Source organism: Pelecanus crispus, chromosome 1 (assembly GCF_030463565.1).
Source record: "Pelecanus crispus isolate bPelCri1 chromosome 1, bPelCri1.pri, whole genome shotgun sequence".
In the NCBI taxonomy this organism is placed as follows: Eukaryota; Metazoa; Chordata; class Aves; order Pelecaniformes; family Pelecanidae; genus Pelecanus; species Pelecanus crispus.
Window position 1 is genome coordinate 154,974,941 of NC_134643.1, and position 288,358 is coordinate 155,263,298.

General features: G+C 41.1%; 7 protein-coding genes across 7 annotated transcripts; 6 read left to right on the forward strand and 1 right to left on the reverse strand.

Moving 5' to 3' along the window:
* Positions 1-11,620: 11,620 nt before the first annotated feature.
* Positions 11,621-35,220, forward strand: IL1RL1 (interleukin 1 receptor like 1). Its single transcript, XM_075725556.1, has 11 exons — positions 11,621-11,643; positions 12,509-12,579; positions 14,821-15,022; positions 15,319-15,487; positions 15,571-15,733; positions 18,076-18,144; positions 19,992-20,124; positions 20,217-20,374; positions 28,764-28,907; positions 30,807-30,965; positions 34,869-35,220. Exons 2-11 carry the CDS (start codon positions 12,513-12,515, stop codon positions 35,213-35,215), a joined length of 1,611 nt encoding a protein of 536 aa, XP_075581671.1. The 5' UTR covers positions 11,621-11,643; positions 12,509-12,512; the 3' UTR covers positions 35,216-35,220.
* A 12,130-nt stretch (positions 35,221-47,350) lies between these two features.
* IL18R1 (interleukin 18 receptor 1) lies at positions 47,351-65,334 on the forward strand. The gene is made up of 10 exons (XM_009490554.2): positions 47,351-47,399; positions 48,465-48,705; positions 54,656-54,833; positions 56,523-56,676; positions 57,190-57,252; positions 59,565-59,721; positions 59,818-59,951; positions 61,326-61,487; positions 63,084-63,242; positions 64,934-65,334. Exons 1-10 carry the CDS (start codon positions 47,351-47,353, stop codon positions 65,332-65,334), a joined length of 1,698 nt encoding a protein of 565 aa, XP_009488829.2.
* Positions 65,335-76,695: 11,361 nt separating this feature from the next.
* IL18RAP (interleukin 18 receptor accessory protein) lies at positions 76,696-89,862 on the forward strand. Its single transcript, XM_009492479.2, has 10 exons — positions 76,696-76,819; positions 77,935-78,202; positions 78,309-78,483; positions 79,826-80,000; positions 81,688-81,756; positions 82,017-82,137; positions 83,630-83,784; positions 84,663-84,800; positions 88,703-88,873; positions 89,495-89,862. Exons 1-10 carry the CDS (start codon positions 76,696-76,698, stop codon positions 89,860-89,862), a joined length of 1,764 nt encoding a protein of 587 aa, XP_009490754.2.
* A 3,600-nt stretch (positions 89,863-93,462) lies between these two features.
* SLC9A4 (solute carrier family 9 member A4) lies at positions 93,463-133,698 on the forward strand. Its single transcript, XM_075711290.1, has 12 exons — positions 93,463-93,774; positions 97,481-97,944; positions 104,052-104,311; positions 107,476-107,693; positions 112,325-112,527; positions 113,672-113,758; positions 115,096-115,166; positions 117,353-117,511; positions 126,094-126,190; positions 128,217-128,348; positions 129,131-129,218; positions 133,397-133,698. The coding sequence occupies exons 1-12, from the start codon at positions 93,513-93,515 to the stop codon at positions 133,696-133,698; spliced, it is 2,343 nt and encodes a 780-aa protein (XP_075567405.1). The 5' UTR covers positions 93,463-93,512.
* Positions 133,699-156,392: 22,694 nt separating this feature from the next.
* SLC9A2 (solute carrier family 9 member A2) lies at positions 156,393-188,960 on the forward strand. The gene is made up of 12 exons (XM_075707818.1): positions 156,393-156,684; positions 162,165-162,628; positions 168,136-168,386; positions 175,073-175,290; positions 176,643-176,845; positions 179,651-179,740; positions 181,043-181,113; positions 182,594-182,755; positions 183,345-183,441; positions 184,350-184,481; positions 186,397-186,487; positions 188,590-188,960. Exons 1-12 carry the CDS (start codon positions 156,393-156,395, stop codon positions 188,958-188,960), a joined length of 2,442 nt encoding a protein of 813 aa, XP_075563933.1.
* An 8,545-nt stretch (positions 188,961-197,505) lies between these two features.
* SLC67A2 (solute carrier family 67 member 2) lies at positions 197,506-203,281 on the reverse strand. The gene is made up of 5 exons (XM_009491730.2): positions 203,197-203,281; positions 201,796-201,839; positions 200,360-200,489; positions 198,841-199,050; positions 197,506-198,296 (listed from the first exon to the last, which is right to left on the reverse strand). Exons 1-5 carry the CDS (start codon positions 203,264-203,266, stop codon positions 197,506-197,508), a joined length of 1,245 nt encoding a protein of 414 aa, XP_009490005.2. The 5' UTR covers positions 203,267-203,281.
* Positions 203,282-217,240: 13,959 nt separating this feature from the next.
* Positions 217,241-239,862, forward strand: TMEM182 (transmembrane protein 182). The gene is made up of 5 exons (XM_075727706.1): positions 217,241-217,381; positions 217,768-217,867; positions 219,275-219,373; positions 228,090-228,227; positions 239,639-239,862. Exons 1-5 carry the CDS (start codon positions 217,241-217,243, stop codon positions 239,860-239,862), a joined length of 702 nt encoding a protein of 233 aa, XP_075583821.1.
* Positions 239,863-288,358: the final 48,496 nt, after the last annotated feature.

The window sequence follows — 288,358 nt, forward strand, 5'->3', positions numbered from 1 at the left end:
CCTCAGTCCTCAACTGATGCGTCTGGGAGCCAGGGGTAGTTAGTATGGCTGTCAGACTCCAGCATGTGATGAGGCTGTGAAGTGGTGAGGAGAGGAGAGAGAGAAGGTCCTGCTCACATCATACAACGCAGAGCACTCTCTTCACTGCTAATGTGGGAGGTCTTGGGCAAGTTTTCTTCTACAGGCTATTAACTGTAGAGCAAAAAGTCTAGGAAGAGATCAGCCTCCGGTCATGGACTCCGAGAGCAACCAGGCAGGAGTGCTTGAAACCTGTAGCTCTTGAAGGCACTGAGGTCCTCAGAAGCTGCTAGGAGACCCTGCAAGCTCTGCTGCTGACTGTAGAAATGAGGTGGAACAAAGACGTTTCTAATCAAACACGTTTGGATAATAAACCAGACATGAACTGACCTCCATTTCTGGCTGAATCCATGCTGAGGACTCGTATTTCTAGTGTAAGCATTGATTAGCTGTGGGTTAATCTCCTCACAGAGTCTCTGAGGCAGCTTGTGGTCCAGTGCCTCCAAGAGGTGCTGCCCAGAAGTCATCAATGGACCAGAAGTCCAAAGAATAAATGGCTTTGAAAAATGTTTGCCTAATATGAAAGGACTCCACCATTCAGCACTGAATTCTTGTGTAGTAGTGTGTTGCCCATATTATACCACCTACATCCTACAGGGAAAGCAGATGAATTATGGCTTGTCCTGCATCTTCCCAGCAACTGCTGCTTTTTATAGGCACCTGTCAGGCCAAATTGTTGTACATAAAGACCTCTCAAATCTGTGAAGTAGCCCTGGTGAAGACCTGCCTGGGATTGCTACAGGCCATAGTTACATACAGTTTGTTTTCCATGTAGAATTCTATGGAAATAAGGAGTTTGACCTGGTGGTGAGCAATCGATACACCAAGACTGTGTTATGCAGGAAGAGTAGGCATGGTGACCATGGATGAGAGCAAATAGTTCATTTTCAGATTGATGGGAAAAGAAACTTGGTTCCTGGAACAGCTCATCTCCCAAGAAGACTTGCAGGAAATCATGTGGAGAGCTGCAAGAAGATTTTCTGTAAACAGAAGAGTTTTGGTTAGTGAGGGGAGAGAAAAAAGGTTGTGTTGAGTTTATATTTTCATGATAAGATAAAGAAACAGATAGATAAGATAAGATAAAGAAACAAACCTGAAACCTGAAGTAATGAGTGCTGAAAGGAACTCTGCATGCCATTTGGTGTCTTTACAGCTTACAGAGATAGGCAAATGTCTGTATTCCCAAAGTTTCTTGCAGCTGGCCAAACTGGGTACATAGAGTTCTACAACAAACAGCCCAATTGCTGATGTACTCTGTCCTAGTTTCCATGTAACTAGCTGTTGGGAGGCAGGGGCAGAGAAGGTTTTCATGCTCATAGCCCTCCCTGCTTTGACAGATGCTCTAAAGGTCTAAGGATTAGGTGCTCTGAGGATTTCTGAACCCTGGCAGGGAACTCCTTGGGGTCTGGACATCTGGCTGCTTCAACTATAGAAAAAGTAACAAAAATGTTGATTTTTTTTTATTCTAGGAAAAATAAGGTGGGTGACATTTCCTTTTCATAGGAAAAGTTCAGAAGTTCTAGTTTTCGTGAGAAGCCTTGTTTTTCCTTCCAAAATATTTTAAACTTTCAGGAAATGCAAGCTCCAAGTTGCAGCCAGATCTGATAGTAAATACAGTGAGGTAATTATCATAGAAAATGTTCTTCTAAAAACTCAGTCCATAACCTATAGACAAAGTAAGACATTTTCTTAAATAGTGATATTATAAAAAATAGAAATAAGTTTTACAACTAAAGCTCTGCTCCTGCACGCTGTCAGTATGTCATGACCCTCTTTTATCAGTAAGACATTAACTTCCAGTAATTCATATACATTAAGGAACAAACAAGACCATTTAGTAAGAAGTCATTATAAACAATATCCTTTGTCAGCAAATTATCTTCAATGACTTTCCGGAGCATCCCAATTTGTTTTAGTTGTGTAAATTAGTAAGAACTGTGTCTTTTGCATCCAAGTTATGATTTCCAGAATGCCATGTATTTGTAGAAGTTTCTTCCTAAGAAACTGTGTAGAAAAAACCTCCTTATTCTCAGAGAAGAGGTCAGATATGAACAACAATGATGCACTGAATAATATTCTGTTTCCACACTAATGGGAAATAGAGTAGCTGCTGCACAGGAGGAGGTTAGCTTCCTGTCCACTCTGAGGGGAGGGTTGGCTATAAGGGTCTGGGCCTTCTGGAATTAGTCTGTGCTGTTGCACCAAACAATGACCTCTTGGATCTAACTTAAAAATTGGAAGATTTCACTTAGATGCATCTTGTCTGTGCCCTGAAGTTATTTGAACACAGGAGGGCTGGTTTATTTAGCTTTTCTTTTATGAATAAACTTCGGATAGGTTTCTTGCCCAAAGATGCTTCCCTGCTCAGACTCACTCTCATGTCTGTACTGTAAGGCAGTCTGACATCCAAGGACAGGACCACCCTTGAGAATGGAAGATTCTGGAGACTCAGTGGAGTATTTTTATTTCCATAAAAGCAACAGATGTACTGCACCAATCCTCTCTCTGGTGGGCTTTGTGGTCTCCCCACAGGGATCCTGCCAGCAGCCCGATGACATTCGGAACAGCTGCTGTTATTTTTGTTCTGGCTGGTTGTATCCAGCCTCTGTGGGATGACGGTGCAGCTGCTTTCCTTTTGGGGCAAGGCATGAAGCAGAGAAATTGAGAACTTCTTTGAAAGGGAATCTGGTTTTAAGATACAAAGGCTTTGGTGATGGCGTTGTTTTCTGTTTGAATATTGTCCTTGGCCTGCCAAGCATGACTATTGTTGTTAAGATCTATAAACTGCTGGTGATCAAATAACTTCCCAAGTATCAATGTGCAACCCAAAGTTAAATACATGCCAGATACATTAAAAAGGGCAGATATAGGTCTTGTTACTTTAGCCATTTGCTTCCTTCAAGATACTTTCACCTCCATTTTACATCCTCTGAATTTCAATACACTAGCTGGCAGCTATAGTGGAGCTGAAAACCTGATAACAGACAATAGCTCTGCCTTGGTGGGATGAAGGAGAAAGATGAGTATGATGACAATACTGATGGCTTTGTACACTGAAATTCTTATTAATCCTTTTCTGTCCACATGCATGTCCTCACCTACTGTTATGTGGGACCCAGCCATGCCAGTTGACCTTGGCTGGCCACCAGATGCCCACCAAATCTGCTCTATCACTAGCTCTCCTCAACAGGACAAGGGGAGAAAATACTACAAAAATCTTGTGGGTCGAGATAAGGACAGGGAGATCACTTACCAATTACTGTCACAGGCAAATCAGACTCAACTTGGGGAAATTAATTTAATTTATTGCCAATTAATAACAGAGTAAGATAGTGAGAAATAAAAGAAAACTAAACCCACCTTCCCCCCACCTCTCTCTTCTTCCCAGGCTCAACTTCACTCCCAATTTTTCTACCTCTTTCCCCCAAATGGTGCAGGGGGATGGGGAATGGGGATTGCGGTCAGTTCATAACACTTCATTTCTGCCACTCCTTCCCCTGCTGCAGTGTGAGGTCCCTCCCATGGGGTTTGTTGTTCACAGACTTCTCCAATGTGTGTTCTTCCCATGGTCTGCGGTTCTTCACGAACTGCTCCAGTGTTGGTGCTTTGCATGGGGTGCAGTCTTCAGGAACAGACTGCTCTATTGTGGGTCCCCCACAAGCCAGAAGTCCTGCCAGAAAACCTGCTCCTGCATGGGTTCCTCTCCATGTCCCTGGTTCCTGCCAGGAGCCTGTTCCAACATGGGATCTCCATGGGCTACAGCTTCCTTCAGGGCATCTCCACCTGCTCCAGTGTGGGGTCCTCCACGGGCTGCAGTGTGGATATCTGCTCCATCACGGTCCTCTGTGGGCTGCAGGGGGACAACCTATATCACCATGCTCTTCTCCACAGGCTGCAGAGGAATCTCTGCTCTAGTGCCTGGAGCACCTCCTCCCCCTCCTTCTTCACTGACCTTGGTGTCTGCAGGGTTGTTTCTCTCACATATTCTCACTCCTCTCTCACAGTCACCGTGCAGCAGTTTTTATCCTTTCTTAAATGTGTTATCATGGAGGGACTACCAATGTCGCTGATGGGCTCAGCTTTGGCCAGCGGTGGGTCTGTCTTGGAGCTAGCTGAAACTGGCTCTGTCCAACGTAGGGGCAGCTCCTGGTGTCTTCTCACAGAAGCCACCCCTGCACCCTGCCAAGTCTTGCCACATAAACCCAATACACTCTGGTTAGGCATGTACCCCCCAACAGTGTCGTCTAGGGATAACTGTCTCAAATTTCTCAATGAAAGGAACCAGCAGAGCTATTTGGGGACCAGCCCATTTATCTTTATCACAATGTGGGTGGTAATAGGGCTGCATTATTAATGATAAAGACCAGGGGCAACTCTTACTTTAGGGGAAGAGGAGTTCATCCCCAGCAGAATATTATAAGCCTTGAAAAATCTTTCTATTTTCCCTTTTGCACAAAGCATGAGGTGCCTATGCCTGCCACAAGTAAGGCACCACAACACAGAGGAACAGGAAGAACACTGCAACCTCAGTAGGGTGGATCCCCACCAGCTAAAAAACGTTAGACCTACCATGGCTATGGACACACCCAACAACAGCTTCCCCTGCCATCCGGCTGTTTGCTAACTCCACCAGTGCTCCCTAGGTTGGCCTCAACAAATGTAGATAGTGAAACCTTCCTGCCAGGGTCACTTGTGTCCAGGTGTCCCCTACTGCGTGTAATGACAGTCTGCAAGCAGGGTGCAAAAATTGTCCATAATTATTTCCTGGCTAATAGAGGTAGGAATTAGACAGCCAGGAGTAACATGCTGCTAGGCTAAGCACTGTTTCTTGGAGCAGGATGAACCTCATGTTGCTGAGTTGCTGTTTGCCTATCTCTGCTTTTTATCTCAGGATTTTATCTTTTTTCGTGTCACCATTTTTCCTCTTCAGTGCTTGAACTCTTATGATCTCAGTAACTTCATTCAATCTTGGTTTTCACTTTTCGTATCCAGCATGACTATAACTTGCATTCTTTTCACAGCTCAGGAGTAATTTTTCCAACACAACTGAGTTAAGTTCATAAAGCCATGCTGCACCAAAACCAGCCATTGAATCACAGACAGCTGAGTCTCTGGGACATTGACTCCTAGTGCTGATAAGGACCTGTGGGACCAACTACAGCATCTTGACACCAATACCAGATTTTTCTTTAAGGTCTAACACCTAGTGGCAGCTCCACTAGGTTCCCAGAAAACTCTTCCAGTGCTTCACTACCTTTCCTGTTAAAAGATTTTTCCTGCTGTCTTGCCTAACTATTCCCTGCTTCAGTTTAAGTTCTTTACTTCTTGACCTCTTTGCTTGGAGAACAGACAATTCTCTTGCTTGCTGAAGTGCTATGCATACAGGCTGCCAAAGGAGCATGATGCATCTAACTCCTCAAAGGAATTTCTTGACGTATTTCTGCAAGCACATTTTTCAATATACTTATCCAATAGGATTTTCTTTAGAAGCTGGGTCAAAAGTTATGAAACATTCAACATTGACTGTAGTTTCTTATGAAAGCTGCAGAATGGCTTTTGCTCAGGTGGCAGCTATCCCCTTTAGCCAGGGGCTCAGTTTCATGATCTGCATCATGATCTGGGAACAACCTGGGTATGGGGAACGGACTGTGGGATGAAGGGCTCTTCTGAGGTATGGAGCAACACAATGAGCATCTCTGATCTAAGTTTCAGTGGACTTCATGATAGAAGAACTGTCGTGGTTTAGCCCCAGGCAGCAACTAAGCACCATGCAGCTGCTCACTCACTCCCCCTGCCCCCATGGGATGGGGAAGAGAATCGGAGGAGTAAGAGTGAGAAACACTCCTGGGTTGAGATAAGAACAGTTTAATAATTGAAATAAAGTAAAATAGTAATGATAATAATAACAATATAATAATAATAATATACAAAGCAAGTGATGCACAATGCAATTGCTCACCACCTGCCAACCGATACCCAGACAGTTCCCGAGCAGCGATCGCTCCCCCTGGCCAACTCCCCCAGTTTATATACTGAGCATAATGTCATATGGTATGGAATAGCCCTTTGGTCAGTTTGGATCAACTATTCTGGCTGTGCCCCCTCCCAGTTTCTTGTGTACCTGGCAGAGCATGGGAAGCTGAAAAGTCCTTGACTAGCATAAGCAGTACTTAGCAACAACTAAAACATCAGCGTGTTATCAACATTCTTCTCATACTAAATCCAAAACACAGCACTGTGCCTGCTACTAGGAAGAAAATTAACTCTATCCCAGCTGAAACCAGGACAAGAACTTATTCTGTATCCAGGCAATGGAAGGCAATGGAAGTTACCTTGAACTTAACCTTTCCCTAGGGTAACCTGACATGTTGTGGTGAAAGGATGCTGAATCTACCCCTGAATACAAATGGTTACTCCAGACTTCTTGCCTGAGTGTCTAGCATCGGGAAATGAGGAAGGCCTTGATTCCGATGAAACTGCATGAACCTGACCAGGGAGGGGTTTGTGAGCTTTTCAAGGTAGTGATCTGAGGTGACCCTGAACAGTTGACCAAAGCATTGTGAGATTTCATTGTTGTAGGTTTGGTTTTGTTTTTTGTTTTTTTTTTTTTTTAGCTCTTCTGCATTTTCTGTGTGATATGGGAAGTACAAGCCTAGACCACTTCAAAGGAAATGCTATACCAAGGACTGGGGAAAGCATAAGTGTGACATCAGTAGGATTTTTGCATACTAGTGTATAATTGCTACATCTATATGTATTGATGTGGAGTTGCTACATGCTGACAGCAGAGTCCCAGGAACACTGGAAGTGATAAACGGCATTCATAACTCTGCCAGGGAAAAATAAGGGTTTGAATGGCCATAGCATAAAATCTTCTTGTTTGGTTAAAGAATGAATGAACAGTTGATTCTCAAAATGTCTTTAGGGGTTATTCTGCTAAGATGTACAAAGCTGATTTGTACCTTGGAATTTGACTGATTTGGTACTGAAATTACCCCTTTAGACTGGCTGCTGCACAAGAAGGTGATAGTTTGGGACCTTTGGTCTGATGGGTCCAGGTTTAGTGCTGATGCTTGGAAGGCTGCTCAGCAGTCTTGAACAGTGCTCCCTAAAAATGTCTTTTGGACTTTTGGTGGCCCATATGGCCTCCTGAATACCTGTTCTTGTGGGTCACTGTACACTGGGTCAAGTCTACCGCTGCTGTGACTTCTCCCACTCCCTCTTGCTCTCCCGGAGTTGCTTCTGGATTTCCTGTGGAACTGCTCTGCCCCTCCAGCCACCTTTCCCTCAGAGACTTAATTTAGCTGCTGATGTAGCAGCCTTTTTTATCAGCTTAGCTTCAGTGAAGCAGTTTCCTTCACTAAAACCTGTTCCTGGTGCTCCAGTGACTTTTAGAGCTGTTTTCTGGGAGCTGCTGCCTGACTAGACCAGACAAAGCTGTCACTTGTTTTCAAACAAAATCTGTTTCTAAGCACCCTTTGCTGGCTGAGTGTCCCTTCTTTGTTTTCCCCAAGTGTGTGAGAAAGCCAATAATCAGCCAACAGATTTATTGCAGTATAATTATGTAAAATGGAATAATTTGTATGGAAAACCTATGCTATCAGTGAAAGATATCTGATTAATTGGAACTATGAGATGTCACCTCTGATAGGTACTTAAGGTTACTACAGTAATTTGCATGTTCTTCTCTGTTCAGTGGGAGGTGTCTCAAAATGAAGCTGTATATCTTGCTCCTACAGATATGAATTGCACAAGCCAGTTAAAGAGTTCCCAGTAATATCTGGTACAAGCTACAGCAGGGAAATCAGTGCAAAGGACTGAGCCACAGAGAGCAAGCCACTTCTCTGCTTTCTGAATTTTCCAAATGGTAGGTCAAATTTTAATATTATCGTTTAACCAAAAATAACTGATGTATTTTATAAGAAAGTTTATTTCAGTTCACTTTTGTGCTTCTTTATCTCAAGAAAAATATTAGATTAAAATAGTGGATATGCTTATGTGATAGACAAAGAATTTTGGGACCAACATAAAAATTTACCTTATAATGAATTGTATTTGCCCTCAGTTTTCTGGCAGATATTTTTACTAATTATTCAAAGACACAGAAAGTATTTACTGTGCAATAGATTTTTCAGAGTTAGTACATTTATGTGCATTCTTTCTTCAAAATGTTTTGTAAGAATAATGTGTATATCAATTCTAGCATTTCCATGCTTTAATATTGAAATTCCTAAATTTTAGACTTACAGCTGTAACTACTGTAGCTGTTAAGTATTGTGAGTGCTAGTTCTGGAATAAGTTCAGTATTACTGTTGTTATTTTAATAGCCCATTTTCAGTCAAAATGTTTTTTCTGGTTTGATAAAAGAATGAAAATAACTATCAAAAGGTGAATGACGGATGTGTGGATGCTTTCATTTTGCTTTGCTCAGAGTAATGCCACAAGCTGTAAGGCACTAGTGAACCAGTCCTTTGCTTGCTATTTGCTATCTAGGACTGCAACCTCTGCCTCAGTTTTTATTGAGGCAATTTGGCACTTTGCTGCTGACTTTGGAAAATGCAAACAGAATCACATTGTTCTTTTAATTGCCCGAGCTCTTTGTATTTTCAGGGAACATTCCTCTAATTAGAGCCCCATCTATTGCACGTATTCACACACACAAACCCCAAACTCTACTTAAACTGCTGTCAATACACAGCAACTGAAAAATGAGGGGAAAATCAATAAAACAATCATCAAAGTTAAGCAGGGAGAATCTGTCCTTTCAGCACAACTATTTTGCACTGTTTTGGTGCAGGCTGGTAGCCCAGTATGTGTAAGGTCTCTCAAAGACATACTTTTTTAAGAAACAGAAGGCTAAATACAACAACTGGCAATTATGATGATAGGTAAATACAAATTTCTTACTCCTGGATCATTCTGGCATTTGTTAGAAGAGTTAGTGAGGACAAGTAGTTGGCTGTCTCCATTCCTGGACAAAGCCATATCTCAAAAACAGAGAACGCACAGCTCCTTGCAACTTTTTATTAATCTCCAGCCTTCCATTTCTAGGGATGCAATAGCACTGGCAATAAGGGACTCACCAGTATCTCCAATAGTAGTATCAATTGTGGCCAAATACAAAATAGACACATGCAAATAAAATATCAAATGAGAAAGAACCTTATTTCAGACAGTCTTCAGATCTAGTCTATGAAACTGATTTTCCTTAAAAATCCATCACTTCACTTTTTGACTTCATGCTGAAGCATCTGCTTGCTTAAACAAAATAGCTCTAACAAGTAGTAGGGCAGTTAGTATAACTGCTGGTATACCTTGTTGGGGGCAAATACATTAGTGAAACAGAACCGAACACTTGGAGGGAAAAGGATCCCAGCAGAGAAGGAATACTCTGATTTTTTTTTTTTTTTATGTCTATTCAATTACTCAAATAATAATATTAAATTTTATTTATTATTCAGCTTAGAGTTCTTCACTTAGCTGATTCCGAGGGTCTGTTTGGAGGTTTCACCATGGAGACTCAGTTGATATAGGTATTTCCAAACTCAATTGTATGAACTAACCCTGTTGCAGCTAGTGTTTTGCATATCACGTTTGCTTATGTGTCTACACATACATGTATTTTGCATGCTGTAGGCACTCAGCATCTGATGGCACAGTGCTCTGGAAGGCTGCATAAATATTCTTTGGATGGATTCACCTTCCCTTGCTACACCGCTAGTTCTTATTATTTATATACCCTGCTTCAGTCCCAGACGTGCCAGTCAGTCCTTCTCCAGAACAAGCAAGCCATTCTGAATGTATGTGGGTACCACAGATAGTTTGCAAAACTGGCCATCTGGCTGGGCAGAAGGACCTCTTAGGAAGAAAAGGACTCCTCTGCATAAGCCAATGCTAAGTAGCAAAGTCACAGCTGTCTGGAGATGGTGAATTACTGGGAATGATCAGTAATTGTTCTTGTGAGCTGCAAGTGAAAAAAGTCATTTATGTGAGAAAAAACAAGTGAGACATAGGCTAACCAGAGCTGATTTGAACCAGCAAGATTAGGTGCAGTAACAGGCAGTGAAAGACAGTTTACTAGAGTGGGAATTAGTGCAGAGAATGAAGTGGTGTTTTAGAGCAAATCTGTAGATCACAAGGCAGATCACAAGGCTTAGTGAAACTAAGTCAAGGAAAATCAGTTCTCAGAAAGATTGGAGCTAGATGGCAATGTCTCAGTTTTACCCAGAGAGACAGAAATGGAATGGGTAGATATCTCATGGGTTGTGGAAATGAGGTGCTCACTGCAGTATGCCAGAGAAGCTTTCAGTCACTTGCTCCTGATGTGCTGATCAGGAGACAGACACCATATGTCTATCAAATGTTGATCATATCAGCTGAATAGTGTCCTGGTTTCCAAATATGTGCAGGGCATTTGCAACTTCCTTTTCTTTCTCAGGAGAATATGGAGCCATGAGTGCCCATACAATTTTTCAACTGTGATCAAAGTAGACCTTAGCTGATGAATGAAGTCAACAGAGTTGCTGGCAAATACAAATCTGTTTCAGTCCTGAACTGGATCCAGGCCTCTAAGAATCGGGATATGTGAAAATCATCTCCCCATTCCCACCTGCCAATCTAGTTTTCTCCCTGGTAGTGTCAGAAATAAGTTCTAGGAACAAGCCTTCTGCTCTAAAGGATGAACAAATGCTTTACTGTGTTGATGCTGTGAATTTTGTTGTGTGCTGTCTTGCTCTTTATCTTTCTTCACTCTTGAACCCTCTTCTGGGCCAGCTCATTGATTCCTTCCAGGGCAAAACTCCTGATGCTTATTGTGCTGAAAAGTACCTCCTAAAATTCTATTAACATGGCCTAAGATTTCCTTAAAATTAAAGTCAATAGACTGCATATGCTTGTACGTGATGCTTTTCTCCAGCTCCCATGAAAGCGAGCAGCTCCTCATGAACATTGTTTCTAGAAGCTCCTGGCTAGTCACTTGCTTCCTGTAAAATGCATGGCACCAGCCTTGCTGTGACATTAATGATGGGATGCTGCTTTTTTGGTCTAAACCTCACCTTTTCTGTGACTTGTGAGTATATCTGCAAAATACCTACACTGAAATTCTCATGCTTTTCTCTTCCAACACTAAGTTTTGTTATTATTTTTAGGAGTTTAAGAATAAGCCTCTGGATGTTATTAAACCTTCTAAAAGAAGAAACTTTCCATATCAATACAAAGCTGATGACATTTCTGGAAGCTCAAAATTGGGGTTGTTCTAAATTTCAGACTTGGCGCAAACGTAGGTTGTAATAAGGTCTGCCAATGTTTGTTTAGTCTGGAAATCTTTGGCACTGAAATAAAAATTCCATGCAGTAAGTGTGACGACAGTACTTACACCCCCTGTGCATTTCTTGCCTATTTTTCACTACTCCTTTTGTGCTCACTATCTGCAAGATAATGGTTTCTCTTGAAAACATGTCTTCTTTCTGTAGTACCATGGGACCGCTTCTTCCTCATACAATAGTAGAACCCACCGCTCTCTGATCTGCAGTGAAGGACAGCATTCAAGCGAAGGGTTTATTAATGGTAAGTGGAATGCTTACAGCCGCATAGTATAGCTGGATTGCACGTCTGCTGTCTCCTGAGATATTCCTAGATTAGGTCAACTTAATGTCCACAGACAAATAGCCAGTTTCTTTAATAAAGGGGTTTGCTGGAGAGTGCCTAAGCCAGTCCGTGAGGTGTGAATTACAGCAGGTGCATATCAATTAGACACAAATGAAAACATCAGTGAGGCACGGGATCTGCCCTACTGCTGTTACACAAGTATAATATATGTTCCTTTACCTACATTTCTTCAGTTCCCCTTCAGGTTAGCATTGCTGATGGCACTCACCTGGTTTGTTCTTACTGCTAAATGCTTACCTAGAGAAGGTGTCACTGAAGATACCTCCATTTCCATAGAAAGCCAAAAATATGTTGATCGGATGTAAGCTTAATCCAAAGCCAGGGTATATATTTTCAAATCTAGGATCTACCCTTTTCTAAATTGAGGTATAATTTTTCCACACTTGACTATGAAGAAAATGCCAATGTACATTTAGCTTCCTTAAAAAAAAACCCAACCAAGCAAGAAGAGACTTCTGTCTGTGGCCCACCAAGGCAGCGTAATTCCCCCACCCCCATTAAATTAAGTCATAACAGTAGTTTCAGTGGAACATCAAATATTGCACTGATTGTAGGACAAAAAGCATCACCTCGAAGCTGCGAAACCATTTCGACACACACACACACACACACACACACTTTGTAAAGAGCAGCTCGCATGATGCAGTTTATCACTGCATGATACTGTTATCTGTTAGTAGATGTACATCAGTACCATGGCAATAGCATAACTGATGCAGTCAGAGTATATTCTGAGATATCAATGTTTTTCTTTTTGGTTTAGAACTATGATGGGGCATGTACATTTGATCTTCCTATCTACCTTCCTCTCAGTTTCCATGACATCCGAAACATGTAAGTCGTATTTTAAAAATACTTTCTGATGAGGTTTATTCTGTAGAAATGTGTAGGTTGTTCTCAAACTGGTAATTTGTTTTAAACCTAAAATTAGCTAGTTTAACTCAAGCCACAAGTAGCAGCTTAAAAACTAGCTTTATGTGTTTTCTCTGCATATTAAAATACACCAACTACTGTCCATTTATGTGACGTTAAGTCTAGGTTCTACCTCTGCTCCTTGGCATCTCTGCAAGCAGAAAGGAAAGTTTTTTTCTGAAAGGATTTGAGAGTAGCTGGTGTTCCAGGCCCCAGCTCAGCAAAGTCTCCAAGAGCATGCTTAAATTGCACTGAACAGTACATATGCACATGCACCCTGCTGAACCGGGGACGTAACTGGGACCTTTGCTCATTAAAAATGCTTTTTAATGTTCTGGTTTTGGGGGTGTTAACACACAAGTGCAACGTAACAACAACACTTCCTTGCACATGGGGCTATTCAAAACAGTAAGCTCTTTCTGACAGCTCAGCTCTGCTGGCCCTGCAATCGTTTCTACCAGTGACACAGCATTATATAGCACTCAAGTAGTTCTAGTCTCCAGCTGTGCTGCTTATTCGTCTGAAAAATATTGTAAGATATTATCTCTAAATATTTTCCCATATTCTCAGTTTTACAATAGGAATGCTGAGTTTCAGATGAATTAGATTTATTGAGGCGAAATTCTGCTGAAGAATTTGCCAAGATAACTTTCACTGGTATCACTGAGTTTAGATGAGACCTCTCATTTTCTGTGTGTTCCCTCTCCTCCTCTATTTTTCCCTGAAGAAAGCTGTATTCCAAATGTGTTCCTGCTTCGATGGGGCAATGCTGCCTTTCCTGATACCCCCAATACATCCCACTATCTTTGCAAGGCTCGTGGGTAGGAATGCTGTTAAAATGATGGGGTTGGGGGTACTCATACCTGATGTGGCTAATTTAGGTGCCTGAATTAGTAAGCAAGATGACATATAATGTCAGTCGAGATGGACTGCTTCGTTAGAAAGAACTGGAGCAGAAGCCAAGTGTTCACCATGCAGAGAAACTCATCACCTGATTTGTGCACCTATGTGCCTAGAGCCAGGTGGTGGCAATACTCCCTCAAAGTGTCATTTTTGATAGAGATTCTCTCTTTCCGTCAGCTATTTGGGTCCCTACTCTCATTTTCATGCTCCCTTATCTATTGTAGCTCCTCTGCCAATCGCCATCTTTGTCTAGTCCCCATCCTTGCTTATTTTCTCATCTTTCTAGTCTCCAAAATGCAATTTAACTTTCAGATTAGTGTTTCTGTTTTTAGCAGCCAGTTCACTATTCAGGTGCCTGGGCACTTAAATATCTATCAAAATTGCTTGATTCAAATTTCTCCGGACCAGTTTAAGTATTCAAAAGTACTCGGTTCAAAATAATCAGTTAAAAAAAATGTAAAAATTAGTGCCTTGCTCCCAACTCCTTCCTCTTTTTTCTTTCATGTGAGTGTGTGTGGTTTGTCTTCCTATACTTCTTGTCTCTTATTCCTTTCTGGCATCTTTTAATCTTCCCATCAGATTCTTCCTTTCAGTCTGTTCCATTTCTTTCATTTTCTTTGCATTTTTGTGAACTTGGCAGAGAAGATCTTCTGGCTTTTCTCTTTTTTGTTTTTTAATGATCTTATCTACAGGCTTCCTCCTTCTACTATTTTTTTCTTCAGTAAAAGAAAGAAATCTTTTATTTCCTTTTTCTATATTAAAAAGGCAGAGCAAGAGCTCTTTTCTGTTCTATAAGTAAATATTAATTATACTGAAGTAAGGAAAGCTAACTTCATAGTACAGCATCAAAGACAATGCTTTTCTTTGTGTTTAAATTCCTGTTTTGAAAGAAACCGGGATTTCAAACAAAGATTCACACAAGAAGTTAATTTCAAGAAATCACTGTTTTTCAATTAAAACCTCATATGTTTTAGTGTATCTCTGGTTTGAATCTAGGGTGGTTTTTCTTTTTTTTTCCTTCTGTCCCACACATTAATTACTATTTTTGCAAACAAATGGCTCCATAACTCAAGGTAAACAATATTTTTCTTGAAAAAAATCCAGTGAGAATAAGTTTGCTGTATATAACCTCTGAAAACTCAAGGAGGGCAGTTAGAGGCACATGACTGGCCTACCGATGTAGTAATGCCAAGTTCTCCTCTGTCTCAGCAGGGCTAAGGTTTAATTAATCTGAGATTTTTATCTTTTATTCATTTGCAGTTGATGCAATGGAAGGTGAGGCTTTAGTTATAAAATGTCCCCCATGGAGTTCATCTATGAAAGTCACCTGGTATCACACAGATAATAACAAAATAATTCCTGCAGAAGAAGAGGGATCACGAATATTTTCCTCAAAACGATTTCTTTGGTTTCTGCCAACTTCTAGGGAGGATTCTGGAAACTACACTTGTGTTATACACTTGTAAGTGCAACACTGAAAAGTGAAAGGTGTAAGACTGGAAAAAAAACCCCATGTTTTAATAACAGCATTTAATTATTATCTGCAGAAATTATGCCATTTTTTCACGGTGTGCAACAATTCATGTAACTTTTCATTCTGTAATTGTTATTTTTATGACAGATCATTAAAAATCAGTCTGTGGCTGAACAATAATCCTCCATATGTTTATAAAAAACAAAAGTCACATTTGTTACAAATATTTAGTATTTTCCATACAAAAATACTATCATTGACATACCTTTATTCCATTTTTAAAGTTCAAATAATCGCACAAAGTCGTTCAACATGAGCTTGCAGGTGCATCCATACAAGCAAGGAGTATGTTTCCCAAGCCAGATTCGTTACCCAAATGATACTGGAAGAGGAAAAATTGTTTGTCCTACAGTTGACAATTATAAGAATGCTACTATCATCCAGTGGTATAAGGTAAATAAAACCCTGATAGTGCCAGCTGTAGACCAGGTTACCACGAGAAACTATTTGCAGCCAAATAAAGTTTTCTTTTCCAGGACTGCAAACCTCTTCAGGGAGAGAGATACTTCAAGGGAGAAAAATATATTTTTATTAACAACCCAAGAAAGGAGGATGATGGTTATTATACTTGTCAGTTTATCTACACTCATAAAAGAAATGTGTTTAATGTATCAGCAACAAGGATTTTCATAAGTAAGGGTAAGACAGTAATTTTGTAGCTCGCTAAGATAAAAAAGACTGATGTCTACTTAAAGCAAAGTAAGCTCCTTTTGTACATTAAAGAAAAGAGTTTCTGTTGTTTGTTTTATCTTCTTAATGCAACTTTAGATCAGCTTTTTTAGGTGAATTTTGTGGATGGGGATCTGAACAGAGCAAGATGGGTGTAAATTCAGACCTGGTCATGTTCAGCTTTTTCCTAAAAGTCTCTGACGACTCTGGTTACAGACTGTGGTTGGTAGAGCTGTCTGGTAGCACTTATTTCTGAAGTGAAGGGTGTCCTCAGTGGGATGCCACAAAGCTTTGCTTTCTATTTGTTCGAGGGGAGAAGAATTTGTAGCTAGTGAGGATCATCTGGTGGTCATTGGATCACTGATATGTTGATGGCCTACAACTCAATACATTCTGGTCCATCTTGATGATCTAGCATTTATTTGATAATAGGGCTGAAAAAACTTTTACGTTTATCTTGAATGAGATAAAGTGAGTGATACACATATATAGACAGAAAATGAGTGGAGCTCAGTGATTGTTGTGTCTTTGTTATTTTGAACTCAGCAAACATGGCTGAGAGGTGTGGACTTTAGGGTGCCTCTAGGATGCATTCTTCACAGGGAGGCTTTGTATTTGGATGGAGGTCAGGTGACGAGCATGCAGCAGTCAGTGCTTCCAGATTGTATCAACTTGCAAGACTTCAAAACGTGTCTTCAGTTCTGTGATCAGATCACTAGAAAAATAGAAGGGTTGTTGGAGGTTTGGGGACGGGGGACAGGGGACGGGGAGCCTTGGGTTTGGGGTTTTTTGTTTTTTTGGTTTGGTTTTGGTTTTTTTTTTTCAAAAATAGATAATGATAATTTGCAGACTGACATCAGATCTTTTTGCTGTGGGGAGGCACCCAGCTTTGTGGGCAGAATGCAGATTTGGAGTGTAGGAGCCTTGATTCCAGTTTTTGCTGCTGTGCCCAGATCTCAGTAGTAGAGTTTGTTCTGATTATTCTGAGCTGGAGAGAAGACAGATTTGAGCTGAGACCTTGTAGAGTAGCTTAGGAGGGGTCGTGCCTTTCCTCTCCCCTCTTCCATGTAATACCCTGTTGGTCTACATGACAATTCCCTGCCTAGCACTTGATTTTTGCTTGAATGTACTTTCATCAAAACTTCTCTAACTGGTCAGGAATATTGTTGTGCCTGGGTTATGATGTACATTCCTGTTGCCTTCGGATCCACACTGACCCAGAGGACCTTCTGCCTCTGAATGCTGGCAGCTAAGAACTTAGCATAGTCGGCTATCTAGGAAGTCACTGACTTTCTCCTGACTTCTTTTTTACCAGATCCAGCTAATGCAAATTAGAAACAGTTAGGAGGGGTAAAGAGATTTGCTTTTCTGGCAGCCTGGGAAGCAGGGGTTTAAATGAGTTTCTGCAAATTTTTTAGGGAAATGTGGTTATAGGCACAGAGGTGCCTTGAGATGGAAAAGATTGATAAGGGAAAGGATATCAAGCAATGTGTTTGGAGTGGGAAATAGGAGACAGTATATAGGGCAAGAAAAGAAGAAGAATGCATCAAAAGAAAAAATCTTAAAGATCTGAATACCTAATTCAAGTAAAACAGCTGGATGCAGTTTGGACCTGTCCATAACAATTATTAGTGGGGACGGAAAATATATACGTCAAAGGAAAAGTAGTATTCCTTCTAAAAGGTAATGATAAGGGATGCTCAATGTCACGGCAGACTGGCGTAACGGGAAGCAGTTGTGCACAGACAGCGGTGAGAGAGGCCTGGGAACCAGACATGCTTGGCTGTCAGGCTGCAGAGATGGGGGAAACAGAAGGGAACACAGGCAGGCAGCTGTGGGCTAGAGGGTCCCCAGTTCAGATACTGCATGAAAGTACATATTCACTATATTACGGATATGAGTAATTTCTCAAATGCCTGAAGGAATTTCTTTATCTCTTTTTAAAAACAAAATAAGCAACTGTGAAAACACACAAAACTGTAACTGCATTTGCTTTTTTTTTCTACTCAGCAGCTAAAACAGTACTTGAGAAACTAAAAATTTTCCTTGCTTTTTATGTACAAAGGTAAAAATTAAATAAATGGGGAGAAAATACTTAAACTGTTAACACTTGCAGACTCCCCAGGAATATTTAGTCATAGGAATGAAATCAGATGATCCCAACAGACATGTGAAACACTGTTGTAGTGTCAGTTGGCAGTTCTGCTTTGGGTTCTTAAAATATTAGGTGTACAGATTATAATCATTATCTTACAAAATGCTTTTTCACAACTTTCTAATATGTGCTTTCTTTCCCTTCTGAATTTCTAAAGCAAAACACTCACCTCTACCTCCTCAAATTCTATTTCCAAAAGATAAAGATGTAATAGAAGTGGAGCTCGGTAAGTACGGACTTTAAATTGTTTTTAAATTAACATTTTGTGATGGCCTAATGAACATGGGGATCTTCCAGAAGATTTAATGATTGAATTTTTCATTACATTTTTGCACCATAATGTTTACCAGATTTAATTCACCCCAGGCACAGTGATGTGAAGTTAGATATAACTGATGGGTTATTTAGGTATTAAGCAGCAATTTAAGGGGATTTAATTAACCCATTCTACCCTTACTGGGATAGATTAGGATTACTCACACAGTCAATTATTACATCTCAGCTGCAGGCATGACAGCTTCCATCCCCTTCAAAGAGGGCTTTCGCTAAATCCCTTGAAACTGCTTGATGGTACTGCTAAGAGAGAAGGATGGAGTATTCTTGCAACTAGAGATACTCCTTGTTACTTGTGGTTCTGGTCTGGAGACTGTGGCTGTGTCTCTGTTGATGAATGAAGGAGAGCAAGGGACTGGTCACTGCCCCGAGGCAGTGGAGCACTACCTGGTTCATGTTCATACTGGCTAGCGTTGAGCAGACCTGTCTGGTTAGAAGATACTGAGAAGTCTGAAAGACAGGACCAAGGAGTGAACTTAGAAATAGCAGGTTGGAGAGCCCACGATGCAGAGCTTGCTCCCTGGCTCCCTTTCATTTAAGACAATCGATGTTCTCAGTGATTCAGATTTACCCTGTGTAACTTGCAGCATCAGAGCAAGGTGCTTGTGGTAGGATTGCGAGCCTTCTAGGGTTTTTGTACAGTCAATGGAATGGAGAAAGGTGGACGTCTCCAGAAAGCAACTGAGCCCTTCTGAAACATAAATAGGTAGCCCAGGATACCTGTCTCCCAGGGCAGGTGGGATGAATCCAGGCCACTGGGAGAAGGGATCACAATTACTACTCCACTGTTTCTGTCCTACAGCAAGTCTGCTGTGGTGGCAGGTACTGCAGGGGCCCAGGGCCTTGCCTGAGGTGCCACATACTCCTCTTTCCCCCAGTTGCTTTGTCACTCAGAATTAGATGATCTGTGCTCCAGGACCACCTTTGTGTAACATGATGGTCAGTCTCTAGTGCTCTGTGGGCTCTGCCCACCCCTCTGGGACAATAAGTAATCTGGCACTGCTTGCAAGGAGCAAATGTGCTTTACGTTTAAAACCCGTTTGCTGTACTGGATCTATTGTCTCCTATTTGCAAAACTGAAGGGATTTCTTCATGCTCCCTAATACCACTTCAGGATGTAAGTCGTAAGATTTTTTAATCTTATCTAAGCCCTGCTTAGATGCAGATTTACATGAAAATAATTTAAAGTGTTTTAATTATACCTTCTTTCAGTGCAACTGTGACTCTTACTTTGGAATAAATATTTCCTAATGACAAATACTTAATAAGTAATTTCCTGTTTAGTTTTGCTTGGACTGGTTTACTTTACTTCTGTCCAGCTTGAATGAAATCCAAGGTAAGAGTCTGCGCACAAGACTTACACAAAATAATATATACTGAAATAAAATTACGTTATTTCCATGTATATTTATGTGTAAACCAGCAGTTACTTTCCGTGTTTCTCAACAGTTGATTATGTGGGTTAAGCATCACGAGTAAAGTCTACATTGCCTTCATCATAACAAATATAAATATTTCCTTTTGTAATCATTCGTGTTGTATTAGATCATCTGTTAAAATCTCCTTTTACTACTTCAAGTCTCTTCTATGCATCATTTTCTCAGCAGAAAAATATGTCAAAATTGTTAGGACAAAATTCACAGGTGGTATGAAGATTTGTAGAAAAAGATGCTATGAGGAAAATAAAATTATACTTGTTTTTTGTCAAGGAATGTTTACCTCTCTCTGTATCTTGATTAGGTGCTGCTTTGTCTCTGAAATGTCAGGCCCTCCTGGGGATTAAGAAACAGCCGATGGCTGTTGTCACATGGGATGTGGATAACATCCCAGTGAAATCCTTAGGTTTTTCAAGATTTCATGAAAAAACTCATTCGTAAGTACATATAACACAGAATAATCTTTCTTCTATGCAAACTGTGCCTAGCCATTAAAGCCAACAGTGCCAGCTCTTTCTCTCTCTATTAGCTTTGAAGGGCGTGAGCAAGAATATTACAGAGAGACCACTTTGCATATTACTGAAATAAAAAAGGAGGATCTGCAGGTAAATTTCACATGCGCAGTGGTGAATGAAATGCACAACACAAAGGCCACGGTGACGTTAAAACTCAAAGCACAATGTGAGGGTAGGATTTTTTCCTTTTTGTTTTCTTACACTTTGCACTCAGTTTGAAATATGTTGGTGATTTTATTTTATTATTTGTTTCTGTTAGTAAGAAAGTTTCTGCTAGTAAGAAGAAAAACCAGCCTGCTTCCTCCCTACGTATTCAAGCCAGTGGCAAAATTCTCGTGGTTTCATTAGGTCATGAAAGTCCTTGGGGTAAATTGTGCTGGGGGGAGGGCATTACTCAAATGGTATCAGTGAGAGATTAAATATGCAGACCAAGTGTATCAGCCCTGTGATAAGAATATCCTGGTTTTAGGGTATTTCTGCTCGGTGACAAATTCCCCTTGCCTTGAAGGCATGTAGTGCACTTGGATTCGAAGCGCACTGGTGTAGTGCAGTCTGCTCTACAAGATACTCAGGCTGTAGAGGATCCTTTGCAGATGGGAGCTGGGCAAGGAACTGACCTCTCCTTTGGTCATCAGCATTACAATGCATTGTGAGGAGCAGAGATTCATCGTCTTTTGAGAATCAGACTGTTGGGTTCTACTGCAGAACCATGGCAGAAAATAGGCAAACTTTAAAAGCAAGAGTTTCAGCTGCCAGTTTACCAGTTTGCTTGCCTTCCCTCCCATACCACATCCACTTGGTTTTTGACTGAATGTTAAGTGGTGTGACTGACTTCTGTGATGTCTGGCTTTATCCTCTCTCCCTCTGAGCGGCACTGTGTTCACTGTGTGCCACACAGAGTTTTGAATAACAGTTCGAAGGCTTTCCCTTGGTTTTGTTTTTAAATTCATGATTCTAGTAATTTCTGCCAGAGAAGGAAAGTTGAGGTCAGTAAATGGTGGGGACTGGGATGGTCTTTAGCTCCTATGGGAATTTTTTTTTTTATGGGGATAACCAGATCCCTGAGAAAGTACTGTCACCAGCACCACTGAGTTTGATTCTTATGGCAGAAAATGTTATTGTGTCTGTGAAGGCACAATGAGAAGCTGCGGTCAACGGTTTCCTTTCTTATCCCTTCAGATATGCTGAACCACCAAGGATCTTGAGAAGAAATCCTAAGGTCTTTAACAAGGATTGGTTTTCTCTAAGAGAATGACAGGAAGAGTAAAATCAAATGTATTGTGATCACTGGGTGTGCACAGCTCCATGTCCTGCAGTACTCTTGACTGTTCATAACTTCCTACAGGATTATGACTTCAAAGCATAGACCTATTTCCTTGCCATAGCCTAGACTAGAAAGGATGTAGGTGTATTATAACAGAGGATGGGTCATCATCCAGCAGGACAGCACCGATTCCCCCAAGAGGAAGGTGGCAGGACATGTTTTGGTTAGATATTACTAAATGAGTGCCGGTGTAGCATCACTTAGGAAGCTGGAAACACATCAGCTCTGCACTGAACTATCTGAGTGTGGGAGTGTATTTGCAATAAGAGGGGAGGAAACTGAGTAACAGTTCCTGCTCACTCTAGTTTAGGTAGGCAATGCAAGTCCTTTATGGGCCCCATGTTACAAACTACATGAAGGAAAGTGTTTCTTTTATATTCTGTATTCATCAAGTGATTCATTAAATCTGATTTCTGTTGCAGACAACTCTTATTTTGTTTTTTTATCCATAGGTCTTCAGTAAATGTTCATGAAAGCTCTTGACTGTGACTCCCCTTTGCTGCTGCCTGTTTTGTGTGGGTGTCTGTCCCCTTATCCTTGTTGCTGCTGTTGTCAAGATGCCTGCTTCTGCTACTCAGCCCTGTTGGTGTAAGCAATGCTACATCCAGAAATGGTTGTGCTCTGCTTTAGTTTTCTTCACTCGCTCCTCACACATTTGCTCACAAAATTGCTGAGCAATATTTATGCTAAAACAATGACAGCTTGCCTCTGAGTGTAATAAAAATGTTGCAGGTTTTCTTGTGCCTCACATCTTGTAAATGTGTAATAAAAATGTGTACTCTACTTTTTTTGTGTTTTGTTTGTTTGTTTGTTTATTTTTAATGGGGAAAAAACCAGGTGTGGGGTTTTTTTTAAACATGTGGCTGTTCCTTAGTGTTTCCCATAGCACAAATTGTGTCTGCTAGCTCCTATCATGTTAATATGCTTTTTAGACAAGTTCCTGCTCTGTATTCTGATTTTTTTTTTAAGGCATTCAGTATAGGTTACATTATCATTACTTGTAGCACAGATCTGTGGTAGGAAGTAAGAGATGAATAGGTGTTGTGCCGCTTCCTACTCAAATCAGTCAATTTTGGAGGCATTTAATGAACTAGATAAATAGTGTTTAGCTGCACAGGTGACATTAACGGAGGAAGTAAAGATACTGTAAGCAATTACATTAGAGTTGCTGCTCAGTCTTACAGAAATAGTCTGTCTTCAAAAACCTGCTGAATTAATGATTTGCCTCACCAGATGGAAATTTTCAATGGAAACCAGGAATTAAACCTATTTTTCTGAGTCATAATCAAATACTTTAAGTCCTGTTCACTGTTGGTAATACCATTATAATTAACTCTAGCAATTTGCTTTGATAACAATTGCAATCCACATAAGAAAGAAAAAATTGCCAGAGAGGAGTGACAAGAAAAGGAGGCATTTCTTTCACAGTCAAGAATGGCAAGAATTGTTTGTGTCTCCATGGAAGAGAAAAATACTCCCTTACTACTTCCAGGAATGGATGTCATTGGCAAAGCTACTTGACATTTCACAGGGAAAAAAGAATATTTTCTGGTTTAGGATATATGTTGTGCACACATGTACGTATTCCCATATGTGTGTGAAGTGTTGTACTGTGAAAAAAGTGTGTCTCAAGTGCCTGTCCCAAATATCTGTCCCAAGTGTCTTTTCACTTATCTTTTAAAATGTGAAATAAATGCTGCTAAGAGAAGCTGATCAGCTCTTTAGAAATGAGCTACGTGACTTAAGTACCTCAGGTATCAGAGTAATGCAATGCAGTCAGCTCCTTTTAGTGTGATTTGGTCGTATCCAAACTATGCACACTATGTCTTTTAGGCACAGAGAAATCAGGAAAATTCTTTCTTTGTTTTAACAGAAGAATTTAATGAGGATTTGGCTATGAATTTTGACAGTCTCTGCAGCTACGTTCTTGCCTACATTAGGAGGTGCTAATGTGCCTGCGTCTTTCAGCTGCTGCTGCTGCTACATTCAGAGGTTGCTTCTCTTCCTGCTGGGGAAGATCTTTCTCATCTACTCCCTGCCTAGTCTTTGATCATGCCCAGTCAATATGGAACCCTTCCTTCCACGCTATTTCCCGTCCTTTCTCTCCCTTCTTTGCCTGAAGCTGTTTGGCATCTTCTGTCTCCTTCACCAACACTTACTCGTAAACACATCCATCATGTCTCATAATACCTCTTTACAGAAAATATAGGCTGTCTCATTTCCTCCAGATCTTTCAGTCCTATATCTCCCTTTTTAATTCCAGAGGTGGTGATCATCCCACATTTTACATTCCCTCTCTGCCACAAGACATGTCCTCTCACGTGCTCTGAGATCACCTGCCTAACTTGTGTGGTGTGCCTCTGGGCACTGTAAGGCTGAGGAATTTGTGACAACTTTTAATTGCCTTTTCTTCCACCTTTCCTGACAAAGATGTAGCTCATCTTGCTGCACACCTGGCAAGAGACAGTAGCTCTGCCTGCCAGAGTACTCCCAGCTGCCCTCCACAGCTGCTTGGTATCTCTCACACTGGAAGGTGCCACCTCTCAAGAAGGAGAAAGCTAATTCGTTATGCTGTTCACACCAGTTCAGCTCATTGATAACTACAGTGGATCAATGCTCACAAAAGTAGCTCTGCTGGCAGAGGGAGAGAAGCTGTTACCTCCTGAGACAGAGGCAATGACAAGTAATTGGAGAAACACTGAAAGTATTAACTCCTTCTACCAGCAGAGCTGGCTCAGGACAGGAACATCCCTTCAGCATCCCCTTTAACCTGTCTGCTAGGGAATACACAGGCTGTCTGAATACCTTCCAAGTCCTTCCCTTTTTATTAATATATAAGCTGCACTGGCTTTTAGTTCGTCATCTTGATTCAGGGCTGGTTAAATATCTGGAGCTGGCTGTGGCTTTTCATGTGTCTGACCCACAAGCATCAACTTATTTCTCCCTAGGCATTCCTCAGTTCTCATTCGCAAGGAAGTATAAAATGCCCAGAGGACCACAAACCTTTCTGGTGTGAACCCTTTTATCTGGGCAATGTCAGAAGTTCCAGTCATTTGGAGCAGGGATAAAGTTCAGGCCAGAACAGCTGTTCTGTCCTTCCTCAAAGATATATTTAACACCGAACCGAACCTTTTGGCTCAACTTTGGTAGACAGATGTGGACAGGTACTCCAGACCCAGATCTTTGCCTTTACTGTCTGGAAGTCCATCTACCTTAGAAGCCAGAAAAGTTACAAAAAACTGTTGTTCTTCTGGAGTTTGTCAGGAAATCCTTCAAATGTTGCTTTCTGACTTGTTTTCTCTGGCCTCTCCAATGTTGTTTCTCGTGAGTTGATAGTTCTGTACTCCCACTGCTCTTGAATATAAATAAATAGTATTAGAAGACAGTCTACTCATGAACTCTCTGCAGCTAAATTATGCAGCAAAGTCAAACAGAACGACAGGATCTGTTCAACCTTGTACGGGGCCTCCAAAAGTGGCTTCTGGCACTTGCCCCCACTGTGCTGAAGATAGCTGATTTATTACAGAGAAATGAGAGGCTGAGTCAGCCTTACTGGGAACTAAACCTGCTTTTCCAGGAAAACCCCTGTGGGGTTCTTGTCTGACGCTTTGCAAGCTGTATAAGCACAGGAAATCTATCACTTCTTTTCCAGCCTTGGTCTAACCAGTGCAAAACCAAATGTAAACAGCATTTTTTAGGTTCGTAATTGCAGAAGATGTTGTTGGAACCTGTTTCTTTTCTACATGTTTTATAGATACTTAATGCATTACAACAGTATTTGTAATGTTATGGCGAGCACACTCTCAACAAATGAAGCAATAAGAAATAGTATCAATCTCTGATCCTTGGGTTGTCCTCACCGGGTAGTAGAAGGGGTTTCCTGATTTTGTCTCTGTGTGTATGTGTGTGTATTAACCAGGAAAATGGATCAAAGCATAAAATTTGTAGGGGTTTGCAAGGACAAAGTTCCTTCATGAGCATTACGTGACACTGTTAAAACTACAAAATGGCCAAACTTCACTATAAAAGAAACTGGTTGTTTTCTCGCCCACTTCAATCTTATTGGATGGTGGTTTCCCCAGATCTCCTAGTTCTGGCGAGGTATGCTTCATCACATGCCTCCTGGTTTTTTCTCCCTCTAAATGGCAAAGAAAAAACCAAGAAGACTGTGAAAATCATGTCAAATTTACCTTGCATCCTACCAGAGAAAAAGGAAAATGTACTTGTAAACTCTTTATTAGTTTTTCAGTGGAATTTCTCAGGTACTAATATTTTAGGTTGCCTCTGTAAGTACTACTCAATATACTGCCTTATTTAACATCTCCTGGAGAAGGCAAGGAACACATAAATTTCAATATAAGAGACTCTTCACTGCTAGATATTTTATCTTATTTCATTCACTTAGTGCCAAGTCCAAGCGAAAGGTCTGAATTTGCTCCTTTGTGGTGGTCAGTGCCTTCACCTGGTAGCATACTTACGAGCTGCATACAATCTGCAGCATTTTCCAATCTGTCTTGCTGCATCTTCTCTAGAGGAGATTGAGACTGGCTCTTCCACCTGCTGTAAGAGGCACTTCCTCAAGTGCTGGTGAATGGCCTGCTGCTGCAGCCACATGTGTCGTGTGTGTTTTGCAGGCAGAGGGAGGAAAACCCCTGAGCATCTGATCCCTGCTTTGAATGCACAAGGCTTGGCTGGGTGGAGTTGCTAACAGGACATATAATCACCCTCCATGGGTTGAGATGCTGTGAAGGGTCTTTACAGTAAGGATGCCAGAGCTGACCTTCATGTTTGTATTGCCAGAATGCTTGTGTTTAAATTTGTACGTGATCAACATTCAAAGGAATAATTCTTTCCTCAGCTAAGATAATTCTGAAATTGCAGCATACCTCAAATGTCATTGTAACACTGAGAGGATACACGCTTCTAGTGATATTCCCATTGTCTCTTTGTCAGGAATGCAGGTTTGTGAATCCTGCTGATTATGTCAATTTATTGTGAATGAGTCACTTCACACAGTTTGATTTAGTAGCAGTTTAGAATTTACTTGTAACAAATCACAAGATTTGATTGTAATATTTTAATAGCACTCAGTCATTAGTGATTAACAAAGTGATTAGACAAAATTGATCAAAACAGTGACTTAGTTAAAGATTCGAAGATGGCAAGGTTCACTCTATTACTACATGGAAGTGCATAAAGGAAAACTAAGTTACACTGAGTTGGAATGATTCACAAAGAGATTGTGTATGTAGGGGATAAGGAGGACCCGCCCATTGAGTCACAAGGTTTCAGAATAGACCCCCTTGCTTTCTAAACTCCTTCTCAGAGAGGAGCGTAGGTGCGGCTAAATCTAATCTTAGTCTCAGACTTGGTCAACTGTTTATAGGAATAAGTATAATGCAGCAGTATAAGACTCACTTTGAAATTACATTGTACATCTACAGACTACTTAAACCGATTCACACATGCATACACACAAACATGAATACATATATAGAAATGGTATACCTGTTAAAAATTCCCCTCGAGTTCAGTGAAATACTCACATCTAATGTCTTGGCATTTCTCAACAGGCAAGGGTTGAGCCTCAAGGAGTGAATGGTTTCAGCCCAAGCTCCGCTGTCGGTCTTCGACAATGGATTTCTGGTTGTAGCAAACTTTCAGGGTTTGCTCAGAGGGAGATAGTGGTGTTGCCAGCAGCAGTCCAGAAGAGCTCAAAGGGCCTCACTTAGGACTGCTGTTTATAGGATTGTGAAATGATTGACTTCAATCACCAGTAAATTTCCATTCGAGCCACAATTCGGGTTGGTAGTTGCTTCAATTCCAGTAATGATGATACCACTCTGTTTCAAGGCTGTCATGGGTAGCTGTTTGTTCTTGCTCCCCTTGTTAGCCGTAATATGAAGATTTTGATAAGGACAGGGCCGCTGTCTGCTTCAGCCATGTAGGAGTTTCTAGTACAATTAAGGGGCGCTTAACTGACTAACTCGCTACAGAAAGGCCGCGGCCTGGAGTTCCTGAGGTCGTAAAGCAGTTGATGAGAAAGATGAATGGGGGGGGGGGGTGGGGGTGGATGCACCACTACACTTGCTGCAGCAGAGCTAGATGCCATCTAAAGGATGCACGTATCTAGATTGACTTCTGTTCTGTGAATCACAGAAGAAGAGGAAAAGCAGTCTGTTACAGAAACACAGCTATTTGGGTTGTGATAGAAACATTGCTTTCCCCTAGAAGAGTGATAATTACAATCTTGTCCTAGACTAGCTGTGTGCATATGATAGCACAGAGCTGGTGGCTGACATCCTTATAGAATCATAGAATCACAGAATGGTTTGGGTTGGAAGGGACCTTTGAAGGTCATCTAGTCCAAACCCCCTGCAGTGAGCAGGGACATCTTCAACTAGATCAGGTTGCTCAGAGCCCCATCCAACCTGACCTTGAATGTTTTCAGGGATGGGGCCTCTGCTACCTCTCTGGGCAACCTGTTCCAGTGCCTCACCACCCTCATTGTAAAAAATTTCTTCCTTATGTGTAGTCTGAATCTATCCTTGATAAGTCTTCATCTCTGAGGTGGAGGTGGTCAGATTCAAGAGCTCTTCCATGAAGGAAGCTGGAACTGAAGTGCGTGGCTCCTGCCTTTCTCAATTTTCCTTACTCGTCATTGCTATTTTATGCTCCTTGACCCTCTTCAAAGGAAAAGGCAGGGGAGAACGTCATCTGCCTCCAACATAGTTTATTTTATTTTTGTGACCAGGACATAGTCTGTTTTCCTGCTTGTTTTGTGTACTTTGTTCTCATGTTGCAGCTTTCATTATTTGCACTTGTTTCTCTCTACCCTGTTTGTGCAACTATGCCAGAAGCTTTGGCTTGTCCTTTTGTGGACATTTATGGTTGTCATGCATAGGCTTAGATGCCTCACAAACTGCTTGAACATCATTGCTGGTTGTGTTATTAACACTTTTACAATGTTACAAAATACTTAAACATTATTGTCATCTGTGGTATTCAGTGTGGGTAGGTCTGGATTCAACAGAAGTAGATGTTAATTGCATACTGCTTAATATGCTTCTGGTTTAGGGGTCTCTGTGTTGGCTACACCAGCTGAGGGAGGAAAAAGCTTTATTGTCTCTGTTGTGAGCTCCTTAAAGCTGTGATAGAAGTAAGGATATGAGAGGCTGAGGCTTCAGCCCATGGGTTAACTTCTCTACAGCTAACAATATATTCCTCTTCTTTGCAGTGGGTCTTCCTAACGTCCTCTTGATTGTAGGATCTCTAGTTCTGCTAGTTGCAATAGCAGTCTCTGTTATACTTTATCAGTCCTTCCGAGTTGATATCGTCCTATTGTATCGGGAGATATTTCAGCCCTGCTCAGTCAAGGACGGTGAGTAAAAATTGAGCAAGAAAGCTTAAAAAAAGGAAAAAGGCAAATCATATGGATATGGATTTATCTGATAGTTGCTTACTAACTCATATAGCACCTGTGCCTGATCTTTCGCTTTCTCATGCCTTCTGAAATTGCTTAGATAAGAGGGGACATACATAGCTCTGGTAGTGCTTTACATTTCCTTGTTTCCTGGGTTCTGTAGTGATGTGTTACATGAAAGAGAGATTTCAGTCCTAGCTTCATATTTTTTAACAAAAATATTTGCCGTAAAACATTGAATGATGGTGAAAATCCTATTTACAGTGCTATTAACTGTACTTGTTATGTGCTCTCTGAAGCAAAGGAACCAAACTGCTGGCTGATGTGTTAACAAGCATGTGTTAGAGCAATACAGTCTTTATAACCCAAAGGGAAAGGTACCAGTATTGTGGAAGACACTTTTGGGGGAATACATCCCATCCAACTTTAGTGGTGGACTTCAGCTCAAGATTAGGACATCTAAATTTAGTCGCATGCAATGAAGGTACACATGTGCAAGTTCCCATCACAGACATAAAACCTGCAGACCTGGGGCTGGGTTCAGCTGTCTAACTGTAAGCAGCTAGTGCTGTCAGAGCTCCCTTAGGACTTAAGAGAGACCTGAACCCCTCTGCAGTGGCAGCTGAAGGGCAGGCAGTGCCTCATGACACTATGCGGTACATGTTTTTAGGTGACCAAATCCAGCTCCACATAAATAAAATCAACTCAGCTTACTAGGCACTGGGACCTTGCATCAGTGGTCTAAACATGGGCATCTAGAGTCATTTGGGATGGTAAAAAAAATGAACACGTAACACAGATCTGCTGGACGTTGCAGACTTCTGGAGCAGGGTCTGGAGGTCAGGTAGGGTACCACAGGAGTTCTCAAATGGCACCAGATGTCTATGTTTAGGCAACTCAGCTGGGCCCCTGGCACTTACATGAGAGTAATCTGAATCACTCTAGAATGGCTAGTTCTCCACTAATTGTAGCAGAAGTTTAGACACCTAGCTTTCATGTAGACACCTAAATTTACATTTTTTAAAACCTGAAGCTGACTCCTACCACAGATGTCTGCATGGTAGATATCTACAGCTGATCTAGTTACTTAGGTTGTCTTTAAAGAGGAAAGAAGTATGCTTTTTAAGGCAGTTTCCATTTAAGTATATTTTATGATGGAATGAATCAGACTCTGGAAATGGCTGTTTTTTTTTATTGTAAGGATGGTCTGGACAAGAACCTCAGATAGCAACAAAAGAAGGGATATGATCATCTCCACTAGAAAGAAAGAAACAAAACATTTGGGATTAAAAAAAATGCTATAATGGAAAACATATTTGAGAGAAATGAAGAAAAGAGCAAAAGAAATATTTGACCTTGTATTTGGTTCTGACTGTAAGACTACTTCCTGAGTAAAGGAGTTTTTCCCTCAGAAGTATGATATGTTGTAGAAATAATGAGTAATTTCTTCAGGGTGGAAGAATTTAAGTGGAGTGTCTTGTCCTGAAAGGCAAAGGCTATTAACAGCCTATTGTATCACTGAAATAACAAATGCTGAGCTTCATGTCTATTTCATGCTAATGTACATTGATCAATTGAATTCTTTCTCTATGTACTTTGGGATAGAGCCTTTACAATACAAAGGACAAGTTCTCCAAAGTTACAAACACACAGGACATATTGAGCATGGAAAACACCAAATGTGCACAGTCTCTAATTTTGAAACATGCACCCGATGATATACATTATTCAGATTAGCAGGAACTTCTACTTAGATCTATTTCAAAGACTGATATTTTTATTTCTCTTCTAGCTTTTGCAATAGACAGCTCTAATTCATGTTAACACAATACACTTTCCTCTTGTTTTGCCTTACAGATGGGAAGATATATGATGCATATGTTATCTACCCCAGAAGCCACACCAATGAAGCTAATTTTGTGGAATATTTTGTTTATCAAATCATGCCAGATATTCTAGAAAATAAATATGGATATAAACTGTGTATTTATGGGAGAGATATATATCCTGGAGAAGGCAAGTTTCAGATCAGATAATGCACAGAATGACTTGTCAAGCTTCAGTGGGTTGTGGTTCTAGTCCTTTTTAGGGGTATAGGAGGTCCCTTAGCATTCCTGAGCTGGCTGCTCATCTCCTCAGCAGCTGTGTGTCTGCTCTTTCAGGCAGGGTGACGCAATGGCACTCTGTGCTTGCTGGTGTGCTAAGAAAAGCAAGCTACAGGGCAGGGGCACAGATTGTTCATCATCTTCTTGGATCATGCAGGAAATGTGTGACCCTTTTAAACATATACCTGCTCTCTGGGTAGTGTAACTCTGCATAGACATTGTCTGGGCAAAGCCACAACCAAACTGTATGTGAGTAGGTCTACAAGACACGGAAGAGGAGAAACCCACAAAGTAAGATGAGGAATTAACCTTGCTGTTATCACTCAGGGTTTTTCAACCTGTTATGAGGATGTTAGAGTTACAGGAAGTTCAGCTTCTGTTCACTGACATGACCTACTTTCACTTCACACAATTCCCAGCGCTAATTCAGGAGACAGTTAGTATTCTTTATTCCTGCTTCCTTGTCTTCCAGAATTGAATCATGTTAATTAATCTATGCTAATTTCCATATGGACACCTCTATGCTCTCTCTTACGATTGCTGCCATCTAGGTGCTATCTACTTTCCTTCAGAGCTGACTTGTCTATTTATTTTGTCCTCTGATTATTCTGTGGACCAGGTCTTCTCTCCCTGTCAGTAAGCAGGCATGAAGCCAAAGCTGACCCATTTTCTTTTACACATTTCTGAAATCATCTGCACTGGGCCAGGTGTCATTCACCTGCCTGGTGCTGGGCTGAGATCTTTGATGTCCTTCTCTTCTGGAGAGTGGCAAAAGTGCTGCCTGGCCTTAAGAAAACCCACTGCAACAAGAATGTAAAAAAATCTGCAAGAGTTGCTGAGCCAGACCATTCCCAGCATGCCAGATCCAGAATAAGGAACTAACAGTAGCTCACAAAACTGTCTGTCATGGTTTAACCCCAGCCAGCAACTAAGCACCACACAGCCAGCACTCACTCAATTTATGCCACCTGTTCAGGTTCAGATTAGGGACATGGCAATATTTTGTTATGGGACACTGCTCTCAAACTGTGGTTTGTGGATGGCAATCCTAAAGAAAACTGAGCACAGCATGCAACTGAGCTAAAGACTGTGGGACTAACAAGGGCTCTAATAAGGTGGCTGAAAAGAAAGACACTGTACAAAGGCATGACTGGATGCCTGTAATCCAGGAGTGGCAGACAGAAGGCTCAGCAAGCCAATCTTGGACAGTGAGTAACCTCTGTTTGACTTAGTCTGATTTAATCAAAACTCTAAAAATGTCCTGAGCATTGACCATTGTCCTTCCTTTTCTCTTCTTGCCTACTTTCCCAGCCTTCTACTTTTCTCTTCTTTGTCCACTTTTGTGCCCTAAAATGCTTCCACCTGGGTGAAAAAGCCATTCCAAATCTGCCTGCCACTGGGAGCACTTAAAAGTTCTCTGCTTCCACGCAGATGGACTTTACCCACATGCTCCCCACTCTTGTTTATCTTCTGATCTTGAGCCTTTTGTTAACAGGTTTCCAAATCCAAAATCTTACAATTAAAATATGCTAAGCAGAGTAAAACAGGAAATGCCACTTCAAGTTACTGTGATCCTTCCTGAACATGTATCATAGCATTTGATGAATCATATTTTTCACTGTAAGACTCCATGTATTTCCAGACAAAACAAAAAAAAATTGCAGTGAGGATATAAAATGGAATTATATTTCAAAACATGCTTATGACTCTTAGTTCCAGATAAAAGTTTTGTTACTTGAAACTTGTCTTCTTCCAGTAAAAAGGAAAGTTAAATAGAATTCTTCAAGTGATAAACAGCACGGCTGTTGGACTCCAGTTACACTTCCCTAAACGAGCATACTTTTTGTTTCCTGGTCTTACTGATTAATAGTATTTTCTACAACCTAACAGTTGCCTGAAGAGGTGCAAATGCAAGTATTACCCAGCAAACCAAGAGTTTTCACCAACATCACCTTCTACTCCATTCTTCTCATGGATGCATAGTCCCACCAACTGCATTCCTTGCTGCAGAATCTAACCAAACACTGCTGGAGCTGCTGCATCTGTAATACATAAGAACATGAGCAAATAACAGAGGAATGATTATACTTCACTGGAGCAATGTTCTGTGTAGCCAAGTGTCCTATCTTCAGCAGTGGCCATGGGCAAAGGACTAGAAAAGACTTTAAGAACAGTGCAAGCTCATATTATACTTCCAGTGATGTACTCTTCCAGCAGTATGTGGACTTCAGATGCTCAAATTTTTGTGTGTAATAGCTTCTGATGGATTTTTTCTTTCACAGTATTATCTGTCACTTTCTGAACTCATATAAACTTCTAACATTCACAAAACAGGTTGCAATGAATCCCTCAGTTAAAGTATTTGCAGCATGTAGCCCCGTCTTTCCTCTTGCCACAAGTATGGCATCAGAAATCCAAATGGAGAACTGAATACCTTCCCAGGTCCATGGTCTTTCAGTCCTGAGCACAATAGACTGCACATCAAAACTGAGAAAGACATTTTTTTAAAAGTGGTGTTATTATGGGAACTAAACATATGATCATAGCTGCTTACCTTAATTTTTCTCACCTTCCAAAGGATCTGTTCTCCTAACATCAGGAAAATTTAATGAAAAAGAAGAAGAAAATGAGTTTGAATCAGTGAACATCACAGAAAGGCAAATTATTTTCATAGAATATCTTAGAGCCAAGAAATCAGTTGGAGAAGTCATTGAAAGGTTTCTCTTCCTGACCCAGAAGCTGAAAAAGCTGGGCCTCTCTGAGACTGACAAGACCCTTGCAATGTGCTGGCAGCCCCCAGCAAAGGAAAAGAGGATGCATATGCGGTTGGCCGATGACATCTGCAAATCAGTGGCTTTGTTAAACAGTTGTTACATTGAATTTCTTAGCTCAGCTGCCACCTCCTTTCCCTTGGCCCAGCATGACATGCTCCCACCAAAACAACTCCACCTTTCATTCTACAGACCACAGGAAGCTCTTCTAACTGAGATGAGGATTTCACTGGACAGGCATTCATCTGCAGTGTTCTTCCCATAGACATCACAGCAGGTCATTGAGAAAAGCAGCTCCTGGAGGCTTGATGTGGAGCTTTCTAAGTCATCCCAGAAGTTTCTCCCATAGCATGCTGGCTCTTGAGTTTCCTAAGTTCAAGACCTCCAACATCACAGTCCCAGTTGTGGTTGATCAGCTCTCCCTAACACAGCGGTGGGAAAAAGAAACACCTTTAGTCATGCTGACATGCAAATGCCCTGCAAGTCTGGATCCACCCCCACAGGGTGGATGCCAACCCTATATACAGGTTAGCGTATAAATTAGCATGCTATAGCTCAGGAGAATTAACACTCCCTCTGCCGGTAAATAAGTCTTTCAGAAGAAAGCCACCCCAAAGTCTCCAAATGACTCATTTTCATGGGTCAGTATTGCCGAGTCAGTTTGTAAAGCACACAGCTTCATAGAACATGATTCCTTACATGGAGACCATTGATCAAGCACAAATTTGATGCAGTCCAGGTCTACTGAACTTGACCCTAGGTTGTTGCATTAGAAATTCCTAACAGTTCTTAAGAGCAGTGAAAATATTAATGTTTCAACCAAAGAAAATGTTTGAAAGGAAAGCTTTGCTTCTTTTTTTTGTCTTGTTTTGTTTTTGTTTGGTTTGGTTTGTTTAAGCTCTTTTTCTTATGAATAAACTGTACCAGACTGAAGTGAGACAGAAGTTATTTCTGGTGAAGAAGCAATAAAAATGAAGTGCCTAACCACAAAAGACTTTATAAAAGAAATTTCAGGGTCTTATAATTTTCTTGTACATTCCTAGATACAGCCAGTGCAATTGAGAAGAGGATGCAGAAGAGCAGACGGCTGATCATCCTTCTAACACACCAGCTGACTAATTGTGAAGAACCTGCATATGATCAACACATCGCTTTATACAATGCCCTCATTCAAAATGATACAAAGGTGATCCTGCTTGAAATGGAGACCATTGGAACTTATGAGAAGCTTCAGGAATCTCTTAGGTTTATTATTAAGCAGCAAGGTACCATCAAATGGAAAGAGCAGCACACTGTGCACCCACAGTCACCCAATTCTAAGTTCTGGAAACAGGTGAGGTACCATATGCCACTGACACTCAAGTCCTCATACTCAGCTAATGATGGGTGAACAGTGAGTCTAAGGAAATCCTGGTACACTATCAGGATGAACCACATGCCTGCAGCTCCTTTTCCTTTCAGTAGGTACATGATTTTACAGTCTGGAAATCTGGCTATATTTTTAAAATTTTTTCAGTCCTTTGACTGAATGATGATAAGGTAAACTGATGGAGGAGGTCTGGGGAACTGAGGGAAGTTTTTATAGGTATGGGAGTTCTGTAAATAAATCATTCTAGGCTGTATGCAGAATTTTGCATATCACAGAAAACCAAATGTACCTATACTCTTTCTACATATACTCGTACATATAACTGAAAGTTTTGATTCTGAATAGCTGATTGTTCTTGCAGGTTTGCTTTACCTTTCTAATGCAGTTGTTCAAACATAAATGCCTTCTGTATTGTTCAACTAGAAAGTATAATGTTGTGCTTTTGTTCACTTTTCCACCACTTATTCCTTTTTTGATTCAATAGTAATACTTACACTATGAAATTTTATTCTTCCTTAGTAGGGATGCCTCAGTAAAGGCTCTTTTGAGACTGATGTGAATACAGCATTTAAAAAAAATACACACTGATATATATTTATATGCATTTTAATATTTTATATATATTAAAATGAATCTTACACAAAGGAGAAATTTAAATCTTTCAAGTAGAACAGACCATGCTGTTGCTATTGCTATTATCTCCAGATAGAAATAACATTTTAAAATTAAACATTTTTCTTTTGTACAGTGATAACATTCCCTTAAGCTACTGGAAAAAGAGACACTGCATTTTTATAACAGCCAGTATCCACCTTTTTTTTTTCCTGCTTTGACCTTATGCCTAGTTATACTTTCTTCTGAAAGGGAATACCTTGAGATGCAAAGGTCAGAGCCAAATCTCCTCCTAGTTCAGGGGTGTATCAACAAAATGTGTTTTAGTACAGATATCTTTGCAAACTGTAATCATTCTAGCTTCTTAAAACCAAGAATTCTCTTACTGTTGGCAAAGGTGTGGTTTTGAGCTTCAGGCTTGCTACAGAGATGGACTTAAGTGAAAATTAGATGCAGAACATCTAATGTTACCAAGTACAGGCTTACAGAGCAGGCAAGTCATTTTCTTTTACTGTAAGTTTTTATTAAATGTGGGTCTTCAGACTTATGGATGGCTATTTGGAGTAGGAAAATGTGTATGCAATATATGTATAGGTTTTTTTTCATCATTAAATTAAAAGATCAATGGCAAAATAAACAGCTTTTCACTGGTGAGTTATATTTTCAACTGTTCATGCGCTCGTTGCTCACTATAAAATGTCTAATGTTGCATTTTATTATTGCCTCATTAGATTGTGTGCAGTGTTGGGTCCTGTTCTGAAAGATCCCTCTAGATAAACCTTACTGTTTCTATGGAAGCTCCACAAAATCAATTTATTGCAATGCAAGAGAGACTTGGTTTATTTCTACAGTACCATTTCTTCCCACAGAAAGAATACTAATACTAGGGCATGTGTAAAGGCAGGAAAGCCTGTTGCTTTTCACTGTGAAGATTTTTCACAGCATCTTCTGACCAAGACAGAATATTGACTTCTAAGATTATTACAAGATCAGTTTTTAATAGAGTTTGAGTCCTGGGCACTTAATGAGGAAGAAAGGATAATAGCTGAGTATCTTGGAAACAAAAACTCTAGGATGAATTTTGAAGCTGGAAAGGGATAGGAGCAGAAGGTACAATGAGGACGTGCACGCAGTCAGCAATGAAACCAATTAGTCTGAAACGTACTGATACCTTATTGACTTTGGTTAGCCAGGAATGTAGTTTTGATGGTGAAAGCCAAACTCACTAAATGGCTCTTGTGGTGACACTCTTGTATCAAGCTTCATGATCAACCAGAAAAAGCTGAGGAAAACAAGATCAAGCAAAACCCGACAACTCTTATTGTGGTTTGCCGACAGTGAATAGTATGGCCTTGACAGAAAGAAAAGGGCCAAATTCTGAGAGTGGCAAAGAATTTTTATAGAACCAGGGGGTGAGTATGTGACTGTAATAATGACCAAAAAAAAAAATGCCGCAGATGTCACTTTTTTTTGTATTCCTTGGTGGTTAGTAAAGAAATCTGAGACATGCATTAAAATCTATGTCTTTCTATGGATGTTATCACATTTGTAGTGTTAAAGACAATGCATGAAAAGAACTGTGGAATACCTTTACAACATCATTCCAACAACAGTACCCCCATGGCCACAGCTGGAGTGCTGTGTCTAATTCTGGGCTCCTCACTAGAAGAGAAACATGGACATACTGGAGAGAGTCCAACAAAGGGCCATGAAGTTGGTGAAGGGACTGGAGCATCTCTCCTATGAAGAAAAGCTGAGATAGCTGGGACTCTTCAGCCTGGAGAAGGCTCCCATCTGAAGGGAGGGTGCAAAGAAGAGAGAGTGACATTCTCCTCAATGATGCCCAGTGACAGGACCAGAGGCAACGGGCACAAACTGAAGCACATGAGGTACCCTCTGAACATCAGGAAACACAAAACACTTTTTTACAGTAAAGGTGACCCAGCACTGGCACAGGTTGCCCAGGGAAGCTGTGGAGTCTGCACCCTTGGAGATATTCAGAAGCCACCTAGACATGGTTCTGGGCAACTGACTCTAGGTGGCCCTGCTTGAGCAGGGGGTCTGGACCAGATAATCTCCAGAGGTGCCTTCCAACCTCAGCCATCCTGTCATTCTGTGAAATGCAACTTAAAAAGAATCTAAATATTCAAAAACATGTTTTTAAAGAAAATTGGCAATTTTTATTTCATATTACCTTGGATACAAACACAGTACACTAGGCAGGCTGCCTTAGTGGAGTACAGAAGGACAGTCTGCCCTGTGCAAAAAAATCTCGCCTTTCACCACAGAAAGCTTATAAAAGAATCAGTTTGGATGCTTAAAGCTTAAACTACACAGAACAGAGGTAATTTTATTGCTGAATTAGAACTTCCACAATTTAATGTCCTTTAATTTCTGCTCTGTGTTTCCTTGGTTTTGGTACCTCAAGTGACTCCGGAGAGCAAATTGGCTTTCAGTTGTTAATAGAGCAGAGTCATCATGCCATCTAGTGGATAAACAGGTATTGACAGATTCAGACCAATTAGAAATAACTCTAAGAATAGCATTAGAATGAAACACAGTGAAAATATCAGGGTGTGCATATGACTGTAATCTCCTGAAACCCATAGAGCATTACTTGTAAAGAGCAGCTCAGAATTTGGCATTAAGAATACAGTGATGACTCTCTTATAATAACATATTTTGAAGGAACAATAGTGTCTCCTTGCCATATAACTGCAGTCATACAGGGTTGTATGTTCCCAGTTGTAAAAATCTTACCTCTGGATACTTCATATCTGAAAAGTATATGCTGCATTGCTGGCAATAAAGAAATAACAGACACAGGAATAAACATTGACTTCACTGACACTGATGTCAGTGGTGAAGCTCCTGGTGACTTCCAAGGTATGCAAACCAGCTCCTGCTGATATGAAGTAGGATAACAGCAGACAGCACTTAGAATGTACTGCCCTCCTCACATATGCATTTAATATACACCAGCCCTTTGTGTGAACATATTTATTGGTTTGGCCTTGAGTTTTCCTACACTGTTGAGATTTGATGTTCCTACAGCTCAAAGAACCATGACCCCTGCTGGCTTCTTCACCTAGACCACAGTCCTGAAAAACCAGCTATTGCTCCTGCCACATGCAGGGAGAGAGTTTTACCTGTATTTGCTTCACATGGTTGTGAAGCCCAAGACACTGACTATTAGCAAGAATCTTTAGACTTTTGTAGCAAGCTAATATTTGTAGTGTATGAAACATTAATTTCTTACAGCATTGGATAAAGGTATGTTTGGAACATAATATGTAAAATTGATAGTATATTCTATTGAAAAACTGTACATGTACAACTGTATGTTCCTGACTCTTTCAAAGGTTGAAAAACTACAGCTGTTGTGTTAGAAACATGTGCTCATGTGTTCTCTTTTCCCACTTTAAAGCATGAGTTACATGCCAAATTTTATATGAAAGATAGAATTTGTTGTATAGCAGTTTATTCTTTAAAACTGTTTCCAGTCTTTATAGATCTCCTGGGAAGGCTATGAAGCAATCCTCCTTGAAGCCTTTTCAAAGTACATGAAGGAGAAGAAGGTGATTTTACAAAATGCATATCGTGCACATCCAGCCATGCAGTGGGCAATGGGAGAACACTGGATGCTGCATACCTTGAATTGAGCAAGGACTTTGACACAGTCTCTGTTGGTGAGATATAGATAAGTGGACAGAGATGAGTGGAAAAACAGTGGGACCAAAAGTCCATGAGGGATCAACGTGTTGTGATCAGTATATTAACCTCAGCTCACAGTAAATTACTAGTGGCATCCGTCAGGGACTGATATTGGTACCACTACTGTTTAGCATCCGTATTAATGACCTTGGATGTGGGACAGACTGCACAATCAAAAGATTTTCAGAGAGAAAAACAAACGGGAAAGGATAGCTGGCACATTGGAGAGCAGGGCTGCTGTTTTTGGATGGAAACAGGCTGGAGAAATGGACTGATGGGAAACTCACAAGGTTCAACCCACATGCAAAGTGCTGCATCTGAGATGGAATAAACCCATTCAACAACACAGCCTGGAGGCCAGCCCAACACGTAGAAGCTTTGCAGAAAGAGACTGGATGTCCTGGTTGACACTAAGGTGAACATGAGTCAGCAGTGTGTCCTTGTGACAAAGGCGACCAACTGCACCCTGCACCTTACTAGTGAGAGTGTAGTTGAGGAAAGTAATTATCACCCTGTATTCAGCATCTGCAAGAGCACCTCTGGAGTACTGTGTCAAGTTTTGGGCTCCCCAGTACAAATGAGTCACTGACATACTGCAGTGAGTTCAGGAAAAGGCCAAGAGCACAGGACATAGAGGGAGAGGACAAGAGGTCCTGTTTCTGTCTACAAGAATATAATGGAAAGATAGAGAGAATGGATGGAGCCAGGCTCTCCTCAAAGGAGCACAGCAATGGCACAAAGAAGCAACTGGCACAAATGAGAACATGGGAAATTTAAACTACATATTAGGGAAAAAAAATTGTCACCATATGCATGGTTAAATGCTGGAAAATGTGCCCAGAGAGGCTGGGGAATCTCCATCCTTGGAGGTGTTCGGGTCTCGGCTGTGCATACCCTGAGCAGGGGCTGGACCTGATGAACTCCAGAGGTCCCTTCCAGCCTGAATTATTCTGTGATGCTATGATGTGGAGGAAAGTTTGGAAATGTGCAACTTGCTTATTTTAAAACTTCTGAGAAACATATGAAGCTCTAACAGACATTGCATCATTCCGGAATCTGCTTTTTGACATAAGGGACACATAATGCTGAAAAAAGTACAGAATATAACTTAACCTCTGGTAAGAATTAATATAACTGGTATACAGAGAAGACAGAAGTAGATTAAAAGGGACTATTACCAGCTAGAAGCAAACAAGCTTGTAATGTGTGGTTACAAGAGTTGGATGTGTTGCTATTTATGACGGAAATAGTTTCACAGTTTAGGTTTTCAGTTAGCATCTCTGTGTAGTATATGTTGGATGGAAAGGAAGATGTGAAAAACTATGAGAAGTAACTGGTCTTCCCTAGCTGATTGGTCAGGTGGTCAGAGCTTCATACAAAAATCTGTTTTTCAATATTAGTGCAAACTTTCATTTTCATCATGGGATTTTCATAATGAAAATTTGAACTGTGATTATTTTTTGGTTGAGTTTCTTCTCTACTATGAGCCTATGACTTCTCCATTAGAATTGTATTAGTCTGAGGACTAAAAAGTGTAAACTTTATTCTCCTTTCATATTACATTCACATATCTCAGAGCTAGCTATGGCATTAGTTGAAAGGACTAATTGACTACAATACTTTCTACAGCACAGATGAAAGTTCAGAAACTTGAGAGTATTTCAAAAGGATATGAAAGTAAATTAATGTGAGAACAGCTCACGGAAAATATTTTTGTAAAAGAGTGAATAAAGAAAAAAATAGATGTTTCCAAACTGTCACTATCAAGACTTAGCCTGTCAAAGTAAAAAGATGGTGACATTTTACTTTACCATTTTATTTCTTGGCTGCTAAATTGCTTTCAGGCTCACATGTAAAATCATTATCCTCTTTATGATATATGCTTTCTTTTAAGTTTTGCTATCAGGCACTGAATCATAAAACCAAAAACCACTGTGAAGTATCTTGTACACATTTTTAAAGTAGTTGTAGTGGGTCAGATTCTTAGCTGGCTTTCCTGAATTTGTGCTGATTTATGTTAGCGAATGGTCTGATTGCTTTTATATACAATTGTTTCAGTCTGTGATGAGGAAACAAACGAGGTGAGACAGTAAAACTCTCCAGGGTTTCTTTGCTTCACTTCAGCAGTAAAATATGCAAAGAAGCCAGCTCTTGTGGAATTCCTCCTTTTTTAGTGTAACTTGCTTGTTTTACCGCTAAAGTGACACCTCCTGTTGCTATTGGGAACTTCTGCATTCCCAGGTCTCCTTCCTGCGTTAAAAAAAAAAAAAAAAAAAAAAAAAAAAAAAGGGTAGCTGTCACCAAACAAGTTTCTGAACATGAAAAAGGTAATACGAAAATAAAAGAAATCCCAAGGGGATGAATTTTTTTCTGCTGCTATCAAAATAACTTTATTCAGAAGTACAGTGAATCATCGCACAGTACATATTGAACAAACCATTCATGTGAAATAAAGAGTGGCAAGCATTCGTTTACTCCAGATCAGTACTTAAATAGGAAATACGGCTGTCAGAAATCCCTAATGGAACTACAGTTCCAATATATCAACATTTGGCTAAAAAGCAGGCTCAGCTACTGGCATGAGGGCTTATTTAGAGCCCATTTTAGAGCCCATACACTCCCTTTGCAGTAATGGAGCTATAAAATGTTTCACGTCTTGAAAGCTTGCATTACTGTCTCCCCAAAGGGGATGCTATCACAGGCAAAATAGCACTGAAATCAGGACATTCCTGATCAAAGTATTGTAGGATCACGTGTTTTGCCTTTTCTCTTTTCCTGCAGACCATATTTTGTAATGCTTTTGGGGGATTTTATTTCTTCTTTTTTCTTCTTTTTTTTTTCTTTTGAGGTCTTTGCAGAATATCAGCCTTTTAGGATACAGTTTATCTCTTTGCACATCCTCATCCTTAAAACGTCCAGCGGAGTGGGGGGCATGGGGTGGTGGGGGGTGGGGGTGTAGGAAGGAAGCTGTAGCAGAGTTAAAAGTCGCTATATCTAACTTAGTATGTGCGTTCCTAAACCTCCATCCCACTTCCATCTCGCTTCTTGGAAAAGAGTCCTGCAATGGCCATTCAGCAGAAAAGCGGAGGAAGAGGCGTTTCGACCGAAGATAACCGAAGACATCACCTCCTTACGCCTTTTTTTCTCCCGGAAGGTTGTGAAGCGGGAAGAGCCCCGTCTCCTAAAAGAGTTGATCTTCACCACCACCCCCCCTCCTTTGCTCGCGGGGGCCACCTCTGGGTTTCACCCCACGACCGGCTGAGAGCCCGGCACCCTTTGGTAAGCCTGCCAATGCTTCAGCCTGCCTTCTCCGCGCCGCTGCCCGGCCCCAGCCCCGGTCCCCCAGCCCCGGTCCCGGTCCCCCAGCCCCGGTCCCGGTCCCCCAGCCCCGGCTCCGGCGCCGGGCAGCGGCGGCCAGGGGAGGGGAGGGCGGGCAGGCAGCCCGCTCCTTCTTCCCTCCCTCGGCGGGGGAGCGCCTGCCTCTGACCAGGGCCTCTGCGGGTGTGCCTCTGTGTGTGTGTGCGTGTGTGTGTGCAGGGGACCCTCGCTTTGCCCCGCCAGCCCCATCTCTCCGCCTCGGCTCGGGCGCCGTGCTGGGGGGCCGCCATCCCCGCCCGGCGCCGTGCGCGGCGCCCGGGGCCGCGGCTGCGCCTCCGGGGCACCCTGCCTGTCCCCCCAGCCCCGCCGGTCCCCAGCTCTGTCTGTCCCCGACCCTGCCTGTTCCCCCGACCCTGCCTGTCCCCCCAACTCTGCCTGTCCCCGACCCTGCCTGTCCCCCAAGCCCTGCCTGTCCCCCAAGCCCTGCCTGTCCCCAAACCTGCCTGTCCCCAAACCTGCCTGTTCCCCCAACTCTGCCTGTCCCCCAAGCCCTGCCTGTCCCCAAACCTGCCTGTCCCCAAACCTGCCTGTTCCCCCAACTCTGCCTGTCCCCCAAGCCCTGCCTGTCCCCAAACCTGCCTGTCCCCAAACCTGCCTGTTCCCCCAACTCTGCCTGTCCCCCAAGCCCTGCCTGTCCCCAAACCTGCCTGTCCCCAAACCTGCCTGTTCCCCCAACTCTGCCTGTCCCCCAAGCCCTGCCTGTCCCCCAAGCCCTGCCTGTCACCAAACCTGCCTGTTCCCCCAACTCTGCCTGTTCCCCAAGCCCTGCCTGTCCCCAAACCTGCCTGTCCCCAAACCTGCCTGTCCCCAGCTCTGTCTGTCCCCGACCCTGCCTGTTCCCCCGACCCTGCCTGTCCCCCCAACTCTGCCTGTCCCCCAAGCCCTGCCTGTCCCCAGCCCCGCCTGTCCCCCCAGCCCTGCCTGTCCCCAGCCCTGCCTGTCTCCCCAACTCTGCCTGTTCCCTGACCCTGCCTGTCCCCCCAGCCCTGCCTGTCCCCAACCCTGCCTGTCCCCCCAGCCCTGCCTGTCCCCAGCCCTGCCTGTCCCCCAGCCCTGCCTGTCTCCCCAACTCTGCCTGTCCCCCCAACCCTGCCTGTCCCCCCAACCCTGCCTGTCCCCCCAACCCTGCCTTCCTGCCACGCTTCCCCTGCCCTCGGCGCTGTGCCACGCTCTCCAGAGCCGCCTGGCTCAGGCAGCTCTCTCGGACTCTCTCCCGGGCCCATGATGTGTTTGTTCCTTATTACGGCGATATCATAAATAATTTAGCTCTGAAAAGGGCTTATTTCAAGACACAGCCCCTTGCTGGCACTGCAAAATAGCCCTCTCCAGGCTGTCCCCGGCCCTTTCCCTCACACCTAGGTGGCTTTGGAGCAGGACAGACTCCTTAAGTGCTATTGTAGACGGTAGCAGCAAAAGATGATGCCTAGAACATTTGTGTATCAGCCCTCAAATGCCTCGGTTAGAAAAGTTAATATTTGCAATTTGCTGTTGCCTTTCCTTTAATGCAAGTAGAGATGAATTTCTCACATCTACCTTTTCCGTTTTCCTCCCTGCAGTCAACAGTTCACAAAGTGAGAAATTCCACTCTTCCTTTTTCACACTGAGCTGTGTATTGACTCACTTATTTGGAGAGATTACTCTCTTTCAGTGATGAATTAGGTTCAGAAGATCTGTAAATACAAGTTGTAACTCTCTGGAGTTTGAAGACTACCTCTGTGTCTGCTTTCCACCTGGCAAGACTTGCATAGTGAGTAAACAACTTCACTTGTGTTGTTTGAAATGAAGATGGATTTTCATTTTAACCAATAAATAGCAACCCTGGCAGAACGGTGATTAGACCTAGTATGGTTAAGGCAACTGTTTGCTAGATCCTTTTGTTTCCTTCATGAATCCTACGTGAATTATGGCACTGTATGGTGACATTTGAAAAAGACTTAAATTCCCCAAGAAGCCCTCCTTAAAGAGGTAAGATGGGTGCTTTCCTCCCTTGACCGCAAAATGTTTCTTCAAACAGTCTGACAGTTTTAAAAAAAAGAAGTCACAACCTTTGGGACCAATCAGGTTTCCAAAAGTGTTGATCGAAATGAGTTCCTTGACCAAAATGGAGGATGACTTTGATGTATCATCCCCCTTTTAATTCCAAAATCTTCTGAGGATTCTAAGAAAATGAGGAATAATTATAACGATGCTTAAATACATACAACTGTCTAGTTCATGAAGTATCATTAATGCATTTTACAGAACTTAAACTGTCAGTTTGTTTAAAGATTTTGTTGGCTTCACAATGGCACAATGATTTTTAAGAACCATTTTTTATTATTAAAATTCCATCTGTGGCTTTAAGCATGTATGAAATTTGAAAAACATGCTTAAAGCTATTGTTGCTTTGGGCCTTATAGACAACTGGGTTTTTTATACTTTTTCATTGAAACTGTGATTCCCCACTACTGCCTTAGCATTTCTGTACTCCTTTACTAGGCAGTGAATCTTTGCCTTTACTTTAAAATATCTCTCCATTTCTTTCTGAAAATTAAAAATCTTATTCTGTTCCTTGAAGAATCTCTTTATATTAGCTGAGTTTCACCAAAAGCATTTATCTTCCTTCCCCCCCCTCCCCCGCTCTGTGTTTCATTGAAGAGTATGCAAACCATATGGCTCAAATGTAAATACTGTTAGCTTGGAGCAGAACAATTTCAGACAAATTGATCAGGTTCAACAGCAATGTGAGAGTAAGATTAAAGACGTGTGTTTTGCTCATTAATAGTAGCCACTAATGTTAAACCTGGTTATTACTAAGTAGCTTGCATTATACTGTGTTCTTTAATCCCTGTTAAAAGAATGAAGGGCTTTGCTCTGCATTCATTAAAACTTCCACTGTGTGCTGATGTGATGTGCCAACAAAAAATGGGATTTAGGATTAAAAATCTGTTGATAAATTATTTTATCTTTATGTAGTGGATCATAGTTTCATAGTCTGTAACAGCTGTATTTCTTCTGGATGTGACAGAGTGAAAAATGAAAAGTAAATTGAATAAAGAAAGAAGCCCTTCTTTCCTTGTAAAGTGTAGCAGTTTGAATCGCCATGTGTAAAACGGAACTGAAACCAGGTCTGAGGAGTTTACTGTATGACCCTTTAAAGTTGCTTGTTGCAGTACTCAGCATCCAACTTCTTTTAGCTGCTTTCTAAATCTGGATCTGTCTACCAGTCAGCCTGAAAAATGGGATGTGAAACAGTTCTTTCATCTCTTTACAGTGATTTATGGGATGATGGCATACTTGTAATGAACTGGGGAGAACGGTAAGAGAGGGAGAGCAGCTACAAGGTTTGGTGTCTTTGTGGAATATTGCTGGAAATGCAGTAGCCTCCTGCTTCTGGCTGCTTTAGATCATGGGAAGTTTCTGACTGTAAATCTCAGGGAGGTGTCTTACAACAGTAAGTATGTGCTTTCTCAGATTGCAAGAGGTTTGGGTAATAAAACCAAAAAACCAGAATGCTAAGGAGATTTATTTTAGCAGCTCTCTGTGAAATATCTCTCGTGTGTGTGTGTCCTATTTGCCCATGCATGTTCAGGTCAGTGACTAAGCAAGGTTGTCCATCTTGGGTGCAGAGGTTGAAATGAGCTTATTATACACCTAATCAGTCTGTTTTGTAAGCAAAACTGAGGCACAGTCTTAGGACTGGCTCTGCCTTTGGTTAATCTGCTATTCTGAGGATTCTTGGAGAAGATACTCCATGCTGGTATTATTTAGTGGTGTTTTCCATTTGCCTTTGAAAACACAGTTGGCTGCATATGAAGCAATTGAATATGAACTTCTTCATCTCCTCCCCCTCAGTGGAAACGTTAGCAGCTGAGAGCTGGTGTTTGTTGGTTCCGTAGACAACATTGTAAGAAAAGGTTGTAGATCTCATTGTTTTCCAACAGGCTCAAAATTAGCCACCAAGATGTCCAACCTATCAACATTGTGCTGTTCTCTTTGAAGGCAAGGGAAGTTTGTACTAGCTGTTTTTATAAGGTCTAGTCTTGCAAAGTTTATACTTTCGTGGAGAAAAAGGTACAGTCCTATCCCGTGGTAGGTGTCTAGTGGCTTGGGATCTAAGTTTGAGTACTTCTGTAAGATTGTCAGTTTAATCAGAAGTGTGAAACACATCTAGCAAACAAGAAAATGGAGGAAGGAAATGCTGCAGTGCTTTCTGAATTTAAAATAAACTTGCCAAGAAAAAGCTAGATACATTACCTGATATGTGAAAATAGCTGTTATGATAAAAATGTGTAACTTTCCATTTGAAAAGCCCTCTTCAGTACCAGGCAGTAGTTATACTGCTCACATACTCAAAGGAATCTGTTTCACCACACTTGTGATGAACTGTGAATCTGTTTTTCTTAGGCTTTCAGTACAAGCAAGAACAATTCAGTTTCATTTTTCTGAAGAAGTGAGAAGTAACTAAAAAAAATGACTCTGATTATTTTTTTCTTCATGTTTATCACTGAATCTGCTGCTGGTAAGTATAAATCCTCATTTCAACAGTAGAACCTTCAAAATATTTGCTGAATATGTGGCATCTTCTTGACAGTTGCTTAGATTGGGGAAGGTTTTGTATTTTGCAGCTAAGAACAAAATTTTAAAAGCTTTGGCAATTTCAGCCCAGCTCCAGATCCAGACTTGGGAAATTTGGTCCAAAATACCAAAATTATGAAGAAAGTGTAGAGATGCTACCTGGAGACACCTGATGGTGTTGTATGGGAGCATGGCTGTATGAAGAGCCACAGCAAGGAAGAGACTGAGTCTGCTTCTCTTTGTGCCATTCGGAAGTGTGGTTGCAACAGTTGCTAAACAACAATAATCTCTGAGAACCCCAGGACAAATAGAGGCTCAAGGCTTATTTTATTATTGACTATTAATGCTAGACCTTGGTCCCTTTTCTGTATTTTTTATGACTTCTGTAAGAAAAGGTACATTTGGGAAATTTGATTGGAAAAAAACAGACTTTGAGACTAAATTTTACACACATAATCTCATTCCAAGGCAACTTTTCTAAAGATATTTGAAGTTTTTAAGAAATCTAGCCACATAGTGATTTAGTTTTAATTAAGAAGAGAAGAAAATGCAAAAGTTAATTCATAGGATCTCTGCTTTTATGGCAGTCGACCAGTTCTGAGGATTAGCCATATTTGTCAAGTCAAACCATATGTAAGAATTTCTCCTTTCCCCTTCCATTTGTGACAGCTGCTTTACTGTACAGTGAGGCCAGATTCTGCTATTTGTGACCATTTGATTCTGACACTGTTGGACCCATGTGAAAGAATCTTAGGAAAATGTCCTTTTTTATCCCTCCTTTGCCTTCTGGTTTTGCTTAGGTGAGGTAGAATAAAGACTTGGAAAACTGAGTTCTTAGACTGAAATAAATATTGCTGGAATAAATAAATACTGCCAAACCACTCTGCTGAAGTGAAGTCACTTTATAAAAGACCAGTGGCACAGCAAATCACTTTAAAGTCAAACTAATGTCATTTTCTGAAAGAAGGTCGTGGCTTCCTAATGTATCTTTTTTCCTCTTTCTCTGAAGAGAAGCTCTGTCCCCTTCGTGCCTCCATTGATGTGCTAGAAGGGGAGTATTTTTTCCTTTGTTATCTTGAGTCAATGCAAGAACATTTTCAGGAAGAAGCATACACAATAAACTGGTACAAAGAAAATGCTGGAAAGCAGCAACTGATAAAGCAAACACACAGAGTTGTTTCCCAAAAGAATTTTCTGGAGTTTTGGCCAGCTGAACTCAGTGACTCTGGGAATTACTGTGTCACTCACAGGTGGGTACACAAGTCGGTGGGTGAACATCCTGCCTTTGCACTTGTCTATGAAGAAGCTAATTTCTTTGTCTTGCTTTGTATTGCTAGTGGCATCTGTACAAAGGAGGTGCAGGGAACTACATTAACTGTGGTGTCATTTTCCACATCATTTCACAATCACCATCCAGGCAGACCTATAATATTTACAAATAGCTATAGGCAGATGCAGCCTTTTAAAGGTTCTGTAAACCTTTTGATAAGGCAGGTAACATTTCTGCTGGTTTGTGATTAATTACCTAAGCAAAATGAGTGGTAGGCAACCCTCCTATCCACTGCCAAGTAAAAGGAAACATTTGCTTGTCTTCTCCACCAGCCTTGTTCTTCCTTACTGTGTTGAGCGGTTCTCATGCTATGAGGCCTGCCAAGCAGTCTAATTTTATAGTACAGTAATGAACAAAGAGTGGCACAGCTGAACTCTGGTTTCTGTGCAAACCTTTGCATGCTTGGAGCCATTCAAAGAACAAATGTAAATCATAGGATTGGGTTTCTTACTGCTGTAGAACATCATGAGTCAAAAGGAGAAATAAGGGCGGGCCTCAATTATTTGGTGGAAAACTTCATTAGACCATCATGAAAGACTAAAGGACTAAATCAAAGGTTTGCTGCATAGAGTTCTTATGACTAACTTGCACCAAAACTGTAATACAGCATTAACAATTGAAGCAATAATATAATGATTTGTGCTGTCCTCCAGGTAATATTTTTAAGGTTCTTGCCTAGTTTGTAGAGGTTATGGGACTGCAGATACTTAAAAATGCTCTCCACATTTCTCCAGTAATATCACAGACACAAGTTCAATAGTTTAGTTTTAACCTAGACTTCAGTTGTTAACTTCCAAGTTGACTTGGAAGCTGAAAACTTCATGTTTTGTTTTTCCATGTATCATTATTATCATCATCTTAATGATACTATTTTAAAAAGTACCGAGTCACGGTATCTGAAATGCTAAATATAATAAATGAAAAATCTGCTGGTAGAATATTTCTTTTGGTTTTATGTGATTTCTTTTTAATTGTAGGGCACTCTTTATCCAAATAGTAGGTAAAGTTTGAGAAAAAATTTACTCATGTATGTTGAACCCAATCTTAAGAGAATTGTCTTTAGGGATGATGAGTATGGTAGTTTGGCTACTTTGTTGTGCAAGGTCGTGCAAAAGTGGTGTATTATTGAGTACAGACATTTGTCTGAAGTAGCACAGGTGAAGCACGCTACGTGGTTTTGGTGTGTAGGGGTTAACATTAGATAATACCTGACATAGGCTTGTCTGTTGTCATGGTCCTGTACTTTTCTTATCAAGTCTGAATGTGGCTTTAAATTTTGGCTTTATTGATGGCCTTGATCAGTCATCTGTGCAGTCGCTTCATTAAATATGGTGCTAAGAAGCTATTAAATCTAACAACTCACTCTACTGCCAGCACCTCACCAGTGATATAAAATGCATGCCCTGACTTACTGTGGCATGGGGAAGGATAGGTGGAGAGCATACCTGAATCGCCAGGCTACTGAAGGGGGTTGTCACAAGGAATCTAAAATAAAGGACAAAAGAGAGGAAAGCTGTGATAACCTTAATTCATGATCCTTGTGGATTTGTGATTATTTTAAGGACTTGGAGTAACAACAGTAAATCCACAGTAAATTACAATAACTCTGTAAAATGAATATGGAAAAAATGTAAACTTCAAAACTGAGGGAAACAGCCTTATGTATAGAAGAAGGAGACGACAGGAAAAGACCTTAAGTAAAAGTGTTAGGATGAAGTTTGTTAAAATAAGTATTTGTTGGAAAACACAAAAATGTCTGAATCCTTTGTGAAATGTCATGATTTGCTTAAGCAAGAAACTCAGAAGAAAGGTTTTGATTACATCAAAGCATTCATTTCGAATTCTGCTTTTTTGTTTCATTTTCTAGGACTATGTTATGCTACTACATTTTAAAACTCAGTTTTGAAAGAAAGCATTTTTATTTGGAAAAAAAAGTTTCTGAATTAAAATAATATTTTTTGAGAACTTTGAAACAACTTTTTTTTTTTTTTCCCCCAAAATTTCTTTCTGGTAGGCGCATAGAGATACTCATTTTTCTGTTAGGATCAGAATGAAGGCACATGCCGGAATCTTGCAATCCTCATGCCGGAAATCTTTACAGGTCTCACCACTGGAACAATAGGCATAAGGGCAGTATTTTCATGGGATTTTAATGGGATTTTTGGTTTAGTTTAGATGATGGTTCTCACTATTGGCAAGCTTATTAAAGCAGTTACATTTCAGCAAATACAGAAGATTATTTGCAGAAGCAGTTTTCTGCAGAGACAGAGGACTTTAGTAGTCTCTAGTGATAGGGAAAAATTGTGGGCTATTGTGGACTACCAAATTGGTTTAAGATTTAACAGGAATGACAATTAGAATGGAATTAGTTTCATTTCAGAGCATTTATAATAGGTTAAAGTTTTGGTTTTGAAAGCAGACATGCTAAGTATATTTTTATTTATGTTTTTATTTTCAACTATTTAGATTTAAATATTTAGATATAAGTATTTGTAAGCTATACGGGTAATGATTTTTAGAGTGCTTATAACTGTTTAGGCAGTTTTAGTGAGCAAAGTGAGAATTAAATATACTGCAGATTTTCAAGAAAAGTAAGACAAGACATGTTGACAGATTCTGCAAACTAATTAAATTTAGGGATTTTTTTTTTCCCTGATATTTTAACTGACAATATGCAAGAAGCAAGAGGCAAAAATGATGTAATGACGTACTTATGGTGTATTATCCACTTATTTTTTACTTAAAGAAGAATCAGAAGTTTTCCAGTTAAAGCAGAAGTGTCCTGCTGATACATAGCATAGATAGCTAAAGTGTGCATATGTGTGTGTTGGTGTGTTCATGTGTGTTTGTTAGTATAGTAGACTTAGGATATAAATTCAGGGGTTAATAGACATCACCTGTAAGCCTGAGTGTGTCCACCTTCAGCAACATTTCTTGAAAATAAAGGCTTCCATATGCACTTGTAGTGGGAGTGGTAAGCAGCAAAACTGTGTCACACATCTTTGGCAGGATTTCTAATTTGTATGGTTTTTCATACCCTATATCCTGTGGTTATCAAATTAAAAACCAGAATACAAAAAAGCAGGTCATCTGGTTGCTCTGTGTTGGTGACCTTGAAACTGAGGGAATTTATAGGTTCCTGAAAAAACCAAAAGTACAGAGATCCCCGATAAACACATGATACATTTTAAGATCCTAATACTGCTCACTTTTTGAATGTGTTTAGAGAGTTGAAAGCAGTGGAAACACACACATTTATAGTTAATATTGTAGTCTGGAAGGCAGAGTGACAGTTTCTTGCAGCAGATTGAAATATTGAGATAACACTGGCTTGTTGCAGTGAAGTAGCTAAAGGATCACTTAGAGTTGGCTATGTATCCAGTAAACTTGGTTTATATTCTCTAAGGGCTTTCACTTCCCTAAATCCTCTTCTGAGTCAAGCTAGCTTTTGTTGTTCCTTCTTGGTGGATTTCGTGAGGGGAGTTGAAAGGCTGTTAAACCAGAAATGGTTTTGTTCCCCACAAATTATCACTAAAGACTTTCAGCAAGTGACAACCAGGATAGAAATATAACATCTCAGACACTAGCATTTTAAACAATACAACTTAATGCATTTTTTTGTTGAAAATCATGTATATGGCAGATAACTAGAAATTATGTAAGACAAATTCATCTTAGTTTGCATAGGTATGGTTTTGTCACCTTCCAGGGAGCTGCTCCTTGCCAGATTTTGACTCATCAAGTAGAATATCTTGATCCACTTTGGGTGAAATCCTCATGTTTGTTGAAGTGATTTCACCAAATATGATCACAGAAGAAAGCCTCTGTGGAGTGACAGTGCTGAGGAGAACCTGTGGCTTTATTGATCCTTTTCTTCCATCTGCTGAATCTAGATAGCAAAATCATAGGTATTTTATGGATAGATCTGTAATTGCCTCTCCAGCAGTATATACACTAGTGTGATGCCTAAAGAAAAACACAGACTTGGTGGGATTAATTGGAACTAACATTTACATCTACACCCAAACTTATCTTGGGTACCTTTAGTGTCAGGGAGAGAGAGAGGCCTTTCTGGGGCACAGATATCTTGTCCTAAACCAAACATATAAAATAGGTCACATAAATTGCAGTCTAAAAGGGTGACTATTGCCTGTGGTCCCACTGCTGACTGGGATTAGTAGCTCTGATTTAGATGTGTAAATGTGATGTTGAAGAGCACGTGAGAAGGACTCCACCCACCATGAATACCCATATGAGTACATCTCTGATGGAAAAGTTTTGATAAGGTTTTTCCTGTTTATGACACCATAGTTAACTAATTGAGAAACCAAACCACTATGTTTTGATTTAGATAGTCAATTGCAATTGTGAGCAATGAATATCTCAAGTGAGTAAGGAGAACAAGGAGAACCCATGTAGGCTGAAAAAGAGCTACAATGTGAAGAGGGTGAGCAAAATACATAAATACATCTGTTTCGGGAGCTTAGAAAGGGGAAAAAAAAACAAACCAAAACTTGGTCTAAATTCATCATATAAATGATATCCCAATAGTTCTTCTGAATCTTGTAACAGTAAAAGGCGTGCCAGTCAAGAGTGGTGTTTAAGCTGATACACTCGTCAGGCTTGCTTCTCCATTTCAACTGCTTTGTCCCCTTAGCCCTTCTCATCAAGATGATTCTTGACTAGTTTCAGTTCTCCTGGGAACGATTCCTTTTGCTTTTCTTGGAGACAGACAGATTCAAACATATTTATGAAGATATGACTGACACTGGAGGGAAGTGCTCTGTGATTGCCACTTTTGTTTTGTCAGACCCTACTTGTTCAGTAAAAAATAAGTGCTTTATCCACTAATTGCGAAATCTCACCCATTAACTTACAGCAGCATACGACTTTCTAATCCGTAACTTTGAGAAAGTTATGGCAATTTTGCCAAACTTAAGCCAGAAGTCCTCCAACTTCTTTTCCCTTGGTAGTCATGTATTTGAACATACCCAGCAATGAAATAACGGACAGCTATCATCTGATTCTTTAGAGGAATATGTGGATAGAACATAGTAGATGTCTGAATGATAATAGTCGGTTCCTAGATATTCAAAAGAGGTATTTTTTGAGCATATTCACCTGATCTTTTATAGCTACTGCATGGGACATGTTGACTCTGCTTTAGAAGCAGTAGTTCCTGGCTCTTCCAGTCAACTGGGGGTGGCCAGCTATTGTAGCTCTCTGATCAGTGCAGACTGAAAGACAAAGAGATGAATTCTTTCCAAAATGCCTTGTTTTGCAGATGTGCTTGAATCCATAAGTGATTCTGTAATTCATGAGACTTCTGTAGTTTAGAAATATTTCCAAAATATTGGTGACTATCTGCACAGTATCAAACAATGAATAATGTAATTTTATAAACAATAACAGAGTTGCCCATCTTATTTTGGACATATTTTACGAATATGTTTTTCAGTTACTGCTTTAAACCTTAGCAATGCATAGGAGATTAAACCTGCGAAATCACTAGCTGATTCCAGGTCCTAAAACTCTTGTATGCTCACTTGTGACTATACATGATGCCACAGATTGCTGCATCCTTGTTCTGGTTGATATAGCATATATTGTCAAATTTCATAGATAGAGTTGTATTGTCAAATGTTTTGTAATATATGATTTAGTTTAGATAACCTGTTTTGTTATGGGAAATAACACATATTTGGGGGTGAAAAAGTAATAAAGGAGAATATAAATAATTAGGTCACTGTAGAGGTACTTTTTACCTAACAGGTGTATTAGACAATTTATTTGTACTTTGTTGTGTAACTGACTAAGCTACATTCCTTTAAAAAGCTCCTAAAACTGATTTTGCTAATTTTTTTTCATAGCAATGGAAAACAAAATTTCACAATTCAAAAGTGGACCTTGAATGTGCTTGAAAGAAATAAAAGCAGCTGTTTCAACAAAAATCATTTAACTACAGAAATTAAAAATGCTGGAACTGGTCATTCACTGAAATGCAGTGATTTGTCTGTCAATGAAAATGACAGCATAACATGGTACAAGGTAATTACTGAAACAGTGTCACTCAAATCATTGGCTATAGAAACAAAACATCTGACTGCAGAAAAAAGTTAATTACAAACAAATTTTTAGAAGCATCTACAAACCTTGTAAAGCTTTAATTTCTCAGGTTATTAGGGAAAAAACCTTTAGAGAGGTATATACAAAAGAAAGTCTTTCTCTGCTCTCAGGTTTGTTAGAAAAATGTACCCGTAATCAGAAATTATTAATAAACTGGTAGTTTTGAATGGTAAAAGATCTGATGCGCATGTTTACTTGCTGATTTAGCCAGCAGCTGGTTTAGCCAGCTGCTACTTTGCTGATACAGATATTATCCTGACACTAAATGAGGTGCCAAGATACTTGTTTTACAGTTGGCATGTGCTTGTAAAGTAATTGCAAACTTTTCAATTTTGCTGTTTCTGAACATTTTTTACAAAATGCGTAACAGATCCAGTTCTGTTCATTTTAGGCAAATCATCAGTCTTCTCTCTACCAGCTTTTGTCAGAGCGTAGATGATGGTTGTGTAAGCACCTGCAACTGTTGTGTGTTGTGCCCAACCATTGGATGAAGCACCCTGAATAGGTTTCTTCCACCCTGTCCCTATGTATCACCTTGACCAGTGCTCCTTATTCCTCTCAAGTGTCCTGTTGGAGCAACAGACCCTATTCACTCTGTGGTGAATAAGTTTCAGGAAAGGATTTTGACCACTTAAGTACGGGTATCTGGATTCTGCCTGGCAGAATGTGCCACAGCCTTGCTTCCTTGTCCTTTGGAGCCTGGGAGGATAGGACCATGGATGGATAGGGCCATAGGTGGATATGTTTTCCTCAGTAAAGGACCATACCCCAGACTGACCTCTTTCTGGCTAAGCTGAGTATACCAGTGCCTAATATTTTAATGCCTAATACTGTGTGAGACAGATGAAGCAGCCATCCTTGAGCCTAAATATCCTTTGGTGCTTGATTGGGTGAAAATTTTCAAACCCTTCCTATCACACCCTTAGCTGAGACAGATAAAACAGGGATGGTCACACATGCCTTTTGTATAAGAGCCTGTTAGTAAGTATATGCATCCAGGAAATGTCCATTCCCTGGACAGTTTCCAGCAGTGATCATCTCCCTTCTTGATCTAAGGTAATTCAGACCAGAACCAAACATTTCATTTACCATCTGCTATGAATTAAAAAAACAAAACAAAACAAAACAACCAACCCAAAACAAAAAATAAAAACCCTAGTTTGTTTTGGGAGATAGGGAGGATAAACAAATGTGAGTCCAACTCTTGTGACCCTCTGAGATGGTCACTTTCCCTATTGTTGAGGTATTTTGCTTTAACCTGAAAGGTCCTCATAGGCCTAGGCAAATTTTGGCCACAAGCAGGTGACACTTACACACCCTCATTTTGAAAAAAAATAGATGAGTGCATTTAAATTCCCAATATGATATTTTTATACTCAGATGCCTACTTGGAATTGCAGTGCCTCTAACTTCTGATGGGTTAAATATTCAAATGTTGCATTTAAGCGACCATGACTGAAAGTTGGGCCCCCACTTCTTTCAGGTCAGATAAATGTCACTGAGATATTGAAAGAGTGATGGTGACACTTTGTTTCAAAAATCATTGTTAACTTCCTTAAGGTTTTGAAGGTATGTTTTCTATAGAATAGTATTTTCTCTTTATTGATGCAGGACTGTAAGAACTATGAAAATGAAACAGAGCGGGAACTGGATTTTAAAACCTTAACAGTACAGCACTCTGGGATATATACCTGTAAAATTTCAATCATTCATGAAGGAAAGAGATACCACAGCACAAATACAATTAACCTACTGGTAGAAGAAGGTAAGAAGGCTTTCTGAAATTTTGAAACATGCTTTTTTTTCTTCTTACTATGGAGATTTTTAATTACAGCTCTCATTTGATAAATATATACAAGGGTGATCAAGTCTGGTAATCTGAACTATTTTGCAATAATTTCAAAAGTATAAAAGCAGAAGAAGTTTATATGATATATTACCAATTTTGGAAAATTTATTTAGTATGGTTTTTCCCTGAAGTTTTATTTTTTTTCAAAATAAGCTGCTGTAAGTCAGTCATACACACTTACTAAGAGTTTTGTGGAAGACTCTTTCCAACCATTGTAAATTGTGCACTCTATATGTATGAATGTGAAAAAAATTCAACAGGACATACTGTGTTTTAAACTACTCAATAATGCCAGAGTCCAGATATTGTTCTTTGAATTAAATGTAATCCATGTGCTTAGTTTTAGAAATAAAGCAAATGTGTAACTTTTTACTGTGTTAGAATGTAAGCAAGCTATTACTTCAATAGCAGTACTTCTTTCTATTTTAGATGCACCAGAGGCTGTAACTTTGGAGATAGTTGGACGTGATGAAGAAATTGAAACAGAAATAGGTATCAAATTAGTACAGGAATCTTTGTGGTAGCTACTGCATATATATAGTTTTGTTCTGATCTCTTTATGGTTGATGGTCTGGTTAAGTGTAATCAAACTAAGAATTGTCTGTGCACCCTCCTGGATCTGATCCATCTTCATATCTGGTTATGTTTTGCCTAGTGTGTTCCCTGATTGATATACAAGCACAGTAAATTTACCCTTTTACAGAGGCAGAAGCTGAGGTTGCTGCTATGACCAGCAAGAGCAAGTGGTGGTGGTGGTGATAAAAAGGCTTTCTTTTGTAGACAGCAAACCCCACAGAGTGTGTGAAAGACATCTGGTTTGTTCAGCGAACAGCAATAATGAGTAACACCCTTAATACCTGATACAGTTGAGATTGTTATTCTGCAGGGAAATGAGAAGTGTGAGGGCTGACGGTCCTGGTAATGTGGGCAAGCAGATCTGTCACTGCTGCAAAGAATTGGTTATATTGTCAAAAGCCAAACCGTTGACTGTGCTTCTGGGTGTGAGTAGGTTAGATAACATGGTCTGCAGGCTTTATACGGTGTTAGAGAGAACCAAGGATTTTGTGATTGAGGCTGTAATTAATTTTTAAAAACAGAAATTTACCTGTCTTTTGCCTTTCCTGTGTCTGAGGGCTTCTCCCATCTGGTTACCCAGTCCTTCCTTTCCAAGTCTGAAAAATCATATTTACCTCCTCTGTTGCTCATACGTGTATCTCATATGCTCAGCCAGGGCTTCAGATGCTGATTTTCCTTCCTTCCTACAAATACCAGTTGGTAGGTCCTTTTTTCCAATGGTAGTACCCCAATCCTATGATGCCTCATGTCTCCCAGCCTTCCAGTACACTCTTCCTGCACAGTTCTTCCCCCTTACTATGCTTGTCCCAACCCTTAGAAGGCAGCAGCATTCAGTTTAAATGATTATGAATCATCTATCTTCCATCTCTCATCTGCCTTGATAAGATCATTTGACAAGGCCATTGAATTACCCAGTGAGTGATGAGACAGATGGCACGGTAGAGAGTGAAGGGAATTTAAGATGGCCTTTCAAACCTGCCATTGCTTAGATGGTCTTCTATAATATTTCCCCCCAAATAGCTTTTGTGTATGGTGAAAAGGCTAGAGTTGCAAGGTAGATGATACGAGAAGTTTAGGTCTATGTTTGAATCTGTGCAAATGTGATTTGTATTTCTAAGGTCTGAATCGAAGATGGGCAGAGTTTCAGCTGGATCCTGCTTTAAAGGTTCCTAAGCAGTTCTACTGGAAGCATCCACTCTGATAAATTTCAAGGTGGCAGCTTATAATGCGTGCCCTTAGAGAATTCCTCGGCAGGCCTTGCGTACCGGAAAACATTTGTGCACGATGGCCTGAACAAGAACTTGCATTTGGCTTTTGTGGCTTAATAAAGGGCATTCTGGATGTGTTCCCTCGAAATGATGCTGGCATAGGCTAGAAATGGTGTTGTAAAGTTGCAGATACCCTCAGGTCAAGCTTCCCATGACAATGTTTAAAATAAAATGCCTTGCAAATCATCAAATCTCACACTGCAGAGCTGCAGCCTTCTGCCTTTATTTTCCCAGGTGTACAGTTGTCTTTTTACTTTTGCTCTTTCTTATAATTACCCAGACTCTAAGGGGTGATTCCTGTCACTTCCAATTAGTGCTCTGAAATGCTACAAAGTAGCTGACTGGCTAAGTGACTTATTCACACATTCAGGATTATGCTGATTTCCAGATGTGGAGCTGGGGTGAGAATTTCTTCTGTGAGACTTCAGCAGGGGCTCTAACAGGTTCTGTTTTTTCTTTGAGTAATAGTGTATACTTTAGCTATTATAATCAATTGGTTGTAATTCCCCTTACCAGTTACTTACTTTTACCTGGCCCTGGGGCACTGGTGATAGGTTGTCCTCTCCTGTTCTCTGCCTGCAGCACACAGTTTAGTTCACAGAATCATAGAATATCTCGAGTTGAGAGGGACACATAAGGATCATTGAGTCCAAATCCCTTTAGTTCTCTAAAGCCTAAAATGCTCTGGCTTATTTAAACTCTTCTGGCTGCAACAGAGTTTATCTGAGAGAAAGCAGTGGATGACTGTCACTCTGCAACAGGGTGCGAGAGAGCCCTGAGCATCGTTGCCGAAGCCACCACCAGTGCAGGTGGAACACATATGAAACATCATGCAGGGGCTACGAAGTCCAGAAAGGAGCACAGCTCATGGGCTGCATTGCCCGGAAAGCTGACATTTTACTGCACTGTGAACACAAATGCTACTTCTGACTAGATCTTCTCATGTTGTGCTTTGTTTAGGTAAAGAAGAGATACTCAATTGCACAGGTTTCTTGGGTTATTATATGCAAGAAGATGCTAACCTCTACTGGTTAATTAATCAAGCATTTCCCGAAAAATGCTCAGGTATCCCCAAGAATGATCCTTCAACATGTGAAGAAGAGTTCAAAAAATTACAGTAGGTTTCCTGAAAATGCTGTGCTTTCATTTGTATGTGATAATGTCCTGTAGGTTTCTGTACAGGTAGTGTTGCTAACACCGTTCCTTGTTGCAGGTTGGGAAACAAGTTCTATATCACAAGGCTACTACGGATTAAAAAAGTTACAGATGAGGACATGCGTCACAATTTCACCTGCATGTTGCAAGCTGATGAAAGAACACAAATAAAAATAGTGAAATTGAAGAAAGGTACAATACAACCTATGGATGATACTCCTTGTACATAATTATTAATCATGCCAGCCTTCTCAATCCTGAGGGCAGGGTACTGATTTCAGAACGTCTTTCCAGACACATCTGTGTGCTTATGAAGGCCCTGGTCTATCCAGTGCTGGACCTAACAACGCTCCTGGGTGATTCCTCCTGCTCTGAGACAGGGGCAGCAGGGGTTGCTGCTACATCTGCTAGAGCAGCTGTGTGAGGGCTCCACAGTTCAACTGCTGCTGCTGTGGACACAGCTGGGGAGGCTGAGCTACGCTCTGGCTGACAGATCCCTGGGCGGCACTTTGTTACATCCCATGCCAGAGTGTTCCCTGTGGTCTCCTACTGATCAGATTGGTGGGATCACGGGGGTTAACTACCCAAAGCTTGGTGCAGCCCAGAGTCTGCTGTTTCAATCACTTTGTTTATTAAGCAGCTCTTTCTAAAATTAAAATCTGAGGTTTTGGTGTTGCTCCCCACCCCCCGGAAAGGTCAGTCTTCTATATTCCTGATAATGCCTGAAACATTCTGGTCCACGGTTTCTCCCTTGTCAGGGACTCTACCCTTCTAGCTATGGAAAGCTGACTTCTACCATATAGTAGTACTTCACATTTATAGTCCAGACAGCCTGGAGATTCATGGCAAATGGGTATTCCCTTCTTGTTTTCCATCTCTCTCAGACCTTTCCAAGCTTTACTGGGAGGAAATATGTGAAAACAGACTAGTCAAAAGACGATGCATATAATAAAGCAAATGAAATACAGACTACAATGAGCATGACTTGACAGTGCCTTCATAAAGACTTCACAAAGACTAAAGGGTTAAAAATCTGTATTTGGAACTAAAAAGACAAAGATAACAGAAAAATAAGTAAGGAAAAAAAACCCAAACTGAAAGAGACTAGAGACAGAAGGTAAAAAAGATCTTGTCCAGAGAGATTAAAGGGGACATTAAGGACTGTAATGGATGGACTGAGAGGGGTGAAAGGTAGAGAATACCAGGAAATAATAAAGAACCTGAAGAAAACTTACCATAAAAGTGGGTGCCCACCAGTCTGGGATGCTGTACATCTATGAGGATCTGTAGTGTCAGTCTTGATCCCACATACAGTTCATTTATGTGTGGTGGGTGTGTGAATGCATGCAAGTTTGTTTCTCCAGTTTTTAGAGTAATCCATGTTCTGTTGTTCTTCTCTATCTCAAGACAAATAGCAAACATGCTTGAAGTATTAGCAGGGAAGTATTCACACCAACATTGTGATTTTTTGGGGTAATTTTAAGATGCCATTGGTATTGAATACAGTAATCTTGTCATATAATACTCTTTGTTAAGGCTATAATTTCCTGGGTTTCTGTTTTACAGGGAACACCCAAGATCTGCCTGTGCACATATTTACAACTGGAATGGTCCTTGCTGTATTGTTTCCATGTGTTGCTGTAGCTGCAGTGTTTGTCTGTGTGATGTTTAGAGTTGACTTAGTTCTATTTTACAGGAACATATGCAGAAGAGACGACACTGCTGGAGGTATGACTTGGGTAATGCTGACATTGAAATAAGTGTATTGATTAAAAAAAGTTTCTGGTAGGTTCTATAAAACAATCATCTTTGAGGAAGAGACAAAACAAATCCAGTAATTTTGTGAGTAGAAACAGCAATGAATATGTAAAAGGCAACTTGATGGTTAGGTGCTAAAGTGAGTTTGTTGTACACCTGGGGCAATAACAGCAGATAAACACAGTGAAGAAGCTGCCTCTGGAGCAGGTAGTGGAAGGGATGTGGTTAGATGCTGTTCAGATGCGCTCTGTTCTGCCATATTCTTCATCACAAAAGTTGATGAAGGTGGAGAAGTTTACAATTATCTATCTGTAAAGAGGATGAGCACTCTGGAGTTGTCAGGCAGACTGACAGAAATTTGTTTTTACCTCACTGATGCCCTTCAGTGAAGTGAAGGTTAAAATGACTTGACTACCTCTACTTGACTGTAGAGGTCATTGCAATATTTATAGGTTTGTCACTAAATGCACTTAGGGTTGCAGGAGAGCACACTTCCAGTATGCTACCAGGCAGCATTACTGTGACCTTGACTCAAGGAGCAAACCTGACAGTTAGCCAATTCTGGGTATAATTTTTCTGAAAATTGTGGTGAAAAAACTTGCTGTATATATCTACCTGATTTTCTCAGCCTTCCTTAGTCTCTAAATCAGCTTGAATAAACTGCAGTGGTTGGAGATTTCTCAGTAATTGGTGGATGTCATTATGCCTGCCAACGTTACATATCTATCTGTTGATGTTAGCTGTCACTGTGTATGCTAGCTTACAGGGAGGGTCTCCGAGAACCTGGACTAGGCCACCATGGAGGAACTGGTTGTCTGATACTAGGCAATGGATTTCCTACTCCTAGAGCTCTTGCATGTGTAGGGTTTCATGGGCTTTAGTTTGTGCTCTCTCTTACCTGTAGTAAAGTATCCAGAAAGAGAAGCAAAGAAGTACAGTTTAAGATGCAAAGCTATGTGTACTGCTGTATCAATCCAGATAGTTGTTCTGTGGCAAGGTTCAATTAGGTTCAAAAATCACTCAATGCGATAGACCTGGCCTCTGGATTGGTCTTGGATTTTGTGTTTGTAAATTGCTGCCCAAAGCATGACCAGACATGCTATACTCTTACTTAAAATAATAAATTGGTTTATTGTCTTTTGCCAGTATCCATTCTACAGAACTACTTGATAGTCTTTAGACAAAGAGTAAAATAATTGTGGAAATCTGCAATATCACTTAAATAGCATTCTTACCAGGTTACAGACATTTTTTGCTTCCCTTCATTTTCTTGATCATCACAGATGTGACATTAACCTGTGAAATTAATCTGATTTGTTTTTAAAAAACACCTTCATGTAGAAAGGATATGTTATTTTCAAATATTTGCCAAATGCAATCAACATCTTTTGTATCAAGTTTAAATTGATTCAGGTTTTTCTTTGTTTGAAGACTGAGGTATCAAAGGAAAGAGCAGGAGTTTCTAGATGCTTTGCTACTGAGACAATAACTTTGAAAACCAGAATGGTGGATCAGATACTGTATTTCTAATTGCTAACAAGACAACAACTGGTGGTTTCTTTCCAGATGGAAAGGAATATGATGCATTTGTGTCTCACCTGAAAGACTGCATTTCTCCTACTGAAGAAGAGAGAGATTTTGCTTTGAAAATATTACCCATGATATTAGAAGAAACCTTTGGGTACAAGTTATGTATATTTGAGAGGGATGTATCCCCTGGAGGAGGTAAGTGTTTTGAATATACTTGTCATTAAATAGGCACATAATTTTCACAGAAAGGTAAAAGTCTGTACTTAGAAGGAATTCTGTCAAATGTGTTGTGCACTGAAATGCTACATTTTTCAGTTAATCTAGACTATGTGCATGCAAAGTTTGCATGCACATATTTTACATATTTTATAGATATATTTATGAATTCATATACACCTACACACATACACACAGACACAAATATCTTTAATTACACAGAACCGAGATGAACAGATGAAGAAGCTAGCATGGAGAAAGTTAAGGTGAGAACACAAGAGATGTCAGATGTTTCACAGTAATAGTGCTCTTGCTCTGCTTTTGCTGAGAGCAGGTGCCTATGAATGAACTCACAGTTACTGCACAGAGCAGCTGGTGTCTCTGATACCAGTGATTCTCAGGTAACTAGTATGTTTGCTGTATCTTCAGTGTGTTGGTTGAAACCATGTTGTGAATGTAATGGATGACATAACAAAATAGAAATGAGAACATGGAATTTTGTTTCTCTAAATGGCCTATGGATAGATGACCTTTTGCAGATTCTTGGAAAAAAAGATACTTGGGCATTCAATTTAGTCCAAAGATCTAGTTAAGAAATAGGATTTAATTGTTAAAAACACAGAACGATAAGGTCAGTCAGCCTCCTTCACAAATCAGGATCTTCTCTCCTTGTATCCATTCCTGACATATTTTTCTAATCTGAGGGGTGCCACAACTCTCCCAAGCCATTTTTTCCAGTTATTCTCTCCCCTTAAGTATTAAAAAAAAGGCCTTCCAAAGTGTTCATTCTGATTCTTTCACTAGTTTTAGCTTATTTCCTTGCAACAGTTTTAGCTTATTTTCTTTTCTCTGGTCTGATCCATTGTGAATTTGGAAAACAGAGTATTTCCTTCTATTTACAGGACACTTTGGTGTGTTGTAATACCCTTGTCAGCCTCCTTCTCCTCTCAGTGTTCTCTTCTTTAGGTTACTCCTGCAATTTGCTTTGCTTTTCCTTAGAAGGCACGCTTGCCAGATCTCTGGTTTCTGCAGACCTTGTTGTCCCATGGTGCTGAAGCAAGCACAGGAAGTTGTGCATGGGAATTCAATTTGGTGCTTTGATATTTGAAGGGTGTCACCATTTGATTTCATTCATCACTTCTCCTGACAAAAGTCATGGATCTAAACCAGCTGGAACTCATTACGTCATCACATGTTAGTCTTCTCAACCTTGTATTACTGGCAGTAGATTGGGGTATTCAGTGACGTACAGGAAGGAGTAACTTGAGAGTTACTGATTATTTGGAGAGAGATTGCTGTTGGTGACTTTCTGTGGAATCACTCCAATGGTATCTATTATGAAAGAGCAAAGAGATGTCTTGTTGGAAGAAAAGCAAATTTTGCTTTCACCTTCTATCCCTGTGACTACTGACTGACTGCTGTCTAGGGTGGCTCGAGATTGTATGTAGGTTTTGTCTGCTCCAGAGAACAAGCTTTGGCCATACCTGAGCTCATTTTTGCAGACTCTTAATCTGTAATGCATATTAATCTCTTCCTAGGGACAGGATGCTTGCACGCTGTCACTTTATAAGGGGAACATTTTTGGTACATGTGCAATCGTTAAAGGATAAATCAATTCAGTGCCTATCCTTTCAAACTAGTTTAATAACACATTTATCTTTAATTTGCAGCGGTTGTTGATGATATTCATTCATTCATTGACAAAAGTCGAAGATTAATCATTATACTGAGCCAGAACTACGTTTCTGACAGAGCCAGATACGAACTTGAGAGTGGACTGCATAAAGCCCTAGTTGAAAGGAAAACTAAGATCATATTAATTGAATATATGCCTATAGGTGACTACAATTTCTTGCCAGAATCACTGTCTCTTTTACCTTCAAAGAGGGTTGTGAAGTGGAAAAAGGATAAATCTCTTCCCGTGAATTCCAGATTTTGGAAGAACCTTCGGTACCTGATGCCTGCGAAACCTACCAGGATAAACACCAAAGGGCACTATAATAATCTTGGCCTAGGCTCAGAAGGGGCTCAACCACAGACTGAGGGCTGTGACTTTAATGCAATTGTATAACAAAGCTGGAGACAGAAGATGCTGCAGAAAAATGCACATTTTGCTAACTACTAGAAAACACAAACTGCACACTTTAGGAAGATAGTGTTCATAAGAGGCCAAGTCTGAGGTCTGAGAGGAATGTAGAAATTGTTACAGCGTCTAGGACGATGTTAACCCCGATGCTAAATGCTATCCCAGAGAGAGTTTGCTCAGCATTCTGCACAAGGAGCAGAAATTTGATTCTGCTTAGGACTTACCACAATGTGCAAAGCACAATGCAAAACATTTTGATTTGGCATTTTCCAGTAATGCAGAATTATATTAGTTATACTTGCATACTTTTTGAGGCCCCTCAATAAATATATCAGTATTTGCAAAGTGTTATTATTTAGAAACTCTTGGTTTTGTATTTTGGTATTTCCTAAGGATCCTGCTTGGGAGTAGACCCCAAGCAGCTCCTGCCCTAGAGAGCTTGGCATGCAGGCTTTGGGCAATGTCAAGCAGAAAAATCAAGTGAAAACAGAGAAAAACGAGGTTAGAAAGAGTAGGAGAGATTTGGTCAGGCTAACAGTATTCACTACTGACTTGTATGTGGTCGAGACAAAAGTGGGAGTGATTTGGAGGAATGGTAAAGACTGTTTCCATCCTCCTATTTCACTGAGAATACTGTAAATGCTCATTTTGGCAGGGAGAAGAGGGGGATGGGCTAGAGATAATAATAATTTGTTCATGGACACTGGTGTCTACATTATACCCTGAGGTGCCTTCAGCTGAGGGATGTAGGGGATTTATGTGAAAATGAGATCTTCGGTATGTACATACACTCCTAACCCTTTGGAACATTTGTACTTAGTATTATTTTTAAAAACAAACTTAGTAATGCCATTCAAACCCATGGTAATCCTCCCTTATTATTAGCTGCCTGGCAGAAGATACCAATCTGACATAAATTCCTGGATAAAATGGAACCGTATTTCCTCCTAGTACCAATGGGGAGAAATCAATGGAGAATAATTTTGGAAGATCTTCTGTCAGTTTGCTAGGAGACCATCAAGGCTTGGCCCACTCTCATCATTGTATTGCATTCAACTAATGCTAGTTCTGAGGAGACATCTCTTTGACACTGACATTTCAAGCAGCTGTAGTGCAGGAGCTCTATTACCTTCTCAGTGCACTTGAGAATACAATTGGAGTGCTAGGTGTTGTGGCAATGTCTCAAGATTCATGAAAATGAAATACTTTGTTGTTTGTCAAATATCCTGTAATCAAGCACAGTTTCTGACAGATGTTCAGGTAAAAGTAAAGTCTAAATGTGGATTTACAAAATGAAGGCTACACAGTTGCCAGGTTAACATGCAGATGAAAAGGAACAAAGGAATAGGCACACATCTGTGGTGTCCTTCAGATCCACTCCAAGATGTCTCCCTCCTTCTGTCAGGCAACTAAAGAGCTATTGAAATGTGATCCTTAGGCAAAAGCCATTCTCTGGCTTAAGCTTTTACTGAAGAGGATTTCTGGTCTGTAGATATGTGCGTCTTTGTATTTCCAAGTCTTTCTCAAGGTTCAGTTCTTCTCTACCGGTGTTTCCTGTGATTTCTAATCACAGATCAGTTTCAACATTCTTACAGTACTAATGATTGGCCCTACTTCAGAGATGCCATCAGACGTACTGGGCACATCCATTTCTTGGCCAAACAGCTGACAGAAAAGTTAGTAACTTTCCTGGTACTTAGCTGAGGTGTTAAACTTGCTCTTCAGCCACATAGTTTTTTTATATGCTGTCATCAATGTATTGCATAACAACATAAGTGTCAAATGTGTTATACTACACATGTGAATATGGATAGTGCCCATGGTTTGTTAAAAGCTCTGGAATGAGCCTACCCTCTGTGAGAATCAGCTACTATAAATTGAGATTGAATTTGCCATAAATGCCCCCTCACCTCAGCTTGGAGAGACGATGTGACTGCATATACCTGCTATACCTCATGAAGCTGTACCCTGAAGACTGTGAGACCATACAGAATTTGACTGCACTGAGGTTTTACAGAATACCAGAGGACTATACATAAGGAAGGTTGAAAGCTAAATGACATTAACTCCAAAGTTGTTTGAATGCCAGCAAAGCAGACATTCAGATGTAGTACAATGAACTACTCAATATCTGTAAAAGGGCAAGTATTTTTGCACAGAATCATATCATGACACAGTCATTCAATCTCTATAGCTGATCATCACTGCCCATGCTGTGATAAAGGGACACAAGGGAAATTAAGGATATGCATCCTCATATTAACACCAGATGCTGTTCTTTTTGCTTCCATACCCTGAATTACTGGCTTTAGTCAGGGCTTGGAAATGCCTGCTTTCTGTTTACCAGTCCCTAGAGAAAAGGAGCTGCTAATATGACTTTTATAGACTGTAGTTGTGTTGATTTGCCTGATCATGTATATGTCAATTTATAAGTGAATTCACATGATAGTTGGTTTGAGGTAATGGGTTATTTCAGTGATTTATATTGCATTTTTTGTTCCATTTTTGCATTTAATAAAACTTTATTTCCCCCTCTCCACATCTGTGGCTTCCGTTTTTGCTGCAGCTAGATAGCAGTAAGTGTCAAAAATTGAACTTACACTAAGGAGAAAAAATGCAATAAAAAGCAAGACTGTTGTTAGACCTGCTCTCCACAAGCAATAAATGTCTCATTTGTACTGTAGAGCAATTTAAACAAAGCCAAATCCAAACAAGTGATTGGAATATGTAATTTCCCAGAGGAGGATGCAGACGGGATCAGTGAGGAAACAGCTGTTGTAAGACACCAGTGCTGAGGATTCTTGTCTGTCTTGCACATGCTACAACATGGTACTGACTGTGAGAGCATAGTCTGTGTCTGCATTTTTGTAGTGTTCCTGGTCGATCACTTTCTGCCGTACACAATGCAGGCTGGAAGAAAAAGAGTATCAAAGAAGTCGCCTTCTCTCTTGATAATTTGAACATAAATGTTGGGAAAAGTTGGGACTATCATATATAGTATCAGTACTATAGTGTAGTACTGTATAAGGGCCTGGAAATGTACAAGGTTTGTAAGTTATAGTTGTCCATGTGACCCGTCCTGTATGTCCACCTTCAGTGTCTGCACCCAGTCTGGAGAGACTTTTTGAGTGAAGGCCCCTCCAAATGGACACCATGTCTAGTTCCATATCCATAATTTCTTCCTACTATAAGCACTTCTGTTCCTCCATTGCCATCTACATTCAAGATATGAGAAGAGGTAGAACTTGCAAACCAGGGTAAATGGTAAAAGGTCATAAATTTGACAAAAAAAAAAAAAAGATTAGCAGGTAAGAAGATAGACATGTGAGTCTGGCCTGGAAGATTATTGTAGAACTGTGGTTATATATTAAAGTTGTCCTTCTCTATCTCGCTTTCTTAGAGAAACTAAAAAAAAATTGGCTTTCTTTTTAGACATGACTATGGTCTGGCTTGCACGGAAGAGGCAACTTTTACATCATTAAAACATATCTATATTTAATAAAATGTTTGAAATGTTGCATTTCCTAGTGACATGCTTGTGACGTAGTTGAAAAGTATTCAGTATTTTGAAAAAGAAAATGTGACTGCATTTTTGGGAAATAGTTTTCTGATTTAGTAACTATAATTAGATAAAGTGCCTGAGTGAAACAGTAGTTACCAAGCTTTCTGCAAGAGCCACAAGTTATGTAAAACAGAAAATGGAAAAAAGGCTCCACAAGAATCTATTCCAGTTTTGATCAACTCATGACAGCTTCCTGTGGTTCAACAATCCAAATTTCCTGAACTTCAGTGAAAGCAGCTGCAGATAGACCACATTTTTTAGTTTCATTGTTAGCTAAATATATAAACAACTCATCACAGGCATTTGTCTCTTATATTACATTGTTTGATCTTCCATCTGGCCTCTGTTGGTGAGATATAGTATGTATAATAGCAAGATATACCACAGTCCAATGTAACATATTTGTTGCTTATTACCTATCAAATTACCTATCAAATACAAAAACAGAGTTCAGTACATTGATGGCTTAAGGCATTAATGAAAGATAATCAAATAGATTCATGGCTTATTGCTCTAATTCTTTTGACCACTACCATAGTTAAGCCAATTTCAGTCATGTGCTGGAGACCTTGTTTCAATATGGGGTTATAAAACTGCATTGCAGGAAAATTGTAGCTGTTTGAGGTTTTTTGACTATGGTGAAAGAATACTGTTCCATAAGAAGTTCCAAAACTATTTGTAATGCTGTATGAATCTGACTTTTTAGAAACAATTGGGCAAATTCAGAAGTGACAGTGTCTGTTCATGAAGATCTGTCAGTACATAATAGGAACAATCCGAACATCCCTAGCAAAGAGGTCTCTTGAGGGACTTCATTATTGGGTACACCTCATTTCTGTATTCAGGCCTTCAGTTGGAGACTCGAGCCTAAGTATTCAACTCAGCTGTGATAGCAATGTCTCTTGTCTATGTATAGTGGCTTAATATGTAGTATGTTAAGCATATTTATTTATATAGTACTTAAGGAGGATACACCCTTTGGGGACTAGCAGCAAAAATTCAGCTACAAGGAAGGAGCTCATATTTTGGAAATGAAAACTTGTGAGAACCTCAGGATTGTTGCCAGCTGCCAGCACGATGAAGGAAAATCAAATGATACAGTGCAAATACCAGTGAAGTGAGAACTTGAGACCTGCAAGGCCATGAGGATCACCAGGAGAATCATGTGAATAGTTTCTAGGAGAGTTTAAATTGTTTAGGCTGGTAAAATGAACAGGGAAAGGAATAGGAGTGCTATCCATGCAAATGCATACAGGAAAAGAAAAAGCACTAGAAAGAAGAGGAGTTGTTTAAGCTAAGGAACGGTACTGACACAGACACGTGGCCATGAATAAATTTACAATGGGTGTTAAAGCCATTAGAACAGTAAGGTCTCCTGTGGGAGTAATGGGGAAAATATTCTGATCTACTTCTGTGCTGGACCCCAGTAAGTTTCTGAAAGAAAACCCATAATACAACAATGGTCAGTCATCCTTGTCAGTTTTATGTTTCTTGGCTTGCAGTAAGCAGGCTAGGCTATCAAGGAAGGCAAGAAGGGACTGGCATGGAATTTGAGGTGTTAGACAATCTTTTCTAATTAGCTACTAAAGATTGTGAGAGTGAAAAGATTTTAAAGGCCTGGGTTGTGAGTATTTGCTTTGGTCTTTCTCTGTCCGCAAGTGATCTATTAAGTTATTAGTATATCCAAAGTACAACTTGATGCCCAAGGCAGAATGTACTGTGGTGCAGCACCTTTCTACTAAATAACACCATCTTCCCTTATTTCACAGAGGAGTAACAGGTGAGTTACCCCACTGGTCCATAATGTGCCCTTGACTGTATGCCATTTCACTGACTGTATAACCTACTACAAAATGGACAGAGGTTGATGTTTAGGTATGGTTCAGACACCTCCTGTGACAACAGAACCAACACCACTGACTCATTGTAGAAGATAATCGGAGCGGAAAATTTCTTACCCACTCAGTGTTAACCATAGCTGGGCAGAGGAGGAGGTGATGTGTAAATGTGTCAAGCCAGAATAGTACCAGAATACTAAAGACATGTAATCCTCCCAGTACTGTAAGACTACGCTACATACACACTGAGATGGTGCATTTCCACCCCTGCTTCTTGGCTGGCAAAACACTTGAGCAAAAGTGAGATGAACAAGGTAAGATATGCACCTCCACCTTGACTTTCCACAGGGGTGGGGAAGCAATCCTGAGCATGCAGCCTGCAATCTCCTGGAGCTATAGTGTGAAATATATTAAATGTGTGTCAGCGAGTGAGTGAGTGAGAGGAGAGGGAGGGGAGAGAAAGGAAGCAGGAAGGATATTCTGGAGCAGTCCTTTACCCTCTTCTTTATAAACTTGCTCTAGCAGCAAAGGGTAAATATGAACTTGGGAAGTACAGGCGTGTGAGGCTTCTTTTTTAGCATATACATTACTCTTACAGAAGACGACGGGGTGAATTGGAGCAGAGGCTCAGCCAAATATTTGACAAGATTTTCATCCAGTGTGGTAACCGGTATGACATACCACTCAGTTTTCTGGCAGCACGGCTTTCAAAACTCTATGTGACTGGTGCTTTTGTTGTATATCTAAGATCTTCTCTAGCAGTTGGACTACTCAAGTTTTTTGAATAATAAACCTATTACTTGGAGTGTATAACAATTAGTACTTAAAATGAATGAAGTATATTTTGTGTCTGTAAAATGCATCTTTGGGAAGGAACCGTCTTCTTTTTCTGATAGTCTGAGCAACGGCTTGAAGGTAGCATGGGCTTGACTTTACCTGTGTTGCACCCTATAATTCCTTCAAGAGAAGAGGACAGTAAAATGCCTTTTTTTTTTTTTTTTTCTAGTCAGAAAGGACACCTTCAAAGAGCTTAAGTCTTTATATTGAAACCTACAGAGATACATTGGAACCTTTTGTAACTTATAAACCAAACATATATTTTGTACTGGGGCAACACACTGAAGATATTTTAGGAGACAATCACCAAGCTCGATCATCAATAGGCTCTGTTCTGGAAAAAGAAGAGAAATATACACCTGGTAGAAGCTGTGAATATGCATCTTATGTCTCCAAATGCTCAGGACCCAAAATAACCAAGCATTAATAGTGGCCATCACCTAAAGGTGTATGTACAAACAGAGGCAACATTGAAATCACCTCTTATGTAGCAAAAGCCTTTTTTATTTTCCTGTTGTGAAAATAGAGTAATTGATCCAATTTGCAGTAGAGAGTGAACTTCACACAAGAAAAGAAACAACTCCTACTGTTCTTGAAATAAGTCTCGTGCAAACTGATGGACCTATATATTTACATGACCTCTATTGAAAGGGAGAATTGGGGTCTGAACTGATGACTAGGTGCTCTCAGATGCTTTTATATAGTTTGAGTCACTGTCCAGCCTGTCTTTTAAGGTTTTACATCCATACAGAAAGCCTAGAAGAGGGGCTGGCCCATATGGGACTGTATAGGCTGAAGTGTTCTGCCTGCCTAGCAGGTCCAAGGGGCAAGTCACAAATAGCTCATATTCATCAGCGCTTCTCTTTTCTCTTTCTGCCAAAGCTGCATTGGGGTAACCAACAAGGCTCAACTGTGAGGTCACAGATAGAAAGTAATAGTGTATCACAGCACCCTTATAGTGTCTGCTTGCCATGGGTGTGGAAGGTAGCTGAGGAGACTAAGGGTAAGGAGAACTCAGCTCTTATAGTGAGTATTATTTGGTGTTGGGCAGAAATGTGGCTCTCTCGCAGATTTCAGATATTGCACACTTTTTGAACCATCTAGTAGCAGCATTTGCACAAAAAAAACCTTTTACCCTTCCTGCTCTTAAATGAAGAAAACTAAAAAGTCCAACGTATTTTTGTGCACAATGCAAATAGAAGATTTTAAAATGCAAAAGGCTTTGATATTTTACTAGGGGCAAACTTTTTTCCCGTGTTCTTTTTACAAGAAGATGACCTGGAAATTTCGAACCTAACGCAACTGAACTGAGAAAGGAAGGGATGATGACAGTGAGGTAGAGGAAATTCCTGTAAAGGAAATAGACTCAACACAGTGCACAGCTAGAACTAACCACAGTTCTTACCATGTAGTGTAGGATGTGCAGGTAAGATCTTCAGACAATTATTTTTTTTTAATGATAGCTTTTAGCTTCAGATTTTAGCCTTCCCTACCCCATCTGCTTGACAGGTGAGTTGGTTTTATTATCTTTGAATGTGCATTTTAAAGTAAGTTGGTTTTAATTGCTTGGTCAGACAAAACAGTAGTGTCTTCATAAGTAGCTTCGTTAGGTTGGGTTTTTTTTTTTTTTTTTTTTGCTTTAAAGGTATGGTGAAGCTTTTTTCTTCTGTGTAACTATTACTAATCTTACTATTAGAATCAGATTATGTTTGCCTTTCCATTGATGTAAATCTAACACAAGACATAGGAATTGATTGCTCTGATGCTGAAGTAATTTTCATCAGAATCAGAACAGTCAATTGTAAGGTTGTGGCTTGCCTCTCTTTACTAGACTTCAGAGATATCATGAAACATGGTGCAGCTCTCAAGAAATTGTTTTTGGTTTTTTTTTTTTGCTTATATTTTATGTAAATACACACAAAATGCTATGAAATTGAGATTTACGGTTTTCTTGTGAGAGTCCTTTGTGTTGAAACATAGGCAAAATAATACAGTTTTTATTCTTCTCTTTTACATTTTTTTACCACAGGAAATTATGTTAAGATCACATCAGTTTCTTTTGTATATAAGTTACTTTCCAATTAAATGGCATCCTAAATCCCTAGACTAAGGATATGATAATATGGGTGTGCACATGGCAGGAGAAAGTGGAGAGACTCTTGACAATACGTTGCCCAGAGTAGAGTGCTTTCTTTTTCTGGCAGATATTGACAAAGATAAAATGAGTCACTGAATATACTGTGTCACTGAATCACCTTGAGTCGACCTGCAGCACAAATACACCTGAATGGTCAGTTTAAGGTTGTTCTGTTTCAGGTACCCCCCTCCTTTGGTAACTGCTGTCTGCTTCTGCTGTGAATTTCTCTCTTCCTGTCAAGCATACTTGCAAGATGACACTTCTTATTTTCACATGCTACCATACTTTTTAAGCACTATAAAAATTCAAAGTTTCTGAGGTTCTCTAATATAAGTGTTATCAGTCAGCAGAAAAATTGGCAGTGGTGTATTTTCCCATGTGTCATGGTTTAGCCCCAGCCAGCAGCTAAGCACCATGCAGCTGCTTGCTCACTCCCCCTACCCCGATGGGATGGGGGAGAGAATCGGAGGAGGAAGAGTGAGAAACACTCCTGGGTTGAGATAAGAACAGTTTAATAATTGAAATAAGGTTAATAATAATAATAATAATAATAACAACAATAATCATAATAATATAATGATAATAATAATAACAATATACAAAGCAAGTGATGCACAATGCAATTGCTCACCACCCGCCAACCGATACCCAGACAGTTCCTGAGCAGTGGTCGCTGCTCCCCGGCCAACCCCCTCCCAGTTTATATACTGAGCATGACGTCATATGGTATGGAATAGCCCTTTGGCCAGTTTGGATCAACTATCTTGGTTGTGCCCCCTCCCAGTTTTTTGTGCCCCTGGTAGAGCATGGGAAGCTGAAAAGTCCTTGACTAGTATAAGCAGTACTCAGCAACAACTAAAACATCAGTGTGTTATCAGCATTCTTCTCCTACTATATCCAAAACACAGCACTATGCCAGCTACTAGGAAGAAAATTAAGTCTATCCCAGCTGAAACCAGGACACCATGGCTAGCAAAAGACAACAGAAAATTATACAGATTGCTAACCAAAGTGATAACATTCATTAGATAACCCTCCTGTTCACACTTTTTCCCCATTTGTGGTGACCTTTTGAGCTTGAAGAGGGCGTTGTTAGCATGGCGGTAAATTGGAGAGCAGAGAGATTACACATCACTGGCATTATTAAATGCTTTGTGAATGGTCACTTATTGTAGTTTTGCTACCCATAGCCTGTGTGTCCCTGATTACAGACAAATGGACAGCTGGGAAGTAAAAGTTTCCACTACTTATCTTGTGCCAGGTCAGGCATTCCTCAGGTAGCTTCTGATGGTTTAACAAATTGAACTGAGTCACTAGAGAGGGACATACCTGTCACAGGAGACAGGTTGGACTGTTTTTCTGGGATCAAGGGAGAGGGGAGTGGGAAGGGCGGAGAAGTAGATGAGACCTTCCCCTTTTGACAGCAGTGACCCATTTCATCAGCTCACCAGCTCAAGGGACTGCAGCACTGAATCACACACAAGATCCTTGGGTCCTGCTTGCTACTGGCATCAGTATGCCTTTGCCTCGTGGGCTGATGGGTGACATAACTCAAAACATCATCCTTTGTTTTATACAGTATGAATAGAGACAGAGAAGCAGCCCTAACGAATGCCTTGAGGGAGGGCTTTACAATTGTTATAAGTCCAGATTCAAAAGAGTCAGGATCCATTAATCTCTTTGCAGTGGATAAGAACAGTCGTCTTAAAGTTTAGGAGGGCTTTTGCCCAGTGCTGATAGGAAACCCTATCTCTTTATTCAGACTTACTGGCTTGGAGTTTCAGGATGATTTTAAAAGATGTATGGGGCAATGACAATTGGCAACAGCCAATCTGTAACAAAGCACCAGGAGGGGTTAAAACAAATGAGTTAACCTACTCTATGTGACCTCTGAGTGCAAAAATAGATCATTCCGTTCACTTGCAAGGAATAGAGACATGCTGAAGAGAACAGTGACTAAAGTACTCCTCTCTACACAGAATAGCTGCCTGAAAAAGTGCAGAGTGGGAGTTCTCTTCACCTCTCTTGCTAGCTCAGTGTGCTCTGGATGATCTCTTGCTGCCTGCCTGTATGAGTCATGTCTGATTTGTGTGAGGTGCCAACAGACAAGGGACTAGCCTTCACCAGACCTTTTCTTTTTTTCCCTTGGGCTGACTCAGTGCCTCTCTGGCAGCTGTGCAAATGCAGAGTCACTCTGTGGCAATATGAGCAAAGAAAAAAGCTCCTTGAGGTCTCAGTTGCGTGATATGAATGTCAGCAAAGCACATAGCCTTTACTCACTGAGATCCTGAATCAGGCACCCTAGACATGTCAATCACAGGCATTGGATATGTTCTTACTAAATATGCCTGGTACCCACACAGTACATGTTTTGAGGGTTTTATTTCTGCATAATTCTATTCCAGTCCCATGGACTCAATGCCATTTGCAGCTGCAACCATCTTCAGATTTGGTTTAATCCCAAAAGAATCCAGTTTACACACTCTGGTCCTGTTCGCCTTCAAGGTACAACAGTTCCATGGATTTTTGGTGCCAGTTTTGCCTTTCTCAGTCTGTTGCTGGTAGTTGTCATTAGCTAAAGGCTGATTTTGTTATCTGGTATCTTATCTCTCATCTTAGAGGACAGGTACCTCTTCTAACAGCAACAGCTGCTGAAAGACCTGCATTTCCACTCCACATGTGGAGTTCTGCATTGCTGTAGGTATAACTTGGAAACCCATCTGTAAGCAGCTCTACGCAAGATGTATTTAAAGAGACTGTTGCATATTCTTGAATATCATCTATCCTGCATTTGTGTGAAATAGTATGAGCAGGAAGAGTGCTGAAAACCTCATATGTAAAAAGCACAATACCTAGGAAATACTGTGTGCTAAGTTTTACAGAGCTACGTAGTAAAATATGTAATTGCCTATTTATCATACTGGAGTATTATTTACAAAAAATATCTGTTTTCCACTTTTACAGAAAGCAATATGATTCTTAAAGAAAATGTCTCAGAATATCAACCAAAATTGATAAAGAAAATCATGCTGACTTTGTGCTGGATCCTAGCGCTGTTTGTCAGTGGGGCAGAAGTTAGAGAGATTAATTTGCCAGGTAAGAGCCTGCTTTGGTGAGGTTTGGTGTTCGTGGTGCTTTCTGACAGGTAAGAAAAGTGGATCTGCATTTTGCCATGCCTTCATGAGTTTTTCCTGCACCTGTTCATGCTTGTGGCAGGCAAACAGCTGTTTCTAGCCTTTCTGCAAGCTTTTTAAGTATTGGTAATACAGTTTGCCCTAAATATGATTCAAAATTCAGTCCCCTAACAAAAAGAAAAGGGCAAATGTAAAGGAGAATTTTTGAGAACTGAATGGAGCAAATTAATTGCTTCTGTGACTCCATCAATTCTCCAGGAGATGGTCCAAGCCTGTTGGGGGGGAGAAGGAAGAGAAAGGCAGGGTGAGACTGACATATCAAAGTCTTACACCCACAAAATCTGTCTAGAGGAACTTGATCCAATTCAGTGTGCAGAGAGAAACTGAAACTGCAAAGAGTCTCCCAGGTGGGCAGGCGAGGAACCGAAGATTTCACGCCCTCCCTTCTGCTGAAGTGAAATCCTGCCATACTTTCAACGGTTACCACATCCTGACTGTCAGGAGGGGTTATGCAGCAAGGTCAGTCAGCCTTTAGAGAATTCAGGGTTAGGATGGGTGACCACAGCTTTCAGAATCCAAAATTTTGTTTAATTTTAGTGACAGTAACTGAAACATAAGAGGGTAAAGTTTTGAGAGCAGTGAGACAATAATTCTTGTCAACCTTATCCTAAATAGGGAGTGTGGTGGGCAGGCTCTGCTTCTTCAGGTTTATGTCAGTCCCTTCTCCATTAACATGAGGAGAGCTAGAAGAGCTGCACCTGCTTTTCTACACAGGTGAGGTTTAACATGTTAACACCTACGTGAAAATCTTCAGTTCACTAAAAATCTTCAGCTCTTTTCACATCAGGCTTTTGAAAAAGGCCTAATAAACCTTAGAATAAACTTTTGAGAACATTGGCAAATTCCGTGTTTAAGAAAATCAACTCTCTATTAGCCCAGCATCCAGTCACATCAAATTTTTTTTTAATACAAAGAAAGTTAAAGTTGTATTTTTGTAGTATTCCTAATTATTTTTTTAAACATGATGACTGTGTGTTCTTTCAGGTGGTACTGATATCTTATTGTCCTGCTTTTCAGGATGTTCCCATGTTGAACCTCAAATACGGTATCGGGCAATTAGTGACGAGGACTTTGTTTTACAATGCGCTTTACCAGATAGAGATGCTACCCACATTTATAACAGCTCGCTTCTAAACCAACATCAGGTGAAATGGTTCTGGCATCCGAAAGATAAAGAGCCATTGAAGGCTATCAAGGAAAGCTCTAATCCTGCTCTCCAAGGGGATGCACTTTGGTTTAAACCAGTAAGGGACAGTGCTTCTGGAGTGTACATCTGTATGATACGGTATGTAATGGAGCAAAAAGCTTATATTTCTATACAAGAATTAATTGTTTTGTTTTATTTTGTTTGGTGTATTAAATGTTTAACTTTTTTTTTCTGCATCACTCAGGGAAAAAATCCCATGTCTCAAAATTGTTTTGGAGGTTCAAACAAAGAAGGCAGCAAAATGTTCAGGTTATGACACAAATATGCTACATCTTCTTGCTGGCAATGGGAATTCAATAACTTGTCCTGGGACAAAATGTTACAGCCATATAAAAAAGGCAGATGTAAAATGGTACAAGGTAAGAGCCACTCTCTTGAGCATTCGGAAAATTTCAGTGGAGCTATAGCTTTATGTCTAGTTAATGCTCATGTGCCATGGGTTTTTGAAATCTTTGGCAGACAATGCAGCCTAGAGAAATTCAACCCAAAAGCAGAATCTTGAATTGCCACATATCAAGTCTGTAAGTAAGAGTTTTGAAGAAATTTGCCACACCCAAAATATTATTCCATGAAATAGAAGCCTAGAAATGCTTTCTCTTCAGCTAAGAAATTGAAGTAATTGAGAATCAAAATAGGTTATTTACAAAACTGACATATGATTGAAATTTAAAATTTTAAGTTTTGTTTTGACATTTTACATTCTAAAAATATCAAATACACCAAAGAAAAAGTGGTTTTGTTAGAAACAAAATTCTTTTAAGATTAATATTTCAAATTCTTCTTTCCAAGACTCCTGTTTTTAATGAAACACCATTCCACTGAAACATTATTGACTTACTCTTTTTCAAATGACCACTAAAATACTTGCAAGCTAAAATTTATTCCTGTTATGTTTATAAGGATTGTAATATAACATCTAAACCTGTAAAAATGAGCAAATGAAAATGACTGAAATTTCAATTGTGCATTTTACTACCTGGTATTATTTACATTATTTATTCCATCAAGTAGAATTATGATCTAGTCAAAGTCACTCTTCATTTACTTTCAAACTTCAAATGAGGTATAACTTTACCTATATCTTGATCTGAAGCCCACTAAATTTAAGGAGATTCTTTCCATTTTGCGCTGTGGATTTTTTCAGGAATTTGATTTAAGGAAAATTCTTAGTGATCTTAGAGAATATGGATACACTAAGCTGAAAAATAGGGGTGCTTTTCAAAAAATAGTCAGTTTTCATCCTTTTAAAAGTAGTGACAGTGTTGTCAATCTCAGACAATCCAAACCCATGATTTACTTCTCATAAAACAACTTGAAAATGTTTTCAAAATAATTTATTTACAAAACAAAAAATACCCAGTCCACCAAAAAAGTGATCCTTTTTGTTGCTCTTTATTAATAGGAGTTTAGTTTAGATAAGGTTCATGATTTCACATTTCTTTCAGCAACCACAAATTTTAAATAATCTTTTAAAAAGACAATGGTATTCACATATTATAGACTGCAATTTTTTAATACAACTGACAAATGTCCTCAGTCTCCTAATAAATCTTTTTTTTGGGCTTCAGTGGAAAGGGTTTGGCCTAGCCCTACTGCCATGGTAATCCTATTGAAATGTCTTAAAATATAATTTAATAACAGCAGCAACAACAACAAAAAAAAAGGACTTCTAATTCCTTGATATTCTTTTCTTTTCATTAGGATGGTCATCAGATAAAACATAGGAAAAGCAGACAAAGCCTAAAGCTTAAGCATAATGAAATCTACTTGAATCCAACCTATGACAAAGATGCTGGAATATATGTGTGTGATTACTCTCTATATGAAAACACTACCGAGTGGACAATGAGAACAGCAGTAACAGTACATGTCATTGGTGAGTAATATAATAACTCAGAATAAAATACCTGAAGTAAAGTACATTTTCTCTATCCTTTCCTACCCTATTTATGCCTTTTGTTCAGGGTCTTGTTCTGAAAACTCCATAAACTGAATTAGCTACACAATCATTAAAATCCTCTTCCAAGTATTCTGAGCACATCTTGGGACATTGACTAGAACCTTCAATGTTCAGTAATAACATGTAGCATACAATGCCATCATTTTCAAGATCTAATTCCACTTTGGATTTATTGTAGTTCCTAACAGTGGGGATCGAATCTACAAAAGGATTTAGATCTCTTGATCTGGGAGTAGAATTCATGAAAGTCCAGCTGGTGCCAATGTTCTCCATGTTCCCCATCCTTGGAGGTATTTAAAAGATGTGTAGATGTGTTGCTTAGGGACATGGTTTAGTGGTGGACTTGGCAGTGTTAGGTTAACGGTTGAACTTGATGATCTTATAGGTCTTTTCCAACCTAAACAATTCTATGATTCTGTGTACTGTATGGGCAGCGTCAGGAAGATATTCACATACTAGGAGAAAGGAGTGCTAATCCTGCATGGGAAATGTGGACAAAACCAGTGTAACAGTCTGTGGAAGGAAGAACGAGATTTAGGGAGCAAAAGAAAGGTGGCAAGTGGGGCCACCTGGTTCTATGGTCTAGTGAGGACAGCACTCCTCTGAAATAGCTGGTCCCTTTTTTGCAGATGTTTGATGTATTTGGTACTAAGAAGTCATGGGAAAAAATATATACACCCCATCAGGACAGGTCCTGGAAATCATATCTCACCAACTTTTGAGATGTCTGTATGCTGCTTTACAAAGGCTGGTGCACTTTCACTCTTCTCTCTGGCTATATTCCCACAATATTTTCCAAGCAGGCATGGACTGGCTCTGCTTTTATTCTGATCTAGCTGAACCTGAGCTAACGCACTGTGCTTCTCAGTTGTTTTCCCTCACTTCACAGTACAGTCAGAAGAATGCCTGAAAGGAGCCATATACATATATCCTCCCCCTGAATCTTGCATACATTTCTCTGCTGTGGCTTGGTTTAAAAAAAAAAAAAAAAAATGTCATGTGGCACCATTTCCTGCAGTGTGGGACTTTCCTAGAATATCAGAGCTGTGGGTTTTAGCCCCTTCAGGCTGTTTTTCCGGAGCCTGGGTAATTGCTTAGTACATTGTATGAACTGTGGGTGTCATTAGCTGTGCCCTTTGGCAGCCCTTGTTTTGAAAAAAGCCATGGTTATTTTAATGCAAGTACCTGTGCTTGTGAATGAGGTGTGTGCTGTATGTGTGCTTACTGGGTGTGGAATGGGGCTTGGCAGGGAACTGGTATGAGGATTGCATCCTTCAGGGGGTTTTGCAAGGGGCGGCCCTAACTTCTGAATCCTAAATAACCTTAAGTGGAGGCTAGACGTTGAGCAACTCAGCTCACATAGGATGGCAGTGCCTCAGAGTAACTGAGATAGCAGGTCTTCAAGTAGCTACATAAGTTTTGTGGTCAAAGCTCCCTTATTTGTGCACTCTCAGACACTTTAACAACTGTAAATCATCATCTTGGACTTAGGTGTCTAAATTGCACCTAACATTTGAAAAAGAAAATTCTATAAGATATTTTCTCTGGTCTTCTGCACTGATGATAGCATTATAGTTATTAACAGTATTCCTGTTAATTGCAGAGAAAAACACTACCCATCCACCAAACTTCTTGTATCCCAACGGTGTGGTGATCCTCGAAGCAGAGCTTGGTAAGTTTTGATTCCTCATCTGAAAGTGAAAGAAAATGCTTAAATGAGGTATTGATAGATAATGATAGATCTTGATAAAGTAAAACAGGTTTGCTCTCTAGGAGTATGAGAATTTTGTATAAAATGTAGGGGTTTTTCCTTGATATATATCTTTGTGGATATTAAAGGAAGCATCATGTGTTATACAGATCCCAGGCTACTTAAGAGAAAAATATTCTGGTGACCTCCATGTATGGTCTTCCTGTGCTAATTTGTTTCAGGAAAGCCACTTGATTTGGAATGCCGTGTACAGTTTGGATTTGAAAGAGTTTCTCTGATGCGGGTAACATGGAAAAGAAACAACAAAGAAAATATAAATGAGAAATTGAATCAGGAAACAAGGTAAGAAAACCCCCAGTAGTCTGATTACTACTACAGTCAGCAACTGTAAAATTCCTTCTACAACCGCTTTACTGAATGCATTTTACTGAAAGAAACCCAGAAGGCTCTGTTTTTCAACATATTAATGTGTATATCCATGAGCATGTGACAGGCATGTGCACTTCACAGACTGAAGCACATATTGATGGCCGTAAAGCCAAGAACTCAAACTTTCTGCACAATCTCAACTCTTCTTCCTAAAGCTTTAGCTCATGGACAGCTTCAACATGAATGGTGCTTGGTTGCCTGTGCCTGCATCAGATGTTTTCAAATGTTTCCTCTGTTGTGCCTTGCTAGCAACTCACATAACCTGTCTTTGAAACCTGTCTCTGAGTGGGGAATAAACGAGATCAGTAAAACAGTACTGTGAACACTGAAAGGAGTTTGGGTGCCTCAGACATTGGGATGTGTTTATTGAGTCAGTCTGAGGACTTGCTGCACTGAATTACAGGACACTGAATTTCAGGAGTCTTCCCTGGCAAGAATTAACCAGACCCTGCAGAGAAGCAACATGTGGGGGATAGGTTTCCTGTGACTTGGGGACAACCCAAAGAGTCACCAAGCTTCCCTTTCCTTCCTGTACTTCCCTCATTCAGTTATGCAGTGTCCAACTTGGGCAAGAAACACAGTGGAGGCAACACAGACAAGTGTGTCTTGCACTACACAGCCCTGAGTTATCTTTATGGGAAACCTTTTCTGTACACCGTGGGAAGCAAAAGCCCTGCTGTCACTGATAAAAGCAAGTTCTTAATAGGAGTCATATGGGAAAAAACAAGTGATATCACACACACATATACACACACTCACTCACTCATGAGGTAGATTGGAAATTGGATTTTCCTAACTTTTGCATGTTTAGCTTTGTAACGTTCTTCTCACCAAGTTTTTAGCTTTTTGTGTGCATACAATTTCTGTGTTTTAAAAACCCAGTTGAATAAAACAGACTTTCAGGACAGTTTGAATCCTTGTCCATGCTCACGCCTGTGTATTTTGAGTTAGCAGAGGTAGGGCCATGGTAGACTGTCATTTTGCAGTGGCATGATGTGAGGTGCCTTCAGAACCACCCAGAGATGCCTGTACTTGTGGCTTTCAAAGAGAAATGCTGAGACTCATAAACCCTGGGTATTCTCGAGTGGTTGTAGACACAGATCTGTTCCCCACAACCCTCACTCATCCCCAAAGGGATTCCTCTGTTACATCTTCATTTCCTATACTTCCATCCCTTATATTTGTCTTATTCTGTTTTCCTTATTCTGCAGACCTTTGATGTTAGTACTTTCTTACAATGTAAAAACCAAATGGAAGTTCCAAACCAGAACACTGCATTGCTGTTAAAAGTTCAAGGTGAATGTTAAGAAGTTGCAAGCTCCTCTTTCTTTGTATTTAAGACATTTGGAGATTGTGTGAATGAACAGCAAAGTTATCATGCAAATACATATTTTTTTCTCTTTAGTATTTATGCAAAAGGTTTAAAGGGACACACACTTCTTCATGTTGCGAAACTGAAAGAAGTCACCGAAAGGGACCTCAGAAGCACCTTCACATGCTTTGCTGAGAATTTGGTGGGAAATGCCACCGCTGTGATCCAGCTGAAAAGAAAGCAGAAAGGTAAAACTATCGATGGATTACTATTTGCCCTTGAAGACACATTTTGATTTACTCACTGCTGCAAATTCATTCCCCATTGACACTGGCTTTTTAGCCAGCTGCAGACGTTTCTTGAAGCTGGATGGGAAAAGTATGATTAGTCAGATGTCTAGAAAGGCACGTTATTCTGAGGACTACTCAGAAGGACAGGGGTATCTGGGGACTTACTGCAGGCAGGTGGGCCAAGTGGAAGCTGGAGAGTAACTGGGAGGAAGAAGAGGAGAGTAGCATCTCTGAACATTAATAGGCAATCTACTAAACTGAAGCAGAGCGGCTGCTGAAAGCAGTAGTATCCCTTGATTTTCATAGGACATTTCTGTTTGTTTCCCCAGTCCTTAGAATGCATGTTTCTGAGAAGTTACCGTAACTGGTATGAATGTGGCAGCCTTTCAAGCAAAGGCCAAAACCAGAATCAGTGTGGAAATTAAACCGTTGAACCATAGTTCACAGTGGAGATTCATCATTGGAGTGGCACAGAAAGTCTCCAGCAGGGCACTGTGTGCAGCTATGTGTGTTCTGATGTGACTTTTCCGTCTCACACGATGACTGCTTTCAGCCCTGCTGAGTGTACCACAGACGTTTTTCTCTGTGCCTTCCATCACAGATTGGCTTTTCATACCATCAAGGAGATATCATTCAAACAAGGTCCCTGATGGTAGACTGAAACTCTGTGTTGAGGTTTGCAGCTAAATGAATTCCTGACTTCCCTAGAGTTTGCCAGTGGGGCAAGAACGAAGATCGTGAGATGGTTTGCCCCCATTTCTGGACTGAGTTTTTCATCTAAGTGTCAACGTTATTTTGGAAAGCCTGAGTTATGATAGATCCTTTTCTTTCTACAGTGTTTCTCTTATACATACTATGCAGTGTCATTTCTACTCTATTTGCATTCCTTTTGTGCACTGCCTTTATTTACCAGTACTGGATTGAAATAGTGCTGATGTACCGAAGTTATCTGGTCCACAGCAAAACTACAGGAGGTAAGAAACTTTGTATAATATTCATTTTATCCAGTTTTTCTACTGCCTTTTGCCATATGGGTTAGTCTGGTGTGAATTAACCATTTAATTAAATGCTCTTAATGACCCTGTTCTCTTTGAGCCGATACAAAGGCTGTTAAAGCTAGGAAGATGCTCAGTGGATTCAGATGGAAAAAAAAGCCGGGCAGTGTGGAGTCAATATCTAACACCAACCGAAATGTCACAGTTAGCCTTTTACGAGATCCCTAATTTACCCAGAGAAGATCAGAGTAGGAAGTTGAATTTTGGCAGTCCCTTTGTGGGGAATAATAGAGCATCTCCAACATTTTAACCTCATTCTCCCAAAGTGTTCAACACAAGAATCAAATGTCCTTGCAGAACTAAGTGAAGGACTCCAGAGTCTATTGTATTTTTCACTTGAAGCCAAATAATTCCTCAGAAGAATAAGCAAAGGAGAGAAATAAGATGATATAGGGCACCAACTGAGAAGAGTACATTTGGGAAATATTTGTATTTCCATTCTAAAAATTATGTTGACCATCTTGACATTTACACCAGAGTAATCAGCTTCCAATATTTCAAATCTCAGCAGTAGCATCGCCCCATCATCTCAGCTAAAATGGGCCTCCAACATAGTAGGCAGTGTAAAAATGTGTTAGAAATGACAGTGCCTACTTCAAAGATTTTAACATATAATTTTCTTACATGGGTTGAAAGAAATCTGATAGTATGTGCCCAAGGAAATTTTTCTAAAAATTCTTGAATCTTGATGCAGCTTGAGATATAGGTGTGTGAGTCTGCTTTTGTGTTTGCATGTGTATATGTAGATTATACGTGAGTGTGAAATTACTGTATCTAGATATCTGTAAATACATATACAATGAGACAATTAGCTGCCCTTTGGAAAGTATTTTTGTGGGTCCTAAGGCAGCTGGCAAAAGTGATTTGGGAAATCACTCAAAATTTCCCCTCTATTTGGTAACAAATTGATTTAAGAACCTCTGGAAAGTCCCCTTAGAGCTCACCCTATATGTCAGTAGGACAGAGGCAGACTTGCCAAGAGTTGTGCCTTGAAGTTGAAGACACTGTTAGGTTCCACCACATGGCAGCCTCTGTCCTGCTCCCTGACTCTCAAGTACCACATGCAGATGGCACCATTTACAGCGTAGGGGCATGGAGTGTGCAGACCAGCTGTGCCTACCCAGATAGTTTTCTGCCTAAGGTGATTGGCCATAAAATGTATTCTCACCTGCAGGATTATGTCCATCTCACTTCATGTGGATGCATTTCAAATCACCTAAGGTCTGAAAGGGCTTGATCGTAGAGCAGCAAAGCAGTAACTATGACTTAATTTTGCCGTTTCTTCGTTTCCATCATTTCTTCTCTTTCATCTCACTTAGCGCAGAATCAGAGAATTGCAGAATCCCACAAGGTTGGAAGGGACTCCCGGGAGTCATCTGATCCCACACCCTGCTCAAAGCAGAGCCAACCTAGGCCAGGTTGCTCAGGACCTTGTAGATAGAGAATCCACAACCTCTTTGGACAATGTGCTCCAGTGTTTGACCACTCTCACAGTGCAAACTTTTTCACTAACATCTAATGAGAAATTCCCTTGTTGCATCTTGTGTCTGTTGCTTCTTCTTCTGTCACTGTGCACCTCAGAGAAGAATCTGTCCCCATCACTTCTCTACCTTCCCATTTGGTAGTTGAAGACAGCAGTAAGGTCACCTTTTTTCTCATGCCTCTCTAACCCTCCTTAGCCAATTCAGATATACCTCTTAAAAATCTTGTCTTCTTCCACAAGGAGAAAGAAACAATGCAGAAGCTGTCATACTAACTTTTATAGATCACATATGCAGTCACTTTGCTTAACTCAGGTATTCTTAATTTCCTACCCTTTGGGCATCTTAAAAGTTTGTGCCAAAAGTTCCTCAGGTTGTAACTGTCCTTCTGTGCTATCCTAGGGAAAAAAATCCTAGTGGTGCTTATTATTGTATGTGTTTGTAACTTGCTATTGTAATAGTAATCTTATAAAGGAAAACAGTGATGTGTTTATTAATGGTCGTTGTCTCATAAGATTGCAGTGACCTCTGTAGGTGAAATGAGGAATAGATGGTTTGTAGTGCAATTTATTGTCATTTAAAAACTGTTTTCAAAGGAGCTTCAATTCAGGGTGCAGCTGAATTGAAGTTCAGCTAAACCAATCTAGTGACCTGCTGCCCCACATTCTAGTCCCACACTAGTCCTGCATGCCTGCTGGTGGTGATTCACTGTTGTGGGCCTGCATTGGCTCAACCTGGCAGAGAAATAACTCAGCAAAAGACAGTGAGTAGCTGTGAGTAGCAAAGTGAATCATCTTCCTCTGTTACCACAACAGCTTCAGCACCAGTAGAAGGAAGTGGTGGAAGTGTGTGGCCAGGAGCTGAGGGGAGGAGCAGAGATGTAACGTGTCTTGTCTAATCATATCTTTGGCCTCTAAACCTAATCTGCACACGTATGTTTTGTTTTGATGACATACTTTCTGCTACGTGCTGGTTCTGAATGTAGCTGTTGAACCCCAGCTCATGCATGTCATTAGTTTTCCATGTGTATTTCCTTTGCTCCCTGGAATCCATATGGGCTCTTCTAGACCCTGTGGGAACCTGATGGATTTAGCTCAGGTTTGTGATCCTAATCTTACATCTAGGGATAGAAATCAGGAGGTTAACACTGGGGCACGGGGTGATACTCAACACCATTACTTAGGTGTCTGTGCTGGAGGTAGGTGTCTCAGTTCCCATGCAGTAAGGATGTAGTCAATACGGTGAAATCTAGAGAGCTTCTCAGCTCACCCTGCAGCAGCATCCTGCAGCAGGACTCTACACTAAACAGCTGAATTTCTTTCTGGTTTCTATTAACTATATTGACATATGATAGAACTCAGCTGATTGAACATACGTGTCTGATGTCATTTGTACTGCCTGAGGATATCCTGCCATGCCAGAAGATTTCAGTCTCCAATAGTTCCTATGTCAAATTTGGCAGTCTCATCAACCTTAGGAGACCTTAAATGGCATCAAGCAACTACATATGGGGAACCGGACTGAGTCCACTGTGCATTTTGCTTTCACCAGCAATTCCTTTTGTTTTCCTTCCTCCTCCCTCAAGCGTAGTTCAAATTTTATTTAGCAAATAGGTAAGATTTGTTTGCAGTTAAAAATAGGCCTAACTCAGGTCATTGGTACCAGGGTGTTTCAAAGCTAAGAAAAGTTCTTTATATATTTTACATCTGCACCTCACAAACATATTCTTTTAATGAGACTAAAACAAGTTCAGGAACTGGTCAATACTCAGCGTCTGAGCTGATATTTGGATCAGCCTTGGGCTTTGCTACTTGCACCAGTCTCTCTGACTGCAAACATAACACTGTATGAAAACAGCACGTCTTTGCAAGTATCTGATAGCTAAGAATATTGTTCCTTTAAAATTCATTATATTTTCAAAGTAGGTTGTGTGTTGATCAGTATTTTTGGAATCAGCATTGGGGCAAATGAGAGAAAAGATTGGAAATCATTCCCTACAACATGGATTTTGCCTGGAAGGAGCCAGATCTTCCACTGGTGAAAACTGGACCATGTTTGTGAAGATGCAGAAAAATGCCTGATTTAAACTTCCTTGCACTAGTCATCTGTAGCTTCCTCATTTGCTTTGGTAGTGCATGTCTACAAAATTTGCAAGACAGTGAGGACTAAGGGTTGGCTTTGGGTAACTGGGTGGCTGTACTTCATGAACAGGTGATAATTTTATGTTTGTGTTGTGCCTACTTAAATAGATATAAATGGAAATTGAGCATTAAGAAAAAAAGTTGAATGCTTCAGACAGACTTGTTTATGTATACAGTGTTACTTATTTATTTATTTTAGATGGCAAAGAATTTGACGCATTTGTGTCCTATGCAAAACTAGACTCTTCTGAAAGTGACTCCACTTTAATTAGTGAGGAACAATTTGCCCTGGAACTTCTTCCAGATATTCTGGAAAATAAATATGGATACAAGTTATGCATTCTTGAAAGAGATATTCTTCCAGGAGGAGGTAAGGTCCCTGTGGATGGTAGAAATCTTCAGTTCTTTACAAAATTGTTTTTCACTTTCCAAAAAACCTTATGCACCAGATCAGCAGATGGTATTTTGGTACTGGAGTTTCTTCTCAAATCTCATCTTGTTTTGATCTTTATATCTGGCCCCTGCACCTGAGGCACACATGTGTCTAGGTGTGGTCACTGGGGAGCTACTAGGCTGAGACAAATCTTCTTGTCAAGAATTTATTTGCAAGCAGACTCCATTCCCTGAAAAGAAGAGCCCAAATATTTCAGTAGTTACTTTCTGAACAATTTTATTCAGTGCTGCCTGCTATAATTAGAAAGCCCTCAGTACCTGTCCCTGGGAGAGACAAAGTCCAACTGTCCCTTGAGTCCCTCTTTGTGTTGAGGTGTCAGTTGTGCCCTCCACCTTGCTGAGCAGCAAGTTGTGTTCTCCAGGCTGCATAAAAATGGCCCAGTACCCTCTGACAGCAAGCACATTTCTAGGGGTTCTGTGATTGCTCAGCATCCCTATTTCTGGTTTTCTCTATTTCTGGGGTTTAGCTGTTGATAAAGGAAGTGATAAGATAAAAGTCCATTATAGAATGCAGTAACGATCACCATTTCTTCTCCAGCATACACAGATGAAGTTGTTACAGCTATTAAACAAAGCAGACGAGCAATCATTATCTTGAGCCCAGCCTACGTCAGTGGACCAAGCATCTTTGAACTGCAGGCAGCAGTGAACTGTGCATTGGAAGACAAAAAGATCAAACTGGTATTAATAAAGTTCCAGGCTTTCCAAGAACCAGAGACTTTGCCTCCAGTAGTGAAGAAAGCTCTTCGGATTTTACCAGTCATTACCTGGAAGTCTTCTACTTCTGCTGCTCCAAACAAGAAGTTCTGGAAATACATGCATTACCACATGCCAGTCAAAACTACTAAGATGTTGGGAAATTGCAGCCTGAAGGGCTTTTTCCAAAGGTTATTCAGTGTGGGATAGCGATAGCAGAAAATTCACAGAGGGATGACAGCAGGCTCAGGAACAGTGATGTGATTGTAAAAGACCTTTTCTACATTGGCTGACCACTGTGGACTGTCACTGCAGTCAGCAGTAGCTCACTCCAAAACAGTGAGAAGGACTGCAGTGTGACAATGCTGCAGCCCACAGCAAAACTAAGTAGCACTGCACACAACCAGAAATGTGAGCTATCTTTCATAAATTATTATTTTATTATTATTTTTATTATATTTATTATATTCTTTTGCTATGATGTTGAGACATACACGTGAATGTTTTGTCCTTTGCACTGTATTTCTTCTGGAATATTTTTATACTTGTTTTCTAGAAAAAGATTAAAAAGGAGAACTCCAGAGGAAGCTTGCAGTTTAATTTTCCTGTGCATCCAAATTCATTAAATGAGTTACCTCCTCCTGTAGGAGTACCAAGGAAGAAAAGCTCTGGGAGACTGCCACAACTGGGTATGCCGAAGGGTTTAAGAAAAGAAGGAGCACTGTGTCAGGGCTGATCCCAGGCATCTCCATCCTTCCTGCAATGGGAGAAAGCATTCCTACCAGTTGTGAAACATTTCACACTTGGAGACATCTGCACACTGCTGATCTTGTCTGGTGCTGGTCACTCATGGGTCCCACTGAACCTGTTGGTATTATGGGTGTATTGCAGTTGTAAAACAAAGTCCTGGTTGTCACAGCTAGTGGACTTCCAGGGACTCTGAAGTCTTTCCCTTGCAGTCCTCGGGCTGGTAACTCTCCAAGGTTTGTATCACTTACCCTCAAGGCAGCTTGCAGTCTCTGTGTGTGTATGGCCGTAGCTAAGTGAAATGCAATGGTCAATGTTAAGAAAATCTGAGTAGGAAAGCCACTGATCTGGTGTTCTGCTGACTTCATTTAGCCTTCAAGTTAACAAAACCTTATTTTATGATGCTGATTGAATAGCTCATCCACCAGATTCCTTGATGGAATCATAGAATGGAATCATAGAATAGAATCGTTTAGGTTGGAAAAGACCTTTAAGATCATCCAGTCCAACCATTAACCTAACACTACCAAGTCCACACTAAACCAATTAAGGGTAGACTAGACTAAACCATGTCCTGAAGTGCCACATCTAGCCATTTTTTGAACACCTCCAGGGATGGTGACTCCACCACCTCTCTGGGCAGCCTGTTCCAATGCTTGACCACCCTTTCCGTGAAGAAATTTTTCCTAATATCCAATCTAAACCTCCCCTGGCACAGCTTGAGACCATTTCCTCTTGTCCTATCACTGGCTACATGGGAGAAGAGACCAACACCCACCTCACTACAACCTCCTTTCAGGTAGTTGTAGAGAGCGATAAGGTCTCCCCTCAGCCTCCTTTTCTCCAGGCTAAACAACCCCAGTTCCCTCAGCCGCTCCTCATAAGGCCTGTGCTCCAGACCCTTCACCAGTCTTTTTGCCCTTCTCTGAACATGCTCCAGCACCTCAATGTCTTTCTTGTAGTGAGGGGTCCAAAACTGGACACAGTATTCCAGGTGCGGCCTCACCAGCGCCGAGTACAGGGGGACAATCACCTCCCTGCTCCTGCTGGCCACACTATTCCTGATACGAGCCAGGATGCTGTTGGCCTTCTTGGCCACTTGGGCACACTGCTGGCTCATGTTCAGCTGGCTGTCAACCAGCACCCCCAGGTCCTTTTTGGCCAGGCAGCTTTCCAGCCACTCTTCCCCAAGCCTATAGCGCTGCATGGGTTTGTTGTGACTGAAGTGCAGGACCCGGCACTTGGCCTTGTTAAACCTCATACAGTTGGCCTCGGCCCATCGGTCCAGCCTGTCCAGGTCCCTCTGCAGGGCCATCCTACCCTCGAGCAGATCGATACTCCCACCCAGTTTGGTGTCATCTGCAAACTTACTGAGGGTGCACTCAATCCCTTCATCCAGATCGTTGATAAAGTTATTAACCAAGACTGGCCCCAAAACGGAGCCCTGGGGAACACCGCTCGTGACCGGCTGCCAACTGGACTTAACTCCATTCACCACTACTCTCTGGGCTCAGCCACCCAACCAGTTTTTTACCCAGCAAAGAGTACGCCCGTCCAAGCCATGAGCTGCCAGCTTCTCAAGGAGAATGCTATGGGAGACTGTGTCAAAGGCTTTGCTAAAGTCCAGGTAGATGATGTCCACAGCCTTTCCTTCATCCACCAGGTGGGTCACCAGGTCATAGAAGGAGATCAGGTTGGAAATGGACTTCAAGAAATAATGCTGTTAACAGGACCAGTATACTGAAAAAAACCCAACTCTTGCAAGCAGGCTGAGCATTATCTACCTAATTTTTTATTGGGTTCGAAGTCTTTAGTAGGATGACTGGTCATTGTGCAGAAGCAGAGGATACTGTCTAGAAACAACATCGAACAGCATCACTGTCTGTATCAGAGAAAATTTTGTCACTGCAGCTGCACCTGCATTGGCATTTAAGTTCAGATCATAAGCTTTTGAAGCAAACTTCCCAATTGTCACCATTTGTTGCCTTTTGCTTTGCACTGCAGAGCATGTCAGAGCACATACACTGGGTCCCTAATGTAGAGGTAATCTGACAGTCTGTGAGATTCAGCATTGTTTTCCAACACAAGCAGATCTGTGGGTAATTTGAATAATTTGTCAGTAAATTAAATTTACTCACTTCTAATCTATGTAATACAGGCTTTAGCAGCTTCTAATCAACATTACTATGTTTGCACACTTTGTTATCCTAACAAAGTTTTTGTGGAGGAGAGAAGAGGCTGAACTTTTAAAAAAATGTTCCATAATAGTGAATGTCTTCTTGGAGGAGGATAATTTGGTTGTCCAATAAATGCCTCGCTGGCATGAGTAAAATGAATGTTAAATACAAGACAACTCAACACCCAGTTTTAGGCACATCATGTGGCTCAGACATTCCTCTCTCTCTTTTTATAATGTGCTAAGTTACATACAAGCATTTAAGAGAGAGAACACATTTCTAAACGAGAACGTAATTTGTGTGGTCTTCCACCAGATGTCCCTACCGTAAGCCCTGCAGAGTCCATTTATTTACACACCAAGTAGTTTTGTTACCAGGTGAGACAGGACCAGTGAGCAGTGCCAAGTGTGGTACCTGAGGTGCGAGCTGCGCTGGGGAGGCAGACGGGGAGCGAGGGCATGAGAGGAAGGTATGGAGGAGGCTCTCCTTCCTGCTCACGGTGACACCGTCTCTTCCACCTGATGCTATTTACTCATGCTGCACTTGCTGCCTGAATGGTGTATGCTGTGGCTTTTTTTTTTTTTTTTCCTTTCTTTTTTTTGGACAGTGGGGAAAAAAATCAGAGTGGCTGGTTAAATAATGTAGTTGGGAAGGGTTTTTTATTCCTTAACAGGGTGATGCTGTGGCCAGGGTTTATCTGGGTTGGAGGAACCTGTAGAACCGGTATCTTCGTACAAACTCCAGGTCTGGCTGTAACACAAGGAACAGGACAGGCACATTAGGGCTTTTAAAATGACCTCTAAGAGGCAAATGAAGCAGCCCTGAGGAGGAAGCAGCCATATCTATGAGCAGCGCGAATCGACAGGCGTGAGTGTTGCATACCTTCATGCACCCACTATACACTATATCTGTAATAAAAGAGTCACAGCCCCAGACATGGGCTCTGCTGCATTTGCACATGCAAAGCTTTTGAACTGGTTGCTGTCGCTGTCAAGTCTGGTGTGCTGTTCTGCTGCTGCTTATGTGGATGAGCCCAACCTGAGCAAGAGTATCTTGCCTCACTATGAACCTGATCATGGGGATGCTGTTGGCTCTTCACAAGATACAAGGCTACATGTTTTCACAGTGGACTATGAGTCTGTGCAAATTCCCTATGAAGTTACTCTTTGGATCCTCCTTGCCTCTCTTGCAAAAATAGGTAAGTAGAAAATGGGATCTTGGGTCCTCCTACCTCAGCAAGAAGTTAAAAACATACCATGCAAGCAAATATCTTCCATGCATTCTTGTAGTTGGGATTGTTTTTACAACTTCTGTCCTCAAAAGAACAGGTGTGTTCATTACTATGACGATGACAAAATTCCACCTCTGAATGCTTCCAGCTTACTTAAGTAAATATATGACCTCTAACCCTCATGTCTCTTGGGTTGTCTATGCTAGTAAGTAGCAACAGAGCTCCCCCACACAGTGCTGTCCATCCCTTTTTCTAGTCTTTAAACATCACAAGATATCAGAATTTACAACCTGCCACAGCTGTAGAAATCAGTAACACCAGACTGAGCCTTCAAGCGTATTGAATTTGTGGGAGCAAAGTTGGAAGAATTCTTCTGTTGTACGAATAATAGGAAACATTTCCCTATAAGTCTTTGTTTTACGTGTTTGCTGTTTAAAGTTACTCAGAGAGGGACTGAGAGTCTAAGAGAGTGTAGGTCATCAGAAATGTAGGGCAAGTGCCTTTTGAATACATACCAATCCATCTAGCTTCTATTAGAGCTCCATGTAGGTATCTGAATAAAGACAGACAACTCATGGAGAAGTAGGGACTGCAGTTAACATCACAAAAATGGCTCATCATGTGTCTTACACATTTGCATGGCTGGGCTCAAATTATTTTGCCCATTCAGAATTAATGCAGCAGTATCAAATAAATGAAGAAGATGGCAATAATGGGAAGAGCTGCACACATGTGATCTCCCTGTCCTTTTGATCTTTCCATGGGATTTTCAAACATTACTATAGAACAGTCTGGTAGGCAGCACTGATGATTTTCTGGAGGTGGCCTGAAGATAAACATTTTTCATGTCATAGTCACACAATTGACAAAAATCATTGCTGCTGACCATGATTTGCCAGTTTCATAATAGCTGATCTCAATCTAATTCTTATAAACAAATGTCTTCACTGCTGAAATAATAATAAAAATTTTCACAAATCAAATTTATTGTTATGGCATCAGCAGAGTGTGTTAGCAGTGAGCATATTGATCAGTTTCTTTATTCATCATCCATAAAAGCACAGGACTTGCCATATGGCACATCTGTTCAATATTCTTGTTTTGAGCAAGAAATAGGTACTTTAGAAGAACTGTGTGTTGCCTCCCAGGCAGACCTGTTCCTTAGCAGGGAGTTTCAAATAATATTATTTTTGATAAAAAGTGTGGAGCTGCTGACTTCAAATCTGCTTGGAAGAAGGAGTTAGTCTGAATAATCTGGTTACCCAAGGAAGAATATTTCCAAAGTGTTTGTCATGATTTAGCTGGCAACAGCTAAGCACCACACAGCTGCTTGCTCACCCTCCCCACCTCTCTGGTGGGATGGGGGAGGGAATTGGAAGTGTAAAAGTAAGAAAACTTGTAGGTTGAGATATGAACAGTTTAATAATTGAAATATAATAATAGCAATAAAAATGGTGAAAGGGAAAACAAGAAGAGGAGCAAAACCCAGGGGAAAAAAAAAAAGTGATGCATCTGCTCACCACCCGCCGACCGATACCCAGACAGTTCCCGAGCAGCGGTCGCTGCTCCCCGGCCAACCCCCCCCAGTTTATATACTGAGCATGACGTCATATGGTATGGAATAGCCCTTTGGCCAGTTTGGATCAACTATTCTGGCTGTGCCCCCTCCCAGTTTTTTGTGCCCCTGGCAGAGCATGGGAAGCTGAAAAGTCCTTGACTAGCATAAGCAGTACTTAGCAACAACTAAACCATCAGTGTGTTATCAACATTATTCTCCTACGAAATCCAAAACACAGCACTGTGCCTGCTACTAGGAAGAAAATAACTCTATCCCAGCCAAAACTAGGATACTGTTAAAAATTTTCAGTGTTTTATTCAGGTATTATCTTCTTTCTGGATTTCAAGATTTCAGGGTGGGAAACATTTCTGAGATCTTGAAAGGCAAAACAATCCCCTTATTCTGTAAAACTGACAGAAGACTGGAACATGATTTTTTTAATTAAGAAAGGAGATGAATAAAGTTATGATCTTGACTTACTTTTTGGTAAAAACAAATAGTCTCCTAAGTAAATTATTTAAAATTTCATAAAAATAGTTTTCTTTTCCTTTACTTTTGAACATTGATAATTCGAGGGTCACAGAAATGCAGTCATGGCATTAGCTTCTAGCGTTATGGGATGATGGTTGACCTAGTTTCAGGCATGGAGATACAGCCATTGGATTTATAGGTTTCTTAGTCTACCTCATTCTTTTAAATTCTGAAAAATTCCTTACATTTCTAGTAGATGCAAGTCTCATTCACGATATGATTACATAGTTCCTGGTACAGAGACTAGATGAGACATTCCTAGACATTTTCTGAGTATTGGTATCAGTATTCGTGTCAAATGGGAAGAATTATATGAACGCATTTGCAGTAGTAGTACCTCAAGGTGGGCAGGAGGAGATTCACACCTACATTTATATGGTAAGCGTAGCCCTTTCTCTGTTAAAAAAGCACAGCTACATCTATGCTTGTAAACTAACAAGCACCCTGTCAGGAAGCTGTGTGTGACTGTCCATACCACATCAGTGTCCGTGTGCTCCTTCTCAGCTCCAGCCCATGTCGATAAACCTTCTCCCAGGCAGTGCCCGGGCAGACTGTGGGCCACGATCTGTTCCCACAGGCAGTTTGGATGTGACCACTTCTTGCTGGGTTAGGGAAGAGAATTTGGTTGTGTGGGTGCAAGCTGAACCTTTCTGCTTGGAAATTCTTTGGCCTGCTTAATTTGCTAGTGTTGACTCAGCCTTTATTCTAGTGAGGAAAAAAAAAAATTCCTTGGGATGCATTATTTTCCTCAGATATTTGATGGCTGCTGGTAGTTCTTTCAGCTCTGCTGAAATGACTGGCTTTGTTTCTGTAAACTAACTCATAAGTTTCTTTACAAAATGTTGTTTACCTTATGCAGGAACAGCAGTTTTCCTAGAAAAGCAAGGTTAATCAGCTTGTACAAAGCCTTATGTTACTGTGGCTTGATTCCTGCTGCTTTGGATATTTTGTTGTTCATAAGTACTCATTCCCTCCGTCTGTGGATCACCTGGAGTCCATGCAATGCTTCAGGGGAGTGTTGGAAGTGGAGGGAGCTGAGCAGACCGTGGCATCTGAGCTGCTCCCTGCTCCCTTGGGCTTCTCCAGGCTCCTGGTTGGCCCAAATCCACCAGGAGCTCTGCAGCCAGGGGCCTTCCTCAGCACTGGGGGGAGCTGCCTTCGAACCTGCAGCCAGGGATAGGGGTCTCTTTGAGATGGAGGGACAGCACTGTACCTCAGAGCTTTGGCAGTAGTGGACGGGCAGCAAGGATTCTTGAAGAATATTTTCTTTCCAAATTGTGGAGTACCTTTTCAAAGAGGTTTCTGCATTCCTAGAAGTGGAGTTTAGATTCAGACATACTTGCTCAGAAATCGAGAGCTGGGGAGCAGGAAGAGAAGAGATTCATAGCCAAATTCTTCCCCTGCTTTAGTGATACAAGTCTGGGAATGTTTGATTTTGAAGGGAACAGTACTGCCTGTTTTTACTTTCATAATCCTAACAGCAAAACCTGGCTGTCTGAAGACAAAGTATTAAAAGGCAGGCAGAACATCTGTCTGACATCAGGTTAATTTAAACTTGAATAATACCCTAATGTTTTATTCAAGGTTTCCATCTCTATCACCGATTACCAAGACTCATGCCTGAAAGCTGCATCCTGATTGCCATTGGAGTACTAGTAGGAGCAATCATCTTTGTTTCTGATCACAAATCTCCACCGGTGATGAACACAAGTATTTACTTCTTGTATCTTCTTCCACCCATTGTCCTGGAGGAGGGTTATTTCATGCCAACTCGGCCATTTTTTGAAAACTTTGGGTCCATCCTGTGGTGGTCTGTGCTGGGATCTCTGCTAAACTCGTTTGGGATTGGCCTCTCCCTTTACGGAATCTGCCAGATCGAAGCCTTTGGCCTGACTGACCTGAACCTGCTGCAGAACCTGCTTTTTGGCAGCATGATTTCAGCTGTGGATCCTGTGGCAGCTCTGGTAGTTTTTGAAGAAGCGTCTGTTAATGAGCAGCTTTATATGATGATCTTCGGAGAGTCATTGCTAAATGATGGCATAACTGTGGTGAGTTTCTTTCCACTCCTTGTCTTCCCCTCTTTGGGCTCTTTTGGCTTGTAAGGTTATTGGGCACAGGACAAGAGCAGCTCTAAGGAGATCTTAGATACATTATTTATTTTATGGATACTCCACTCCATTACACACAAGTAATTTTAATGTATGTAAAGATTCCATCTTATATTAACTCCTTCGAAAACATACTGGTTTAGAGGCGCTGGAAGAGGGAAGCACACATACACATTAGACATCACATCTTCCTCTTGCATTCACTGAATTGAATGTATAACCTACAGCTGATTTTGCTCGTAGGATCAGTGTAAGACCTAGGAACATTCTTGACATTGTGCAAGCAAATAAATAGAAAATTGTACTGCTTAAAGACTGAATGAAGCAGGGGTAGCAGTACAGGAGTCTCTGCCTTGTCACATGCCTTAGAGAGCCCTCTGAAAAAAACAACCCAAACCACCAGACGTGGACAACCTCTGGAGGCCATGCTGCTTCCTCCAGCCCCTTCTAGGAAGGTCCCCAGAGACCTTAGACAGGAATTCCAAAAGCTACTAAAAACTTTGCATAATTCTTTTTTTACCAGTAAAAAACCTGATATCTGACAAATATTCGCCTTTCTTGGCTGTCTTATCTCAAGTGTCCAGAAACAATGCTTCTGGAATAAGAGAGATTTTGTTTGTTGTTTTTTTTTTTCTTTTTTTTTTAAATAGGAAAAGAGTGTTTTTACAGAGCTCCTTTTGCTAATACTTTTCCCCTTTTTCATTAGTTCTACTAAAACTTGGAGCAACCTGAAATTCTAGGTGTAAAATACAATTGACAAAAACACTTGGAATATGCATGTTTTTCAAGGAAGAAATTTCAAGCAGGAAATTCATTGCTCAGAAAGCAACAGAACTGCTCATGTGCTGCAAGTTAACTACAAGTTAAGGAGTTTTGCTAGATAAGATCTTTACAGAATTTAAATCACTGGAATCTAAAACACATAAAAACTATCCAGATACTGTTATACATGAGGTACAGCACAACTTGGACGTGTGAAGTCTGTACAGAGTTCATTGCTGAACGGCTTCATGGGAGGAGTGCAGTTTATGAGTAATGCAAAAAGGAAAAGGAATGAAATACTGTTGCAGCCACAGCCTATTGATCATAAATCCTTCCTCTTGGTGAATCAGAGATGTAGGGCTGATGTAGAACTAAGGGACAAATGTTACTTAACTTTACACGTAAACTGCTTATGTGTTATAGCTGTAACAAAAAAATCCCAATGCATCTATCATTTCCACCTGTCTTTGTGGTTCCTTCAAGTGCAGACCTCAAAAAGTAATACCTCTTCCTCACTCTAGAAGAGCTTGCTTCATCCTTTTTTTCACTGGCTCTCTACCTTGCCTTCCCTTTGTTCCCAGCTGTTATTTATGATGTAGGTCCAACTCATGATGGTATTTACATGAGCTTTCAGTCAGGATCCTTATACAGCATAAATGTGTAGTGACAGAAAGCCTTTAAAAACAGTGGTATTTAAGGCATTCCTCAGGAGCAATAGGTTAGTTAGCAAAAGAGATGAAAGGACTGTACATGGGGAGTGTTGGCTACATCACTGTGAGTTCCCTTTGCCCCACATGCCCTCATCTTTGCGGCTCTTCTCACAGCAGCTATGTTGCAATCAGTTTGTCAGCTCCTGCTGATGCATCTCTGCATCGCCCACCTCTCATCCATTTTCTGGGCATTCAAGTTTTCAAAATCTCTGCCTGGCTTCATGTTTGAGAAGACTGAAATATTTGTCACCTGGGTGGAGCCCAATAGGTGGCTTTCTCCCCTCCGATACCCCACTTGCTTTTTAAAAGACTTTGAAACTATTTATCTCAGGTGTCTTATCGTACCATTTCCTCCCCATTTCTCTCTTAACAGTTTCCTTTGAGTTAACGTTACATGTTTAAAAAGATAATATCACCAAGATATATTAAGCATACGTATTTTTTGATTGTTTAAATACAAATATCCCCTGGTTCTCTCCAGTCTCTTTATCAGCTTGAACATTTTTTTCCCCAGCAGGAAAAACTGGTATGAATTTTTCTGAACTTGTGTATTACATTTGAGGCAACAATGGTTCCCTCTCCTATATTTAGTTCAATATCCTGGTATAAAAAAATCACAGAATAACAGACTGTGGAATTAGAATGATGATTTAGGAGTCATGCCTTTGACTTACGGGACTGGGACAAAAGTGGATAATTCACCCTTTTTACGCATTTGTACCTTTTCCTATTCTCCTCAGTAGGGCCATGTCTGTGGATGGAACAAGAAGGCTCCAGGTCCTGTTAATTGCTTCTTTTCCCCGTTGCTTCTGAGTGGGGTGTTAGCATCAGAATAGTGCAGACAGCAACAGGACTGGTCCTAGCATGTATCATACATTAGTGGAGTTCCAAAGCCCTGTTCAAAACAGTGATGTTGGTAAACCCAGTGTAGATTTCATGCAAACCTGAACACAGGTGGAGGACCCTCATTTTGCTGCAAAGTGTTTCAGGCATCTGAAGCTCTGCTCCTGCATATACACAGACCATTTCTGTCTCAACAGGAGCTGAGTACCTGTGTGCATCAGGAAATGGAATATTTCCCCTGACTACTTCATCTCTGAAGCTTGATTTTAGAAACACTGAGAACACCTACATGTCATGCTGTACTCAAAATGAAGTGGCAGCAACTATTTTCTCTAATGGTGCCCCCTCTTGTTTGTATGCAGTAGCAGAGCAGTTAAAGAAATCTACTGCATGATGGACACCCAAGTAAAATTAATTTATTTGTTTGAAGGGATTTGAATGTACCTCTCTGATGTCGCTGAGGAAGGCTTTGAACACTGGGAAGCATGGGTGCTAAGAAGGAGGATGGAGATATTCTCTGCTCCTGCTGTTGAAGTTGACCCACTGTGTTTAGAGTAAAATTAAATGCATGTGGTCAGAAAGAGTTATCAGGGTGGAAAGAAAGGGTTACCAAGGCTGCCTGTGTTGGTGGTGAAGGCAGTCACTTGAAAATCTTTTTTCCAGTGCTTCTGATGTGGATGGTATGTGCAATGTTTGTGTCATGTAGACAGCTGGAACAGGGACCAGTCCTCGGGGAGGTCCCCTGTGGCCAACAGTGTCACGCTCTCTCTTCCTCTCTCTGGCACTAACAGCCACCCAGTGGTACACCACGACACGGTAATGTCCCCTCCAAAAAACCCAAAGCATGACATTCTGAGAGTTGTTAAATGAGGCCAACTATCAATCCATCCCTTCTTTTTGAGTGAACAAAGGCATCCTAAGCTGATTCAGGCTTTCCTACCATATAAAGAATTATAGTACTCCATTTACTGGCATAAACACTGCAATGTAACTTAGCTGAACAGCAGTTACATGGAGTCTTACTTGAATGACGCAGTGCAGGATGTTGTACAGAACAGTTTACTCCCACAAAGCATGTCACAAAAAAAATGGAAATTATGTCATATTTCCACAATTTCCATTTTAATGCCAATTCAATTATATCATACAGACACTTTAGGAACTAGAAAAAGAGAGAAAAACCTACTCAGTCATTTGCTGAGGATAATTTGCTTTATTCATAAGTCAGCATAGATTCATGCTTTGGTATCATTTATAAAGAATCACAAGTCTTAGGAAGAGGTTGAAGTCTGCAGGAAAGGGGGAACAGAGAGACAACAGGATTTGTAATTAAAAGCTATATGGTAAGTGTACAGTAAGGTTTACTTACTGTGGAGACATGAACCCTCTTTTCCTTATCTGCTACTGAAGAGCTAATTTCATAATAGTCATCAGCAAAAAGCAGCTCTGGGTATTTTCTCACATGAAACATTTTGTTGTGTTCTGTCTCTCCCCCAGAAATATTAGCAATGAGCCTCCTGGAGAACAGGCTGTGTGACAGCTCAAGGTCATATGGTCCCAGCAGCAATTTAAGATTAGATAGTAGCTGGGGAATAACTATTATCCTAATGAGCTTGACTCTTCTACCTGCAAATATCTGCTTTAATCTTCTTAATAACCTTCTGGAATTAACTATATGAAGAAGAAAGACCAAAGAAAAACAGATAAGGCAAATGATTTTGGTCCATTTGGCATTTTTGAATGAATGCTTTGGTACAACAGCTTTGGAGAGCTGGTGTCTTTAGAAGTTCTCCAAATTTTCTTGAAAACCAAAAGGTGACTTTCATGTGTTACACACTCCCTGTAAACAGATCTGACGTGACTTAATGTTAACTGACTGTCAGCAACCTCTAAGACCTTTTTATTACTAGACCACTCATTACTGTGGAAACTTTCTATTAGTTTCTAAAAGGTGGATAAAAGGTGAATATACTGAAGATCATTAATTTCTGCAGAAAATAAATTATTGATAATAGAAGTACGGTAAACTTATCTGCTCTAAACTAAATGAAATTATCTTTACAGACCAAACTATACAACCTAGCAAATTCAATCTTTCTTCTCATCTGACATTGTTTTCTTTTTATTTTTGTCATTTCAAGCTTTCTAGTCAAAATATATGTGTGAAGGATCTTTAGGCCATTTAGAGTGCCACAGCTTTTAGTTCCCACTTTGAGATTGACAGAGTTCCTGGGAAGGAGGTTAAATGGCATCAAACCCAAAACATGTGAGGACAGAGAGGCTGTATTTATCTAGGTAGAGACAATACGAAACTGAGGCTACTATTTCCCCTTCCCTTCCCTTCCCTTCCCTTCCCTTCCCCTTCCCTTCCCTTCCCTTCCCTTCCCTTCCCTTCCCTTCCCTTCCCTTCCCTTCCCTTCCCTTCCCTTCCCTTCCCTTCCCTTCCCTTCCCTTCCCTTCCCTTCCCTTCCCTTCCCTTCCCTTCCCTTCCCTTCCCTTCCCTTCCCTCCCCTCCCCTCCCCTCCCCTCCCCTCCCCTCCCCTCCCCTCCCCTCCCCTCCCCTCCCCTCCCCTCCCCTTCCCTTCCCTTCCCTTCCCTTCCCTTCCCTTCCCTTCCCTTCCCTTCCCTTCCCTTCCCTTCCCTTCCCTTCCTTCCCTTCCCTTCCCTTCCCTTCCCTTCCCTTCCCTTCCCTTCCCTTCCCTTCCCTTCCCTTCCCTTCCCTCCCCTCCCCTCCCCTCCCCTCCCCTCCCCTCCCCTCCCCTCCCCTCCTCCCCTTCCCTTCCCTTCCCCTTCCCTTCCCTTCCCTTCCCTTCCCTTCCCTTCCCTTCCCTTCCCTTCCCTTCCCTTCCCTTCCCTTCCCTTCCCTTCCCTTCCCTTCCCTTCCCTTCCCTTCCCTTCCCTTCCCTTCCCTTCCCTTCCCTTCCCTTCCCTTCCCTTCCCTTCCCTTCCCTTCCCTTCCCTTCCCTTCCCTTCCCTTCCCTTCCCTTCCCTTCCCTTCCCTTCCCTTCCCTCCCCTCCCCTCCCCTCCCCTCCCCTCCCCTCCCCTCCCCTCCCCTCCCCTCCCCTCCCCTTCCCTTCCCTTCCCTTCCCTTCCCTTCCCTTCCCTTCCCTTCCCTTCCCTTCCCTTCCCTTCCCTTCCCTTCCCTTCCCTTCCCTTCCCTTCTTCCTTTCCTACTCCCAGTGATGTTTCATGATTTTTATGTGTCAAGTACTATTGAAAAACATTTAACATTCCAGAGTCCATCTAATGAAGTGTGTACAGTCTACTGATCATACAGACAACCTAAATGGGATTTAAATCAAATGTGTGATTCTTAGTTGCTGCCCTGTCCCCTCCTGAGTCAGAAAGAGAAAGTGGAGGAGAGATCCTGGGGTTGGTAAGGTACCCAGCTGGGCTTTCAACATCTGCTACAAAAAACAGTAGTTAAGTTTACCTTCAGAAAACAAGAAAGCATGAGTATTTTGTGGTTACTTCAATTGCATTTGTTATCCCAGAGTTTTACTCCTATTACATAACCATCTACCTTTCTTTTTTTTTGCTGCTTTTCAGGACACTTAACAGACCTTTAACTCTGCGACTTGTTAAGAACCAGCTGAGATTTCAACTGTTACTTTGCTAAGCTTTCTAAAGCAGTTTCAGGCATATACACACACACACACATGCCATGAAATGAGTAAGCCTGCCAGGTTCAGAAAGACGCCTGACTGCTGTCTCCTTATTTTCACACATAGGTTCTATACAACATCTTCATCGCCTTCACCCAGATGCACAAGTATGAAGAAATTGAAGCCATCGATGTCTTGGCTGGCTTTGCTCGCTTCTTCGTGGTGGGGCTGGGTGGTATGTTGTTTGGCATCGTCTTTGGATTTGTTTCGGCGTTCATGACTCGATTCACCCACAACATTTCTGCTATTGAACCCCTGCTGGTCTTCATGTTCAGCTACCTGTCATACTTGTCAGCTGAAACCCTTTACATCTCGGGCATTTTGGCGTGAGTATCCCTTTTGGCTTTTTGGATGCCCTCCTGAGGGAAGTGGCATTGTTTTGAGGAGGTGATTTGCTTGAGGTTGGTACAATACAGGCATTTTCAGTCTCTGGCCTAGAGATCTGCAGTGGACAGTTTCTAAGGGATCTGTAAAATGCAGTGGTAACTAGGAAAAGCAAACCCACAGTCAGTGGGCATAGATGTACTACTGAGGAGTGCATGCATATCTGCTTTGAAATTTTTTTAGTTTTTTGCCCATTGGAAAAAATCCTGCAAGCTGTGGGACTAGTGCTGCCACTATCTGGCTGCTATCTCTGATCAGCAGAATGAGAGAATGATTTGATCAGTGTATCTGTATTTATTTCTAAGCAGCCTCACCATCAGATTACAAAAGAGATGAAAAGTAATGAGTATGGAAAACATAATAAAGAACATCCAAGTTCTTGCTTTTGTATACAGCTGTGAACACCAGCTCTAACGCAATTTACTAGAACTACATTTCATTTGAACAGCATCACTGGAACTGAAACTGGGCAAAACCAGGCAACTGAGAACAGCAAGCACATATGCATACATATACTCACGTATATGGATATTGACAATCATATTTTGATGTGATCAGGATAGCTTGATACTGCTGTAATGCTGGCGACTGCTTTCTTAAAGTGCTGCAATGGCACGGGTGCCTGCTGTAGAGAGCAAGCTGACAGGTCTATTGAATGCAGTAAATGTGGAGAGGGTGAGTATTTTGGGAAGGAAAGAGGATGGTGGCAGGAAAGGAATAAGAAAAGAAAGGAAGGAATAGGGGTGAAAGTGAGAGGCTTTGTGAGAAAACTGCTGGCAAGAGAATTTCAAAGATACCACACCAAACAGATCCTCAGCAGGGTAAAGTGTAAAGAAATGGGAACCTGATGGTGTTAAATTGCTCCAGCTCGTGCTACTGGCTGCTGCAATCTCAGCACCCAGCTGGTGGGCGGCAGCAGCCTTTCATGTCCTGTGTTGGCTCTGAACTTGCATGCAGGGTCTTGTGGGCCCTAGTGTTCCAGAAAGGAATTCCCTTCATTGAGGACAAACCAGGTTAAACTTAAAAAATACAAGCACGTGGCTGTTGATGTCCAGACAGGTACCTTTAATAACCTCCACTTGTCAAACCCTGATTTCATAGAATCACAGAATAGTCTGGGTTGGAAGGGACCTTTGAAGGTCATCTAGTCCAAGCCCCCTGCAAAAAGCAGGGACATCTTCAACTACATCAGGTTGCTCAGAGCCCCGTCCAACCTGACCTTGAATGTTTCCAGGGATGGGGGCATCTACCACCTCTCTGGGCAACCTGTTCCAGTGCTTCACCACACTCATTGTAAAAAATTTCTTCCTTATATCTAGTCTAAATCTACCCTATTTTAGTTTAAAACCATTACTCCTCGTCCTGTTGCAACAGGTACTACTAAAAAGTTTGTCCCCATCTTTCTTCTAGGCCCCCTTTAAGTATTGAAAGGTTGCAATAAGGGCTCCCTGGAGCCTTCTCTTCTCCAGGCTGAACAACCCCAATTTGTTAAGCTTCAGAGCAGAACTGGCTTTGTAAATACAACCTTTTCAGGATGACTGTGGGAAGCAATACTTGAATATTTAACTATATTAAATAAGGAGTTACACAGCAGATACGTTTTTCTGAGCAATTAGAAAAAGCAGATAAGTCTTGTACTATGTTTTGCATATCCAACACACCTGCTCTGATTGAGGTGACTGGAGACTTTAGTCGAGCAGGGTTAGACCTACTGTGTAGTGAGCACTAATACTATATGGACCCTTTCCTACCTGCACTGCCCAAAATACTGCTTCCCTGCTTATTCATTACACTGGACTACATAGCTCTTTTATTTCTTTTGCTTCTTATTTTCATTAAAGTGCTGAAATTATTAGCAATAAAAGAACGTTAATATAATTGGGATTTATTATTCTTACTGCTTCATTAAGGAAATTATTGCTTGTTTTAGGGATGGGAACTTATTGTCACCCTTCTGAATTATTGAAGAATTCATTCATTTTTCACTTGGATCATCAAAGTCTATTATGCATGTATCTCTAAAAGTCAACAGTATTAAACATTAATGCCTAATGGCCTTGTCTTAGAGTGTCCTTGGACCTGCTAAATGTCTCAGCTCCACCAGAATACTCCTGAGATTTCTTCAGTGGAAATTAAATGAGCAGAAACTAGATGAAGGGGTATTTAATGAACAGTCAGAGTTCTCTGAATTCACAAGTTTGGAAAAATATTGTCACAAGAAGCCCCCAAAGACTAAAATAATATCAGTAGAAACTAGGTAGATGATGGAATATGCTACTAGCATGGCACTCTATCTATTACCTATGACTATGAAAAATGAAGGGGGGAAGAGGAGACCCCCTTCAGTAGGGCTGCTCAATGACTACTGCTCCATGTGATTGTTACCAGCGTCTGTGCTGGGTGGCTGCTGATGCCTCTGAAGCAGGCTCTAGCCTTCATTAACAGCAAAGAGGTGGAAAACATCCCTTTGCTTCCTTAGCCACATTGCCCACACCCTGGGTAACTAAAAGGGGGGAAGGACACCTCTGTAGGATGACTGAATTTCTCCCTGCTGTACAGCAATGGGCTGCTGTGGGTGGAGAGTCACTGAAGCTTACCCTGGCCCTGCTGATCTGCCAGCCAGCTGGCAGGGAGCCGGCGGGAGCTTTGGCCCCGGCATAGGACTAGCACCATGTTCTCCCACCATCACCTCGAAGGAGAAGTACACTAAGAGGCAGGTTATGTCCCTCTAACCAATCCGTCTGTAGGCTGGTACAAAACTGACCTGCCCTTTGTTTGAGACTCAAATATTTGGTGCTTGGTGGCTGTGTGTTAGGTATTCTGGATAAAACGGACTTTGAACTGGAACGTGATAACCTCACTTCCTTGTCAGGAAGGCTGACTGTTTTGCTTCCTTTTTCCTATATACAGAATGGATTTGTAAAGCTGAATGAAGATGCTCTTCTATCTAAAGAAATAGCTAACATTACTGAAGAAATAAAATGCTTCTTGATATTAGGCAGGTCAGAGGCTGGTGATGGAAAGTGCAGGTAATGAAGGCTGAGGTTGTTCTTAAATTAAAAGAAAAACAGGTTGTGGCTGATCTCTGATGTTTTGCCTGGTACAGGATGACAGCATGTGCGGTGACAATGAAAAAATACGTGGAGGAGAATGTTTCCCAGAATTCCTATACCACAATAAAATATTTCATGAAGATGCTGAGCAGCGTCAGTGAGACCCTGATTTTCATGTTCATGGGAGTGTCTACAGTGGGGAAAAACCATGAGTGGAACTGGGCCTTCATTTGCTTCACTCTGCTCTTCTGCCTCATTTGGCGGACACTGAGTAAGTCAGCTTTTGCAGGCAACCTTCTCTGCACCTCTGAGAGAAATCCTTTGGTGCAAAGGTATGTTTAGAAAAGTCTGTGCAGACTGGCTTAACTGGTTTACTAATGAATTTACTAGGCTTATGTTACTGACAAGTTAGTTTCACAAATCTACACATGGAGAAAAAGGAGGGAAAAGCCCCAAACAAATCTGAATGCCAGTCTCCAAGCACAGACTTTATGATTAGGTGAGAATGGAATATTTTAAGCAAAATTAAAATATTACCATGTTTATGCCTATATAGATGTTTATATCTTAGTTAACTATATGCCCTTGGGTAAGTGGGCTTATAATGATTTCATCTCACACTGTAATTAACTTACTAATTAGATAATGTACTTCACTACACTTCTGATGCTATAACACTACATATCCTGGGCCAGGAGTGCCAGAGGCATTGAAAAAGAGGGAAGGTGAAAATTAGCACAGATAGATAACTGAACAAGGACCTTATTTCCTTCCTTATACCACATGTAGGCCAACCATGCTATGCTACAGATCCTCACAAGTCAACTCTGAAGTTTTAAACTGCTAGAAAAGAGTCCCTGTTTGAAATTACTCTATTTCTACACACAGTATGTCCCCATTCCTGCAAAGGTCTCCTACTCCCTAATCTGTGAGACTGGGATTCCTCCAGCATGGGCAGGGCAGTTTATAGGTGATGTCACATGAGCTGTGGGACACAATTTCTCATCTTCTCCTAATGTCCAGGATGGGTTGACAGTAACTTTGAAAAAGGAGAAGCGGTAAGAAGGCTGGTGGTGTTCTGGAGGTGGTAACAGCCCTGGCAGACTTCTTGTACAAGCTGCCTTTATGTGTGTTAGCCAATTTACTGCAACTGTGGAAGCAGAGAGGCAACACATTGTCATCTTCTCCCTCATCTACTGGTACCATCCAGCCAAACATGCTAGCTGACAAAAGAAAAGAAGGACTGACCTACTGGTTCAGACCAACCCTCTGGCGGTGTCTTCAACAGAGCCTGCAGGAGATGCTAATTAGGAAAGGCTTGCAAGCCTGGCCACTTTCTGAGCTCTGTTCACCTCCTATTTCCTCAGAGTCTACAGTCACTTTGTTAGGGATGTGAGAGGCTACACTGCTCGCCTGTGCTATATAGGGGTCTGTTTTGGACCTGTTGCCCATGAATTACGCCATGGGTTTTTTGAACCTGAATACTCTATTCTGCATCAGGTTAAGTTACAACTGCTGCAGCAGAAAGCAAATGCATTTACTCTTGGAGAGACAACGAATTATGGAACACACCTTACTTAGCCACTGTTATTTGTCACTTAAATTTAGTTAAAAATATGAGTGAACGATGCTTTTGTAATGGAAGATGTTTTGGAAGTAGTACACATGAGAGGGCCAAAAATACAATTATGTAGACAACCTTATTTCTGACATTTTTTAACTTCTGTGTGCTTGAATTGCCCATCTTAATAACATTCTTTTTGATTTTCAGTAGGATTTTTCAGAGTAATTTATATTTTTAAAGAAAATGAGAAATCCAAATATTCTGTCAGGTGGCCTTGGAAGAGATATTCTGAGCACTGAAATTTAGGCACCTACCTTGGCTAACTAAGTTAGTAGGTTAGTCCCCCCATGCTTCATTTATAATCAAAAGACGCCCCTCTGGAGCATCCTGTGCGGCAAAAATCTACATTGGGCACCTGCCACCACCTCCTCCAGTCTTCAGCCCTTGTCTATATTCCCTTTACATACAGAGCCCAGGCTTGAGCTCTGGGCATTGGGCCTGCATCCTCTGCTACAGTATTGAGAAAGAACAAGACCTGTCAGGTGATTCATCAGGGCCAGCTGTGTCCTGAAGGGGAAGGCAAAAAGGGGTTGAGAGGAAAAGGCAAGTGATAGTTGCTGGACACTGGTTGATGAATCAACTGGAGATTACATTTTGTCTTCTCTACCACTCACAAAGAAGGAAGAAATGGCTGAAGATGTGAAGATTGAGGGCAGCCTTAACTGCAGTGACCATGAGACTGTGGATGCTACGATCCTCAGAGGAGTGAGCAAGCCAACGAACAGCAGAATTACAACCCTGGACTTCAAAGAGCAGATTTTGTCCAGTTGAAGTGGTTGATAATGTGGGAAGGGAATTGGCTGGACTGCTGGTCTCAAAATACTGGTCTAGCTGGTGGCTAATGGCATTCCTCAGGGCTCAGTACAGGGACCAATATTGTTTTAATGTCTTCATTAATGACCTGGAGGATGGAATGGAGTGGACACTGAGCAAGTTTGTGGCTGACACTAAACTGCAGGGAGCAGTCAATATTCTGGATGGCTTCCATTCAAAGGGACCTGGACAGGCTAGAGAAATGGGCTGACAGAAAGCTCATGAAGTTCAAGAAAAGCACATGGAAGGACTTACATGTAGGTTGGAATAACTCCATGCACCAGTATAGGCTTGGAGTCTAGCAAGCAACTCTGCAGGAAAGGACCTGTCCTGGTAGACAACAGGTTGAACACAAGCCAGAATTGTGTCCTTGTGACAAAGAAGGCCAACTGTGTGCTGAGCTACATTAGCAAGTGTGTAGCCAGTAGGTCCAGCGAAATGTTTCTTCCCCTCTTCAGGGGCAAAGTGTGCGATGTCTCCAGAGTGCTTTCTCTAGTTCTGGGCTCCCCAGTATAGGAAGGACATGGAGGTTCTGGATCAAGTGTAATAGAGGCCACCAACCTGGTCTGAGGCTGTAGCAATGGACCTATAAGGACAGTCTGAGAGTTCTGAGTCTGTGCAGCCTGGGGAAGATATGGCACAGGAGAGACATTATTACTTTCTACAAGTACCTGACCAGAGGAGAGAGAGAAGATGGAGCCAGACACTTCTCAGAGGTGCACAGCAATAGGACAAGAGATAACAGAGACAAGCTGGAACATGGGAAATTCTGATTAGACAGTAGGGACGGATTTCTTAACATGAGGGTGATCCAATATTTTAACAATGGCCCAGCTCTCCGTTCTTAAAGGCATTCAAGACTTAATTGAAGCAAGTCTTTGAGCAACCTGATCTGATTAGCTCTGCTTTGAGTAGTGACTTGGACTAGATGACTTCCAAAGGTCCTTTCCAGCCTACAGTACTCTGACTCTAACATTTGGGACCAGCTAAGTGACATGAAACATCTGAGATTAAGGTGCTATTTCTTAAATCTCTCAGGTGGCTTATCCGTCAGTCAAAAAGAATATCAGAGCAGGAAGGAGATGTTGGCTTGACCCTCAAAGCCCATACACATTTCAAGACCTTTGACTTTTAAGCCTGGGAGCCCTGGAGGAAGTCATCTAACCAGAGGAAAAAGACGAAAGGGGAAACCTGTGAAGGTTCAAGTATGTGCATCCGAACAGCTTTGTTATATAGGGATGACATAAGTACTCAACAGCAGAGGTGATATGATTCTTGTAGGTTGACAGCAAAAAGAAAGTAATTAATTATTTTCTTGCTAATCCTGGACCAAGCATGTCCTCTAAGTTTTTAAAGGCTTACTTTCAGAGTCCATATTGGAATAGCCTTCCAATCAGGACAGAAAAAGTGCTGTCCTGACACAAAAGCTATTTTGCTGCCACAGGTCCATCCTTCTCTCAGACACCAAGGGGAGTGCTAGAGCTTTCCGAAGGAAGGTTGAAATATTTTCTGCTAAATTTGTTTGCTAAAATGATTACATAATATTCTCTGAAGCTTGAATAAAGTAAAGAGAATTTGCCTGAGGGTGATACCTCACATACGCAGTTTCATTCTGAGTGGCTGATATCTATCATAGTTGTAAGTAGCCAAAAAAGATCTTATGTAAAGCAGCATCCAGCAACATACATAACAGCATGCTGCTACTGGCCTTACCTATAATAATACACTGAGTTTATCAGTGACAGCTGTGTAAAATAACACCAGTAATTATCAGCACTTGGCAGCTTTTACTTCAGTAATTTAACAGTTGCCACACAAAACGTAGCATACATGTTTCTTATGGAAGATGAAAAAGATTAAATTAAGCAAATTGCTAAATGTACTCTGTAAAGAAAAGCTGCAGTCCTTACACAGCCACAGGATGTCTGATTAATTTTAACTTTTATTAAAAGCAAAATTAAATTTGAGAAATAAACAGAGAATTAGAGACACAATAAGCCAGAGGATTAAAAATTAAAATGCTATTACTCTTTGCCTTTCAGTGAACCTGTCCACAGGACTTGCTGGTAAAGCACTGTTCAAACAATTTGGACAGATACTGTGCAGAAAGCATGAAACATTGCAATGGAAGGCACAGGAAAAAGTCTCACCCCGTTGTTTGTCTTGTCTCCAGAACACTTTGGAAAAGAACTGTGCAACATAAATATAGAATGTAAATCTTTTCCCCTCATCTCACTTCTAAACTGCATAAGTGAGTTTAAATCCTGAAGCAGGTAGGAACCACGGTCTTTTCTAGGAGATTATTTCACACAAAACATATTCAGCAGTTGGTCAAAGAGAAGCTACAAGAACCCCAAACTGAAAAGAAAGGTCTGTCAACAGCTGCTTGAGCCAAGATGTAGTTTTGCTTTAAATATTTTCCTTTTCTCCTTGATTAATAATAGTTGTGGTTTTTCCTTTCCTAGGTGTCTTTGCTCTCTTCTACATCAGTAACAAGTTCCGAACATATCCCTTCACCTTCAAAGACCAACTCATTATTTCCTACAGTGGCCTTCGAGGAGCCAGCAGCTTCTCTCTTGCATTCTTGCTTCCAGTGCATCTCTACCCAAGAAAAAAATTGTTCATTACTGCTACTCTTGTAGTTATATATTTCACTGTGTTCATCCAAGTAAGTGTGTTTCTTAATGGATTGCTTTCATGTACTAGAGGTGACTGAAAGCTTCATAGTGAAGATTGCATTGAATTTACTCTTAAAGTAGGAGAAGCTATTGTATTTAATGGCCAGATTTAGCACTGCACTGTGTAATTAACCTTTCAGGGCTTTTTAAGTATTATTAAATAACTTTTTCAGAAAGTCTATATTGAAAACCCATGTATTCTAAAATATTTAGGGAAAAGGGCACTTTGTGTTCAAAATCTCTTATGTTCACTCCACACGTGCTTCCTAATGCTTCCAAATTAAGGAGCATTTTAATTTTACACTCAGCACAGAATCATTCTCTACTAGTGGTGTATCTCAAACTGAACAGAAAACAATATGTCTGTTCTATGAAGGATTTTGAATTTTTTACTTTCATCTCCATTCATCTTGGAGACATTCTGAAATCCTTTGTAAAAGAATATTAAAGAAAAATAAAGTGAATAATTCAGATTTGTAAGAATAGTTGTCTACTACAGATGTTTGGGTTATTCCACCTGGCTTACACTGCTGTACCTGGAAAAACTGGATATTCTGGAGTTCTTGCATCCCATGTTCTGTATTTTCCCATACCGATATCTCAGATACTCTTGGGTGCCAATGGGGCACTATGCCCTTGTGGTTAGGCACTTAGATTCCATCAGAATGTTTCAGAAAAAAAGCCCATTTTTCTAATATTTCCCCTTTTAAAATGTTATTCTGTAGCAGCACAGTAAAGAATTGGGAACAGCTGAAAATGGTTTCTAAGTGAAAAAAAAAATCCTAAAATATTTAATTCTGAAAATGTTGAAATAAAAGGTTTCAGGATCGTAAGAACACCACAAAGACGTTTCCTTTCAAGTGAGTGCTGTTTTGAGAAAAGGTTGGCAATGAGTCAGTTACTTCACAAAGTTACAACATGTTGATAAATACAATCTTGCTTAAAAAAACCCTGGTGTGTAATTTTTTTAAAGTTTTTGAGTTTTAATCCTCTTCTGTAGCTCTCCATACAAGTAATATATCATTCTTGTACCTAAGACACAGATTTTCTAATTGGTTAAAATTAAATCCTTTTGCTTTCTTTCTGTTTTTTCTAAAAGATAATTAACAATTCAACTCATTGTTCCAAATGCAGGGAATCACAATTGGACCATTGGTCAGATATCTAGATGTTAAAAAGACCAACAAAAAGGAGTCTATCAATGAAGAACTTCACGTGCGAGTAAGTTTTTTATATCAATAGCTGGTATCCTAAAAAGAAGAAGAGAAAGGGTTTTCCAAAAAAGCTGGATGGAGGGAGGCATTTGGTAGCACTGGCATTCAGTGGATTTGGACACTGAAAGCTTTTAACAAAATTTGGAGGAAACCCTAGGCATAATTTTCTAAAATATGATATCTCATTTATATTCATAGTGACTATCATTTTATAATATCATACCATGAGTGTCATGATGTAGCAGGGCCCTTACTTCTTGATACTTGTGACCACGGGAGGACAGAAACATAAAGGTAGCATTTACAAAATGCAGTTGTCATCCTTGCCAGTTAGATTTGTCAGCTACCTTTATTGCCATCTTTTGACTGGTTCTAGACACACTGACACCTTAAAAGTCTTTAATCAAGTTTTATTGAACTGAAATGAGTTGAACCATTGGTCTGCAAATTTAGTTTCAAGTTTTTCCCTCTCAAACATTTGCTTTAGCTCTCAAGCTACCATTATATAAAATAACAGAAATCTGCTCAAACTGACTTAACAACACTATACAAAATATATGTACATGCTTTCACTTTCACAATAGGGAATATATTTGAAATTAACAGAAACACTGTGCCTTAAAATTAAGCACATGCAGAGACATTAGCAAAATTAGAGCATCTCAACTGATTTGAATTTGAAGTGCATGTAATTGTTACTATTTCAACCTTTACATTAAACCCTGGAAGGAATTTATGCTTAAAAGTACCACTTATAACAATATGTACGTAAGAACTGGCCATTTTCCTGTCTGTCTATAATGCTAGAGACACACAAAAGATGACTGAAAATTCCAGTAGTTAGCAGTGATGAACTTACCAGTCTCATGACAATTTGCAAACTCCTCAGAGGACTTGTCGGTCAAGGCAGAGGTTAAGGTGTTCGGTACCTGGCCCTGTGCCCCTCTGAGGGAGGTCACACATGCAGAAGGGAGACTTGATTGACAGAACCAAGAATTTAGGTTTTGGTCTCAGTAGACAAAGAGGACCAGGCAATTTAGATGCTCAGTATCATCTTCCATTGGACACAGTCCTTTACTTGTTCCTATATGGCGCTGGGTGATGGTGAGATGACAGCAGACTGACAGACTTGTCGCCTCCATCAAAATATTGCCACTTCAGCCAAGCATAGGTGCTGCCACAGTGGGATCTTTGCCTTGATTTTTAGAGAAATGTAGATGCTTTCAGAATTAACTCACACCCTCCAATTAAAAAATCTCAAAATCCTGTCAACAATTGCGTATTTGTGGTGACATTATTTTCTCATAATGGCCACTTAAGTTTTTTCCATATTTGTTTCTCTAGTTGATGGATCACTTGAAGGCTGGTATCGAAGACATATGTGGACATTGGAGTCATTATCAGCTGAGAGATAAGTAAGCACCTCTTATTGCAGCCTACTATAATAAAATAACCCATCAATCATGTAAAATACAATAGGTAAATAGAATAAGAAATTAATCTTCCGCCCCATAAAGCTAAAATAGCATGAAAATATTGGGGTCATTCAATATCTCTTTTTAAAAAGTGAGCTCCTGGGTAACCATTATCTCTTGGGAGTGCAGCACTCATATATTGCCTGCTAAATTTCTTCTGCACAAACAAGCAGAAAATAAGCCTTCTGAAAGAAAAACATAGCACAGGAACTCATGCAGACATCAGCCTGTGCACATAGCTTTGGCATAAATCTTAGATCCATGGCAGTGCTCCTTTAGGTCTGGATTTAGAACAGAAGCTATGAAAGTGTCAGTGCTTCACTGACTTTTGCTCTAAGCCTCCACAGCAAATATGATCCCTTGTTGGTGAGTACAGATTCAATAATAATTAGTCACCTGTCCTTACAGGTCTTTGCATTCAGGAATATTTAAAATAAGAGTACTGAAGGGAATGGTTGAATTTAAATATCCAGTAGCATAAGCAGATACTTTCAAGCTAATCTTCCCTCAGAAACGGAGGACCTGCGTTGTGTCTTCTCTAAGCAAGATGAGGTGATTTTGTGAAGCTTTGTAGCTCTCCTAGGCACTTCCCAGAAGAGATAGACCTGCCATTCTGAGCTGCCATTCCTTTTACCTTTTCCCTAAGGGAGCCCTGTGATCATGTAGGTCACCACTGCAGCATGTGAAGGGAAGTGTGGGGAGAGACTAATCTTCCTTTCCCACAAACATCTTATTATGATGCTGTGGGCTAAAAGCCATCTCTAGTTATTCTAGCTATGACTAGACTTCTGTGCTGGAGTCCTCTGCCCCACCTTTCAGCACTGGACCCCAGTAATCCAGCCAAGGGGGTCTGCTGGGACATGTGGCAACTCCTTTCATGACTGGGTTTCTCCCTATGGAAATCAGGAATTAGGAGTAGGAAGAAGGCATCTGGTTTGCATCCAGTTCTTGTCCCAGTGAGGAGTAATGATGTAATATGCTAGGGCACATACCTGGACCCAAAAGCTAAAATGTCCTCTTGGATCTCACAGTACAGAGGTAGCTTTAGGATATCTGCTAGGACCACACCACTGTCCGTACAGTCAATACACTAAACAAATCCCTGTTGGAGCAGTAATTCTGTTGAAATAGCTGCATTTACACGTATCTGTGAGAAAATGTTATCCCCTTATCTCACATCTACCCAACAGCTATGAAAAGAGAATTTTGTCCAAACTAGCTATAAATGTAGTGTTTCAGTTCAGGGGCAGATTCAAAAAACACACCACATGTGAAGACATTTAATGGAAGACGATTGTATTAAAAGGTATTCCCTAGACTTTTCTACATAGCTTTAAAGACATTCAGCATATGTATATCAGAATTAATTACCTAAGTGATGACAATCCAGGAGGCTTTATGTTACATAGAAAAACATAAAGAGCTCTAATCCCAGTGGAAACATTTGTGTACCTATCTCAGCTATTAATGTATAAAAAGTAGCCTTTGTTAAGAAAAAATGTACAAACTCTGTAGTGCTTTTCCTAGCATTGTGGAGCACATTACCTTGCTGTGGTAAACTGTTCCTTTGAAAGAAACATATAAGAAGATCTGCTGTTGTTCTACTAATGTCTGCCTGAAAGCACATACCTGTTCCAAAGCGCACACACACATTTACGTTCAAATTATGCCACACATTAGCGATATTTTACAATCTGCAGCATGCGAGCACATAGTATTTTGTGGTCCATTCAATTTCTCTGTTATTCAGAATACAAAGAAATGTATTTTCTCTGCTCTAATTCAGGATTCAAAATTATCAGCAACATAATGGGCCCAAACTACTGTAACTGCTGGGCCATTTAGAACCTCATTGGTGGCTGGCTGAATAGGCCAGGATTACTGTAAGAGCAGCAGCTGCTGTTATGCCTTACTAGAATACAACGTTTGTACAAAAGCGTGGAGACTGGCCATATTCTTTTCTGACAAACGAGGCAGTGTTACATGCAAACACACACCCAGCCCTCTTTTTTGCTCTGATTGCAGCTTGTTTCTTTCTTTTGTCTGTTGGGCTTTGCAATCTCTGTGGACCAGTAGACCATGACATTTCTTTTTTTTAAACTTCAATTTTGATATCTCTTTTGCAGATTTAAGAAGTTTGACAACAAGTATTTGAAGAAAATCTTAATTCGGGAACACCAGCCCAAATCCAGCATTGTGTCATTGTACAAAAAGATGGAGATAAAACTGGCCATCGAGATGGCTGAGAGTGGCATGAAAATTTCAAAATCATCCACAGCTTTACAGTGAGTACTGACCTCCTTTGCAGAGTAGGGACAGGAAGGAAGGGGGCAAAAATGAGGAAATACCCATAGCATTTTATGACTTCAATAGAAATGTGAGAAAAAAAAGACAGTTATGAAAAGAGAAGTTGCTGGTTTATGCTGGCAATTTGGTTCTCATCATATTTGCACTTTGGCTCTTTGTTCACAGAGTGAAAATTAAAACCAGGGACATTTTCTCTGTTTCTCTTCAATGATGGGCAGTTCTGAAAAGGATTCATGAGTAAGGCGCAGAAGCCATTCTGGCTGCTTTAAATCACAGCAGTGGTTCAAGGTGGCCATACTCGTCACTTAGCTGGAAAGTGGGTTTTGTTCATCACTGCTAGGTGCTGAGAGACCTCCAGGAGAGCTTAGAGCACAGGTCCAGACTCCATTATCCCAATCAACAATTTTTTCTGAGAGCAGATTTCCTTTACAATATTTGCTACTTCAGTTTGCAGTCCCTCAAACTGTCTTGCCATATTTTGATACTTCCGTACCAAATTCATCCAATTAAACATTGAGAGCAGCCCTGCGGAGAAGGACTTGGGGGTACTGGTGGGTGAAAACTGGACATGAGCCAGCAATGTGCGCTCGCAGCCCATAAAGCCAACCGTATCCTGGGCTGCATCAAAAGCAGCGTGGCCAGCAGGTCGAGGGAGGGGATCCTGCCCCTCTGCTCTGCTCTGGTGAGGCCCCACCTGGAGTGCTGCGTCCAGCTCTGGAGTCCTCAGCACATGAAAGACATGGACCTGTTGGAGCGGGTCCAGAGGGGGGCCACAAAAATGATCAGAGGGCTGGAACACTTCTCCTATGAGGACAGGCTGAGAGAGTTGGGGTTGTTCAGCCTGGAGAAGAGAAGGCTCTGGGAAGACCATATTGCAGCCTTTCAATTCTTAAAAGGAGCCTAGAAGAAAGATGGGGACAAACTTTTTAGTCATGCCTGTTGTAATAGGACAAGGGGCAATGGTTTTAAACTAAAAGAGGGTAGTTTTAGACTAGATATAAGGAAGAAATTTTTTACAATGAGTGTGGTGAAGCACCGGAACAGGTTGCCCAGAGAGGTGGTAGATGCCCCCATCCCTGGAAACATTCAAGGTCAGGTTGGACGGGGCTCTGAGCAACCTGATGTAGTTGAAGATGTCCCTGCTTTTTGCAGGGGGCTTGGACTAGATGACCTTCAAAGGTCCCTTCCAACCCAAACCATTCTGTGATTCTATGATTCTATGAAACGGTAATGCAACTTGGCATCAGACAGACAAGGGGAGAAAACTGGTGGGATCTCCGGAGCCTTTACCTGAGGGAACTACCCTCTAGGAGAGAAATCTGTACAAATCTTCACTCCTGCATGCTTTAACTGCTGTGCATGTTTTTATCCTCACCTTGCAAACCACTGTCCAGAGTGTGGGTATTGCTATGGGCACTTGCCCCCACAAACTCTTTCCTGGGCTCCCGCTGGCCACTGTTGTTGCTAGTGCCTGCTCTCTGCTGCTGCACCCTTCAACCCCTATCCATTTTGTAGCAGTCTCTGGCAGGGCCCGGGATATTTTCTTTTTTTGAATGATCATCTCAACCCATATCAGAAAGTCCAAATGCCAACTGGACATTAAATAAAAATCTCTTTTGAAACATTGGCTTAATCATGTCAAGATTCATCTGCTTTCTTGAAACTGATGTCAGCATGCAGTGTAAAACCTAGCCTTTTTCTTTCTAAATCATTCTTTGCTGAATGAATGATATTAAAAAAGATTGCATGTCTGTCAGGCTCCTTTCTGTCTGCTGTATTCTCTTAACTGTTCTGAGCCAAGAGAAAACGTGCAAGGTTGGTAGACAATCTATGGCAATCAAACCACATTCCTCTTCTTTTCTTGAGGGAAAGAGAAAATAAGACTACTTGCTTCAGTGTAGTTCAGAAACTCCCTCCTGAGCTGAGAATTAGATTGAAAAATATTCTATGATAAACAGCTGAAAAGATGGACTAATTTTTGTCAGCTCTACTCTGTCTGTAACTGAATTTTACTGTGCATCAAAATCTGATGCACAGGTTCTCCTAATGAGACAGCCTTTTTAAAAATGAAGTGTCAACTTCAGAAAACAAAGTGCAGCCTATGGCTCAGAATCATACTGATTCTTGGAGGCTATGAGAGTGTTCTAGGAAAATATGTGTTTTCCCAGCTCTGTCCATTGATAGGTGTCTGCTGTTGAGCACTGGAGAAGACAGGATAGAGAGCTAGTTGTTGGATCTTTGGTCTGAACCAATGCAGCAGTTCATATATCTCCATTCTCCTGAGCAACTAAGTGAACCTGCCTAAGACTAAAAGGTCTCTAAATGTATTTGTAAATCATTTGATTGTTATCATTGAAATACCTTGTACCTAAAGTCTCTATCTTCAGTGAGGATACAAAAATCTGGCCATGAGCAAGTGGAGATTTGAAATAAAATGCCCACTTATGGCATGTAAAGCAATAGTTGCAGTGTCATAGTAGTGAGAAAACTCTCTCACTAGCACTTCTGATCAGTTCTTCAGCCTTTAGGTACACGAGGGGAAATGCTCTATAACAATCAAAGCAGATCTCCACTTCTGTGAATTAGCATTATTCTCAGAAATTGCATTCATACTGGTGTGATTCCTGCAGGTGGAGTGGGTCTCCTATATGCAGTATTTCCAGTGCGGACTGGATAAATTTTCCCATGGACTGTGCAACAAAGAATCCACATTTGAATGAAAGTAGAGCATTTTGTTATGATGTTTTGGAGAATATAAGCCTTAGAAATAAGGATAGAAATGGCAAAAGCAGAGCCAAGCAGATATTATCAAAACTGTGTTTGTATGGCTGTTTTTTGGAGGAAATATGCCCATTACAGAGACATGGTTTGATGCTGAGCTTATTTAATATTGGCTTCATATTACTGCAATACTGACTTTGGTAAGAGTAAATCTTAGAATGTATGAATACAGTACAGATCAGAACCAAGTGCCGTGTTGTCATTTGTGGTGGTGCAGTTGTGCAAGAGCTGTGCCTGATGAATGTTACTTCCTTCACAGGACTAGTGAAGATTGGTGGAGTGCTCACAAAGTTCAAAATTTTAGATATAATATATAAAAAAATCATCTTACAAGGTTTGTGGAAGGCATAGAATTTCCTCCATGTATGAACTGTCTCCATGTCTAAAGAGAAAAGAGATACTGATCATGGTACTCATTACAGAGAGACAGTCAGTTTTCATGGCATATTATAATTTCAGTATTTTCTTCACAAGTATATGTCCTGTGCTGTACTTTGTTGTAACATGCTGGAAGTTTCAATAAGAACAAAGAAATAGTTTCAATAAGGATTGCTTTATTAACATACCTGAGCATTGTTATCGGTCAGTTAGGTTAATATCTAATCCCATGAAAAGAATAAACATTTTTTATTTGTGTTCCAGAACAATACAGACTATCTTCATGCTGTTTGTTCTTTTGCTATCCCAGCTCAACCGAAACCCAGGCAATTTTATTTATTCTATTTAAGTCACTTTAAGAGCAAAATGATAAGCCTTTAAATGACTTAGGACTGGCCACTTCTGTGCTGGCATGTGGAGGGGGTTAGGTATGCAACTGGAAAAGCAAAGAGATGTTCTGATGTCTTCCATAGTGGAGTTCTGCTTTCCACTATTTAGCTGCTTTCTCCTATTTATACCCAACTCTAAGGTATAAAGACCCTGTGGAGACATTCAGTGAGGTGTGGACCAGAGAGACAGCTACTCCCTATGGTGTCAAAGCAGCTTGCATCAACTATGTCAGTTCAATTTGCATTACACAAATGAGCCAAGCCTGCATTTTACAGACCACTACTCATTGACAGGCTAAATTGCCATTAGTCCCCAGGGGTTGTGCTTGTGTTTGCTTTCCCAGGTGTATCTAGGGTCTCTCCGCTGTCCGAAGGGACAGCAGCTAGGGGCTGCTGACAGCAAAGGGACCGCTTTCCTTGCTGTGGAAAGTAGCATACATGGGCTGTCCCACAGCCTGGGACACGCCAGACCCAATATGGAATAAAGATGCATTACATCTAAGCCTGGGAATTTGGTGGCATCCCTGGATTGTCTCAGTGTTATCCCTGAGAGCTGAAAGCAAGCGAAAAAACAACCAACTAACCCACCCAGCTGGCCTGGAATTGGGTGGTGGTGACGGTCTTTTTTCCCTGCTGGTAAATACCTAGCTTTGTTGTTGTTGCTGTTGTTGAGAATTGATGAATGTCAATTTAACTTTTGTTGGGAAGGATCTTAAAGGTCTTTTCCAACCTCAACAATTCTATGATTCTATGATTCTATGATTTTAGAGGGAGTGCAAAATGAATGCACACAAAGCTTTGGCAATACTGTACATTGATCATAACCCATTCTTTAATTGCACAATTTACAGACAAAACTTTAAGGATATCATTTAGCTGACAACAAAGTTTTGCAATTGCTTTTAATTTGCAATTAAATCCTGGTCACATAGGAATTAGGGCTTCTCCCCCCAGAAAGGTGGCAGGATCAATAGCCCAACTGAAGTGCATCTACACCAATGCACGCAGCATGGGCAACAAATAGGAGGAGTTGGAAGCCATTGTGCAGCAGGAAAACTATGACATAGTTGCCATCACAGAAACATGGTGGGGTGACTCGCACAACTGGAGTGCTGCAATGGATGGCTATAAACTCTTCAGAAGGGATAGGCAAGGAAGGAGAGGTGGTAGGGTAGTCCTGTATGTTAGGGAGTGTTTTGATTACCTAGAGCTTAATGATGGTGATGATGGGGTTGAGTGTTTATGGGTAAGAATCAGGGAGAAGGCCAACAAGGCTGATATCACGGTGGGAGTCTGTTATAGACCACCCAATCAGGATGAAGAGACAGATGAAATATCCTGTAAGTAGCTGGGAGAAGTCTCACAATCCCTAGCCCTTGTTCTCATGGGGAACTTAAACTTATCAGATGTCTGCTGGAAATACAATACAGCAAACAGTCCAGGAGGTTCCTGGAGTGTGTGGAAGATAACTTCCTGACACAGACGGTGAGTGAGCCAGCTAGGGAAGGTGCCCCACTGGACTTGTTGTTTGTGAACAGAGAAGGATTTGTGGGTTATGTGATGGTTGGAGGCCATCTTGGGCACAGTGATCACAAAATGCTAACAGTTTTCGATTCTTGCAGAAGTAAGGAGGGGGGTCAGCAGAACTGCTACCTTGGACTTCCAGAGGGCAGACTTTGTCCTGCTTAGGAGCCTGGTTGACAGAATCCCTTGGCAGGCAGTCCTGAAGTGCAGAGGAGTCCAGGAAAGCTGGACATTCTTCAAGAAGGAAATCTTAAAGCTGCAGGAACAGGCCATCCCCCTGTGCCAAAAGACAAGGGGAGGGGAGAAGACCAGACTGAACAGAGAGCTTTGGCTGGAACTCAGGGAAAAAAGGAGAGTTTATGGCCTTTGGAAGAAGGGCAGGCAACTCAGAAGGACTACAAAGATGTCGTGAGGTTATGCAGGGAGAAAATTAGAAGGGCCAAAGCCCAGCTAGAACTTAATCTGGCTACTGCCACAAAAGACAGTAAAAAATGTTTCTAGAAATACATTAGCAACAAAAGGAGGGCTAAGGAGAATCTCTATCCTTCACTGGATGTGGGGGGAAACACAGTGACAAAGGATGAAGAAAACGCTGAGGTGCTTAATGCCTTTTTGCCTCGCTCTTTAATAGTCAGACCAGTTTGTTCTCAGGGTACCCATCCCCCTGAGCTGGAAGACAGGGATGGGGAGCAGAATGAAGACCTCATAATCCAAGAGGAAACGGTTAGCAACCTGCTACACCACTTAGACACACACAGGTCTATGGGGCCAGATGGGATCCACCCAAGAGAGCTGGTGGAAGTGCTCACCAAGCCACTTTCAATCCTTTATCAGCAGTCCTGGCGAACCAGGGAGGTCCCAGTTGACTGGAGGTTAGCAAATGTGACACCCATCTACAAGAAGGGCTGGAAGAAGGATCTGGGGAACTACAGGCCTGTCAGTCTGACCCCAGTGCCAGGGACGGTTATGGAGCAGATCATCTTGAGACTTTGACACTGTCTCCCACAGCATTCTCCTGGAGAAACTGGCTGCTCATGCTTGGATGGGCCTGCTCTTCACTGGGTAAAAAAATGGCTGGATGGCTGGGCCCAAAGTGTTGTGGTGAATGGAGCTAAATCCAGCTGGTGTCTGGTCACAAGTGGTCTTCCCCAGGGCTCAGTAATGGGGCCAGTTCTGTTCAATATCTTTATCAATGATCTGGACAAGGGGAGTAAGTTTGCAGATGACACCAAGTTGGGTGGGAGTATCGATCTGCTCGAGGGTAGGAAGGCTCTGCAGAGGGACCTGGACAGGCTGGACCGATGGGCTGAGGCCAACTGTATGAGGTTCAACAAGGCCAAGTGTCGGGTCCTGCACTTCAGTCACAATAACCCCATGCAGCGCTACAGGCTTGGGGAAGAGTGGCTGGAAAGCTGCCTGGCCAAAAAGGACCTGGGGGTGCTGGTAGACAGCCGGCTGAACATGAGCCAGCAGTGTGCCCAAGTGGCCAAGAAGGCCAACAGCATCCTGGCTTGTATCAGGAATGGTGTGGCCAGCAGGAGCAGGGAAGTGATCGTCTCCCTGTACTCCGCGCTAGTGAGGCCGCACCTGGAATACTGTGTCCAGTTTTGGGCCCCTACAAGAAAGACATTGAGGTGCTGGAGCATGTCCAGAGAAGGGCAGCGAAGCTGGTGAAGGGTCTAGAGCAGAAGACTTATGTGGAGTGGCTGAGGGAACTGGGGTTGTTTAGCCTGGAGAAAAGGAGGCTGAGGGGAGACCTTATCGCTCTCTACAGCTACCTGAAAGGAGGTTGCAACAAGGTGGGTGTTGGGCTCTTCTGCCAAGTAACAAGAGATAGGACAAGAGGAAATGGCCTCAAGTTGTGCCAGGGGAGGTTTAGATTGGATATTAGGAAAAATTTCTTCACGGAAAGGGTAGTCAAGCATTGACCAGGCTGCCCAGGGAAGTGGTTGAGTCACCATCCTCAGAGGTATATAAAAGACATGTAAATGTGGTGCTTAGGGACATGGTTTAGTGGTGGACTTGGCAGTGCTAGGTCAATGGTTGGACTTGATAAACTTAAAGGTCTTTTCCAACCTAAACGATTCTATGTTTTTTTCAAAAGAGGTAAGAAAGCAAAATGGAGAAAGGAAATAAACAGAAACAAGAAGATGAACTCAGACTGATTCATCCTGGATGATTGCTATCTATCTCTCTTTCTTTTCGTGGGAATTCAGCCTAATGCTAACTCTCACACAGGCTGACCGATTTAGCAAAACCAGTTAACATTTCACATCAGCCCTCCTCCATTGTGTTGCTAGTGAAAAAGCCAGGCAGCTACAAATGACTGTGGGCTTCTTGTCACAGTTTATTAAAAATACAAAGATTACTATCTTTTAGGTAATCCTTTCATTTTAATTGGAGAAAGGCTCAGTAGCAAGGAAACCCTATACATTCTCGTCACCACAGGGCAGGTCTCTCTGACTCCTTAATTGGCATGTGCTTTGGTTCTGTCCTGGTTTCGGCTGGGATAGAGTTAATTTTCTTCCTAGTAGCAGGCATAGTGCTGTGTTTTGGATTTAGTAGGAGAAGAATGTTGATAACATGCTGATGTTTTTAGTTGTTGCTGAGTACTGCTTATGCTAGTCAAGGACTTTTTCAGCTTCCCATGCTCTGCCAGGCGCACAAGAAACTGGGAGGGGGCACAGCCAGAATAGTTGATCCAAACTGACCAAAGGGCTATTCCATACCATATGACGTCATGCTCAGTATAGAAACTGGGGGGGTTGGCCGGGGAGCAGCGACTGCTGCTCGGGAACTGTCTGGGTATCGGTCGGCGGGTGGTGAGCAATTGCATTGTGCATCACTTGCTTTGTATATTATTATTACTATTATTATTATATTGTTATTATTATTATTTTACTTTATTTCAATTATTAAACTGTTCTTATCTCAACCCAGGAGTGTTTCTCACTCTTACTCCTCCGATTCTCTCCCCCATCCCATCAGGGTAGGGGGAGTGAGCGAGCAGCTGCGTGGTACTGAGTTGCTGGCTAGGACTAAACCACGACAGGTTCTTAAGGATTTGCTGCACTTTCTCAAAGGAGTTAAAACCAGTAAGACTGCAAGGCCCAGACTGCAAGACCATGCTGAAAAATTTATTCAGAGCAGGAAACTTGCAGTGCCTTCCTGAACATACAGCCAGTTGTTGCCCAATCTAGTCTTTAAATAAGAACTTCCTCATGAAGCTTTGAGAAAGAAGAGTTTCTGCTCCCAGCTGTATGAGGGCTTAGGGCTCATTCTGATTATCCAATATATTGATAAAACCTGGGGAAGAGCAAAATCTGACATGTTTTATTCATCTTTGGATGATTTCATGCTGTCACTGGTCACTGAAATGCTCTTTATAGGCTCTGTTCTAGCACTAAAAATAGATCATGCATCATTTCATGGGACTAGTATTTAATCAACTCATTAATATTATATTTAAACTTCTCTTTTATTTACAGGAGTGGTAGAAACCAGCCTGTGCGTAGGCTCTCCCCTGCAGCAGTGGAGTTCATGAGAAATGTCCTGGCGCATAATCTATATCAAGTGCGACAAAGGGTGCGTAAGCGACCTGTTGTTGCGTGCTGTTTGCAGACTGAAAGCTCTTGTCTGCCACCTCCATATCATAGCCACGGTGGGTGGTAGCACCGGGACCGGCCCTGGGGTCACGCTGGTGGAGCCTGCAGCCGCTCCGACCCGGGAGCTTCATGGGGAAGGGAAGGAGGGGAAGGAGCCCTGGCTTGGGTCTTGCTCCTGGGTGGAAAAAAGGAAAGCAGTTTTTTTCCATCAGCTTTTCACCCTGACAGCAGCGCGACAAGCCAGGAAAACCTGTGGCTGAGCTGTAGAGGTCAGGCTTCCCTTGCTGCACAGCCACCTGTGACTCAGGAACTGCCTTCCTAAGGCTACCAAACATCCCCAGGGATGCCCGAGGTCCCAGGTCCTCTCCCTGGGGTCACGCACAGCCTTGCCCGGTAGAGGCTGGCGGGCTGGGTGGCCTGCGTGCTGCTGCGGTGGCGTGGGGCAGCGGGCTGGAGGGGGGCTCTGGGCAGACAGCGAGCCGGCAGCCGGGGACCTGCGTGGGAGGCAGCAGGCTGGCAGATGGCCAGCGGCAGTGAAACTCCCTGCGGAGGCGGGTGGACCAGCGGCGGTAAACATTGCGTAGCCCAAAATCAGCTGAGAGTCAGGCTGGTAAATCCCGGGTCTGTGTGGGAGTAAGTTTACCCTCGCCACAGGAGGAGAAAGGGAAGAAAAAAAAGTTCCACCTCCTCTGGAGCTTCGCTTTACGTGTTTGCAGTTTTTTTGTCCCCATAAAATGGGGGTGATAATACCTCCGCAGGGATTTGTTTTGCAGAAATTTGTACTGATTCTGATGCAGCCCAGTGTATAATATCTACTTAATCCAATCTTGGGCCCAGAATATACAACTGAGTGCTCTCCTACAGCAATGAGTGGTAGAGGTTATATTACAGTGACCTTGAAATCACACAGACAAACGGGGCTAACTCATGTAAAACACATTTACTAGAAAATGCTAGGCCCTGCTCATTTAAATGTGTCATTACTAATATGATATTCACTCCTAATATTGTTTGATTTGCCATGGCCAATTATCCCTACGATATTAATTTCTTATCTTACCTGCAACAATTTGCATATATGGCTGCCTCTTAGATTACTGAAATGAACGCTCTTTCTTCAAAATCCATTACAGTAATGACTGTTTTCACCAGCCAGTTCCTATGTGGTATTAGGAACTGTGTGCTTTTGCAAATGAAAGATCAGAAGTAAAATAATGCCAGTTCTAACACTTCACTTACAGCTCTGAAGGCCTAGTAATGCTCTGGCTCACCAGACCAACTTTACAAGGACCCTTGCAAGTGAGACTGAGATCAGATTCTGTTTTTTAGGAGGGCTTATAAACTTGTGACTTTTTATCTTTAAGGCAGATAATTATTTCCCTTATTTCAAAGACATATGCAATAAATTAAAAAGCTTGCCCTAAAAGATGCTCAGTTTTAGGGTAATGTTAAGGTGTAGTTTGTCCAAGTATGGAAAGGAAACTCAGCTGTGCACCTCATTCTGGAGATGTACTCTTTCTTAACATAGTCTTTTGCTCCAGGGCACATCTGCAACTTGCTCCTGGCTCAGTAATACTAGTACCAAGGCTCAGTGGTGGGTTAACCAGCTATCTCTCTCTTGGGATCTGCCTCAGATCTGTAGCTCCCAACTGTGTAACCAGAAGAGGGCTGACAAAGGTAGGGTAAGCCCAGAGATGTTAACAGCCTTTTGTAGGTGGGTATATTTTTATGGTAGACTTTCAGCAGGCATGAGTGTATCAAAAATGGCATCAAAATGTAGCCCTTGAGGTCCAAGACGTACAGCTGTGTTTGAGCTTCCTCCCATCTTGCTCTGCAGGAACAAGGTTAGTGCGAGGCTGCATTTTTCCATGTGATACCAGAGAGCTGTGGTGAGTCGGAGCCGAGCTGGGACAGGCGTCCCCTTGGCCCTGTGATCAGCCAGACTGCACAAGATTATTAACATTGCAAGTGCAAAGAGAATCAGCTGGGTGGATTTTCTGTTTCAGGCACCAACATACAGCCGACACAACTTGCCTACCAACACAAACGAGAAACAAGCCCAAGAAATCCTCATCCGTCGGCAGCACAGCCTGAGGCAGAGTTGCAGGAAGGGAAACAGCTTACCTTGGGGTGGACCGGTACCTGTTATGTAAACTACTATGTAAACTACATGTAAAAAATGCCTCTGCTTCTCTGTAAATAAGCAAAGAGACACCCATTTTTATAGGCTTTTTGCAATAATTAAAAAGGATACTTTTCCCAACATCCTCATGCAGCCCCTAAGAAGAAAAAGCTTCACGTAGCGTGTGGACAGCAACAGTTTTATGTCCTACCTCTATACATTGGTCAGAAATCAGCTACTATGGCTGTAAGTAGTGAAATAATGTAACTTACATTGTTTTGGTATATGCAAAACATAGTATAATCACAGCTGTGTGAATCTGTGGATGGACAAAAGGCCTGATGCAAAGCCCTTGACACCTTGCATTGACAGTTTGGGCTCTCAATCAGTAAGAGTAAGATTTGTCTGACCAAACGTAGGCATTGGATAGCATAGACATTTACAGCTGAGATAATCACAGTTAAGGAAGACAAATAAGTTCCTGATGGGTACATTAATTTTATTTGAAGTTGTCACCTGAAATCAAAAAGGTGAATCTTAGAAGAACATCTTTCTTTCCACTGACTGTAGAAAAAAACTAGGGCTATTATATCACAGACATTTTCACTGGAGCTGATGTTGAGTTCAACTCATCCAAGCCAAGCATTGGTCTTATTCATGCCTCTCTAAATTTCACTGTAAAGGTGCAGAGGCACAGCAGAAAAAGCATATAACCATGCCTTTTTACCGTCCCACCAAATAAGTGCAAATTGGGGAGGCAATCACAGGCACTGAACACATTTCTGTCTCCATACACAGGCTAGCACCACGGGCGTACGCTACCTCTCTTTGCCTCAGGGCCCCAGCCAGCCCACTAGAAGAAAAGCCAGGCATGTTACTTTTACAGGTAATGAAAGTGCTTTACTCTGTATCCTACTTCAGCAGTGAAAGAAACTTGGCCAGTTGCTCAGTGGATTTAACAGTACTAAATGAATACTCCCATGGAAGTCCCTGGCCTCTTTAAATGAGCTACACCCTTCTCTCCTATCTTTTTTATCTATGTTGTTTATATGGTCATTACTGCTGCAGTTTCTATCTCATTCCAGCACCGCCTCATTTTCTCTTTTTTCCTTTTGTACAAATATTCCTGTTATTCCTGCAGTTTGGCCTGGCCATGAGGGTATCTGTGTAAGCCCAAGAAAGCAAATTATCTGTTCCCTGCAGCCCCACAGACACACTTGCATGCAAAATTGTTAGAGGTTGCTGAACCCGTAGCCCAGTTGAAGTGAGGCTGCCGCAGCTCCATGCCCCCAGCTCCTGCAGGTAGCGAGGCTGAGCAGGTATTCCCAACAGGCACCCCCCCACCATGATTCAGGGTACACATGCACACAGCCGGACACACAGAGCAGCACAGACAGGGCACAGCGCTCACACAAATGCAAACAGCACCAACGGTCCCTTCTCTGGCTGATCAGGACAAGAGCCTGTTAGTGGAAAATTATTTTTATATATACCTGCTATCTGAATCCCCCAGTAGCTGGCTTTAGACACACACTTTGCCCAGTAGCTGGCCCTGGACCCTCCATCTCCCCAGCTGGTGGCACTCAGGCATGTGAGCCCCTGGGGACACAGCCCCACGGCAGCTGCTGGTACTCAGAACTACACACTTGCGCATGCACACACACACACATGCACAGATGCTCTTCCACCCCACCCCATGCACTGTAGACCCCTCCAGTAGCTGGCCTTTGACACCCAGTCTTCCCCATAGTGGGCTCCTGGATCCCCTGGTCTCCCCTTGCCTCACATACAGGGACACACATGTGCAAACAGGTCTTTCTGGTACCGGCTCCAGATTATAGCCTTACCAGTAGCCACTCACAGACCCCATGGTCTCTTCAGTTACTGGTCTGGACCTCCTGACCCCTCCAGTAGTCAACACAGACCTTCTGCTCTCCCCAGTATCTATCCCAGACTCTTGGTTGCTCCAACAGTTGGTTCCCAAGCCTCTTATCCTACTCGATGGCTACTCTGGCTTGGTGATTGCTAGTGATTTCTCACTGACATATGCACCCACACAATATGCATGCACCCCAGTCCCTCCAGCTGCTGACACTCAGACCTCCACACACACACAGATACACAGTATAGGGAGCTGCTCACCCAGAAAAAGTCAGAAGTGGAGTTTAAGGAGAAGACACGACAGACTACGCTGATCAGGCACAGGGTGTCGCCAGACACATGTACTGACCAGCCCCTGTTTACATGCAAGCAGCCCTTTTTTATCCCCTTTTTTCTCTGCTCTCCTGCATTTGTTCCTCCCCAACCACCCTGATTCCTTCCTTTCCCTGCCTTTGCTTCCTGCCCTAAACATACCATCTAAGTCCTGTATGATCCCAAAATGCTCTTCCCAGACATCCCAATAATGAGCCCTGTACTCTGCCACACCTCACTCCATGGAGGTGCCCTGGGGAGAGCCTCTCCATTGGCTCATGGCGGTGGGTCTCCCCGTGCCCATGGAGCTGCTCACCCCTGTGATGGATCAGGGCAGAGGCTCAGGCTCATTCCTCTTACTGGGGTATTGGGGGCTCCTGGGCTTGCCCTTGTGCCTTGGGGCTCCTCTGTGTTTGCGGAGATGAGCCTTTAATCATGTCACCTACCAAAAAATCCTGGCAGAATCTGTACCCAAGCAGCTGATCTCTTCTCCCCTTTTCCCAGCTTCCTCTCTATGAACATTTCTGTAGTAATACTGGTATTACTGCATAAAGTTATCAGCCAGTCTCAGGTTATCATATGCACACAGTAAAATGCAGACCCATCTTCACTTACTTACACTCTAAGTAAGGAGACAGAGGATAGGGATGGAGCAACACTGAATTGCTCACAGAAACATAGCAGGACAGTGTCAGAGAAAACATGGCATTTAGGACACTTGAATGTTCATAATTGTGTCCATTTGTAATCTCCCTGACTCCTTTCTGCGTTTATTTATGTGAACCTGAAATGCATTTGGGTTCCTTAGGAAAATGCCTTTTCATTTCTGGCAAAATTAGCTATAGCGATTGAAACTGCATTTTTAACCTTTGTCTTTGTATCAAAAACTTGGACAACAAAGTTTGTTTCCTGCAGGTGAAAAACTATTTTCTTTCTTCCATTTCTGTTTTACTCTGAAAGATATGAAATCAAGAGAGATCTGTGTAGGCAAACCATCCCCTTGGGGCTGGGCACTCACACGTGATGGCAGCAGAACAGAAACCCACAGGATCTATTCAGAGGGGAAAATCAAAGTTACTCAAGGGGATTTTTTTTTTCCATACAGCTGATTCTTTTCTGTTTGTCAGGACATCATGGTGGGGGATATGCGTCTTTCTAAAAGACTCAAACTCTTCTACACATCAGCCTCAGACCTAAAAGCATTTCAGACACTTTCAAGGGACCAAGTCGTGGTATAGCAGACAGGAACATTATTTCAGTGGGGAGAGGAGTAAATCCTGAGGCAGTGAATGCAGGTACATTTTTACTAATAGCTAGGGCTGAATTTGAGCCCTGCCTTGCGATATATCCAAATAATTAGACTTCTTGGTCCAGCTTCTGGCCCCATCTTAGGTCCATTGCGTAGCTATTCATACCACTTTAAATGTCTGCAGCAGGAGGAAGCCACCCTAAATTCATCTCATAAACTGTTAAGATGTGGTGAATTGCACTTGGGAACTGAGAAGAGAAATATTCAGTATGTAGGAAATTAGAAGGACAACCTCATATATGCACATATGCATTTACAGAGATAAATGCCACCTCTTCCGTCTATGCCTGGAAGCCCTGCTGGAATAAGCATCCTCCAGCAAGCTTGGTTTAGCTCTTATATATAGCATGTGCAGAAAGTTTAGTAACTAAGAGGTCAGAAATGACCACAAATAGATCCTTAAACCACCTATCAGCTCTTTCTGCCATCACACAAATGCATGATTTCTTTGACAGTATATATCATTCATACTTTGTAGCAGTATGCCCCCAAAGGGCTAAGTAGAAGCCCTTCAAAACTGAGAACACTTGTCCTGTTCTATTGCTCATGGTGTGGTATGCCCACATGGCCTAACAGAAGCAAATTCTGCTGTTAAAGAAATCTGTGCCCCTGTTCAGTGGAGGTAAGTGCTGGTGCATGCGCTCGTACTTTGTGCCAACTGTGAAGTAAACATTAGCTTAAAAGAATTTAATAGTTATTAAGCAGCAATAACTTGATAAATTTGACTCTGTGACTATACCCAATACATGTCTGCTTTAACTGTAGCAGAATATAGTCTAATTTTATTATTCACGGACCTTTGTTTATCTCCCAAAACCTTCTAACTTGTTATGAGTTTTTTCTTAAATTAACTAATTTGCTAGTGCATAGTCAGACTACAAGTGGCTTTAAGAAAAGTAAAAAAGTATGTTTTGTAAACTCAACAGATTGAGAAAGCCATTTATTGGCCTACTGCAGGCAAATTTTTCTTGTGTACTTGTGGCAAAGCAAGCTGGTAGGAGGAGGTTTGACACACCCAGTGTAATCAAAGCGCCCTAGAGTCAAACTCCTAGTTTCAGGTGAAACTGTTTTCTTCCCAGTTGTTAATCACAGGTGACTAGTAAACTTGATTTTTGATGTCACTAGAATCTTTTCCTTCATCGATCTGTCTCTTCTGCTGTGGGTTTCACAAAGCTTTTCAACCATGGTACTAGGTATACTTGTGAAATTTGTAGAACATTGAAAGCTACATAAAGGAGCACTCTTGCCCTGTGAAGGCATTGAGAAGCTCTGTGAGGCACTAAAAGATAGCTGAATGTGCTTATTCGCTGGGGTTTCAGGGTAGAGGCAAGATCAATAAAATCTTTTAAACATCAGCTTTAGGATGAAAATAAAAATTTAGGGTTATTTTTAGTTCTTGACTGCTCTCTTATTCCATAGCAATTATTTAAAATGCTTCAGTTCCAGGGTTTAAAACCGTAATGCTGTATCGTATTGAATACCCTTTATCTGTCCTTGTCAATACCATGGTGTTTCTCTTTTCTCTTGTTCAAAATATGAATTCTTTATCTATTTTCCTTCAGATCACCACAGAAGTGTCTCTGATGCTGCCTTCCCAGTAATGTTCAGACCCCAGCCCCGACTATGTCCACTTGAAGCAAAGCACTGCCAGGAAGAGTTGATTCCAATGGCACGCTTGGATAGACGAGCGGGCCCATCCAATCTGTCAGGTCGAAGAGGAAATTCAATGAGCCAGCATTGTTTCACAAGAGCAGACAATCGAGCTCGAATGCCAAAGTCTCGATTCACTGTGCGAGAAGTAGAGGGGTATGAGTCAGAAGAAGAGACAGAAATGATGGCACCAGCCAGGCCATTAGACATATGAGGAGCAGAGAAGAGCAATGTTTGCATCTCTAGGGCACTTTGTGCACTGCTCCAGAGAAAATAACAAAGCTTTTATATGAACCAAACCACAATTTTCCCTCTGGGACCAGTGCACTTGTTCTCATATCACTTTCAAGCACTGTATCAAGATACTTACTGGCTCAGAGAAGACTCAAATTCTTATATGTTTATATCAAGCTTTCTTTCCCACAAAACACTGCAGGAAAGAGGGGAACATGATCTTTGTAGAGGTTTGGTCATGGGTTTAAACGACAATAGTTGGGCACATGCAGCGCTATGGGTGGAAGCTGATATTGCCTTCCTCTGTTCTGTACTATTGCCTAAATCCAGAAGAAAGAATCACCGAAGGACATAGTGGACACATGAGCGCCCAGATTGGTAACTTCAACCAACTGTCTAGAACTTTTGACCTCAGAGTAGTTGAGATATTCCAGGAAAGAGTTAAAAGAAGAAAGGCATTTTTAGGGCACCTAAATGTCACTGAAGATGCCTAAGGGGGTACTTGCGTCAAAAGGATTCTTTAGTGGACACTTTCAGCACTTGGGAATCTCTTGCCATCTCAGGTTTTGACTCTGCAAAAGTGCCTAAAGTCAGTTGCTCTGATGGTCTATAACTCCTGCTAATTCAACCAGTTTCACTAGGTAGACGCTCATCAGCCACCTACAGTTGTTTTGGATGAATAAAGGAGGCATCCTGGTACGTACAAATCCAGAGAGGATCCTTCAGGCAGGGGTGCTGTCAGGATGCCTTTTATTTGCAAATGTAGGACGGCAAGAATGTACACAATATTCTTGTGGTTCGGCAAGTGGGAGGCTTCACTGTAGAGCATCTAACCTCCATTCCCCACTCCCACCTTGCCAGAGTGTGCCCAAATCAGTGGATTACTCTTCACACTGAAACTGGACCAGCACTGCAGATAGGGAGCAAGAAACTGGGACAAAAGGTAAAGGGAGCCTAATTTTGTAGCCTGCTGGCTAGAATGAAAGAAAGGCGCTGTGTTTTGCTCCCAGCTTTTTGTAGAGTGTCTGCCTGTATGTTGTATAGAGAAGCATTTGCTAAAAAAAAAAAGCAGAAGCAACCAGGGGGACATGCACTGGAGCCCATGACCTGCCAGCCTGCCTACTGAGCTCCCTTCCAACTGGCTCTGTACACCCATGCTCCAGTCTCAACGGTGGGTCTTCCTAGCGGTAGGGGAAGCAAGAAGCTATGGTCTTGAGTAATTTTGGATCAAGTCTGAAACCCCAGATACCTAGTTCCTCTGATGGAGCGCTTTTCTGCAAAATGGAAGCAGCCTTGCCACTGTCATCTGTGTCTTGAAACTGTAGGTGAGCTGATTTTATCCAAAGGTATGATTTGAGTCCAAAAGTCCATAAACCCACCCTTATAGCTGCACTAAACTCAAATCTACAGCTGAGAAATGCAGCAAGTTCAGTCACACTTTCTTCAGGTTTCCCTCTCTCTCCTCCATTCAGACCTTGTTTCACTGCCCAACTCAAGGTCTGTAAATGCTGCTGTAAGAGTCAGAGAAGTAAGAATTAGAGATAACAGTGCCACCTTTGTGTTTCTCTTTTATATATTACTGTTAAATGCTTGTATGTCCTGGTCCAGGACCTGGTCCTGGTCCAAAAAAAACTTTTAAGTGTAAGTTATGACTTCACATTTCTTACAATGGATTTCTGATTCAGGACAGGTAGCATCTAAACTAACAAATTTGAAAAGCACCACCAGAGGAAAAAAATAAAAGGCCTTCTTCCCCTTTTCTCATGTTTGCAGCTCTTACGTTTAGCAGGTAATAATGAATCATTTGTACTGAAATTGTACAAAGCTTTATGAAACTTAAGTTCTGTTTGCATTTCCTTATTGTGCCAGAGAAATTATACCACTTCTTTTTATGAAAGCAGTGGCACTTACTAAAAGAGGGTAGGATTTGGCTTTTGTACCAACACTGAATAAGCAATGAAATACAGTTCTGTACCTGAAAATCAACAAATAAACCCAGCTCCACCAAAAGAGGAAGTGGTCCATGTAGTTTTTAAATAAAAGCCTTGTGCCAGATCTCAATCCTATATCAAGTTATATTGACATATCATAAATCTCAGTGAAAACATTATTTTAAGAAAAAGAGTTATCATACAAAATCATGTCTTAAAGTGCACTGTGAGCTACCCAGTTGCCATACGAAATTTAATTGAGGGCAAAATCAGTGCCCGTGTGATGTGGTCCTTAGGCCATAGAGCTGACATAGGTGCATGGAGTGGGGTGACAGAAGTGTGGGACCTGCTTCCGCATTGCAGAGTTGGGAGGGGGCGGGATCACCAAAACTGGCTGGTGGGTGATGTCAACTGGAGGCAATCCTTGAGGATAGCAATGAAGGGAAACTGGAAACCTGAGAGGAGGGTAAAGAAGGGACAGTGTCTCATCTTCAAAGGGAGGCACAGGAGAGAGATTAAACAGAGGAATTACTGTGAGCTGCAAATTCAGCATTTCCTCTTTAAGAAGATTTAATCAACGTGTTTTCTGGGGGAACTGGACAGATACAAACTGTGTGAGATGAGGAAGGTTAATGGGTTGTCTGGAGTGGCATGGAAAGGGACTAGACATACAACATGAAAAAGAGAGTCTGTGCGATTTGGTCAGAGTGTGTTTGAAAGGCATGTTTAAAATTGACTTCCAAATTCTTTATTAAATATTATAGAAGTCATGGAGCATTTATATAATTACCCATCATAAGTAGGGAGCAAAGCATTCAATTTCTAATGACTGTGTGTATTAGAACTAGAGAAAAATAAAGTCTTTCTAAAATACAAATAAAACTAGTGCATAGCTGGAGTCAAATCTCCCTCTTTTGGTTCTTTACTAATCTTTCCTCTGATGAAATCTGTGAGCCAGATCTTCAGAAAGTGTAAAGCCATAGAGCATCTCAAAGTTAATAGAGCTCTCCCAGGTTTTGCAATCTGGCCCTCAAAGTTGTGAAGTCTATTTTTAGTTTTCTTTCCTAGCAATTAGAAAATAAGGCTGGAAGAAAATTTCCTTCTGTGCCATTAGTTGCTGTTAATGGTTTTGCTGGCCATTAGCCAAGAAGCAATGCTGCAGATGCCTGTATAAAGTATGTTCTAATATATAAAGTTGCACTGTTTATTTGTTTTCATGGGTATTTCATACTTGTGGACAAATGAGTTCTCCTTAAAGAAGCACATTGCTTATGTTTTAAATAGCAATAACTACAGCAATGTTTCACTATAGGTAGCTTACTCTGTGTATATAGGCTCTCAGGCTTGGTCCATAAAGAAAACCAAAGTGGTTTAGGGCATGAATTTAAATCCACTGCTGGTGGATTTAAGTCCTCATGTGTGTGGGCTTTCTTAAACTCCTTAACCTGGGTCACATCCAGGAAACTTGTGTTGATGATTTACAAAGGTATGTTAATTCAAGATCTCCCTTTTTTTAGACTGGTACAGTGTTATTTACTGGGGAATTTAAATTGCACTCTGGTTTAAGGTGAACTGGCACAGGAAACTCATGCCCAGAAGGTGAAGAATTACTATTCAAAATCCAGAGAGGAAATAGGAACTCAGGGAATTAAGACTATTTCCTCGGGGCAGGAGGATAGTGCAGGACAGGTGAGTTTCAGGAAAGAATAATGAATAGCCTGTACCTTCGACAGTAGAGAAAATAGGAGATACGCTTGAACAAAACTTGCTAACCAATGAGAAAAATGAGACAATAATAAGAACAGTCATAATGAGAAAATATTTTAATAGTAAAAGCAACAATGGTCAAACAGAATATTGCAGAAAAAGGGAAGGAGTTATCAAGGTCAACAGTACATTGTGAGCAACTGGCAATACTTTCGTATGTATTGCACGGTGTGATTAACTGTTAGATCCTGTTGTTCTTGCTGCAGCTGTTAACTCTTCAACTAATATCCCAGCCAAGTAGGAACATGTAGTAAAAGGAGAATCTCTTCCTCAGAGAGCTTACCATCAAAGACGCAGCAGTGTGGGAAGCGCTGGCAATGAGGACACAATAGCACCTAGCATGAGGAGCGCCCAAGTTGTGACCTCCAGAAATGCCATTTGACAGAGTGCATTGGAAGAAGGCATTGCTGTGGTCCCTTTTCCTGGGGGAATGGCAGCCACTGGGAATGTCTGCAACTGCATAGTCAGGGCTGCCGCTGCTGCTTCTGTGTGTATGGCACCCTTGGGAAACACCACACTGGCTATGGGATAACGCCAGTGAGTAGGACTGGGAAGGATGCTATGAAGGACCTAAAATCAGTTTGTGTGTCACACTAGGGGAGGACACCAGCAAAGAAGTGGAGAAGTGGGGGGATAATTCACCTCATAGCATGGCTTGAAACTCAAGTGAGTGGAGCAGGCATGCGTCTACCAAAGCCAGAGAGGAGAAGCTGTAATAGTTGGAAAAGAACAAACACCGTGGCAGGAGCTCTAGATGGACTGATATACCTCTGCGTGTGTGAGCCAAGAAAGTAGGCCGACTTAAAAGACAAAAGTTAGTTCAGATGTGTTTAGAGCAATTAAGGAAGGTTATATGAGATTCAGAAAAGTAGGCCAGGGTTTCAGGCTGGAGAGACAGGTAGAGAAAAAGTAACCGTGACCATCTTCAGCATGAGAAAGATAGCTTAATCCATATTTATGAGTGAGGTAGTCAGAGAAAGAGGACCAGTGATATCTGCAGGGCAAATCATGAAATTGCTATGGATGAAAAGCTTGACTTCTACGTAACAGAAGATGAAAATAATTGTGAAATTATTCTTATTTTCTTGCTAGTATGTTGGTTTTGAGAACTGACACTTTCAAGGTTTTTCTTCAGCCATTAGACCCTGAAAACTCATGTTTTATTGTCATGTATGAATGGAAACTACTATTTAAAAGTCTGTGGGAGAATCTGGAAAATATTACAAATATTTCCAATCTTCCTCTCTTCATAGGTACTTTTTCTAATTTTCTATCTACATATATGGATAAAACACAAACATTAAGAGTGGAAAAACAGATTACCTTATCTTTATATTTTGTTTGCTTTTTAGGTAGGACAATTACGTTTATTGTTTTGCCAAACTCACTGTACTTAAGAACCTTAAAATTAGAGGTGTAAGGTAACATGAGTAATATTCTGAACCAGTTAAGAGGACTGGAAATCTATTGAGCTAAGTTGCTTAATTTATTTCCTTTTGAGAATCTGTCTCAACGTTAATCACAAGTGAAACTCCTTTTTCTTTCCTGCTTTGGTTTCACGGGTGTGAAATTTCAAAAGTTAATATTGGTTCTTGTTTATTTTTGTCTATCCTTCCTCCTGGAAAAATTTGAGTTTCTACTACCTTTCAATCATAAGAAATGAGACATGGACTGAAGAAAACAGTGCCAAGCTCTGATTTTCAGAGTTTTCTTTCTTTGGCAAGGTAGATTGCAGCCACACCAATAGTGAACAGCTGGTCAGGAGCAGACACCCAAATTAAACATCATCCCTGACTTTTTTTCTACTGTCCTTGTGGGACCAAGCTAGGAAAAAAGAAGCATCTGTCAAGAATAGCCACACTAAGCTGGGGGCACAGGTATTAGTCATCTGCAAAGTCACTTTTACACTTGCAAACAAAGGTTGGATCATTAGACATCTGCTCAGTGCTTTCCCATCAGTAACTTATTCCACTAAATACAAAATTAACATAAAAGAAGCATGAAGTTAAACTGCTTTTTTTTTTTCTGGCATGTATGTCAAGTTACTAGTTTAGGCTCATTAGTTGGTACTGGGCCTAACACCATTTGCTCCTTGCTCTACTGTATTATCAGCAGTGATAAGGGGTGAAAACAATGAGTTATGCACAAATGCCAAAATAAAAGGGCTGTTATTTCTTTAAGATGTCTTGGAATAAAACCTATAGTCCTCTAGCTTGCTTTATTCATGCCTTTCTATAAGGGCAAATTTTCCATCACAGAAGCTTGCATTGGGTGAGCCACCGGCCCAAATATGTTCAGCTTCAATATCACATGATGATGAATATTGATAGTACTTGCAGTGGTGCATAGTGTCTTCCAGGTGCTGTGTGCCCACGAGACACAGACAGTTCAGAGGCAGGGCATCCTGAGAATTATGCCAGTGTTAAAAGCCCACGTGAAAGGTGGAGAAACTTGCACAAAGCAAATGAGCCGTGTGTACACATAACACAGGAACAGTGCCAGGAACTGAATGTGAGACCCTGGTCCTTTGACCCTACTCTACCTTTACCTTCCTTAGGCTTTCAGGTGACTGAAACATACAGAAAGGAACAAGAAGAACAGGCTGAAACTGTTCCTCCAGCTCTCACCACAAAAAGGGAACAATCTGCACAGAAATTACATTGTTTGTGCACTGCTTCAAGCCAGGTATCAGGACCTGCTGTTTACAAACACTCAGTGTCCTAAAAGACATCATAAAATTTTTCCATATTTAAGATATATATATAAAATCTATGTAATGTAAAAAACCATAATTCTTCACTCATTTTTCCCTAGTACATTCACTGTTGTTCCTTTCAAAAAACTACCTATGTTCTGCATGTTTTGCATAGTTACAAATACTTGGTAACATTGAAAGAGCTTGAAAGAAGTGAATATACTATGGCAAATACCTTTTTCCTTGGAACCTGCAGCGAAAACTCTTGAAAGTTGGTTCTCCTCCATTTTGGTCTAGTGAGGAAAGGAGGCTATAGGTGTTTGGCACAGGTGTTAGACCTGGAACAAATCTCTTCAGCTTTCTATGCCTCTGTTTTCTCACATGTACAATAGGGATAAAGACACCCAGGGCTAAGTCATACACAGGGACCTCGAGCCATCTGAGTTGCCAGATTTGGCACAGGAGCCACAGGAGCCCTTTTCCCCCTGGATCAGCAGCCAGAGGCCAGGGAGGCCCCTTGGGGCACCTTTACGGCAGCTGGACTGCACCCCTGGGGCTGGTGTCGGTGGGGATCTGCACAAGGCAGCCAATGGTGCAAATCAATTGAACGCATGTGGATGGCTACTTTGCAGTGACCTGATAAACAGTTTAGACTCCACTGACTTCAGTGGGAGCTCAGACAGCTGCCCCACATGTAGACACCTTCCTGGTGAACATCTAAATGCAGCTTACTGAGTCTGAAGTGGAATTCCGCTGTCCTCATCCTTTAAGCGATTTTGGCACCTGTGAATGAAAAGCATCTTTTCAAAGCTAGGCATTATGACTGCTTTAGCTTTGAGATGAATCTGCTTTTCCTCCTCAATAAACTAAGCTATTTCTGCACGTACACATAAAAATGTAATATATAGATTTTTTTAACAGTGTCTCACTGTGTACAGCTCCTATATTCTGTTTATTTCTAAAGGACTCTCTGTCTGCAAGTGTATTTGGCTCAATCTGCTGTAATGGGTTTAGCAACAGAACATTGCAAGGCTCACATTACTGCTGGCTCAAATGAACCCTTTGGCTTGAATTCCTCTTAATGATAAATGTCCCAAAATCTTTCCCCATCATTTTCATAAGTATGCAAACATAGATTCAATTGGAAGTGATGACTGCTGACAAATTTGTTAATTGAGTGTTAGCAATTTGAAGGAGCTCTTTCAGGAGCTTTTTTCTTATTTTTCCTTAATGTAAAAATGCCTGATACTGATTTACCAAGTACTGCAGAGCAGATATAACAGCTGGTGCCAACACCAGATCTACAGGTCTTGTTCCTAGGTAATGAAAAGAAAGATAGATGTAGCGACAAAGCTCAAGTCATCACTATAAACAAGTTTGCATGAATTAAGTTCCAAAGCTCAAAAGAGCTCTCTTTATATTATTATTATTATTATTAATAATAATAATAATAATAATAATAGGTTTGTGTTTTTTCCCCAGCCTCCCACTACGTGTAAATTTTCCTGTACCAGTATCTAATGGATAAACTAAAACTCTGCTAGATGAGAGCATTAATTCTGCTTTACCTGCTGGAAAAGGCATGCTTTCACCAAAGAGGAAAAGAGCTGCAGTGACCTCTGTTGATGGAATTAAGCAATGTATTTATAGAGCCAAAAAGGAGAAGTGACACATTCAAATCCTCTGCTAGGATTAAATAGGACCAAAAGTAAACTGTGCAAAGAGGGAGTGGCTTTCAGGATGCATATGAAAACGACTGTTTCCCAACACCCATTGAAGTCAGAATCCTCATCAGGATAGTTGCCTTTTAAAAATGACTTTTAGACAATTTGTTCCTTTTTAGTGTGGAATTAAAAACTATTGGCATGAAGATAGGGGACATAACACACTAGGGGAGATGTGGTTTTTTGAAGTGGTATGCTGCATTCCAGGAGTTTATATCACCAAAGGAAAACATCATGCCTGTATGTATTACGTGATCTGAATTTAGTGACCGGTTTCTTGTGCCAGCCTGACACACGGTGTTGAAGTTTTGAGGCAAAGAAGCTTTCCAGTTGGCGGGCTGCCTGTGGCAGAGAGAAGTATCTAGGAACTGTCATGCCTTTATGACCAAGAATTTGGAACATGTCTTTATGGGCTAGTTCTGATCCAGGAAAATAATTAAACATGTAAATACCCACAAGGATCTGGACCTTAATACTTAACTTCAAGGTTGGGAGTAGTCTCAGTAAAGCCAAGCATTTAAGGATTGATCCTGTACGATTAAAGTTATTGAAATCAATAAGAAAACTTCCATTAAGAGATAAGTAGCTTGTGGAAAACGGAGTATTATGTCCTTATGTTTTTCAGACTTGTGCCTTTGCTAAGGACTGCTCAGTATTAAACAGAGGCATAAATGAGGGTCAGGGCTTCATACTGTTAAAGTTATTTTATGTTTCCAAGCTGTCCAGTAAACAATTGGTGCCCACACTTTTTGGCTTTTCTAGGAGCCACAGCAATACAGGTTGGTGTCTTTTTCCTTCTATGTCTGGTGTTATGGCAGGTCTGACCATGACCACAAAGCTAGGAGTTTTCCCAGTTCAGGTATTTTAATTTGTTAATGTCTCCACCACAGCCTGAGAAGTTTTATTTTTAGTATACTTTCCAGAACCACTGCTGTTCCTCTGATCTTAAAATGTCCTTCTCACAAGAGACAAATGGGTATTGGTAATGACACTTTACTAGTATCTACTATGGTATCCTTGTTCAGGCTTTGTAGAGAATAATTTCTGCAACTGTAAGGAGGGAAAAAACCCAAGTTAATTCTGTTTTTAATTAAAAGTATGAAAAGCTGTACATAAAGCAATATCTTATTTTGATATAGATAAAATCAGAAACAAAATAATAGATCAGTGCACTATTATATCATTAACTGGATATTAGAAGTGTACTTGTTCTGCCAGTCTAAGAACATCAGGATACACAAAATGTAAAGTATTAAAATAAATCCTAGTTTGCATATGTTATAGATGCCATAAATGTTATGGCATCTTATACAAATTTCACAATAAAGCCAAGTATTATAGCTACCTATTTGAGAACTTCATGCTGTCAGGCATGAAGGAAGTATTGATTATCTTCCATATATAATTAATGATCCTGGTGAAGATCTTCATTAACTTCTGGGAAAATATGTCTCGGTTTTTTCACTCTGCATGAGTCTGACAAAATTTTGTTGAGAGTGGTCAGGATGGGAAGTACAACTGGGTGGTAGGTTGGATCAAAGATTTCTTTGCCTCAATATATTTAGCATTCTACAAAGACCTCTGCACATTAAAGGACTCCAGTTACTCACTCTTCTAAAGATACACAAGAAAAGGCTCTATTCCTGGGAGAGTTTATACATTAAATAAATTAATTCTATTTTAGAATAGCACATAGAACCATTCTATATAAAAAATAACTATTTTCTGCCAAGCTTACCTTGTAATAGGGCAATTATTTTTCAGGTTGCTTGACATAATTCTAAAATGAACATTTGTAATATTGTATATAGCTCCAACTTTTGCACTGAAGGCTGAAATCACCCATGTTCTGATATCTGTGCTAAAGCTGAGCCCCAGTTCAACATGTATTAGCTTTGCTACCTCAGGTATCGTGTAGGATGCAGGTTGTGACTCAGAAGGAATCAGAATATCTTATTGCCATTTTTCTATTGTGCATTATTATTACCCAGCATTCAGGCTTTATAATTTAGTTCTTTTCCAGTTTAATCTTACAGTGCATTTATGAACAAGTTTTTGAGTGGTTATTTATGTACCAGTCTTCAGAGGTCAGCTCTTTTGGCTTATCTTATAGAAGAGAAAGGAAAAAGTCAGCAGTCATCTTTTTTTACATCTGGAAAAGTATCTTTTTTCATACAATTATAACTGTTTGACAGGAATTTGCTCAAAGTTAAAGAATATCTTTGGATGGAGATTAAAAATGGAAAATTACATCTTCAGAGATGTACTTTTCTTTAAATTACTAGTATGTGAAAACTGTTTTGGAACTTTAATTGCTGCTACAGACTTACTACAAAATAAACTTTGCAATAAACCCTGGCTGATCCTTATCTATAACCAAAAATCTCCACACTGGAAAGAGTATAATATAGGGTGAAATCATATTTGGATTTGGATTCTTTTGCAACTGAGTTCAGCAAGGCAGGATTTCCTCTTTCAAACAGCCCAAAAGTTCTCCTCCTCTGTGTATGTGGAGATTATCTGGATCCTGCAATAATTGCTGGTTGGGTCAATTGCTTGATTTTTTACAATGAGGAGACTTACATACTTTCTGGTTTTGGCCCCACACAGAAATATTTGGGCATGATTTCTCAGGGTAAACTGGACAGTCCAAACCCAGAGTTTGAATGACCTCCTGAGTTAGAAGCCAGCTTCTCTGCTCAGTGCCAGCTCTGAACCCTAACAATTATGCCTGTTTCCAAAAACTGCATCCGAACCTGCCATTCTTTTAACCATTGTGATTTTGGCAATTTGCATCTCTCTGCTTATCCTGTTTTAGCATGCTGCAGGTGGGACAAACCTGAGGCTCCACCCCAGGAGAGAAGGCTTCATCAAAAGTTCCCAGGGTACCAGCCACTGAAAAGTGGATAGGCAAAATCCCTTCTCATCACAGAATCACAGAATTGTTGAGAAGGGACCTCTGGAGGTCATCTAGTGCAACCCCTCATCCACGGCTCCTTTCCCCTCTTGTGAGTAGCCACTTGAAGAAGACCTGGACAATGCACACAGCTGCAAGTCTCTTAGCAATGGCCAAAACTCATGTTCCATCCCAGCACTGTAAGAAAAAGTAATGAAAAGAGGTACATGCAGTGCACAATGAGGGAGGAGACACCTCACTTGGCTTAGCCTGTGACTTTAATAGCAGCAGCAGGACAAATGAGGGATTGGAACCCACATTTGGCTTCAGACATGTGTGCCAGCCTGTCAACCTTGGGCTCCCTTCATGCTCAGCTGTAAGAATCAGCATCTACAGGCAGTGATTGACAGGCCTGTACTGGGAAGCAACAAGCAGGCCCTTTTGAAGTGCCTCCTGCTTTCCAGGAGCCCTAAATAGAGCCCAGGGTGGCAAGCTGGGACATAGATGCCATTGCTAAAGGATGGATGAGCCACACTGAAAATAAAATTATGACTACATTTTACTGAGGGGTTGGAGGGGCTTTAATAGATTTTGATCTTTCTATGAGCAGTATCTGTACACATTTTATGTGATGCTAGGGCTGAACTTGTGAGCAGTTGTTAAAAGCATACTGATACTTTTTACTGTAGTTCTGTACCCAGATATCTGCATTAGCTCTAAAAAAGCAATTTCCAGAACAGAACATCTGTACCAACATCTGTATCACGAGCCCTGTTCATCTAAGAAGCCCAGCTATTTTGCCCTAAGAACGTATCTGCCCACATGTCTATTGTCCTGACCTAGCCTGGGAATCCCTCTGCCAGGGCTGTACTACATGTAGGATCAAAAATTTACTGGTCCCCCACTGCTTGGACTTCATGCAGCTTCAAGTTTTAAGGCATTTGACTTCTACAATAGAAAACACAGGTCAGGCTGATTTCTCTTTCCTCTCTGAGGTTTTTCAGATAACTAGCTGCTCTGGTTTATTTCAAACACTGTGGGATGGTTTTTGCTACCATTACAGGACTGGCACCAACATGCTGGTCTAGCTGAGATGAGAACCAAACTGCTTATGTGACAAACTTACTTCACCACAACACAAGAAGAGGTTGATGGCACAGGACAGATATGCAGCCTCCGCTCCTCTCCTCAGAACTGGCATTGTTATTTTCCTGGCATTTTCCAAGGTACCTGCAAATGGAGAAGGGGATTTATTTATCTCTGTGTATCAAGAGATGATAACCCCTTTTGCCAATTCTGTTAGACATTTTGCTAATTCCATTTTTTGGCAGGAGGTATAGATGGAGTGTCACGCAGGAGTTAAAAAAAATACTGGCAATTAATGACTATGAACATAATTGCTCCACCTTTTTTTTCCATGATGTAATGTTCCAAGAAAGACTGTTGCGCAAGAAAGCAAAGGCAAGGGAGGAAAGGAAATGCATATAATCTTCTCAATAAAGTAATGCTGTCCTGACACGGCTTCTGTGAGTAGATTTGTTTGCTGTAGGCATCGGAAGGCACTTTACCATTCCTCTGCGTTTTCCTGCTACACTTATTAAAATGGTTTTCTTGAGGTTTTTTTGGTTTCTTTGGGTGTATTTCCCTGTGCAGATTTTTCTCTGATTAAAAGGTATGCTCACATTTTGATCCCCATATGTAATTGTGGGATCAAATCCTACTGCTTTTTTTTTATAACTTGTAAATGCTTGTGATTAAGTTGGGAACTCTAACATTTAAGTACCTATGCCTAGCTGAAATGATTTAAAAATACAGGAGCAGATTCCAGTTGCAATATCTGCATTCTTGAAGAAAGGGAGAAATAATTTAAAAGGTAGGACTGTTGATCAGAGCTAATTACATGGAGGATATATAAAATATAAATAAAATTATACTCATATATGTATGTATGTGTTTGTGTATATGTATAGATATACATATTAAATATCTATATAAAAAGAAAAGAGACTGGCTGTTAGACCATGCAGAAACAGTAAATTTGTTCTCTACTGACTTATTAGTATGCCAGTATAATCAAACCCAGAATATAGTAGATACGGAGGGTATGGGAGTCAAAGTGATACTGATGATCACCAAAGGACTGTGACCACTGAAAAAGTTCATCAGATCTTTCCAGTGGTATAAGTTACGTATGTCTTGCATTTTAAAAGTTTATCAAATGCTGTTAAAGTTAACTGAAGTCATTTCACTGAGACAAAGAAAATTTGCTATCTTCTTTATGATGCCAATGTGTCCAGTTTGTTTCTATAGCAGCCAGCAACCATCAGTTTGTTAACAAAAGTTTCCACTCATCTGGAAGCTTTCCAATTAAGTGTCCACATTCTCCATTCCTGAAAGCTCCTGTATCCAGCTTCCCAACTTAAATTCCATTAAAATTATTTGAAATGCTTTATAATATTAGTAAATAGTCCTATTTTCATTTTTTATTTGGAAAACTCTGATAATGAAAATATTGTACATTTTTCTGTTCACTCTTTTGGAAAGTTAAGTGAGGCATGGGGTTCAACTGTGTAATCTCTGAGATCAAGAGAAAGCTCTTTCTATAAAACAAAGGATTTTGATGCTTGGCTGCTGTTCTCTCTAACCATTGCAACATTGAGCATTTTAGGCTGAGACTCTGTTAACTCCACGTACTGATGCTATTCCACCTAGCACAGAAGGAATTGCTAAAGACGGGGCTGCAGGTTAGGGAGGGTTTCGTGTGCAGCTGAGTGCCATACCCTTTATCTCCAGAACACAGAGGCGGAGTTTAACAGCCATGGGCCTTTTGACTCTATGTTTATGGTGCCTACAGGGAACTTTAAACCAAAGGTTTTCTTTTAACTCTCACAGCCTCACTGACTATATTCTCCCAAACACACTTTATCCCTATGCAGCAATGGGGAGGGTGGACTTTCCCATGATATTTCTTCTTGAACGAATGAATGATTTGCATTAATTTCTTACCTGATTGTTCTCTGCTAACCTTCCCAATGACAGGATTATGTGAAGAGGTGAGGAAGGTTTATTTTTGCACATTACTTTGGAACAAAAATGAACTGCACTATTTTTTGTTGAAAGCAAGACGTATATAACATTCTGTGTAAAATTTAAAGCCAAACTTCCACCAAGTCAAGTGGAAAACCTATGTTCACACCAGCTGTCTACTGGTCATAAAGCCAAGCAGCTGAGATCAACAGTTAAAGGTTCTGCAAGGGTTTCTTAACCTTCTGCAATGAAAATACGGTGACATAAGAGATGCAAGCAATGGCTAATTAACTTCAGTGAGTAGGCTCAATAAAGAGAAATAAGAAATAAGAAAAACTGGGGAGAGATAAGCAAAACATAAACTCAAGCCACTGAAAAGAAGAGAGAGTTCATAAGAAGTAAGAGTTCATCAACTCCTGCAATGTGTATTTCTGAACCCTAACAGAAAGTTATACATAATGTGTAGAAAATATCACCTACTCTAGGTTTCTTCTTTTTCCAAATAACATATGCTCACTATTTAACCCCTGCATACACAATATTAGTATACAGGCAGTTAATTCTTTGGCTGACCACTGCAGCAATTCACAAACTACCTTTTAGTGCAACTCAAACTGCAAAATGCCTTCTTTGTACTGGGGCTGCTTCTGCTTCAGCTGTCAGGAACACTTCCCTGGCTTCAGTGGGATACGTATAGCATCACCCAAGACAGAGCGTCACCTTTGAGAATTGTGGAGGATCTAAGGTAGTTTTTTATGCCATTGCTGAAGGATGGTTCCTCTTGGCTCAGTGATGACCAGTGCTGGTCAGCTCTGACTGAGCAAGAACAGGGTGTGTGTATTTGTATTTTGCAGGTGGGTTCTTGGTGTAAAGGGGAGAGACAAGAGGGTGTCAGAAACAAAGGGGCAGGTGAGAAAGGGGCCATGGGGTGAACAGCTCCCTATACTACCCACATATGCATAGCAATTCCAGCTACTGGTTATAAACTGACTGCTGTCACTGACCACAGGATGATGTTCTGTAAGGCACCCCAGAAGACATTTCTAGACTCCTCCTGAAGATCTGAGTCCTCTTAGAAAAGCCCTTATCAAGGGCCTAAATCTAACCTGCTATGCCTATACACGCCAGCTCGTGTCGGTGAAGGGGGAAGCAGACTTTAGGCTGTAATTATGAGCTGAGTGCAAGCACAGAGATGAAAGCTCCTGAGCCAGAGGAACTGGTCACAGTAGGAGAGTCTGAGAATAAGGTGGCAGTTGATTTGATTCAAGACAGAGCACAGCCTGGGTGCATTTTTTTGCTTGCTTCAGAACTGCTTGAAAAACATTGTAAAATTTATTTTCAAATGAAATTTTCTTCAGGGGAAAAAACCCAACCCGTCAGCATTTTTGAAAGCAACATTTTGTTCAACACGCTTGTGCCATTAATCTACTGACAAAGAGCGAGTAGGAAATGTGGCTTAGCAGAAGGCCTCCCAGGGCTCTAGGACTGGGTCAGCCTTTACCTTGCCCTTTGCAAGCAGAGGTTACACCTCTATGCTTCAAAGGTCGCCAGAGTTGTAAACATAGGCTATAGCACTAAAAGATTCACTTCGGTCACCAACACCAACACTTGAACTCATGGGAAAGCATTTAAAAATAGGTTTATAAACCTATCAAACTCTGCTTTCAAAGGAAAATTCTTGTTGTCGGTTATGATGCCATTGTAAGGCTGAAACTGGAGGCATTCTTTTAGTCATTAACTTTTTTTCCCCCAAAAGTTAAACATTTAAATTAGCATTTCTGTATTCATGGCAGTGACAGGTGCTAGGCTTGAGAACAGTGGCTACTTTTGACAGCCAGCATGGGGACACAGGCTCAGAAATCATTCAACGACTAAGTGTCCTGGTGCAGAATGAGCTAAAGAGGGAATTTACAGTTTAAACATTAAACAAGTTGCTTAGCTATTAAACAATTAGATTGTTCTAATCCTTAAGAGATGGAGATCAGTCTGTCATCTCTGGTTCTGGGTTTGCAGTAAATGTGCCCAACAATGTCATTTTCCAGTGATACCCAGATGACCTGGAACACAAGTAATGAAAGAAAGGAAAAACAGCCCAACCCCCTCTGGGCAGCTCCTCTCGATTTTGCCTGTCTTATGAACAGGAGAAGTGCACTTTACTTTCAAGTAAAGGCAAAAATTAACTTCATGGGTTATTAGCCTTCCTGGGTTACAAGTGTCCCTCTGGAGCTAGAAACATCACTCAGCCCTCCTGCAATAGCTGACGGCAGGTCCCTTTTTTGTTCTTCGGGATGATATTTAATGCTGATGCCCTGCAGCACTGCAAAAACCTCTCCGTTATTTGGTATGAGGCACAAAATGCTCTCCCGGAGCTTCCTGGCTGAACCTGCTAGAGATGCTTACTCATGGTGAGCAGAAGTGCCTGTGTACACACCACGCAGCTGGGGAAGGCCTTAGGAGAAACCTTCGGGAGAGTGTTCACACGGGTGCAATTACTCTGATGCCCAGATTAGCTCTGGCTCTGGGGAGGTGGTTGCCCATAATCCACAGAAGCAGCAGCACATTGCTCCCTCAGGGCTTCACGCTGGGATAACTGTGACCGGTGCTGCGGCACAGCAGCCTCTGCGTGCAGCCTCAGGGGACCCCAAAAAAGCAGAGTCTATCACTCCGAATTCAGCCCTGGCCATCTCCGCTCTGCGTCATGAACTCACACTCAGCTTCGCTGCTGCTCTGTTTGTGGGGCTGCTTTTGAAGGTTAAAAAAATAGCGATGCTCCTTCCTTCGTGCTCTGCGCCTGTAGTCGTGTAGGTTGCTACTCCTGCCACTCCTCCGTTTCTGGAAAATTAGGCAGGTGCCGGTACCTGTGCCCTTTCTGAACCCTTTCCAATGAAAAAGTGAGTTGCGCAGACACAACAGTTAACATCCTAAGGGCCTTAAAAGGGCTTACCGAAGTTCAGACCTGCACAAGTAAATTGCTGCCATTAAAGTGCCCATATTAGAAAGGTGTAATGCCTCTGGTAGACCTGGTTTATGGGGATGGTTGCTAAGCAGCCCTGGAAAAGGCTGTGGAAAAACACATCCTCAATGGACTATTGATTTCATATAATAAATCACTTGATAGCTGAGATATTCTTTCACTAATTAATGGATTTAGAGACAGAGTTACATGGTCAAGGCCCTGATGACATAGCCCTCATAAAAAGAGTCTAACCCCTAATGGAAGAGAGATTTTGAGAAATGTTTGTTAACATAATGCATGCAGGTGAGCAACCAGCTTCCCTCCCAAAGAAAACAACTCTCAGTCAAGCATGTTTGTATTTTATAATCCTTAAATCTCCACTGAAGCTATTTCTAAATAAGTAAAAGAGATCTACGTCACCTCTTTGGTGTCTGTTCTCCCTTAACTCTTTGAACATCCCGCTGACATGTACCACAGGCACAGGTTTTCCCTGCATTACTGTGATTCCCATGCAGCTGCAGATGTCAAGAAGAACCGCCTTTTTACGTGAGGTAACCTCAAAACTTCCTTCATTGTTCTAATGGAAATACTATAATTTTTAACAAATTTATTTTAGTAACACACTGATGTATTTCAGTAAGGTGGTCTGTGTTTAAGTCTCCTATACTATACTTTTGAGGAAAATTGGAGAAAATCTTTCTGTCTGAGAAGTGGCTAGGAAGAAGAGTGAAATTTATGCTTCTGAACCAGGAACACAGATTTTACAATCCTGCTATCTGGACTGTGTCAGGGAAAATTGAGGAAGTATGCAAACTAAAAGCTCCTCTGCACAGAGTTAATTTCCGTCAAAATAAAAATATCAGCAGTAGAATACAACATCTTTTTTAATCTGCTGAAAATGTCTGTCAAATTAAAACAGCAACGAAAATTACAGACAAGTATTTATTCATATATTTATGATTTTTCGCCCAACCATTTTGATTTTTTGATCATATTTGCTAGAGAACACCTGTAACATTGCTCATAGGAGATCCGGTTATTGAAATAGTCACAGTAACATTTTCCAGAAATGCTTCCTTGATATCAAAGAGAGGTCAGAAAATTAAGTATAAAAATATCACCTCAGGAGTTTTAGGGAATCCCTAAAAATGGAGCTTAATTTATGATACAGTGAAAATTCTCATTTGTTCAAATCAGCATATTCTTTTCCATTGTGAAAGCAGAGTTTTGATAACAGCAATAAAGATAGATCTTTTCCTACTATATAAACAAAGCTGGATTAATATTAACGGATGATGTACAAACCTGTAACTCAAAGCTGTGCCTACAAAGAAAAAGTCCCAATGCCTAGTACAGCAAAAGTAAAACTAAACTGTCATAACACCTGTAGGAACCACCTGAACTCTTGCAAACCTGCGTGGTTTTTTTTTTACCAATGCCTCTTTCCCAGACAGCACGCTGTGGGTAGCCTAAGCAGTTCCTTCTTCTGGTAGTAATTTCCAGTAGTAATCAATAAATGGATTAAAAGGTAAACAAACCGAATTATGTGAGTTACCATCTTGATGTATAAAATAGCATGCACTTTGTCACGTGAAATGCTGTTAGCACTGTATCTGGTAAAACAGACAATGCCTGTGAGCAGAATTAAAGAGATGAAAGTACACCCGGGTGCAGATGGCACGGCACAGCGCGGGCAATGAGGCATCGGTGGGGGCATTGCGGGAAGGTCCTCTATGGATCAGTTGCAATCAGGCAAGTGCGGTGTACGTGCTTTCTGTTTGTGCTATCATTGAAATGGTGCGGAGCGACCCGACAGAAAATTGTTCTGAAGTGGGAGCAGATGCATTGAGCTGTCAGGGGCAGAGCCATGACGAGACACCGTGGCGCCAGGGACACACCTTCACGTCTCCTCTATCGCTCTCCCTGGCTGAGGGGACCCCCCTCCCTCCCCTCCCCGGGCAGCTTGGAGACTTGGGAATATTTTTTTCCGTATGGCGATGTCCCCAGCCATGCCCTCAGGAGGAGCTGCTTATTGTGCAGATACCAGCAGGGCTGGGCGCAGTGCGAGCGGCGGTGGAGGGGAGTGAAGCTGGCGCTGCTGTCCCATACAGCCTGGATGAAGCAAAGATAATGGGAATATCATGCCCCACTCTGCCGTCTCAGGCAAATCTCGGCCTGGATTTAAAGACCTTCCACCTGTGGTGAAACCCTTCAGCATCTGGGGACCAGTCGCACAGGGCTGGCTGCAATGAATAGCAGCACGTGCTGCAAATACTGAGAGAAACTCCGCAAGACCTTCAGCACCTTACACTGTACTGAGCTTCACTGCATCTATTTCAACAAGCTCCAAAGTCAAATATGGTCCACTTCCCTGCTGTAGCATGCTATTCCCATAAAGGCAAATCCCAGTCCAAGTGTTGGATATTCTCATCTATACAATCCGTCCATAAAACAGATTATTTTGGTGCAACAATAGACATTGTCAGCTCCAGTAATTGCTCTCCACTCCAGTTTTCTTTGCTCTCCTGTTTTTTTGGGGGTCTGTGTCAATGTATTATTTCCTTTTTATTACTGGTATGTAATTCACCAGCCTCAGGATTAATGATGTCTTTCCCTCGTTTTATTTTTCTTCCCATTTACCAGCTTCTCGTTTCCATAGTATTAAAAAAATAATAATTAGCCTAGTACCCAGGCCCACAGAAGTGCCAGACCTAGGATTCCTGTTGTGTGTGCCCTTTTGTTTTTGGAGAGGAGGAAATTCAGAGGACAAATAATGGCAAATATGTGGATGGTGCTCCATGGAAGGGTCCATATTCCTGTGTCGGGGAGAAATTTTGTGACTGTAAAGGCATGCCCTGGGTACCAAAGCATCTCTCTCTGCCAGTCTGCAGCAGCCAGGCTCTGTCATTCCTCACTGCCTGTAATGAAGGTGGCAGCAATGAAGAACATTGTCCGTGAGAAGGGACCTTCCCGTACCTTCTCACGCCTCAGCACTTCCCCACCCAAAGTCTTCCTTCCCCTCTTGCAGCAAACTGAAAACCTCGCGCAGTTGTTCACGATTTCCGAATGCCTGTGGGGCTATCGTACGGTGGTCCGGTTCCCTGCTCTGCAGCTTATTTCTGCTGTGACTATTGAATGGGAATATGAATCCCAGCACAGAGAGGGATTATGAGGTGATAACAGAAAAAAGGGTGTACGGGACAGTACATAAATAACCATGCTTCCAGTAGCCTTGGCCAGCTTGCTCTTGCCAAGGCTTTTTCATTGACATTATTGAAGATAATTCTCAGTCCAGTGCAATATCCTGAAGGCACAGGTCAGATAACTAGAGAGGATTGGTAACGCTGCTCTTAGGAGAGCAGGTATTGACGCTTTCATAACCGTATTTTTCAGAAAGGCTTTCTTCATCTGCAGGAAAGTCATAAAATGAGACACGCGAGTACAATTACAGATCTTATGATTTTCAAATGAATTAAATTTATGATTTACAGTCTGATTTGCATGACAGAGATAACGCTATCTCCTTCACCTGAGGGTTAGCCTTCTCTTCTTATGGATGGTCTTTTGACAGGGACCAGGAGATTCAGGAATGATGAAGTGGGGTTTTTTTGTATTTTTTTTCCATATAAAGGAAATGTCCTTCGAATTGGCAATATCTATCTGTTTCTCTTATTTCAGAGAATCTAATATAACAAATAAAAGGACCTATGATGATACCACGTGCAGCTAGAGGGTTAGATGATGTATACACTGGTTTGATATTCAGACGTGTTCTCCTGGCTGACTTGTAGGTAAAATAAAGAAAACCCTTTTATTATTGTCATGTTTTTTAAATTTGTCATTAAACCCATAGGCTTAGTGCCCTGTTTTCAGGTTCTGGGGGTAAATGACAGCTACAGATACTCAGCGAATTGATTCTGATCTTTAAATCCCTACAGAAATGGTAGCCACTGGTTACTTTTTGCCATTTGGGGAAAAAAGGAGAACACTTACTACCTGCTTTTGTTGTATTTGAAGTCAAGAAAGACATGCTTTGCTATAAAGGCACGCAGAATGGTGTGCTATAAAGATTTTATGAGTTTGAGCTTTGGAATACTGTCTTACTCATAAATGGTGAAGTCATGAGCACATCGTGGCTGAGATTGCATTCTTTCAGAAATACAGAAAGCCGGTGCTCAGCAGTATCTGATGGAATACACCAGCTGTGCTGAAATTCATGGCAAATTCCCAATGCCTTCAGGAACAGGATTTTGCCAATCACGTGTTCAATGTTGGCAACGCACGCTCACACACACACACACGAAAATTTATTATAATTTTATATACACATATGAGAATATAGGTATGAACACTCATATATGTTTACACAGCGTATTCTTTTAACTCTGAAGCAATAGAATGTAGATCTCTTAATTAACAGGAACAAGATTGCACCTATCACGTGTTTGATGGCGGCAGCATGTAGATAATATATATTCATATCCTACATATTATTTTACATATTAAATATGTTAGATAATATACTATGTACTATATAATTATATGTCACATATTATACAACATATATTATATAGTCCATATACTGTCTAGCATGCATATCCATATATATAAACCTACATCCATATATGCATACCGACTGTGTTCTTTTAACACTCTAAATTAACAGAGTTTAATTCTTAATTAGCAGGAACAGAATCATAGAATCATAGAATGCTTTGGGTTGGAAGGGACCTTGAGAGATCATCGAGCTGTTGTCTTTCGTATGTTTGGTAGAAGCACTTTTCCTGTATTTGGTAACAGCACCCTATCCATGTAGGTACACATACACACGTACATACATGTGTGCATACAGATGTAAAAATTACTTTGTTAAAATAGATATACACATGCATACGTATACATACAGGCGTGCGGATGGATGTATATACGTATACATGCATACATATACAGTCTCTATAGAGAGAGAACTGAAGGTAATTTTTGAAATTTAAATTAAAAAAAAAAAAGACTTTCAGCTCTCTGTCTATAGAGACTGTATATGTGTGCAGGTATATGTGCACACAGGCGTGCACATATCCATATAGAGTGTGTTAAGTCTCTGAATTAGCTTATATAACTATATATATATGTGTACGTGCATTCACACGACCGCACGCAAATCTCTTTCGAGGTGCTTTAGAGTTACCGGAGCGGGCTCGGGCTACCTCTGCACCTGTGCCGGCCGGGTCATTCCGGGAGGCGCCGGGGGGCGGGAGGGGGTGCCCGCTGCCCGCTGCCCGCTGCCCGCCCGCCCCGCCGCGCCGGGGCCCGCCGGCCGGCCCGCACCCAGCCCCGGCACCTGGCGGCGGCTGGCAGCCGGCCCCCGCCCGGCCGCTCCCCCGGCCTCCGACAGCGGCGGGGCGGGCGGGCGGGCGCCCGGGCCCGGGGGCGGCGGCGGCGGCGGCGGCGGGGCCAGCCCGCGGCTTTGCCCCGCGGGGGCGGCCCCGGGGGCGGCCCGGGGGCAGCGGGACGCCGCGGCCGGCCGGCGGCGGCGGGCCGGGACTCGCCCAGTCACCGGGGAGGAGGCGGAGCCGGCCGGGCCGCGGCGGCGGCAGGTGCCCGCGGCGGCGGGATGGTGGCGGCGGCGGGCGGCGGCGGGCCGTAGGGCAGCGGCGCGCCGGGCCGGGAGCGGGGACGCCATGGGCAGCCGCGGCGGCCCCCCGCGCCCTGCCGCGCCTCTGCCGCTGCCGCTGCCGCTGCCGGTGCTGGTGCCGCTGCTGGCCGTGCTGGCGGCCGGGGCGGCGGGGGCGCGGGCCACCTCGGAGAGCCAGCCGCCCGGCGCCGCGGCGATGGGCACCGGCACCCCGCCGAGCCCCAGCGGCACCGCCTTCGAGGAGACGCGGCTCCACGTCTTCACCCTGGACTACCCCCACGTGCAAATCCCCTTCGAGATCACCCTCTGGATCCTGCTGGCCTCCCTCGCCAAGATCGGTGAGCGGGGCCGCCGGGCGACCTCCCCCCCTCCCCTCCCCTCCCCTCCCTCGCTCCCTCTGCCCTCCCGGGCCGCCCGCCCCCCGGGCCCGCCGCGGGCAGCCGGCCCCGGGCCCTCCGCGCCCGGCGGCGGCCGGCGGCTGATGCTCCTCGGCGGGGCGGCGTGCCCGGGCGGGATGTGGCTGGCGGAAGACGGGGTTTTCTCGGTTGGGAAAGGTGCGGAGGAGAAAAGAGATTGCCGCCAGCCCTCTGCAGCAGCGCGTAAGCCCCGGGCTATGAGGGCTGTAAAGCCCGGAGTTCACCCAGTGCGCGACCGACTTTTCCTTGATCGCCCTGCTGTCATTTGAGCACTATCTTCTTTTTCTTAAAATAACGCCGGGTGTAATGACAGTTTCAGAACAGAACAACGGGTCGATGGAAAGCAAATATTTATGAGGGCAGAGTAAGCCGCCTCATTGTACTTTCCCACCATTCACTTATGTCCCGAGAAAGGCAAAAAAGACAGCACTGAATGAGTAAGAAAGGCCACCTCTTCCCTCATGTGGAAAATATTTGTATTGCATAGTTCCACCGTGCTTTGCACAGCTCATTTATAATGTTTTTAATTAGCTTTCTGTGTCCCAAACAGAAAAATGAGTACACTATAATAATCTAAAGAATGTCAGGGACGGGTGTACTAGAGAGCTATTTGAAAATCAGTAAACCCCTATAAATTAGGAACTTTGTATCTTCTTACCTAGAAGTTAACCTCAGTGGAAGGAATAAAGCCGCAGGTATAACAAAAAAAGGGTTACTCATACGCCACTCGTTTGATTCAGAACTCTGATTTTGCAGCGCAGATTTCCATAAAAAACTATGATCATACTCATTCTGATCAAGCGCTTTGATAAAACTTAAAACGTTGACTTCTGCTTGTGACATTTAAATAGACTGTGTCACATTCTGGTCAGTGATCAGGTAATTTGGAATCTGCAAAAACAGAAAGTTGTACTCACCTCCTGCCATGGCTAGCGTTGTAGTTGAGGGCCTGATCCTCTACCCAAGCAACTTGCTATAGCTTCATTACTCTCTGCGGAAACATTATATGCTGCATCCATTAAGGATGCCTGTATCTTGATGCATGTATCTTAATGCATTAAAGATGCATGCTTAGGCTTGAGTATGTATTTAGGTGTTTGCAGAATCAGGACAGAGTTCAAATATGATACACTCAAGTATATATATCATGAACTGTAATAGCCAGAAAATACAAGAGTTTGGTAAAGAACTTATATCGGCCAGCTGAGTATTGCAAAATTGCTCTGGCTTCTGAGTTTAGATACAGCAAGAACTCTTGAATAAGCTAAGACTAGTGAAAAAGTTTCTATTTTATTAAAGATTACCGGGAAGCCATTTGAAACGTGTGAACACGCACACAATAATATATACTTTCTGTAGGACTGTACATTCTGATGATCATGATATTTTGCTAGTGCACAGGCATCGAAAAAGTAAAAAAAAAAAAAAGTGACTTAATTCTCCCAGCTGACTGCAGTACAGTAAACAAGCAAACAGCGTAGATGCAGAAAAACGCATATAATTTTTAAATGCCTTCGGTTACACCAAACGAAAGCTAGCGTGGCTAATCTAGGGCATTACCTCTGCTGTTCTAAGCATGCGTGCGCTAAGCAATGAGGGCTGGATCCAGGAGGGGCCCTAGGTGTGGCAGTGCTCAGCTTCACCACGCCTATCTGCAGGCGCCCTGACTCCGGGACTGGAATTAGGAACATCCAGTTCTTGCTCCTGGAGCTCCCTCTGTGCTTCCTTATCCAGTGAGTGCATCAGGTAAACCTTCCCAGGACAGCCTGCCGTCGCTCCTAACTCACAGCCCCACAGCATAAATTTTTCACTCGCTTGTGGCCTTCTTTTATATTGAAGGTAGCCCAGATGCGCAGAGTTCTCTAACCACCGCGGTATGGAAATGTCGGCTCTGCCACGTCCTACTGTGTTACTGAAAGTGGGCCATGTGCCTCAGTTCAAAGGGATGGAGAGGGGTTTTCCAGCCCCTTTCACTGCCTGTAGCCTGGAGAGCAGCCCTGTGAGAGAGGAGGCTCTCCGGTGCATTCCTCTCCCCAGCATTTCCTGCTGCGCAGTGTAGGCATCTTGCCCCTGTCATGCCTGGCAGCGTGAAATCCACCTCGAGACTCATGCACTGCCCAGGAAACTTTGGTGCTTAATCTGGCATCACAAATTCCTTTCTGGGGCTAGGCGCTGAATGCTTATGCTTGGCACTGCTGAGTAGCAACCTTCTATGAAGAGAGCTTGTACGGTCTTTTCAGCTGCAAGTTGCTCAGAAGATAGGGTCGCGTTTAATAACAGCTCTCACAGTGTGCGAAGGATCCCAAAGAAAACTCTGTTGCAGCACCTGCTTATTACCTGATGAGTCTTTTTGAACAAATGTGTTTTCACAGAAGTGCAGTTTCACTGGAGCTGAAACGTTCCAGCATTTGCTCATTTTTATAGGGGATTTACTGGAAAGCTTTCTCAGATCCTGGCTGTGATCGTGTCATTGTAGGCTAGATTTAGAGGGAGCAAGAAAGACAGCATGAGACAGAAAAACCTGAAGTTGTGGAGCAGAACTTGAACATTTTGACAAGGTACCTTTTCACAAAGACATTAGAAACATGGTGCTTTTTATTGCAGCATAGAACCAGGGCACATTTTGAAATTTAAGAAATTGCCTTGAACAGATTGTTATTTTCTGGCTACCTCTAGCTATTTATTAACTTGTGTGGTGATACCATATAGCAGGTATGTTACTCACATGCTGATGGACTCCATGAGTATATTAGGTGGGACCCCGTGCACCCGAAGTATGCTGCAGTCTCTAAGCAGTGACACTAGTCTACTTACCTCCCAGTTTTGCTTAATTCTTACGCTGCTAAACCTACAAAGTGTTGTCTAACTGATCCAGATTCCCATTATTTCTGTGCTCAATCACAAATGCATGATTACAAGTGTTTCTTCTGGGAACAGAGCTGATATCCTTCCAACACTTCTCTCCTGAAAAAGGGTTTAAGCTCTTCAGAGAGCCCTTGGAAAACTCACGTATAATCAGAAGTACACATCTCAGTGGCATTTCCAGCATCAAAGTGCACTGGATTTCACCCAAGAAGTAGGGAGCCAGGACTCTAAGGACTTTTAGCTTGAAGAATACTGAACTTGTGCTTTAGGCAAGTGTCCTAATGCCCAATGGCCTGAGGGTAAACATCTGTGCTGTTGAAGTTGGGTCACTGCATAGTCAGGAGCCCAAGAACAGGGTCAGAGGAGGACAAAGTAGCTGGGGTCCTGGGTTCAGCACAAAAGTCTGAGTACTCGTGTACTGCAGGGGATCTGCTCCCAGGGCGCTCCTGACCACATGGCTGTCGATCCGTCAGAGCTGGGAAGATGTCCCTCATTCTGCAGGGCACTTGCACCTGACTTGAGTTTTGATGCTGTTTACGTGGATTAAAAGCACATTAAACTTAGTGGGAGCCGTTCCATTACCTTTAAGGATGAGGTGGAGTCCCACAAGCTCTGAGAGGGTATGAACTTTGACTTGTAAAGAAGAAAAGAAAAAGATTTTTATTTTTATAGTCACAATAGATATTTCATTGCCATTGCATTACAACTGGTTGGGATGTGTTTTGTTTTCCTTAAAAGCTGCATTTACAAGAATTCCCTCTTCTTCAATTTTTATTGAAAAAATGATTTACGATACTTTTGAAGGGCTTAAAAAAGCTTTTCTTGTACCAAAATCTACTTACTCAGGGGAAACTTCAATCACTGCATTGGAAATTTTGGCGTCCTGCCACTGCAGAAACTAAGACAAACCGTAAAATGTTTATGTGGAAGTGGCTGAAACGTGAAGAGTCAAGTCTCTAACTGCAGATTCTTGCATTTCTAGGATCATTACCTGTTCTGCCAATACAGGATATTGGTGATTCCAGTTTTCAATAATGACAGTGAACTTGGCAGTCCTTCTGATGAGTCACATAGGCTGTGTTTCTAAATATTAAAAAGCTGTATGTGTTCATCCAGAAAGGAAAAAAAATAAGGCATGAGCTGCTTACTTTAAAATATAGCTTTAATAGTTATGGAATATGTAAGTGAAAAAATCTGTAGATTAAAACAGCTTTCCCCTTGGTCCTTCTTAACCATTTGTTTTTCCTAATCATAAGTTCAGGCTTTCTTTTACCTGGAAGAAACTCTCTAATGAGAGGAGAATTAACAAAATAGGTGTTAGAAGATACAGAAGCCTGAAATTGGGAAACTGGATGTGAACTACACCAAGCTTGCACTAGTTTAACTGTTTCGACTACAGGTGTGATTTTTACTGAAATAGTTTTACTGAAATAGACGCCCGTTATTACCACACCCAGTGTTTCTGTGCAGCTCTCATTTAAAATAATTTAAATGCTTTTTAGTTAGGAAGGAATTGTGGGATCTTGTGGGTGTGGATAGTTTTCTGTATAATTATGTGGGCCAAATATAGATAAGGAGGAGCCTGGAAAAGATTGGCATCGCCAGGACCTGGAATGTGACCTTGGTGCATAAGGTTGAGCGTTCCATTAGATTGGGCAGAGTAAGTTCCTTCAAAACTTTTCCCATTCATTACCAAAATCGTTCTTAAAACAGTCAACTTTGCAAGTAAGGGGAATCTTTAAATCAAAACTGCATGGCTAAGGAACATTCAACCATTAAGTCCTCATTCAGAACCTTTTTTTATTCATTTTTTCAGTACTTCGCACAGATCTTTACGAGAGGCTCCTAACACTACTGCAATTCATTTAATACAGAAGAACGAGCATAATAATACAGGCTACAACTTATTGTCACTTTATGGAAAACATGTTGGTTATTGTGAAATTAATTTGGAGGCTCCACTAAAATTGAATAATAATGTGTCTGTAAATGCTTCCTCATGGTGGCTGAAGAAGTGGCCATGGGTGACTGGGTGCGGTCATAATGTGCTAGTTTCCCTCCCTATCTTTGAGAGTCTAAAAGACTTCTAAAAATGAAATGAATGTACTCCTTAAACTCCTTTGTGAAGCTGTGCATGGAGGAAGACATGGTTAGTATGATTTGTTTTTCTCTATCTAGATGTAATTTGCCCTGGAAAAGTGTTTGGAGTGTGTTTCTGGAGGATTCCACATTACAAAAATCCCCACACTTTCACAAACAGAACCCTTGCACACAGTTGCTCCAGCCAGCCTAGCTATTAACTGGAATGTCTAACTATTAAATTGATTCTCCACCAACTTAACCGAATTAACTCCCCTAGCTGACAAATTTGCCTTGACCCGTTGTGGTGGTCCAGTTCAGTCTTTGCAATGAAAATGAATTTGCCCTGCAATTGCTGTTTGTTTACTATAGAAACTAAGATAACAGAATCCAGAATAGTCTTTTGGAGTCTGTACAAATAACCATTTTATCTTGTTGTGTTTGAATTTCCTTTGAAGGCTTTCATCTCTATCACAAGTTGCCCTCAATAGTACCTGAAAGCTGTCTCCTCATTCTGGTTGGATTGCTTCTTGGTGGGATTATTTTTGGAGCAGAGGAGAAGTCCCCACCTGTAATGAACAGTGATGTTTTTTTCTTGTATCTTTTACCACCCATTGTACTTGACGCTGGATATTTTATGCCAACTCGTCTTTTCTTTGAGAACTTTGGTACCATATTCTGGTATGCCGTGGTGGGCACGCTCTGGAACGCCATTGGCATTGGAATTTCACTTTATGGAATTTGCCAGATCAGTGCATTTGGTTTGACTGATATCACATTGCTGCAGAATTTGCTCTTTGGCAGCCTCATTTCAGCTGTGGATCCTGTGGCGGTGTTAGCTGTTTTTGAAAATATTCATGTCAATGAGCAGCTTTACATCCTGGTGTTTGGAGAGTCTTTGCTGAATGATGCTATAACTGTGGTAAGTTACTTGATAAACAATTAGTTGATAAAAACGATAAATGATTGTTTGCATGCCACTCCATTCTATCTCTTTGTATCTGGTTATTACAGTTTGCTAATAGATGGAAGTCAAGGAGTGCTAATGTGTTTATGCAATTCTCTAAACTTTAGATTTAGAAACTATGGTAGTCTTACTACACCAGAGTAATGTGTAATGGTAGCATATTTGCTTTAGGGATTTTACTGCCTGATCTCTTTAGTTTCTGTATCTTTGAATTCTGTTACTTCTGTAATCTGGAACTGGAGGTTTTCCTCACCTGCAGAGATGTCGTTGGGCAGGAGAGGGAAAAGGGCCAATGTGGGGTGTCCCAGCACGTTCACAGGGAGAATGGGCAAATCACTGAGATGGCACAGGACCCGGTTGACCCTTTTGCACGTGCCCATCCAGTTGGAACTACCCTGAGACTACCAATACCTTTCTCCCAGGCTACAGATGAGATAGGACAGCCATCTGGAGGCAGTAATTTCTAATCATTAACTAGCTGAACTGGGTTTGTGGTGCTGACCTGAGGACAGCAATCTGCAAATTCCATTAACACCCCCAATGCCCCTCGTTTGTACCTCATGACACCATGTCTGGGACATTACTCCCGTTTATCCATGCCTTACTTGAAATCCTGCCCGTGCCAACTATGTCCTGGCATGCTTTCTGTTTTGTGAGACAGGGAGGTCCAGTTTTTCATATGCCAGAAGGATCAGAAAGATTCATGAATTGGGTCCGCACCTTCCCCGTCTCTGTCACTGGCTTCTTCCTGTCCTATTCTATGCACAATTGGCCTTCGGTTTTCCCCTTTTCTAGGACTTTGCCTCACCTGTTTAACACGTGTACATCTCATCATTTAATCTGAGCCTTGGTACTGATCATTTCTTATGTGTCCGTGGGAGTACTGGGGTTTTTTTTCACTTACGCTTCATGCCTTACCTGATTCTGTTGCTATCCAGCCAGCTGAATCGCATCCTCTCTTATGGACTTGCCTTAAAGCCTAGCTTTTCTCATTAGCTTACAGCTGAAATTGCCTGCCATTACTAAACTGGTACTTAAGCCAGTCCTGAAAATAAGTGGGAGTAAATACTGAGTTTCAAAAGACTTAGCAGTTCAGCCATGGTTGTGTCTGCCTCTATTCACTCTTAATGGCTGCTCATGCGGTGGAATTCTTTTCATACAAGATTTTTTGGGGAAAAAGGTCTGTTTTTATGTTAATGTAAAGCTTTTTTTTTGGTGGATTTTTCCAACCAAAATCACTTTTTCTCATCGCAAAATCAGTCACCTTTCCACTGGGGCAGCAGTTAATCCAGCAAGATTTGCTGGGAAAACACTGCATCCTGATGATGGAAGTATTCATGCATGCCATTGCCCAGTGGCAAATTACTGTAAAACACCATTTTTATAGGTGCTGGCATGGCAATTTAATAACCGTGATGCATGGCTTTCCTGTAGGCATCATTATTGCGTTCTTTGGAGGTAGTCCTTTCTCACGGCATGCCTGCCCAGATGCCCTAACGCAAGGGGAGATACTCTGAGGAGTCTGCAGGGCCAGCTCAGCATATGCACTGGCCATACATATATTCATGAGGGAGTGAAAGGAATTCAGAGTACATTTGGTCTTACTTCCCAGCTATCGCTTAAAGGTAGGACTTGGCAGGAGATCAGGTGGTTTCCACATGGTAAGTGTTGGTCTGCTAATGGTTCCTTTTTATGATTTTGCACACCTGCAATCGTGTGATTATACTTAAAATGTGACCCAGACCATCACACAGACGCCCTGTGGAGTGCCATTAGAGGACCTCGCCTCCCCTTCCTGTAGCAGTGCTGCCGGACCAGTCCTCGCTGTGGTGCTGCCGGGGTTACGCAGCTATCCGCTCAAAGGAGATGATGTTTTGTAAATACTATCTCTTCCTCCACCCCTGTTGTGTTCCCGGGAGAGCTGATAAAACCAGGTAGCAGGCAGAGCTCAGCCCCTTCCAGCTTTGGCCTGCTGGAGCCCTCGAGTCCCACCTGCCCTGGCAGGTGCCTCCAGTGGGATGTGGGGAGGAAGCAGGAGGGGAGCTGAAGGCAGGCTGGCCATCCACGGAAGCTGCCTAATTCCTATGGCCACTGCAGTTTCAAAAAACCCAGGGGTATGCAGATGGGCAGTGCAGAATGGCATGGCTTTAGTAAACATGCTTTCTAAATACTTTAAGCCCTTCTTCCTGCTATCCCACTTGCACTGCCTGACTGGTCCTATTGAAAGCTTTTATTAGGATAGCAGTGTCATTATGCTTTCCCTTTTCAGAAGACGTGCTACGACACCTTCATTTTAGATACAAAGCGAGGTGCGCTTTCTCAGGAATCTGAGCTCTGCTGCGTTTCTCAGGTGGCCTTTCATGCCTGATGGTTTTAACAATATACCCATGCATTTGGATGATCCCTTTCCCCCACGGATGGAATTTTGGAGCTTGAATTTAGCTAAGGACAATGCTTGCCAGTTAGGCTTCTTGTTCAGAGCTGGTCCTTTACCCATAGACTGGGTTGATGATAACTAGCGTAGTGATATTAAATGGCAAGATCACAGTTGAAGTTGAGTGTTAGCAGTTCAAATTCCAATTCTGGGCTTAAAATCACAAAGAAGGAGCCCGTGTCATTACAATAATATTATTACCGTATTAGAAAACATTACAGCAGTGCTCCATATTCCGCCTCTACCAAAAACATTACTTTAGAGTGATTTAAAGTAATCTCAGAATTAAGATCTAGTAACTGGGAACTGATGAAAATAAGCAATTAGTGTCTAGGAAGAGCAGAGATACTCTGGAGACAGGATTAAAAAGTGATTGGTGACTAATATTCCTTGGTGTAACCTTCGGTGAGTTCAGCTGAAGGATGTTGAGTAAATGCAAATCTTGAACTTGAAAAGAACCCTGTTCTCATACCAAATGCATTGCAAAATGTGACCAGAGTTGATGTTAACTCACCTGAAAGCTTAGAGAGAGCTGTAAAACCTAACTGCTGTAGAGTAAAAGGGAAGTGAACCTGATTTTGATCTCATTTACGGAAGTGTAAATAAAGAACGGTAGGAATGAGATTACAAACCTGTTCATGACATTCCGTAGTCCTAGCTGCTGCTTCTATCACGGCGGTCTGGTTTTGATCTGAGGTACAAAGGAGAACGTTGCTTTTCTTTTTTCAAATAACTTACAGCAACAGACTTGACATTTATGGGGATATCTGTATGTGGGAACAACAGGCTCCATTCTGTTTGCAGGGTGACTACTTTGCTGTGAGGATGAGGTGATGTTATGGAAAGGCTATTGCTTGAGTAGATCAAAATTATATGCTTCTTTACAAGCAGCTCTCAGTGGCCTTATGTTGGAGACTTGCATTTGTATTTATATAGTTACTTTTTAAAATATAAAAAAGGATATTTAAAACTCCGATTAAAGAAATTAATCATCTTCCCTAACACATATCAAGGGAGTATTCTGCCAGGTCAAATTCTGTAGGTGTCTTGAAGAATAACACAACTCTGGGGTAGTCCCAAGTTTCAACTAGTGACTCAGGGGAACACCTCTCCTTGCAGACAACACAAATCAACAGTATTTTTTCTTCAGTCTGTGATGCATGGAGACTCCTGGGAGTCTGTGGACTGAGAGGTCCTTGTAAAGTGACCAAAAAAGGCACACCTATTGTCAATAGGCGTTATTCTGGTATACTTCTCTTCATGCAAATCCATAAGGTCCACAAATCAAAACAGGTTGAAAACCAGTGGAGCATATGACATTACTTTCCTGCCCTGCACAGGACATGGTAACAAGGAACAGGGCAAAAAAGCTGGGTATCTGCTTCAGAGCAACAAGATGAAGGGGTTTGTCCAGGTGAAAAAGGATGCTTCTCTCAGGTGGACTCATCCTGAGGGCATCATTCTGATCAAATAAATAGTTCATGCTCCTGCTCTTGCCCTGTTTGTCGCTTTGTAATGAAAATTGGAAATTACTGGTGACCACGATAGATTTGATTTAACCTTCTTTTTTCACACTTGCTCTGGAATATATTTTTTCTTTTCTTTTTCAGTTCTTTCCTTTTACTTAGCCCAAAGGACCCATAATAGGCCATGTCTTTGCATTAGTCTATAGTGAGAAGTTTTACCTCTGTAAGACCTATCAAATTTTGGCCAAGAAGAGCTGTACAACTTGCTTTCTGTCACGTGAGAGAGAACAAGACTGTGAACATGACAAATCCCTCCCAGTCACTATTCAAACACCTACGTTGTTGGCACAATGCAAGTACTGATAAAACATTGTTCTCTCAAGTAGCATTTCTGATAGAGAAACCTGTTTGGTTTACTAAGAATTCCAGAAAGAAAGTGGAGGTTTAACTCCTGCAAACTGTCCAAGATGACTAGTCAGGTGTTTATTATGACCAAGGTGGCTTAGCCTGTGAACACACTTTCCATTTCTGGCTTAGATCCTTTTTGTGATAGGAGTAGGTCCCTATGACCAAGCTTAGATCTGTACAAGGGGACTATGTAGCCATCATGGTATCGCATGGCTGGGAGCATACACCCAGCACCAGGCAATGCTTAAATCTCTCAAGTCTGCAAATGGGGATACCCGTTAAGGTTTCTTTTAGAGTAACTGATTCCATTGTTGTCTGTTTTGTAGTAACTAAAATACTGTGTATTAGAGAAATGTGAGATTTACATCGTTCTGTTCCCTGTATAAAACAAAAAGGCTCTCTGGCTAAGAAAATGTGATAATCCCATTGACCTGGTTTGTTTTGGAGGATGGTTATAAACTCTCTGAAAATTAAACTGAGCAAATACATGGTAACATGTCTTCTAATGGGAATTAAATCCAAATCTCTAGAAATTATCTAAAGTTTGAGATGTCTTTAAACCATTGGATTCTTAATGGTTAATGTATCAGAGAAAGAGCACTCTGTGGATGCCATGTTTCTTGTGCTCCTTGGGTGGTCACTGTCCATCCCCTTTTCTTTCCCACCCTGTGCCAGTTGGATCTATGGTCTAATTCAGTACTGCAGCTCGTGGTGTCTTATGTAGATCAAACACATTTGAAAATAACCTGATTTTTCACTGATTATGAAACTGCATTTTTTTTCTCCTCTTGTTTTATTTCTTTGATTCTGGGGAAAATCTGAATGGCCATTTGTGGCAAAATTAGAAGCTCTGCAAATAAATGAATTTAAGGAAAGATTAGATAGGTCTATGCCCCTGGCCTGCAGAATGGCATTGGTTAGAAACCTGTCCCATTTGCAAAAATGGAAATAATGATATTTACCCTTCTTTGTATATCTCCCTGATATTTATGGATGACAAGTAATATGCCAGAGGTAAACAACAGCATATCTCAAACATGAGTTCAAGGTAGATAGAGAAATTCAAAGTTCAGCGTTGAAGCAGAGGAACATAATGACACAAAGGGAAATTAAGAAGAGTTCAGAAACATAATGTGCTTTCTTTTTCCTCATAGGTCCTGTACAATTTGTTCAAGTCTTTCTGCCAGATGCGCACAATTAAGGTTATTGACATATTCGCTGGGATTGCTAACTTCTTTATAGTGGGGATCGGTGGAGTATTGATTGGAATCCTTTTGGGATTTGTAGCAGCCTTTACCACCCGTTTCACCCATAAAATCCGAGTGATTGAGCCACTCTTTGTCTTCCTGTACAGTTACTTGTCATACATAACAGCTGAAATGTTTCATCTCTCGGGCATCATGGCGTAAGTACCCCAAACTTCAGTAATAATAGCACCCAAATAAGAATGCTGAAGGAAATTGCAGAGAGGACCAGATTTTGCAAACTTTGCCATATGGCATCGTTCCACTGTGCATGGCAGCGATGATGGCTTGAGGATTTCCGGCCTCTCCCCTCCCACTTCCATCCCATTCTCTCAGCTTGCCACCACACCAGCAGCTGTGTCACTAAAACTGTTCATGGCATCACACCATAAACCGTATCTTTGAAATGTTCCAAGTTAAAAATAATCCCTTGTATTTTCAGTGGGGTTATTTTTAACTCAGGTCAGTTTGGTGACCTGTGTCCTCATGTGACCCTACAACTAGTCATAAGGGCATGGCTGTGGGGTGGCCCACAGTGATGTGGGGGCAGCGGTGGCCGGGAGGTAGTGGGAGTGGTAGCTGGGAACTTCATGAACTGGCTTCGCTTCCAATGTCAATATCTTGTGAAACTACGTCTTCCACTTAGTCATGTCAGCAGCCAGTAAGTATCATTCCATGAAGACAACATATATATCATTAAGGCAAACTCCTGCTGGATTACAAGCACAGTAAGGACTGGGTGAATCTGAAATGTGCAGAATCTAGTCCTATGTTGATATAACCCTTTAGTTTAGTATCTTGTTACGTGTGCCTGTGTGTCACAATGCTCTCTGTATACATCATTATGTATAAAATAATATTATTCTTCCCACTTCCAACAGATAAAAATATTTTCACTTCTTGGCTTCAGTAAAGAGAGAGCACAGCCTCTCGCTTGATGCTGTTTATACTGTAACAACCTCAACTCTAGAAAGAGCCTTTATGACATCTGATATACTTAAATGGTTTGCTCTGGTTCCAAGTAACAATTTTAAAGGCCAACCTTCTTTAATGACTTTGTATTGTTCTAGTGGCAAATATGAGTCATTCAGGCATTAGGAGCATCACTTTTTATGAAAGCTCAGATGTAACTTCTGAATATCAGTAATACTTGATAATACCTCATCTGGTGATTATCTAAGTGAAGATAGGTTTGATATCATAGTCATGCCAGTATAAGGTTTTCTGGGGCTGGGAAGCAATTTACATGGAAACTTAGAGCAGTTGATTGCAGTAGTATAAAAATAGAAATATGCCATGAAATGGGAGGGGTTATAATGTAAGTAAAAAGCTAAAGATTGCATGGGTTTCTTTCTCTGATATGAGCCTAAATAAAGTAACATATCCATCCACTTTGACCGAGTTCATAAATGTGCCATCTCTTTCCCTAGCTTCTATTCATAGCATTTGTGTGGTTTCTAGTTTCCTCCACTTCTTAAGTCAAACGTCCTTGACATCCTATGATCAAATACTTAAAGGGCTTCTAAACCAAAAACGTGTGGCTAAACTGTACATGGAAAAAATAGTGGTAGTGTGCATGAAAATACTGATTTGGACAGCAGCAGGAAAGGGCACAGTGGGTCTGCTGGTGGGTCAGTGGACCCACCACATGCCAGTGCCTGCAACCAGCACACACCAGTGCTTCCCATGGCACTAGCAACATATTCCTTTTCATTTATAACAGTGGCTCCTGAGTGGGTACAAAACAGAAAGAGGAAACACAAAGTATTTTTTCCCTCCAACGGCACAATAGAAAGTAAGTCATCTTTAAAATGTCCTGTATGTTTTTTGACTCTAAACGCATTTTGTAATAGCTAACAGAGCTGGATACATCAGTAACAGCCCCGTGGAGGAGGAAGGGCTCTCTGCAGCCATGTAGTGCCTCAGCATGCCCCCTTCCCAGCAGTGCTGCTGAGGGCCTTAGAGCTCCTGTAACATCCGCATCCCCTCGGAGTAAATCTGCCCCGTGCTTTTCACATTTCATTGGGCTTTGAACTGCAGAGTGTTTTGCTCTGTGTCATAGTGCAACATGCACCGGTGTTGAGTTCCCTGTCGTTTTCTGCAGAGAATGACTCATGGCAGGATTGCTTGGGTCTGACTTCAAAGTCAGCCCTCCTTTGAGCATGCAGTTGGACCAAATGACCTTGGAGTGTCCCTTACAGCCTGGATTGTTTGTTCATTTTATGCTTCTGCGGCCATTCATAGTTCAGCCTATAGTGACTAATTGCCCAATCTCCCTTTTTTCATCCATAGCCATGTGAGTCTGCTATGCTATTGATTCCCACTTCCTTTATAACCAGGTTCATAAAGATGCTCAGCAAGGCCTTGTGGTTACATGCTGTACCATACTTTAGGTGGAGGACACGAACAGGAACATACAGTATTACCAAATAAATGAGATACATACGCAGAGTGCCTCATTTCTGTGCAAGTAGGAATTCACTGGTAGAGGAATAGAGGGGAATGAAAGGTGCTTGTCCCTCTTCTGATGGAAGCCTGCGTACTCGTTCTGGGGACGAATGATTCTTGAAGCATCTGTGTATAACCCCTGCACTGGGTTACGCGGCTGAAATAGCGAAGGGACTGAACCATGCCCCTGTGAGCTGCAGTGAGAGAGTCCTCTCCAGAAGGAGAGGAAGGAGCTTCTACTGTAATTAGAGCTGGGCTTGAATCGGGAGCACAGCTGTAAAACATACAGATGTGAATCTGAACTTTATTTGCTTGGTTCCATTTCTAATTATAATGCTGCATTTTCTGCTTACTAATTTCTCATAAAGGCTGTGAAGCAGCAGAACTATTAATATGTGTTTCTTTTTTTTTGCAACAGTGAGTTAGCAGGCTGAAAGGAACAAACATTGAAACTACTGTAAATTTAGTAGGTCAAGGAAACTTGAGGATTGAACCCAGTGGCCTAGTTTATTGCAGTCATGACAGAAACTGTACTGTTTCTACAGGAGGACTTTTATTCTTCAGAAGCACAGAAGGTTACAGGTTAATGGCAATTAACTGTTTTTTCCCTCCCCTTCTTGACCAAGGCAACTACCTCAGGTCACAGAAGTGAAAGCCAGAATGAATGTGTGTGGGTGAGAAATGTAAAGTAAAACGCACCTAAGCTTTTGCTTAGATTGTGGTGACAGTAAAAATATAGTTTGGGAAGAACATAATAATGTACATAAAATCTTGCATATTTAAAGAAATTGATTTTATATTAAATTCTAACACTATATTGCCATACCATTTTCAAATTAAAGAGACTTCAATAGGTTTTTTTCTAATGTAGATAAATACTTGGAATAAATACCAGATTCATGAAGTGAGCAGTGATTAGCTGTGGAATATTACTTACCTGAAGAGTAACAAACAATCTACAGCACTATATTTTACACTGGTGAACCAACTCATCAATTAGTTGACACTAACTGAATTAATGCAAAATGTGACTGAAAATAATATTATATATAGGAGTGTTGTCCCTTTAAATTCTAGTGATTAAGCATGGTAGGTGTTTTAAGTTACAGCTTGCAAAGTTCCTGATTAATCTGGTGACAGATTCTTGTCAGACATCTATTTACAGTGTCTCCATTACCTCAGGATCCAAAAACAAACCGTGTCCAGAGCATGCTTCCCCACTCCCCAAGCTGCAGGGCTTTCCTAAATGGCTATAATCATGAAAAATATTTATTTTAAGAGGGTAATAAATAGTACTGAGTGTTCTGTTGTGTCTTTGATGCAGACCTGACAGTCCTAATGCTTTGGGCAGTAAGCTGCAGCTTTGAGACTCTGAAATGACCGCAGGTCTGGAAATGGCTGTTCTGCAGCCTGCCCACTGCGTTCTTGCTATATTGCATTTGCTACTCCTGCACTTGCCAGATCCACTGTGTGTGCAATAGGCTGGAAGTAGCCAAGATGCATCAGGCTTTTTATACTCGTACAGACAAGCTGTGCACACACAGGAGAGCTGTCATGACCTGTCACATAACCTGAGATATTTGTAGGTCTGTCAGTGCAGCCCGTGGGCTGTGAAGAGCTGGTTTGCCACTGAATATGAGAGTTCTGGAGGGTGAAAGTGTTAAATAGTTTTGAGACCCTTCTTCACACATACTTTTGAGGTTGGTCACCAGAACTATGTGTAAACTGAAGAACCTGGGAATGTTTGACAGCTTCTGGGCTTGACTGTATGTTCTGCCCAAGTCATCACTCCTTGTCAGGACAAAATCCATGCATGGCCCAGGTCCTCTCCTGCTTTCTTCCTGAGATATGCAGGCACATATGTTTATGGAATCTATTGTGGGATCTATGACAAGTCCCCAGTCTGGGCAACTGTAAGATCAAGGAGGAGAGCTGTGAAGAGCATCAGCAGTCTGTCAGTATTGGCAAAAATGCAGGACCTCTTTTGTCCCAGCCACATGCTCAAACTAGAAACATTACCTAAACCAGCGAGTGTTGCAGGGAGGAAGCTTGCATGCTTATGAAATCTGCTTCTTTTCTTCTACGGTGGATCCCATGTAACCATGGGAAGCTCCGCTTCCCAGACAGCATGCTGCTCTTGGGCCACAGAGGATCTTTCTGTCCAAGACCATGGTGAAATCAGCTGACAATGAGGAGAGAGCTGACAATTGTGTCAGTACTAAATGCAGATGGGGGTCTGGGATAGTTTTAGTCAAGCTTCCCTTCTTCTTAGTCTTAGAGTTTGCTTAGGGTTGGAGCTAGTTTTTGCATGGCAATGATCTGCCTCTCTATCACCAGGTGTAGGTGGATAAAAATGCAGGGTGAAGGCCAGGTTAAGTGTACTGTTCTGCTAGCACACCCTCTCCACCTGTATTTGTAAGCCACTACCTGCCCCATCAGACTGCATCTGTCTCCACATCAGAGCCTCTTCCCTGGGTTTTATTCACCCTGATGTGCCTGCAGGTGCTGTGCTGCTTGACAGAGGTCAGTGAAGTACACTGCGCCCTCTCCCAGTGTCCACGTGTCCTTCCAGATTCGTCCCTCAGAAGTAATGCTGCCCAGTCACTTTGGGGATGTGGATGTGTTGGTGGGGTCAGAGATCTACAATTATGTTTCAAATACTGGCCACTGTCCTCCAAAGCAGGCCATGCTGGCTCCACACAAGAGAAGGAAACTTCTGGACAAAACTAACTTTAATTAACTAGGCGAAACATGTTCAGAGTCTGCCAGTGACTACAGTCTCAGCTGCTGCTATGGACCCCCTCTTGCAAAATGCTAAGAAAGTTTACTATGCAAAAGTCCTTCTGAAGTTAACTGCTGTTTCTGGGAATCCCCTTTCTGCTTTGCAAAAAAAATTTTTTAAGCCCTTCTTTTAGAAGAAAGAACCTAGACATGTGTGTTCATAATGTCAGTGAGCTTTTTCTGAGCTCTCCTTCAGTATGTCTTTACATTTACACTCACATTCAGGGATGTTTGAGTTGTTCAGAGATGGGGCTCTTGGCTTAGAGGCAGGACATGCTCAGCAGAAGACTTTCTGCAGTGGGATCTCCATGAGACGTGGGAGAGTTGTCTTCAGCTTTTTCCAAAGAGAGGCTGGGAAACTTACCGTCCTCCTCCATGACAGAGAGCAGTGTGGAGATTTCAGTAGGAAGAAATATCCCCTATGTTGGCAACTAATTATAAACTGAAAACCTGGTAGAACTGGGATAAATAACCGTAGGACAGATCTTCATGCGCTGTATTCAGAAAGACAACATAAATATACATCTCTCTCTTGGTTTAGGTTTAGTGTACATGGTTTGACTGAGAACCCATACATGGGTGTGTATAACATTTTTAACTGGGAAATCAGAGAAGACATGATTTTGCCCTAGGTAACAGAATCAGGAGCAACAGCTATTGCAAAACGCATCTTGCCTTACTTGCCCACCCTGATAATTATTAGGCAATTCATACTGTGATTCCCTACACTGAGGCACCACCTTGAGGTTATCCTCCAGCCAGCTCTGCTAACTATCTGTAAACATGTAAACTTCATAGCTGAGTGGTCCTCAGCCATCCCTGCACCATGGGCAACCATACTGAGCAAGTGATGTGCAGGCAGTTATGTCATTCTTTGCTATTCCTGCTGATGAAGAAACTCTGCTAACTAACACAAGCTCAGAGCACGGACATGTAGGTGTACTTACAGTAAGCCCTGTCCTCTCATGTATCAGCCAAGATGCCCATTTCATTCATTTGTAGGTGCTTTAAATGTGTAACAGCACCAGTGTGATTTCTGGGGGTGTTTTTCTCCTATTCAGCCCTATGCACAGGCAAAGCAAGCAGTGGCCTAGCGTGGTGGAGGATGACAAATTGTCTGTAGCCTTGATGCTTACTTTGCTTGGAAAGAGGAGCTGGCTACTGTCACTGCCATTGAGGAGGGGAATGGTTTGGTGATACAGCTGCTGGTGGGAAGGGAGGAAAGCCCTGCCCCAGGTCATGCAGTTGCCATACTGTCTGATGTTCCTCAGTAGCAATAGAAACAACAATCCCTGTTTTACAGGGCTGCCCCTGCCTCTCCACAGCTCTGCCTCTTTCAAAACACAGTCTGACTGATCCCTGCACAGATGACGTGGATTTAGTATGACAAAACTCTCCATATACTGATGTCGCCTCAGAAAACTCCCCACTGCGGAAAAAAAATCTCATGCGCAAAAGTGTAGGTTCACCAAGTCGATAAATTTGAGATTGGTTATGGAATGAGTTATGCTTTGTATTTTAAAGAGGACTATGGAAAAGTGAATAATATTCTGTAGAAATGCGAGAGGCTAAAAAAAAAGTCAAGCCAATGAAATACAGGATAATGTTTGCCTTTCAGGATTACAGCTTGTGCCATGACCATGAATAAATATGTGGAAGAAAATGTTTCTCAAAAGTCTTATACGACAATAAAGTATTTCATGAAGATGCTGAGCAGTGTCAGTGAGACCTTAATCTTCATCTTCATGGGAGTGTCTACAGTTGGGAAGAACCATGAGTGGAACTGGGCCTTTGTTAGCTTCACCCTCCTTTTCTGTTTAATCTGGAGGGCACTGGGTAAGCAAGTCTTAGACTACACGTCAGTGTTCTTTGCAAGTGAAACTTTTTACCTCTTCTCAGTAGAAAATGGCAACATTTAGACAGGGTCCCATCAGCTTGTAGAATGGTCATCTTATTTGTAATGTGTCCTAGATTGCAGGGTCAGCTTCCACCTTCCCCCAAAATGGAACCCAAAAATCAGTGTGGTCCTGATCCTGCCCATCTAAAGTCAGAGGCATTCTGCTCGTTAATCAGAGTACATGTATTTAAGTAAACACTTACTTACAAATAAGCAAGTTTTGCTTAAAAGAATTAGCAGTTGTACAACAGTTAAACAGGTTGTGGGGTTTTCTTTATTTATGTGTACTAGCTTTGGGATTTTCCCTGTCATTGGCATAAATAGCATCAAAACAGGAAATGCTGTAGTTGAAGTGTTGTTCAGGTATATATTGTGAAGTAGAAATTCCTGTAAGAAACTGCTTGATCCCTCCTGAGTTTGCAGTACTAGCTCTTTCTCTTTTACCTTGAGTCCTAAGTGCAGGTCAGGCTCATAGGTGTTAAACCTGCCCCTCGCCCCAGTTTCTTCTGTAATAATTCGGTCCCTCTGTGTATAAAGGTGGCTCATGCTCTGATCTGCCTCTGCACCCCTACTTCCAGCTCCCAAGTCTCCCTCCAGTGCAGAAATCTGGACTATTTTCCCTCCTGTGCCTGCAATCCCACAATTAATACCTTATGCTGAAAAGCAGCCAAGCAGCCTGACTGCTCCCCAGCTCCTGGCCCCCACACGTGCTCCCTTCACCCGCCTTTTTGCCTTTACTCCAGTCTGCCACATCCCTGGAGCCTTTGCCTTTGGTACACCGGCATGCACTGGCATCTTCTTCCTCCATCCCCAGTCCTGCATCCTTCCTGTCGGTGCAAATAAAATTAACTGAGTGAATAGGAGTTTGCAGGATTCAAAGCACAGACTGATGGAGGTGACAAGCCAAAGTGTTCAAAAGCACCTCAAGTCCTATCAAAAAAAATTAGGAGTCTTGGTCTATACTGACACAGAGAATTATTGCTTTTCTAGAGGTGCAGAGTCTAGCAGGTAGCTGTCTTGTAGAGATAAATTAGCTGCTTCAGGTCCTAAATCCGGGTGACCTGAGGTGGTTAGCTCACTAAATATGTTTAAGATGATGCTCCTTGGGCATTTTAAATTTTTCTTCCATGGTGTTTTCAAGCTGCAAAGTAACATTTAATTTCTTCAATAATATATAGGTAAGAGCAAATAAAAATGTTTTAAAACAAATATTAGCATTGGGGGGGATTTCTGTGTAATTCAATTTCCTTTTTTTCCCCCTCCTCCCTGTATTTCTGTTTTTTTCCCTCAGGTGTTTTTGTTCTGACTCAGATCATTAATGTGTTCCGGACAATTCCTCTCACTTTTAAGGACCAATTTATTATTGCCTATGGAGGTCTCCGAGGAGCGATTTGTTTTTCACTTGTATTTCTGCTTCCTCCTGCTGTGTTTCCCAGGAAGAAATTATTCATCACTGCCGTTATCGTGGTGATATTCTTTACCGTTTTCATTCAGGTAATGCCTTTCCTCTTCTGGATGACTTCTTTCTCCGACACGTTGTAAATAAGCAGTGGGTAGAAAAACAAATGTCCTAACTTACTGGAAGGAACATACTTGAAGGTACTCTCCATGGTCATAGTTTAAAAAAAAAATGCTATGCAGACCACAGACAGGTAGCAAAAGTATGCCAGATATTTAAGTACTTATGCTAACGTATAAGTAGTATTAAGCATTTAAGACCTAGTGAGGTTGGAGTAGAAATAAAAGATAATCTGGGTACAGCCCCAGCACTAATTCCTTGTTAGAATATTTAAAGCTGTACATTTACTCAGGAGTTCGGTGTTGGATACGGTGCACAGTGAGCAGGGGATAGAAGACACTGAGGGCACTGAGAGGAGGACTGGAGCGTGTGTGGCTGGGTGTTAGGCAGTGATGCTGCAAACCAGCTGGACACCCATCCAAAAGCACAGGTGTGCGGAAGAACGTGAAGAACTTGTCTCTGGTGTCAGCCTGGCCATGGAGGCTGGGTCAAAAGTGACCAAGAGAGAGGGAAGTGACTGAAACCAGCAAAGTGTAGAGGAGGCTAAGCCCCTCAAATAAACATGTCAGGCTAGTCATTATCCAGAGCAGTGAGAGAGATCTGACAGGCTAGTACGTGGAATTTCAGGTCTGTGGGAAAAAATGTATTTTTTCAGCCTGCCTTTTACATGGATAAAGGTGCCATGGGAAGTAGCAAATATATGTGCTTGTGCTTGGGGAAGGGGAAAAGGTGGCTGGAGCAGCTGGAGGTCAGTTAATTGACCTTAGCATGTAAGCTGTGAAAACTGATTTTGAAGAATATAATAATTTAAAATATGGAGGTAGAGGGAATGTGTTGTGAAATGCAGCATGGTTTACCAAAGGGAAACCTTGTATCATTCTTTGATAAGGCAATTTATTTTCTCAAGTAATCTCATGTAACTGGACTATGGTAAAATCTTTGGGGGAGGAAGCTACATAGAGATTGTTAGCTTAACTATTTGTTAAACTGAGGTTTAGATTGACATTAGGATGGTTGTAAAGTGAATGAAGAAAGAGCTGACAGTTTCTCCTATAAAGGGAAATAGAGGCATACGGTCCTTTGGGTCAAAAGGGACCTCTGGGGGTCTCTAGTCAACCCCATGGCAAAAGCAAGGCCACCATCAAAGCTAGATCATGTTGCTCAGGGCCATTTCGAGTTCTGAATATCTCTAGGGATGGAGATTTGCCAGCTTCTCTGGGCACCTGCTCCAGCATTCGACCCCCCTGGTCAGATGTTACGAATGGAATTCCTTAAGGATGGTTCCTGGGGATGGTTTTGTTTAATATCCTCATTATTGACCATGGCACATAAATATAGGAGTTTTTTGTTGCTGATGTTTCTTGATGACAGGCTTTGGAAGGTGTTCTCAGGGTGACAGCAAGATGGGGTGTCATGTAGAAAGAAGAGAATAACTGAGGGCCAATATGATAGAAACAGAATGAAATTTAACAGTAATAAGTGCAAACATGTTCTTGCTAGGACTTTCTTACTAGGGATTTCTCTTATGAAATGGGAACCTTTCATTTGGAAAAAAAAAGAAAGGGAAAAAGACACAGGTGTACTAGTTGATAACAGAGTAGAGTTTAAGCCACCAGTGCAGTGGGAGACAGAAGAAAGGCAAATCTGATCTTAAGATATACTGAGACAGGTATTTCCATCAGAGGGTAGTGTAATGTTCTAAAGTGATCACGGGACTGGTAAGCCTGTCATGTGAAAAGAGACCAGGATGCCTTGGCCTTAACAAAATGAAGAGAGAATCTAATTACTGTTTATATGAGGGAGTGAACACCAGAGAAGGAGGAACGCTGTTTAAACTAAGACGACAAATGTTGGCACAAGAACAAAGTGGTACAAAGTGACCATGATGCAATTAAGAAGCAGCTTTCTAATTATCAGAACAATGAGGTTCAGGGTGAGTGTTCCAGTATGAGCAATGGGGCAAAGAAACCTAACTATTTTTAAGATAAAGCTTGATTCCTGTACGAAAAGAAATATGTGACCTGGTTGTCTGGGATAGTAGGGACTGATCTCAACACCATGAAAGGTTCATTCCTCTCCCCTGTGCCAGTGTGCCTATACAAATAAACTCATTATGTCAATTCTTCCACAAATAATTGTTCAAAACCACAATATCATTCTGGGGTAGCCAAAACTTTTTGTTCTTTCTCTGAGAATAGTCAGGCAAGGACACACATTTACAAAAAGTCTTAGTGTCACAGATCTTGAATAACAATTTTAGTGCTACTGTTGGCACATCTTTGAGTACCTGTTTTGGAAGTAACCACTAAAAAAGAGGACTTCATATGTTTGCTTTGGAATGATGAGGGATCTGTTTATTAATTCAGAAAACAAGTGAGGGTTGTTCTAATACGTAACAGAACTGAAAAAAAAGTTTAAAAATACTATGGATGGGGTAGTTGATGTATTCCTGATGGCGTTTGCCAGGTTGCCCCTCTTGGACCTCTTAGCTCTATGAAGACCCTTCCTTCCTTCTGTTGTATTAGTGGAGTCTGTGTGCTGACAAGGACTTCGTAGCTAAGTGCAATACCTGCTAATCACAAGAGTGAATTCACTATTATAATTATTGTGCCAGGCTGGATTTTGGGGTTAGGAAGGTGGAGGGGTATCCAGAGCTAAAAAGGTATCCACAGCCATTTTCAATGCTCTGACAAGGATGGAAAAGACCAAAAGGCTTTGTTTTTTCTTTATGTTTATGAAAAAAAACCCAGAACTATTTGCCTTTTTTTTTTCCTTCACAGGGAATAACAATTCGCCCACTGGTGGAGTTTCTTGATGTCAAAAGGTCAAATAAAAAGCAGCCTGCTGTCAGTGAAGAAATTTATAACAGGGTATGCTGCAGCTTCAGTGTCATAGGTGAAACCCTCATATAGTTGAAATTCCTAGTGGCTTTCAGTAAGACAAGGATTCAGCATGCAGTATTACAGAGAGACACACACTCAGATTTCTTCTTGATAGCTGTTATAAGCACAATAACTGTAAAGCTTATATTTAACCTTTGGCAATTATCAAAATTAGCATTGTTATGTATCATTTTTTTTGAGTCTTCACTTATCTTAATTGTTCACCTCTTGAGGTAAATTAACTTTCTGTAGTTTTTTTCACTTGTGAGATACATGTTATTTGAGAACTCGGCTACATTAGGAAAGCTTTGGCAATTTAATTACATTACATTACATTTGAGTTAGTCTAATTAAACAAATTCAAACTCCTCCTAAACACACTCTTAAACTTACTTAACCCTCACATTGTCAGCGTCTGTGGATTTGTATTTGGTACGTGTATGTCTCCAATTATTGCAGTTTATTAGCTATGCATATTCTTGAATGTATTTCTCCTTGCAGCATACCTGTGGCAGGTGGTTTGAAATTCTGAAAATGAGGACTAATAAGGGCCACATTGAAAAAAGAAGTCAATCTAGGCATCTAAAAGTCTGTCCTTCTAGGGCTTATCCTTTGGACATATCTATCAGGATTTCCCCCTGAACTGGAGAGACCCCTACTCAAGTACTATGGTACTTGAATTAAGAGCAAATGAGCTGCTTCTGGGGATCAAGTGAGATCTTAGTTGAACTGATTCACTCTTTCATAATTCATAATAGACTGAGGAAGAGTGTGTTTCTAATATTAGCTGCTCGGGATGCTTTGAGGTGAGATCACAATCCCCTAAAATAGGAGCTCAGGACCTGGTGCTGGGTATCTCAGCTCTGTCCTGTGTATCTTGAGGGGCCAGTGCTGATGCGGGGAGCTGTTGCCCACTCAGGCTCTCTCCTCTGCAAAGTCATACCTGGTTCACTGTCAGGCCTGGGGAAGTCCCTGGTGAAGTCCCAGCCCTAAGCGGTTAGGGAACTTACAAGAAATGAAAATACGGGAGAAAACAGTTACCTCTAGATTCAGGCAGGAGCTGAGCAAGACTGGCGTTGAGGAAATCAGCTAAGGAGCTAAGGAAGCTCCAGGGGAACAAAACAGAGTCTGGCTCTGAGTTTTGTCAGACTGCTTTTAGTTAAACTGAAGCATCGTCCTGAATTTTGACTAGACTTTTCTGTTTTGAAGTAAGTTAGAAACTAATCATATCTAAGGGCAAGCCAAGTGATGGCTATAAGATTATGTAATGAACCAACGTTTCCCCTTTAGTTCTTTGACCACGTGAAGACTGGAATTGAAGATGTGTGTGGACACTGGGGTCACAACTTTTGGAGAGATAAGTAAGAATGTCATTTAAAACTTTTGTTCTACAGGAGAGGCTAAGCTGACTCAGCAGCAACGAACAAGGGCTGTTGGGCATCAGATTTCATGTTCAACATTTTATTCTTGAAAGCGGATGGTTGTTTTTAGAACGTGTGGGTTACAAAGGAAAAGCAGCAAAACAATGTCTTTTTACTAAACCACAAGCAAGTAGAACAAAATCTCCGCTGGGAAGAAAGGCAGCCCTCTGATCCCAGGGTAAAGGATTGTACCTTCTGAGGGTGTGTTCCCGCTCCCTGTTTCTGACTGTTTCACAGCATTTCCTGTATGTCTGCTGAGCCTTTCATCCCATCCGGCTTTCCTCCTGCGAATTGTACATCTCTGGTGTGAAGTGAGGGGTTAGTTCCCTATTTGATGGGAAACATACAAATGCTTTGGGACTTTCTCTGGAAAGATCAAGGCACTAACTGGCATGAGGTGCATGAGGGATCCTAATGGCAGGCAGCTCCACAGTTCTTGATGGTATTATTTAAGACTTAGTGTCAGTTAAGAAGATTACCACTGGCAATACCGGAATAATTCATGTTTTCAGTTTAGCTGCTGAATCATCATCATCGCTGGTTTGGATCTAACTCCCTTTCCTCAGCAGCACACTCTTTTGCACTCAAATCCTTTAGACCCAAAGCATGGGCATTGCTCACCCACCTTCTAGTCACTGCTCCAACAAGAATTTAAGTGTTTTCTACAAAGAGGAATTTCACCAGCAGGAAGGGCTGAGAAGAGCCCTCTCCAAATGACTGGAGGGCATGACAGTGAGGACACTCTCCTGACTGCATGACATGGGTACACCTTTCCTTTACTCAGCCTGGTTCTCCTCCAGTCTGTGTGAGATCTTTAATTAACAGATTACGGAGCAAAGGAGAGTCGCACCTCTTCATGACCTTCAGAAACATTTTTGACCCAAATTCAAGAATAATTTCAGAATGGCTGGAGGGCAAAATATTTTCTGACAAACAAAATCACCCCAGCTGTAATCAATATTTTTTCACTAAGCATCCAGGAGGGTTGCAGTTGCTTTAGAGGATGGGAGAACTTCCAAAGTTTTACAAAAGCAGGCTAAAATTTCAAAGAAAAATCAGCTGGTGCAAATTTAGATCTTTTATTTGTTATTACAGTAAATATTTAATGTTCTCTTTGTCTCAATGAAAATGGAGAGTTAAAAATAATATTGTCTAATAACATGGAATACCTAAAAGCTAAAAGTTGCTGCTAGGGAGACTGTCCATTAATGTATTAACCAAAACACAGGTTAAGTCTGTCTATCTGAAGCAAAGATGAACTTGACCCTTTATTATGTTACTCAGCAGTAGGCTATTAATATGAACAGACACATTCCCAGGGAATAAACTCCTTCACAATTGCGTTAGCTACAGTATGTTGGCTTTCCTTAACTACATGCAGTAAAAATTAACTGGTTGGGTTGGTTTGCCTCACGTACAGGTTTAAAAAGTTTGACAATAAATATCTGCGAAGACTTCTAATCCGGGAGAACCAGCCCAAATCCAGCATTGTTTCTTTATATAAGAAGCTGGAAATCAAACATGCCATTGAGATGGCAGAGAGTGGAATGGTAAGCAAGGTCCCATCGTCGGTGTCTCTCAGGTAAGCAAGCGATGCCAGCGTGGCCAAGCATTTCGGCTGGGTCACGTAATTTATTTCACAGCCCAGTCTGCAGGCAGGATAATGACTTTGACTTGGGACACTTTGTGTCCAAATGTCACCTGAACAGTAAGTGTATACAAAACACGAGTGTTTCGCTTGCAGCTCATGCACCGAGTGCTTGGTGAACTGTGCTTGTCCAGAGCGTGTAGTTTTACAAGGGCAGATGCTCATGGGAACATTGATTTGCCACATAGAGCAGAGCTGGACTTGAACCAGTGCCTGCACATCTGCTGCAAGTAGCTACGGGGGAAGCCTGAGGAGTATTTTGAAAAGTACCTTAATGAAATTTACAATTCAATGTCATTTATATCAAATTTTGGAGACTGAGTTTTGAGCCTTACCACTGACTCTAATGAGATCAAGGTTTTGTTCCTACATGTTACATTTTTACCTGTTCCTCGGTTGTTTTGAAATGTTGTTTCCAACTCTAAACAAAGCAAACACTTCAAATGTAATTCCCAATCATAAAAGTAAAAACATTCTTCCTCTTTCTCTCTTCCCTCTATTTTCTTTTTTTATTCTGCCACAGTGAGTATCATGAAGGAAAAATAAAGCCACTTTCTCCCACTGAAATGGAAAACATGCGAGAAATATTAACAAAGAATCTCTACCAAATACGACATCGAGTAAGGATGAAGTTTTGCACACTTAAATATCCCACTACTCTTTGAATATACTGATTACCTTCCTAACATGTCTTTGGGCTAGTGCAGCATATGCTTTACCACAGCATAATAATTAATGCTGATACTTACTTCTGTTGCTTATGAATCCATTTCCTATCACATGTACAGCAACATATTCATACTCCTTTATGTAAATAGCTTACTTGATCGTATACTGTGGATAAAGATTAATGGTTTTGTTTTGTTGTTATCTGCAATATACTTACATTACTTTAAGAAGATCATAGGTGCAAATTCAATTGTCCCACTTATATCAGTATTTTGTTCACTTTGTGATATGGGATTAGATTTCCCATTTGCCTCCAGTTGTGAAGTTGTTTGTATTAAGAGCAGAGGTGATGAGCTGGAAAAATAGTGAAATAAAAGCAAAAGGACATTTCACATTTACCCTCCTGTGGCTAAGTAGTTTGAATGCCTGAGCCCTTGGAAAACATTCAAAAGTGGAGCAAGCTTCAGCTTGCTGGAGGTAAAAATGACTTCCCCCTAGGTGACTCATCTTATCACTTTCAAATGTGCGTCCTCTATTGACACATTGACTGAGCTAGTACAATGTAGGGGTAAACACTGTATTAAGCCAGCTTTTTCCAATTTCTCTTTCATTATAAATATCAGCAGGTTAAAAAAAAAAAAAACAAACCAAACAGAACAGGAGCTTGTGAAGCAGATGACTACAAAAATGCTGGCATAATTACTGTTCTTGTTCTTAATCATCTGCAATATGATTTTGTTCGCAAGGGTTTATGACATATTAAAAAATTAAAGCAAAAAGCCTGTTTTGCGCTGTGCACATAGATCAACACATTTGACAATAAGCTTTTCAGAATGTGACCGCTGCTTTTATATTTCAGACAATGTCATATAACCGACATAGCCTGGCTGCAGATGCAAGCGAAAAGCAGGCCAAAGAAATTCTGATCCGTCGCCGGCACAGCCTTAGGGAGAGCCTGAGGAAAACAAACAGCCTGTCAAGAGAAAGACCGGTACTTGCATTTTGGCTGTTTTATAGAAAGCAGTTCCTTGTAGCTAAATGTCACGCAGAAAAAAATCTTCTGAAATGCAGGAAAAAATAAATCCTGAATTTGGAAGACAACTGCACATGTAATGTCACACTTACACCTTGAGTTGCAGACATGGACACCTTAATTTGCGTTGATCCCTTCAGCAAAGCTTCAGTCTTGTAGAATGTGGTATGGGAGTGGGATTTGCTGCTATAATTTTATCTCAGAGGATCTGAACAGGCTCTGTACACAGGGTACTTCCAAGTGATGGTCAGTATTCTCTGTCAGTATTTTGATGAAGCGTGAATGATCAAGGTCAAAAATGACTTTGAGACAGACAAACTACTTACAGTATGATCCAAAATACGGGAAAGAGAACTTTCAATTGAGTCAGAGTGAGGTCTTCATTTGAAAAATGTTGTGGGCTCTTTAGTATTCATAAAATGTAGTCAGGACTTCAGGTTTTAACACAGAATAGGAAAACTCCCTCCACCTACAAGAAATGCTGTGGCATGATAATATTTGGCTCTCTGAGGCAATCCTGCAATACCTTCACTGTAAACTTCAGACCCTATTTGAATGGAGCACACTGATTCAGCAGGGAAGCTGATCCCCCAAATCATCTTCCTGTTCTAGGTATCAGGGAAATTAAATATCCTATAAATATGTATTTTCATGTTACAGAAATACTTAGTGACTGTTGTCTTCATTGATGCAGTTGTCCTTCAGCAGCTGAGGCTAGAATGATGTCTCCAATAAGTGCTATATCTCATTTGTGATCATTACCAGGGCTACTGTGGTGTTAATTGTGACAATAAGTCTGTTCCTGAATGATTTTTTTTTTCTTCTCAGCCACAGTTACATATGTTGTCTTTGTCATACAAATAAATTATTTACTAGGTGCAATAATGAAGAACCGCAGCAGGACCGAGACATTTTTGGAGCAGGGAGAGAAACAGGGTGTCTGACAGCTTTTTAAAATGCACAGGCTGTAATTTAAAAAATAATTATCCTTGGATAAATCCACCACAGAGGGAAGCATAGTGGTCCTGAGCAGCACAACAATATCCAAAGAGGAAAAATGTCTCATGGGAAATAAATTTCTTTTCAGGTTCCCTTTGAGTGTGCAACAATGAATGGTACAAGCAGGGGAGAGCTGGTAGAGTGTAAAGGCTTTAAAAAATCTTCTTTAAAATCTTTGTAACAAATGTAAGAAAGGATGCTCTTGAGAAATTTAGGAATTTAAAAAAAAAGGAACCTGTCCTGTAAAGTACGTCTCATGTTCCAGGAAGTATGAGGTGTGCTCTGCACCCAGGGCCTTTAGTCCTGGGAAAACAAGGATTTTATGCCCTGAACTGGTAAATGATCACGCTGGTGCCTAACTTCCCCATCAACTTCAGTGTGACTAGTCAACTGTATAAAGTCATTTATAGGTGTAAAGCACTTGCAGGATCAGAATACAGATTAGTTCTTGTGTCCGAGCTTCAGTCTCAACCTAATTTTTGCAGCTGACTAATTAAATGTTTCAAACTGGAGTTGCATGAAGTGATGCCATGCTTGCAGCCTTTGCCTTCCTTAGGAGAACCTGTACAGGTAAGGTTGAGGTTAGAGAGCATACATTTATTAACTTCGATCTCAGAGGGCATATCACTGGGGTTTCCTTTGATTAAGCTGCTTGAGATTACTCAGTGTTCACCTTAGTTAGCACAGATCTCAACCAGCCATCAGCGTTAACTTGAGTGTTTAAGTAAAAGATCACGTATTAGCTAATCCCAAACTACTCTCCAGCCCTTTAGTTACATAATCCCGTTCAAGCCTGAGTTGTGTATCTTAACATACATATGCAGGTACTTCAGTCTGGAGTAACTTAACATTTCTTGTATTTCTTTGCATGCAGGCTGCTGCAAATACAAAAAGATTCCTTTCACTTCCTAAAAACACTAAACTCCCAGAGAAACTACGAGTGAGAAATAAAACATCTTCCAGAGGTAATGAATAATCTTCTGCTGTCTCTTACTGTGCTGCAGTCATTTTGCCTTCTTAGAAGGAAAGTGTTTTGAGGGATGAGGTAGAGAAATCAGCATATTAATTTTCAAATAAATGTTTTATATGCACTTGCTTTCATTCTAGAGTTTATACCTTTGTAGCATATTTCTAGGTGTTGGATATTTAGCAGTGGTCTTAGAGCATTAAAAGCAATGGGTTCTAAAGCAGGTATGTGAGTGTGGAGAAATGCCTCAGTAAGTAGAGTCTTGTGGGGCTTTCTCAGTTCAAATGCCGTAGTGGTGTAGTCCTCCCAGCACATCTCCTCATGTGAGCAAGCAGCAGCCTGAAACACTTCTGCACCAGAAACACTGCCATGGCTCATTCTCCTTGGCTTTATTCCATAATGTCAAGATCTCCCTCTTGGATTATGAGGCTATTTGGTTTCTTTTCTCACTAGGGTCAGGGTAGAGGACACTGCTCTGAGAACCAAACCAGAGAGGAGAATGAAGACATGAGGTCTGGTTTATAGTTCTCATGAAGAACTTCTCAAAATGTGGCTTACAATGAAAATGTCATTTTTTTTTTTTTCTGCCTAAACTCACAGATGTTTTGTATTGGGGTTCTTGAATTCTAACAAAAAAATAAAAATCTGGAGGAAGGAAGACAACCTTTTGATGTGAAAACTTTGCCCGTTCTATATATTACTTTTGATTATTACTGGTCGCATTACCATGCTTATATCATGCTCAGGAGCGTTCCCTTTCATGACAAGCAACCATCAAGATCACTTGCTGGGAAGATTAAAACTCTGCACAATCACTAAAATGTCTTGATCCCCACCCCAATTAGTTTCCCACTGTTCCAAATTAATTTAGCAATAGACCGTGTTTTTGTCTGTTAATAATTACATCTTTGCTCTCCTGAACGTAGGATGCCTTTTACTCTGTAGTTATGTCCGCAGAGGTCACCTACTGTCACCTAGAATTAAAGAGGAAATGTGCCTCCAGATTATTCAATTGTCAAAAAATATATTATTTGACATATTTGGGGGGGTAAGCCTGCAAACACAGTCTGATGAAGACCTTCCTTGATATATAATTATCTGGGTGAATGGACAATTATGTGGTGATATATTTTGTTGGCCCCTTCCTCACTTTTTTAAAAGAAATAACATGTAGGCTACTAATGGAAATTGTTGTTATGACAGTTGCACAATACACAATTCTTTGTTTTGATATATTTAAAACATCATATCTGACTTAAGTCTAAGAACAAATCTGAGGCATTCATAAATGATTGTTAAAATGATTATCAAATGACTGAAGTGTGCAAGTTTTGATGAAGATGTTAGTCAGTTTAAAAGAAGTCTGCTGGGAAAAATATATCCAGAATGTTTCCAGCTTGGTTTACCTGATAGCGATCATTTTAAGAGTATTCCCTGAATAATTATGCCAGCTTTCCCTTGACCATTTTCTACCCTGCTGTGATGGGGTGAAGGAGTCTGCAGCACTTGGAACCTGTGCGATTTGTCATGTAGATTTTCTTTGATATCTTACATTCAGGCATATTAAGGATCGGATGTTTCCTCCCATCTGTACATTGACCTTGGGAGATCCTTTGCTTGGTGGACTATTGATGCTCCTTTTCCAAAGTCCAGTTTCTAGAGCCCCTGTACATGTCTTGCTCTGGAAATACCTTTCAGGTTAGATTTCATAGGATGTGAGGGTGAGAAATCTCATTTCTGTATCCTGCTTGGAGGTAAGCAGGGACTAGACTCCAAGTAGCTCAGAGACAGGTTTTTCCATGTCCAGAGCCAGAACTAGGGAAATGTCAACTCAAACAGGGGGGCACTCGGCAATTAAGGAGCAGCTGAGTAAGGGCTTTCTAAAAATCACAGTTTTGAGGGGAGGGATGTTTGTAAGTCAGATCTGTCCTCTGTCCTGGCAGACTTAAATGTTACTGGGTCTAACCAGAAAGCACCAAGTTTAGGAAACACGGGGAAACTTTCTTCTTTGGCTGCTAGTGCTCAGTGTGCTGTTATTTGAATATTCCTGAGATGGTAGTATTCTGCACCTAAAATTTTAATTTTGTTTTCAATTAACAGTGGGTGACAGCAGTGACTCTGAAATGGATGCAGCTACCACAGTGCTCAATCTAAGACCCAGAGCAGGGAAAATCTTGAGAGACCAGAGACTGAGACAGCCGAGGCCGCTGCCTGAGTTTAGGGTGGAGTGGAAGAACGAAGTCGATGGGAGCCAGGATGGCCGAGGAGAGCAGCAGGAGCTGAGCACCTTGCCTCAGCCATCCGTCGGGTTCAGGCAGCCACTGCTGACGAGACCAAGATTTGGCACTTTGAGCAGGGAAGATTTGACTGCAGACCATGGGTCGGCAAGACCTATGCCACCACCACGGTTAGTTAGGCAGGCATCACAAGGGGAAAGGCAGAGAAATAAGCCTGAGAACCAGCCATATTGAACATAGCAAAAAGAGAACTATTGGTAATAAACCATGGACATACCGAATTAGGATTCTGAACTATCTGATCAGACTATGGGATCCATTAAAAAAAACCCCAAGCCTCATTGTGGATCTAACCACTTCCATTTGGGTAAAGTCAATGCCCTTAACTAAGTGAAAGGAATACTGGAGCAATTGCAGAGCTGAAGACATAAAAATAATCTCTTTTATAAATAACTTATGGCAATGCTTTAATTACATTATTTCCACTATTAAGATAGGATGGAAATGTGCCTTATCACATCATCTCTTGTGGAACCAAGTCATGCAGGTTCTATACCCAGTTATCCATTGAAAATTGTTGTTGAAAGTCCAGTGATGAATGGGTTCTTAAAAAATTCTGTATCATTTCAGATTTTATTTATAATCAAATAATACTTGTTTTAACTAGAGCTTTAATATGAGTAACACTGAAAATTGCACAATGCACCTATCATACAGACTTTGTAAGAAGAATAAATATATACCTGAAGCCCAGTTTGTTTGAAGAACTGTGATGCAGAAAAAGAGGAAGAAGAGAAGGAACAAGCTGTAGGAGCAGAACTGCAAATACAGCTTGTAGAGAGGAGTTGCAACAGAGACAAGACCTGAATAGCTTGAATTTTTACTTTCTGAATTTTTGGCAATATGTAACCCTTGAAAGGTACTGAGGATCGCCAAGGGAAATCTGAATTACCTTGACTTCACTAATGTCAACACAAGCTGAGAGCACCTAGCAGGACTCCAGAAGCCCTAAAAAGAGAAAATTTCAAGCAGATAAATAACGTTCTTTTTCACAATTGCTTTTTGCACCTTAGTTTCTCAGTTGCAGTGCAAACACCGCAGTAGAATAGTTGCAGAGCGCTGCACATAGACAAAGCGAGCAGTCTCTTGTTTGAGTCGGGGACCACTGAGACTCAAGAAAGCTTGCTCACTCATGCTTGTGACCCTAGTCAACTTCTTTTACTTTTTGTTTCCTCATCTGTAAAAGGGGAAAGATAATCTTTTCTTTGTCTGACCTATGCACTCCAAGGAACAAAAATGTTCCATCTAATTTGTTTGTACAGAAAAGTAGCACAGCGGGGCCCTGGAATCAGTTGAAGTCACTGTGCACCTTAATAACATCCATAAGAAACATGGACTTCTTCATCCCAGTGTAAATGGCTGCCATTTGAGTGCATATGGGAAGGGAGGGTGCATTGAAATAAATGATACTTAACTGTAGCTCTCAGGAATTTGCACTTTCTGTCCCACTTAATCTGTCTTAAGTTTTGAGCTTGCTTTAGCATAGATACACATTTCAGCACAATGCAGAAATCATTTTCATTCTACTTGTTACAAGATTGATAACTTTCATTGAAGAATTTACACTGTGAAATCGTAACTTTTCTTTTTCATTAGCACATTTCTAAATCTGTGGGCAATAAGATCCATTTTTTTATTTAAGCTTGTTTTGAAAGAACTATTAAAAATCAGAATTTCCTTTTAAAATCACAGGGTAGATTTCTTTCAAAGATTCGCGGGCGGGGTTGATAAATTAGTTTTATAAATGGGGATTTAAGACTTTCCTTCTTCTAACAGCGTTTCCAAAATATTTATTTCACGTATATATTTGAAATGTCAAACCTTCCTAAACTCTTTTGTTGGCACACATCTTGTAGTCCTTTTCCTCCGTTCCAGCTATGGAAGTTTCTGCTGTGTGCCAAATGCAAAGTCTGAGCTGCAGAGAGATGGCTAATGTGAACCCTAGAAATCTCAGTCAAATGTTCATGGCTATTTTCAACAAATTATTTTTGTGGAAGGCAATACTTAGCTATCCTTTAATGATCATCTCCTGTTTGGAAATAAAACTGGGTTCAAACAAAGCCAGCAAGCTTTAAAAACAAATTTAAATTTGTTTTTCAACAGAAAAATATGTTTCATCAGTAAAATTGTCAGCAAGTACTCTGTCACTGCATTATTGGGTTCATATCTGAATAAGAAAGAAGCCTTGAGTTTGGATTTCAGTTCTGAAACCACATCCTCCTTGCAGATGAGACTGTTTAGATTAGGTGTTTTATATCAGGCCCATATGAAATCTGACCAAATAAAGAAATAAATGTGAAATGTTGTACATCAACATTTAGTTTACTCCCTGTGGAGCTTTCTCTTCCATGTGCTGGTAATGACCAAGCAATTGGCTTGTATCTGGGGAAAGCTGCCTTTTTTTTTCAAATGGTTGTCTTTTTTTGGGGCACAATTTTAAATAAGGAATACAGGTTTCAGGAACCTCACTGCTCTGATGGTTGTTGATTAGCACAGTGCATGCTCAGAATATTGGTACTTAAACTGGGTGCCCCATAGCACAAGCACGTTTTTATGAAATACGGTCTTAAGCTCTTGGTGCTTCAGAACATGCTAGCACATTGTTACCTTTCCAAAGCACTTTGAGATCCACAGAAGACAAGAATCAAGGGAGATCTCCAGCACAGTTACACTGTGAAGCAGAATCACAGATCTCCTGGGACTCTCTCCTTGCAAGTGCTCTCTCCCTTCCCCACTCCTGCTCCTCCCACCCTTTTCAGGCTTTTTTCCACTACTGCTGGGTCAGAACCTCATCAAGTCTGGGAACTATCCTGGTTGTTGTCCTTTTCCTTAGCAGTGACAGCAGCAGGTGACACAGGCTGTGTCCCAGGTAGCCCTTCTCATTCAACTCATGCTCTGGTTTGGGTCAGAGGTTTGCCTTTCCCTATGTTTTTTTTTTCTTTTCCTGCAAAGGAAAAACAAGTTCAATAGCACTTTTTGATCTTTCTAAAAGGCCCATCTAACTTGAGCTTGCAGAGGAGACTTTTCCCTAATGTTGTGTCAAAGAGAGTTTGTCTGCTGGAGAATGAAATGCCCAGTAAATCTGTCCTCGAGCACCATCTGATGGGGAAAGTCATGTATTGACTGGGGACAGGTTTTTCACTTTTCGAGGAAACCACATCTTCAGCAGTGGCTGGGAAACTCGCCAAATCCACATACAAATTTTTTGTTACCAGATGGACTCCCCAGTATACTCTGTAATATTTCTATTTTACTGCCCTGGTGAGGAAGCACAATGCCTAGTTGTCCAGTTTTAGGGATGGTAGGAAAATACATGTTACTCTGAATTAGGGTTTTCTGAGAATTTCTTTTCCCCTTCAGCTGCTGAGAGGCCTATAAATTGAGAGTAAATAGGATAAGAAGGTAGGTATAGCAAGGGCTAGAGAGTAGATAGATATGCAGTTATCTGTTTTAAGCAGATATTTGAAAGAGAAAAACGAGAATAATTTGCCATAAGAGACAAAATTTTAAGGGCTGTCCTACCTGGTACTAAAGCATAATGCAAGCTCCACTGAAAACACAGGTGTTTAACAAAAGAAAACCATGCTGCATAACAATTTAGAAACTTGAGAATATCCTTCTCTGCTGAAGCCACATAGAAATCACATGATGAGAAACAAAGTTAAAAAATTGGCCCAAATAACATGCATGCTGTTATGAAGAGTGTCTTCGGGTCTCTGGGAGCAAACATGCTGCACAACCTTTTTCAAGAGGTCCACCAATTCTAGACACCAGCAACATTTTAAGGCTGACACCACAAGAAATGCTTCAGCTGGTCACCATTTCCAAAATTACTAAGTTCTGCCAACATCCCCCAGCTCCTGAAGAAAAGATGAAGGATTTTGAAATTGGCTGGAGGAATGGGTTTTGTACTGTAAGAGATCTGATCCTATAAAAATATGCTTGTGAATATGCTTCAAACATGGCATCTGCAATACATAGTCCCAGCCAGGCCAACAACAGATTGGAGGCTCAGCCCAGGAAACAAAATGCAAGCAGGAGAAAGAGGAACTGCTTTACGACACAGTAGAGAGTGAAGTCATGGAGTACCTAACTCACCTGATTCAGGTGCTATTTAAATCCAGGAGAGACAGGGACTAACAGTCTTTTTTTGTCTCTCATTTTAGCAGATCGTGATATAACTTGTACTTTCTAGATCGACCTGCAGCCGTGCTTGACACTGTCAGTTGTGTGAATGACCACAAGGAAGCTGTCTTACAACTTTCAAGAAAAAGGGTTTTATTTCCCTCTTGACCTATTTATTACATGGCCAGCTAAATGGGGAGCTACTTAAAAAGAAAAAAAAAAATGCATGGCAGCTTAATTCTCTGAACGTTTGAAGGAACCTTAGCATTTGGGAGTTAGTCGAAGTTGGGGCTGAAAATTATCCCTCTTGGATATTGTGCTGAGCCACTTGAGAATCTTTTCCATCAGAAGAATTCTTCTTGCAGGTGGTAGGTAGATCTTCTAATAGGACAACATGATGGGCGATTGGGTTAGCATCATTCCTCTCCCAAGTAGGCAAACACTGATGTGGTTCCCATACAGCACTGACATGCTTTGGAAGCCTTTTTGTCCTGTGAGATTTGATGGAATATGAGGGACTAAGATTACAGGAGGGAAAGTAATAGTTACACCAGCTGCTCTGGTGAGTCTCACTGTTTCGTGATCTGAAATGCGCTCAGGTTTACATTTATGATTTGTGCGTTACAACAGCACCCTAATTGCCACAGGTTTTGCTTCAAAATAATTTTTTTGCCACAAAAAGGAAAAGGCATTTTAAATACCCCAGTTTACTTCATTTATTTTTTCATGTCTAAGACCTCCTATTTATTACAAATTTGACAGAATGGAAGAACAGTTCCTATCATGTAGCACACCTCAAAAATAGTCCTTTGATGAGAATATAGGATTAAAAATAACTAGAAATTTGGCTTCATTTCTCCTTGTAAGTTAACACAGAAGTTTTTCAAAACTTCCCTTTAAAACAAGCTCTACAAACTTCCATTTTTTTGAGAAAGAAGTCTGAGCTCCACTCACAATCATTTGATTCTCAGAGTTCAGGCTACAGTATACTCCCTTACAAGATTCATGATCAGCTCTTCGTGAATGAGTCTTCAAAATGATAGCAATGACAGCACAGTCGGGTCTTGGGTTTTCAAATCCCAGAGTGTCAGGCTACAAAACACCACTTACCCAGGGGTATTTCACAGCACCCATAACCAAATGGGGGCTGGCAGCACCTGAACATACCCACAGAGGTTCCCATCAGCTAGCATGCGATGGCATTGCAGAGGGCTTGAAGTAACGAGCAAGCCAGTCAGTAAGCCACACTTGTCCTGTTTTGTTGCTGCATTATCTGCTCAATAATCAACCTCTTCTCAGAAACTGAGAATGGTACTGATCTCTGTGATGGTGCTGTGGTGGGTAAATTCAGAGAAAAGAAAACAGGACAAGAAACTGCAATCTGCACAAATGGGATGTTTATAAAGGATCTCTTCAAATGTACGCAGCATACACCAACATGGAATAAATCTTACATTTGCTTCATCATTTAAAAGCAGCAAAATCAGTATGTATCACATGCTATCACCTGTTTTACAGAAGGAAATTATTGTATACACAGCCTCTTCAACATCAGCTGATCATAAAGGTCAGAAAAGTAGTCACTGTTAAAAAAGTGAAAATTTCAAAAGGTAAAAAGCAAAAAAAAAAAAAAAAACAAAAAACCCCAACCCTGCCTATAAGCCCAAGAAAACAAATCCAAAACTAAAGTAACAGCAAGCAAGAGAAAAATCTTGATTTGCAGTGATTTGCAGGTAGAAACTTTTTTTCTTTAGTCCATATTCAGATCTCTGTTTTGTTACAGTCTTCAGATACCACAATTGGATTCAAGAAACTGCTGAGTAATTCAGTAAAGCCCACTATACTGAAGCCAAAACTAGCTGCAACTGCTCCTCCCTCAACTTACAAGGGGGAATCACATCTCCTCATCTCTAGGAATGTCATTTACTCATCACTCTCTGAACTTGCACGGTTATGGCAACTAAGAGACAACACGGGGGATCCAAACATGGTCTCCAGGTACTAGGAACAGTAGCTTTAAGCAGTCCACCTCAAAACTGCCAAGTTTCTATTTTATTTCTTCTTTTTCGTTCAATGTCAAGCCACTTCTTGGTTGAATCCTTGGCTTCTGTGCCTTTTATGTGAAAAGTAAGCAGATTCAAATGATCATTTCAAGGAACAGCTTGAAGAAAAAAAATAAAACATCTGCACTTCATATTGACTTGAACACCTCTATTTTGCGCTATAGTTTCAACAGTTTCAGCAGAGGAAGAGGGGAAAAAACACAGCAACAAAATGACTGATGTAGAATGTCACTTCATTTTATTTCTAGTCCTTAAAAAAAAACAAACCCAAAAAAAGAGGGCGACTTTTCTGTAACTGAGTGTTTACAAAGAAGAGATGTTTCTGCAGCACTTCAGAAATCATTTTGGCCTACAAGTAAAAAACTTTTCTTCTGTAACATCAGTTGCAACAGGTCCCTGAGACCACAGCCTTCCACAGATTTCTCAGTTTGATTATTTAATTTCATTTTTATTTAGTGTATATGGAGAACTATTTTTCAAAATAAACCAAAAATACTTGCTGATTGAGGAAAGCATGTTTTTCACTTACGTATAAACAAAACCAGTGAAGTTTGGAAGTTTTTACAAGCAGAAAAGCAATATTCAGGCAGCTGTATATGTTAGTATAAACTGAATTCTATGATGTTGACAGAATTCAGCTTTAATCAGTGCAGCAACTTAGAAGGATAAATGTGATCTGTTACCTCAAATAATCAACAAGTATAGTAAAAACTACTAAAACTTTCATATATATTAATTTTGAGGGGTTTTTTCCTACACTTTTCCTTCACCTGTTGCTATAGTTGCAAAACAGAAGTCCCTGACTTACAAGAAGGGTGGTTTTAGGTTAAAAAAAAAAAAAAAAAATTGAAAGATGGAAAGAAAGAAAATAGGAAATTTAGGGCGAGAGATGTTTTGGGGCATCTACCAAGCAAGACAAGAGGAGATAAGACACTTGAAAATGCCTCAAGTTCCTAAGGACAAATGAAACACAGATTATTACAATAAGGAATTCTGAGGATATGTACTGAAATCATAGCAGTAATAAGGACACACACTCATTATGTCAATATATAAAATTAAACCAACTCAGAGTTCTATACATATTCCCATGGTGCTGCCACCGGAGTCACTGAGGTGTCAACAAGGATTTAAATGATAGCAGGCACTGAAAAAGGTAAAGAAGAAAAAAAAAAAAAGAAGAAAAAGCATCTATGATTCTCCTGAAGCAGCAACACTATTTGCATGGATGTGTTCAAGGAGATAACTAAATTGTTTTTAATTAAAAAAAAAAAATCAAATCCAACAATTATACCTAGGTGACTTTGTACTTCCGTCAAGTAATACTAGGAAAATACTAGGAAAAGCATATAGAACCTTATCAGCGCAAAATACATTTTTCGTATGTTTCAAATGAAATGCAAACAGTGGTGACTGGCAAGTAATGTGAGCTTGAACAGTAAACAGCACGCGAGAGTGCTACAACTCTCAGTACAGCTCTAAGAGTAACCGCTCATTAGTTAAGCAGTGCAGACAAAGACTAAAATACCAACAAATAAACAGTTTTTCTCTTGTCACTGAAACGTCACTTATGCCTCCAGAGATGAGAGAGAATGCATTAATCCAGATCCATGAACTACTGCTAGTTGCTCCAGCACACCTTTACAGTCATTCAAAAGAATTAAGAAGCAAATTTATTCTTAAAATGAAGGTAGAAAAACTACGCAGGAAATACTAACAATTTATGACAAAGTTGCTCAGTAGAAGTTATTACTAAACGGAAACCACCAGGTCAAGTTTCAATAAAGCTTACATTCAGTCTCAGTTTCAGTCTGAATGACCCCATATTATTCTAAAATTGTCCATTTTAGGCCTTCTAATACAAGTTAGCATATACCGAATTCTGTTACCAGGAATTAGCAGGGGTCCAATGGCTACCCCAAGGTGCCTAACCATGCTGTGCAGCGAGTTTCGTAGACAAAGTATGCTTAACGAAGTCGTGTGAGCGAACGCTCTTGTTAATTAAGCTACTGTCACAGCAGACAAATGGCAGCAGAGCACAGCATAAGAAATTAAGGCTAACAAGCTATATTGCAGATTCTCCTTCTGATTAAATAATTAAAATTCACTTCTGATTAAATAATAAGAATCAATTTCTGTCTTTTAACAATCTATCAATCTAAACACCATTTCAAATGTGAGCTACAAGCAGGATTTGCGTATTTCATGTAATTCTTTTTTTCCCTCCAAAAAGGTTAAAAATCCATTAAAAAATCCCAGTGAGTACAATACAGCAACACCTGTCCCTCTCACAAGTGTTCTAGTGGTACCAGTTAGAATAACCAGTTAGAATAACATTTGTCTAGAGTTAACATCCCTGCAGCAGAAACATTTGTATGTACTTGCCTCCACATGAACATAATGTGCCCTCTTAAAAGATCCTGTTACTACTGTAACAGCTGTCTGGCATGTGTAAGCATCAGTCCAGGTTGATTCACTTTGCCTCTCCCATAAGATAGGATAAGATACCTCTGTGCGATCCAAATTTGCAGCTATTGATTTTTTAACTTAACATTTCCATGGCTACAGTATTTTTGTTTGTTTGTGTTCATTATTAGAATAGCTACTAAAGCTAGTCCAACCCCTAGACTTGGAGGGCCACAAGGACTGAACTCCTGAGCAATTCCAGAAAGGAGCGGGGCAACTATACGTCCCACTGATGTCACAGACTGTCCAACACCTAGAAGTGTACCGCTGGCCTCATTCCCACCAATGGTCAATTCAAGATCAATGATACAAGTACGACCTATAGTAGTTGAAAAGGCTAAGAATGTGGAAGACAAAACGACCATCCATATGCTCAGCGCTGACGCATACAGGAGAATCAACGTGCAGGTAAGAGTGCTGGAATGCAACAAAATTCTGTAAGTGTTGTGCTGGTAGAGTCTTGTTATTGGTCCAAGCAGAAAACCAGCCAGGACTCCAAGTGCACTGCTATAGCTCAATAGGTATCCAGCGAACAAGGGTTTCACCCCAAATCTCTCCTCCAAGGCCAGACTAAAATTACTATAATACAGCAGTATAGCAACAGACATCAGCAACCGCACTAAAAATATATCCCACAGATCAGAGCACGCAATTCCTTTAATCCTCTTCAGCACTGTTGCAACTTGGATCCACGGAGACCGGAAAAGACTATCGCTTGCCACAGCTCCATTAGCTGCTGATTTCAAGTGCAGGTCTTGATTTGCTTTTGCTGAGAAACTGTCTGTTCTTTCCTTGCCTTGTTGATGTTCCCTATTGCCAGTGTTTTCCTCGCTCCAGGGTAACATCCAGACAAGACCTATACAGATCAAGAAATTAGTTGATTTCATTCAATTGCATTAACTTTACATAGAAGACATTAGCTGATTGTAACAGTTTACTCAGTGTAAAGATCAAAATTCAAAAAAGGACTCTAACAATCATTTCACTTTAAAAAATTACGAAGATTAAATCTAGTGTTATTCACAGTATCAGTTCAATTTTAAATGTGGTGAAAGCAAGGAACACACTGAGGTGACACATTCACAACATATAAACTAATCTAAAGGCTAAAGCCAAAATTCTGATTTCTAGTCATTGTCTTTGGGCACATGAAAAATTCCCATTCCTGTGTCTGAATATAAAAGTGGTATATATAATACAAAGCAGAAGCATCTGGAGGTTAACTGTTTCAACATTACCACCCTTCCACACAGGTTCAAATTCAAAGGGTCGTATCAGTATAGAGAACACGTATGCCATACATGATAAACACACATGAATTCAAGGTATTACAAATGGCATAAAAACACAAAAGTGAGGACTGAAGGGACCCAAGATGCAAAATATGACATACAACTTACCAGCATTCAGAAGGAAGATAGAGGCACAGATGAAAGATGTTTGATAAAAGCCATCTTCCAACTCTGTAAGGTAGCCACCAACGACAGGCCCCAGAATGAAGCCCACACTAGAGGCTGCATTGAAGCGCCCCATTACTAAAGGGCGGTCTCTCTCAGAAACCAAGTCAGAAAGCAGGGCTTTAGAGATGGAGAGTGTGTGTTTAAAAATACCTGCAACATAATATAAACAAAATAATAAACATGTATTGCTCAGTCCAAAAGATTTAAAAATGACAGTAGCTACCTGAAATACCGATGTTCAAAATCTATTTTTAAGATCCCATAAACCACAAATCCTTCAACGCTAGAGTCATGCAGCACATTGGGCCATGACCGTCATCCTGGCTGTTCGTGGATTTGGACTTGGGAGTCAAAATTATTCACACATCTGTGTTGAAGGAGTGCTCCTGCAGTCCTGCTGAAAGAAGTAACTTAGCTGAGTGCTGGAGCACACTAGGAATAAAATAGCCACTAAAATAGGAAATTGTGGTTGGGTAATGGTGGAATAGGAATGGCTTGTCTGTTTATGAACACAGCTCTGTACCAACTTTGCTGAGTATGGAGACTTCCAGGATTGTAACATACCAAATTCATATAGGAGACTGGTGGGTGGCAAAAGAAGAGCGCAGAAGGGCAAGCATATTGCAGGAATACTAATAATGCCATCTTTTATGCTCCTTCCCTCCGACCAGGGCAATGCTGTCACAGTGCTGTTAGCATTAAAAAGTATTACTTCTGCTAAGTAATCAAATACCAACCACTCCATTAGCAAATTGTCTTTAAATTAAGGAACAATGTGAACAGTTCCTAAATCAAGACTATGGGCCATAAAAATGCCCTTTAGTATATGCATTCACAGTAATAACAATACTTATTACATTAGAATATATGCAAAAGCTGTCCAGCTATTGTGAGAACTCTGATACAAACCCTAGCACAAACTTAGCTTCAGTGCTGCAAATGTACATGCTTTGCACAACATAAATACTCTGTATGAATATGTTGAATATGATGAATATGTTCATATTGAATGTGTGTGACCTAAAATTTCAGCCAAATTTTGTAGTATCACTTTGAGGTGTATTTTCAGCATGAGGAAAAACAGTAATGCACGTATCATTCCATTCTGCATTGCAAGTGCAGGCCAAGATTTCCAGCAGGGATCTGGTGTATTGTGTACCTGTTATGACTAACCTTACAATACCCTCTTTCAAGGAATTGCTGCACTCCTATTCTCATAAAATTCAGACACTCAACGTGGCATAGAAGTTGTGACAGTTTTTGAGTATTCATTTCAAATTATTTTCAGAAAAAAAGTCATGAGAATGTTTGATTTGGTAAGATTTTTCCATTACTAGCGTTCAGTTGGTGCTGCTGGATGATGAAGCTATGTAGCCATCCACATACCATGATTTCTCTAGTAATTCTCAAGCTGAGACTACAGGGAAGTTAAACTGCAAAATGCCAAGCATTTACTCACCTACAGGGACTCTAGAAATGGCAAACAGGAACACAGTGGTGGATGTTCCAAGAAGGAAGTAACCCAGTGCACTGAGAAGAATACAAGCAAGCAGGGAATATCGTCTTCCTACTATGTCACTCCAGCAGCCCTTTCATAAAGCACGAAATTAAGATTAGCTTTTTATAACATTTAACTATGTACAGTGAATAATCAGTACTTCTAAATTAAATTGAGAAAAGAGATCAAAGGACTGTCAATGAAAGCTTAATAAGCTTATTACACAACATTCCTAAGTGCTCAGATTCTGGAAGTGATGAGCAGAGTTCTGCCCTGCCGGCAGTGCCCCTGCTGAAACTATCATTCTATTTAATGTCATGCATACAGCTTTTTTAAAAATAATTTATCTCTTTCAAAAATACAGTCCTGCAATAAACATCATGAAATGTTAGTAGTAGGGGCCCTCTGAAAATGTTATCACAACTGACCACAAATATTTCTTTGCAACAACGGTCACTATGTACTAGACACTTGTTGAGCACACTAAAAGGAATGATCTTAGCTATGAGGAGTTTGTCATCTGAGTGCAGACAAGTAGGAAGTATTTATGAGAAGGGCAAACAGTAAATTTGCATGTAGCATGCTTATAAATCAGCTTGATTCCAAACAGAAAGTTTTTTTAAGAAGCTAGGCAATAATCTTGCAGTTCAAAGAAAATGCCACAAGATTATATGAGAAAATTATCCCAGGTGGCCTGCATAACAAACCCTGAAACATTTTTTTTTAATGAGATGCTCAAAATCTGCTCTCTTGAAAGCTAGGAGTTACCAGGGTAATAGTAAAGGTGTTCCTGGCTAAATATAGGGATCTAAGGTATTCATAGCTAAAGCATACATTCAAGAGGTTCAGCCTTGATGTTTAGTCTTTGCACACTTGCTTAGCTTACGATGTAAAAAAATAAAAAGCTAATAGAAAACAAAACCAAACAAAGCTCAAAGGCATAATGCATGAATTTAGGCCATACGAGAAATTACAGGGAACTACTCATTAAGCAGGGAAAGCAAATTCCAGATAACAGGCTTATGAAGAGCTGACTTGTGAGACTGCTTTTTGGACAGGCTACTGCACTGAAGAAAACTGCTTTACTAGCATGAACACTGAAGAGAACCCTGTGTGACTGAGACGTGCTCAGTCATGTATCACTGAGCCCTAATCTGGATTTTAGTTTCTGTCTAAAGACCGTATTCTGTTTAGTTCTGAAAAAGTTGGTAATTCCCTATAAATGGAACACACATTTCCCATACAAACTAAAAACTGGATCCACTAACCAAAAATGCTTATATAAACACTGTAAACATTTGAAAAATTTCAAGAAACACTATTATTAACCTCATCCTTTTTTCCCCTAAAATCCATAGAAATACCAACATACTTAGGAATGCAGTGTTAGAACTCACCACAAATGTGCTGGAAAAGAGTTGCATTATACCATAGAGAGATCCTAAAACAAACAAGTAAAATACCAATGTTAAAAATTAAACTGTGGGTTTTTTTTAATTGAAAACTGCACAAAATTTTTCAGTGAGGAAACATGAGAGAAACTTTGGGAATAATTTACTAGACGAATAGGAAGAGGGAGCAGGGCAAACGAAGGGTGGAGTTTAGCACATAACCAGGGAAATAGTTTCTGCTGAAAACTTGTACAACTATGTAATGAAGAAGGATGTTGGTTTATATGGTGTATAAAGCAAAACAGATCTTGGCATTTATAATCACCTTCTCAGAATCAGGAGAGGATTTCATTATTGGGAGGCACTAATTACTTTCCAGTTGGCACTTCAACTTGTTACAAGGCACCACAGAAGCCCTGAAAGACCCTACTCTTTCGTTTTGGAGGCTAAGAGTTAATAACAGCAGTTAGTAACAGAAAAGAAGCAGCAAAGAGTTAATAACAGCAGTTAGTAACAGAAAAGAAGCAGCAAAGAGAAACAGAGAGAAACATCTGCCAGACTCTTTCATTTCTAGGAATACACCTCAAAACCCAGTTTCTTCTAAAGTTAAAAATCAAAGCAGACTGTTGAAATGAAAACATATTTTTGACGAATTGCTGCTTAAAATAATACTCTGACACCTCAGAGCAGAACCAGAATTATTTCATGAAAAGTACTAAATTTCATCCAAAATAAAAAAGCAAGGTAATAAAAAACTGAGTAACAGAGCCCATGTCAGCCACACGCAGCTATAAAGAATATCATACTTGTATCATTACAAACCATAAACAGTGCCATAAGATATAAATAAGAACTTTAGAACCACAGAACTTCATCTTACCACTTCATTTTTAAGATAAAATTCCAAATCTTCAGAATTTACTTGTAAACACTGCTTAAAGACGATAAATATTTTGCCAAAAGACAGCAGCAAGGAATTTAATCAAACTGGGAGCAATCATGGGCTTTGGAAGGCTCAGGAGAACCAGCTGCAGAAGTACTGTTTGCAAAGCCTGTAAATAACAATAAAACTAAAAGCAACACCTCTGGCTCCCAAAGCTGCTGAGCTGTGAATTCTCGGATTCTGGAAAAGCATCTGTACGAGTATTACTGCAACACTTTCTTGTTCTTTCCAAGAACACTCTTTCCCAAACACCTGCTTTTGGCTACTGTCAGTATTCAAGTTTGGACAGGTCTCTGGGTCTAAAACAGTATGGCTGCCCTTAGAGTTTTACTGGGAAATTGGCCTTACTTTTTATTATGCTACTAGCAAGGAAGAATTATGTTACAGTGTCCAATTTGCAGGAAGGCATAATCCAGTTCACATTATCTTATTCTTTGGTAAATCAGTCAAGTACTGCAACTCACCTATTATTCCAGCAAGTGTATGACTTGCTCCTAGAGATTTGATATGAAGGTTCATTAAAGGAACAACCATGCTCACACCAAATAAATCCTGAAAAGGTGGCAGAAAAAGTTTTAATAACTGATCACTTTTACAAAGATGATGGCAACCTGGCTTAGTAACAGTCAATATTTTTTAAAAAAATAAATTATTTCTATATCAATACAAGATTAAAAGAAAATTTTTCATGGCCAGTGTAGTATGTTGTAACCTCTACAATGCAACCAGTATGTAGAAAATTGCAAAAACCACATAAACTGAAAGATAAAGGACTGCCTCACAGGGGAGTTAAAAATATGAAAACAACAATCCTCTTCCCCCTCCACACACAATCATTCTGAAGATACATATTTAAACATTAAATATTCCTTTAATATATATTAAACTTTATCTGTTTAACAAGAAAAGTACTTGGTACCAGTATTTTAAATTCAAAGTGGTCTGTAATTTCAATCCCCTAAAAATACTTTTTACTTGTGCAAAGAGAGTATATTTGGAAAACCTATGGTATTTTAACTCTCAACCATAACAGGGAAGAAGCTATGGTAGAGCTAAACCTACCTACAGACTGCCTTTGTGTATAACTTAAGAAATGCAGTGAAAAGACAGAAACATAAAAAAAAGAAAAAAAGCAAAGCATAAGTGAAAAACGTTTTGTAAGAGGAGGGGAAAGGATGCTGCCCATCCTGAACAGTACAAGGATCTCCTACTCGTTCCTTTTGATTTTTTATCTTTTGTTAAGCTAACCACATTGACCCAGTAGTTCTTTCACTACTACTACCTGGCACAGCATACAGTGTCCTATATCAGAGCAGAACCTTACAGAAGATCTATTGGAGCAAGATCACCTTTTATCAGCAACTGCTTGAGCTGCACTAGACTAGCCCTTCACAGTATGCCCAAGGCCTGAATAACTGTAACAATGTGTATCACTGAGTGAATTCTCACAGTCTGTCATGAACTATCTTTTGATGGTTGAAATTGAGACTTACAAGGTTAGAATCATTAAATACATTAACATAAGCAAACAGAGCACATGACTTACAAATGTCTTCAGTAACACAATCTTAGGCTTCATCTGCAAACCCGAGGAGAGGTTCAATGACCTCATCCGGGTTATCGATAGAGACATTAAGAAGGACAAGTCTCAGAATATACCCTGGCAGTACTGGACTTGTCACACGCATGCAGGTAGAGCAAGATCCATTAACCACTATCCTCTGATGGGTAGTTATTTCTCATTTCACCTATAATTTCCTACGTTGAATGATAACTGTGCTGTATTTGCTTGCTCATAGGAAGCTTGCATCACAGGCAACAGCTCTTTATTATGGTATTTCACCACACTCTAAAAGGACACCCACTTCTTGATTTCAGTGTGTATTCTAGCTCGGTGTCAGCAAGGTATTGCAGGGTTGGAAAACCACAGTGTTTAAAAGTGAGCTAAGAAGCAAAGCTTGTTCTAACACATCTTTTCCTGCAATATTTGATCCAGGACCCAAACAAACTAGATCATTTCCACTGCCCAACTAATATATCTACATTTCGCAGTGCAAATTTGTAGTCACTTTGCATTCATTTTCCAAGTTATCCCTTTTTAATTAATTAAATTGCATTCTCCCCAGGCTCATGTATCACTACAGAATACAAACCTTCTTTAAAGTCTATACATTATGTTCTTTCAGTAAGGGTTTTTTTTGGGGTTTTGGTTTGTTTGGTTTTTTTTTTTTTAGAAAAAGCACAGGTTTTCTGTGGGTTTTTTGGTTGGGGATTTTTAGTTTGTTTGTTTGGCTTTTTTAGTTTACACCAACCACCGGTATTTCAAGGAAACAAGGATCAGCTTTCTGATAAGCATAAGGCAACACTTGGCTTGAAGGGCGCTGCGCTATCCCATTGCATTCACAGGGCAAAAATCCTACCTTTGTGTCAGCCTGCACGACTGTTTGCACGGATAAAACAATACAGCCGCTACAAACCACTACCGCTACAAATATTCGCAGGCCAAAAAAAAAAAAAAAAAAAAAAGGCAGTTACAAGTGATGTACCTCAAAACCCAGCGGCCTTATCTAGAGTGCAACGGGGGAGCCCGCTACTAGCCGGGACCCGGGGCCGGCGGGCGCCGCCGGGGCTCAGCCAGACAAGGGACGCGGGGAGGAGGTGTGTGGGCGGGGGTGCCTGCCCGACCTGGGGCTTCGCAGCATCTCCCGACGAGCCCTGAGGGGGCCTCCCGGCTCGGGAGGCGGCTGCGGGGCCGTCGCCCCTCTCCCGCCCCCAGCAAGGGCTGCCGTGGGGCCGGGCAGCGGGTCGTGTGGGGCGGCGAGGGGAGGGCTGCCCTTGGCAGGCACGGCCGCCCGCCCCAGGAGGGCACCGGCGCTGCCCTACCCCGCCTCCCCGCTTACCAGGAAGCCCACCGCGTACAGGCACCGCACGAAGCGGCCGGACGCCGCCGTCGGGCTCCCCGCGGCTCCCCGGCCTCCATCCTCCTCCTCCTCCTCCTCCATCCGGCCGGCGGCGGCGGCGGCGCGGGGCATGCGCAGTGCGGGCGGCGCGGCGGGAACATGGAGGCGGTGGGGCAGGCAGCGGGGCCCAGCCTGCTGTTTCGGTTGCCTTAGCGAGCGCGTTCTTCGTGTTTCCTCTTTTTCAGGCGAGGAGGAGGAGGAGCAATACGGATCCCTGCAGGCTTCGGAGGCTGTTGGGATCCCCGCGCACACATGCGTAGGACTTTGCCCTTCCTGCCTCCTCTTGCGTGTTTGTAAGCTGAGAGTTTTGCAGCTCTGGGCCTGAGGCCCTGAGGAAAGCAGGAAGAGTGGTGGAGGGGCTTTGGAGGCAGACATACGCCCTGGGAGCGTCGTAGCGGGTCCCCTGCACCATTCTCTCGGTTGCTGTAGAAAGATGACTTCTGAAATTAAAGGGGGCCTACAGGAAGGATGGGGACAATCTTTTTAGCAAGGCCTGTTGTGACAGGACAAGGAATAATGGATTTAAACTAAAGAAGAATAGATTTAGACTAGACATAAGAAAGACATTTTTTACAATGAGGGTGGTGAAGCACAGGAACAGGTTGCCCAGAGAGGCAGCGGAGGCCCCATCCCTGGCAACATTCAAGGCCAGGTTGGACGGGGCTCTGAGCAACCTGGTCTGGTTAAAGCTGTCTCCCTGCTCACTGCAGGGGGGTTGGGCTGGATGGCCTCTAAAGGTCCCTTCCAACCCAAAGCATTCTATGATTCTATGAACCTGTGCACCTCCGAGCCTGCCTCCTCCATGGACAAACGTGTCTGTGTCCCACAACTCCTGCTGTTGCATGGCCCTCTCACGGGGCTCAGCCCAGTGCCTTCATCAAGTGTTTCTGGTGGCAAAGTGTTTTCCTGCCTTGTTACATGGTTGTGGTACAGAGCCAGGGAAGAAGGGCATCCCTCCTTCTGCTTAGCACGGACGCTGCTGTGCTGTGTTTCCGTTAAATAGGAATAGCTGGAATTGTGGACAGCTATTATGTTACAACATATGTGCATCCAAAGAGGTGAAATGGCATTTTTAAATCTCTGAGATGCACAGGTGGAGGTGATTGTCAAATGAAAAATACCTTTATGTTGGAAGTAGAGGGGATTTTTTTATATAGCTGCTAGGCCAGGGATCAATGAAAGGGCTGCAGTCTTAAATACTTTAAAAAAAAAAAAACAAAACCAAAACAAATTCACAAGGGAACAGGAGATGCTTTAGCTTGTTTTTAATTATCAGTAAGAAGAAGCTTTTGAAAAATGATTACTTAAATTTTAGAAGTTAGCACCAGTTGATAAAGTTTGAGGATCATCAATCAATAACTGACAATAGGATAACTTCAGTTCTATCTTTGTGCTTTCAGAAGAAATAAATATCACAGGATCAAGGGTCTTCAACAGATTTAGGTCACAAAAAAGGAGAAGGGAATGTGGTTTTCCTTATGGTTATGAAGAACTAAGCTCAACCCCTACCCCAAAACTGGAAAGCAATATTCCTAGATACACAGTTTATTTATAAGATACCAGGCCAAAGCATAGCCTAGCATATGCATAGGGGCGAAGATGTTATCAGAGTCTCCAGAAGAACTCAGTTGTTTAATATCCCAGTGGCTGTGATATTTTATAGTTCGCTTAACCAATACACCCTATTAATTTGCTCTCTGAAGCCACTTTGAATAACAAATCCTCTCAGTGAAATTTTTAAAATTCTGGATATAGCATTAATGGAGATCACAGCTGCATACAATTCCTCTGAAATGGACAAAATGGTTACAAGATACTGAAATATTAGAGCATTGTGGGAATCGACACTACATTGTCTGCTCAATATTGCACTAATTTTACCCTTGGTCATTTTAACTCTGGTAGAAGAAATGGAAAAGGCCTGAAGATTTATCAGAGGAAACTATTAAAGAGACGGATGGTTAAAAGATGTTGCAAGGGTTTAGATGTTGTTCCTGGGGTATAAGGTAGTTGGACTTTTGTGGAAACACTGAGACCAAGTGAAATTTTTGAGGTTCTATGTAAACATCAGTGTATGTAAGGTTCTGTGTAAGTGTCCAGTTAGCAATTCTGTGTTGTTCTCAGATTGTGAAGATGATCTAATATAATGGGGACAAAATATTGTAGGCAGGAATATTCCCTGGCAATGAAAACTCTTTCTTAGTGTTGTCTTGTTATTTCAAGCTATCTCCATGCAGAATGGCTTGTAAAGCAGAGACTAACTGAACTTTTTGATGCTTCAGTAACATGTTAGTGCAAACTGTTCACAGAGAAAAAAAAATATTTAGAAAAACATACAGGTGTCTCTTCCTTTAACAGATCTATTACTGCTTTTGTACTGGCAAACTTGATTAGATTATTAAAGAATTGTGCATATTACATGTTTACTTTTGCATAATATGTAAGAAAAAGGCATTAATATATAGTGAAATGACAAATACCTCTCTTGCCTTTGAACTGAAGACAGATGTTTCCTGCTACTTTGGAGGTTCCCACTCATGTTCTGTCATTGCAATTACAAAATTTAAGATAAAGGCTCCCAAATAAATTGATGGTATGACTGATAAGGGAATTGACTAACATTTAAAGGAATGAAATACAATGAAGACCATTTATCACAGTCTTAAGGAAAATGGAACCAGTCTAATATCTTTGGGGACAGAATTACATAGCTGGTTGATTAAAATGATACTGTTGATACCCTACACTTACATTAAGGTATTTGACTTGCTGCGACTTTAAGGTGTTTGACTTGTTTACTGGATGGATGATTCTTAAAGACAGTGGAGCAATGCATACTCAGAAATGGCAAACAGCAGTGTGGATTCAGCGTTGTTTGGTATGTCTCCAGACTGTATTTGTGAATGGATAATCTTCCCTGAAGAAGGTGTATGTCTAGATGGTCCCCTCATTTCTAACCCTTTTTCTATGACCTGGAAGAAGAGAGAGAATCAAAATTACTGATTTTATGGATAATGCTAGGACCAGGAAAATTATGCAGGCTACCGGCACAACACAAGCTGAGTATGCAGCCTTCATGTAAGTGTTCTAAGTGTAAAGACACAGCTAGAAACAAAGCATGATGCACGCTTAGGGGGTGCACCTCTCTGTTGTGGCAGTCAGTGATGATGAGATGAACTTGGTAGTCAGAGTAAGTAACCAGCAACCGTAAGTTTTTATTGTTACTCTGTGGCCCAAAAAGCAAACTCCATCTTTTGGTAAGAAATAGGGGAACCTGAAGTAGAAAAGCAGGAAAACTTTATTACTTTTGGATCAGTTATTTGGTTTGAATCCTAATGCAACATTGTGTCTAGTCCTGCTGTCCTAATTGAAGATGAATGTTGAATAAATGGAGAAAGTTTAAAAAAATTAAAAAAGGAGACTTCAATGGCAGAAAGAACATTTCTTACGGTGTCGGGCTGCCGGATGTTGGACTGTCCTCGGTCTTCCCTAGTGAGTTGTTCTTGCCTCAAATTATGAATGGGAGGAGAACTAGTCCAGGGGAGAATGTCTGAGGTTCAGTTTGCTAATGAGGAGAAGGGCTGAGGGATCTGCAGCCCTTTACTAAAAACATCCACTGTGGCAAATGCTTGGTGTCACCTGCCAAGCAAGGGGTTGAGGCAGTCTGCAGCTGCCCTTCCTCAGCCAGTTCTGTGGCTGTGCGTGCTCCAAGCCTTGACAAAGTGAAAGCACTGATGGAAGTCATCTGAAGTCCAACAAAGTTTTGAAAAAAGGTTCCTTTCATTCCTTCAACAGGGGAGAAAATTTTAAACCTTATAAATTCTTAAATAAAGTTTGTAAAATACTTTGGTAAGACAGATCTAAGACAACTACAGCAATTTATTGCAGTTAAATGGAACATATTCTTGGATTCCTGCATTACAAATAGGTAAGGTCAAGACCCCCAAATGTACAATTTGTCATCAAATTTAGCGAATCTAACAGTGACTTATTTCATTCTGGTTTACCGCTTCAGATCATTAGGGTAACATTCAACAGTCATTTCAACTTTTCATATACAAATTGAGCCAGTAGAAAAAGTTACAATCCAGTGGTCCAGAACATTTTAAGAGGTACTGTAAATGAACTTGAGTTTGGAAACTGCTGTTAATCTTAAAGACATTTAAAGTGTAATCTCTCTGAAAAGATCTGCAGATTTAAGGAATGTGGAAAACCTTTTAATTGACTCCACCCTCAAAGCTGTAGGTGCTGGTGGGTATAATAGAATGACTTGGAAAGTATTTCTAAAAATCTTATTAAAGAAAGGAATTATTTCAGGCGTTGGGCCTAGTTCTCCCCTTCTGGAGTTTTCCATGGCAGCATAACTAAGACCGTGTAGCTTTCCATGTTTCTTTCAATTAATGTTTAACAGATAAAATAAATATGCCAGGAATGGTTAGATACTATTGATCCTGCTCTGGAGCACAGGATGTCCTGGATGACTCCTGTTGACTCCAGTCCATTTCCTGTCATACCCTTATTTCACACATGCACCACCAGCCTATGTTTTTGGTTTTGTTTTTTTTTTTTTTAACCTCAGGAGCTCTGTAGAAGCTGGGAGTGTACAGAAAGGAGTGGAGGCTAGTTCCTCAGGCTTCCTGAATAAAATCCTAAAATCTGTACTAAAGTGTCTGTGCAGCAGATGGGAGGAGTTACTGCGTCAGAGTGAGATTCATCATAGCTTCCTGCTGTGAAAGGACACATGTAAAACAGCAAGAGAAATGTTGAAGAAGGGTGCAACTCTTTAATTTCTATTTCTGGGGTGCAGGCACATTAACTGCTTCCATGGGAAACTGCCTGAAACACCTCCTAAATTAGGCGACTCATTCATTTCTGTGTAAATTGCACACAGGGATGAGTCATTCCTTTACAGCGCTGCAGGAAACATTAATGGTATTGGCCTGGCTTTCTTAACAATTGTGAGAAAAGTTTAGAGCACTCATCAAGGACATGAGGAACTCAGATGCACCTTCTTGTACCTCTGATGGTTCTAGTTATCTTGCCCTACTTGCAGGGACATGGATTCATCATCACAACTATCATGACGCGATTTAAAAATACTGTACTTTCCCATATTTTTTACCTGTTTTATCCAATGTAGATTTAATGTAAGATATTGCAGAATGGGATACATGAAACAGTGACCCACTCACAGTCATACTGAAGTTTTCTCTTCCTTTCTGTGATGCTTTGTAGAGTGTCAAAGCCCTGAACACAGAGAGGGTATGAGGCAGGGTGCAAGAACACCCTGCAACTTTGTTCATCCAAGTGGCTGCAAGTCTTATCACGTGCTCGTGCAGTTGCATGTTGCACCAGATTGTGCTAATAGAAATGGGAGGGAGAGGCTGTAGTTTTCATTACCTCCCACACAGTAAGCAAGCAGAGTGTATGATATAATCCCTGGATATATAAAAATGTGTAGATTTAATGGCTCATAAAGAAGATTGGTTTTGTTGGTTTATTAGAGTTCCTGTTGAAGCTGTTGCTGGGATATGGGCTGCTTCTGTCCTTAGGTCAGAAAGGTAGTTAGCATCATCTGTCTCTTCATGAGCTTAGTATAGCTCATGTGAAATGAATGACTTGGTGATACCTGTGTTCAGAATGGCTTTATTTCATCCATGTGTAGAGGACTTGTACTCTGGACAATCTCTACTCATGTTTTACATCAACCAACAATGTGCCCTTGCTGTAAAGAAGGTGAATGGTATTCCGGTCAGCATTAGGCAAAGCGTTGCCAGCAAGTTGAGGGTTGTGATCCTTCCTCTCTACTCAGCACTGCTGAGGCCACACTTGGAGTGCTGGGCCCAGTTCTGGGCTCCCTAGTACAAAAGAGATGTGAACATACTGAAGAGAAGGGCCACTAAGATGATGAAGGGGCTAGAGTATCTCTCCTATGAGGAAAAGCTGAGAGAGTTGGGACTGTTCAGTCTGGAGAAGAGAAGGCTCAGGGGGATCTTATCAATGTGCAGAAAGAAATGAAAAGGGAGGGTACAGAGAAAATGGAGCCAGGTTCTTTTCAGTGGTGCCCAGTGACAAGACCAGAGGCAACTGGCACAGCCTGAAATACAGGAGGTTCCCTCTGAACATCAGGAAACACTTTTTTACTGCGAGGGTGACCCAGCACTGGCACAGGTTGCCCAGGGAAGTTCTGGAGTCTCCAGCCTGGAACATATTCAAAAGCCACCTGGATGTGGTCCTGGGCAACCAGCTGTAGGTGACTCTGCTTGAGCAGGGGATTGGACAAGGAGACCTCCAGAGGTCCCTTACAACCTCAATCATTCTGTGATTCTGTGATTTCTGGCCTTATTTACTGTAGTATTAAGATTAAAGTGGTCATAGCACAAGCTAGTTATTCCAGGCCCTCTTTTAGTCAGTGGAGAAAGAAGAAAAAAAAGTAACTGCGTTTTTAGGGTGTGATTCATTGCACATTGAAGTAGTCATCCAAAAATAGGTCAGATGGGCTGTGCCATAAAAGTGCCAATATGACTGTAAAGGAAACCTGAGGTGACCAGCTTAATTGGAGACAGCTACCCTGCAGCTGTCTAGTGTTAGGTGAATCCCAGCCAAAGATTTAATGGACAAGGTGTACTATGCTCTGTACGTCTGCCCAGCACGCTGCTGACAATTGATCGTGTACGTGCAATGGATAGCATCCAGCCCAGCTGGGGAGGATGGACAGGATGAGGATCTGAATCAGCGGGTGAGATACTCCATCGCTGTTCAAAATGTTTTTCTTCAACAGTAAATGGGCAGTGAGGTCTCAGAAGGACTCAGCTCTGAGTGAGGCAGCTGCTGAAATTGTTTCTTGGTGTATAGTGAGACATGCAGCCAGTTCTAAAAGGCTGTTTTTAGATCATGGACATATCTGCCAGCACAGATAAGGAGCTGCCTGCCAATTCCAAACATACACACACGACATTCACTCAATCACACACAAACATAAACAAGCAAATAAACAAACTCCCCCTCCCATAAACTAATCAAGCTTTTTCTCCTTCAGATCGAAAAGGAAGAAAGAAACAGCCTGCTATTGTTTTGGTTTGGTTTTTGCTTCTTTTCTCTTTTTAAATACAAGGAGGGGCTCAGATACTATATTGAAGCTGAAGCTATTTAGATACATAATCAAATATGCAGTTTTAGGAGTTAGTTTAGCCCTATCTGTCTGAAAAATAAATGGAAATAAAATCATAAAACTTTTGCCAGCTTTGTTAAATGAGATTGGAATCCATCCATTATGTGGGGGCCTTCAATCTTCACACTGTGAATCAACAAAATCAATGAATGTTGGGCTTAATTGGCCAAATTGATTGTATATTAAAACTGATTTAATTACTTCATTGCCATTATAGTAGGGATAAATCTGGCTAAGTCACTTTGATTTTAAAATGCCAGTCTTTCTGTAGAAATTTAGTTTTGGAAGGGGCTGGGGAATGACCTTGTTTAAGAATCAGAATAATGATTGTTTTGGCTTGATAAGCCTGGCTCTGTTTTTCCTGCCTTGAAACTTTCTCTCTTCTATTGAGTAACCTTTAGAATTTAATTTAATTGAAGAAAAAGTGCCCTGAGACTTTCTGTGTGTATTCAAGTAGTGGATAACATGAATTTTTAAGCTGACATAACAAGTCTTAACATGGCTTCTGATTCATTCCTGACATAGCCATCATAATACTGGAGATGTCAGAGTATTTGGAAGATAGCACTGCTGGAGAATGTGCCATAAATATAAAAGAGAATAATTAAATTAGATCCTCTCAGGATGAACATGCTAAACTCAGACCAGAGTGCATGTACAGTATATTAAAAATAAATACTTGTACTGCACAGGCAGTGATTCAGCTGTCATTTGAATTCAGTGAAACTTTTCATGCAAACTAATTTCAGTGAACTTAAGAGTAACGTACTCTTAAGAGTACTTACTTACGAGTAAGTTACTCTCATGCAGAAATAGGTTCACATAGTCACTGACTTATTTCTGACCTGAAGCCAGGTAGGTGCAATAAGACTGAAACCAGCCATTTTATTTCTTTTATTATTTGTGGTTCAGTGTCTGAGTCAGGTGGCTGGAGTTCTCTTTTTACTTCTGAGGTAACGTTGAAAAAGTCATTTCACCATCATGTGCCACAGTTTCCTTAGTTACAGGTATGAATAGCAGTGCATAACCATCTTTCAAAAGAGCTTTGAGATTTATAGACTAAAGTATGAGAGTGAAAAGTAATTTTTATTATTTTCACTGTCAGAATTCACCAAGCTCAGGTTTGTCCCCTTTTGCAGTACTCATACAAAGTGCTGTCCAACTGGTATGTTGTGACTGTCTGCATCTCTGGATTTCACTGAGTAGAATTTCTTGAGCTTTGGGCCAATGCTATGTAAGACCACCCATACAACAGCAAAATGGTTGGGAACTCCAGCCCACTGAGTGGGATTCAGTTCCACATTAAGACCCTTGCATTCAGACACCTCCATGTGAAATAGGGAACTGTGCTGCCGTTGGAGTCGATAGATGTCTGGTTAAAACAATTGGTAGTGCCTCCCGGATGACCTGACCAGCTAATGCAGACTGGTTTCAGCCATCTAAACAGAGGTATCTGGCATAACTTTTAGGTGGTGTGAACCTGGCCTGTAGTTGTCTTTCAAGACAGGTGTGGGTCTCCTCTAAGTCCCTTGTGATACCTGCCTGCCAAATGTAGATGCCTGAGACATCCTGGAGCATCCAATGGCGAGAGATGACAGTAAGGCAACTGTATCCCTTTGTCCAGGCTTGATTCAGTCACCATCACGTAGGCTCCTAGTGCTATTTGAGGTGAAAGAGGGTATCTAAGACCCCTGTGTGGGGCTGGCAGATATGGTTAAAACTGAGAGAGAAATAGGCCCTTCTGGAGTGGCAGCTGAGAGCCATCAGGATACTCTGGGAACTAGCTAGAGCTAGGTGTCGGCCTGAGTGGTTGACCTGAGCTCTCTGAGTCTAATCTAGGTTGTGCTGAACCGTTCTCCAGGCTCCACTGACTGTATTGACTAGGTCGCTATTGATTATAATGGAAAAACATCTAGCTTGTGAAATTGTCTAAATTTGGGCATGTTTGTCCTGAACTGAATCCTACTTGCCCCCCGCCCCCTCCCAGAAGGCCAACCGTATCCTGGGCTGCATCAAAAGCAGCGTGGCCAGCAGGTCGAGGGAGGTGATTCTGCCCCTCTGCTCTGCTCTGGTGAGACCCCACCTGGAGTGCTGCGTCCAGCTCTGGGGCCCTCAGCACAAGAAGGACATGGAGCTGTTGGAGCGGGTCCAGAGGAGGGCCACAAAAATGATCCAAGGGCTGGAGCACCTCTCCTACGAGGACAGGCTGAGAGAGTTGGGGTTGTTCAGCCTGGAGAAGAGAAGGCTGCGGGGAGACCTTACTGCGGCCTTTTAGTACCTAAAGGGGGCCTATAGAAAGGATGGGAGAATCTTTTTAGCAAGGCCTGTTGTGACAGGACAAGGAATAATGGTTTTAAACTAAAGGAGGATAGATTTAGACTGGATATAAGGAAGAAATGTTTTACAATGAGGGTGGTGAAGCACTGGAACAGGTTGCCCAGAGAGGTAGGGGAGGCCCCATCCCTGGAAACCTTCAAGGCCAGGTTGGACGGGGCTCTGAGCAACCTGATCTGGTTAAAGCTGTCCCTGCTTACTGCAGCGGGGTTGGGCTGGATGATCTCTAAAGCTCCCTTCAAACCCAAAATATTCTATGATTCTATGATTTTGATTGGTAGGGACCTACAACAATCGTCTAATCCAACTGCCTGACCACTTCAGGGCTGACCAAATGTTAAAGCATTATTCTAACCTGCAAGTAATCCTTTTTGAAAATATACCTTATTTTCTTTTATTGCACATTCTGTATGTTCTTTTTCCTGAAGACATTTTTTTCTTTAATAAAGAACAGTAAGACTTCACTTTCCAAAGTAATATTTCCAAACATCACTTTCTGCTATAGCAAAGTGAACTGCATCAGTGGCTGTCAGGGAAAGCAAATATGGCAAAAAGAGTCTGTTTGACTGAAAATTCATTTACTGTTCTGCATACATTGAAACTGCAGGGCAAAAAGGCCACAAAATATCAGATGTGCTTGTGTATGAAGTTAGTATAGAATCAGGTTTGAATAAAATATGAGTTGTAACAAATGCGAATATGGCATTAGGCAGATGATGTAGTGTTATAAAAACACTCAGGACACATCTCTGGTTCATCTGTCTGGAAATGAGGAGAGGTGGTAAAAACAGTCTTTTACTTGCTCTCCTTCAGCACATGGCTGCGCTGTCCAAATGGATACTGGGATATTGGAAAGTAGGCATCCCTCTGGAGACCTAAGTCTCTTGCAATAAAATTTTGTGATGAATGTTTTCTGGAGTAACTGACTTCATCTTTCTCTTGGTCCCAGCGCTTCCCAGCATGGGAAGTCAGTGGAATATTTTCTACTCTGGTGCTAGATAAGGCCAGTGGAAATTTATTGGTTAAGGACTGCAGGATCTGGTGCATAATGAACTCAACAAATCTCTACAGGAGCATGCCCTGTAATCCACTAGAGATGTTCAGGAAGGCCTGCTTGGCATGAAAAGAAGTTGTTGGAAAAGCCTTTTTCTTGTGCAGTGAGTCCCTGGAGTTTAAATGTGTTACCTCATCACCTAATAAAATGGCCAAAGCAGACATATGGGAAAGTGTCATCTTTTTTAAAGAGATTGAAGTTTTTTTATCAGGTGGTAGGAGGAAATTTTAATTGCATGCATTTGTGATATATGCAAATAAGATGCATCTGAATAAATAAAGCAGTTAAATGCTTGGTTTAGTGTCATTAAAGCTATTACTTTAAGGGTAGGATGTAGAGTTTTAAAGCTAACTGGATTTGTAATAAAAGTTAGGATTTTTCAAAGGCATCTCTGCAATTTGGCTACCACGTTTTCAAAGTTCCACAAAAAAATCTCAGCCTTCGTTTACTCACATGATTTACAGTAACTTCCAAAGTGTTGCGTGTGTTTCCTTCCCCGCTAGCAGCCAAGGAAACAGTCACCACCAAGCCTGAATTTTGGAAGTCCTTGCTGCTACTCTGTGCCCTGTAACACAGTTCACATGGATGGACAGAGCCATTGTGTCTCCATCGCCATCTCCACTGATGTTGATGCACCAGCTGCAATAATATTTCAAGTCAATCCCTGATTAGTTAGGGGAAGGTCAGCTATTTCTGACTGGCCTTGTCCAGACAGAGAAACAGAATGAAGCTCTGCCATCAGTGTCCTAAAATAGAAGGCTCTTTTCATCTGTCAGGCTTGAGTCAGCCACATGGAACACAAATTAGGAGACACAAATCAACTCATAGGGCATTGGGAAACACAGGCAGAAAGTAAAGTGAAGAGAAACTTCAGATATGAGCTGTATTCTCCAAACAGCTTTTTAGTCACTTCCCCCAAAATTTTATTTATTTTACTGCTTCTTCTTTTTTAGTTCCTTTCTTTTTTTTTGTTGAAGATAACTTCGATAATGAAACTCAATGTGGGGATATTTTTTGGAGGCTTCTTTGCAGCTCTGGGGGTTTTGCTTTTTTTGGTGGCATTTGGAACTGATTATTGGCTTCTTGCAACAGAAATAGGAAGGTGTTCAAAAGCGCCTGAAGATGCTGTGGTTAGTATGGACATTTTTATTTATAATGAGAAATGTATATGTAGGTTTCTTGGGTGTGTTTATTTTGTAAGAATTTATTTCTGTATGAGCTTTTGAGTATACTCATTTTGACCTTCTGGAGGCTTACAAACCTGCTTCAAAACCGCTTGTAACCAGTTGTAATCAACTCTAAAATGAATTTGTCTTTTCTGATACTACTTTTGCAGTATGACATTCTTTCCAAGGAAGCATAACTGTTTAGATATGCTATAGCTAACCTATATTCAGATAGGCTGTGTTTCATTATGATGGTCATGGTTTTTACCTCAACATATAATTTCAGTTGAACTCTATTCTTTCAGCCATTTAAAAATTATATGATAATGTCTTTTTTTCCCCTCTCATAGGGAGAGAAGGCCACTTTCCATCATGAAGGCTTCTTCTGGAGGTGCTGGTTCAATGGAAATGTAGAAGAGAATAATGTCAGCATGTGGAATTTCTGGTATAGTAAGTAACTTTTTCCTTTTACATTATCTACAGTAGTTTGTTCTCAGAATTGTTGTGTTTTCTTTTTCCATCTTGTGAATCACTGGGTTTCATATGGCTTCATTGGTGATCAGGTTCTTCAGCTACCCTAAAATAAATTCTTGACAAACATTTTTGTAATCTGTAATTTGTACGGATTACAAAAGGGAAAAAATGAAACCCCAGGGCAAAATCATACATGTTTACTGTCAGCTTAGCTGTGAGTGTTATGGCTGTCCTGTTAACCTGAGTCCATTCTTATCAGGACAGTCTCTTGCCACTTATTGTTAAACAGACTGTTTATTTCTGTAATGTAGGGAAAAAGAGCTTAGTGGTTAGGATGGTCCATGAATTTTTGCTTGGAGAGTTTCTCCAGCTAGTTCTACAAATGGGTTAAGGAGGGCATGGGCAATTCCACTGTGAAAGTGATGTAGGACACATCATCTCCAGAAGAATCCCTCTACTAAATTCACAGATGACCATTTGCTTTCTTTTACTACGTGCCAGGATTCTAGAAGATCCGATAGTATTTTACAACCAAAATCTCCCATGAAGAAGAGGTCAAGCAAGACTTCTTTTCCTGTCTTTGACCCTACCTCTGAGGTGCAGACCTCCCTCTCCTTACTGCAAGATTTCCATAATCCTTTTGAAAAGCAGATGCCATCATACAAATTTGACTTCAATAACCCATATTTTGCTAAATACGTTGCTTGGTCTTAGGTGGCAAATGTAATATTCACTGTAGTTAATTTCCCTTTGTTATTTATCTGGAGAATTCTCTGGTCAGGAATCTGAAATTTAAATGTGTTTAAGCTATAGTCAGCCTTTATCTTTCACAAGGAAGAAGGTGATGTTTTTATAAGCATTTAATATAAAGAGTGAAATAACCCTTCTCTGGGAATATTGATTCCATAGACTAAACTCATATTTATTGAGACAGTAAACTTTCTGAAGATGGTTGATATTTTTCATTGTTCTTTCACAAGAAAAAGTAATTTCCTGGGTTTGTTTGTTTTTGTTTGTTTTTTTTTTTTGGTGAGACATGCAGTGATGAGACAGACGTAATTGACTCTCACAAGAGAAAGGTACATATGCATATAAAAGCATACATATGCATTGCATATAAATTACAGTGTGCCAGATACTTGCCTTCAGCAAGGCTGCTTTACTGTTCCCATCGTACAAAACTGTGTTGCCCTTTAAGGAATATCCTTGGCTGGATAACAAGGCTGGTATCTCTTACCAAACCAAAATCGACTGTAAAGCTATTGCCTGGGAAAGGACCTGGAATCTCGACCTACGAAACTCAGTTTACCCATTTAAAGAACAGGCTTAAAATATTTTATTCTTACGGCAGTAAAATAATCTTTAGCTTTCTTTCACTTTTAGCCAACCAGTCACCTTCTAAGAACTGTACACATGCTTACCTGTCACCATTTCCTCTTATCCAAGATGAACATAATTCAACCTCCTATGACTCTGCAATCAGTAAGTATTTTTCTGGCTGCGAATGGATACAATGCCTGTAGTTGCAAGAAAACAATTTGGATGCTTCAGTATAAAACAGCCTTATCGCTCCACACAGTTTAATTAATAGAGTTTTGGTGTTTCATACTTCTCATCATTTTACAACATGCATATTTAAGCCACTGTTTAGCAAAGCACTTGAATGCTTAGTTTTAAGCACGATGGCAGAATGGAAGTCATTTCTAAAAAAAGAGACATTTCCTTTTTTACTGCTTTTTTATCCAACATAAAAAGTATCTTCCTTGGGCTGAATGCGTGAAACAAGTACTTCTTCTCATGTATTCCAATAAAACTGTTTTTTTGTTAAATAACCAGATGTGGAAATATATTGCATTTTTACTTTATGAGGAAGGAGGAGAAGGGCCTTGATACTGTCTAAGTTTATTCAACTAACTCAGATATACTGCATCGAGTGCTGGATGTCCCATCTTCTCTCCATTGATACTACACGGAGTTGAAGCACTGAAATTACTCTGAATAGTGTGTCCCATATATGAATAATGCAGCCTAAGATTGTAGCAATGGGCAGTTTTGTTTTGTGAACTAAGCTCTTTTTCAATATATATATTCTCTATAATAGTCCAAAATACTTACTATGTTAAACTGAGATATCAACACCAAGAAACTCTAGTGCAGTAAGAGAGATGTGTGTGTGTATATATATATGGAAGATATACAGTAATTGAAAAACATATGTTTGAATAATGCCTGGAAAGCTGTTTTTACAACTCCAATTAAAAATATCAGTCACATTTCATCAGATCAAGGGCTTTATGCAAACATATTTGAAGTAAATCACTTCTGATACCTATTTCATATGACTTTTTCAATAACCCGTTATGTGTGGATGCTGCATGTCTCTGAGCCTGCTGACTCAGTGACTTAAGTGATCCCTTCCTGTCCTGAAGCTGTAATTATGCCTTTGCTAACTTTGAAGTGTTTTCAGAATCCAATTTTTGTGCTGCAGACATGAACAGAAAGTAAGTTGGACTGGTAATGGTTCTGTTAATCTTTAGAAATTATGAACTGTTTGTCCAGGCAGAATTCAGACCTCACCATTCAGAGATCTAATCTGTAACTTCACAGCACATCTAGAACAGTTTATCTTTCCATTTGAAAGTGACAGAGTCACCAGCTCCTAATAATCTAGACAGTTTGTATTCCACCATTCACGCGTACATTCACAAAGGATCCTCATATTATATTGCATGATTACACAGAAGTGGACAAACAAAGAATAAAGAAAGGAGAAGGAATATCATCAAAAGTTTAATTAATTTTAGTTAATGTTTGCCAAAAGAACCACTGCTCAAATATAATTTTCCTATCTATATTTCATATTAGGAGATTAAAAATAGACAGAACTGTACTATAGATGCTGGCCCAGGTAGAGTATATTCAGAGCCATTCCTGCTATATAAATAGATACAGTTGGATTGCTTTTGAGCTCATTAAAACTGAAGAGGTTTGGCATTTTTTTTTAATGCTTCCAGTTCATTTTCAGCATCCGAGCTGAGTTATTTACTAGAGCAGGTATGCTTGCTCAAGAATCTTTCACAACTTTTTATGAAGAAGGTTATGTCATCATCTCTTCTGTTAGTTCAAAGCTTGTTTCTCCTTTAGTCTAGTTTGACAGTCTTGCCCATGATATTTGGCAAACAAGTTTTTAAAACCTCGCTGCAACTGTAGTTGCTAAATTAAGAAATACTAGAAGGTTATCCTCTTCTTGATTCACAGTGGAGCAAATGCTAATGGAGGAATGTAAAAGCCAGTGGCAAAAGCCCCCAGTTTGATTTCATGAAGAACAAGATTTCATCAACAGTTTGTACATCCAGTTTGCTGCATCTAATACCTTACATCAACTAAACATAGAACAAAAGCGCACTACCAAAAGATTGAGGCTATTGTCCCTTTTTTTGGTTCTGCTACTGTTTCTTGATACAATATTACCATTTTCATGGCTCATAGCTTTCTCAACATATTCACTTTTGGGGATAAAAAAAAGAAAATCACCCACACAGGTTTATGACTGTGTTTTTAGTGAGTCCCTCAAGTCCTATTTTAATTAGGAGCGGATAAGAAGAAATATTCTGCCATCTGAAAAATACTTAGTTTGCTCTTTCATGGAAAAATAAACAGCTGAATAAAAAGCTTTAAACTTCATTAGAAAAATGAAACATGTATGTACAACACATTTTTCTAAAAATTTCTAACTTTCTGTTAACAGAACTGTTACTTTCTGAGCAAGCAATGGCATGTGACTTCTTTTACAGACTGTTTGGCTTAAGAGACTTTGGGACATTATCAGAGGAATTTGGATTTAACTGTGGCCCCTAGTGGAAACACAAGTGTGGTTTGTTGGTGGAGTGCCATGTTACCATCCAGTCAGAAGGGCTGAGGGAAAGATAAGTTTCCTGAGGATCTAAAATCTCTGATGATTTTTGGGTGCAGTGACTGGACCAAGTTTTCTGTTGACATACCTCCTTTGGCTTTAGTATCAGTAGGAATTTGGCTCAGAGCTTTTCTGGGCCAGAATTCAAAAGAGTCTCAATCTGTCCCCTCTTAGCTTATTTACATCTTTTTGTGTGTTGGTTTTATGGTGTTTGTCTGATAGTTCCCAAAAGGCTCAAACACTGAAGACCTTCAGGTCTAGTGTTTCAGTAAACATTACAAAGCTTTAGACAAAAAGGCTTGGTTCTTCCTGCTGTGCAAACCTAGACTATGTACTCTTGGTGTCAAGAATGACAGCCTTAGATGGAATTGTAAAGATGGAAGAGCCTACAGTGATGCTTATATTGGGGATCTGGATGCATGTTTTCATGTCTCAGGTTTCGTTTCATCATTACTGTCAGATGCATGATCAGTTTCGAAGGGTTAGATAGCACTGCTTTGAAATTGCAGCTTTCTATATCTTTCAATCGCAGTTTTAATGGTTTTGTTCGTTCACTGTTTTTGTTAAGTATCTTGGTGGAGTGGGGAGGACTTCACCTACCTGCAGTGTAAGGTGCGGTCCACAGCTGCGCTAACCATCATTTATGGTTAATGCACTTAAAGGAATTTGCAGGCCATGTCATTTATCTTAACCTGAAATAGGTATCTAAATGAACTCAGGGGAAGCCTGACTCTAGTGACTTTCTGTGATGGTACAGTGGTTTACAATGACAGCTATTACAGCATGCAGCTATTAAGTAGACTTAGACAGCATCTCATTGTGTTGCCAGCACATTCATTTATATGATGATTCACAAACATATGTGCAACAAACTACAAGCGAGAAATAAAAAAAATGAAATTAACCCATACAATAAAAGTGCCAGAGTAGTGACCTCAACACTCAAAAATAAACATATATTTGTATAATCATAATCAGATTGGTTATCCCATCAGGCTATTTTGAAGACATAATAGTATAGTATTTAAATAATAATTCATTGCTAGCTAGATTAATGCATGGTATCATGTCATTAGATTACTTAACGCTGACATTTAAGGACTGTCACACTTTTATGAAACTCTGTTTTACTACAGAACAGTACTAGGCCTGTTTTTGAAAAATGTACAGAGTCCTTACTCGTACAAGTAGGCCCATTGGCTATAGTGAGATTATTCTTAAGAAGTGCAAGATCTAGCACTTAGTGAAGTCATTAATTTTATTTTTGAGGGGTTTTTTTTCAACTTGATTTGGAAATAAACAATAGTTCCTTAACTGTTGTAAATTGCCCCAGCGCCTTCTGAAGCTAAATTGGAAGGCATTTAATGGGGCTTCACTGACACATTAGTTTAATACTCTGATTTGTAGTTGCCAGTCCTTTTTTTCCTGACCATTAGTATCTTATTTTGTCCAGTACTGGGCACATTGCCAGCATTTGAAGTAGTGCCTAATATAATGTAGAATACAGGATGTTTATAGGACTGAAGTGAAATTCTTGTTCAGCAACTATTACATCTAAAATGGTGTGATCAAATTTATTGGCAGGTTTGTTACTAGGTTGAAATTAACCTAAAGTAATCTAGAAAATATCAGCAATGAAATCTGAAAATAAAAATTGTACAGTGAAATGTTAGCAGTAGCCTATTTCTAGGGAAAAAAAATGCTGTTATGTAACACAGTCACATAATTGCCCATGAGAGATTGTAATACAGTACATTTACTAAGGGAGAACTCCCCAGCCACCAAGCAGTGATAAAGCAAGGAGTATTTAAAAAAGCAATGTATTCATACTGTGAATATTGTATTTGTTTTATTGTTAAGGTTATTAAAAAAAAAAATATTATTACTGCTAAGGGATAGTAAAGGGTACTGAGTGAAACTGAGAAAAGTTTTGCAAGGTTTACTGTGTTGCCAGGTGTGTCTCCGGCACTGCTGATGAGGTGTGTGATTTCATTTACAGCTGTTTATCTGCAGAGAAGGTACTCCTGATTTAAAGCAGTTCAGGCACTTCACCTTTCATTGTATTTTATATTGTGGGTGGCATTTTGATACCTCTTGTCAAAAGCATTTTGATATCTCTTACATTAAATAGAGAGGTAAAAAAGACATATTCTAAAATACAGTCCACAGTCAAATCACAAGAAAGGTTCACTTTAGGATGGGAGCTTGTGGGTGAAAATTCAATGCAACTTTTCCAAGCCATTTTGCCTGTCCTTAGTAATGTTTATGTGAGACTGTATGCACACATGCTTCAAAAAGTTTTTCAGCTTTGTAGTGATTAATAATTCAGGTTTGATATTAAATTCAATATTAAGTGGCTGGGGATTTTTTTGATAGGCAATAGAAAATGTATGAGCTGATGGCTGAGATGTTAAAACACTTGAAGTCAGCAAGGGCAATAAAATATGCGGTATGCTTTCATGAGGTTGGTGTTAACGTCTCCGGTTGTCAATGGGTGTCACACTGTGTCATTAGCTAACCTGTTCTTGAATAACACATTACAGAGCTTGCATTGCAGGTGACACACCTGTGTAACTTTTTCAAATATATTCTTGCTACTCTTTCATATCATGCACCAGTAACATCTTAAAATATGAATCTGTGGCTTCAGTTTATAAGCAATGCTGGGATCTACTATACTAGAAACTGTAGTAATAATTTTCAGCCATTTCTCCAAAATTTGGTCCCTTTCTCAAAACCAGATACTTCTTCCAGTTTTCAAATAATGCAGAAGTCTTCAGAGGAATCTAAATTAGGATCTTTAGGGAAAAAAGCAAGTAGCAATGGAAAATTACAGGTCATGCAATTTTGGAGGAATATACTGCAGCTATAATGTTCCCATATTATACAGGCTGAACAGTGTAGAGCTCAAAGACAAGCATACCATGTGTACTCCTGTTTTCCTCTAAGTCCTGTTTTATTTTTAGTCCTGCCTGTCACTGCCAAGCCAAATGTTGTACCCCAATGAAGGGTTAGCTTACCAAGACAAGCTACAGAACTTTCTGTTTAGCACTCTTGCAACACAGAGCAATAGTATCTAAGATTAACACTGCAGATAGGTTTACCTCGGACTCTGCAGTAGTGCTTGTACTTTATTTCTTCTGCTGCAGGAAACACTTGGAATAATGCATGTACTTGAGGTAGCTAATGCAGACATATCTGTGAAGTACCTTGCAGAGGCAAGGGTACTCCTTGTCATGTAGACCAGGACATGGGCTATCTTACGAACTGCCTCAATGAGACTTGAAATGGTGCAAACTTCTCTTAACACCTTGTATAGGTACACTGAACCGTTATTTCTTGAAACAGGCTACTTGGATCACAGTGTCATCCCTTTTCATGGGATATAAAGAAGCATAATTCAAAGCTGCGCCTTCTGCTGTATTTTATCTGTCATGGTTCACCTCAATCTCAGAGCAGCAAAGTCTTTGACTTGAAGAGTAAGTTCATTCTTAGGTGGTTTTAATTTCAGCCAGCTCTTTTGTGTTCATCTATAGATGCCAGCTAAGCTAAATGACAGCAGCAGGGCTGCGTTGTAATTTTGAATGATTAGCCCTGCAGGAACTGATCTTGCCCAGCTAGGCAGAGAAGATGGGAAATGCGGTCTGAGCAAAAATGGTCTCAGTGTGAATAAGTGAAATCTTCTTTGGAGAAAATTAGATGCTTTTTAACTCCCTTACTAAAGAAAAAGTCTAAATGCTCGTAGGATGTTTCCTCAGGCCTGTGCCACCAATGACCCTAATGACTTACTCTCTTGCAGATTAGAGGGGGTAGTCTTTCACTTGAAAAGTCACTGATTTGGGAACATTGCAGTCTTTTTACCTGTCAACTCTACTCTATTTTCTAATTGACATTTAATGACAGAGTTAGCTGGCTAAACAAGTATTAGGATCATCAGAATTTATCCATGATTCTCCAGTGTAAATTATTTCTAGAGAAATAGAATGGAAGCTTATTTCAGATGATAGCTAGGTCAAATCAGTATTTCACATATAATGCATAAAATAGTTATGCTGTTGGATCAGAGAAACAGTTTTTGTCTTGTATGGTTACAGAGGGGTTTAAACAAATTTTCATCAGTTACATTTGTACTCCTTTTGTGTTCAGTTTCCAGGAATATTTGAACAAATCAAGCTTTTCTGGTAAAATTTCACTAAAGGCAAACTTCAAAGCTTCCTCTATGAAGAGTAGATAATGAAACTATATACTAATTTTGTAATGCTGGAGAAGCTTGTGTCCTCATCCATTCAGAAAATAGAAACACTGCTGTATGACTTAGGTGACTGACCATAATGATATCGAAGAAAGCTTTTTCAAGGTCCATTTTGGTCAATGTGTTGTATTATGTAGCATGACTTTGAAGTACCTTGGGCCATCCATGTAAAAGAGTTGGGTGGTTATAGACTGATTTAGCGGTATTAGGTTTTAAATGAGGAAGTAATGTCCCATGGACTTGGGGACTGCGATGAAGCTTAGCAAAGTAGCCCCATGAGTAAAATAATATGAAATTGCTTCAGAGACCCAAGACTGAAGGACTTGAGAGATTTACCTTTCTAGGTCTCCATTCACTGCCCATTTGCATTAAGTGAATCATTTAACTATATGTTTAACTTTAAACAGGTGCCTAAATCCCGTAAGAGATAGAGTACTTAAAGCAGAACACACACTTAACTGCTTTGCTGAACCACAGCCTTATTTCCTACCTCCTGTTTCCATGTTTTTTTGTTTATGTGGCAAGAAGACTTGTATTGGATATGCACCAAAACACAGTTTTAACCCTTCTGCCAGCTACTTTCAGACACATTCATCCTTCCTATGCCCAAATCTGCTGATCAGTGTGGCAGAAAATTATGTCTCTGAATGTTTGCCTGGATTAAAAAAGATGTTATTTAAAAAGTGTGGCTAATGTGATGTGGTGAACGTGATGTAGCTAATACATTTACAAGGGTGATAGAAGCAAGATGATGTATACTTTAACATGAGTTAAGCTGGTCAAGTTAAAAACTATAGATTTTTGGAACACGTTAGTGGGAAGCACAAGCTGATAATGTCTAGTGCACCTTCAGATTTCAGATGAGAGCAAACCCAAATTATTCCAGAATAGCTGGCTCTAACAAGCTGTATGAATTTGAAACTTTCAGGGTACGAACCAGTATAATAGTTGCTTGGTTGTGTTTTGCCATAAAAGTAAGTTGGTGCTGTCAAATGATAAGTGGCAGTTTCTTTTGTGACTCACTTTTCCTGACTTGCCAGCTGGCTTATATGCTTTCCCTCAGTTGGGTGGAAATGTTTTTCACTGACTGAATTGTCAGTGCTTCAAGATTTTTAGATCTGACGATGGAGATCTTTGCAACTCATAATTTTACTAATGGGTTGTGTTAATGTACCAATTTTTAAATTCATGGGAGAAATTTATGTCACTCTTGTAGCATTTGTAAAATGATGACTTTGTTAAATGGATGTGCAATTAACCAGCTAAAAAATAATTGTTAGAAAGACTCTTTTGGCCAGAGTATGTCACAAAACTCTCGGCTCATTTATCACCAGCTGCATCCATTAATTCAGCACTGCTTGGCACTGTCTAACAGAGACTTCTGAAACATCACATTTTAAATTTAATAAAATACAAAGAGCTTTAGAGCAGGAATAGGCTGGTTTAAAATACTTAAGTGTTTTTCAGAAACCCAGGTTACATTTTTCTTAGTTTCTTCCCCCTCTGGCTTTAATTTCCTTCTATTGAATATGACTATATGTAAGGAGAATTATCTAGTTGTAAATTGCAGAGAACTTACAGATTGCTATTGGTGATATGGTCTGAGCTCTGAGAATGCCAAGATGTTGCAACTCTCTGCTTCTCCCAGACAATTTTGGTAAAACAATTGTATCCTGTCAGTCCAATCATTTATCCCGAAGAATCATTGCTACAGCTTTGGTGTATCATTTTCTAAAGAGCATACATTTGGCCAAGTTGCTATCTTAGAAGTCCCCGCTAAATATTAAGCAGACGGATTTCAGTCATAGCAACTTACAACCTATTTTCCATGATCATCAGATAAGGACTGGCATTCAAACCTGATTTGGTCCACATGATATATAATGTATATGCACAATAGAATGAATGTTTCATTTGTTAATAAGGCAAGTGAAAAGAGAAGGGAAAAAGAAAAATCTTTGTTAGCCAAATATGCCACTTGTTGAAGTTCTAAAAAGTGTTGTATACTTTTTTTCCTTCTTCCCTTTCTCCAGTTTATCGAGGTTTCTGGACAGTTCTTATGCTCCTGGGAGTGCTCACTATTGTGATGGCTAGTTTCTTCATCATCTGTGCAGCTCCTTTTGCCAGCCACATTCTGTACAAAGCAGGAGGAGGCTTTTTCATCATTGCTGGTGGGTATACTGTTTGCTCAGTCAATTAAAGAATAGAAAGGATTAGGTATTCTTCCATTTTTCTTGACCAAAAATTATAGTAATCATGGTTAAAAGAAAGAGAAAGCATATGCTTCTGTCCTTTGGCTTGTGCAGTTCCTGCTTTGGAGACAATTCTTTCCACAGGTATTTAGTCATGAAGCTGTTCTAAAAGCTACTTTAAGATTAAAAAATCCAGGGCAAATAATGGAATGACACTGCAATTTCAATCTACTTTTTTAGCAAGGAAAAAAATGCATATTTAGGGATGCTGCCTTATAGGATTCTCAAGGGCTTTAGCTAAGGAGAGTGTTTTTTTTAATCAGTGACACAAAAGATGATTACGGTGGGCTCTAAAGAAGTTGGAAGACACAGCATATTCACATGACCAATATAGGAGAAATGTTTTGGATGTGATTGGATTACACAAAATAGCTGTCACATATGAGTAAGTGGGAGCTCTAAACCTCTGTGAATGAAAGTTGACAAATAACTGAATTCCCTCCTTCCTCATAACCCACACGTACTATGGAGGATGCACCCTCCCAGAATTCAGCTGATATGAGCAGCTCTCTGGGATGCTGTTCTGTTAACCTTGAAAAGTCTGGAAGATGCCACACTGGTGTGTAAGACACAGTTGTGTAGGATGTAAATGATAGTATGTGCTCAATCACTGTTCTCCTTTGTATGAAGCCTGGTGAGAGGCAGTCCTGTGAGGGCCATGTTGTGTTACGGGGTAGAGCCACTCGTGTCCGGACCAAAAGGCCTGGGCTCTCTTTCTGCTTCTGCTGCTGACCTGCTGACCTGGCTTACCCATTTCACCTTGTAGCTCTGCATACGCAGCTAATGATCATTATTCCCTTTTAAAGGACCCTCAGTGAAGTGTGGGATGTATTTTATAATATTTTTTTCTGAAGAAACTCCTGCATACTTGTATTTGATCCCTTGAGAATTACTCCTCCACTCTTTTAAGAGACGTACAAAAAATGTTCATAGTCTGATGGAAATCCTATGATACTTCAAGGTGTTTTGTCACTAATTTGAAAGGTAAGAGCCCATATGAGTCCTGCTCTTGTGCTGCATTTATAATCTGTAAAAAGCCTCAGTTGTCACTAGAAAGTAGCAGAGGCTGTTGGAGAGGAAACAGGCACTTGGAAGGCACCAGGTACTGATAGACAGAAGTCCAAAGCGACGTGTGTGTTCTCCACTCTGGGGCAGTTCATCTGCCCTCATTCAGGCAGGGGAAAGTTAGGTCCCCAAGTCTGCGCTAGTTTCCCTTGGCTTCCCTAGGAGGCCTGCAGGAGGCAATAACATTCATTGGCAGTCAAAACGGTAGGTGTGTAAGAAGTTCCCTCAGCTGGGGATTCATTTCATCCTGAAAGAGGGGTCTAATATGGGTCAGATGACTATGTTATGGAGGAACCCTACACCTCTCTACTGCGGGAATCTAGAGAGACTATTTTTTTAGGTGTGTGAAGTTAAGTGAGCTTTATTATCCCTGCATGTGACCTTGGGCCTATCTTTTTGCCCGTCTCACCCTTCATCCCTATAGAGCAGATGTTCTTTAAGAGAAATCCTGACTTTTTATTCTCTATATAAGTAGTATCTTTCAACTTCAGGACTGTTTTAAGCAGGGCTTCAGAGAAGAGCTGTGTTATTTTTACTATTACCATTGTTCTTGAAAAGCAAAGCTATTTAGCAAAATCCTGCTATGATTTGCGAAAAGGTAGTGGTGGCAGTAGAGTGTAGGACCCCATAGACATTTAGCTTGCACAAGATATTTTGGCTTGGGTAAGGGGACGCAGTTCCTGACCAAGCTCTTCTGCATCTACTCCCAGCCACACCAGTAGGGCAGGGCTGCTTGCGGAAGATACTTTACTATAGATATCATTGTCCTATCCAACGCTTCAGATCACCTGCAAAAACATTAAAAAAAAGATTGTTGCTCTCAGCAATTCTCACGTGTCAGTATACTCCCATAGCCAAGGTGAGGGTTTAATTATATCATGAATTAAAATCATCCTGGAGGGAGTGACCATACTGTCATAAGAAGAGCTTATAAATACTTTGCATTGTCCGTAGTTAAAGCTATGTCCTGTGGGATGTCTTGAACAACAACTCAGTTTCCTGTGGTGTAACTGATCAATGGCCCATCATGTTAAATGGAGAGTAGGAGGGATTCTCAGACCCAACGGTTTGAAATGCTATCTCTCTTTCTCTCCCAACAGGAATTCCTTATGATAGTTAATATCTTAAATCTGGGATAACTTGGGCGCAGAGCAAGATAAGGTAGAACCTGATGCAGAAGAGGAGTCTTTTAGCCTGCCTCTAGAAGGCAGGGTGGTGTGTTACCTGCTGCCCTGACCCCTTCCTCCACCCATCTCCTCCAGGACTAGAAAGCCTGTTTGTTTACTGCCTCCCAAAGGAAAGCAGGGCATGGAAGGGTAGAGTGATGAGACGTGGTGCATATTTACCCCTCATACCAACATGTGATCAGGATGCAGCCAGGGTATCTGTCTATTTAAACACAGACCTAATGGGAAAATGAAAAGATGTAATATGGCTTAGATCGTAGGTGAAGTTAGAGTTCTTGTAATACAGAAACCAGCATACTGATTTGAAGAAAAAAAGGAATACATTGTTTTGAAAGGGCCTGGATGTATCTTACCACAAAGTTCAAGTAGCTGTTATACTGGAGAGACTAGTAAGCTTTTGAGAAAGAAGTTAGACAAAGTGGTTGTTCTGTGGAAGTTTGGAAGAAGATAGGAAGATCAGTCATTTTCCTACTTACATATATCTTTAAAGAAAAATATTGGAGGAAGCAATTTTAATACCTGTTATTGGACTGAAGTATCTGTATCCTTTTGCAACCTTAACTGACAAATTGCGTAGCAGATAAAAGCTCTGCTTCAGTTGAAGAGAACAGCTTGTAGAATGGTCTGCTGTGCCATCTTAGGGTTCAGAAAGCAGCTGAAGAAGTTATTGGGAAGGAGATTCATGCCAACTATTTAGCCATCCAAAAGCTAAGTGTTTTGTATAAACCAAGTGCTTAAACTTCTAGCATCAATAGTAAGAAACACACTCTCAGAGGGACAGTTCACCTTATTGGTGCTAAGGCAAATAGTCTTGCCTTCTGGAGGGACCTATGGAAGGAGCACAAACAGAGGTCCTGAGTGATATAGAATAAGTTTAGGTTGGAAAGGACGTCTTGTGGCAACCAAGTCTGACCTCCCTTTCAAAGCAGGGCTGGCTTCAAAGTTAGATCAGGCAGCTCAGAGCCTTATTCAGTCAAGGTTTAAAAATCTCCAGTAATTCATATTCCTCAGCATATTTGGGCACTTGTCCCAGTTTGATGAACCTTATTGTGAAACATGCTTTTTTTAACTTATATCCACCTGAAATTGTCCTTGCTGTAGCTTGTGACCACGGTGTCTCATTCTTCCAGCATGCATGTCTCTGAAGAGTCTATCCCTATCTTCTCTGTAACTCCGTTTAGAAAGATGAAGCCTGTCTTCTTCTCCAGACTAAAACTCCCCAGCTTGCTCAGTCTCTTCTTTTCCTCCATCCACCTAACCATCTTGGTGGTCATCACCTCAGTTATCAGTATCTCTCTTTCACCAGGGTGCCTCAAACTGGACACAATATTCCAGATATATCATCACAAGTGCTGAGTAAAGAGAAATATTATTATTTTCAAACCTGCTGACTGTGTTCTTGCTGATGTAGCTCTGCATGAGTTTAATTTTCATTTCTGCCAGACCTGCTTGAATTCTTGCACACTGAGAGGGACCATTCTTGTGCTTTAAGGAAGTTGCCTGTGAAGAACAAACAGTTCTTCTGGGCCCCTTCACCCTTCAAGGCATCCTTTGTCCTTAAGGGCAGCCTTTGCCGTTCAAGGCAGTCTCCTTTGAGATCCTGCCTACCATTTCCCTGAACAGGCTGAAGTCTGTTCTTATGAAGTTCTGGCTCTTTAATCTCCTACTCACCTTCTATATTCCTCCTAGGGTACTAAACTTTGCCATTTCATGGGCATTATAACCACAGCTAACACCATCTATCATATTCCTGACTAGTTTTTCCTCATTTCTGAGTAGCAGGTCCAGCAAAGCACTTCCATTATTTGGTCTGTTCCACACCTGTTTCAAAAAGTTATATTTTATGCAGTCCAGCTACCTACCTCCTGGATTGCTTGCTCTCTGCAATGTTGCCCTTGTAGAAGATACTGAGGTGGCTGAGTCCCTCATGAGAACCAGAAATCATAACTTTTTTTCTAGTCCACTTTCTCTTCTTGATTGGGTGGCCTGTAGCAGATACCCACCATGACCACACCCTTTTTGTCCACCTTGTTGATCTTAACCCATAAGCTCCTGTTACTTAGAAGGTCTCTGTCAGTTCAAGATATTTCTTTGTGCAGACTTCAGCCATCCCACCCCATCTTAACTGCCTGTTCTTAAAGAGTCTGTATCCATCCAGCAAAATCAAGCAAGCTGTCTCACCATGTCTGCAGCTGCAGTAGCATCATTCATCATCTAGTGACTGCATGCACTTGAATTCCTCCTGTGTTATTCCAACACTGAGTTCATTTATGCATTTGAGATGGGATTTCAGTTGTACTGCTTTCTCAGTGGAAGTGTACGAGCCTCCCTCATTGCTCTGTCCCGTGCATATGCTCCCCATTTCCTTCCCCCTGCTTATCTGGAGGCTTTGATGTCTGTCTACCAGTGGTCCTTGTTTGCATCTCTTCTCACAAGGTTACTGAGCTTGTTGCTCTTTCCCAACCTTGTCTGATGGCTCTCACCTCTCCCCAGCAGTCCTCATATCTCAAAGAGGGTCTGGTGGTCACAGAAGCCAAAGCCCTGCTTGCGACACTAGCTACAAAGCTAGGAGCTGTGTATGCTCAGTAAGCATATACTATGTAAGCACAGTGTATGCCAACTTTTGTACAGTTTTTATCCTTTGGGCAGCAGGTTTGAGACCATCATCACCTGGGCCCCCATGCCCTTACCTTTTACCCTCACAGCCCTGTAATTACCCCCTCAAGGACTCAAGGTCTCTCTGCCAGCATCACTGGTCCCCATGTGGATGAACTGCAAAAGGGTCTCCAAGGGCCAAAGGAGCCTCAGAAGCCTCTCCACAGTGGTGCATATCTGGGGCCCAGAATAGCAGCAAACCTACCCACAGAGCAGTTGTGATGTCTGATCTGTGGCAGAGTCACACACTGCCTTTTCTTCATCCTGATCTTTAAGAAAGGCTGTCCACTTCTCTCATGGAGTGGTGCAGCTGAACTACCACAAATGGAGAGGCACACACAATTATTAGTATTGGTAGCAGTTTATTGAATAGCAGCTTTCCCTGTTAAGCTTTGGAACCACATTAACTACCTGAGGCTGCAGGTAAAACTACAGATGCTACACCTGTGGGGAAAAAGTGCATATCAGTTCAATGATACGACAGTCAGTGATTTGAGCACTGTCTTTGCAGCCTCACCTCCATGTCTACAATATCAGAGGATGGACCAAGAGCAGGTACAGTAGTGCAAACTGTAAGAAGCCTTATAGTTGCTTCAAAGGTGATAGGGAAAGGGGAAAGCTGCCATAAAATAATCACTTAGAGAAGCCTTCAATAAAGTCGATAATTACCTTGAGCCTGTTCCTGCCTGGGTGGTGGTGAAAACTCTCCTCTTGTACTGATGTCAAACAAGCAAGCCCCCAGGATGTGCACAGAGCATTACAGAATCACACCCTTGTGAAGAACCAAGATTTGAAGTACAAGTATGACTTTTGCTTCCTGCCAAAAGAGTGAAAAAAGCTGATATTTTAATTCTAGCTCCTAGATGAGGACAAAAATCTGTCTTTAGAGCTATGTGCCAACTCCCATAACTCTTAAGTGGGATCCTCTGCATGTACTTCAGAGTAGAATGTCAACCATACTTTTTAAATAAAGGTCACAAGAGGCCAAGGCACATGGTAGAATCTGTAATAAGGACAAGGACCGAAAAATGCAATTGAAAAAAAAAATATACACACACGTACAAGTTTTCCTCAAGTGAGATAAAGAGTTCTAAACTTCTAGGCACAAGTAAAAAGCTCATATCATTCCTTCCAGCACCTGTTGTCTTCATGTCTGCATAGTAAAAGATTCATGCCATAAACAGCCATTCACCATTGACAAGTGAAAGGCATTTCTACGTGGGAAGAATAAGTACTAAAGGCCAGCAAACTGCTTCTTGAATTCATAGACATTTCTAAAGGTTCTGTATTCTTTCTCCTCTGCAATATGCACAAGCATTCGTTTGAAAGAAATTCAAAAGAATAAATGCAAAAGACAGAAAAGAGTGACCTCAGAGAAGTCCGCGTCTTATCACACTGCACAGAGCTGTGTATCAAACATGTGTGTTCTTAAAAAAATGCAAAATGGAAAAAAAGAAAGAAAAAGGAGGGGGAGGGAAGTATTTATTTGTCTTAATCTCTTTCAGACATATTTCATGTTCTAGGAATAATTTCCCCCATCATTCCTGATTCATGCAACTGCTGTTTTATTTTATATTCACTAAAAGGCAAGGGCAAATGGACACCCGCACACTATGCAAAAGGTCTAAATGCCGAAAATATAGAAATACATCATAGCACACATTGTTCCTAAAAATAATTGCTTCATGAAATTGTGGAGGTTTTTTTTTCAATCTCAGTAATTTTGCCTTGGAGCTTGGCTATGAGAGTTCATGACATTCACAATAGATAGTCAGTACAAGACTGCAGGAACAGATTTCCCAGAATAAATATATATTCATTTTAGTATATTCTCCTCCATAATGAACAGGCATTCCTATTACACTTGTAATGGATGCTTTCTCAACTCTTACTGGCATGACTAATATTCTGAAGGAAAGAGATGAGCTAGTGAGGCAAACTTGTGGATACAGAAGTAGGATGGAATAGCAGTAGTGTAGTTATATAAATAGAGGAATTATCCCCATTGTCTTCCACAAGCAGCATAAAATTTATCTAAGAAAATATTCTCCAGCAGATAAAGAGTCTAATTCTGACCTCTCTTAAGGGTTCTGCCAATGGTTCTGAGTTACTAATATTCCAGTGACTGTACTAGATTCTTCAGAATCAAGTCAGAATCTTGTGATGGGGGTGATGTAAGGAAATAGACTAATTTTAAACTTTTTGCAATATATGATTTTTCTTCAAAAATACTGTATTCCCTACATTTCAGTTGAGGCAGTGAGATTTTGCAGTGATGGGAGCTAGTTTAAAACACTTAAGCAGACCAAGATAGACAACTGCTTAGTAAGATTTTGTATTGCCTTCAGTCCAATGCCTTTCCTTTCATTTAAGTACACTCTGGTGAAAGGTACTTCACTGACTTATATAAATAACCAAAGCAGAATGTTGCAGAAATAGTGTAGATGTAGGCACAAAGTAGGATGGAGAGGCAGAAGACTTGTATTTATTAGCAACTCTGTTATGGTATGTGTTACATGTTAAGCAAAACTCCTTTGAAAGCCACAGTTGAGAGCAAAGCTTGGATACTTAGAACCTCTGAATATCAGATTAGTTGTTTCTATGTCTCATTTCTCTTTCTACAAAATGGAGATAAACCCAGATCTATATTTTTGCAAATACCATATAAAGTGCTGACTGTTATTTGACATGACTATTACAGTTCGTAATGCATAGATCAAATTGGTATCTTGTGGCCTGCAAAAAATACTTCACGTTATGTGTATCTGAATTTTACATGCTACTCAGTCTGCTGAACAAATTGTTTGTACTCTGTTCTTGGTACTGCTTTTTTTTCAAATGTTTCTTGAACCATTAACATCCCTCCATTTTGTTAAAATAAGACAATGCAAACAGACATGAAATCATATAATCTGAAAAGAAACAGTATTCTTTTGGAATCTAAAAACCAGATAAATATTTAAGCGCTAGTAACCATTCATCATAACGTGCCTTTGAATCAGGTATTTTGATGCAATCAGTGTGGGTGCCAGGAGGAAAAACCCTTAAAGTCAGAGAGACTTGCACATGTGCTTAAATTTAAGCACAACCTGAAGTGCTTAATGCATAGGAATGCCTCTGGCCCTAAGCATCAAACATTTTAAGTAGATGCATCGGTGATAATAGAAGTACAAAATCTGCTTCCCTGCTCTCACCACTGCTTCTAATGTACTCTAACATCTTAGGAAACAAGACCAAATGGACGAAACAGGGTCTGCCCTCTGTTTAGAGGGTTAAGAAATTCTGTTAAGAAATGCTTCTGTTGTCCTTTTTCTCTGTTACCATTTGTAACATATAGGAGCCTCAGTAAACTCCTGTGACAGTGCTTAACTCCCATGAAATCATCACTGTGAAAATTAGACAAAAAGAGCACTAACGAATGAAATGCTGTTGGAGGCAACAGGACATGGTCAGTTTTTACTTAGCCTGATTCTACTGTTCAAGACATTTCTTGAACACACTAAGCAATGTACCTACTAATTAGCCTCCATTAGCAGATAGTGAGAACCCTTAAATTCTCCTCTAGTGCCTTAATTAACTAAGAGGGTTTACATATTCTCCCTTTCTTTTTCTTTCTTTTAAAGAAGGACATTTATCTCTGCTTGACATACATTTCTTCAGCAAATTTCCATACCCAACAATTTGCCACACACAGGTATTAGCAGCTTGCTGTGAAATCACCGGATGGATTTCAGCTTCCCTGAAGTTGTTTTACCACTGGCAACACTGGCTTGCTATTTTGCACCTACACGGAGTTGGCTCTAGTTTAACCACCTAGAGGGTGTTGCCTCAGACTGCCTGAAGAGCAAGGGGTGCCCATTTCAAGATTAAAGCACCTCTGAATGAGCTTTGTTTTAATGGCAGATGCTTCTGTCTAACTGGGCTATGTAGCTTTGTGTCGGCCCAGGGTGCCAGAGGTCAAAAGCATTCCAGATGTGCAAGGCCTTGTTACACTTACCTGCTGCTACAGTAAGGGAATGCACATCACTACTTTCTGTAATTATTATTGTTTTGGACTAAGTTTGCCCTGATGTAGAGAATCAATAGAAGAATACAGACATTTGAAAATGCACAGACACAGCTGTCTGAAGAAGTAAATTCCAATGTTTGTATGGATTGTGCTATATTATCAATGTATCTTTCCAATTCTTTGGGCTATTTTTTTTGTTGTTGTTGTTGTTGAAGTTTTGAAACTTTGAGCAAACTCCATGTCTCTAATAACCCCATTTATGAATTTGGCCCTGAATCTCTTTACTTTTTACATCAGAACTTACTACCTCTGTTTGGTTCTAATTTTCCTGTGTTGCTACATTATCTGTTATCATTAGGTGTTCTGTTATAGGAATCTTCTGCTCAATTTGACTTATATTTGGAGAGTCTTAAATTTAATTTCTCATTCTATATGTCTGGCCCTAAGGTGATCCTTCTTTCTGATTGTTTCACCAGTTGTATGTTTAATACAATCGCAGCACTAAATTCCATCAAAATTGAGTTTTACCTAGGTAAAATACTTTCAAAATTGAATTTATGGCTTTTAGAGTTGTGTTGGTTTTTTTTAAACTTTGTTAGTAATTTGAGCCCTAGCAAAAAATGTAATCCTGGAAATATATTTCATAGACAGGAAATGTGTCTGCCTCCTTCTTTATTTAGTTTTTCTCCTTTCAGCCTCATAAAAATTGCAGATCCTTTGGGATTTTCAGTCATGTTTTGATTATGCCTCAGGTTAATTACTTCAGCTCATTTTTTGGTGGGATTCAAAAGGTAGTGTTCACAAACATTGAGTTGTGACTTCTCAACTGTCAGATGTTCAGGATGTCCAGAATGTAAAGGTATTACATTTTGACAATAAAGTATCAACAAGAATGTCACCAGATCACCAATTTAAACTGCTGCAGCTAACCTGTCTGATTTTGCCTGAAGGAAATGAGGGAGTGATGGCAAGAGTTGCTCCCTGGTAAGCAGCTGGGAAGGGCAGGGAAAGGAGGTGGTGAGGCAGCATCTCAGGGTGGGAACGGGGAAAGGTAACCATGAAAGCTTACCAGGACTGGTGGGTCTGGAAGCAAATGCCTGTCCATGGGTGCTTACAAAGTGCATTTGGGGGTTTTGCCACAAATGTCACATTTGTTCAAGGTCGCAATGCAAGTATTTAGGAGGATGGGGAAGAGACCACAAATACCTTTGACTTACACTCTGCTGCTGTACAGCCTGTAGACTCCAGTTTGCCAATAAGTGTTCCCAGGAGTGTGCACTGGCTTGTGGTTTTAATGAGGCACCTAAACATCCTGGGATAAAAACACCATGGGGTGGTGTCCCCCAAATATTTTAATGTTGGAATAGATAGTCCTGCTGCTGTAACTGTACTGTGACAGCTGGAGCTCAAGGACCAAGTGGGTACAGGCTGGAGCATGCAAAAAATTCAAACTTGTGCCCTCAGTTTTCCAGCAGATCTGCTAGAGCATCTGTGCTGCAGGCTTGCGTTTCTCAAGTGTCCACATTCCTCTAAAGTGAAATGAAATATTAGGCATGCAACTGATACTTTGGAAAGTACTTTCTTCTTATATCTCCTTCTGGGGCATAGTAACAAAGAGATTAACAAAGTTTTTAAGGACATGTGCTCCTATTACTATCATGTGTATATAATCCAAAGGCCTTTCAGAGGAGTGGTTGGGAAAAGGCTGTGAATTATGTGGTGGATTAATTCCAGGAAACTTGTATCCAATCTGAGGTTAATACTAATAGCCTGCTTCATAGCTATTATTTGATTACTGTTGGGTTTTGTTCCTATACCAGGAACTTGTTTTCTAATGTGGAGGATTTTGAATGAAATACATCTGAATTTGTCTGCAAAATATTTGAGTAGCATACTCTGAAGGTAGTATGTTCCAAACAAAGCCCTTTTCATAAGAAAAAAGAAGCAAAATATAGAGAGGTGAAGATGATAGAAAGGTTTCCCACCCTTTTCTCCTTTTCATATCTCATCCAAAACACTGTGATAGAAACAATGTCAGAATTTGGGAAGCAAAAGTAGGTATTTTTTTCCAGGTCATCCTGTCCTGTCTCCCCTCCTTCCCCCTCCTTCGGCTCCTGAATTCAAAACAGTAAATACCTGCCTGAATTTTGTCTGTAAACAAACCTGTGTTTCGGTCTGCCCACCAAAACCAGATATATCCTTTGTCATGGGAGTATGCCTTTCAGTGCAAATCGGAAGCAAGGTGGAGATGATAGTGCTTGTTAGAGGAAGCCAAAGGCAAAAAAATATCCAGTGGTGGCTGACCGTGCCTTGCAGATGAGGCCTCAAGCGTTGATGGGTTTCTGGGTATTACAGTAAATGCACCCAGCATTTGTCTCACACTCTGTTGTTAAAACCTGGTGTTTCTTTTCCAGGTGTCTTGTTTTCGATGGTAGTCGTGATGTATGTCATCTGGGTCCAGGCGATGGCTGATCTGGAAAACTACAAAAACATGAAAAAAATGGATTGCCCAGACTTTGCTGTTTATGTACACTATGGCTGGTCTTTTATGCTGGCTCCTATAGGAGTATTCTTTGCTTTATTAGCAGGAATGCTGTTCTTGTTGGTAGGGCGTGCCATATATTTACACTCTGACTAGTCATACGCTGCTGAAGGGAATACAGGAATCCTAGTGAAACTTCATGACAGTTGTAAACTGGAACACAATTTTATACATTGTTACCATTATAGTGATCCTAAGTGTGCAGGCAGACTTCTGGAAGTTCTGTTACTTGTTTAAGGGTAAAGGACACAAAACTCAATACAGGAAGAAAGCACCTTTAGTCCTAACTAGTTGTTTTTAATTCTTTGGAAAGTACCCACATGGTTCTCCATACTGTACTATTAGCAGCATTTTTGCAGTTTTGCCAACAGAGGAAGACAAAAATTTTCTGCAACCAAAAGCCCAACATGAAGTGGGCCAAATCAACATTTTATACATTTGTTTTTTAACATTTACTTTGTGCTTCTGCTTGTGGAGGATGGTACAAGGTGGAGGAGAAAACAAACATTCAAACACAGTAATTCAATCTACCTCCTCTCCTGTTTTCCACTACTTGCTTTAGCTTTGATACAAGCAAACATGTCTGCACTTTATAAAAATAGAGTGCAGTTGTTCATGCAGCATCCATGGAAAGAGGTCGAGAGAGAAGACAATTGCCGTGAACAGCGATCTGGTGCTAGTCCGTACATGTAAAAGCTTAACTGCTTCCGTTACATGTTTCTCTTTTCTGTATGCATTTGAAAGCTGTATACTTCTGTATTCTGAAATCCGTGTTTGTTGCATGATTCTGTAAGCCAATATGCCAGAGTTAAATCACTAGCTGAAGTTATGCCAGAATTGTACTTTGAATTATAGCATTAATATTTTAATCAAGTTTTAAACCTTTTATTTTTGAATGGAATAATTGGCTCCTCCAACAAACATTTTCCTGGTTGTGTAAAATGACTTTTTTATTAAAAAAGGTTTATTATGAAGACAATATCTAGGACATGAAAATGTATGTTTTATGTAGCCTTCATTTTCCCAAATATTAAAAATCGCCCTTATAGTCCAAATCCAACTTGCCTACTAGTCATCCCAGGGAAAGCAATGAGACTAGCTAAGACAGCAGAGGAGATGGATTTGGTTCTGTATTGTAGAGTGGCTGGTTCTCTATGTGTATGTGTGTGCATGTATATGTTTGGACGATGGGTGAGGATGGAACTGTAAGCATGCTCTAGAAAAGATGGGGTGGAGTTTTAACAATAGGGAAACTTTGTCTGGCATTGGGCCCAAGTTGAAATTAAATCCATCTGAGAGTCTGTTGGTTTTCACTTTGTAACTCAATGCAGAATAGTTTGGGACTGATGGGGAAAAATAAAGACTGCATGTTGGTTTCTTCTTGTTCATAATGCTTAATTCCACAGCTGTTATGAATACTGAAAGCATCACTAAAAGGCAGGAAAGGAGTGCCTACCTAGAAGATGTGGTGGGCCAGATCGGATGTTGCTCCCATTTCGGGAGCTTTTGTGATTGGAAGCTTTCCAGCCTTCCCTGCTACTTATTTATTTTTCCATCATCAAGATTAGCTTTATACATTATAGAACAGGAAGACAACAAGGGTCGGGGGTAGGGGAGCTGGGACTATGGGGTTTGGAATAATTACCAAATCACAAAAATATTTTTATTGGCAGCTAACATGGTGGTTTTAATTACTGTGTCAGAGAGTATGATGGGTGAATTTTAACCAAATATTCATAAGCATGTATATGAACTCCATATAAATGATAGCCATCCGGAGAACATTAGGGTTACACCATAATGCCCTTGGTTAGTCAGGAAATGCTGAAATTAACCCTGCCCCTTGTGCATATGGTATTATATTCCTGTCCTTAATTACACAATCACATACTGTTTCTCAAATAATACAATCTGTTGGTATTTACCCCCTTTACAGTCTAAGATACTGACTGGTAATTGTAGAGGTAAATTCAATAATCAAGAGTTATTTGACTAGGTACCCCTCCCAAACCCTGTCTGCTTCTCTGCAGGGGAGAGTCCTTCTCCACAAGAGCTTAGAGGGGGCAATACGCTTGAGCCACTTTCTTGCAACTTTTAGAAGCTGGAGGAATTGAGAGGTGCCTCAGAGCTGGACTTCTTCCAGCAAGACTAACCATGTGTGCAGCAGCAACTAATAAACTCTGCAAGGAATGAGCCAAAGGCTCCCGTGGAGCCCTTAATTCAGCCCATGTGCATCTTCAGAACTCTCTCCATTATGCAGCTAAATTAGCTACACTCTTGTGTGCGAGGCAGCCTCTCTTGGAGGCAACCCCTCGGGTCAGACTGCGGGCGTAATGGAGACTGTGGGCATAATGGCTGTTGAACATCCAAGGTGTTTCTGGGGGTTTCCTTAGAAACTTCAGGAAGCCATTCTGGTGTCAGTAGGAATTGCTTGAGTACTCATAAATTCTTCACTGAAACTCACACTTTTGGCAATAGTCTGTAGCTCTATCCATTCGCTTTAATTGGATGCTACCTTCTTCTCCTAATGGCAGAAATGAGAGTCAGGTTCCTTCTGAAATGGTGTGGATAGGTTGCTTGCTCCCTCCAAAACCTGTAGGTAGCTTACCATATGATGTGCAATAAGTAGCTGCTGCAGACCAGGGAACGATGGTTGAGGGTGGTGGGGAGGCATTTCTGTATAGATATTACATAAAAGCCTGGTCTAACTCTTGTGCTGATGTCATGAAAGAACTGTGTGCAGGGAAGTGGGTTTGTAAGAAGTCAGGGAAGACAGGCCAGCTAAGGAGGCTCACTCCGTGGCATTCTTCCAGATATGCTTTTGTCTAGAAAATCCTTGGCGGCGATGCAGGGATTGTCATGATTAGCGTTGAGTAAAAGATTGTAAAGGGGATTAAATACCATAATCAAAATATTCTGTGAAATTGGTCAAAGAACTGTATTCCTCACAAATGTATAGGGTTTGGGGGTTTTTATTTTTAATTGCCAGCCTGGCTTAATAGCCTGTGGTCATATTGGAAGGAAAGAGATTTTTTTTTTAAGTAACATGTTTGGAAAATTGATGGTAAAAGGAACAGGTAGATAAGAAGCATTTTCTGATTACTTTCAATCTGACAATCACGTGCTTGTCCAGTGCAAACATGGTGAGGACTGTGATGGCCCATGAAGGAGGCAGTGAGAAAATGAAGGGATGGAGGTAAGAAAGGAGGGAGAGAAAGGAGGGTGAGTGTCCCTCTGCGATGCCCTCTGCCAGCCCGCTGCGCAGCTGTTGTGGATTCCTGGGGGACGCGCTGACACAACGTGGCAAAGGCAGCTGCGGACAAAAACGGTCAGAAAAGGATTTGCCCTGGGTTTATCCTTGTTACTCATTGGGGTTGCTGCTGGAAGTTTCACTGGGGCTGACCTTCATGAAATATGTGGCTGTTTATTGACATTTATGTTAATGAGGTGAAGCAATGTTCTCCTTTGAAGAAATTCAGAAGAAAGCCTGCTCTATTTCTCTGCAGGGTGCCTAGCTGCTGCAACTGAGTCTGCACTCTGTAGCATGCCAGTTAACTGCTAGTAGGACGATCGTAAGTAGTGTCAGAATTGTCCCCATTCTTGCAAAAGCCTAACTGGCTGCAAAGTATGTTGTGCTTATTATCTTTTAGGAAGTCATATTGCACCTCTTAAATGAGCTATTTACCTTCTGATGCAGCAGCTGGGCTTTCCTCCGGCTCTCCTGTTCCTATCTGTACTTTTGGCAATATGATTTCCAAGCAGTGAAGACCAGATAAAGTGTATTCACATGAAATTCTGCTGTGTTAACTTAGAGTAAATCTGGATTGTTGCTGCTGAAGTCGGTGGAGATACTGAAATTGAAAACAGAAATCGGTTATCTATAATCAAAAGTGACAGAAGGGATGAAGAGTCACAAGTATTTACAGTGCCACTTTTCCCTCCATGTCTCTTACTCATGTTACCAGTTTACACTGGTCTGTCTTTCCAGTCCACAATGGGGCTCATCTACCCAGAAGACACGTTGACAATAGGGATCAGGAGAGCCATTTGACATGAAGGTAAGAAGGAATGGAGGGCTGGCAGCATCTCATGTGTTAGACACCTCCAAACTCTGCACCTGGTTTTTCCCTACATCCCAGAGAGCCCAGAGGGGCCTCCTGGAGTGCTGCAAGGCTCTACATTTTACTGTGAGGGTAAGGGGAGGGCCTGGAGCAGAAGTCACCCCATGTTATTTGCCGTAGCTCTGTTCCTTATCTGTTCCTAAAAACTGCCAAGGATGCATTTAGTACAAACTGGGGGCAGCCCCTGCACACAGAAGGTGCCTTCACACTGGGAGGCAGCCGCTCTGAGCTGGGTTGCAGCGAGGGGATGGTCTCAGCGGTGGTGCTTCACATTTGGCACACCATTCCCCGCCCCACGCTGTGCCCTGGGTGCCCAAGGAGATGTCCTCTGAAATGACCTGCACGCGACTCAGGTTTTAAACAGTTTAAGAAAAAGATCTAAAATTAATGCATCTTTAAGATGGAAACACATTTAATACAGAAAGAAACCCAGAAAGATAATGAAAAACGTTCCCCCCTCCTTTTCTATACCACATCAGATTGACTTATCCTCTGTTATGTGGCTTTACTTTGAAACAGATCACTCTCATTGCAACACGTTTAATGCTGCCAGCCACCACATGGTTATTTGGCAGCTATTTAAAGCTCAGATCATATTACTCTGTCGCAGTGCTAGGCACCCATGTTCCAACTGTATACAACTGATCTAAAGAGAAATCAGCTTCAGGTTTTGTTCTCTGAAATTAAATGTGACGGCATGATCTCTATGATCCTTTTTTTCCCCCCTTTTGTCCTTTTTTTTTTTCATATGCATTATTACTTTTTGGAACAGCATTTTGCTAGCACCACAAGGGAAATTCAGTAGGTTGTCAGCCTGATATAGTGTATTATCAGACGCGTTAGCTTTTCCTACCTCTTACATTTGCTTAAGAGCTTATAAACCACAGAGAATAAAAAGTGCTAAATAGAATGAAATGACCTGTCAAGGGTAGATATAGTATTTGTGAATGACTTAAAAAAATTCCACCAGCTTCAAGCACTCCAGTCTCACTGACTGTCTGCGCTATCTTGAAATTTGGCCTGTTTCTTTTTTCCCCCAAGTAAAGATGGTCATTGATCTTTGATGATTGTTTCTTGAAAAGGACTAATTTTGTCTTCCTGTATTCAATCCAGGACGAGATTTTGTAGCAGGAGAGGATGCCATTATGAGATTCGAAATAGATTTGAATCCTGCTCTTAATATAATAAGCCTAATCTTGAATTTTACAAAACATTGAACAAACTCAAGACAAGCGAGTCCCAAGAAGAATTAACCAATAAATACTTTACACTGCAGGGAATTTAATTATTTTATTAATGGAGAATAGGAGAATTTTGCATAGGAAATAAAGTGACTGATCTCCTACCCAGGTCATTGTTAACACTAATTGATGTATTAAATTGAGGAGCTGGGGTGATAAGCTTGCATTTAACCTCTCTCAGGAAATATGGGATAGTGCTTACCCAGAAGCTCCAGTGGGTATTGATTAGGAAACTGAAGTTTTGTATGTAATCCTTCTTTCACTCCTTTTTTCTAAAGTCCTGTCCATGTCGTTTGTCTTCTTGTTCCCCCGCCCCAGCAATTACGTCAAAACCTTTTCAGGGCTTAAAGCTTTGCCCTGAACCTTAAATAGCAGCTTGCTAGTCAAAGCAAGATGAACAGCATATTCCTGTATGTTCCAGGACTAGTGCTAAGGTTATAATGTAGCTTGTTTCTTTGGCATCTACATCATATAATCCGGTACAAGAGCACGGCTTTCAGCCTTCCCCGAGGACCAGGCGTTAGGGAGGGAAGTGCTAAGGCTGCCTCTGAGCACCACATGCTTCAAGGTCCTGGTGTGCTCCTGCCATGCACACAACAGTCCCTGACACGTCTGGCGCTGAGACGAGCCTGCACAGATACGTGAGCTGCTCCAGGACCCACACCAGGGTACGGACGTGGGAAGACACAGCTTAAAATGCAGTCTCCAGACGTGTCTATGCAGCAATGTACTGTGGATATACCAACTAGCTCCAGAAAGTTAGCTTGAATAGTGGACTCTGCCAGCTGATGGTGACCGTGCTGTGGCGTGCAAGACAGAGCTGGTCAAAGAGAGAGGGGAACTATAACCTGGACTATGCTCTCTGCCTGACCCACAGAAACAAAGCCCAGTGTGCCAGTACGGTGTTCCCATCGCTGTAGCTCCACCTTTGCCTATAGTAAATGCTTGGTTTGTTCTTGAAGTTGCATGACACACCATTAATTTGTGGGTTTTCCAAATATTAGCTGTGTCTGAGGAAATGAGCCTGGTGGGATTCAGAACAGAACGTAGTATGTGTAGGTTGTGACTCTTCAGCTGGATTGATACAATATTGTATAGAAGCCATGCAGAGCTTCATATTTCCTTGGAAGATGTTTCTGATAGACTACTAACTCTCTGTTTCTACAGAGAATGCAATCCACAGGAGGTACTTGCTTCTAGTAGCTATCAGAAAAAATGCTCTAACCTGATCAAAACCCCCCAACACCTATCAGCTTAGTTTTTCTAGCCCTAATGAAAACCTAGTAGTACCTTATTGTACAAACAGTCCCATAGAAATCTGTGTCACAAGGCAATGACGTACATGCTCAAAGACAGGATGGTGGCAGCTGGTTCCAGTACATGAGACCCTCTTATAGCTCTAACCTGTGATCCACCCAATAGGAAAATATTTGGGTAACGTTTCTGCAGTAAGAAACGTTACTTCGTAAATCAGATGTGTGGGAATATTAAGTAATTATATTCCAATAATTAATTGCTATAAAAAGGCATGTCTGACATTTTTTTCTCTGCAGAAAAGAACCCAAACAAATTCTATGCATATTTCAATGTCAGTGAAATACCCTTCAGATTGCCCTTGGTAATCTGTGCCCATATGTCCACTGCTCCAGTGAAATAAGGACATCCCTTGAAGACTCTGCATGAATCAGCTATGGGCTCTTCAATTTAATAAGGAGCTTCTGCACTCAGAGAGGGAGGAAATTCCTGAACTAGAGAGACCGAAGTAGAAGCCCCAGTTAGAAGCTAATGCCCTACATCTTTGTATCTGAAACTCTTTGATCAGTTGTACGCTTGGGTTATTTGGTCAGGTCCTTATTCCAGCACAAACACACTGCCTGTTCAGTTATCGTCTGTATGTCTAGACATAGGGACACCTTTAGATGCAAGAGTATCTAAAAACTGCTCAATAATAGAAAAAGACGGGGCCCTGAGAGAGTGATTTCACAAAAAGCATTTGGCCCACACCAGCTTTTCAGTGTACCCGGATTCTGCTGATGAAGAACGCTGAAGGCGTGGCTTTAAGTTTGGAAAGGACGTGTGTACTGCATGAGCTTCCGAACTACCTGTTCTTCCAGCGTGAGACAAACGGTGGGCAAGACCAAACTCTCACCTCACGAGACAAGGATGCCCGCCGACTGCTTTCTCTAGTAAAGGAAGACCTGCAACCTGCATCACGTTTATAGAGATTTGTATTTGCTGATTCGCTTAAGAGGGAACACAGGTAATATCCACATCACCCCTGTGCAAGTCGTGACCCCTATGTTGTACACAGGATGGAAATCCCGACAGCTGATGCCTGCATCTGTCAGCCCGCCGCTCTTTACTGTCACTCAGCGACTCATAAAAGCGGGCTGGAGGAAGATGACGACGCAGTTTTTGGAGAAGGGGTGCGTGGGGCAGGGGTGCGTCGCTGTGCAAAGGTCTGCCCCGCACCAAGGCACAAGCCAGGCAGCGGCAAAACCGCGGGGTTTCCAGCAGAGCCGTGGGGCAGCCTGGCCGAAACGGAGGAGCCCGGGAGCGGTGCGGGGGAAGCGCGGGAGCGGTGCGGGAGCGGTGCGGGAGCGGTGCGGGAGCGGTGCGGGAGCGGTGCGGGCTGCAGGCGGGCGGGCGGGCGGGGGCTGCAAAGCGGCCGGTGGCCACCGGGGGGCTTCGTTTCACCTCGAAAGGAGCACAGCCGGGAGCTGCTTCCAGAGAAAGCGGCTTGTTAGCGCTAATGAGAGCCTGGCTTTTCTCCTCCCGTGGCGGAGCGTTTGCTGTTAGCTCAGGTTTTATCCATTTAAAGGTAGCTCGGCCTCCCTGTCTATTTTGGGGGCTTCAAGTCTGTCTTGGACTCACAGGGTTGAGGCTAATACACTTAAGCACGCTTTACCCTTCACAGGAGTCTTGTGTTACCTTAATAACAGCAAAGGCAGTTTCTGGGGCAGGACAGCCCCAAATGTTGTGCTAAAAGCTCTTTACAGCCTACCAGACTCCTGTTCCTGCAGTGCTGCTCTATTTTTTGGTATAAACGGCTGCTTCAATAATTTCTTGCTTAAATAATTAGCCGTGAGAGTAATACATATTAATAACTATAATACATGGGTTTTTTTTAAAACACTTACACTCATTCATAAGATCTCAAAGTGCTTTTTAAATGAGGTCAGCACAATTAACCCTATCGAACCATTGCTGTGAAGAATTTCCAGACGCACTCGTAACTGCTGCTGTCACTGTGCATCAGCCGGGCAAATGGTCCCGTTTCTGACACCTTTAAGCCAAGGCTGGAACCAAAACCAAAACAGCGGGAAGCCTCCATATTAGATAAGGTTTTTGGTCACAGAAGCTGCTGCTGCTGCCGCTGCTGCCGCCTCAAAGGGAGGAAGAAAACAGCCTGCAAGCATTTGGAAACTGCCCTGCTGTGGTTAAAATGGTTGGGGATCACTGAAGAGCTGAAATGAGGAGAAGCAGCAGTTGGCAAAAACTGGAAGAGGTAGCAGTGAGAAAGAGAGCGAAGCTTCTTAAGTAACATGTAGCTTAGAGAGCTGTCACAGTTTTTGAGAGAGGCTCCTGCCCTTCCTTGGAGAAAAATGTTCCCAGTGATCTGGAAGAGTGAGGGGGCTAAAGCCCTAAAAAGAGGCCTCCAATTTTAGAAATGTCTCTCCTCTCCACAATCCCTCCACTTTTGTAACATTTTCTAGGTATGACATTATACAAACTGTGTGCCTGACAAATCCTCCATTTGCGTTTAGATTTAAGTGGCTTCCCTCCCATCACTCCTTACTGTTAAAAATACATTACAGAAATTACTATCCTGCCTAGGAAAAAGTATGATGACTCTGGTGTCTGTCGTTTATTTCTAAAACATTTTGGCACTTTTCCTGCCGGGTTGTCTTTTCCCTTCAGCTTCGAGTGGGGGAAGGGAAAATGCAGGGTTAGGGCAAGATTTTTCAATTTCCCTGGTTATTGCATGCATGCATTGCAACCCACATGCCAGGCATGATGCGATCTAAATGCTGAGCAGGAGTAGTGAATTCCTCAGGAGGAAAGGAGAATAGAAGGCACAGAGAAGCCACAGTTTGGGCTGCCGTGAGAATGGCTGTATCGAACTGGACCAAAGGTATTGGCCCAGGATCCTGTCTTCCTACAGTGGCCAGTATTTACACAAAGGCTGTCAGCAAACAGCAAGCATAAACACGACCTTTCTCTCGAGTGACCTTTCAGCTTCTGCAAAGGGGACAAATTCACCCCTGCTTTCACCTCCTTGCCACATGGGCTAAATTTGGCCCTCCGCATCCAAACAACCCTTCGATCTCCTTTGCTCCTTTCTCCCACAGGCCTCCAGCTGATGCTCCAGCACTGCTTCTGAGGGGCTGCTTGCGCAGGGCGTTTCTGAGCATTAATCACGCCGCAGAGATCCGTTTTCCCTCTGATAAGAGCCTGGCTCAATCGGCAAGGAAAGGAGGAGAATCAATCTGCCTGATTGCCATAGACCCTTCATTTTGCACTCCACAGCCCCTTGCCAAGCGGATCAGCAGGGGAGTCTCCGCTCAGTTGCTCCCAGCAGGTGTCACTATGGAATGGGAAAATGTAATTCCAGGGCCTGGAAAGGAGCTTGGCTGCAGGCAGAGCATCCTCTGACACTGCTGCCGAGGTAGCATGCCACTACGTCCAGGAAACTTTCATAATTAGATCTGAAACAGATGTGCTGCCGCCCTCTGCTTCCCCCCTTTTTTCCCCTCCATCGCAGCAACCATAATAGCGGCTCGGAGGAGTTTTCTGGTTTTTTAAAACATTGTTTAGCAATGAATGAAGAGACACCCGTCTTCATGGATCACTACCCTGTGTAGTAACACAGCACATTAACGTGTAAAGTTTCCAGAACTGTTGGTAATTACTGATAAGCCCAGTTCAGCTCTCAGTTACATACAAAGCTGGGTAAACAATGGGAGGAAAAAATTAATTAGAGCCCGTGTTTGCTAAAGCTGGCTAGCGATTCCATCTGATCACGTTCCTGCTCCTTTTATTCCCTTTGCACAAACATTTGGGTGGTCAGGTTTTGCTGGCACCTAGGTGTGCAGGAAGAGCTTTTGTCTGTGCAAATAGCACATCTCTCCCAGGGCATGGGCCCTTCTGGCAAGCGCTTGCCCGTAGTCTGCCCTTGTGTTTGCAGCTGGGAAGGTGTTTAGAGGCCTGGGGAGGTGAAGGTTAAATGGTCGCCTCGCCTAAGCAATACTGGGAGTCTCCACATCAGCAAGAGCAACAAGGAAGGAAGGAAGAGAGGAAAACCAGGAATGGGAGACAGTGGGAAGGACGCTCACCTGGAGACATATTGCATGTGTTTTGACCCCAGAGTACTCCTGCGCAGTATGTCTTCTGTGACAGTAAGCACAGCCTACGTGAAGAGGCAGAGGGGAACTCAGCATCTCACAGAAAGCTTCTCTTAGGCATGCTCTGGACACACTGGTGACACAAATAATGGGCTTGGCTTGGGTTGCCTCCCTTTCTGGGAAAAATGGGGTGGGCGCAGTTCTTAGAGTTTTGTCCCAGCCAAATGGTAAGGCTTGATGAGTGCTACACTGCAGCTTGAACACTGCATGGGCCGCTTGTCCCTCCCTGGTTCCTCATCAGGGACCCGGGCAACTTCTGTCTGTTCCAGAGGACTGAGGGTGTCAGAGGGTGTTGCCAGGGCTCTAAAAGGCATGTGCTCCTTCATGACCGATTGACCCCCCTCACTACAGTGGGTCTGATTTACTAATGTCAAAGCTAGCCCAGTCTTGAGAAGGTGGTCAGACCAGATGACCTCCAAATGTCCCTTCCAACTAAAATAACTCCATCATTCTATGAATGTGGCCTCACGTTTACTTAGCCATGTCGTTGAGCAGAGCCCTTATGTTTTCTGCATACCATTTGCCACTTTTATGCTGTAGCAATGCCTGTTCTTCTGCTCTGCCGTTCCCAGAGATCAAGAAAGCTGAATGTGACATTTCCTTGACTGATTATAAATCTGGTGTACATCCTCCTTCATCCTGGGAGGAACTTGAATAACTCTGCAGGTGAAGACCATGACTGGTCAAGGGTGAAAAGGGAAAGGACTTCAGAGCTCTCAGCATCATCTCCTGCCATCATCTCCATTCCCTGAAGCCCTCCCTCAGAGTCAGGGCCTCAGTGATTTCTTCAGATTCAGCTCCAAAGTGTAGAAACCAGGTCAGGCAATCATGGAGATGGCTTGATGTTTTGCTGGCAACAAACAGTTTGGTGAGACCTGACATCTGCTTAGGCTCATGATGTGTTTCTCCTCTTGTGAAGAAATGCTTGGCAGATGGATGCATAAAATCCTGCCCTTAAGTACACCCCTTTTATTGGTGGTGTTTGTGCCCTGGTGCACAAAACTGTGTTTTATGGGATGCTGGGAAAGACTCAGATCAAAGCTAGTGTGATTTACCCATGATACTTTCAGCAAAAAGAGGAGTTCAAAAGATAGAAAATCATCTATGAAGACAATCAGGCTTCACATATCCTTTCTTGTACTTTATGCAGTGTTGGGACCACAAAAAGAAGGGTTCTGGGCAGAGGCCTAATATCAGTCCCTCCCTTTTCCCACTAGCACGTTGGACAACATGCACCCCATCTAACTTAGCCTGTGGGGTCTCCCCTTGGCTTCCAACCACAAACATCTGCCCTGGCAGTGTGTTTCTAAAACAAACTCGGACTGTGTGGGTATAATTAAATTCTCCCCTCTCCCTATTTGAGGTATCATTAGGAAAAAATCATCCCTATGCTCTAATTTTTGTTTATTCTGAACACAGTTGCTGGATGTAAGCCATTCTAATTAAACTGCAAACTTCTTTTGTAGAGAGCTCAGATGTTGCTGAAATCGATGTCAAGTGTTACACAAGTCTGTGTCATTTGCACTGATCTTTCTAAACTCTGCTGGCATAGAGAAGGAGTCACAAAAATAAACCAACCCCAAAACCCAAAAACAAGCCCCCAGATCTATTTACTGTTGCACTTTGGCTGTCCCCAGAGTCTCCATGGAATTTACGAAACCAAGGAGCAGAACCTGATGCAGGGTGTCAGCTAGCAAATGTGGGTGGTACTTGGGTGTCAGATAAAAATTCATTTAGAGATGCAGCTGAGGAGAAGAGAGCCTCCTTCCATACCCAGCACAGCCCTTGCAAATCAGGGCTCAAATCTGGTGTCATGCAGTGGGCACGTGCTCTGCAAGTTGTTTCCCACACATAGGTTACAGAGGTGATGCTACCTTAACCTACACAGTTGCACCAGGTGTCCAGCAGAAGACCCCGAGATACTTTGCTAGTGGTGCGGGAGGGTCTGGGACATGAGCCAGCTGAGCTGCATGCACTTACTCATACTCAATTAGCAGGTTCATGCTGCGTGTGTAATCCACACTGCCTACAGTGCCAAGCCACCAGTTGCCCTCAGAACCTAATAATATAGAACTGCAAAGTACAGTTAGTTAAGTACAATTTATTCCATAGTATGATCCCTACATACAAAATGGTGTGCAGTTTTTCTGTTGGCAATGTAGAATGTTGCTCCCAGAGTTGTCCCTCGTGGTCCTGGTCTCAGGTGCTGATTCCTTCTCACATGCTCTATGTGGGACCGTGGCCTGCACCTGGGGTTGTGGAGGCCATGACTAGCACTAAAAATGTTAAGTCTCCTTTTTGACTAAAGTCTTCCTAGTCTTGGGGTCTGGACTTGCGGTGGTCTTTCTTTGGCTACCTTTGCCATTGCTTGCTTTCTAAACTAGGATCCCAAAGAAGATCTACAACCGTAGTTCTTTGCTGTTGGAAAATAACGGTGTGGAGGGCAGTGGACAGGACGAGAAAGGTCAGTTTGCTAGGCTAGCATCAGGATTTCTGTGGAAGCTTCATGCCAATTGCTCATGGTCTTCCCCACCAATGTTCATTCAATGCACTGAAACACCACGTAGTAGTCTACTGCAGGGATTCTGCATCAGCTTTGGTCGTGCACAGAGGCAGAGCGCTATGACTTATAGGTACAGAGGATGTATGGGAAACGCTTTGCAGTTAGAAAGGGGCTTGTTTTATAAGCTGCCAGTGAGTCCCTTTTCAGAGAGAAACATGTTTTTCAGGCTGCATATCGTGTTGTTTGAAGGCAGATTTATGACAACTGCATTGTTAGTTATGGGGTGAAGAGGAGTGCAGAGTAACTTTATAAGGACACTAAAAATCATTAAAGAAAAACCAAAACCAAAACAACACTGGAGTTACTTATGAATGATTGAGGGTAATCTGCAGGCTATTGTATGAATGAAACCTTGCTTTCTCCTCTGTCCCTGCTTGTTACAGTGAGATTTTGGCAGAATCTGCCATTTATCTGGGTCAAGGTGAAATATCCATTTGGTTTTGAGGAGGAATCAAACATTTTTACAGCACTTCTCATCTTGTTTAAAGTGTTGTTCTTGGGATGCAAAGAAAGCTTTGCTACCACAATGTAAATGAGGTGTAAGGCCACTGAAATAGACTCAGACCAGTCTAAGCAGAGACCAGAAAACAGTACCACATGTTTCTTTTAAAAAAGAAAGAAAGAAAGAAACAACAAACAAACCAAACAACAAAAAAACTGGAAGAGACCGTGAAAGATAAAGATGTATTTGAATGATCTGGTAATTATATGTACACCAAGAGCCATTCATTTGTTTATCTATTCTTCCCTTGCCAGCATTGGCGAGCAGGCAGAAACAAGACTCTTCCAACCTTCTCTGTCATTTGCTGCTTCTTTCATCTGCTTTCCAGTTTTGAAATTAAACAGTTAGCTCGCTCTCTGCTCTGGAGATTTGCAAGGTTTCTGTTGCGTTTCCCCTTCCTTGAGTTGGCTTCCAGTTCACATGGCAGTGGACAGGCTCAGTATGAAAGGTTAAATGATTAGCACATGAGACTGAATTACTACTTTCAGGAGAAAATAGAAGGTCATAAATCCTGCATGCTGGGGATGTCACTCGCAGTGACGAGGAAGGCATCTAGGTGTAAGGGAGGGCTGATGGACATATAATGGACACATCAATGTGCCTCTTCTCTGCCACTGGTATAGGGATAATTTCCCTACACACACATTTCAGACATATTAGAAGTCAAAGTGCCTGCCTGTAACAGTCTACTGTTTGATTTAGAACAAAATACAACAACAATTAGGAGGGGAAAGAGAAAGAATTAGGAGAGTAGTAATAAGATCACACAGTAAGTAACTGCCTACATGCACAATTAGACAGTTCCTAGCCATTTTAAAGTGGAGTTGTGTGAATAATTGATTTTTTCAGTTCACTGGTAAAACTAAAGAAAAAAAACATTCATTTTTGACTGACCTGAAACTAAAATTTTATTTGCTTTCTTGGCAAAATGAAAAAAAGTTAAAAAAATTAAAGTCAAAGTTAATGGTTCATTTAGTTGGGAGAATTGAAATGCTCATTAAGTGCATTTTAAATTTAGAGAAGTTTAGAAATAATAACTTCTGAACAAAAGGTTGAAATATTGTGAAAATATGGAAATAATTTCTCTTTTTTGAAATAATCTTATTTTCAGTCAAAGTTATTAGCCAACGTAAGCCAAAGTCAGGAACAATTTTGACCTGATCTGTTTGCCTAGTACCTAATGACACTGATTCCCTCTGTCCTTCCATTTTCTTTCACAAGGCAGTGCGTTTGTTGGAAGAAAGTTTGCAGACAACTTCTGAGGGAAATGACGATTTGATTTTTCAATGAGAATTTTTAACTCATTTCTGTTGGAGACAAAGGACATAATTCTAAACCTATTCCTCTGTTATAAAGCTAAGATTACAGAGAAAATAATCAAGTGAAGTGATTCTTTAGGGTTTTTTTTTTAAGGTAATATGTAAATAGGTAAATAAGGCTTGACAAATGAAGAAAGTAGTTATTCTTAAGCAGCCCATCCAAACCACTACTAGTAAAATTACTAATTACTAGTCCTGAGAAATAAACCAGAATAAAGTAATGTGTGGTGTCAGAGTATTCAGATAAGTGTCACGGATTTGCACTGGAGTTACAAAGTCATCATTCCTGCAGCAAACTGGTGGTGACCGAGGGTGCAGAGGGCCACTCGGGGGTCCTGTGTGGAGCTGAAGACAGTGGGGATCAGTGTCTGGTCATGCTGTCTGCCTGCGTGTCAGCTCCCAAGGCTGAGTCTCTCATTTTTACTCACTAGGGAAAAGCTGGCATGCCTCCTGTGGGCTGTACTTTCAAGGTTGCTCTTCTTCCTGCAACAGTTCAAAGATCAAAGGAGCAAAGGCTATTTCCCAGGATCCCGAAAGGCGCTCATCACAAGTGCCCTGCGGGAAGTGCCTGGCAAAAGAACAGAATCTAGTGATCGTTTTGGTTAGTAGCAGGCTCCTTCCACCCAACCCTTTAATTTTCCTTATATTGAAAGTATTTTCCCTCTTATAAATACTGTCTATTCTGTATTGGTCCTTCTCTCTCACAAGTGTGCTTATTTTTGCCTATCATACTTTATATGCACTTTAAAATTACTGAATGGGCTACTTCTACTTGCATTAGCTGAATAACTTCGAGCAAGAAAAGGAAAGAAATTGTCTAACATGACCACTCTTCCCACATCCATCTTTCAGCATCACGGACCTGGTGTATTTGAGCCTCTGCCGGGGTCTGGGAGGAGAGATTTTCTCTTGGAGGGGACTATATCGACCTCTCCTCACGTGGGCTCAGCACAAGAGTACAGGCAGTTATTTATGGCTCTGAAGCCTAGGCAGCTATTCAAAATGAAGACACCTTGATCCAGTTAGGTTACAGAAAATAATGGGCACTATACATGCACTTTGATACATTTGCTTTTCTTTTGATTTGGCTGAAAGCCTCTCGCTCTCTCTCTTTCCTCTCCCTACTATCATTTCTCTTTTTTCTCTTTCCATTCCCATTTAAAACCTGACTTAAAGAGTTTATGAAGGAGAACCAGGCCCCAGCACAGCCATTGATCTTAAGGCAAGCAGGTTTCTGCCCATATAAGTCTGTCCTTTGGGTGCTGCTGAAGCAATCAGACAATTAATTTATTTTATATTAAAACGTTATTAGGGACAAGCAATCTTGGTTTTCTTTATGTGTTTCTCTATTGTCTTCTCCAGAAAAATGGAAAGAAACAGTCACACCAAGATGTATTCATAGAGCAATAAATAATGATAAAAATAACATCGTCACTGTCATTAATGACCATACTCTGATACTCTTTTTCAGGTGATAGATCACCTTATCATGACTTCTGTGGGGCTCTCTGCAAAAGAAAAAAAAGAAGCTTCTCATGGTGTACAAAGAAATTGAAACCTGTTTATTTATGACTGGATAAGAATGAGCTGCCTCATTAATGTGGTATAAAATGGGTATAATTCAGCATTCCATACAATCCTCCATGATGTGTTGACAGGTGCTGTCATGCACTATCACTTTTAGGTTATTGCACTCTAATAGACTACAATTATAGCTCATTTAATATGATATGACAGTGGGAAAGCACGTGTGAAGGTACAAGCAGTTACACTTACAAAACAAGCTGGTGGCAATGGGTACAGCTACAGGTAAATATTGCAGGGACAAATCCCCTTTCCACCATCACAGGGCCCAAATCTCTGTGGCTACAGGTCTTATACATACAGTTCTTGCAATGAAACATTTGTGTCTAGCCACTTCCTTGCATTTTCTCTTATTTTCCCCACAAATGCCAATATTACTGCTTTCAGTTGTGCCTCCTAATGTTGCTCCAACAGTCGAAACCACAGCAGGGGGTGGAGTAGGCTTGAAGAAAAACTGAAGCTGTAAGTAGCACAAGATTTATAACAGTTGGCAGCCCAACATCTCATCTCATACAAACAACTCGGTTTCCTTTTGGCGGCCTGCTGTGCCACTAACAAGGCAGGCTACAAAATTCACCCACTGGGTGACGGGGGAAGGCAGCGCGAAGCACACGCCAGCATCGTTGTCATATGGTAAGAGAATGGCAGAAAAGTTGGACCCCATGCTTTGGTTTCACTCATTAAAGGGCAAAAACTGCAGAACTGATGCTGGATAGAAATATTTTTAAGTGGTTTAAAAAAAAAGTGCCCTCAGGGAGGTTAAAGATTTCTCAACAGTATTTGCAACCCAAGTATTGCAGGGTTTCGTCAGGGCAAGATTCACACTGCGGCCATGTACATGGTATTATAAGCCAAAAAGATGCCAGGTAGTGGGTTTGCTAGTTCCTTGCTTAAAATGCATTTCAGATATTGTTTTAAATGCTGAGGTCGTAGCTGTGCTTGCACACTGAGCAACTGTAGGATATACTCCTTCTGGGAGTTGCCACGCGCTTAAATTCAAGGGTTTAAATATAAAAGCCTAGAAGCTGACTTTGTGTGATGTTTTCAGAAAACCAGCTTTCAGACCCGTGCAGCCGTGGTGCCTCGACAGCTGGGTCATGCCATATGGGTCAGGATGCCGCCTCTCCGTTTCACGCATCCACGGAGCCGGAGTAACGCTCCTCAACCGGTTCGTAATGAAACGTCTCCTTTGCATTACAAAGAATGCGCTTGTTCGCTGAAACTCTTTCCCCATCAGCAGCAATCACACGCTTGGCATACCTACTGGAAGAGTACACACGCAGCCTCCCCTGCTTCTCCTCAGCAGCACAGAAGGCTCAGCCTGGTGAGCCGTGCCTTCCTCCCTCCCTTCCCGAGCAGCCGCTTCTCTCCTTCATAATTCAGTTTTCCCTGCCACCCATCACACCTTTCCGAACCTCCAGCTCCCACCATGCCCTCTGTGTGCCAGCTCCGGCTCCTGCCACAGGCTCAGTGAAGGGGAAGGGAGGTAACTTTCAGGTCAGGTCCATGACCAGGCTGCTGCTCCTTTGCCAGTGGGAAACGATTTTCAGCCAGCCCTGTGTGCCCAACGAACTGGGGTGTTCTGACCACAGCTAATTTTCAGGGGAGATGTCTATGCACACTTCAGCTTGATAATCCCAACTGGCTGCTATGTCCTGTGGACTTTCCCAAAGGATGCGTACTGGAGCCATCGTCACATACAAACCCTGTTAAATTAACTGTGCCCTCTGGTTCTTAAGGAGATTGCAGGGCTGTAGAAAACACCACAAATAAACCCCCCTGCTAAAAATGGTAGCATGCTATTTTGCATCTTTTTATGCTATTTTATGCCTCCATCCCAAGGGGATAATTGAATTAATACAGCATACTGGGGTGCTGGAGAGAAAATATGAGGAGCGCTGATGTAAACATGCAACACTTGCCTTTAATATTATTGCTAATTTTGGGCAGGAGTCTGAAAAGCTCCTGCTGCTCTTTTGGAAAGAACTTCCTCTGCAGAGCAGTGACACTTGGGATCCCGATCCCTTGGTTCCTTCTGACAATCTCCTGTTTAATGTCACCGTTGTTTTTAAATTTTCCTATAATAAAGACAAAATTGTGAATATTAAGGTAAACAGGAATACTTTGTTTAGTAGCTCTTTGGCATCTGGATATTAATTAAACCAAATAATAGCTAAGTATTTAGACCACATTCATTAGTAATGAATGCTTTTTAAAAAAAGTTGATCTCATGTCACAGCTATCAGCCCTTTTCTTCATTGTGTTCAAATCTGGTAGCCTTTTTGTATTTATAAAAGTACTGAAATATAAAAGCTTGCTTTAGTATACCAGTAATGTCACATGGTTAAGGTCTACTAAGAAAGTGTGAGTGCTAACATTGTTACAACAAAGTAAACTGCTATCCTGCAGGCTGAATGCTACAAACAGTAGCATCTATATGCACCAAGCAATGTCTACTGCTAAAAAAGAAATCCCCAAACCAAAAGGAAACAAGATTGAAGCTGGAGGAACACCAAGCAGAAACCTTCATGTCTGAATTTTCTATTTTTTCCCTGTTTGGCATGAAAAGCTGTCTCTGTAAATTGAAGGACAGTTGGACCCAAAGCTTCTACCCCTGGTCAGTGTTTGTTTGGGAGGAACTGTGTTCGCCTTGGATTTGGTTGTTATTTTTTTTGCCCATGCCTGAATAAAGACTTTGTCACTGAGTGAGGAGGTTAGGAAGGGGAATGAGAGTTAATGCTGCTTGAAGTAAAATTCCAAGTGAATTTCTACAGGGATCTTCTGGGGGCTCCCTAGGGATGCTGCAGATGGCATGTGGGCCTCCTGCTTTGGACTGCACCCAGCAGGCACCTGTAGATGCGTCTGGGGGGCAAAAGGAGCAGCGCCAGGGAGAGCATTAGACACAGAGGTTTTGTTTTCCTGCAAACTGGCTGTGAAACAGTACCAGCAACAGAGTAAAACCTTCCTTGTTACAAACGTTGGTGATTTTATCATGTCTTTTAATACTTCACACTTGTATGAAGCTCCCTTCATCCTCCTTCTCATCCTCACTTCCATAGTCCTGGGAAAACAATTTATTTAGCCACCTTTGCTATGTACAGAAAGTTCAGTTGTGGCTGTGTGGTTTTAGTCAAGTTTTCAGGAGCAAATATGTTTCACCCTGCTACTATAAAGTGATTAACACATTTCATAAATTTCATTCTGAAAAAAAATGTCAAGTAGAGAATTTAAAGTCCTCTTTTTAGTGCCTGTCTTCATGAACTGCTTACAGTGGATAATGCTATAACCTCTACTGGTAACATGGAGTATTATTAAAGCCAGGCATTTGCAAATTGGCAGGGAGGTAGAGACCTGAAAGGTTTTTGTTTTGCTTTTAGTTTTAAATAAGGATGGTCAGATCTTTGCAGGTATCTCTTGTTTTTAAACTCTGTACTGGTTTTGGCTTGACTAAAAACCATGCTGAAGTGGTGAGCATTATCTTTTTCCTCTTTTTTCCCAAGAGCTGTGACCTGTAGGGTTTTTTTATGAATCAAATATTCAGACCTATGTATGTGTGAAAAAAAGAGAAAAAGTCTGGTACATTAATGCTTTTTTTAAAACTACATGCAGCATTCTTCTATTCTGTCCTCACATAAGCAATACTTTAGTGGTAACAAAATAATGAATAGAGTCATTGCATTTTTAAAGAGTTTAAGGTTATTGAACGCTTTTGAAATCAGATTTTCTGTGAAATAAATATTTGTATTTTTATTCCCTTACATACTCACACTGAGAAACTGGGGGTGTCATTAGAATTTGCCCAGTAGGACACATTTGTCCTTTCTCTCTCTCTTAATTCTCTCCATTTATCTTTCTTTCTTTCCCCCTCTTACTTTTTGTCCTTCCTTCCTTCCTTCCTTCCTTCCTTCCTTCCTTCCTTCCTTCCTTCCTTCCTTCCTTCCTTCCTTCCTTCCTTCCTTCCTTCCTTCCTTCCTTCCTTCCTTCCTTCCTTCTTCTCTCTCCCCTCCCTTTCCCTTTCCCTTTCCCTTTCCCTTTCCCCTTCCCTTTCCCCTTCCCTTTCCCTTCCCCTTCCCCTTCCCTTTCCCCTTCCCTTTCCCTTCCCCTTTTCCTTCCCCTTCCCCTTTCCCTTCCCCTTCCCCTTCCCCTTCCCCTTCCCCTTCCCCTTCCCCTTCCCCTTCCCCTTTCCCTTCCCCTTTCCCTTCCCCTTCCCCTTCCCCTTCCCCTTCCCCTTCCCCTTCCCCTTCCCCTTTCCCTTTCCCTTTCCCTTTCCCTTTCCCTTTCCCTTCCCCTTCCCCTTCCCCTTCCCCTTCCCCTTCCCCTTCCCCTTTCCCTTTCCCTTCCCCTTCCCCTTCCCCTTTCCCTTTCCCTTTCCCTTTCCCTTTCCCTTTCCCTTTCCCTTTCCCTTTCCCTTTCCCTTTCCCTTTCCCTTTCCCTTTCCCTTTCCCTTCCCCTTCCCCTTCCCCTTCCCTTTCCCCTTCCCCTTCCCCTTCCCCTTCCCCTTCCCCTTCCCCTTCCCCTTTCCCTTTCCCTTTCCCTTTCCCTTTCCCTTTCCCTTTCCCTTTCCCTTTCCCTTTCCCTTTCCCTTTCCCTTTCCCTTTCCCTTTCCCCTTCCCTTCCCCTTCCCTTTCCCTTCCCCTTTCCCTTCCCCTTCCCCTTCCCCTTCCCCTTCCTCTTTCTCTCTCCCCTTCCTCTTTCTCTCTCCCCTCCCTCTCCCTCTCTTTCTCTCTTTCTCCCCTTCAGCTATTTCCAAGATAAATCGTACCCTTGCAAATTCATAACTGACAGGGCTGACAACTAGAATATTTACTGGAAAAACAAGAATGCACAGCAAGACTTCATGATTCTCTCTCTCATATGTATTTCTTTATAGGGTTCATTCTGCAGTATTTGGTGCATGTGTCAGTGGAGATGAAAAGATACTTTACAGGGAAACTGAAATCCATTTCCAATGACATTACTATAGCACAAAATGGAATACTATGAATGACAGTCACTCAGATTTCCATAAATGCAGCTCCTCTATAAACGAAATTCTGAAGTGATTTTTATTTCTAATGTCACCCTTGGAGGCTCTGCAATATCATCCTCATTTTTGTCAGAATAATTATATTTAATTTGGGGGTTTGGTCTATCAGAGGTCTACAAATTTGTTTCATCAGTTAACACTACTCATTTGTCAAAAACAGGCAAGAAGCAATGATTTCCCTGTTTCACTTCTATACTGCGTGGACATTCCTTAATGGTTAAAATGTTAGCAGTAGGGGAGGAGAAGAGAAAATATCTTTTATGAGTCTTTCCCAGTGAACACAACAGTCTTTGCCTAGCGTAGTAGGCCAGTTGAACCTTGCATCACATGAAGACCTGAATACCTCCCAGTCAAAAAGGAGCAGCTTCCCCAGTGAAAGCACAGTAGTCTTCTAAGTTTGAAGTATGTGTGTGTGTGTGTGTGTGTGTAGCTAGATTTAGGGAGTTTTCTTTAGCAGCAAGTTATGTAGAGTTTCAAAATGGAATCAGTGAAGCCAAATGAACCTTCCAAGTCCATTTCAGGCTTTCTTTTTTATTATTTTTTTCTCTTTGGACATAAAACACTTCACATAAAAGTTCTATTAATAAAGCTCTAACCACAGATTAAATATTTCTGCTGACATTATTTGACTGATAATATCAATTTCAAAGTTCAAATTTTAATAAGGTATTACAAAGCATAGAAAGAAACAAGCTAATCAAGCCAAGTTTCATATTTCCCCTCTTTGTATAAAATGATAAGTGAATTTAAAGTTATGCTTTGTCTCTTTAATATCTGCTAAATATGGATGAATTACTGAATATATATTTATTCTTAGCCTCATTTGAAGGCAAATATTTACAAGGCTTTTCTCTTGTAATCTGATTTTAATATCTCAACTGAAAATGATTCATAACATGTGGCTTCAAATACCCTGTAGTTAAAGAGGCCAAAAATTAATTAGCTGATTCTAGCAAGGGTTTCTTGGAACTGACCTTGAAAGAAAAAAAAAAAAGTGGTACTGTTTATCAGATCATTGTACATTGTTGTTGCTTGTGCAAAGAATTTCAGGAGTAGGTAACAGAGACTGGCAATAACTTGTGTCTGATCCTTGGCGCTGATGTACGGGTACATCCTTTGGTTTTCTGTGGCTCCTCTAGTAGGGCTTCAGGGGCCAAGCATCTTCTGCCCTTTTGGTGTGGAAATTGTTCAGACATGCATTGGTATGTGAAGCGGGTTAGTGACTGTTATGCAAGCAATGGGAAGCACCTCCCTTTAATCCCTTGTCCAGATTAAAATGCAGTGAGTGCGGAAATACTCGCAGGTCCTTTTTTTTGCATCTTATAAATATACTCAGGAAGCCATCTGGGAACAGAAATACTCCCTAAGTACCGCTGACCTGAAACGCAAGTGTCTTTGTGAAGTCAGTTTCTCTCCTTCCTTTGAAAGACAATCTTGCTGATGCTGACTGCTAAAAATAAGGACGCAAAATCTTTTCCAGCATCTGGAGTTTTCTGTGCTTTAATCTGTTCATTTCCTTATGTATTGTTATATAGGTATTTCTGTGCACACTCTGATTAATGTACAAATATATATTTTACTCAGTAGGATTAGAGTCAAGTGGGCCTGATTCTCCACTTCCTTGCATCTTGCATCATTAACTATAAGTGTAGGTACAGCCCTTTTAAGAACTGTCATTTTAAAAGGAGCTTTAGGGAATTGGATTAACTCTTGCTTTGCCACTTTACAAATAGTATCCATCTATTGTGAGCTGAAAGCAAATCTTTCCTGTGCCATTTTTTTTTGACTACATGCTTTTCTAGAAACCTCAGCTGTGGGTTATCTTCTGTTCCATTAAAGCATTTTTTTCCAAAGGGTACCATGTGGTCCAAAACTTCTTGGGGCAAGAGTATTCCTGTAAGCGTGTAATGGCATGTATGTGGGTATTAGGTAGGTATTTACACTGTCTAATTGCCACCCATAAAGGTGCAAATAAGCAGTTTAACAGCCTTTCCACAAACCACCTCAGAAACTTCCTCTTCAGTTCCTGTCATGAGTGGTTTGCACCGTATTGGAGGAGGTCTCCACATTAAGAGGGTGTGCTGGCTGTCCGTATTTTTTGCATGTGTGTGCTGTGGGCAATGGTCCATTCAGCTTTGCAGTAAATCACAAATTTGCTTTGCTTATGACCATTCTCCTCCCCTCCTACAAAACTGGGTATTATGCTAGGTGTGATGTCCTGGGTTGCTACAGCCACGTTATCTCAATAATGTGTCAATGGCAAACACTGTGATAGTAGGTGCTCTCATATAATCCTGTGTTAGGGATGAAATCTGTATAATCTGCATATTTCTGATACTCCTATTTGCATATTAGGTTGGCAGTAATCATCCTTAAAAGAATCAGACAGTAAAAAATATTTGACATAATTTCTCCAGCAATGATGAGCCTTGGTTTGCCATGAAAAAAGGTCTTCAGGATCATCTGAGTATGGCAGAAATCTGGTACCCAAATACTGATTCAGTTATAATTTCATAAATGTGAACCAGGTCAGGAAGCCTTTCAGGCTTCCAGTTTTTCACAGAAAGGAAAGCAGAACAAGATTTGTATACTTAACCAAAGAGGAGTGTAGCCTCAACTCCAGGGTTTGGGTTTTCTCAGCAACTTAGCGTCTGCTTTGGTTTTGGTAACATTAATTCTTTTTAAAACAGCCAGTGGAATTCAGTCAATATTAAGAGTAAAGCACGAGAATTACGTATGTACATACGTACTCGGTGGGATTTTGTCTTTCCACATAGGCGTGCATGTGCACGCATGTGTGTTGCATGCCTCATAAACAGCCCTGAATGCTCCATCTGCAGGCTGGTAAGAGAGTGCGCCAAGGATGCAATGCTACTGATGAAACTGAGGTCATGTGCACACTCCTGATATCTGTCCCGGTGCGTCATGCATCCTTTATGCTTCTTACTATGAAAATCTTGATTTGTCCATGAGCAGCCTTTTGTACAAAGCTTGAAAGCTTGGGTGTACTTGTGGGACTTTGCCAGTTTGGTGCTGTCCGGTGTTGCACTGTTATCCCCTGAATTAATGGATTTAACAGAAGTTCTCCTGGCAATGATGGGAAAAGTCAACAACTTGCTGGTGCCCCTGACTTATTGAAGGTTTTGGATTTCAAGAAACATGAGGGATTGTAAACCCACACTTAGCACTTTAGATCAAGTTGCATCTAACAGGAGTAATTGCGTTTTTATCTATGAATGGGTTCATTTTAAATAGTTTTTCCTCCTTCCACAAAGTTAGGGTTTTTTTGGTATAATTGGTAACTTTTCATCTTCTCTTAATCAAAACAATTTTTGGAAATGCAAGATACATTTTTCTTGAGAATGAGGTCAAGGCACAGTTTTAGGCAATCTCATATAGTTAGTTAGAAGTGGTACAGCTTGCTGTTTAAAAGCTTCTACTGTATACAGCTCCATATATTGCATTTTATCAGTGTGATGTGATCTAACAGCCACAGGAAAGACAGAATATCCTGAGTAACCAGCAACTGCTACAGGGCAGAATCCTACTTGTAATTGCCAATCTTGAGCTGAGGAAATATGGATGAAAAAATAAATATACAAAATTATGTGTACCTTCCTTTTTTTGTAAAAATGTCAGGCATTGCTTGAGAAGTCTGGATTCCTGATTTTTAACTTCTGCTGCTTTTACAGAAACAGAGGAAGTAATGTTTTGAGTGACCCTTTCTGTGTACATACTCTCTGTGGTTTTGATATAGTCTCCTCATTATAGTGGCCACATCCTTCCCTTCTAATAATAGCTCTTTTGCTCTCATCTATAGTGCCACCGCTTATTTCCTCCCTCTTCATTATCTTGTGTAGTGGACTTATAAAGATCCCTTCTTTACCATACAGCTAAATGACCTAGTCTGGACTTGCAATAAAAAGCATGTGCTATGGGAATACCAGAGAGCTTGCTGTGATCTTTGACCAATGTTTTGCTGGTGTTTGCTGCTTGTAGTTTCTTTTTCCATAACATGCCCCTGCCTACTACCATTACCACCATCATAAAAAAAAAAGTATTTAATTTCAACGCTTTGAAAACCAAGTTTAGAAGCTAAGGATGTAGACACTGGGTGGTTAAGATGTTTTGACAAACACAGCTCCAGGCAGCTAGCTAAATACACTACTGAATTACCAAATCAGTCCAAAGAACTTGCATAAAGTCTGCTGGTTTATGATTTCTTGAATGCTCCTAGTCATCGGGTATTAGCAAGTTATGCTACAGAGTTTACAGCATAGCATATACACTCCACAGCCTGTTATAGCCATAATCCGTATTTTAATGCTTTATGTCAGGCATCCCTGCTGCCCTCTAACCATTCTTTAATAATAAGACAAAAGTGATATTTTAGGGTAACAGTTAATAAATAACGTGACTTATCCAATCACACCTTTCACTAAAATATTATTATCTTTTGACAGGTTCATTACTGTAGAGACATCGGGGACTGATGAAACATTGTCTAATTCTACCACTAGTACATTTTCTGTAGTTGTCTTTCTTTTAATTTAATTCTCCTACTCTGAAAGCATACTGTCCATTGCAATTATCGAATGAGCATTTAATCTAGCATAACTAAGGCATTTTAATCTTTTCTTATGGAAAAACGATTAAATGGTCATAACATTGCTATGATGTGCACTCATCTACTCCTGACTTAGAGAATCAAAGTTTTCTCCTTTCTGATAACCAAACCTCAAGTAAGATTTTAGCTTTAGTGCAGCACGTTGGCTGCCTGAGCAAGAAGAGGACTGCTATTTATTTCATGATATTGCAGAGTTAGAAAAACAACTTGTGGTTATCAGTCACTTCTGGTAGGATTGTTTCTGGGTAAATTCTGCATATGCCAGTGCCTTTTTCTGTGTAACCTTTTTTTTAAAAATATTATTTCTTAAATCAGAGATTTATGAGTGTACAAACCCAAAATATAACAGATTGAAACAAAGCAAAAAGCAAAAGAAGTATGCCAAAACACTTCCTTCATACTGATGTGGTCGCATTTCAAGAAATCAATTTCTTGCAGTCTAGGGTGTACTTTTTGTCTGACATTACATGTACAAATTTAATGGGAAGTGAATTTGAAATACACAAACATACATGCATAAAATAAAATACTGATTTTCAAGTTTACCTGCAACATTTGGCTAGAAGCAAAGCCCATCCCTACCAAAAAGACAACTGAATAAGAAACTCAAATTAACCATCCCAGAACAAAACAGCAGCTCTCAATCTTTCTTCTTACTGAGATCCGGCTGCTATCTCTCTATGACAGCAGTTCCTGTTGAAAACGAGGAAAGGGGCAGTGAGTTCATTGCTCTTTCAGAACGTACTGCAATCTCCAAATTCCCCTGGAGAGAGTGTATCAGATATCCACAGAGCTCTGCTTCAAATCCATTCATAGATTTTAAAAGAGATTTTAATAATGGGAAGAATCGTGAAAAAGAAAGCTAAATTTATCAGATAGATTTATTGCTCTCTCCAGTCCCCCAGCCAGCTGTTTTTTAATGGCTCATTATTTTGCTCTTAAATAACTAAATCTGTACACATTATAATAAAGGATGATATGTGGTTCCTAACCTTCTACCCACATAATAAACAAAAACTTAGTTAATGAGTCACTGTCTTTGCACAGAACCATAAGTAAAGTCATACTTCTAAATTCAAGGAGAAAGTGCTGGTACATATGTATAACCTGCAACATGCTTTAGCACATACTAAAAGTATGACTTGACGAGGCTGACATTCAGGTTGTCACCATTCAATAACTCTCCAGCAAGGATGAAAAATATCTTAGTCCACCCCCACAGAAAAATACAACTGTCTACAAAATACATCTAATATTAAGGCTTTTTGCCTGGTTACTGTAAATTTTGATTTGGAAATGTCAGTGCAGGGCCTCATAAACTCCCATATCCATGGAAAGAAGCTGGATGCCTTATAGCCCTAGGGTCTTCTAAAGATTCCTTGGCTAATTCCCCTTCTTCCTGCCTCACCATCTTCATACCTCTCATGGAGCTGAAGTGTTGCACTGTGAGAGCCTCTGGCTTTAGTGAACCCTGGTGTAGGTCTGCAGTGAGCAAATGGACAATGTGAGACAAATAACTGGTCTAGAAGGAGATCTGCTGTCCATTTAGTGAACACTGCCATTGCAAGTGGCAGCTGACTCTGACATGAGAGCATCACTAGAGATAATGATGCTCCAAAATCCAGCAGAGTTAGTAATGGCCAAATTGCATCAGCTCCTACCTCCCAGAATTGTTTTTTAATTTCTCCCCTAAAGTTTTAGCTTATGGTTTTGGAGGACAAAGGTCTTTAAAACAAAAGATGCTTCCCATGTACTTTTCCTACCATGCTAGGTAGAAAAAGGGGGTCAATTCCTGTTTGCCATTGAAGGATTCATCTAATAGTTCTCTTCCCAGACAAATACTGTCAAGAATTTGGTCCTGAACACAGTACCTTTCTGTGAGGGCAGCCATATGGCAAAACTGGCTAAAATTCAGTTTTAGTAGCAGCTGTAGAAGAGCTCTTTGTTAATTTAAAGGTAAATAATCATGGACATCTTCTTCCATGCTGACAGTGTAAGGTGTGGAAGAGTCCTCTATTCCTACTAGCAATGAATGGAAAAGACTACTTTTGTTTAGTTTTGAACCTGCTCAGTCATTAGGGGTTTGCAAGTTCAAGTCAGACTTAAAGGTTATAGTGTCTGCATGCTACTGGAAAAAGATCAAAGCAAAAAAAGGAATAAACAGATATCTAAGTCATCACAGAGGAGGGATGTTTTGCAGGCTTGGACACTTACTGTGGTATTAGTTCATACTTTTGATCTTTTAAAGAAAAGGATGGATGAACTTTAAAGATATCAGGGAAAACATGCACTAACTTTGCATTTGCACTAACTTTGCATTAACTGAGTTCTTAAAACCTAAAATGATTATGAAATATGCAATAATTGCCCATATATTTTGCTTTCACTAATACTCACAGAGAATGCATCTGCTTTTAGATCAATGTTGCAGGTTTAAACAGGATGAGGTCCCTTTTTCTGAGTTATCTAAGAACACTTCAGGAATGGGAAGACTTTTGCTAAAACAAGAGCAGGCCCTCTCTGCCCATTCAGCTGTGGCAAGGTGAACGTCCCAGGTGTCTTCTTTCTTAACATGGAATAACCTTGTTTTGGAATATGTGACTGGGAAAAGTGTTTACAGTGTTGGTTCATGTAGCTGGGGAATGTGCTTCGTAGCCATGGGCACTGGAGGGCAGGACTGCTTTCTGCATTCTGCCCCAAAATGTGGCAGAGAACCAGCATTTCTGCCTTGCAATGCGGTGGGGATCATTTCCCCATTTTTTTTTCCATCCTCACTCTCCAGGTTATCAGCAATCTTGATCTTTCTTTCATGCCTGTGACCAAGGGAAAGGTGAAGGATCACTTATATTTTCTTATTGTAATGTGAGCTGGACATTGGTGGGAAAATGCTAAAAGGCGGCTGTCACTCGTCCATACAGCTGTCCACCATTTCTCCCTCCAGTTGGGAAGCCATTTCAATGGGAGGATACTCTGACTGGCTTTATCCTTCTGTACAAATCTAGCCAAGGATTTGTTACATTAGCATTTTTTTCCCAGCTCAGGAGTGTGCTGTTGAAGCAAATCTGCCCTTGGATCTGCCCTTACCAGTTTGGTACACATCTTGGGGTAGTGTCAGGGTGTGTGAAACCAAGCCTTTTGGTTGAAACTAAACCAGGAGATACACTCCAGGAATGCACCTAGTGTGCTATGTGTAGTAACAGGTGTTGAAACCACAGGCCCAGTTTAATGTTCTCTCATGACCATAAGGTTTCATCATCCCTTCTTGACTCAAATCCAAAATAAGAGCAGCAATTTCCTTAAGTCATAGCTAGGTTAATGACAAAGTGAGGACTTCACATTTTCTCTCTTTGCCACAGGTGAAATCACAGTCCTTACCAAAGGTCTGCCAATTACTTACTCCTTATCTTTTGTGTTCTGTACTTTGCCATTCCCCATTTATTTCCCCATTTTCTTTGCTTCTTCCTGTGTCCCATTCCACCCCTGATTTGAAACCTCTGATCTTGTACAAAACCTACTTCTTTCTGCCTTCCCTCTCCCACTTTCACTTTTCCCTAAGTCACTTCCTGCACTAAAACAAAGATTGTTGGCTTCCCTTCAAATCACAAAGCATGCATTATGTTTATTTGGAGATAACTGGAAAAAATGTTCAACTCAAATAGCATTTATTTGCTAAATATGCCGATTCATACAAACTCAAACTTTTCAAACTCCTGATAAATTATCATTCTGTTCTGACCTTCTCTGTATAAAACCCCCTATTTCCAGCTCAAAATAACTGATTGCTTTGTAAGCTAGATAATTATACTAGAAACTTTTGTAAAAGTCTGAGACCTAAAGGAAATATTTTAACTGCTTTGATACAATTTTTCCCACTGATTCTTAATGTGGGAAAAATTTCAAAATGCTGACATTTGTCCCAGCTTGAGGATGAAAAAAATAGAAATCTAGAAATATTTTGCTTAGCAATAAAGCCATATGGTTAAGCGGAGCAAAACGCACATATGGCAACAAGATCATCTCCTGTAATTCAACCCATTAGTGCAAGAAATTTGTTTAGACAGGTATGGAGTTTGGTTCTCATTTATGTTACTGCCACCTTATTCTTATATGGCTATAAAAAAGGCCCTGAAATGCTAACGGTAAATATAGCATATGCTCCCACTAAAAGGTGTCAAAATCTTCTTGCTTCCTTACACTAAATTAGGCTATAGTGTGTGTATGTAATGTATGTGTATTTGGTCAAAAGCTGAATCTTTTTTTATTATTATTTTCCTTGATCTGAAATTAAACAACTGTAAAAAAGCCACACAAGGATTGCAATATTTTTACACTGAAACAGAATGAAAATCAATGTATTCTCTAACTTTTGAATACTCCCCTTTTCCTACTGGGCAATCCCTGTTTTGACAATTCCTTATTGTGCAAAGAGTTGATCCCACTGTCTATGGAGAGACTTCTTTGTGATGAAGCAGAAATACAACTGCAGATTAATATCTTTAGTTTCAAAGGGGGTTTTGGCAAGAGAGCTCAGTGGTCAGTAAGAAAAGAAAAATTATGTAATTATTCTGTATATCTAACTCCCACTACTGCCTCTGAGGACATTTCAGTAGCTTCATCATAATTTCTGTGCATGTTTATCCCAGTTTCCTGGAATACTGCTGACAATTTACTTGGACAAGGCTGAAAGCCTTGCTAGTTCAACTGTCAGGTTGCTGAATACTGTGCCTAGGGAATCTATGTGGCTGAAGGGACAGGAAAGAGTATAAATCTGGTCCGATGAAGGGTCTCAGGTAAGTCCCTTCACCTCTCTGCGCTTCACATACTGTGATACTGTCTGCTTCTCTAAAGCACTTACAAAGCTGGATAATACTAATGGACAACATTAAGCAGACCTGATATAAAGTCATGGTCATTGGAGATGGCAACAGCACACTTTAATGCGGCAGTATTTTTTCCCAAAGGGTATTTTCAAACAAAGTTATACTGACTTCTGTTTTGATTTAAATGCTGCTTGCTTACATCAGGAAATATTTATCTCCAGGGAAACTCCCATAGATTGTAGCTTCTACATACTCTGCCTCCCAGCTTCTGCAAAGCCCTGTCTTCCAACCTCTGCACAGCCAAGTTAAATTGAGTTTTTACTGTTACAAGTGTAATACTAGCATGTATTAGCTAACTTTGTTGCAGAGAAGCCAAATGGGAGAAGATAGAGCACTTAACAAAGTCAGATATGGAGAGCACAAGTAGCACATGATGCTACCAAACCCCTCAATGTTTATTATTATCATATAGAAAATATTCAAATTCATAAATTATGCTAAAATTCAATAACAGTTATAATACTCTGATATTGTGAAGCAGAATGGAGTGGCAAATGAACCGGTGGTTAGTTCTAGTGACTGTGAATCTTTGTGTATTTAGATCCAAAGACTAACCCTGCTTCTGGCTTTACATTCTCCATAATAAACTTCCTGGCCACTGCTAAATTAAAGGCTGAGCTGAAAATAATACAGCTTCCTAAGCTCTCGCTGAGAAAATTCTCTATCTAACATAGTCATTTTATTAAAAAGTAGCTGTGAAAATCAAAACAAAGGCATTTAAACACACTGCCAAATTGTTCCATAGATATATCTCATTTCCTTTTGTTTGTTATTTATTTTCACATTCAACAGCTTACTATCATTCTGTCTTTGCCCTCAGGTTTGTTTGGGAACACAGATTAAGGAGACTGTCCCAGGAGTAGATTTTACTGTCAAAACCATCAGGATCTGTGTAAATCCATCGCATATGTTTTAGGGGACAATTTAACAATACTATCTAAGTCTTTTGATAATGCAATAGCTAGCAGGTATGCATAAAGAAGACTAAAAGCGGTATCTGATATTATTTACTGTCAGCAAATGGTGATTAAACATAAGAAAATTATGCCAAAGTTTGGTTGATTTTAAACACCTAAGTCCACAGGACAACTGAAAGAGTAAGTGAAATTTTTCACAGGATAAGAAGATTTTTCTGGACAAGAAGCTAGAATGACAAAATACATGTATTTTCTGTGGTGGTAGAAGATTTTAACTGGGAGAGATGACGTATATTACTTCTACCTTACATATGTCTCTATCTCTATTTTTGCCCTAGTACAGTGTTCGGGTTGCTATGTGCCTTAAGATGTCAGAAGGTTGTCTGCAAAAATGCTTGTGAAAAGACTCCCCACCAAAATGCTTTCAAACGTGTACACCACATGCAATCAAGCAAATGAGAGAAGATGACCATAGGAACATTCAATATTCAACCTAATTTTGATTTTTCTGTAAATGAAAACCCTTCTGACTAAGAATGTCAAGAAATATTGCCCTTGGTCCTATGATAAGTCACTCTGAAGGTATTTATATAACACAGGTCTCTGACTCCTGCTCCAGCCTCTGGACCATGCCAATTCATTGTTGCTCTGCTTTCTCCTGTTGTTTTCAGAGAGCATCAACTGTGTTTTGGCCTGCTTCCCAGGCAATGTTTTTCCAGAGCAGAGATTTTGACCCTCACTAGAGACAAAGACATATGAATTAAAAATAAAAAAGAGGTAACAAATAAAAAACTGGTGCTGTAGGCATGTGAAGAAAATCATAGGCAGTTCAAATGGTAGACCTCTAAACTTGGGTCAGACTTACACACTTCCAAACTTGTATTTGCTTTTCATGGCCTGTGCTTACCTTTGGGATGACTTGCCTTTGAATACCAAGTATTCTTGTAAGACAAAAATCTTTTTCAACTTCCCGGGAATGGCCACTTGGGTTAATGGTAAGGAAACCTATAGTAGTAGTTTAGAGGCACTGTGATAGGTCTACTGAGTCTAGCCTAGCTAGACCTAACTTAACTGCAAATGTACCTATGTTTTCAAGTGCCTGTCTTTCAAAAGACATTTTGTCAGGTGCTTAGGGAGCTCTTCAGTTCAAGCTGTACTGTCCTTGGATTTACCTGCCTGGAAGCTTAAGACAGAGGTGGAAAGTAAGTGCCTTCCACCTACAATTTATGGTCTAAATCATATGGTTTTCTAAAGGATTAAATGTGTCCCATTTATATCATGAAGCAACAGAGAACAACCCAGTCCAATGAAAAACGCTGTCTAAGCAGCCTCTCAAACAAGAAAGGTCAACATAATTGGTGTGAAGTGTGGCTTTCCAATGACTTTTAATGGAAGATGTAGCTGATCCAAGTACTCAGAGTAGCGAAGCACAGCATGAAACATTTTGCTTAACCTATGAAGGTATTGCATGTCTATGTCTTTATTAATAATTTCCATCTCCATCAAAAGATGCCTGCTGGCACTGCCAACATTTTGAAGCATGCAAGTCAAGATCAGAGACTTCCAGGCCTTTGCCCTTTGCTTGTGCATCACTGATGTTAGTATTAGCAGTATGAGAGAAGGGGTTGGTGTAGAACAGCACAGTATATGGGCAACTCAAGCACACACTCTAGCTCTTAACATGTGCCTTGGTGCAGGAAGATTGGAGTCAGACCAGGATTTCTAAATTTCTAATTGCTGGATACCAGTGTGGCATGGAAAGGCATTCGGTGTCCTGTCATTGTTTCTTCACTAGGGAACAGCCTTTTATCTTGAAATGGATATCAGCAGGAGACTGGATGCTGTGAAATTGGTCCTTTTATAGGGTAGGCAAAGGCCTTTGGTTAAAAGAGAATGACTACAGACTGGAGAACGCTCTGGCCGGAGAGTGTGATAGCCTGCAAGGTACAGTGCTGTTGGTTCTCCTCTTCGCAAGCCATGCTGTCAGCCCTTCGTTTTCCACCTCTCCATTTTTGTTCATTCCAGCATCTAATTTTTCCCTTCCTCGGTGTCTTGAGTCAAGCACGTCAGTTCCCTTTTCCAGCCTTTTGTGTTCATTGATCGGATGCTGTCATCTCCTTGACTATCCTTATCTGCAACTGAACCCTCCAAACCTGCGCCTTTCTGCCCTCCTGCTCCATGAACCCCTCGCTACCCCTTACTCTGGGCTGTCGGCATAATGAAGGCTTGATTTCAATACTTCCCCTCATTTCTCTGTTCACTGCTCTGCAGGTTAATGCAGATTCCAAACTTCAACAAGCAGCTGTTAAACATGTCATTAACACTGCTTCGGCTGCAAATGAAACTCTGCTATTGGGATTATTCTGGGAGCTATAGTTTTGTGATGAGCTTTGTCAATCACAGCTGACCTGCTGTGTACAGAATGAAACTCAGATTATCTTCTTTCTTCCTCAGACTCTTGTCATTTTTTCACAAAGAATTACTATTCTACTCCCCGAAAGATTGATTACTTGCACAAATAAGAGAGTCTGAGACATTAATACAAAATTCACAGGCTTTTCTTTATCTCAAACCTGCAACTCCCTCTACATTTCCTCCTGGTAATTATATTAGAATTGTGTACACTAGGAATTGCCATCTGATTATTATGAAACTAGTTTTGTCATGACAAAAATGAGCTTAAGTCTTGTTTTTTTGGAAAATGATCAGTACAGTGCACTGGATGAGAGAGAAGGAGATTAAATCCAACTTGCTTTCATCCATGAATGCTTTCATCTCTTTTTCAAACACAGGAAATGATTACCACTGCTATAAGCTGCAGTTCATATGAGTGAAAAAGGATAAGAAAATATTGAAAATTCTGTAACCAACAGTAGGACATAATATAGGTCCCTGGTACCCACTGAGAGACATGTACTTTATTTTTCTATCCTGGCAATGTCAAGGGTTTCACATTTTAAGAGTTGTCTTCTACTGAGGTGCTATTAAGTACTGGAGAATATGTTAATTAACTTGCCATTTCTCCAGGTTAGGATTTTCTTTTATTGTAAGAAAGCAAAATATGCTAAAAAATTTCACTCAAATAGCCTGTCCTCATCAGTCACTTAATGAACCTTACTCTTGTTTCTTCCAGTAATTCTGGAGTTGTTGAATAGCCCCAAACTGAGCCCAACCTGTCCTTTATTCATAATACTTGGAGTATATTTGGAATAAAGTAGGAAACATTAAACATTGGTCTGGCAGGCTGACTTCAGTTCTTTCATGTCGTATTTTAATACATTGGTCCAAACGTTGGTTTGATTTGGTTTTAATTCTAAAGTTGCAGAAGTTGCTTGACCTCTTGCAGAGCAGTTTTTCTTTTATTGAAGCATCAATCTCAATGAGCTCTGCCTCTCGTGATATAAAACTCAGTATTTGCAACCAGTGCCACCTTTAGACAGGGCATATATTTAAATTTGAGCTCACCTGCTCTAATACTGCAATCCAGTAAATAAAACCATTTCAAGTTTTGTTGTCCTCACCCAAAAGACTTTCCCTTTACAAGGCCTGTTGAGATTATGTTGAAAAGTGAGTCCTGGCGTCATTTCCTCCAAATCACCATTCAAGCATTTGGGTTTGTTAAATGGTGTGCCCAAGTCAGTACGAAATTCAAACTCTCCCAGGCACCTAAGCCAACAGAGCTACTAAATGTAAGGTCGCGTTCGAGACCCGATCATCGCCTCATGAATCATGATCACACCCTGAACAAGCAAAAAAGAAAGACTGAGAGGAGAGAGAGCATGTTTCAGGAGAGAAAGAAGGAGCAAGCGAGCAAGCAGCAAGCATAGGTTCTGAATCAAAAGGAGAGACCAGGATGACGAAGAGCGAAGGGTTGGGGAAACGTGGGTGCCTCTTCACCCCTGGAGCTGAGCTGCTAATTTTCTTCTCTTTTAACCCTTCTGTCTAGCAGAGAAAGAAAGGGGAAGGATGTGAAGTGTGGAGTGAGTGACAAAATGCTCACCAAACAAAACCTCACAATTATTAGTAATTGAATATTTCATATTTTGAGTCATTCAAGCTCTGTGATCCCCAAATAGCACTTTTAAGTATTCAATTTTTTTCTCCATTGACTTTAATTAAGCTTGCCCCAGGCTGGCAATCCTGATGAACGTGGAAAAGGTTTTTTATAAAGGAGTAAGCTTTCTACCAGTGCAGATTTTTTTTTTATTTCCTGAAATCATCCAGCTGTTATTTAAACTCAAACTCTTATTATGTCATCAGGTACAATCTTAGAAATATAAAATACAGATATATTAAACTGCTGCACCATAAATATTTTCCACTTGGTGACTGTGTAAATTACCATATTATTTCCTGATTCGGATATGCCTGATGAAACCTAGTATTAGTGATAAGTGACTGTACACATAGTAACTTCTGCGTAGGGACTGGCATGAAACACTTTAATGATAGGATCCACATACATACCTGCATTAATGCATCAAGTCTCATATTTTCTGCTTCTCTGTCATTTAAGCAATACTACAGCCTTAACAGCAAAATATCCAAAATGACCATAGGGTAAGACCATTTGGAAGCAACTTTTCCCCATTATCACAGTGACAGTCTTTTGCTTGTATAGAGTGAATTTATTGTGTCCTCAAATTGTTGAACTCACTGACTAAACTGCTCTTGATGGCAATGCACTGGTGTCATAGAAAACATACAAATCCATGCTGACTGCATTTATCCCCCTATCTGTCACGGAAATATAACTGGTTTGGTAACTATGGTCTTTTTCCTGAGATGTTAGATATTCTGGTGCTAAAGCATGGCCTTTGCTTAGAGCACATAGGAGTCTTATAGAAGCAGGGACACAGATATATTGAAAAAGCACTTTGTTCATGTCAGTAAGTTGGATTTACTGTCTGGATACTCTATCAATATTATTTGCTGTAACTGTTGACTTCAGTCTAGCTATACAGATTTGTACCAGTGGTGAGTTAAAATTTAAAAAGCATGGTGATCTGGAGTGCTAATGAAACTACAATTATGACAGTGAGACATCACGGGGGAAATAACCCCTGTGTTCATGCAAAGCCCAGTGCAGAGACCAAGGGCAGGATGTCATGCAGTTGCTGAGACAGTGCCAAGCCCAGTGCTTGTTAAGTAAATAGGTGGACTGTCTTTGGGGCTCTAGAAACCCCAAACTCCCCATGAGATCAATGGCAGTAATGTTGAGGTATATGTTAGAAAAAGAGTTTTTGTATCCTTGAGAAATACCAGGGATAGTGCAATATGCTGAGGGCTTCAAAGGTGGTGGTAATGACAGCTTATTCTGATGACGACAACTTATTCTGATGGCTGTTCTATAATGGGCTCTCCAGGTAAGCCTCAGCATTTTGCAGCACAGAGGGCTTTCTGTGAAGAACTGATTTCCCTCATAGCCTCCAAAATTATTCTTGTTTTACCTAGTTTTATGGTGAGGTAGGTCCTACCGTACCCCAAAGCAAACAAGAGAATACTCTAGCCTCCTCCTGAGATGCTTGAACATTACATTAAAGGTAAACTGAATAACTCTGCCCTTCTACTCTTTCCTATCTCAGTCCATCTGCTGCAGACTTTCAGCTCTTTCCAGTTAAATGGCATGACATGTCAGCAACCGGTTCCTCTAGAGACCAACCTCAAACCAAACTCACTGAATTTATGACCGTATTGAATATCCTCCTTGTGGGCCTCTGGGGCTATGGCTGTTTTCTAGCCCTGTATTTACAAAACTGGTCTTGCCTTTGTTATCTTTCAGCGAAACTCTTTTGGCCAGATTTACGCCTGACTATTTCTAGGCAGTAACCCAAAAGGGGAAATGCATATTCACACATAACCTGGCAGGACTATCTGTGATAGTGCTGCTCACTAAGAGGATTCTGAATCCCTGACTCCTCCAGCAATTACCAAAGATTTTGCAACCAGAGCTTTGTTACAATGGGCCAGGCAACCAGTGGTAGGGCACTGGGCTTCTGAAATGTGGGCACCATAGGCTGATCTAGCAAAAACTGCTTTGTGCACAACATTACATGAGTGCTTCTCATACTCGTGTGGGAGTAATCAGGGTATAGAGGCTGTGTGGGGGCTTCTGCTACAAATATAACTTTGTGCTGATGCCGCATTAGTAGGATACAGTATTATTAATAGTGAAATGCAGAATCAGCTTTAAGTGGGTGGCTGTGCAGCTTATCTGTATGAACTAAATTTCATCTGTATATCAATCTAAGCCAATATCCATATAGTAGTTAATGCTAACTAATTTTCATAGCAGGAAAAGCGGTCATACCAAGCCCGATTTTGGGCTGCCTTGTTTTGTGGTTGTCTATGCAAGTCTGCGAGTGTTTTGCTCTGACACAAACCTTGGGCATGCATTGCTAAAGGTGACTATGACAGGTGAGTATGAAAGTCTCACCTACTATATTTTTCTGAATGTTTTTTTCAGACTGTCCATGGAAATGGGGTTAGTTTCTTTCCCGCAGCCAAAATAGGAGGAGTGGGTGATCCCCCAACCCTTCTTACCCCTTTTCTAAATCATTCAGGAGCCTGAACACTCAATTTCTCGTCTTTGCCAGCCTGTAAACTTTTGAGACTGAGTGGCATAGTCAGTAGCAACACAGTTCTTCTCCTGTATACTGGGGGGAGGCCAACATGAGGGTCTGAATTTCTGTTGAGCAAGCAGAATTTAAATTGCCCTGCCCAGGTTGCAGGAAAAAATAGATACAAATATGTTCAGTGTGGGAAAAGGTAGGGTTTTTTTTGCTGTTGCCCCTGTGCTAGTTTTGGAATATTTGGGGTTACCCACACTTACAGATCTCATCATACCAAAATTATCAAATACCAAATGATTTGACTATTTTCTATGTCAAAAGGACAAGGTATTAAAAACAAGTCACAGACAATTCTTTTCCTGTAAAGGTTAGGAATTCTCAATGTACATTCAGAGCCATACACACAAGTGCAAATAAGTCAACTACCACAGCTATTTAATCAGGAGCGTTTGTTGATTTGAGCAGAGCCCCTATGCTGTGAAATGAAAAAAGAAAACCAAATTTTCTTGAGCAATCTTGCTGTTCCTGCTTCAGGTGCTAGGCCATTTCACTAAAGCAGCTCAGACGAGAATGTCATTAGTTCTTAAGCCCCAGGTGAATTTGCCACTGTTCCACATGATTAAGCCAGATAATTGTGTGTTGATAGCGAATGTGGTTGGTGAAATACAATTTCTAGGACCTTCCTAAACAAACACAATGTAGAAGTGAGTCAAAGTGCTGTCATTTCAGTCCTTTGTCACAGGCTTTGCACTTGCAGACATCTCTGGTCAGGACTGGCGAATAATTCTGTGGCGTGTCACTGTGCTCTTAAAGGTGACCCAGCTCAGAAAGTGGATCATACATCTTTTGGCATGCAGTTTAGGGGAGGAGGGGGTAAAAGGCCTAGTTAATGTGCCTGTGAACGATGCAGAGTTCTACCATTAGCCCATTTTAAACTATGCATGCTGGAGACTGCTTTGTCTTCAAATAACTTTACTATTCCAGACAGTACTTTCAGAAATGATTAAAATGCCACAAGTAATATGCAATTATATATCCTGAGAAGCAAGTCACTGAAAACTTTTTAAGAGCTATTTTAAACAGGGTTTCTCTATCAGGGCAATGCAGACCCAGTGAGCAGAGTTCTGGGACCGTACGTTGTCTCTGCTGACTTTCTCTTTGACCTTGATGGCTAACTGAAGATTTGATTTTTGATCCTGGTCTCAGAGGAGGCAGAACCCTAGATCTAAATTTTTTTTAGATTTCAGGTAGATGTTCAATGGCAGTGATAGCTTCAGCAGGCACGGTACTTCCCTTCTGTTCTCCTGGCCACTTGTTTCTACCCTGGTGCTGTACTGGTACAAACATGTATTTGGCAAGTCACAGCCAGGGACTGAGTTGGCTGAAACATAGGCTCCTCTGTCCTCCCAAAAAGAAATTTTTTCAGCATATTTAGTTCTCTGATACTGCCTACCACGTGGGTCACCAACATTTGTGCTGGACCAGTGCAAGATGTAGAGGTGAGAACATGTTTAGGACCTTGGAAAGGGAGAAGGGGAAAACAAGGGGGTTGATTATATTGGCACTGCTGCCAAAAACCAGTTGTGATTTTACTCATAAAAAAGAGCTGCTAATACTCAGGCTGGCATTATGGGGAATATATATTGTAGTAGCATCCTCTGAGATCTTTTGAGGAAAGTCACAGTGGAAATGGAGGGCATTAGTGGACTGATTCTACTCACTTAACACTGGTCGTGAGATGTGCAAAGTCATTAATCCTTAACAAAGGAAACTATTTTTATAAAAGCCAACAAGCAGAAAGGAAGAGACATAAGAGAAGCTGATTTTCCTGATTTACCTACATTACACCTTCTGTATCTAGCAGTGCCAAGAAAGTCTGCCCTTTGATTTTTAAGCTGCATTTTTTTTTTCCTAGTTACCATATTTATTGGAAACTGGGAAGGGTGGAATAGTTTCCGGGACAAAGTAGTGCCTCCAAAACATGCAGTAAGTGTGTCTGTACCCTGGCGATGCATGTTATGAGTCCACCACACTTTGCACAGCAGCCTTTAAAAGAAATGTCAAGTTAAAACATGTGTGCGTGTGCACATGCACATGTGTGTGTGTTTGCATGTGTGTGCATACATGTGTCTGCATCTCACCTACAAAGCTGTGTTTGTCGATCAAAAGAAGGAGAATCTGAGCAGGCAGGGAAAGGACTGGAGGTGCAGGAAAGGAAGAAACCTCCTTGCCTTTTTGAGTACTTCAGACATATTCATCAGATTATTTTTAACTCTTTCATTTCATTCAATAAGCAGACATATATTATGTATGACCAGTATCCTCTAGTATTATCTGGCAGTCCTTGTGCCGGACAAGGAAATGAGGTTTGTCTTGTGATTTATGATGCCATTAGATGCTGGTTGTTTACCTGTGCAAGCTAAACATTTCCAGTGTGCATTCTTCATTCCTGTGTCTGTCTTCCCCATTGCTTTTCCTACAGACTCACTTTCTTAAATCACACTGATCATGTATCTCCCATGACACTGAACAAGGAGTCCCCTGAAAGATCATTTCAGCTTCATTTCATGGCCAGACTGGGGTCTCTGGGTAGTATAGCTACTGTTTTAACTTCTGACAGTATTTTTCACCAAAAGCCAAAGTATTGACTGAGAAAAATGTTCACAGTTGCCTTCTGGGTAATTTATTAATATTCAAAGGTGAGTGAAGAAGCCAAAACACGTGTACCTTTAGCAAGCAGGTATGGCTTTATATCTAGAATAAGACAAACGGATTACGTTGACAGTATGGCAAGTTGACTTAAAGCATGTGCCTTCAATGCCTTTGAATTAGATTGGAGTAAAAGGAAATTTTAATTTTGATGGCCGTTGCAGGGCTGAATCACAGAGGAGTAACGGAAACTTTGTTCTTTGTATGTTTAACTATGTTGCATGACTCAGAACACACAAGATCTGGGGGAAAACATTCTTATATAGGTTTCTTTCAGTGAAGGCGCTCAGAACTGCCACAGGGACTGATAAACCATATAAAACATAGACAAACTATATTATGCAGCAGACTGAGTATATGTTTAATTAATTTGGGGGGGGGGGGGGGAGAAAAAGAAGTTGTTAGTTTTTACCATGATCTAAACTTTGTGATCATGCCTCCCGCTGAGGAGAAAAAAATTTTTGCTAACACCAAATCTTCTTAAAGACAGCTTTTTTGTTGGTAAGAGTTTGGAGTGTAACTATAGTCATGAGTGTCAAAAGACAAATAATTTTCTCATTCTTCATAAATTAGTACTAATAATATCTGTTTCTCAAGGCACCAAGACAACTGTGGATCCAAATGGCCAGAGCAGAGTCCTTAAAGCAACTTCCAAACAATGTCGAAAAAAAGAAAGGGGGAAAAAAAATTCCATTGTCTACACTCCTGTCAGAGCTGCCCTAATGGCATTACAATGTGCATTTTAGAAAAAGCAGAGGCAGTTTTTAACAATTTCAAATAATTGTGTGAAAATAGCCTTGATCTCTCCTTAAACTGCTAAATCTTTTTAATGCTTCTCAAAAAAAAGGCTCCAAATGGGTTTAAACAGCTTTGATGAATGCGAAACTTATCTCTCTGCTTGTAATATTTCCAGAAAAAGTGCTATTAAGTTGATTTGTGCATGGACACAAATCATTAGCAAATTGGACCCTTTATGTTAAAAAGGTTTTAGTCAGTGTTTAACTCTTTGGGTGAAAACCATGTTCTAAACAGGCTTTTAGAGTATAAACCTTGAGTTCTATAAAATGAGGCATTGATCTCTCTTACCCTTAATATTCAGTGTCATGGGCATTGCATGTCAGAAACTATGTTGGTCACTGACACAAACTTGCCTTTTGCTTATGCCTGAAGGCAGTTAGCATCCGCGCACTGAGCAGTCTTCTGACACCTCCTGCAGCAGAGAGGATTTTTCTGTCTATCGCTGACAGTCTTTTCTGCTTATTGGAGGTGATCTTATTCCTTGAATTCACATGGGAACCAACCATAGGACCATCCGCAGCTACAATACACAAGCCCACAGATCCAGTCCCGACACAATTCAGAGCAGCGATCTACTCCCCTTCCATCTTGCCTTTATTTTAGTGAGGCGGTTTTAACTTTGGGCACTTGGAAACCTATTTTTCCCCTTCTGTGCCTCTTTTTGAATTCCCAGAAGACAAGTTATTTCAATGCCCATTCCTATCTAGGGACTAGAGAATAACACAGTCCACAGCTGCCATGTCGTTCCTTTTTATTCCTGTTTAATTACTCACTGCTTTTTATTTTCCTGTTAAAGAAAACCATCATTTGGCTTTCATAGTATTTCAACAGTGTTCTGTACTGAAGACTAATGTCACAGTTTCTTGAATATAAACTAAATGAGCTTGAGCCACAGATCTAGTCCACTACTCTTTTGTCTAGCAGATTCAGACAGATGGTATCAACCAGTTGGAACACTCTTAGTTATAAGCCATTAAGATGAGCAGCGGGTCAGAGCCTTAAAAAATAGGTAAGTACGTATTTGCTTATAAAATGAGTTTCTAACTACTGAACAGTATAATTTAGTAAAATGGAGGCAAACCAATTTCTGTTATGAAACTGTTGGAATACCAATTTCTGACTCTGGTGATCAGAACTATTCTCATTTTCAGTTAGCTTTATTGTAAGAGTGAGTGAATTAGCAGAGAATGCCTTCCTTTCATTTACAGTAAGATATTTCTCAGACATCTGGGTAACTGGATTTCAATTTTTAAGAGTATGCTCCAAAACTTCCACAGATTTCAAGAGGTTTTGATTGTGCCTTTAAACGCCCATCCCTACTGAAGGTTTTCTTGGGTTTGAGTGAAAAGCTGAAAAAAGAGACTCTTACAAGCAAAAAGCATTTTTGTTAAGCTATACTTTCCTCTAGATCTATATTATTTTAATTCAAGCTCTTCAGGACAAAGACTACCTTTTCTTATCTGTTTGCAACATGCATACAAACAATGAAGTCCAGTGCTTGACTGGGTCTCCAGCTTCTGTTATGAGGCAAATAATGATTCCTACTTGGTTTAGATTTCTAACACATTCTTGACTTTCTTATTCTTGCTTTTTAAACTGCAAGGCCCTTGAGGCAAGGGCTGACTTTATTTATGACAGACAACATGATGTATGCTGTTGGAGATTAATTATAAAAAGAAACCCAATATGTAACAAAACTCTCCATATTAAGGAGACAATTCTGAGGGAAATTTTGCAACAGTTTTAAGTGCTGTATGGTATTATCACTATTAACAGCTTTATTAGAATCTTGTATTAACAAGTTTTAGTACAGTATATTAGTAGCAGCTGGCCCTGCATTAATTATCTACTAGTTTAAATGTGACAGCAATATGTGTTTATAGTGGTTAGAAAATTTGTCATTATCTTAGTTAACTTTATCTCAGTAAAGTAACTCAAAGTATTGTAAACTATAATGATAAAGTGGCACAGGTCAGCAGTATAACTACTCAGTAGTTCATTTCATTTTACCCCAATGAAGTCCAGAGTATCTTTAAGAACAACCACTGTACAGGTACATGTCATTCAGTATAACACTGAACAATTACATCACCAGCCTTTAGAAATTTGGAAGAGTGTCTCGCTTGGGATTGGATCAATACAATTCAAAACCCTTTAGCTTCTTGAACTAAACTAAACATTTTATTTCAGATCTGTTCGACATTTATCTGTGTTGCCCTGCAGTGCTGTTGTGCCTAACATCCCAGTGACCAAAATCTATACAGAAAGATCTCCTTAGCTGGATTACATTTCACAAGATGCAACTGGATGTCTTTTTTGGGGTGAACCTGGGGATTCATATGGTGATGTACCTTGTGGCACACTCAGAAAATCTGTCCGTCATGAAAAATGAATAATGCAAGGCATCTAAACTCCAGCTCTTGTGAAGTAGCAAGATCATTTCAGGGGGACTTACATTGGTATTGAACTGAGCTAAAACAAAATGCTTTGGTTTCATTCAAAAAATGTTATTCAGTGTTGCAGTTTTGTAATATTCAGCATTTCCTTTAGATCAGAAATACTGAAGTGGCATGTTTTGACATTTCTGAACTTTGTGATTTTCAGAAGTTTCAGTAGTCAATGTTTGACTTTCTGTTCCAAATTGGGATAAAAGCAAATATGAAGACAGCGAAATTTTCAGTGGGACTGAAAACACATGTTCTTTCAGCCCTAGCTGTATCGTCATTCCACATAAAAAGAGTTTCAGATATTTGCCAGTGATACTGAATTTTGACTTGTTTCACTTTATTTCCTGACAATATAAAACAGTGGGGATGCAACATTTGTATAACTGTAATAGGTGACTTTGTTTATTAGCTGGCCTTCTCAGAAGTGGAAATTTTAGCATGAGAAAATGAAAATTCAGCATATGCTTGAGTTTTTCTGGAGATGTATAAACTTGAGCCTTTCTTCTTGCAATGATTCTGTCTCATTTTCCCCAGGGGATTCAGTGTTTCTGCCTCATGTGCCCCTATCCCTGCACGCTTCTTAAGCAGAAAAAAAGGAAGTGGAGATGACACTTCTGCTGGGGATACCTGCTCTGTGTGGGGATATACCAGCTCCAGGCCCCTTTCTTGACAACATCCTTGGGAAAGATTCAGGCACAGGGATTCCTGCAGAGACTCAGGCAATGGAAAATCACTTTCTGTTATGTCTTTACAATCCCTATCATGCTCAAGTGCAGTGTATAATCTGGTCTTCAGTGTCTTCTACCATTGTAGAAACATGCATATGAGGAAAGAGTGGAGGTTAAATGTCTGTCCTCTGTCTTAAGTGAACAGCAAAGGAAATTAACCCATTGCAGCCTACCTGGTGCATCCCATCCATGTATACAAAAAGGCATGTTTGCGAACAGTCAAGGCATTACTCTAGATGAGAATGAACTTCTTCCCATGCCTGCTCAAAAGGTTGGAAAGTTTATCTTGCTCCTGTAGAAAGAAGGGTGGTTACAATACATTTAATTCCAGTGAGCTGTTATCTGTAACATCCTCCATATCATGACAACATGACACTGAAGAACAGTATCACCTCTCTAACAACCCCCACCTGATTCATAAGATTTCAAGATACACCAAGTTATTCTTCATTTCAGACACAGTACCGAGTCTCAAAGTGCCAAGGGACATATAACAATGCACATGTTGCACAGTGTGCTGGAGAAACCTGTATGATTTGCCGTGAGGGATTTAAACACCTCATTTTCCCCTGGGGCTTTACTATTTGAGAACAAACTCCACTGCAGCAGGCAGGGAGACTTCCCCTCTCCAACGGGGATGCTCCCTTGCTCATCTCGGTCTTTGTCACATTTTAGTCATCTCTCCAGCATGACAGGTAGACTTCCTATGTACAAACAGCTCTCAAGCTGCAGTAATTAGGGGCGAGTGAGACAGTCAAAGGGATAAGCCAGCTAAAGCAAAATACAGAGCATATATAAATGAGGCTGCTCACATGATAAGATGCCTTTACCTTTGAAAGGCTGGAAGACTGCTTTCTGAGCAGAACAGGGGCAGCTTCAAACAGCCTTGGGCTGTGTTGGCCCTTTCTGTATCACTCACCTTCTACCTGAAGCACACGATGCTGGGGGAAAGCCCTGCAACACAGACAACCCATACATGCATAGCTGAGAATGTGCTTTAGTCACCCAGTGCTCTTTGTGTTGTTTTTATTTATTTATTTGTTTATTTAATATACAGGCATATTCAGGACCAATGCTTTACAGATAAAAATGGGAGTCTGGCCAACTCAGGGACCAGTCGACTGTGTTCGCAGCTGCCCTGGGTGATAGCTTCCCACACAAGCTATCCCACATGCGCATCTCCTAAATCTGTGTTGAGCAAAAAGTGCTGGTGGCCTGAACACCTTAATGAATTTGCTGGTGGTGATATACTGGGTTGCTATGATCCTCCTAGCACACACCTCACATTTCGCATAAACCCGGTGCTAAATCTGTGCTAATGCCATGTCCTCCCTGCAGAAGTTGAACACACAAGTGTTGCAGTTGTGGAAATTCCCCCACTGTGACCCCTCCTGTAGGACCTGAGCAGTTTGCTTTGCTCTGTGAATACCTGAGAGGTTCACCACACAAGCCAGTGGCATGCGGCTATTGCAGGCTGCCCATTTTTATTTTATTTTATATTATTTTATTTGGATTTTAAGTATCAGAAGAGCTCTCCCCAGGTGTAGAGCACAGGTTTAGCCAAACCTCAGTCTTGTTTGGAAAGTAGTTTTTAATACCCATCTGGAGTGTGGGTGAAGGTGAAAGTTGTCAGGCTGTGAAAAATGGAATTGGTGTTGGCTGACCTGAAATAGGCCGTAAAGTTCTATTCCTCACAAAGGCAAGATATATTATTGCTGTAACGCCATTATTCCGCTCCATCACTTTTAAACCTTGTTCCCATTATCTGCAAGTTAAATATAACCCTATGTAAAAACAGGAAGGACAGCGCTAAGTTGTCCAGCTTAACAGCACACACTTAAAACATAATAGAGCACTTGTTACTGTATTTTATGGAACGGAAACTCCAAATGTAAAGATGTATTAAGGAAATATCTCAAAGTTATTAGGGAAGGATATTTACAATTACAGATTGCTTTATATTATGCTTTTATGAACATCTCAGGAAATGAAATAGCCCTCAGCTGTAGAGAGTGAAGAGGGAGGTAATTTTCCTTAATACGGGTGATAAAATTAATCTGATTGAAATCGCTAGCGATTATTTCGCAGAATACTGAGTGGCAGTACAATCACTTACACTCTTTTATATTTTTTTAGTCAAAGCTCGTGTAGATGAAAGCTAATTACAAAGTAGTGATGTGAAGCGCTAAGGAAATAGTTTGTATAGCATAGAACAGGCACAGCTAATTGGGGTTTGTGATTACACAGATTGTTGTTAGGGAGAATTAACTACCAGCAGTCTCTCCTGCAAAGCTTCTCATCAAGGGAAAGTAAAAATAGACACTGGATCTGTTATTTATCTAATTATGCTATGAATATTTTCACAAGCATGTTACACACTCTCAAATGGTTTGTTGTTCAAAAACTTTCAGTCTCATGTTGCTTCTGATCAAAGTATCAATATGAAGTTTCTGACATTTGATTTTTTTCACTTAATATTACACACCTAGTCCTTCCACTCCACAGAACTGCATCTGGGATCTGAATGGTATGAATTTAGGCATCTATACATAACACTGTGGCAGTGGGAATACATCAAAACAATTATTAGAAAGGGGACTGGACAGAGGAGGCTGCAGCAAGTGACCAAAGTAAGAAAAGCCAAGACAGGCTTGAAATAGCACCAAGAAATATTTTCTCAGCTGTTATTGTTTAAATCGTTGTACAAGCCTAAAGACAACTAAAACCTTGCAAATATGCAAAAAGGCAGGCCTTTGTTTTACACTGCTCTGTACAGAACAGGAAGGGGTGGAGGGAGGAGATGTTCCATATGGAGACCCTGATCTTGTAAACTAATCTGCATGGGAGACTCCTTATGCTGCATGGAGCCTCACTGAAATCATTAGGACTCTGTGTGGTGCAGTGTGTAATCAGGCTGATAATAGATGCTCATTGAATTTGTTACATGTTTTGCTTTGCTTTGTTACTGCCTTTTACTTGCTGACCTGGAGTAGCTCGCTGAGATTGAAAACTGTCATGTGATAAAGTTTCAGAGAAATCCATAAGAGCTAATACAGAAAGCCGCTTAGAGTCCTAATTTCTGGTGGATTATTGAATTAATGGATATTGCTTAATAACAGATTCAGCAAACTTTGGTCATCACCAGAATAGTTG

Coding starts and splice junctions, on each gene's coding strand:
- IL1RL1 (XM_075725556.1), top strand. CDS start 12,513: ATGATGGGGCATGTACATTTGATCTTCCTATCTACCTTCCTCTCAGTT. Junction 15,488..15,570: donor CTATCATCCAGTGGTATAAG/GTAAATAAAACC, acceptor TTTCTTTTCCAG/GACTGCAAACCTCTTCAGGG. Junction 15,734..18,075: donor AAGGATTTTCATAAGTAAGG/GTAAGACAGTAA, acceptor GAATTTCTAAAG/CAAAACACTCACCTCTACCT.
- SLC9A4 (XM_075711290.1), top strand. CDS start 93,513: ATGGGCTCTGCTGCATTTGCACATGCAAAGCTTTTGAACTGGTTGCTG. Junction 113,759..115,095: donor ATGAAGAACTTCACGTGCGA/GTAAGTTTTTTA, acceptor TTGTTTCTCTAG/TTGATGGATCACTTGAAGGC. Junction 117,512..126,093: donor AAATCATCCACAGCTTTACA/GTGAGTACTGAC, acceptor TTTTATTTACAG/GAGTGGTAGAAACCAGCCTG.
- TMEM182 (XM_075727706.1), top strand. CDS start 217,241: ATGAAACTCAATGTGGGGATATTTTTTGGAGGCTTCTTTGCAGCTCTG. Junction 217,382..217,767: donor AAGCGCCTGAAGATGCTGTG/GTTAGTATGGAC, acceptor CCCCTCTCATAG/GGAGAGAAGGCCACTTTCCA. Junction 219,374..228,089: donor CTCCTATGACTCTGCAATCA/GTAAGTATTTTT, acceptor CCCTTTCTCCAG/TTTATCGAGGTTTCTGGACA.
- SLC67A2 (XM_009491730.2), bottom strand. CDS start 203,266: ATGGTTGTTCCTTTAATGAACCTTCATATCAAATCTCTAGGAGCAAGT. Junction 201,840..203,196: donor TACACTTGCTGGAATAATAG/GTGAGTTGCAGT, acceptor TGTTTGTTTTAG/GATCTCTCTATGGTATAATG. Junction 198,297..198,840: donor TATCTTCCTTCTGAATGCTG/GTAAGTTGTATG, acceptor TGATCTGTATAG/GTCTTGTCTGGATGTTACCC.
- IL18RAP (XM_009492479.2), top strand. CDS start 76,696: ATGATTCTTAAAGAAAATGTCTCAGAATATCAACCAAAATTGATAAAG. Junction 76,820..77,934: donor TAGAGAGATTAATTTGCCAG/GTAAGAGCCTGC, acceptor CCTGCTTTTCAG/GATGTTCCCATGTTGAACCT. Junction 84,801..88,702: donor CCACAGCAAAACTACAGGAG/GTAAGAAACTTT, acceptor TATTTATTTTAG/ATGGCAAAGAATTTGACGCA.
- IL18R1 (XM_009490554.2), top strand. CDS start 47,351: ATGACTCTGATTATTTTTTTCTTCATGTTTATCACTGAATCTGCTGCT. Junction 47,400..48,464: donor TATCACTGAATCTGCTGCTG/GTAAGTATAAAT, acceptor CTTTCTCTGAAG/AGAAGCTCTGTCCCCTTCGT. Junction 56,677..57,189: donor TAACCTACTGGTAGAAGAAG/GTAAGAAGGCTT, acceptor TTTCTATTTTAG/ATGCACCAGAGGCTGTAACT.
- SLC9A2 (XM_075707818.1), top strand. CDS start 156,393: ATGGGCAGCCGCGGCGGCCCCCCGCGCCCTGCCGCGCCTCTGCCGCTG. Junction 183,442..184,349: donor TCTACCAAATACGACATCGA/GTAAGGATGAAG, acceptor TTTATATTTCAG/ACAATGTCATATAACCGACA. Junction 184,482..186,396: donor GCCTGTCAAGAGAAAGACCG/GTACTTGCATTT, acceptor CTTTGCATGCAG/GCTGCTGCAAATACAAAAAG.